Genomic DNA, 261,061 nt, shown 5'->3' on the forward strand with positions numbered 1-261,061 from the left:
CCAATTATGTTCTAAAAATATTTCAGTTGAGTGAATGATAGAAAATTGCTGTTATAATTTTTTTCTTTGAAGTGAATTTAGCCCACTTTTGCTAAATGAGAAAATCTACTGATGGTGCCTTGAATAATACCGCTTCATTCATTTAATGTTCATGTTATGGGGATTTTTATAGAAAGCAAATTTGTCTTTTGTGCCTCTTGAAAATTAAAAATGACTGACAGAGCCATAAGAAACTATTGCTTTATTTATCTGATCATACTGTAAAATATTTGTTAGGTTTTCAGTTGGTTCAATTTGCTTCACTAGACTATATGAGGTCATTTTAAAATTTTCCAATGAACATTGGATCAGTCTGGCCCTCGGCTTGGAGCTACATTTTTTATTTGGCCCTCCGTCCATTTGACTTTGACACCCCTGATTTAAATGAATCAGGATGTTTCCATCAGTGGTTAAAAATCCGATGAATGTGATCATCAAAATGCACAAATTCTGTCTTAAATCAGTATCAGCCGTCTTTGTTCATTTAAATATATGGAGCAGTGATCCAGGATTAAACGTTGCTGTTGTCCAAGATTACTGACTGATCCATGATGTGTAACAGATTTCTATTATATCGATTAACGTGAATGTTTGCATTGAAATTTGACAGAAATCTGCAGAATGTAAACTGTATAAAAGTTCACTTCACACAGAAACAGTTGCAGTCTCATTATGGGCTGTAACTGTAGGAGCTCCAGCTTATGTCATTAGAATCTACATGATTCAGTTTATTCATGCTTTTAGTGCTCTTTTGACTGAATTTTACCAGGTAAAAAGTACCTTTTCTGCCCCCAATAAAAGAGTTCCTCTGTGTTCTAAGAGTTTAAAGAAATGCAATTAAAAAACTTAAAACGATTTCCTACAAAAACCTGGTCAAGTTTTGCTCATTTACAGTTATTGATGAGCTCTTTTTCTGTGATATCTGTCATTTAAGTCCTAAAAAGCTGTTTAAGGGTCGTTTTCCTTCCACTTCTCAGTCACCGACGTGTCCAACTTCACAGGACCTGCCCAAAGGTTCCCGTTTCTGTCATCCTCGCAAAAACGGACTAAAAGGACGCTTCTCCGGCTCATCCAGCTCACCTTGTCCAGGCAGCTCACTTTCTCTGTCGGGTAGACGATCTTCCCACAGCGGGCGCACTGAGGGTTCATCCTCGGAACCTCCTCCGCGGTCTCCTCCGCTTCTTTAAAACAGATATAGTTGCCGTCGCCGGCAGCCGAGCGCCACAAGTTCCAGCAAACGTTTGACAACCAGCAGCGACGACAAAATGTAGAGATACAAGTCAGTAGGAGACAGACGGAGCCTCTGTGGACGCACGAAGGAGCCGCGTCCGGGCTGGAGACTCGCTGATGCTGCGCTGACAACCACCGTCAGTGACAAGCTAGCGAGAGTGAGCTCACGAGACCGGAAATTAGCGACAGCAACCGGAAGTAAACAAAGGAGCAGACAACTTTGCGTTCAAGATTCATTCAAATATGCAAATAAAGAGTAAAATGAAAAAATACATTTAAACTTAACAGAAAATATAAGGACTCATCAACTTTATTTCTACCCAAAATGTGATTACATAAACTTCCTCATGCAAATATATCGACAGTATGATATTAAACTATTAGCATTCCACAAATGTATTTTTAACTTTTGCCAAAATGTACATGTAAAAATGTTTTGATCCTCAGTCACATAACACAAAGCAGATAAACACATAAGCAAACACAGTAAAGTTTCAAATTAAGAAAATATCAAATCTAAGATCACAAAAAAGCGCATAAAAATTAAATTGAGAATCTGTGACTGTGTACTGCGCAATCCCTTGCTTATTCTAAGCACATTCTTTTTATTTTAATTATTTCGTTTGCTGTTAACTATTGTCTTCCTGATTTAGGCATAACGAGCTGCAGGTGCGCTGGAGGCTCAGCGCTCTTCAGAGATCGGCCCGCCCCTGAATGCCGTTCCTGCAGGTACGGGAGGAGGTGAGAAGTCCGAGTGCCGACCAGAAACCGAACCACAACAAATAACATATGAAAGAGGATATATGAACATGTGACTTAATAACATATGAAGAGGATATATGAACATGTGACTTCATAACATATGAAAGAGGATATATGAACATGTGACTTAATAACATATGAAAGAGGATATATGAACATGTGACTTAATAACATATGAAAGAGGATATATGAACCTATGACTTAATAACATATGAAAGAGGATATATGAACATGTGACTTAATAAAATATGAAAGAGGATATATGAACCTATGACTTAATAACATATGAAAGAGGATATATGAACATATGACTTAATATATGAAAGAGGATATATGAACATGTGATTTTTCCACTATAACACACAGACATACACACATCAGTATCAGTGTTCCAAATCCTGTTTTCTTTTTCTGCCAGCTCTTCCTCCAGCGATTACCCCACATCTTGCGCATGTCCCGCCCTGCTGAGGCAGAGCCGTACTGGGATGGAGCGTTACCGCGGCGATCCAGCTCAGTGGGCTACATTGCCTCGGCTGAGGAGTACTACAGTGTGAAGTCCCGCAGTGAACTGATGTTTGAGAAACAGTCTGGGAGACACGGACTGGTGACCCGAGTCACACACGCTGCCAGTACGTTTCCAGAAACATTTAAACACATGAGATATAGAAGCATAAGTAGCTTCATTTGAGTTCTGAGCTTTGGTGTCTGTGTGGAGCTGTGAAACCACAAGAAGAGGGAGGAGCGAGCCATCAGCTGTACGCAGAGATCAAGCCGGCTGTGGATGGAGCCACTACATCATTAAACACATGCGCAACAAGAACGACTACAATGAGGTCAGATGGTTAAAACAGAGTCCTCAACCCAAAGTCTGATTTAAAAAGATCAAAAGTGGCGTAAATGTCTGGTCCTGAGAAGAGAAGGATAACTGGAGCGGCATCGCTCGTACAGTAGACCGACTCTGCCTCTTCCTGGTTACCCCGGTGATGACCTTTGGCACCGTAATCATCTTTCTGACGGGAATCTGTAACCAACCTCCTCATCTGCCCTTCAAAGGAGACCCGCATGACTACAGAGAGGAGAACCCACGCCTGCTGTGATGCTCACACACAGCCAGGGCTTTTTCCATCGCCATCGTTTCTCTTGGGGAAATGTTGCATTTCTTTATCTTAATAACAACAAATCTTTTGTTTGTTCTATAGGAGCTTCTTACTTCTTAGATTGTGTTAATTGCTGGCACATAAAGAAAAATGCCTTGATTTTACTAAAGTGACACAAACCCTAAAGATTCTGAAGGCATGATGTAAAATAGTAACGTATAATACAGACATTTGAAGAGACGAGAATGTTTTCATGCTTATAAGAGTGGCCGAGGAGCCATTTAGAACTTTATAAAGATGCATTGTGTGATACCAGGAACTAATTTAACTTCAAGGCGAAGCTGCTTCTGCTTTGTCGACCATCGACTGATCTCCTGAAAGTCCACCACCGCTTTTTAAAAACTGAATTTTTCATCTATAGACGGAGTAGACGGCAGATGTTTCCACAGATGCTCTTCACCAGTGGTCAGTGAGTGATGCAGCAGATGAGCGGGAGTTGACTGGCTTCAACCAGCTACTGACTCAATGTCTCCAGCCCATAGTGTGGATTCTCTACGAGAGCAGACAGCAGCTTCACTCCTGAATCCTGCAGATTGTTGATGCTGAGGTCCAGTTCTCTGAGATGGGAGGGATTGGACCTCAGCGCCGAGGCCAGAGAGCCACAGCTGATCTCTGATAAGATGCAGCTCCTTAATCTAAATAAAGAAGGGAAACTTTTATAAGGTTATAAGTGAAACCAGTATTAATCTGAAAGGTTAATCAAAGGTATGATCTGTAAATATTTAATTTAGTTACAGTGTGGCGGACACATTTGGGTGTATCTCACACCCAGGTGATGCATGGGGTGATGGGCGTGGTTAGCCCTTGATTGGATGCACTGTTCAACGCGCCATTTAGTATTGTCTGCTGGATGCAGAATAAAGACGTCTAAACCATCTGCTCTGTCCGAGTCGTTCCTCGTCTTGCCACATTGGTGACCCCGTTTTGAACATGTTTGAGGCAGCAGACGATGGTATCTCCTCTTCGGCAATGTGGCCCCGACACGCGCAGCCAGCCAGCGTCATCGCGTCCGTGAAGCTGCCCGACTTCTGGCAGAGCGACCCGGCCCCGTGGTTCCAGCATGTCGAAGCGCTTTTCCACCTGCGAGGAGTCACCGAGGACGACTCCAAATATTATTTGGTGGTCGCGGCTCTGGACCAGCAATCCACTCGCCGCGTCATGCAGCTGCTGCGGGACCCGCCACCGCGCGCAAAGTACGCATCGATCAAAGAGCTCCTGCTCCGGAGGTACAGCCAGTCCGCTGCGGAAAGGGCGGACAAACTGCTTTCCCTGCCGGGTTTGGGCGATGGTTCGGCGGTGGACCTTATGGACAGCATGCTGTCATTGCTGGGCTCAGACGAAGGCGGGTTCCTTTTCCCGCACATTTTCGTGCGCCAACTTCCACATCCGGTCCGGGCGGCCTTGGCGAACTCCCCGCGTTTGGCGGCTGGTGATTTCCGTGGTTTGGCTGAGGAAGCGGACCGTGTGCTGCTGACTGCGAGGAGGACCTCCGTGCAGAGCGTGTTGGCTGATTCCCGGCTGCTGGTACCAGAGGACACAGACCAGGCGATGGTTGCTGGAGTTTCCTCCCGGAGGAGGAAGAGTGACCTGTGTTTCTTCCACCAGCGTTTTGGCCACAAGGCCCGGCGCTGCGTTCCTCCATGTGCGTTCGAGACGCAGGGAAACGCCAGGGCCAGCGCTCAGTAGCAGCTGTGGGCGCTGGTGAACAGGAGGAGCTGCTGTTCGTCAAAGACTCCCTGTCAGGCTGGCGGTTCCTGGTGGATTCTGGTTCCCAGAAGAGCCTCCTCCCTCCAGGCGGCGCAGACCTGTCATCCTCGGGCGCAGGCCTCCAACTGACTGCTGCTAATGGTTCCTCTATTGAGACATTTGGTACCAGGTCGGTGACTGTTTGTTTTTCTGGACGCAGGTTCACATGGGACTTTGTGTTAGCCTCCATTACTGTTCCCATCATAGGCACAGATTTTCTGTGTTCTCATGGTCTGCTAGTGGATGTTGCTAACCGACGTCTAATCGATGCTGTGTCTTTTGCCACCTTTCCATGTCTGACGGGAGGACCTGGGCCGCTGGCACATGCCAGTTTTGCTGCAGCGGGCAATGTTTTTCAGCGGTTGCTGGGTGATTTTCCGTCGCTTACTACGCCCGCGTTTTCCATGGCCGTCACAAAGCACGGGGTGGAGCACTTTATTCCCACCGCGGGTCCGCCCGTTTTTGCACGCGCTCGGCGACTCGACGCTGTGAAGTTGGCGACGGCTTGGGAGGAATTCGCCACAATGGGATTGTGCGGCGCTCTAACAGCCCATGGGCCTCTCCGCTCCATATGGTGCCCAAGGCGGATGGCACTTGGCGGCCCTGTGGCGATTTTCGTCGTCTTAACAACATCACAGCCCATGACCGTTACCCCATTCCGCACATACAGGATTTTTCCGTTCGCTTGGCAGGCACTACCATTTTCTCCAAGGTAGACTTGGTGCGGGGCTATCATCAGGTTCCGGTGCGTGCCGAGGATGTGCCCAAGACTGCCGTGATTACCCCGTTTGGGCACAGCACAGACCTTTCAGCGGCTAATGGACTCGGTATTGCGTGACCTCACCTTTGTGTTCGTCCTGTGTGGCATGTCAGCGTGCTAAGGTTCACCAGCACACCAAGGCACCCCTTGAACCATTCGCGATTCCAGCCAGACGGTTTGACCACGTGCATGTGGACCTGGTGGGACCCTTACCTCCATCCCACGGGTACACTCATCTGCTCACTATGGTGGATCGCACCACCAGGTGGCCAGAGGTGGTCCCTCTTTCCTCCACGACATCGGCAGACGTCGCTAGAGCATTTCGGCTTGGGTCGCACGTTTTGGCTCCCCTTCCGACATTACTTCTGACAGGGGACCTCAGTTTGTCTCGGAACTCTGGTCATCTATGGCTAGGTCCTTGGGCACACAGGTTCACCGTACCACTGCGTACCATCCTCAGGCTAACGGGCTTTGTGAACGCTTTCACCGTTCACTCAAGGCAGCACTCAAGGCAACTTTCCTGCCGGAAGTTACTTTTCGGCTGGGCCTGCTCTGGTTCCATCCCCTGTGCTCCACTGTTTCCCGCGGTCGTTTGTACCGATGGACTTAGCAACAACTCGTTTTGTTTTTGTACGACATGACGCCCACCGGTCACCCCTTCGCCCTCCGTACGACGGCCCATTCCGGGTGCACGAGACGGGGGCGAAGAGTTTCGTGCTCGATATGGGTGGTCGGTCGGAGCGGGTCACGTTGGATAGGCTGAAGCCGGCGCATTTGCTGGTTGGGCAGGATGTGTTGCCGGCTCAGGTCCCCTGTCGGGGCCGTCCTCCCAAGGTCCAGAATGTCCCGTCTGATGGTCTTTGTTCTAATTTACAACCTGCTGTGGACTTTGTTTCTCCTGCCTGCGACTCATCTGCGTTCCCGGAAGAGGGGTGCCGCAGCCGTTATGGCAGGCTGATTAAACCCCCTGTCAGGGACTGATATGTAAGATTTTTATTTTTCCTTTCCCTCTTTCTGCTGTTTCCCTTCTGGGTGTTCGGGGGGGGGGGGGCTGTGTGGCGGACACATTTGGGTGTATCTCACACCCAGGTGATGCATGGGGTGATGGGCTTGGTTAGCCCTTGATTGGATGCACTGTTCAATGCGCCATTTAGTGTTGGTCTGCTGGTTGCAGAATAAAGACGTCTAAACCACCTGCTCTGTCCGAGTCGTTCCTCGTCCTGCCACAACAGGTTAAAAAATGATAGTAATATGTAATTACCACAATTCCAACCTCTCAGGTTTGCACTGTTCCAAAGGAGAATATATATTGTTCTGGCCCTCACTCTTCCCAGGTTCTCCCCACCTCTTTCCCTCCCATCTCATCATGGAGATCCATCTCACCTGTGGCTCATCTTTAAAGGCACAACCTGTCTTAGATGACTTCCTGTCTCCCTCACCATCTCCCTCCTCGTTGGCTGGTGTCTACCAGGCACCCTCACGTAGTTTTGTCTGATTTTGGTTACCATCTGTCGGCTTTTTCATTGTCCTTAAATCAATTTATCATGAATAAGTGGTCCCCGTGTGGCCCTCCCTCCTGAAGGAACTGGGCACAACACACACACTCAGAAAGTGTGAGGACCCTCGGATGGACTAATGGACATGTTTGAGAATGGTGTTTACCTCAGAGTTTCCAGTCGGCAGTTTGGAGAGTGGAGAAAACCACAGAGCAGCTTCACTCCTGAATCCTGCAGCTGGTTCCCACTCAGGTCCAGTTCTCTGAGATGGGAGGGATTGGACCTCAGCGCTGAGGCCAGAGAGCCACAGCTGATCTCTGATAAACTGCAGTAGTTTAATCTGAAAAATGCAGGATGAGGTTATACGGTGCAGGTCTGCATGTTATCTGCGTCAGTACTAAACCTACGTTAGTTCTTAGTTGGGTCGTAACTGAATTCACGATATTACAAGGAATTTTTTTTAATGTGGTGCATCACAGCAGTGTTGAGAACAGCCTCACTTCACCATCTTAGCAGCTGGTATATAGGTAGAAAAATGAAGACTGACCTGAGAGTCTCCAGTTTACAGTTTGGACTCTCCAGTCCAGAACAGAGCTGCTTCACTCCTGAATCCTGCAACGTGTTGTAGCTCAGGTCCAGAACCCTCAGATGGGAGAGGTTGGACTTCAGAGCTGTGGCCACAGAATCACAGCTGGTCTCTGATAACCTGCAGCCTCTTAGACTAAAATAACAATTATTTTGAGAGAAGACAAATAAAAATCAACATGTACCAGAGCAAAACACAGCTTACAAGCAACAAACCTCTGGTCCTGCACCGGCTTATCTGCCGTATGTTCCTATTTTGGGTTCTTTCAGGGCGGTTGGACAAGATCTACACCGTATGTAAAGTGTGTGTAGGTCAAAATGCCTTCCAGGTTTGTGAAACCACATTTCTCAATAGCACCCAACTCTTGTCAGGAGTTGGGACAAAGCGACCCACTCCTGATAGCTTGTGGGCGATGCTGCAGCGACCCTGCAATCCCTACACTCTCTGGTGAAACCAAATCAAAGGTTTTAGACACTGCTGGATGCTGGAAGGGTGGCTATAGTCTGCGACGCATAGTGAAAAGGAAAGAGAGCCACCCCACAGTGTGTTTGATTGCCCCACTGCAAGCTCAATGCTGCCAGAAAACATTGCAGGAGCATCAATTCCCCTCAGGGCATCAACTAGGACCTCAGGAAAAGGTGCAGCTGCCACCTACTAGAGACAAGCACACTGAGCTGAGATTCAAAGCCCTCTCCTCCCAAGAGAAGAGCTTGTTTGTTGGAGGCTCTTCTGGGCGATACCTGGTGCCACAGCTCCAGCTCAGCCCGTCTCTGGAGCTGAGGTGGAGCTAAGCAAGTTTCATGGTTCTCCACCACTTCCTCTCGCTGAGGACCTTCTCAGCTGGTGGTTTCTGCTCCACCTTCCAAGTTGAGCAGGTGATACTTCTGCATTCCTGCCACCAGTGTCTCTGCAGAAAGAGTCTTCTCTACTGTTTTATATTATATATTATATATTATATTATAGAAAATTAGGATTTTTGGTTGATGTGTTAGATTTTGTTGACTAAAAGCAGGTTTTTCTTTAATAACATAGATTCGATTAGAAGAGAAAATGTATTATTTTATGAACTACTTCCACTACTATTATATACACATACTTCCATATTGTCTTAGATTGCAAGCTGCATTTATTGCATCGTTCATAGAAAGTTATATTTGTGAGGAGAAAAACTCAAATAAGGTCATTTTCTTTAATGATCATTACAAAAGAAGGAGGCGATGAACAAACAGATTTATATAAAAATGTGTGAAAACTTATGCATGGAAACCTTTTTAAAATGGTTGCATTGTGTAGAATCGGTGTAGAATCAACTTGTTGACTTCTGATTTGGACTCCAATGGAAGTGAGGTGCAACAATTGTGGATGCTGAAAGCTTCAGATCTTCACGAAGGTTTCTGTGGTTGGACTGACCTGCTCCCCCTTTAAGAGGGAGGCAGGTTTGGGCTTCTGGCTGGAATGAAGCCACCTAAGATGAGAATGACTGCAGGCTTTCGGTACCAAGGTTTAACAGGGGGCTCACTTCACACTTGGGCTTTTCTCTTTTTTGGGATGGCTTTTCTCAGTAGAGAAGGGGCGTGGCACACTGCAGCAGCTTTCTTTTTGGGGTTTCTAGTTTTCCTTCTGATCTTTAAAAGACAGGAAGAACCATTTTTGATTTGTCTGAATGTTTGGGCGGTTTTGTGGCCAGCCTAAAATAAAACAAGACAAACCTACAACTGATACTTCCTTTCTAGTCATTGATGACCATCCTCACATGGGACAGATTTCCACAACCAATTTAATACTGCAAATCTATCCTGTGTGGTCTTTTTTCCGAGAACTGTAACACTACGTTTATAACAATGACCAAACATGTAAACATTTATTGTCTAACTAGTTACACCTGGGAAAGTACTGGATCATCTCTGACTCACCTGAGACTCTCCAGCTTACAGAGAGGATCCTGGAGAAAACCACAGAGCAGCTTCACTGCTGGATCCTTCAGCTTGTTGTAGCTCAGCTCCAGAACCCTCAGATGGGAGGGAATGGACCTCAGCGCCGAGGCCAGAGAGTCACAGCTGATCTCTGATAAACTACAGTGTGACAACCTGACCAAAAATAATTTAATTTTAGATTTGGCACTTTCACATGATCTTAATTCCAGAACTGAATGGAGGGTGACTGACCTGAGAGTCTCCAGCTCACAGAGAGGATACTGGAGAAAGTCACAGAACAGATTCACTCCTGGATCCTTCAGCTGGTTCCCACTCAGCTCCAGAACCCTCAGATGGGTGGGATTGGACCTCAGCGCCGAGGCCAGAGAGTTACAGCTGATCTCTGATAAACTGCAGTGGTTTAATCTGAATGACAGATAAAAGATGCCATTATACAGTTCTTGCACATACAGTAATCATTTAGTGTTGGTTCAGAAAAGCCGGCAGTTCCTTCTGCCACCATAAACCAGATCAGCTTTAAGTCTTTTTCATTTCAGTATTTAATTCACTGCATACCTGAGAGTCTCCAGCTTACAGAGAGGATCCTGGAGAAAACCACAGAGCAGCTTCACTCCTGGATCCTGCAGATTGTTGAGGCTGAGGTCCAGAACCCTCAGGTGGGAGGGATTGGACCTCAGCGCCGAGGCCAGAGAGTCACAGCTGATCTCTGATAAACTGCAGCGTGACAACCTAGAAAACCAATAAATGGGGCAAATAAAAACACATTTAAATATGAAAATGAAGAGAAAAGCAGAAAATGTAAAGAAATTTAGAAAAGACCAACAGAGGCCTCCTGACCTGAGCGTCTCCAGTCTGCAGTTTGGATGCATCATTGCAGAAGACAGTAACTTTACTGCATCTGTCAGGTTTTGGTTCCAGCTTAAGCTCAGCTCCCGTAGATGAGAAGGGTTTGACGTCATTGCTGAGGCCACAACTTCCCAATGCCTCTTTGAAAGAAAGCTACCAGACAGTCTGTTGTGTATGAAACAAAAATAGTGAGTCAAACTTTGGGATTTCTAATCAACTTATCTGAGAATCTACCTAAACACAAATGTAGCTCATTTCCTGGAAAAGCTCAATTCAACACCGTAGAGCAACAGTTTGAACGACCATCAGATCTGAAATCCAACTGAATTATTCTTAACATTTGTCTTATTTTAGAACAGGTCATAATTGTCACACCCTGCTCCAGCCCATGGACTCAGTTCTTTTCCTCTGCCCTGCTCACACCACACCCTCTGATCACACACCTGCCCTCACTCACTGATCACACACCTGCCCTCACTCACTGATCACACACCTGCCCTCACTCATCAATCAGTTCACCTACCAGTATATATTCTCCAGCCTCACACTCACTCGGTGCCAGATTGTTATTCGTTCCTGATGACCTTCCAGTGTATTCCTGTTTACCTGCCTGCCCGGTTCCGATCTTGCCTGTTCCTGACCATTCTGTTTAGTCTGCTCCCCTGTAAACTCTGTCTGCCCGATCTCGACCTTGCTTGTCCCCGATTATTCTGTTCTGCTCGCTCCCCGGTGAATCCTCTCTGTTGTCTGTGTCCGACAATAAAGCGGTGTTCAGCCAGACTCGTGTGTCGCATTTGGGTTCTTATCTGGTTCCTGACAGTATGATCTGGCCAGTAATGAACCCAGCGCACAACTTGTCCCAGCTGGACCGACTGGATCGGATTGAGGGAATCATTCAGCAGCACGAGGAGGCGGTGGCGGCCTCCGCCGCGGTGACGAGACGCGTCACGGAGGCGAACGAGCGGCGCTCGCGGAGCCCCAGCCGACTGTCAGCGCGCCTGAAACCGGCGGCGCCTCCCGCTTCTCCCGTACCTGCGTCAGCTCCTGTAATTCTGCAGCAGGGTCCCGAACCTCGGGTTGGCGGGCCCATGCAGCTTGGCCGCACGGCACTCTCAGGGGAGGAGCGCAGGCGGCGGCGTCAGTTCAACCTGTGCCTCTACTGTGGTGGATTAGGACATTTCGTGGCGACCTGTCCAGTAAAAGCCCAGACTCACCAGGACTCTGGGGGAATACTGGTGAGTCCTATTTCTGCTTCCCCTCGACAACCCCGTATTTCACTCCAGGCTTGCTTCTTACTTCCCGGGGGGCCACTGGACCTAGCTGCCCTCGTTGATTCTGGTGCTGACGCCTGCTTGATCGGCGGAGAGGTGGTTCGGCAGCTGGGCCTTGGATACGAGCCACTGGCGTCCGTCATCCCAGCCCAAGCGTTGGATGGGCATCACCTGGGGAACATCTGTCACCGGACAGGCCTGGTGACAATGCTGCTGCAGGGCAACCACCGGGAGGAAATACACTTCCACATCCTGGAGGGAGCACACTTTCCCTTGGTCCTGGGCTACCCGTGGCTCCGCCGTCACAACCCGCAACTCGACTGGGAGACAGGGGAGATCCTGGGGTGGGGAGCTGAGTGTCATCGGTCCTGCCTGGTGCCGGCGCCAGCGCCAGCCCGGAGGGGGACCTCGGCGCCTGACGTCATGCCCCCGGATCTGGCCGGGGTTCCAGAGCAGTACCACGACCTCGCCGAGGTGTTCAGCAAGGCCCGGGCGACCTCCCTTCCACCGCACCGACCGTACGACTGTGCAATTGACCTCCTCCAAGGCACCACACCACCCAAGGGAAGACTCTACTCCCTCTCTGAACCAGAGTGAAAGGCCATGGAGGAGTACATCTCCAGTTCTCTGTCTGCCGGGCTGATCCGGCCGTCCTCCTCTCCCGCAGGTGCGGGGTTCTTCTTTGTGGAGAAAAAAGATAAGTCTCTGCGACCCTGCATCGACTACCGGGGCCTCAACGACATTACCGTGAAGAACCGGTACCCGCTGCCCCTTGTTGCCTCCGCCTTAGTGGCCCCCTGGAGCAGTTCAATCTTCACAAAGTTGGATTTACGGAACGCCTACCACTTGGTTCGCATACGGGAGGGCGACGAGTGGAAGACGGCGTTCAATACCCCGGCTGGCCACTACGAGTATCTGGTAATGCCCTTTGGATTAACCAATGCACCGGCCGTCTTCCAGGCCTTAGTTAATGATGTTCTTCGGGACATGTTAGACCAGTTTGTCTTTGTCTACCTGGACAACATCTTAATCTTTTCTAAAGGACTCAAGGATCACGTACAGCATGTGCGGGCAGTTCTGCAGCGGCTATTGGACAATCAGCTGTTTGTAAAAGCTGAGAAGTGCCAGTTTCACTCCCCATCAGTGTCCTTCCTCGGATTCATCATTGCGCCGGGGAGCCTCCAGATGGATCCAGGGAAGGTCTCGGCGGTTGTGGACTGGCCGCGCCCCGAGTCCCGCAAGCAGCTGCAGCGATTCCTGGGGTTCGCTAATTTCTACCGGCGCTTCATTCGTAATTATAGCTCCACTGCAGGACCACTCACGGTGCTTACCAGCACCAAGACGGGGTTTGCTTGGACCCCAGAGGCGGACGCAGCATTCCGGGAGCTCAAGAGGCGGTTCGCGACTGCCCCCATCCTGCAACTGCCTGCCAGACCCTAACCGCCAGTTTGTGGTCGAGGTGGACGCCTCCAACACGGGGTGGGAGCGGTGCTGTTCCAGAGGGCTCAGGAGGACCAGAAGCTGCACCCATGCGCGTTCTTCTCCCGCCGCTTGACGCCAGCGGAAAGGAATTACGATGTTGGAAATCGGGAGCTGCTTGCCATCAAGTTGGCACTGGAGGAATGGCGGCACTGGCTGGAGGGGGCTACGCTGCCTTTCATCGAGTGGACAGACCACCGCAACCTGGAATACATTAGTTCAGCCAAGAGGCTGAACTCCCGGCAGGCTTGGTGGTCACTGTTTTTCACTCGGTTTGATTTTACCCTTTCCTACCGCCCAGGGTCCCGCAACGGCAAGGCAGACGCCCTCTCTCGACAGTTCGCGGGGAAGGAGGACGAAGGCCCTGGGAGGACCCCGGAGAACATGCTCCCCTCCCCGTGTATCGTGGCAGCAGTAACCTGGGGAATTGAGGAGAGAGTCCGGAGGGTGGCTGCCAATCAACCTGGACCTAGCACCTGCCCCAACGACCGGCTCTTCGTTCCTGACTCTCTCAGGGCAGAGGTCCTGGAGTGGGCTCACGCGTCTCGGTTGGCCTGCCACCGTGGAGCACATCGGACGGCGGGTCTGCTGAAGCAGAGGTTTTGGTGGCCCTCCCTGGGGGAGGATGTCCAGGAGTTTGTCAACGTCTGCCCCGTCTGCAACCAGCAGAAACAACCACGCCGAGCACCTGCCGGGCTACTGCCACCTCTGCCAGTGCCACATCGACCCTGGACACACATCGCCCTGGACTTCGTCACCGGGCTGCCCCAGTCTGCGGGGAACACTGTCATTCTGACCATCATCGACAGATTCAGTAAAATGGCTCACTTCGTGCCCCTGCCTAAGCTGCCGTCGGCAAAGGAGACGGCCCAACTAGTGATCCAGCACGTCTTTCGGCTTCGCGGCCTACCGGAGAGTGTGGTGTCAGACAGGGGTCCTCAGTTTGCCTCCGTCTTCTGGAAAGAGTTCTGCGGGCACCTGGGAGCCACCGCCAGTCTGTCCTCAGGATTCCACCCGCAGACCAACGGCCAGACGGAAAGGATTAACCAGGACCTGGAGATGGCCCTCCGGTGCATGGCGACACGGGACCCAGCCACATGGTCGACCTTTCTGGGCTGGGTCGAGTATGCCCACAACTCCCTGATCAGTTCGGCAACGGGAATGTCCCCGTTCCAGTGTGTTTTTGGATATCAACCCCCTCTGTTCCCGGCTCAAGCAGGCGAAGCATCTTGTCCCTCTGCAGCAGCTTATGCCCGCCGCTGTAGGTGGACGTGGGCCCAGGCTCGGGCCAATCTTCTGAGGGCGGGCGCCCAGTATGAGGCGGCGGCCAACCGGCACCGGACCCCGGCCCCCAGATACAGTGTGGGACAACGCGTTTGGCTATCTACGCGGGACCTGCCTCTTCAGGGTGATTCCAGGAAGATGGCCCCGCGGTTCGTGGGACCGTTCCCCATCGTCGGAGTCATCAGTCCGGCGGCAGTCAGAATCCAGCTTCCCCGGTCAATGCGCGTGCACCCCACCTTCCACGTTTCTAGGATTAAGCCTGCCCACGAGAGCCCCTTGGTCCCGGATCGCCCGGCCCCACCTCCCCCACTGCTAGTGGATGGGGGCCCGGCATACACAGTCAGTCGGCTCCTGCACTCCAGACCCCGCGGCAGGGGTCTCCAATACCTGGTCGACTGGGAGGGTTACGGACCTGAGGAGAGGTCCTGGGTACCAGCACGTCACATCCTGGACAAAGAGCTAATTCGGGACTTCCACACCAGACACCCGGGTCAGCCTTCACGACCCAGGAGAGTAGGTCGTGTCAGACCTCGGAGGCCCGAACCAGACCTGGAGGCGGAAAACGAGGACCGTGGGTTGGAGTCGTCAGGGTCACAGGAATTCTAACCCGCCTTCCAGTTTCCCCCTCCTCCCACCCTGGCTCATGGGACTTTTTGGGGACGTCGGGAGCCATCCCTTGAGGGGGGGTTCTGTCACACCCTGCTCCAGCCCATGGACTCAGTTCTTTTCCACTGCCCTGCTCACACCACACCCTCTGATCACACACCTGCCCTCACTCATCAATCAGTTCACCTACCAGTATATATTCTCCAGCCTCACACTCACTCGGTGCCAGATTGTTATTCGTTCCTGATGACCTTCCAGTGTATTCCTGTTTACCTGCCTGCCCGGTTCCGATCTTGCCTGTTCCTGACCATTCTGTTTAGTCTGCTCCCCTGTAAACTTTGTCTGCCTTCTGCCCGATCTCGACCTTGCTTGTCCCCGACTATTCTGTTCTGCTCGCTCCCCGGTGAATCCTCTCTGTTGTCTGTGTCCGACAATAAAGCGGTGTTCAGCCAGACTCGTGTGTCGTATTTGGGTTCTTCTCTGGTTCCTGACACATAATTACTCAATATTTAAAATGATTATAACAAATGGTTTAAAGAAACGTGCGTCTTTTTATCTGTCTATCAACTCTTTGGATATTTTGCATTTCATCCAATTTGTACGATCGTGCGTCAAGTCTTAATTCAGCGATCCGATCGATGACATCAGTGTCTCTGGTTGCATCGATTGCCGTCAGCTTCTGTTATATCTGCCTGTTTTCCTTCAAATCATTTTCACTGCACCTTTTTTTTGTTAGTGATGAAGTTGCCACCTAACGGGTGTCGAAAGGGTCAAACAACTTTGTGGGTCACATAAAGGCTCCAAACGGAACCGCCACAAAGACCTAAAACACCCATTTAAACCAACGAGGCCAGATGTTTTTACGTTGAACAAATGAAGCAAAATAGTCACGTGTCATTAGTTAAAATGTGTTTTTCTGTTGTTTGAATACGATGTATACAAACAAACAAAAGTTATTTAATTACATGACAGTAATTTCATGATAGTCAGTTAACTTGTGGCTCCTATTACTCCTGCCTTATGTTGGTTTGTCTGGATTGAACTTTGACCTTATATCCAGCCAGTGTTGAACATTTCTGAATGAATTGTTTTTTGTTTTTTTTAAATTTATGGACGCTGCAATGGAAATAAAGAGTTGAACGAATGCCCACTGGAGGGGGTATTGCTACCTGACATGATCGACTCGCTTGATTTAAACGCCGATGTCCGGCCCCAAAAATCTTTACTTACACGACCTTCCTGCAGTTCCTCACAGCTGGAATCAGGCGACGTCGTCCCTCATCTGAGGTGTTGTACTGCTGCAGGTCCAGCTCATCCAGAACCTCCTCTGACATCTGCAGCAGGTAGGCCAGAGCTGAACAGTGGATCTCTGACAGTCTCCTCTCTGACTTCAGGAACTCTTGGATCTCCTGATGGACTGACTGATCCTTCATCTCCATCAGACAGTGGAAGATGTTGATGCTTCTGTCTGGGGAGATTTCATCACTGTTCACCTCCTTCAGGTTGTTGAGGACCTTCTGGATGGTTTCTGGGTGGCTCTCCATCTGATCCAACAGTCCACCCAAGATCCTCTGGTTGGACTCCAGAGAGAGACCATGAAGGAAGCGAACAAACAAGTCCAGGTGGCCATTTTTACTTTCAAGAGATTTCATTAGTGCTCTCCTGAGGAAGTCATCAAGAGATGTGGCTGGATCGTTATTTGTAAACAACCCAGCAAACCAGGAAAAGCGGTTTGGTTTCGAATATTTTAGGAAAGACTCCATAATTCTTTTATTCTTAAAGGTGTAACAGTGGAACATGTAGACGGCAGCCAGAAACTCCTGAATGCTCAGATGAACAAAGCAGTAGACTGATTTCTGGAAGATCACACTCTCTCTTTTGCAGATCTCTGTACAAACTCCTGAGTACACCGACACCTCGGAGACGTCCAGTCCACATCGCTTCAGGTCTTCTGAGTAGAACATGATGTTTCCTTTCTCCAGATGTTCAAACGCCAGCCGACCCAACTTCAGAAGGAGTTTTTTATCAGCCTCAGTCAGTTCCTCTGGTCTCTGCTTTCCTCCATACTTCTGCTTCTTCCTCTTTATCTGAACCATCAGGAAGTGTGAGTAGAGGTCAGTCGGGGTTTTGGGCAGCTCTCCTCTCTGGTCTCTGGTCATCATGTCCTCCAGAACTATAGCAGTGATCCAGCAGAAAACTGGGATCAGACACATGATGTGGAGACTCCTGGAGGCCTTGATGTGTGAGATGATTCTCTTGGACAGATCTTCATCACTGAACCTCCTCCTGAAGTACTCCTCCTTCTGGGAGTCAGTGAAGCCTCGTACTTCTGTGATCCTGTCAACACACGAGGGAGGAATCTGATAGGCTGCTGCAGGTCTGGAGGTGATCCAGATGAGAGCTGAGGGAAGCAGGTTCCCCTGGATGAGGTTCACCAGGAGCACGTCAACTGGCGATACTTGTGTGACATCAGAGATGACCTGATGGTTGTTGAAATCCAGTGAAAATCTGCTTTCATCCAGGCCATCAAAGATGAACAGAAGTTTCCAGACAGTCAGATCTTCTGCTCTGATCTTCTGTAATGGTGGATGGAAAACATGAAGCAGTGAGAGAAGACTGTGCTGCTCATCTCTGATCAAGTTCAGCTCCCTGAATGAGAGCGGAAGCACCAGACTGATGTCTTGGTTCTCCAAACCTTCTGCCCAGTCCAGACTGAACTTCTGCACTGAGAAGGTTTTTCCAACGCCGGCGACACCGTTGGTCAGAACCACTCTGATGTGTCTCTGTTGCTCAGATAAGACTTTGAAGATGTCCTGGCACTTGATTGGAGTGTCCTGGATGTTCTTCTTGGAGGTTCTCTCAAGCTGTCTCACCTCATGTTGTGTGTCCACCTCCTCACTTTGTCCCTCAGTGATGTAGAGCTCAGTGTAGATCTTGTTCAGCAGGGTTCCACTTCCTGCTTCATTAGTTCCTTCAGTCACATGTTCACATCTTCCCTTCAGACTCATCTTATGACCTTCTATCACCTCCTGCAGATCACTTCCTGAAAATAAGTAAACCAATGATTTCCATCTATAATAAATCATCAACACAACTCCAAATTCATGACATCACAAGTTCAATTTTATATTGAACAATTTTACTTTGTTTGGGCTTCATTTCAGCATCTCCAGATCTGCTTCCAGATTGTGAACAAGAGGACTCTCCTGGTGGAGCTGACTGGTCCCAGTTTGATAGGATGTGCTCCCCCCTCTCACTATGAAACAGATCTCTATTAGTCCTTTGATTTATAGGATGAAAAAACCTGATCAAGACTCAATATTGTTCCAGCTTTTATGTCTGAATTCATCTTTCAGTTTTAAACGTGATTCTTGTTTCTAATCAACAATATTCACATTAAGTATGTAACTATATGACTGTCTGAGGTTTAAGTGTTAAACATCTCCAATAATAAACTCACAACCTGCTGCTGTTAATGTGACTAACAGCTGGCACACAAACACATCATCACGCTTTAGTTTTCTTACATTTTGTCTGAACTTCTGAAGTCTATTGCTCTATCTTTGGACCGGTCACTCTTCAGGGACACACAGCTGGGCACTGTGGACTCTGCTCTGTCCTCGTCCATCCTGAGGAAACATCAGAAATAGTGATGAGACTGCGATGAAGGTAAATAATCTAGAGGTTGTAGTTAAATAATCCCAATTCACAGGAACATTTCTAATACATTCTGAATAACAACTGAATCAATAAATCAATGATGTATATGTATCATTTTCATGTTTTCAGAGTTTAAGCTGCTTTTTTTAACTGTTCCCTGCAATGAGAAAAGAACTGGCACCTTTTCCAGCCCCTCATCCTGCAGCACTGAATGTGCTCTAAAGTTCTTTCCAGAGCAAACGTCTCTGCACTTGCAGCAACATGTTGTAGTCATGGATCCACGAGGAGAACCGGATACAGGAAACGCCCCCACTTTGATCCCAAAAACCCAACTGGTGGCCAACGGTGGCCCGGCAACGACGGGGACGCTGGTCCATCGGGCCTGACAACACTGGTTTTCCACAGGCCAACATGGTGAAAGGACTGTCTTCAGCTCAGCCACTAAATTATTTGGTGCTACATAAACATACTAGTCAGGACTTTTTAACTTCCCTCATTTGTTCTCCTCTTCAATTATTTCTATAATCCAAGTTCTCAAAGATCACTGCTCTATTTAAAATAGATGAAAGAAATGACACCCACTCCTGCATTTCTTTCACAGTGGTTCCACAACATAGAACAATAAACCACTGTGAGAAAACGTGCAACATGAACCCAAAATCCTGTTGGCTGTCCTGTGATCCTGTGAGGATTTATTTATTTATTTTTAAAGTTTATTGTCTTAAATAATACCAAAATATCCAGCTGTAACCTGAACTGTTGAACAACTCTAATAACTCTATGAGCTTTTCACCTGTCACAAAATGTCGCTCTTCCTGCTTTGTCTGAAGAGAATAGTTTCACTTTCACTTTTAAAACCTAATCAACAGCTTCATGGCGTATATATTACTACCATAAAAAAAATTGAGAACATATTGATAACAGCCTCACTTCACCATCTTAGCAGCTTGTATATAGGTAGAAAAATGAAGACTGACCTGAGCGTCTCCAGTTTACAGTTTGGACTCTCCAGTCCAGAACAGAGCTGCTTCACTCCTGAATCCTGCAACTTGTTGAAGCTCAGGTCCAGAACCCTCAGATGGGAGGGGTTGGACTTCAGAGCTGAGGCCACAGAATCACAGCTGGTCTCTGATAAACTGCAGCCTCTTAGTCTAAAATAACAATTATTTTGAGAGAAGACAAATAAAAATCAACATGTACCAGAGCAAAACACAGCTTACAAGCAACAAACCTCTCGTCCTGCACCGGCTTATCTGCCGTATGTTCCTATTTTGGGTTCTTTCAGGGCGGTTGGACAAGATCTACACCGTATGTAAAGTGTGTGTAGGTCAAAATACCTTCCAAGTTTGTGAAACCACATTTCTCAATAGCACTCAACTCTTGTCAGGAGTTGGGACAAAGCGACCCACTCCTGATAGCTTGTGGGCGATGCTGCAGCGACCCTGCAATCCCTACACTCTCTGGTGAAACCAAATCAAAGGTTTTAGACACTGCTGGATGCTGGAAGGGTGGCTATAGTCTGGACGCATAGTTCCCCTGACTGCACATTTCTCCAACAATGATTGGCAGCTGGTGTCACTTGTTCTCCAGATGAGAGAAGGAAAGAGAGCCCCCCCACAGTGTGTTTGATTGCCCCACTGCAAGCTCAATGCTGCCAGAAAACATTGCAGGAGCATCAATTCCCCTCAGGTCATCAACAAGGACCTCAGGAAAAGGTGCAGCTGCCACCTACTAGAGACAAGCACACTGAGCTGAGATTCGAAGCCCTCTCCTCCCAAGAGAAGAGCTTGTTTGTTGGAGGCTCTTCTGGGCGATACCTGGTGCCACAGCTCCAGCTCAGCCCGTCTCTGGAGCTGAGGTGGAGCTTAGCAAGTTTCATGGTTCTCCACCACTTTCTCTCGCTGAGGACCTTCTCAGCTGGTGGTTTCTGCTCCACCTTCCAAGTTGAGCAGGTGATACTTCTGCATTCCTGCCACCAGTGTCTCTGCAGAAAGAGCCTTCTCTACTGTTTTATATTATATTATAGAAAATTAGGATTTTGGGCTGATGTCTTAGATTTTGTTGACTAAGAGCAGGTTTTTCTTTAATAACATAGAGAGATTCGATGAGAAGAGAAAATGTATTATTTTATGAGCCACTTCCACTACTATTATATACACATACTTCCATATTGTCTTAGATTGCAAGCTGCATTTATTGCATCGTTCATAGAAAGTCATATTTGTGAGGAGAAAAACTCAAATAAGGTCATTTTCTTTCATGATCATTACAAAAGAAGGAGGCGATGAACAAACAGATTTATCTAAAAAGTTGCGAAAACTTATGCATGGAAACCTTTTTAAAATGGTTGCATTGTGTAGAATCGGTGTAGAATCAACTTGTTGACTTCTGATTTGGACTCCAATGGAAGTGAGGTGCAACAATTGTGGATGCTGAAAGCTTCAGATCTTCATGAAGGTTTCTGTGGTTGGACTGACCTGCTGCCCCTTTAAGAGGGAGGCAGGTTTGGGCTTCTGGCTGGAATGAAGCCACCTAAGATGAGAATGACTGCAGGCTTTCGGTACCAAGGTTTAACAGGGCGCTCACTTCACACTTGGGCTTTTCTCTTTTTTGGGATGGCTTTTCTCAGGAGAGAAGGGGCATGGCACACTGCAGCAGCTTTCTTTTTGGGTTTTCTTGTTTTCCTTCTGATCTTTAAAAGACAGGAAGAACCATTTTTGATTGGTCTGAATGTTTGGGCGGTTTTGTGGCCAGCCTAAAATAAAACAAGACAAATCTACAACTGATACTTCCTTTCTAGTCATTGATGACCATCCTCACATGGGACAGATTTCCACAACCAATTTAATCCTGCAAATCTGTCCTGTGTGGTCTTTTTTCTGAGAACTGTAACACTACGTTTATAACAATGACCAAACATGTAAACATTTATTGTCTAACTAGTTACACCTGGGAAAGTACTGGATCATCTCTGACTCACCTGAGAGTCTCCAGCTTACAGAGAGGATCCTGGAGAAAACCACAGAACAGCTTCACTGCTGGATCCTCTAGACTGATGTAGCTCAGGTCCAGAACCCTCAGATGGGAGGGATTGGACCTCAGCACCCAGGCCAGAGAGTCACAGATAAGATCTGATAAACTGCAGCGCGACAACCTGGAAAAGGAATAAATGGGGCAAATAAAAACACATTTCTAAATATGAAAATGAAGAGAAAAGCAGAAAATGTAAAGAAATTTAGAAAAGACCAACAGAGGCCTCCTGACCTGAGCGTCTCCAGTCTGCAGTTTGGATGCATCATTGCAGAAGACAGTAACTTTACAACGGCATCTGTCAGGCTTTTGTCCTCGCTTAAGCTCAGCTCCCGTAGATGAGAAGGGTTTGACGTCATTGCTGAGGCCACAACTTCCCAATGACTCTTTGAAAGAAAACTACCAGACAGTCTGTTGTGTATGAAACAAAAATAGTGAGTCAAACTTTGGGATTTCTAATCAACTTATCTGAGAATCTACCTAAACACAAATGTAGCTCATTTCCTGGAAAAGCTCAATTCAATACCGTAGAGCAACAGTTTGAACGACCATCAGATCTGAAATGCAACTGAATTATTCTTAACATTTGTCTTATTTTAGAACTGCTCATAATTACTCAATATTTAAAATGATTATCGCAAATGGTTTAAAGAAACGTGCATCTTTTTATCTGTCTATCGGCTCTTTGGATATTTTGCATTTCATCCAATTTGTACGATCGTGCGTCAAGTCTTAATTCAGCGATCCGATCGATGACATCAGAGTCTCTGGTTGCATCGATTGCCCTCAGCTTCTGTTATATCTGCCTGTTTTCCTTCAAATCATCCTCACTGCACCTTTTGTTGCTAGTGAGGAAGTTGCCACCTAACGGGTGTGGAAAGGGTCAAACAACTTTGTGGGTCACATAAAGGCTCCAAACGGAACCGCCACAAAGACCTAAAACACCCATTTAAACCAACGAGGCCGGCTGTTTTTATGTTGAACAAATGAAGCAAAATAGTCACGTGTCATCAGTTAAAATGTGTTTTTCTGTCGTTTGAATACGATGTATACAAACAAACAAAAGTTATTTAATGACATGACAGTAATTTCATGATAGTAAGTTAACTTGTGGCTCCTATTATTCCTGCCTTATGTTGGTTTGTCTGGATTGAACTTTGACCTTATATCCAGCCAGTGTTGAACATTTCTGAATGAATTGTTGTTGTTGTTTTATTTATTTATGGACGCTGCAATGGAAATAAAGAATTGAAGGAATGACCACTGGAGGGGGTATTGCTACCTGACATGATCCACTCGCTTGATTTAAACGCCGATGTCCGGCCCCAAAAGTCTTTACTTACACGACCTTCCTGCAGTTCCTCACAGCTGGTATCAGGCGACGTCGTCCCTCCTCTGAGGTGTTGTACTGCTCCAGGTCCAGCTCATCCAGAACCTCCTCTGACATCTGCAGCAGGTAGGCCAGAGCTGAACAGTGGATCTCTGACAGTCTCCTCTCTGATTTCTTCTCTGACTTCAGGAACTCTTGGATCTCCTGATGGACTGACTGATCCTTCATCTCCATCAGACAGTGGAAGATGTTGATGCTTCTGTCTGGGGAGATTTTATCACTGTTCACCTCCTTCAGGTTGTTGAGGACCTTCTGGATGGTTCCTGGGTGGCTCTCCATCTGATCCAACAGTCCACCCAAGATCCTCTGGTTGGACTCCAGAGAGAGACCATGAAGGAAGCGAACAAACAAGTCCAGGTGGCCATTTTTACTTTCAAGAGATTTCATTAGTGCTCTCCTGAGGAAGTCATCAAGAGATGTGACTGGATCGTAATTTGTGTACAACCCAACAAACCAGGAAAAAGGGTCTGGTTTAGAATATTTTAGAAAAGACTCCGTAATCCCTTTATTCTTGATGGTGTAAAGGTGGAACATGTAGACGGCAGCCAGAAACTCCTGAATGCTCAGATGAACAAAGCAGTAGACTGATTTCTGGAAGATCACACTCTCTCTTTTGAAGATCTCTGTACAAACTCCTGAGTACACCGACACCTCGGAGACGTCCAGTCCACATCGCTCCAGGTCTTCTGAGTAGAACATGATGTTTCCTTTCTCCAGATGTTCAAACGCCAGCCGACCCAACTTCAGAAGGAGTTTTTTATCAGCCTCAGTCAGTTCCTCTGGTCTCTGCTTTCCTCCATACTTCTGCTTCTTCCTCTTTATCTGAACCCTCAGGAAGTGTGAGTAGAGGTCAGTCAGGGTTTTGGGCAGCTCCCCTCTCTGGTCTCTGGTCATCATGTCCTCCAGAACTATAGCAGTGATCCAGCAGAAAACTGGGATCAGACACATAATGTGGAGGCTCCTGGAGGCCTTGATGTGTGAGATGATTCTCTTGGACAGATCCTCATCACTGAACCTCCTCCTGAAGTACTCCTCCTTCTGGGAGTCAGTGAAGCCTCGTACTTCTGTGATCCTGTCAACACACGAGGGAGGAATCTGATAGGCTGCTGCAGGTCTGGAGGTGATCCAGATGAGAGCTGAGGGAAGCAGGTTCCCCTGGATGAGGTTCACCAGGAGCACGTCAACTGACGACACTTGTGTGACATCAGAGATGACCTGATGGTTGTTGAAATCCAGTGAAAATCTGCTTTCATCCAGGCCATCAAAGATGAACAGAAGTTTCCAGACAGTCAGATCTTCTGCTCTGATCTTCTGTAATGTTGGATGGAAAACATGAAGCAGTGAGAGAAGACTGTGCTGCTCATCTCTGATCAAGTTCAGCTCCCTGAATGAGAGCGGAAGCACCAGACTGATGTCTTGGTTCTCCAAACCTTCTGCCCAGTCCAGACTGAACTTCTGCACTGAGAAGGTTTTTCCAACGCCGGCGACACCGTTGGTCAGAACCACTCTGATGTGTCTCTGTTGCTCAGATAAGACTTTGAAGATGTCCTGGCACTTGATTGGAGTGTCCTGGATGTTCTTCTTGGAGGTTCTCTCAAGCTGTCTCACCTCATGTTGTGTGTCCACCTCCTCACTTTGTCCCTCAGTGATGTAGAGCTCAGTGTAGATCTTGTTCAGCAGGGTTCCACTTCCTGCTTCATTAGTTCCTTCAGTCACATGTTCACATCTTCTCTTCAGACTCATCTTATGACCTTCTATCACCTCCTGCAGATCACTTCCTGAAAATAAGTAAACCAATGAGTTCCATCTATAATAAATCATCAACACAACTACAAATTCATGACATCACAAGTTCAATTTTCTATTGAACAATTTTACTTTGTTTGGGCTTCATTTCAGCATCTCCAGATCTGCTTCCAGATTGTGAACAAGAGGACTCTCCTGGTGGAGCTGACTGGTCCCAGTTTGATAGGATGTGCTCCCCCCTCTCACTATGAAACACATCTCTATTAGTCCTTTGATTTATAGGATGAAAGAACCTGATCAAGACTCAATATTGTTCCAGCATTTATGTCTGAATTCATCTTTCAGTTTTAAACATGATTCTTGTTTCTAATCAACAATATTCACATTAAGTATGTAACTATATGACTGTCTGAGGTTTAAGTGTTAAACATCTCCAATAATAAACTCACAACCTGCTGCTGTTAATGTGACTAACAGCTGGCACACAAACACATCATCACGCTTTAGTTTTCTTACATTTTGTCTGAACTTCTGAAGTTTATTATTCTTCCATCTTTGGAGTGGTCACTCTTCAGGGACACACAGCTGGGCACTGTGGACTCTGCTCTGTCCTCATCCATCCTGAGGAAACATCAGAAATAGTGATGAGACTGTGATGAAGGTAAATAATCTGTAGAGGTTGTAGTTCAATAATCCCAATTCACTGCATTTTTATCAAACAGGAACATTTCTAATACATTCTGGATAACAACTGAATCAATAAATCAATGATGTATCTGTATAATTTTCATGTTTTCAGAGTTTAAGCTGCTTTTTTTAACTGTTCCCTGCAGTGAGAAAAGAACTGGCACCTTTTCCAGCCCCTCATCCTGCAGCACTGAATGTGCTCTAAAGTTCTTTCCAGAGCAAACGTCTCTGCACTTGCAGCAACATGTTGTAGTCATGGATCCGTGAGGAGAACCGGATACAGGAAACGCCCCCACTTTGATCCCAAAAACCCAACTGGTGGCCAACGGTGGTCCGGCAACGACGGGGACGCTGGTCCATCGGCCCACAACACTGGTTTTCCACAGGCCAACATGGTGAAAGGTCTGTGCACCGTTTCATTTTAAAGAGCTGATGAATTTCATTTTTCACGATAGTAGAGGCTAATACCTACAAAATGATGTTTTGTACGGTTGTGAAATGTTCTAAGGCAGAATTATGTGGTTCAGAAAACCTTACTTTGAAGGTGAGCCTTGAGGTCTGATACCGAAGTTGAAAGGTTCCCCTTTGGACATGTCGCTCTTCTTGGACACACAGCTGGGCACTGTGGACTTTGCTCTCTCTTCCTCTTCCTTCACACATTCGCTCATTTTTAAATGTGAGTCTAAACGGTTAAGCAGGAACAGTCTGCTGACACAGAAAATAAGATTAAAGAACATGATTCTCAGCATGAAGACAAGCAGAGGTCTGTCCAATGACGTATTGTCGGCTCATTCACATCAAAATCTATTATATGATGTCACCCTGTACATCATACAGGCCACATATATATTGGGAAAAAGTTTTGGGACATCTTAAAAGTTTACACCATGTTAAATATAAAATAGTTGTGGAAAAAATGTTTCTCCTGGGTGTTTCAAAAGGTGCGGTGGCATTAGACGGACGCACACAAATACAAATTAAATCATTTTTTATCTTAAAATGTGCTTCCTCACTTTCTAAAATGTTGGCTCAGGGTTAGCGGAAAACGCAGTTAGAGGAAACACGCTACAAAGTTTGATCATCCGTCACAACATTCCCGTCGACCAGCCGCAACGTGCGTCCGAAACACGCGCACGCTCATTGCGAACACGCAGCTTATTAAGCCGCATCTCGCAGCGGAACATTGATTCGAGACGACAGCAGTGAAAGAACCAAATGCTACCTGAATATTAGAGGTTTTCCATCAGGGCTCGGTCAGTCAAGATGGAGCCCGAAGTTGAGAACTTTCCTTTCGCTTCTTCTTCCTCTACACGTCTCGTGTTTGTGGTTTGACGCCTCATATCCAGCACAAGCGCCTCTCTTCAGAACAATTTGGTCCACGTATTTTACTAAAATACTGGGAAACAACTGGAGTTCCTCTGACAGATGTTCGTTTTTGGGTGCGGAATCAAACTGTGTCAACTTTTTGATCTATAGCATTTCTATTTCAATTCAACAAAGCATTTCAATTCTACAGATTTATGGTCTTTTCTTTTTTTTTCAACTTTTTGTTGCCATTTCCCATTTTGATCCTGACGGATTGTGGTTTCTCTTCTCTGGCGCCACCATGTGGCTTCGTGCAGAACTGTAGATTCTTTATTTCACTGACCTTTGACCAAATGAAGCTCTGCTGCCCCGTAGTTTGAGCTGCAGAGGCGGGTGGCCCATAGGGGGCGCTGGGGCACCGCCCTCCTGAAGTGGTGGGGAAAAATTATATATATAATTTTCTTTTTACAAAATGTTATTATCATCAATGTCATTTAAGTGTATTTAAACTGTATACACATCATTTCCACCAACTGACTCTCATTCAACAGTGAATTTCCACTGACATGACAAGGATAAGGATAATAAGGATAAAAGACTTTATTGATCCCACATCGGGGAAATTGCACATTACAGCGGCAGCCCATGGTGTACAATACAGAAAGTACTAAAAGAAAAAAATAAAAGACTCTTCTGTTATGTACATTGCTATGTACATTGTAGAGTATATACAGAAATTAAAAATTATGTACAGGAGTGTTGGACAGTGTGAAGAAAATTTAAGGTGCAAATAAGACATTCCAGAGGTAGTTATGGTTAGTTAGTGCAAATATGCCAAATATGGTTATTGGTGCTGCAATTAAGTGTTGTGCATGTTGAACAATCTGACGGCAGTTGGGATGAATGACCTGCGGTAACGTTCCTTTTTACACCGTGGGTGTAACAGTCTGCTGCTGAAGGAGCTGCTTAAGGCCCCCACAGCCTCGTGTAGGGGGTGAGAGGGGGTGTCCATAATTGATGTCAGCTTGGCTAACACCCTCCTCTCACCCACCTCGTCAATGGAGTCCAGAGAGCAGTCCAGGACTGAGCCAGCCCGTCTGACCAGTTTGTTGAGTCTCTTCCTTTCCCTCTCTGAGCTTCCACAGCTCCAGCAGACCACAGCGTAGAAGATCACTGATGCCACCACAGTCATAAAAAGTCCAAAGCAGTGACCTGCACACTCCAAAGGACCTCAGTCTGCTCAGCAGATGGAGACAGCTTTGGCCCTTCTTGTACAGGGCGTCTGTGTTATGAGTCCAGTCCAGTTTATTTTTGAGGTGAACACCCAGGTATTTGTACTCCTCTACGATCTCTATGTCCAAACCCTGGATGTTCACGGGTGCAGTGTGAGACGCCTTCCTACCGAAGTCGATCACCACCTCCTTTGTCTTGCTGGTGTTGATGCGTAGATGGTTCAGTTCACACCAGGTGACAAAGTTGGTGATGACCTCCCGGTACTCAAATTCGTTCCCCTCAGACACACGTCCAACGATGGTTGTATCGTTGGAGAACTTCTGGAGGTGGCAGCTGTCCGAGTTGTGGCTGAAATCCGATGTGCAGAGAGTGAAGAGGAAGGGAGAGAGAACTGTACCCTGCGGTGCCCCCGTGCTGCAGACTACCACATCGGACTCACAGTCACGGAGCCTCACGTACTGTAGTCTGTTGGTGAGGTAGTCGGTGGTCCAGGCAGCCAGGTGACAGTCGACTCCGGCTCCCTCCATCTGCCCTCTCAGCAATGATGGCTGGATTGTGTTGAAGGCACTGGAGAAGTCAAAGAACATGACTGTCACAGTGCTCCCGGTGCTCTCGAGGTGTGAGAGTGACCGGTGCAGCAGGTAGATGACAGCGTCATCCACACCAATGCCCGGTCGATATTCAAACTGTAGAGAGTCCATCTTACCGTCCACCAGCTGTCAGAGGTGGGTGAGAACGATCCTCTCCATGGTCTTCATCAGGTGAGAGGTTAAAGCCACTGGCCTGAAGTGGTTGGGCTCCCTGGCGTGCGCAGTCTTAGGAACCGGAACCACACGTGTTTTCCACAGTAGTGGAACTCTCTCCAGACTGAGGCTCAGGTTGAAGATGTGCAGGACTATTGCAGGACAAACTGGTATCATTTAGTCCAGGGGTCCCCAGACTCTTTCCTGTGAGGGCCACATAACTTTCCCCTTCTCTGATCAGGGGCCAGTGTCAGTTTGTAACAGAAACAGTCTGAGGATTGCAGGAGTGCCTAAACGTAAAAATGTATTGTTTTCAAGAAAGCACAATCAAATAACCCTTTCTGGATTCTTCACAGAACAAAAGTCAGGAAATAAATAATAACACTAGTAATGAAATAAATAACAACCAAATAACCCTCTCTGGGTCCGTCACAAAAAAAAATAATTCAAATTCTTTCATCTTCTGCTGCAGCTGGGCGTTTACATTACCCCCGATTTCTTCAATGTGTCTGGTGATTGTACTCGCTGATACACTCACGGCATTAAAGACATCTTTCTTCTCGGGACACACCACCTCCGCCAGAGCGTTTATGCATTTCTTGACAAACTCTCCATCAGTGAAAGGTTTACGGCTGCTTGCTATCAGTGGAGCAGCCTGAAAGCTGCCCCAACAGATGCCTGGTTCAGCTGAGCTTGGCGTCCAAATGTATTCTGCTGAGCTAACGGTCCACTTGTTCGCTTTGAGAGTTTGTCTGTTCGCATTTGGCCTTGCAAGCTATCGTACTTGTCTTTGTGACGGGGTTCATAGAGTCACCACAGATTGTGTTGTTTGAATACCGCCACCTCCTCTTGACAGATGAGTCAGGCAGCCTTTTCTTTGCATTTAACAAAGAAATAATGGTTTGTCCACTGCAGGTTAAATGTCCTGCGTTCTGAATCAATTTTTCTCTGAACTAATCTTTTCGCCATTATTCCGTTCTCTCTTTGAGAGGGGCGGATTAAGGATTTTTTTGTTTGTTCTGTACTTCATATGTAGCATATGAACTTTACACACTACTATAATAGGACTTTAATATCTTCATGGAAGAATTGAATTTTTATACGGCTGCTTTTAACTTGTTGACACTTCTACACTTTAGAGACATTTCCAGTAACCACATAATAAGATGAAGGGCCTGATTTACTTTATTTTTTTTATTCATTATATACATCATTATCGTTTAAATATATTTTTCTATTATCTAAGGTCTTTTTCTCCTTTATGATTATTTTGATCTCTAGGTGCATCATTGTCTGTATTTTCTATATATTAAATATTTTCATTGAGAGAAAAATAATGATTTCAGCACCAGCGTTCACAGAACGTAACTGAACATTTGTAAAATATGACAGCAAATACACAAACAATATTGGTCATTGAAACACATCAAAAGATCCTTTTCCCACAAACTCTCATGTTTTTACAGTGTTAATCCTGAATGTGATCTGAAGTTACAGACCTTCTTTAGCTAACGTAACTGATCAGCCTTTATCATCAGCAGCTTCCCCAATAAACCAGCTGCTTATAAAGAGACTAAAACTGACCCGTCCACTCTTTCATTCCTCAGTAGAACTTCTGGAGACCTCCCTCAGGTGTCCAAGTCACTGAACATCAAGTATCTGGATCTGGCTTCCCTGTACGACATGATGGGAAGCCTCAAACCTTCTGAAGCTGGACCTGTGTGCTGATTCTCCAGGTCCTTTTGATGGTTGAGGTCAGTTTTCATGGACTGTGATTGTCTGATGGCGCCGTTTTAAGCCTTTAAACATCATTTTTTCAGTGGAGAAGCAACAGTCGTCTCCTGGTGTCCCTTTGACCTGAAGCCTCCAGACATCGTGTTGGTGTCGGATCATGTTGCTGGGTTGAGCATCTGCTCTCTTTCATCAGAGCTGCTCCTGTCTCTCATTTCTAATGCATCAGGTTTTCCATTTTCCCTGCTGGCAAATTTAAAAGAAATCAGTTTTTAAAAATCAGCTGAAAAATGAAGACGCAAAACTATGACAGCATAAAGAACCGATCAGGGTTTCTCTCTTAAATGAATATGAAGCTTTTCTTTTATTTCACATCAGTTTCTCTTTGAATTTTAAAATCTCCAACTTTTATTAAAATGTCTGCAGAGGGTGAAGGATTAATTAGGTAATGAAATGTAAGACGAGGAAGTGGATTATAAATGAACAAATAGTTACCTTGATTCCATCTGTTGTGGTTGATCTTTGGCTCTATTTTTTTTGCAGTAGCAAATTACTGCACCTGCAGCAACTGCAGCAACTATGACTCCAACTATGATTCCAACTATGATTCCAACCTGGCCAGTTTGCTTTTCAGCTGAAATACAAAGAAATTCAGGTCAACACTCAAACCTTAATAATGATTCTTCATTAAATCAGCTGACTGATGACATGAAGATGCTTTTTACAAACTTTTGTGGTGGTTTTGGGTTCATTATTTTCCTTTTTCTACTTCATGAGGTTACTTTTAATCTGTCAAATTTGGGCTGGTTTAACTTTAATTTTAATCAAAAGTCTCTCATAGTATCACCCAAAACCTTCCACACGAAAAAGCCAAATATTCTGGACACATTTTCAAACAGGGTTTTGTTAAAATCCATTTTTTGTGTAGATTCCTTCATTTTTAATCTTTAACAGGCTTCAACCGTGTGATGGTGATCAGCCAGCAGAGACCACAGGAGAACTTTCCAAAGATTCCACACACATTCTGACAAAATGTCTGTGTAAATTCTCAGTCATCCAGGTCATTGTATCCGAGGTAGTTTTCTCTGTCAACTGGACTGGGTTTCTTCTCTTGAAGACATTTCGCCTTCTATCCAGAAGGCTTCTTCAGTTCTGACAAAGCAGGAATATTCCCGGTTTGACCCACCGACTGTCTCACCTAGACTCTTGCTGACGGTCAACGCCGTGATGGTGACGTATGTTTCCTCGCCGTTACTGAGGTCACATGTGTACGTTCCCTCCTGGGGTGAAGACACATGTTGCAACGTGAGGTCACCTGACTGGGACACATTCTTCACGTGATGCTTCCAGCTGTCTGACACCAGATCATCGGCACCGACTGTGCGATTCAGGATGATCTCTGCCTGGTTGAACTTCCAGGTGAGATCTGCCACTGCAGTGTTTAACTGGGGGCAGAATATTGTTGTTTCATGGGCCGACACAGTGACGGGACCTCAGATGAAGACAGATAAAAGAGGAAAATAAGTTTATAGCGACGCCTCATGAAGGATCTTTCAGTAAACAGCAGAAACACCTACGTGCTTTAAACAAAGTGGTTTTCCTTTTGTTTCTGCCGGCGCTGACGGTGCAGCTGTAGCTCAGAGCAGTCGAGTTCTTGACAATCGTAGAGCTGATCTTGTAGAGCCCATCTTCCATCAGCTGGACCTCAGGTTTTGGTGGATCCCTCATGGGGGAGGGAGGGTTCGTGGACCAGCTGAGCTCAGGTTCTGGGTAGATCCTCTCTGAGCTGCAGGTGATTGTGTCATTTACCTGCTTGATGTTGACGTTACGGATCAGAGCTGCAAAGACAAAGAAGAAGGAACATCTTCTGTGTGAGTTGGTCCAAAAGAACACAATCACATACTCTTCAGAAATACTGCTGGATCACTTCCTGGGTGGTGGAGACTGACCTTCCACCTTCAGCTCTATGAAGTTCTCTGAGTTGTCAATGTCAGTGCTGCTGTAACACATGTATTGACCTTGGTCCTCCACCTTCACCCACATCAGCAGCAGCGAGGCGTTCCCTCTGGAGATCTGGTCCTGGAAGAGTGAAGTCCGGCTTTGGAAAGATGGTATCTGTGATCCCAGCTGGTCTTTGTTGTCATAGTATGAATGGGTGATATTTTTGTTTGGCATTTGCATCCAGTGGATGAGAGTATCTCGTCCAGGGAGGAAAGTGCACGGAAGGATGCATCTGTGTCCCACAACACAGACTGTTGATTCTGTGAAGCAACAGATGAAGAAGCACCATCAACCTTCAGATTAATATTTGACTCGGTCGTGTGAAGGTGTGGACTTTGGAATGTGAGCAGAGCGCAGGCAGGTTCCACAAGATTCCAGAGCTCAGCTGTTCAGGTTTCTGTTTCATTTGCTGCTACATTTTAGTCCTTTTCAGCCTAAAAGTGTATTTCTTTTAAAACTCGGTTCAGCTCAGGTGAATATTGTGAGGATCTGGGTGTGAAGGCTCCTGCAGTGCTGTGTGTGAGCTTCAGGAGCTTCAACGCCTGCTGACATTACTGATGTTCCACCGCTGATCTGGAGCTTATTTACTCATTTCAGCAAAAGTTAGATCCCACTGAATGAGCCCACTTTATTTTCTAAAAAGTTTAACGTTGACACTGATCAAAGAAACTGAAGCAAATCTTCATAATTATAAGAGATTCTATCTTTAGATTTCAAGAAGGAGCTAAAAATGAATTTCATCTTTGTTCAAACACTGATTCAACAAGGGTCACTCACCTCCCCCCCTCAAAGTCCACAGGAAAATTAGGCCCACCAGCAACAGAGGACGCTGATACGTTGACATGATTTCCATTAAAATCCAGTACGGGAATGTTTCACTGGCAGCAGAGTCCAACTGGTCTGATCGGTGCGTGTGTGTGTGTGTGTGTGTGTGTGTGTGAGATCACAGTGAAACTCACACCTGTAGATTGTACATTAGACTTTGTCCTTGTTGTGCAGTAACTCGTAAACATTGTTTCCGGAAGTTAGACACCAGTAAACAACCCTGACAGTTGAGTCAAGTTTTCCTTTGAATGTATGTAAATAAAACCATGTTTTTCTAATACTACAAAGGAAGCTTTGATTAAGCATTGATGAGGATTTTTTAATTTTTGGTTATTGTTCATAAAATTACCATGATAGCATTGTCAGTAAACAAAAATATAAAAGAGAAAGAAACAAGATTTCTCTCATTTCAGAGGTAAAGAGGTGACAGAGACGATGATTAGTCCTTTTAATAGCAAAATAATGATTAAACAGTGCTAATACAGCAAACGTTCAGTTTCTGAAAACTTGCTAAACGTTTCCCACAGAAACTTCTCCGATTCCCACTTGGCAACTGTAATAAAACAGCACCTTTATTTCTTCAACAGAGGGGAAAAAAGACCAAAACCATCAAAGCCATCTGTGTCTGTTTTTTCATGTTAGTTTGGTGGTTGGTCCTCAGGCTTTCTGGGTGGTTTTTATCATGTTCAGGTTAATTCTGAGGTGTTCTGGACTCCTGAGGGTCTGTTGGTGCTGCTCACAGCCAGCGGGCCGCTTCCTTCCGTCGAGTCTGTTGGAGTCAAAGTTGAAAGAGTTCATATTCACGTTAATCTTGGGACCTTAGCTGTTTTATTCACTGCCATTCAGCGAATAACTATCTGATTTTGAATGTCTGTCTCCCAGAATTGATCAATTCTACGGATTTATGGTCATTTTTGTTCAACTTTTTGTTGCCATTTCCCATTTTGATCCTGACGGATTGTGGTTTCTCTTCTCTGGCGCCACCATGTGGCTTTGTGCCGAACTGTAGATTCTTTATTTCACTGACCTTTGACCAAATGAAGCTCTGCTGCCTCCTCTGGGTCTTTTGTGTGCTTGGACGCGCTTCCTAAATCACAGATGACGTAATTTTACAGAATATTCAGTCGGATATTATTTTTACATAATACACTTCATTCATCATTGAAAACATAGAAAAACCTGTTTCCTGTCTGTTGTTAAATAATGAGATAAAATATTAATTTAATTCATCAACTTGAATGAAATATTTTGTTTGCATTTATCATTTATCTATTTATCTATCTCAAATTGTTGCCTCCTGTCTGTAATAAGTAACTAGATAGCTTTACCTCTCAGCTTCAGGTATGCCAGTACACCCACCAGAACCAGAACCAGCACCGCGATCACCAGACCAGCGACCCACCAGTAAGATGCTTCTGAACTACTGCGCTCACCTGTGCACCGGTGACAAATCCTCACTAATCACTTCCATAAACACACTTGAAATTTGTCTTTCATCACGTTTCTATTCATGTTATTGCTCTTCCTCATCTTAAATCAACAATATTTAAGTTCTGGGCTCATCTTTGTTCTTTGACCATGTTTGTGACCTCACCCATTAGCTCGTTGATGGTGACATCGTTGCGTTCCGTGTGCATGCTGTGCGGCGCCGAGAACACGCAGACGAAGCTGCCCGAGTGCTGCGAGTGCCGCGGGTCCATCAGCCGCAGGGAACCGTCTCCAAATTCCACCTTGAACCTGTCCAGCTCCACGTGGTTGCCCCAGGTGGCTGAGGAGACGCTGTGCCCGGATTTGGTGTCGTACGTGAGGATGTGGGAGGGGTCCTCGCCATTGGAAAAGCTCCACTGTAGGTGGGGGTGGGTGAGGTAATCAGGGGCTTTACAGGGGAGGGTCAGGTCTCTTCCCTGAGTCCCTCGAATTTCTTCCAAAGTAGAAAATGGAGGAAATGGAGCCACAAAGTCAGTACAGATGAGTCACAGCGCGTCTCCTTCATTTGTCATGTCATACCTCGGACCCTGAGCGAGGTGGTCCAGGCAGGACCTCCATAAGAACTGCTGACTCGGCAGATGTACAAGAGGTCGGGGCGGCCGTTCAGCCTCTTCAGACGGCTGTCGACCGTGTACAGCCCGTGTTTGTCCGCCAGCATGCGCGTGATCGGCCGCAGCTCCTCAAACGTGCGCGGTTCGGTCGTCCAGGTGACACGAGGAGCTGGGAAGACGTTGCGTACCGTGCACTTCATCTCCTCGTAGCCGCTGAGCCTCGACAGGTCTAGAGACAATCCCTGGATGGGTGCTACACACACACACACGCACACACACACACACATTGTCAAAATGTTTCTCAGCAGCACTTGACCAGATGATGGACTCCAAATGTCACATCCTAAAATAGCCTGACGGGCAGGAGAACGTCAGAACTCTGTTACTCAAACCCAGTTTGTTAAGTTGCTGTTTTGACTTGCGTGCACTCACCTTCCACCTTGACGATGACCTTTGCGTTCTGTTCACCCTCTGAGGTGCTCACGTGACACCTGTAAGTTCCTCGGTCCTTGAGTCCGCTTCTCCTGATGATCAGCGTGGCGTTGCCGTGGGATACCAGGGGTGGGTAAATGGAGCCGCGCCCGGCGAGTTGCTCGTGGCCCTTATTTCTGCCGTCCTCGCTGCCATCGCCCCGTTTAAAGGTGTACACCCCCAGGCCCTGTCTGAACCACTGAATGGTTTCATTGCTGCCAGGATGGAAGCTGCAGGGGAGCACGCAGTCCTCCGACACGGCGCACACCACCGTCACGGCTGAAACATGAAGGGGACGGTCAGAGGGGGGGCACTCTCAAAAATCCCAGGCCTTTATTGTCCCAAACTTCCCACCAGCAGTAATCAGTATCCATTCAGAGACGTGAGGCATCTCTCAAGGAAGAATTTCAGTTCACAGAAAGAGGAAATGGTGTAAACGTGATGAGTCACAGCAGATTCTTTATGTTTCTCTTCCCTTTGTCGACTCATGACTGGGTGTGACGTGTTTGATCTCATCTTTGGTCATGACGACTTTAGAAACCGACAGATAATTAAATGAGCATAAAGATGAACGTCTGCTATCTTAATTTGTTGTTATTCTTATTTTATCACTAACAGCTTCTGTGCTGCGAGACTGGAAGTGAAACTGGTCGTTTACTGGTGCGTTTGTCCACCGACGTGCACGCGAGGCTCACATTTGTTCCTCTGTTCCTGGAAACTACGGAATGACCACTCAGGTTACTGACTCACATCTGCAACGTGTGTAACAGCAGCGCTTTAATTGGCTGCAGCCTGCTGGCATCTAAAGTCAGGCAGTAATTTGACCTCTTTACGATTATTGCTCATTTTCAGATTGTGTTTTTTAAAAATAACAGGCAAGATTTGGATTGAGCACCCAATATTTAGGTTTAGGTCGGTTGTTCTTGTTCAGAAAGAGGCTTCGAGGCTGTTCTGTGTTTCAGGTTCAGTAGAGGGAAACCTTTCTATGTGTCCTGCTCACAGATCTGTTGGACAAAGAAGCGCTTGTGTCCTACCTGGGGTTTTGTCCTGCGTGCTGAAGCTGATACAGAGGAGGAAACAGGCCCAGGTGTGTATCGCTGACATGATTTCCTTTTAGCCGCACACACTCCCGAGCCACAGAAACACCTCCAGACCGTTCCTCAGTCCATCCTTTGGTCACGGTTGTCTCAGCCCGTCCTTCTCTTCAGCTTCTCCCGGCAGGAACGTTTTCCTAAAAGATTTAAATTCAGACACATACATGCAGAGGAAACACAAGAGGAAGAAATCTAATTAAAGGTACTTTCCCTATAAATGTCAGGCAGTGAAACCTGTCAGAACTTGCAGCTTTCTGAGTTGTCAGGAGGATCTGACCCTTCCCAGCCCTGAAAAAGCTTTTAAAACCACAAACTCACCTTAAATAAACTAGAAGAAATCAAGAAATCACGGTTAAATGCTTATTTAAACAAACTTCCTCAGAGCCCCACATTACATCGCCACATCACAGAGCCTTTATACACAAAATAGACTGTACACTTAAACTTTATCAACTATTAGTAAAGGTAAATATGAGTTTTAAAGGGCCTTTAAGCTTCCTGGACTCTCTGTCATTGAAATAAAGCAAAGATTCCAGAAAGCTTCTAAAGCTGGAGGGAAAGATCCTTTGTTGACGTTTGCTAACACGGACAGGTATGAACACACCACTCCGACTGACGCGGCGATGACAGCCGGCCCGGACGACCGTCATCAGGGTAACGTCACCGAAACTTCAAACACTGACGTCAGCCTGCGTCTCGAAAGCAGCTTTTATTCGTTACTGAACACTAAAGGTTTTTATTTAATCTCAGCTGGACTCCAGTTTTAGTGCAGCGTTCTTTGAGCTGTTAGCAGCAGATGTTGCAGCACGTGCACGTGCACACACAGGGATGCTCGGTGCTGCAGCGTCACAGTCTTGTTTTTCATTTGGAAGCAGAAATGTGCGACAGTTTTTTGGCACTATTAAATCTAAAATTAACTTTTTTAGCCTCTCTCTCACACACTCTTCAACAAAATTAAGTTTTAATTCTTAAAGTGGATAAAAACTATTTTTACTTACAGAAGTTCAGTGGTTACTCTTGGGCGAGCGTGAACCAATGGGGTTAGACATCAGCTTCCTCTGTTCTGAGCCAAGAACCAAGAGTGAAAAGACTCAGCTGCTGCACCGCTAAGGAAATCCAGCAGAGAAAGTCAGAGCAGTCGAGCCTGGAGCTGCCTCCTGAGACTGAGTATGACTGGATCAGCAGGTTATTTAGAGAATAGGACACACACACACACACACTCTCACACACGCACACTCACACACTCACACACGCACACTCACACACGCACACACACACGCACTCACTCACTTGCTACAGTGAGGTCACTCCAAATTAACACACACCCTCTGGATGGGTGGAGTGTGGTTTTGATCAGAAAATTTGAACACACACACACACACACACACACACACACACACACACACACACACAGGACCCTCCATCAAATGTCACTAGGATTCACTTTCAAAGCAGAGCTGTTTTAGGGGCTGCTGCCCACCATCAGCTATGTGCTGCATTCTGAAAGCTCACACATGCTCACACACACACAGACGCACAGACGCACACAGACGCACAACAGTAAAACAATATCAGATGACTCAACTTCGTCTTATTAGAACAACTCTAACGGTCGCTGTGGGCACCTGCAGAACCAGTTGGACCTTTTTTAAGTTTGCTTTTTATTATGTGCTAATCACCCAATAAATCAGTTTATTCACCACAACAAAGAGCGCTCACACACACACACACCACACACACACACACACACCGATGGCAGCATGAACCAGCTTTCAACACAGGAAACAGGTCACCTGCCAGGAAACAGAAGAGTTCTTGGCTGTTCTGTCTGTTCGACGTTAGCGAGTCAGTTGTCCAACAAGCCCAGATTAATCTCCAGAGGAATTGATTTAGGAATTAGCAACACTTGTCTGCCTCATCATCATCATCATCATCATCCTCATCATGGCGTGGAGTTAATCTGGGAGGACCCTTCACCATCGCTGCACCCCGCCAGCAGGGAGCTCAGGACAGGTGTGAGGTCAGGTGAGTCGGGGTCAGACTGGCTTTAAACTTACCAACCTTTTTTTTAATATTCTCTATATATTAACACAAGCTGCTTCTAAACCTGTGCTCGTTTTCTCTCACATGGCGGAGGTGTGCTGTAACCTTATATAATCACACCAGGTGCCTGATTTTTCATTGTCCTGCTGACAAAATCCTGATTACTGATGGGTTTGTGTGTGTGACTGTTTGTAGGTTAGTGAAAGATTGCGGTGGCTGTAGATAAGAGGATTAGGGTGGAATTAGTGTCATTCCTCTATCGCTACGAGGAATGGATTCATATTGATTTTAATCAGCGATAGAAGGATGCGCAGAAGCGCCGCTGAAGCAGACAGAGGCGGACGGCTGAGGACGGAGGAGCAGTGGTCAGAGGGATGTTCCTCCAGAGGCTGGAAGCCTGCACACACTCCGGCAGGACCGCGGACGCACGGCTGATGTGTTATGTTCTGATCCAGGATTGTAGCTGCTGACAGATGTGCCAACAGCAGCCGGAGTCTTCAGGTGGGCTCGCGGTGGCCGGGATGCCGACGCCATGTCCGTGGTGGTGCGGGAGCCTGTGAAAGATGAAGCTGGGAGCCGTGACCTGCCTGGTACTGGCCGCGGCCAGCGTGGTTGCCATGGTGACCGGCGGACGCAACTCTGGGCGGAGGAAGCAGAAAGAAGTCTTCTTGGAGGAGAACAGCAAGTTCAAGTTCGGAGGGTGAGATGACGTAAACTTTCGCCTCATTCTTTAGAAATCCGTTGGAAAGGGTTTGATTCCAGAGAATTTTCTTCTTAAAACCACATTTGGCTCTTTTTTTTAAATTCTAACGTGTGAGGAACCCAAATAACCTTCCTCTGCTGGGTTAGGGGTCAGCCCCGCCCCCATTGTCTGATTGACAGGTGAAACGCATCACAGGAATAACAGAGATTAGTGCAAACTAATACAGAGATGGCGTTTGCTGCGCTAAATACAGCTTTAATGTTTCACACAGGAAATTCTCTTTAATGGATTTGGTGAAATATTTGCTTTCAAAGTTATAAAGTGCAAAAACTTTGGAATCTAAACAGCAGAAACGTAGAAAAGCAGGCGGAGACGCATCCAAATACCTCACAGAAAAAAAAGAAAGGAAAAATGGGTTTAAAATATGTGAAGCAGATGTGATAAAAAAAAAAAAATCCATATTTTTGAAAGTCAGAGAAGTTTGAAGCTAGAAGGACGGTTAAAGCCAACGGAACACTCCGAAAGACTTTTATACAACAGAAAAACAACTTAAATTGAGAAAAACAGATGGATTTGTGAAATGATCAACAACTGATGTTCTTGAGCCTGGATCAAGTTCACGTTTCAAAACTATGACTCAGCACACACACACACCACACACACACACACACACACACACTGACTGACATATTTTTACGCAATTTTGTCGAATTCGATTGGACCAAATTCAAAAGGCCGACGGCGAGAAAAGTGATTCTGCTTCTGCCTGTTCAGCGAAAACTTGGTGTGTGTTTCCAACCAAAACATCAGCATAAAAAAGACAAAGACGACTGTTTAAACGCCATCAAGGGCGCGTCCAGCACAGCGTCCTGGTGTTTTCAGTGTAAGCGGCGTCTAAGCTGCACGTGTGAGCGTCGAACCAGCAACCCGCCGGTGCTGCTGCTGGTTCTGCTCCTGGATTTTCTGGGTTGGATTATGGATCGACCTCATGCGTCACATCTGTGCAGCTGTCCTGCACAACAACGGGTTAATCCGACCACCTTTCAGAACATTTCAACCACACGTGGATGGTCCAGAACCACAGACCAGGCTATAATCTGCCCCAGCACACAAGTGGCTGTTATTACATAACCCTCCTTCACACATGATTATTTGTACATTCTAAAGATGCCGGCGAGACAAAGTCTGTTGGTTTTTTTTGCTGGACGTGACGACCTGATCAAAGCGGCTGATCGTCCTGTTTCCGCAGGCGTATTGATCACAAACTGAAGAGGCTGGACAGCACAAAGACGCTGCTCATAAAGAGCGAACAGCTGCTGAGGATCGAGGAGCACGACTTCGCCATGAGGCCGGGCTTCGGAGGTGTGTGTCACACACACGCACGCGCGCGCTCACACACACGTGAACTCAATCTCAATGATGTAAAGTGGGTCAGTGCATTAAGATCGGCACGTCCGCTTACTGGGTGACCCAGTGCACCATCGGCGCCATCAACCTGCTGCACACCCACGTAGGCGTGATGAAGATTGATGTGTGAGTGGATTAAATCACCCACCGTCACAAATGAAATGAGGTGTTTTGTTTGTGTGTGTGTGTGTTTGTGTGTGTGTGTGTGTGTGTGTGTGGGCAAAGACTTGGGCTGTGAGAAGTCGATGTAGTAGATATACAGCGGCTGTTGGCAGCATCAGGAGCGCGTGCTCGTGCGGGTGATGTGCATTAATCTGGATTATTTTCCATGTCTGGAGCAGATGGAGGGTTGGCCATCAGTATATCACAATAGGTGCAATCTGTGTCTTTACGCCGCGCCGCTGAATCTCTTGATTCCAACTGAAATCATCTTTATTTTCAGCTTTTCCAAAAGGCGTCATTTCGTTTTAATTTCGTTGCGACGCTGAACGCGAAGACGTTTCCTCCGGGAACGTACGGCTGCTGTCGGACACATTCACAGGATAATCATCCAGAATATAACACACTGCTGCCGGTTAAAGAAATAATCGGGTTTAATCCAATATTACGTCAAACACACAGCATCTAAGTCCATACAAATCTATTAAAATCTAAATGTTATTATATATGTTAATATTAACCTGATTCATCAGCAGAGTAGATTCATTCTTGGGTTCATAATAAAAGAAATTTGCACATATTTCATCAATGAAAACAGGTGGATTGCAGCTTTCTTTCCATTTAAATGTGCGTTGCTGCTGGAACCTGAGAGTTTGGACCTGCTTTGAGCCTCTTCACCTGCGGCCCAGATGTTCACGTCATTGATGGATGGAGCAGGAGGGGTCGGATCAATGGTGTTGATGTTGGCCCAGACCAACCGTGTAAACAGGAACCAGCGGGCTCCTGCCAGCACTTGAGGAACACAAAAGGATGTATGACATGTATCATACACAATTTTAGCTGTTTAAGTGAAGACAATGATGTCATTCTTCTGCTGATGGCAGCTGCCATTGTCTTCACACACCACTGCAGTTTACTGTGTGTGTGTGTGTGTGTGTGTGTGTGTGTGTTGTGTGTGTGTGTGTGTGTGTGTGTGGGCAAAGACTTGGGCTGTGAGAAGTCGATGTAGTAGATATACAGCGGCTGTTGGCAGCATCAGGAGCGCGTGCTCGTGCGGGTGATGTGCATTAATCTGGATTATTTTCCATGTCTGGAGCAGATGGAGGGTTGGCCATCAGTATATCACAATAGGTGCAATCTGTGTCTTTACGCCGCGCCGCTGAATCTCTTGATTCCAACTGAAATCATCTTTATTTTCAGCTTTTCCAAATGGCGTCATTTCGTTTTAATTTCGTTGTGACGCTGAACGCGAAGACGTTTCCTCCGGGAACGTACGGCTGCTGTCGGACACATTCACAGGATAATCATCCAGAATATAACACACTGCTGCCGGTTAAAGAAATAATCGGGTTTAATCCAATATTACGTCAAACACACAGCATCTAAGTCCATACAAATCTATTAAAATCTAAATATGTTATTATATATGTTAATATTAACCTGATTCATCAGCAGAGTAGATTCATTCTTGGGTTCATAATAAAAGAAATTTGCACATATTTCATCAATGAAAACAGGTGGATTGCAGCTTTCTTTCCATTTAAATGTGCGTTGCTGCTGGAACCTGAGAGTTTGGACCTGCTTTGAGCCTCTTCACCTGCGGCCCAGATGTTCACGTCATTGATGGATGGAGCAGGAGGAGTCGGATCAATGGTGTTGATGTTGGCCCAGACCAACCGTGTAAACAGGAACCAGCGGGCTCCTGCCAGCACTTGAGGAACACAAAAGGATGTATGACATGTATCATACACAATTTTAGCTGTTTAAGTGAAGACAATGATGTCATTCTTCTGCTGATGGCAGCTGCCATTGTCTTCACACACCACTGCAGTTTACTGTGTGTGTGTGTGTGTGTGTGTGTGTGTGTGTGTGTGTGTGTGTGTGTGTGTGTGTGTGTGTGTGTTCCCTTTACCTTCTTCACCCAGGACCACGTTCCACACTGGTTTTTATTAGAAAGGGCCAGAGTTGAACCAGTTTAACCTCTTTTTTCGAGCACATCCGCCGCCGCCGTTTCATGTATGGCGTTCCGTGTATAGAGGAGGAACATTTCTTCAGCCTTCAGGAGTAACACAAACAAAACTCCTTCCACCAAACGCCTGCATGAAAGCAGCTTTTCATCCCTGCAGTCTTCTAAATAAGCGGCTGGAACACTGGAGAGGCGGCACTTCTTGGTTTGGTTTTAATGTGGGAGGATGAAGGAAAGTAAACACGCGCTTGACTTTAAAATGAAAAAGCTCAGGTGTGGATTATCAGGCTCCAAACCGCTCTGGTTGGCTTATGGGCTGTCAGTGTCTACAGGTGTGTTCATGCTTCCCTCATCTGACCCAGCTCGCCGCTCCACCTTTACCTTTGACTGGAGTGAAAACCAAACAGATGGAAACCTGCGTTCTGCTGCCTATGTCCGCATGAATTGATCCATCTGCAGCGTTGCATTCGGGGATTAAAAGATTTTCAAAAAAATGCTAAGCGCACAATATTTGGGGACAAAAAAAGATGGAACTGTAAATCTGCTCGAAGCACAATTTGTGTTATTAGAACAAAAGGGCAGCCCACTAACAGAGGTGCTGTAGTTTCACCCAGAAAAGCTCCAGAGTTGGAAAAATCTGGTCACTGGAACAGCTGAAAGCAAACAACTGTTGGATTTCATCTTTATTTCGACTGGCGGATTGATTTGGGGTTATTTTGGGTGGATCCTCCAGCGTTTGCCTTAAAACGCCAGAAACAGAAGAATGTGATTCAGGCCTCGGGCGGGTTCATTCTCTCTGCCGGGGAAACAGGCTGAGCAGGAATGAACGTTGTCCCCCCGGATTTCAGGTGCAGAAAAAAGGGACCCTGGTCACAACAGCCGACCGAGGTCGTCAACACAAACAGCCCAGAACATGGAGACTCGACTGGCTGGAAAATGTGTGAGATTATTTAAAAACTGTTTAAACTCGGTTCTGAAACTCCCTCAGTAAAAGACAAAAACATTCTTTGAGTCGGTGGAATGAGAGAAAAGTAAGAGTGACCTTCTCTTTCAGGTTTTTCCAGCAGCAACAGAGGTTGCCAGGGTAACGATGAATGTTGTCTGTGTGTGCGGGTGTGTGTCTGAGGTGAGAGTTGTCAGAAGACATTTAGCTGTTTTCAGTTGGCTTTTCTCATCTTTAAACGGGGGAAAAGTCCCCCCCAGTCTCCCGGATATAGAAGATGTTTCCACTTCTCACTGAAATCCTTCCTGAACTTCGTGGGTTTCAGGAAAAAAGAGGCCAAAAATAATGAAAACCTGCTTGACCGCAGTGACATCCTGTGTTTTTATTTGATTTTTTTTTCCTGGTGCAGCTGATGGTTGTGGGCAACTGTGGTTGGTGCTCAGAGGGCCTGTTTTCCTCTTTGGGTCTTTCGGGTTTAAACAAACTGAAGCTGCTAATGAGACGGTGGGTGTGATGAAGACAAACGATGGTGTCAGGAGAGGTTGACCGCACAGTCACGTGGGTGCAGAGGCCGCCGGCACGCCGTCTGTTTGAGCTGCAGCCGTGGTTGTGTGACGTTTCTGCCGTGGTTTCAGGGGCGGCCATCCCCGTGGGCATCGACGTGCAGGTGGAGAGCATCGACAGCATCTCAGAGGTCAACATGGTGAGAGGCCCCCACCTTTATTATTACGTCCACTGAAACTGACGTCTCCGAGCACCTTTTCCGTTCTCCTACTACACTTTCAAAGACGCACTTCAGGCTCTGACATCACTTCCTGTCAGCTTCCCTGCTCTTGTGTGTGACCCCCGACATCTCCACTTTCATGTAAACCAACCACTTACTGGCTCTTTCATGGAGTTCCAGCGGTCAAGAGGAGGTGACTGGTTTCCACGGCGCCCTGTGTGTCTCCACCCAGCTCAGATTAAACACCTTTTCATCTCTAACATGCCAACAGTTAATAATGTACACGGGTGTCACAGCGGCGACGCAGCCTGAAAGGACACGAACCCTCAGGATGATGACTGTAAACTCTCAGATGTGTGGACAGAATCCTAAATCGTGTAGATTCTTGGCCAGAACAGAGCTGATCCGTGTAAATATGTTTATAATAAATAAACATATTTATGAACACATCAAAATTTATTTGGATCGATTTTGTTTTGTCTGTGGTTGGAATCATGATGCGTTCACTTGCAGGACTTCACCATGACCCTCTACCTGCGTCACTACTGGAAAGACGAGCGGTTGGCCTTCCCATCCCAAAACAACCAGAGCAGGACCTTCGACTCCAGGCTTGTAAAGAAGATTTGGGTACCTGACGTCTTCTTCGTGCACTCCAAGCGCTCTTTCATCCACGACACCACGATGGAGAACATCATGCTGCGCGTGTATCCTGACGGGAACATCCTTTTCAGTGTCAGGTACAATTAAACATCACACCAACGAAGAAGAAACAGACCTAATAACTTATTATTATAGAGCTGTACAGCAAACACAGCACGATGCATTCATGTGTTTCAGGGTCACTGTGACAGCGCTGTGTTCCATGGACTTCAGCAGCTTCCCTCTGGACACTCAGAACTGTTCCCTGGAGCTGGAGAGCTGTGAGACACACACACACACACACACACACACACACACACACAACACACACACACACATACACACACACACGAGTTTGGTTTCCCATGCAGAGAAGAACTCTTGTTCTCACTTTCTTCCCCTCAGATGCGTATAATGAGAATGACCTGATGCTGTACTGGAAGAATGGGAACGATTCTCTGAGGACCGATGAAATCGTCCTGTCTCAGTTCTTTATTGAGCAGTTCCATGCCTCCAGTGGCCTCGCTTTCTACAGCAGTACCGGTGTGTGTGTGTGTGTGTGTGTGTGTGTGTGTGCGTGTGTGTGCGTGTGTGCGTGTGTGTGTGTGTGTGCGAGCGAGCGAGCGAGCGAGCGAGCGAGATAGAGATAGTAAGTGTCAGATAAAGAATGTGTAGTTTAATAAGGCATTATACCGCCATCTAGTGGATACAATAGATATAACGCAAACACAGTAACAAACCGTATGTTGCGGGTGACATTATATTTGATTTAATGTTCCACTGGACAATTCAGAGACAATTAGCCAGACAATCTGCATCCTGCTTTAGAAATTAGAAATGCTGAAGTCATAAATCTGTGGTTTTACCTCCCTGTATATCTGCTAGGTTGGTACAACCGCCTGTTCATCACCTTCATCCTGCGGAGGCACATCTTCTTCTTCATGCTGCAGACGTACTTTCCCACCATGCTGATGGTCGTCCTGTCCTGGGTTTCCTTCTGGATCGACCGAAGGGCCGTTCCTGCACGTGTCTCTTTAGGTCATTTTAAATTGTGTCTATAATGGTGTTTTTAATAATAGTGAAGAAACTGTTGTGGACGTCCGACCATGCAAAGAACTTCATAAACAAGTCCGTCTCCTGCAGGTATCACCACAGTGCTCACCATGTCCACCATCATCACAGGTGTGTCGTCTTCCATGCCTCAGGTAACTGCTTCTGTGGCTGCGTGGTGCCTTCAGGGACTTACATTAAACTCCCTCAAATATATACTTTTGGAGCGGGATATGTGTACCTGAGTGCCCAGGTTTTTCCTCTTTGTGCTTATTTTTGACTCAGGTGTCGTATGTGAAAGCAGTGGACATCTACCTGTGGACCAGCTTCCTGTTCGTCTTTCTGTCTGTGATCGAATACGCTGCTGTAAACTACTGCACCACCCTGGAGGAGACGAGGAAGATGAAGAGGGGGAAGGTCAGCAGCGATTATAGCAGCAGAGTTTCTGTCAGACTTAAATAAGATTAACAGAAATGTATGAGTCACTGTCTCCCTCTAGTGGACAACAATGTGAACTACAACCGGTGGTCAATTATAATAATAATGATAATTTTCTGTGCTGTTTCAGATTCCATCCACCTTTAATGCCACCCAGGCAATGGCCTTTGATGGCTGTTTCCATGACAACGAGATGGAGCTGACTCCATTCCCTCGCATGACACCCACCTTGACTTCTGACCCTCTCGCCACTCCATCCCAGGTGTCGGACACGAGGCCCATAGAGGGGACTCGACTCCGCCGACAAAGGTCTGTACGGGAAAACGTGGATCTGCTGGTGAGCAACAGCTACCTGATAGATTCGTACTCGCGTCTGGCGTTCCCTCTGTCCTACCTGCTCTTCAACACCATCTACTGGAGCCTGTATTCCTGAAGGTCAGAGGTTTCATTGACCTGCATTCCATCTTTGGGAAACCAACTCGGTATCTTATTTGTTACAAGGAAATCAGGGTAAAACCTGGAACTTCAAGAGATGCTGATGCCAGACTGTTAAGGAGTTTATTTCCTTTGCTCAATGATCTTTTTTTATCTTCACATGAGGTGAAACACCTGAGTTAGTGTCAGCTGCAGTGATGTCCTGTTTCATGCATGTGGGTTTTTGTGTAAAATACTGACACAATATTTACCACTAAACCTGCCATGTTGTTTGTAAACCCTCTGTTTCGTGCATTAATACTGCATATTTGAAATATTGAATAAAGTTTTATTTTATACGTTTTGGGCTATCAGACAGTATCTTTTTTTATCCTTTATTAAATAGAAATGTGGTGGTGTTTGTATCCTCTTGTTTGCTGGGGTCTGGCTATTTGCAGGTTTCTGGAGGCCCAGTCTGGGTGACCACATGTTTTGAGATGATCCTGTTCCTTCTTCCTGCCTTCTTTAGCCCAGTTAAGGTTCTGATTCCACCCAACTTGTGTTCCAGTGGGGGGTGAGCGTCAAATGGGAGGTGCTGATCTGTGTGTGGGTTTTCTGTGGACCTCGATGCTGAGCTTTGTGTCCTCCATCTTAACTGCACAGTCCAGGAAGGCCAGATGAATGTGATTTAGTCATCTGGATGGTTGACAACGCCTTCAATTCTTTTGTTAGAATCTTGACCCAGGTGTCGTGACCACATCCGAACCAGTGGCTTGGGACGGTTCCTGTGAAGGATGTCGGGCTCGGGTTTCAACCTTCTCCCAGTATACTGTAGACTGGCAACTATGGGAGATACTGGTGAGCCCATTGTGCCACCATGGTTCTGCCTGTAGAAGCCTTCTCTGTACTGGAGGTAGTGGGTGTTCAAACACAGGTTCCAGTGTGGTGCAGATTTGGGCTGGTGTTAAGTGTTCTGTCTGGAAGGTTGTTGTCCAACAGACGGCGCTTGTGGATGGTCTCTATTGTCTCGGTGGTGCACGTGACGAGTCCAGTGGACACAGAGCTCATATGAGGATAACTATGACCTGGATGATTGAGACTCGTCTCAAAACTGGGAGGATATTCTGACATCATGCCAAGAAATTGATCAGAAACTGTCCAGAAACACAAGTTTATTGGATACAAGCATTGTGAAGCTGCTATGAAAGAAGGGCTCCAATGTTGGACTGTTATGACCTGTCAAGATGTTTAACATTCAATTTAATGCTTAACGGTTGCATCGCCATCGTAGAAGAATCATAGCAAAATATTTGGGTAATAATTTGGGACACGGTGGGGTAAAATTGCATTGTTAAATTATTTTCAGAACAAATTTTACAGTACGTCATATGTGCAGCAATTTAACCCACTCATACATTTATGTTTTGGGCTTTAATGCAAAGCACAGCAGCTTTAAAAACTTCGCATGAGATTATTTTTGTGAGATCAACAGATAAAAGGCCATTTTGGGTTGTAAGCTTTGATTCAAAGTAAAAAGTCTTCATATTAAAGTGTTGCTGCTACACCTACATACATTAACCGTTAAAGGTTGAGCTGAAACCACCATCAGATCTGCCGCCTCATTCTTCGATCCTTCCACCGAGCATCACCCTCTAAGATAGACAATCTACTTACTGACGTGCACACGCGTTAAAGGTACAAAGGTAAGTAACTGGTAGTTGATGGTTGGGATCAAGTTGAGCTCTGCTTGTAACTCTACCAAAGTCTAAAGGTTCTCAATATAAATCGAATTCTGCTAATGTGGTTGCGCTTCTTAGTGTCAGTGCAGACTCGTGTGCAGGGCTCGTGCACATGAGGGTTAGGCTGGTTTGATGCAAGTCACAGAGAAGCGGGTGGGGGCGGGGCTTGTGTACCATTTGCCGGCCCCTCTCAAACTGTAACCATATCCGAACCAGTGGCTTGGGGCGGTTCCTGTGAAGGATGTCGGGCTCGGGTTTCAACCTTCTCCCAGTATACTGTAAACTGGCAACTATGGGAGATACTGGTGAGCCCATTGTGCCACCATGGTTCTGCCTGTAGAAGCCTTCTCTGTACTGGAGGTAGTGGGTGTTCAAACACAGGTTCCAGTGTGGTGCAGATTTGGGCTGGTGTTAAGTGTTCTGTCTGGAAGGTTGTTGTCCAGTAGACAGCGCCTGTGGATGGTCTCTATTGTCTCGGTGGTGCACGTGACGAGTCCAGTGGACGCAGAGCTTATATGAGGATAACTATGACCTGGATGATTGAGACTCATCTCAAAACTGGGAGGATATTCTGACATCATGCCAAGAAATTGATCAGAAACTGTCCAGAAACACAAGTTTATTGGATACAAGCATTGTGAAGCTGCTATGAAAGAAGGGCTCCAATGTTGGACTGTAATGAGCTGTCAAGATGTTCAACATTCAATTTAATGCTTAACGGTTGCATCGCCATCGTAAAAGAATCATAGCAAAATATTTGGGTAATAATTTGGGACACGGTGGGGTAAAATTGCATTGTTAAATTATTTTCAGAACACATTTTACAGTACGTCATATATGCAGCAATTTAACCCACTCATACATTTACATTTTTGGCTTTAATGCAAAGCACAGCAGCTTTAAACACTTTGCATGAGATTATTTTTGTGAGATCAACAGATAAAAGGCCATTTTGGGTTGTAAGCTTTGATTCAAAGTAAAAAGTCTTCATATTAAAGTGTTGCTGCTACACCTACAGACATTAACCGTTCAAGGTTGAGCTGAAACCACCGTCAGATCTGCCGCCTCATTCTTCGATCCTTCCACCGAGTATCACCCTCTAAGATAGACAATCTACTTACTGACGTGCACACGCGTTAAAGGTACAAAGGTAAGTAACTGGTAGTTAATGGTTGGGATCAGTTGAGCTCTGCTGGCAACTCTACCAAAGTCTAAAGGTTCTCAATATAAATCGAATTCTGCTAATGTGGTTGCGCTTCTTCGTGTCAGTGCAGACTCGTGCACGGGGCTCGTGCACATGAGGGTTAGGCTGGTTTGATGCAAGTCACAGAGAAGCGGGTGGGGGCGGGGCTTGTGTACCATGTGCTGGCCCTTCAAACTGTGGCCTAAGTCGGCCTTGCTGGACGCTCTGATGATTGGCGGGGGCGTGAGCCCCTCATCTGTGCTAGTCTTGGCTGGGGAGGGGGCGAGGAGGGACTTTCCTCTTTCTCCACAAGGCTGGATTCAGCGAACGCATCTGTCAATGACTTTATTTGAGTGTGTGTGGTCATGGCAGTGGTTTTTTGTTGTCTGCTTCAGGCTGCGGAAGATGGGGTGTTCCTGTAGCACTTCTTCTGACGAGTGGAGTGACAGCGACAGTGACAGCAGTCTGTCAGAACTCCCACCCTACATTCGACGGAGCACGAAAACGGTGGAGCTGAGGAAGCACACAGTAACCCAGCATGCATGTTTGGATAAGGAGGTTAAAGGAGACGGCAGTGGCACATGTGAGGAAACTCTTGAATCACATCCCCGTGTGGCGCTGCCCAGACTGGGCACAATCGGAGAGGAAAACAATATAGATGGGTCAAAGCCGTCCAAACCGGTCCACTCAACTTTTGTTGGGCCACCGTCCATTGCTATCATGATGACTGAGGCGTCAGGTGACCAGCAGAGGCCGATGGTAGATCCAGAACCGCAACGCGGTGATAAGGATGACACTGATGACCTCGAGAAAGCGCCGAACCAGTGTGCAATAGATGAGCCTGGTCCATCCACTGTTCGTCAAAACGGTTTATTACCAACACCTAACCCTGAACCAGACACTGGTTTATTGCCACCACCTCCTCCTGAACCAGACACTAGTTTAATGCCACCACCTCCTCCTGAACCAGACACTGGTTTAATGCCACCACCTCCTCCTGAACCAGACACTAGTTTAATGCCACCACCTCCTCCTGAACCAGACACTGGTTTAATGCCACCACCTCCTCCTGAACCAGACACTAGTTTAATGCCACCACCTCCTCCTGAACCAGACACTAGTTTAATGCCACCACCTCTCTCCTGAACCAGACACTGGTTTAATGCCACCACCTCCTCCTGAACCAGACACTGGTTTAATGCCACCACCTCCTCCTGAACTGTCTGTATCGAGTGAGGTCAATGTGCGTCTGGCCACGGTATCCTCACCACATATCGATCAACAAACTGGCCGTGGAGCCACCAAATCCGAGATTGACTGGCAGGACAATGCAGCGCTCAAACGTCCTTGGCTTCCAGTGAATTCACGCGTAAGGAAAATCCCAAGCCGAGATGAGGGTGATGTGTGTCTGACCACGATGTCCTCACCGATGTCCTTCCATCACACCGATGTCACGACCTCGTCTGTCAAATTCGATGATCCGGGAAAATTGTACCATCAAGAAACTCGCCGTCGATCCAACAAATCTGAATTTGACTGGCAGGACAATGCAGCGCTCAAACGTCCGTGGCTACCAGCAAATTCACGAATATGGAAAATCCGGAGCCGAGAAGAGGGCGATGGTCCTTCAGTCTTAATTTGCTTTTATAACGCACCTGAAGACCTCGGCACCCCGAGACCTGAGCGTCACCATGTTGGCACTCAAACTTTGCCGCCTGGTGCTTGTGGAGATGCTTCCACTCCATCTTCGAAGATTCACTCCGTCTGTCCTGAGCAGCGAGTGATGGCTGAAGGGGGCGACAGCGGGGACAAGCCGAAGGCAACGGTGTGGTCCCAGCGCACACCCCAGGCTGAGTTCCCACAGAAAGTCAGCCGTGGGGAATTTCCAGGGCCAGTGTTGGAGCCCCGGCCCTCCAAGAATATTCAGCCAATGTTAAATCGGTAAGTTTATGGTTCCCACCCTCGCTCGCACTTTATTTCACTTGTGGAGCACTTGGTAACACCTGAGTCTTGTTCCTCTTCAGGAGTGCGGAGAAGAGTTCAACAACCAAGGCTGACGACCAACCAGCTCATCTGCCAGCACAGCAAGTGAGTTTTGCTTGTTCGGTTGTTTTTGATGCTTGATTTAGTTGTGTCCATTCATGTTACTCATTCATAAATTGAATGCCCTGATTGGTCATAGACACATCAACATTTATCAGCAAAGACCCCCGACAGGACACATGCCTCAGGTTATAGCAGACCTGTTGCAAAAATGCTCATGGTTGAAATTAAATCCTTGTGCTCTGGCTTTTCAGGTGGGCTCCAAACTGACCTACGCACAGGTATTGAGGATGCCACCACGTAAGCGTGCCCCATTCCCAGACCTTACCCCACCCTACCCACAACAAGAGCCCCAATCAGCTGAGACTCGTCGTCCAACTAAATTGAGATATGCAAGGCTTTGAACGGACCACTATGGATATTTTGTTTTTAGTCTTTGCAAAAGAAGCTGAACAAAATCTGCAACTCTTCAATTGTTGCTTTAGGGGATTTTTTTCTTTTGTTTTTTGTTTTTTAAAATCCAGGTTCTTTTCCCATGTTTGATTATTCCAGTCTGTACAGAATGTTCCAGTGTTTTTCTTTTAACAGACCTGCATAATTGATGCTCATAATTCTGATTTCTTCTATTAAAAAGCACTGAGCAATATGTCTGTTTGCATCTTTTTTTATCTAATGTTAGTACTGAGTTTGTTAGGCTTTTATTTGAGTTAATCAGGAGTGAATTCTGAAAAAAGTTTTATTTTATATGTTTTGGGCTATCAGACAGTATCTTTTTTTATCCTTTATTAAATAAAAAACATGTGGTGTGTGTATCCTCTTGTTTCCTGGGGTCTGGCTATTTACAAGTTTCTGGAGGCCCAGTCTGGGTAACCACATTTTTTGAGATGACCCTGTTCCTTCTTCCTGCCTTGGGTTGTGGTGGCTACTTCTTTAGCCCAGTTATAAAGTTCTGATTCCACCCAACTTGTGTTCCAGTGGGGGATGAGAGTCAAATGGGAGGTGCTGATCTGTGTGGGTTTTCTGTGGACCTCGATGCTGAGCTTTGTGTCCTCCATCTTAACTGCACAGTCCAGGAAGGCCAGATGAATGTGATGTAGTCACCTGGATGGTTGAGGACGCCTTCAATTCTTTTGTTAGAATCTTGACCCAGGTGTCTTCACCATATCCGAACCAGTGGCTTGGGACGGTTCCTGTGAAGGATGTCGGGCTCGGGTTTCAACCTTCTCCCAGTATACTGTAGACTGGCAACTATGGGAGATACTGGTGAGCCCATTGTGCCACCATGGTTCTGCCTGTAGAAGCCTTCTCTGTACTGGAGGTAGTGGGTGTTCAAACACAGGTTCCAGTGTGGTGCAGATTTGGGCTGGTTTAAGTGTTCTGTCTGGAAGGTTGTTGTCCAACAGACGGCGCTTGTGGATGGTCTCTATTGTCTCGGTGGTGCACGTGACGAGTCCAGTGGACACAGAGCTCATATGAGGATAACTATGACCTGGATGATTGAGACTCATCTCAAAACTGGGAGGATATTATGACATCATGCCAAGAAATTGATCAGAAACTGTCCAGAAACACAAGTTTATGGATACAAGCATTGTGAAGCTGCTATGAAAGAAGGGCTCCAATGTTGGACTGTTATGACCTGTCAAGATGTTTAACATTCAATTTAATGCTTAACGGTTGCATCGCCATCGTAGAAGAATCATAGCAAAATATTTGGGTAATAATTTGGGACACGGTGGGGTAAAATTGCATTGTTAAATTATTTTCAGAACAAATTTTACAGTACGTCATATGTGCAGCAATTTAACCCACTCATACATTTACGTTTTGGGCTTTAATGCAAAGCACAGCAGCTTTAAACACTTCGCATGAGATTATTTTTGTGAGATCAACAGATAAAAGGCCATTTTGGGTTGTAAGCTTTGATTCAAAGTAAAAAGTCTTCATATTAAAGTGTTGCTGCTACACCTACATACATTAACCGTTAAAGGTTGAGCTGAAACCACCATCAGATCTGCCGCCTCATTCTTCGATCCTTCCACCGAGCATCACCCTCTAAGATAGACAATCTACTTACTGACGTGCACACGCGTTAAAGGTACAAAGGTAAGTAACTGGTAGTTGATGGTTGGGATCAAGTTGAGCTCTGCTTGTAACTCTACCAAAGTCTAAAGGTTCTCAATATAAATCGAATTCTGGTAATGTGGTTGCGCTTCTTCGTGTCAGTGCAGACTCGTGCGCGGGGCTCGTGCACATGAGGGTTAGGCTGGTTTGATGCAAGTCACAGAGAAGCGGGTGGGGGCGGGGCTTGTACCATGTGCTGGCCCCTCAAACTGTGGCCTAAGTCGGCCTTGCTCACGCTCTGATGATTGGCGGGGGCGTGAGCCCCTCATCTGTGCTAGTCTTGGCTGGGGAGGGGGCGAGGAGGGACTTTCCTCTTTCTCCACGAGGCTGGATTCAGTGAACGGATCTGTCAATGACTTTATTTGAGTGTGTGTGGTCATGGCAGTGGTTTTTTGTTGTTTCTGCTTCAGGCTGCAGAAGATGGGGTGTTCCTGTAGCACTTCTTCTGACGAGTGGAGTGATAGCGACAGTGACAGCAGTCTGTCAGAACTCCCACCCTACATTCGACGGAGCACGAAAACGGTGGAGCTGAGGGCACACAATAACCCAGCATGCATGTTTGGATAAGGAGGTTAAAGGAGACGGCAGTGGCACATGTGAGGAAACTCTTGAATCACATCCCCGTGTGGCGCTGCCCAGTCTGGGCACAATCGGAGAGGAAAACAATATAGATGGGTCAAAGCCGTCCAAACCAGTCCACTCAACTCTTGATGGGCCACCGTCCATTGCTATCATGATGACTGAGGCATCAGGTGACCAGCAGAGGCCAATGGTAGATCCAGAACCGCAACGCGGTGATAAGGATGACACTGATGACCTCGAGAAAGCGCCGAACCAGTGTGCAATAGATGAGCCTGGTCCATCCACTGTTCGTCAAACGGTTTATTACCAACACCTAACCCTGAACCAGACACTGGTTTATTGCCACCACCTCCTCCTGAACCAGACACTAGTTTAATGCCACCACCTACCCCTGAAGCAAACACTAGTTTAATGCCACCACCTACCCCTGACAGACACTAGTTTAATGCCACCACCTACCCCTGAACCAGACACTAGTTTAATGCCACCACCTCCTCCTGAACTGTCTGTATCAAGTGAGGTCAATGTGGCCGCGGTATCCTCACCACATATCGATCAACAAACTGGCCGTGGAGCCACCAAATCCAAGATTGACTGGCAGGACAATGCAGTGCTCAAACGTCCGTGGCTTCCAGTGAATTCACGCGTAAGGAAAAGCCCAAGCCGAGATGAGGGTGATGTGCATCTCACCACGATGTCCTCACCGATGTCCTTCCATCACACCGATGTCCCAACCTCGTCTGTCAAATTCGACGATCCGGGAAAATTGTACCATCAAGAAACTCGCCGTCGATCCAACAAATCTGATTTGACTGGCAGGACAATGCAGCGCTCAAACGTCCGTGGCTACCAGCAAATTCACGAATATGGAAACCGGAGCCGAGAAGAGGGCGATGGTCCCTCAGTCTTAATTTGCTTTTATAACGCACCTGAAGACCTCGGCACCCCGAGACCTGAGCATCACCATGTTGGCACTCAAACTTTGCCGCCTGGTGCTTGTGGAGATGCTTCCACTCCATCTTGCAAGATTCACTCCGTCTGTCCTGAGCAGCGAGTGATGGCTGAAGGGGGCGACAGCGGGGACAAGCCGAAGGCAACGGTGTGGTCCCAGCGCACACCCCAGGCTGAGTTCCCACAGAAAGGCAGCCGTGGGGAATTTCCAGGGCCAGTGTTGGAGCCCCGGCCCTCCAAGAATATTCAGCCAATGTTAAATCGGTAAGTTTATGGTTCCCACCCTCGCTCGCACTTTATTTCACTTGTGGAGCACTTGGTAACACCTGAGTCTTGTTCCTCTTCAGGAGTGCGGAGAAGAGTTCAACAACCAGGCTGACGACCAACCAGCTCATCTGCCAGCACAGCAAGTGAGTTTTGCTTGTTCGGTTGTTTTTGATGCTTGATTTAGTTGTGTCCATTCATGTTACTCATTCATAAATTGATGCCCTGATTGGTCATAGACACATCAACATTTATCAGCAAAGACCCCCGACAGGACACATGCCTCAGGTTATAGCAGACCTGTTGCAAAAATGCTCATGGTTGAATTAAATCCTTGTGCTCTGGCTTTTCAGGTGGGCTCCAAACTGACCTACGCACAGGTATTGAGGATGCCACCACGTAAGCGTGCCCCATTCCCAGACCTTACCCCACCCTACCCACAACAAGAGCCCCAATCAGCTGAGACTCGTCGTCCAACTAAATTGAGATATGCAAGGCTTTGAACGGACCACTATGGATATTTTGTTTTTAGTCTTTACAAAAGAAGCTGAACAAAATCTGCAACTCTTCAATTGTTGCTTTAGGGGATTTTTTTCTTTTGTTTGTTTTGTTTTTTGTTTTTGTTTTTAAATCCAGGTTCTTTTCCATGTTTGATTATTCCAGTCTGTACAGAATGTTCCAGTGTTTTTCTTTTAACAGACCTGCATAATTGATGCTCATAATTCTGATTTCTTCTATTAAAAAGCACTGAGCAATATGTCTGTTTACATCTTTTTTTTTATCTAATGTTAGTACTGAGTTTGTTAGGCTTTTATTTGAGTTAATCAGGAGTGAATTCTGAAAAAAGTTTTATTTATATGTTTTGGGCTATCACGTATCTTTTTTATCCTTTATTAAATAGAAACATGGTGGTGTGTGTATCCTCTTGTTTGCTGGGGTCTGGCTATTTACAAGTTTCTGGAGGCCAGTCTGGGTAACCACATGTTTTGAGATGACCCTGTTCCTTCTTCCTGCCTTGGGTTGTGGTGGCTACTTCTTTAGCCCAGTTATAAAGTTCTGATTCCACCCAACTTGTGTTCCAGTGGGGGATGAGAGTCAAATGGGAGGTGCTGATCTGTGTGTGGGTTTTCTGTGGACCTCGATGCTGAGCTTTGTGTCCTCCATCTTAACTGCACAGTCCAGGAAGGCCAGATGAATGTGATTTAGTCACCTGGATGGTTGAGGACGCCTTCAATTCTTTTGTTAAATCTTGACCCAGGTGTCTTCACCATATCCGAACCAGTGGCTTGGGACGGTTCCTGTGAAGGATGTCGGGCTCGGGTTTCACCTTCTCCCAGTATACTGTACTGGCAACTATGGGAGATACTGGTGAGCCATTGTGCCACCATGGTTCTGCCTGTAGAAGCCTTCTCTGTACTGGAGGTAGTGGTGTTCAAACACAGGTTCCAGTGTGGTGCAGATTTGGGCTGGTGTTAAGTGTTCTGTCTGGAAGGTTGTTGTCCAACAGACGGCGCTTGTGGATGGTCTCTATTGTCTCGGTGGTGCACGTGACGAGTCCAGTGGACGCAGAGCTTATATGAGGATAACTATGACCTGGATGATTGAGACTGGTCTCAAAACTGGGAGGATATTCTGACATCATGCCAAGAAATTGATCAGAAACTGTCCAGAAACACAAGTTTATTGGATACAAGCATTGTGAAGCTGCTATGAAAGAAGGGCTCTAATGTTGGACTGTTATGACCTGTCAAGATGTTTAACATTCAATTTAATGCTTAACGGTTGCATCGCCATCGTAGAAGAATCATAGCAAAATATTTGGGTAATAATTTGGGACACGGTGGGGTAAAATTGCATTGTTAAATTATTTTGAGAACAAATTTTACAGTACGTCATATATGCAGCAATTTAACCCACTCATACATTTATGTTTTTGGCTTTAATGCAAAGCACAGCAGCTTTAAACAATTCACATGAGATTATTTTGTGAGATCAACAGATAAAAGGCCATTCTGGGTTGTAAGCTTTGATTCAAAGTAAAAAGTCTTCATATTAAAGTGTTGCTGCTACACCTACATACATTAACCGTTAAAGGTTGAGCTGAAACCACCGTCAGATCTGCCGCCTCATTCTTCGAACCTTCCACCGAGCATCACCCTCTAAGATAGACAATCTACTTACTGACGTGCACACGCGTTAAAGGTACAAAGGTAAGTAACTGGGAGTTAATGGTTGGGATCAGTTGAGCTCTGCTGGCAACTCTGCCAAAGTCTAAAGGTTCTCAATATAAATCGAATTCTGCTAATGTGGTTGCGCTTCTTCATGTCAGTGCAGACTCGTGCACGGGGCTCGTGCACATGAGGGTTAGGCTGGTTTGATGCAAGTCACAGAGAAGCGGGTGGGGGCGGGGCTTGTGTACCATGTGCTGGCCCTTCAAACTGTGGCCTAAGTCGGCCTTGCTCACGCTCTGATGATTGGCGGGGGCGTGAGCCCCTCATCTGTGCTAGTCTTGGCTGGGGAGGGGGCGAGGCGGGACTTTCCTCTTTCTCCACGAGGCTGGATTCAGCGAACGCATCTGTCAATGACTTTGTTTGAGTGTGTGTGGTCATGGCAGTGGTTTTTTGTTGTTTCTGCTTCAGGCTGCAGAAGATGGGGTGTTCCTGTAGCACTTCTTCTGACGAGTGGAGTGACAGCGACAGTGACAGCAGTCTGTCAGAACTCCCACCCTACATTCGACGGAGCACGAAAACGGTGGAGCTGAGGAAGCACACAGTAACCCAGCATGCCTGTTTGGATAAGGAGGTTAAAGGAGACGGCAGTGGCACATGTGAGGAAACTCTTGAATCACATCCCCGTGTGGCGCTGCCCAGACTGAGCACAAGCGGAGAGGCAAACAATATAGATGGGTCAAAGCCGTCCAAACCGGTCCACTCAACTCTTGTTGGGCGACCGTCCATTGCTATCATGATGACTGAGGCGTCAGGTGACCAGCAGAGGCCGATGGTAGATCCAGAACCGCAACGCGGTGATAAGGATGACACTGATGACCTCGAGAAAGCGCCGAACCAGTGTGCAATAGATGAGCCTGGTCCATCCACTGTTCGTCAAAACGGTTTGTTACCAACACCTAACCCTGAACCAGACACTGGTTTATTGCCACCACCTCCTCCTGAACCAGACACTAGTTTAATGCCACCACCTCCTCCTGAACCAGACACTGGTTTAATGCCACCACCTCCTCCTGAACCAGACACTAGTTTAATGCCACCACCTCCTCCTGAACCAGACACTGGTTTAATGCCACCACCTCCTCCTGAACCAGACACTAGTTTAATGCCACCACCTCCTCCTGAACCAGACACTAGTTTAATGCCACCACCTCCTCCTGAACCAGACACTGGTTTAATGCCACCACCTCCTCCTGAACCAGACACTGGTTTAATGCCACCACCTCCTCCTGAACTGTCTGTATCGAGTGAGGTCAATGTGCGTCTGGCCGCCGTATCCTCACCACATATCGATCAACAAACTGGCCGTGGAGCCACCAAATCCGAGATTGACTGGCAGGACAATGCAGCGCTCAAACGTCCTTGGCTTCCAGTGAATTCACGCGTAAGGAAAAGCCCAAGCCGAGATGAGGGTGATGTGTGTCTGACCACGATGTCCTCACCGATGTCCTTCCATCACACCGATGTCACGACCTCGTCTGTCAATTTCGACAATCCGGGAAAATTGTACCATCAAGAAACTCGCCGTCGATCCAACAAATCTGAATTTGACTGGCAGGACAATGCAGCGCTCAAACGTCCGTGGCTACCAGCAAATTCACGAATATGGAAAATCCGGAGCCAAGAAGAGGGCGATGGTCCCTCAGTCTTAATTTGCTTTTATAACGCACCTGAAGACCTCGGCACCCCGAGACCTGAGCGTCACCATGTTGGCACTCAAACTTTGCCGACTGGTGCTTGTGGAGATGCTTCCACTCCATCTTCGAAGATTCACTCCGTCTGTCCTGAGCAGCGAGTGATGGCTGAAGGGGGCGACAGCGGGGACAAGCCGAAGGCAACGGTGTGGTCCCAGCGCACACCCCAGGCTGAGTTCCCACAGAAAGGCAGCCGTGGGGACCTTCCAGGGCCAGTGTTGGAGCCCCGGCCCTCCAAGAATATTCAGCCAATGTTAAATCGGTAAGTTTATGGTTTCCACCCTCGCTCACACTTTATTTCACGTGTGGAGCACTTGGTAACACCTGAGTCTTGTTCCTCTTCAGGAGTGCGGAGAAGAGTTCAACAACCAAGGCTGACGACCAACCAGCTCATCCGCCAGCACAGCAAGTAAGTTTTGGGTGTTGAGTTGTTTTTGATGCTTGATTTAATTGTGTCCATTCATGTTACTCATTCATAAATTGAATGCCCTGATTGGTCATAGACACATCAACATTTATCAGCAAAGACCCCCGACAGGACAGGACACATGCCTCAGGTTATAGCAGCCCTGTTGCAAAGATGCTCATGGTTGAAACTAAATCCTTGTGCTCTGACTTTTCAGGTGGGCTCCAAACTGACTTATGCACAGGTCTTGAGGATGCCACCTCGTAAGCGTGCCCCACCCCCAGACCTTACCCCACCCTACCCACAACAAGAGCCCCAATCAGCTGAGACTCCTTATCCAATTAAGTTAAGATATGCATGGTTTTGAACGGACCACTATGGATATTTTGTTTTTAGTCTTTGCAAAAGAAGCTGAACAAAATCTGCAACTCTTCAATTGCTGTTTTAGGGGATTTTTTTCTTTTGTTTGTTTAGGTTTTAAAAAAAAAAAAAAAAATCCAGGTTCTGTTCCCTTAGTTTGATTGTTCCAGTGTTTTTCTTTTAACATACCTGCATAATTGATGGTCATAATTCTGGTTTCTTCTATTAAAAAGCACTGAGCAATATGTCTGTTTGCATCTTTTTTATCTAATGTTAGTACTGAGTTTGTTAGGCTTTTATTTAAGTTAATCAGGAGTGCTTTGGATGTAGAAACTTTTCTATCAGTGTAAAAAGGATTTGTTGATGTACCTCATTCACATTCTGTCCAGTGTGAATTCACAGAATCTGAAAACACTGACTTTGGTGAGTGTTTGAAAACTATTTTAAACATGAATGTGTGCAGAATGTGCAGGTACCCGTGTGTTACTGATGAATGTATACATGACTGAACAGTACTAAAGTGTATTCTGCACTTTGTTTTTCTCTGCTTTTTGTCATAACGTCTTCCACCCAGCAGGGGGCAGAATATCCATAAGGTTTATTGCTCTTTTTCGTCGCCATGCACTTGTTTACAATGAGGATGATTTCATTCCTGAGGGCCATAATGAATAAGATGAATAATACTAATGAAATAATGCGTGTTAGCTGGAGAGTTGATGCACACTTTGGTCTCACTGCCACATCAGTCTTGTTCAGCCATAACAGATCTGTTTAAAAGCCATTTGACCTTTAATTTTACATTATTCTGCCCAAATAATTTCAGCATCCAGGTGTGGGAACAGCATGCAATACAGATCAAAGTTTATGGCTGTAGGTGCTCCGCCAAGCCTCTGAAACTGAAGTGAATGTATATTTCAATAACTTTTACAAACATTTTAAATACTACATCTGCTGCCACCTACTATTAACACACAGTTTATTCTTTTCTGTTAAATGGGGAACTTTAAAAAATGTGTTTATCCGCAATTATAAAGATAAACTTTAATGGGAAGGTGAATGTTGTCTAGAAGGTGTGTGCAAATTATCACTTGTAAAATATATAACAAAGTCCATCCATGATTAAACTTATATTTTCAAGGATTATCCAAATTAATCCGGTAAAAACAAGATGGTGGTGTGTGACTCCGTCGTACTTCAGGTATCCGCCAGTACTCTGTAGGTGTGGCTGCTCGCTGCGCCCCCTGTCGGTGATGGTGTGCAGCGCCTGGTCTCCGCTTCCCTCCTCCAGAGTCACGTGACGCAAGCGGCAAGAAGCTGCAAACGGGGCTGACTGCGCGAGCCTCAACACCGCCGCCACCACCACCACCATCATCACCATCGGCTCAACGACCGCCACAACCGCCGCAGCGGCAGCGGACGGGGACCGCCGACACACCGGTGTCTTATCCGTTTCGAGGGCCCGAGCGCCATGGCGGGCCTCCGCTAAACGGAGAGCCAGATTTATCTTCTTTGTTCTCCCCCGACGCTTGGTAGTCTTTACGCGCCTCCACTGAGGAGGGGCCGCCGAGGAGACGCTCTCCCGTTCCGGGGGCAGGAGTAGGAAGGAGCAGCAGCGGCCGATCCGCGGAGGTTATCGCCACAGATCCAATGGCGGACCGAGAGGCGTCGCCGATACCATTGGAGATCCGAGCCCGGCTGGCGGAGCTGGAGCTGGAGCTGTCAGAAGGTAAGAAATGAATCAAAACCGCGGAGGAAAGCGCAGGCTGCCCTTCTCCGTTTTTTCCCCCATTTTTTTTCCGCTTTTCGTTGTTTTCATCATCATCATCACCACCGTCATCATCATCGTCGTCGTTACCGCTCATTAACGCTCATCAGCGGCGTCCTTCTAACGGAATCCAGCCCTTCATTCCGGTGGCCCCTTCCTCCACCCCCCCTCCCGTCCCCCCCCGCTCCTCCCATCCAGATGTTTGTCAGCCATAGCCCGGCCCGGCCGTCGCTCAGTAGCCGGGGAGGCTGAGGCCGGAGCGGGATCACGCTGCGGGACTCGGCCGCGGCTCTTTGTCTCGGCGGCTGCAGAGTTTTAAAAACGTTGGCGTCCGAAAAACCAACCCGTTGTTTGACCTTGAGATGTTGACACCGCCGCTCAAGCCTGCCTGTGCGTGCGTGTGCGCGCGTGCGTGCCTGCCTGCGTTTAAGCATTGCGATGCAACGCAGTGACGGTGCTTCAGATGTGATCTTCGCCTCCCTCCCCTGTGTTTCGCGGGGCCTGTAGAGCAGCTGAGGTGAAGGATGCTTTAGAATATGCGATCAGCCCCCCACACATGGGCCACAGCAGCGTCTCTGTCTTAGACAGGAGCAGCAGCTCTGCCTTATATAATGGAGGTGGCATATTTTATTCATCCGGGCTCAGGAGGCCCAGATGCTGCGCGCACGCCTGTAAATCTCCGGATATAGAGGTGCTGCGTGCTCCGGGGCGGCTGAATGTGCGGCTGGGATTTGTCACTTTTGCAGCACCTGCAGTGAAACCTGACTCACCTGCAGTGTGTGCCGCTCTGTGTGTGAGGACGCAGATTCAGGCTGTGGATTCTGCAGTAGCTGGTGGAAAATGTGAGGAGAATCTGAAAGATCCACCCCCCCCCCCCAAAAAAAAACAAACCAAGCTCGGCACATTAAACTGCCCATTTTCCTTCTGAGCAGCATCACAGTCATCAAAGGCCTTCTTTTCCCTCACTGCAGTTGCATGCACACAACACACACACACACACACACACACACACACAAACACGCTGAGGTAAAATAGCTGCTGCAGGTCTGATGGGGCTTCTTATCCAGCTGAGGTTGTTTATCAAGAAGAAGCTGCTGCTGACTGTTGCTTGTGCTTTTAGCTTCCACCTGTTTGAGTGGGAGCACAGGTGAGCCGCGGCTGCAGGTGAGGCCGGTTTTGATGGGTCAACAGAGAAGCGTAACCAGTGGACAGCAGCTCAGGCGCCAGCTCGGCGTTGCTGGGATCGGTTGCTAGTTGTGTGATTGAGAGATCATTTGTACAACTCTTCGACGCCTGTGATTGGTCAGCGCTTCAAGGTTGCTCTTCTCTTATAGTGGAAATGAGACAAAGTACAGATGAAGTCCCCAAAGCTAGTGAACATTCACCGAGATGCGTCGAATCACGGAGCGAAATCCCAGTTTTACAGGCGTCAGCGCTCTGCCGTGTCTCTAGATTTTGCCACTTTGTAATTAACTCTGGCGGATTCCATTACTCCGGGAAGCGCTGAAACTGCGCAGGGATAAAATAAAGATAGCGATGCTTCAGATACACTCACTCAAAGAGATTCGCAGTGGGGAGAAACGGGTTCACCCTGTTGACGGATTAGGGATGCAGATCATCCGTTCCCCAGGATCGGACCTCCTCGCCGATTTGCTGCCGCTGTGAGATAAAACTTTGGCGTTTAACCCGTTTATAGATTAACCGCTGGATAAACTCTGCGGAGGTCTGGCAGAGAAGGCACAGTCACATCACCTGCGACCTCCAGGCATCACGCCGCTGTTGCTGCGGCGTTGGAGTGTTTGTGTCGTCCTCGTTACCGCTGCGGTGGCCCCTGAGTCTGCGCTGGTGTGTTCATTAAAGAATAACATGCATCTGTGGCCTGCAGCAGTGCGTCTCAGGTCGGCGGAGCCTCATTTTCTTTCTGCTTCTGCTGCAGAAATCGCCAGCATTTACGGGTCTGTTGGTGAATAATCGGGTTCGTCCTCCTGTGTTGTGTGTAGTCGAGCGAGTGGCGGCTGTGAACGGTGCAAATGACCAGTTTATATCTGCGGGACTGGAAAACCTGAGACTTGGCTGCAACAGGTGGCGTTGGTGGATCCTGAAATTTACCCCTCTGATTGCAGCTGAAGGTGATTTGTAACAACTTTATTTAAAGTAATCATAAAATGGCCCTGACGTGACATTAAGCATGTTCATTTCAAATACTTCTATCCCTGACAACAGCAGTCTTGTCAGAATACACTCATTTTGAAAGGACAGCTTCCATTTAGTGTTAAGTCTGTCTCCGCCAGCAGCGTTTCAGCATCCAGGTTGCCAGGTTACCACTGAGAAGCAGCTCCAAATGTTGCAGATCCCAACGGTCTGACGCTGCTAAACCTAAACGGCCTCGTTATGATTCTGTTCAGACGATGACAGGAACAAAACAAGGTTCTGTATAGAGGTGATAGATGGGGACGGCTGAAAGCGGACAAGAAGTTGCTAATTGCTAAGATTCAGCTAAGATTCAGCTACATTTGAACAACTTAATTCTAATTAATGCCGTCACGGACTTTCCAGGCGTTCTCTCCAGTTAGATAATGTTATGCCTGTTTGCCCGTAGCGCATTAGCACGTAGGGAGGTGGGTCACTGACTAGATAATGCATTCTTTTGAGAAATAAAAACGCCGACTCATCATTGCTAACATTAGCAATTCATTATCAGCGCTCGGTTCTGTATCATGGTGCTGAAAAGGTTCCGGCATGTGAACCACAATTGAGAGAGTACATCGGCCAAATAGGACGTTCTTGCAACCTAACTGCCGAAAGTCCTTGTTTACCTTAATTTCCCCATGATTTCAAACCAAGCGTGCAGCTTGGCGATGGTGATGGAGACGATGTCAGCTGTCAGACCTGTGGAGATAAAAGGAAGCCTCCGTTTTTGTGAAGCCGCCTCCGCCTGAGTGACAGCTGCCTCTCCCGTCCCGCCTGTCGGCACCCGATGAGACTGTGCTGCGGTTAATAACGCCGCTGGATGTGAGTGAGTCACGCAGAAAAAGGCGTTTAATCGGGATGGAGCGGCTGTCAGTCATCGATGTCCGTCAGGTGATGCTGGAAACTTCGTGTCTGACTGAAGGAGACGGAGGATCGCGGTGAAACCTGCAGCTGCTCTCCTCATTTTATCGAAGTAGCTGCACATCAACAAAAAAAATGTTCAGCTTATGCTTGTAAGCTGATTATTGTGTATGCGCGCGCTGCCTCCTGGAGGTGGATTTGGTTGCCATGACGTCCTGTGGGTGGACTGTCTGTTTATAATGATGTTATGAGGACAAGAAAAGAAGAGATCAAAGAAACGTGTGACAGAACCCTTGGAAGCTGCTTTGATGCTGCCGTTTACGTCACAGCAGCGTGCTAAAGACCATCGACTGTATGTTTATGGGATGTATAGGTCGGGTGACCCAAGGTCAAGAGACAGAAAATGTAGTTTGGAAAATAACACTTTTCGACTTTTAGATTTTTTTAAATTCTTTTATGTAATTAGGTAGATTCCATTTAAATAAATACGCACAGTGACTCCAGCAGAGCTGCCCTCCAGGTTCACTGGCAGATGATGAGCTTAAAGGTCAACTTTGATATGAAAATGGGACAAACATCTGCGGCAGAAGTTCAAAAGGGAATGGAGGGAAACAGGGAGCTCACACACATGAACCTGAGGAAAGTAAAGACTAAAACACGCACATATGCGCTCACCCTGGCAGGTCTTATTAAACCACTTCTCACATCTGACGCTCCAAATCCAAGATGGCAGCCTCACCACCTTCTCCAAGAGAACCGTTGCTATGCAACTCTCTCCCTGCTCTGCAGCGCTGCAAGTGGAAGATGGCGTTTCCCCATGAGGCCCGACCGTGTGTGTGTGTGTGTGTGTGTGTGTGTGTGTTATAGAGAAAAAAACAGGAATTGAGAAGAGGCCTCTGCTCTCACGAAATGATTCCAGCCAGATGTTCTGGCCGTCCTCTCGCTCCGCGTGTGAAATAAACTTCTGTCTGTCTTTCCCTGAATATCTGTCCATCCTGCTCTTTTATCACATTTTCTCTCATGTTTAATTCACTTTTTTCACATCTCACACCCACACACACCCACACACACACATCAGGGCTCAGCAGCAAACCTGCAGCACAGTTGTTTCATTAAATCCCGAACCTGCGGCGGGGCGTCTGTCGGCGGACGCCACGCCGGGCTTGTTGAATCAGCATTCTCAGTGGAGACACGATGAGGTTTGTAGCCCAGAGATTCTCTCAGTTGGGACGACTTTATTTTTGAAGCTGACCCAGTGAAGATTCGGTTAGTTATTTGCCAGTCAGGCGAACTTTGCTGATTTAATCTTCCACCGAGTGTTGAGTCGAAACATCTCAACAATATTCAAATAAAGAACTTAATGTCAGTTGAAGACGGTGAAATTAGCCGTGCTGTAACTTCAGGGTGCTGTGATTGACAGCTTTTATAGAGCGTTGTGGACATCAATGGTTGCCATGGTAGCAACGAGCTTCTGCATAACCCCTCAGAGTCCTTCAGATGAAAGTCCTCACAGTGTCGACTGGTGGACAGTTGAACTTTTTTTGGCCTGGTAGTTTCACTGCAGGAGTCGATGGTGATTACTGGATGATGTGTAACAACTTGACATCGTCTTAATTTTTATTCATCCTGTCCTTTATATCATGGAGCTTCATGTTTGGCTTCAGTAAATCTTGGGCGCCATCTTCTACCTTCAGGCTCTAATTGATTAATAGAATTTTTCAAAAAAAAAGGACTGACTGACCTTCAGCAGACCATTACTCAGCACATTAGCTTTTATGCTAAGTCACTGTGGTCAGGGTTTGTTGCACACTGATTTAACAGGACGTGCACGTGCATTTAACGTGCATCTACTCGCAGACCCCAGTGAGAAACAGGGTGCGTCCCCTATCTTGGTGTCATTTACACCAACGGAGCATCAAGAAGAGGAGCTGTAATCATTTTTATAATTGAAGAATCCGATGCTGCCCAAGCACGTTTAACCATCCTGGGAGATTTATGAAGACTGGGAGAGACGGACCAGGTCGAGTGAGAGGAGACAAATATTCAGACCAAAAAAATAACCTGCCCTAAAAAACTATTCTATGGCTGAATTAAACAAAAGCAGCCGATGTCACTGGCTCTCTCACTCCATCTATCTCTTTGTTTGCAGGGGACATCACTCAGAAGGGTTATGAGAAGAAGAGGCTCAAGCTGATCAGGGAATATATTCCACATGCTGGAGGTAATTTAGCAGCCTCTGATCTCCCCACACACATGTTCTTCTAGTATCGACCAGCGGATACGGTCGCGGTGATACTCGGCTGTCATCGATTCATCAGCTGCCGCCATTAGCGAATGTAGGCTAAGACTCCCCAGAGCTCAGCTTGGGCCTGCTCCTCTGTGTCTGGACGCAAACACACTGCAGTCACTCTCAGCCCCACACACACACACACACACACACACACACACACACGTCATTGCAACTAAAATGCACATCCATCCGTCACACAAGCGGGGTTATTCTAACACTACAAAGGCATCACGGTCTTCTTTCTCAGAGGAAACATTCCACGTTATTATTATTATTTTGTTTTGATATACTTTGTTTCACTTGAATCAGAAAAATATGATTTTTCTGTGCGATCAAATCATCCCCATGTTTGTGTTTTTTTTCCCTTGCACTGCATTTTTTGCTTTTGTGAAACGTGAAATGTCTGCTTGTACGTGTTTATTTGTGTTTATTTGTGTGTTTATGTGTGTGTATGTCCGCCTGCTTGTACTTTTGCCTCTTTAGGTATGGAAGGACCCATGTCTCATCGGGCCCCGCTTGGCCCCCCCTCTGCTGCCCGTTTCCACCGGCGACGGACGTCTGGTACCCGAGATGAACGCTACCGGTCAGGTACGGAAGTTCCTCCTGCCAAGCACACCAGAATAAACAGACTTTGGCTTTGAGTCGCATTTTACACTACAATAGATTCATTATTACAACAGGTAAATGGTTAAAGAGGAGCTTAATAAACCAGGTTAAACCAAAATAAAGAACATGGTCACTTCTTCATGGCAGAAGAATAATTTTAGTTTCACGCTAACCACATTTAGCTACAGCTGCCACTGTTTAATAATGATTCTCCCATGTTTCCATTTCTGATTGAGTTCTATTTATCGGTATTTTAATGAAAAATCAGAAAGATCTCACCCTCCCTCCCTCTGTCGCTCGCTCTCTCTCGCCCAGATGTGCACACAGAGGCAGTGCAGGCTGTGCTGGCCCGACATGTGGAAAGGAAGATGGCCGTACCGATGCCTTCCAAGAGACGCTCGCTGGTGGTGCAGACATCCATGGACGCGTATACGCCTCCAGGTGACGACCCACACACGTGCACACACTCAAAAAAGTGATGTCATCAGAAATAGCGCTGGGCGATATGGCTGAAAACCGTATCAGAATACAACTGTTTTATATCGGTCATAAAGATAATTATTGAGATTTTTAATGACCAATGGGCCACACCCAGAAAACACCCACAATAAAGAAAGCCACATGTAACAAACGCTTAAGAAAGCGTAACAAAATAGTGCAAAGCATGAAAACGGAAGCATAGAGAAACCCCAGAAGAACTTTTTCTTCTGCAGGTTTAGTGCCAACAATGTGCGCCGTGTTTTGTAAAGAGGAGAAATGAAAGTTAAACTGCCGAGATGATGAAATGGGGCAACCGAACACGTTACTGATGGGCTGTTAGTGCGTCGCTCTGCCTGGTCAGTCATCACTCTGTGGTGGGTTAGAAGATACAGTTTTAAAGCCACTCGGCAAGTCAGAGTGAAGCAAACAACCTCCTCTTTGTGACACCCTCTGATTCATGGAATTTCCGGGTATTAACCATCAGAGAGGCCTACAGATGTGAACACAGCTGGTTGTTTCATCTCTTTAGTGTGATCACGCATTAGCACATCGCCTCCCCACCGCCACTATCAAAGATTTGGCTTTTTTTTCTCGTGTTTCTGTTTTCATGCAAACTCACTGAAGCTGCAAAAGTTCAGATTATTGGCTTAAATGTGCTGGAACTGTCCCTCACGTCAAGTATCAGCATGAGCATAGTCGCAGCTGATTACCTTATTTGACCTTTGATTCAATTCTAATGATGGAAATTGAATACACTTGTTCGCCGGTCATTTCGATCTTTGCCAGGATTATTTAATAGAATAGACATTTTGGCTCGATCTGGAGAGAATCTGCCTGTTGTACTTTCTGACATTTCTTCAGCTAATTGGAATTTTGTTAAGATAAAATTTAAAGGTAGCTGACCCTGACTTCCTGTGTGCTGTGTTTCAAATAATGTTTCCCATGACAAATAATGGCGGTTACTGACTCTCACCAGGCCTGTCGCCCCTGTGCTCAGACTCGTCGTCGGGCTCAGAGGAGGAGGCGGGGCCAGGAGACGACATGTCTGGTATGGAGCACTGGATGAGTCGGCCTTCCCAGCTAGGCCCCGCCCACCTGGGCTCCACCTCCTCCTCCTCCTCGTCCACGCAGAGTGGCGGCAGTGGCAACGCCGGGCGCCTGGCCGACTCCCTGGCACACGCACATATCTCACACCTAGCACACACACACCTGGCACACACACACCTCGGCCACCACCAGCAGAGCCACCTGTCCCAGTCCCACCACGGTAAAGGAACTACTTTTTATTTACCATGAGCCTCATTAGTCTCCCAAGTCTTAACCAATCAGTGACCAGCCAAACACGCACACTCACTCCTGCGTACCCGCAGGTATTGGACACCTGTCTCTGAAGAGGAAAGGAGCTCTGAGCGTCGCAGAAAACGGAGGGTCTCTGCGGCGGTCCTGCGAGTTTGGATCAGACATGCTGTGGCCGCCGCCGCTGGAGTCAGAAGGTGAGTCCGGCGTCAGAGGTCCAAATCCGAGCTGAGATTCTCCTGATTTCCAATGACCTGAGCACCTCTGACAGCTCCCGGTACTCTGGATGATCTGGATCTATGATCTGGATCTAACTCTGCTGTTGAAGACCCTGACCCTGACGTCAAAGTCAGATGTCTTTGCTGCTGATCCCACACGTGTGTGTGCAGCGGGGATGTGGCAGGACAGCAGGGCAGTTGTTCTGTAACTGCCCATCATGGAGACAGTGAGTCACCGGCCTGTGTTTGTCCCCGTCTGTCTGCTACAGAGAACCACTCGGCCCCGCCGGATGTGACAGGCTACTCGTCCGACTCGTCCCATTCCCACGCCGAGCGCCACCACATGTCCAACATGGGAACCATTGCCAGGAACACGCAGAAGTACGGCAATGCGGAGCGCATGGAGACGGGCGACGGTAAGAGACGCCTCCCACGTCCGTGTGAGACCCGTCGCACCTCCAGCCCGCCGCTGGAAACCGCCAATAAACATACCGATTAAAAATAGAAACTTTAATGAGAAGGTGAGCTCAAATTGGACCGCTGCCTTAGAGAAATGACCAGTTAGACTGTCTGTTCATGTCACTCCCCTGGATGAACAGATTGGACTTTTTGAGGCATCTCTTCACAACCATGCAGAGGAAACTGGAAAACACATTTTCTTTGCACGATGTTGTTTTCTTAATTTTCATCCTCCCAGCAGCAGTTTTTCTGATCACAAAGCACCTTTTAGTTTTTCGAAGCATGTTGCATATTTTCTGTTGATCAGATAATGAGGAGCGCCTGTTTCCTGTTCCAGTGTTGGGCCCAGAGCATCACCCTCACAGCGTGTGTGTGTCTGGGGTTTTTGCAGGTGTTCCGGTCAGCAGTCGTGTGTCAGCTAAAATCCAGCAGCTCGTCAACACGCTGAAGCAGCCTCGCAGACCTCCCCTTCGAGAGTTCTTTGTTGATGACTTTGACGAACTTCTGGAGGGTTAGGACTCGTCTTTGGCTCTGCATGATTCATGGTTCTGTCTGTCTGATTTAAGTTTCACTCTGTGATCCAATCTGTTTTCATTCTTGGGAGTCATGAGCGTTTCTCTAAAGGGTTTTCCAATCAATACAGATTGTGCTGGACGGCGGATAGCGAGCGCTCAAATGTCTGCACTCGTGTCGCGTTTACTGTTATTGACGAGGGATAAACACCTGCCAGCGCTAATAAGGCAACGGGTCAAATAAAAGTTGGGCTTTTAAAGCTATACTGAGGAAGTGAGCTTATTTGGGCTTTGATCCGGAGATGAATGAGCTATAATCGACTCTTCCTGTGAACGTTAAAGGAATGTGGAGACGGTCCATCATGAAATGGTCTTTGTTCCAGAGCAAGAGAAAATGCCTTCACTGTGCTGGGTTTTTCGTTTTACGTCAGCCTCACCCTCGTGTTTTCCATCTAAAGAGTCACGTGGAATCGTGTGGATTCCATAACTGGGACCAGATGATCTGCAGGCAGCTTCATATAGAACACAACTGTTCAATTTATGGATGCATGCTCTTAGAAAGCTGGTGTTTGGCTGCTTTTGCATCTCTATGTCCTCATTCCTAGTAGGATGATAGCATAATTATTTTTTTTTAATTTAGTGTATATCTGGACACGTCCACGTGTTGCTGTGGTGTTCTGAGATGTCGCGGTGATTAGGTGGAGATCCCTTGAGCTTCCTTCTCTCAGACATTTTGCTTGTCACACAGCAGTCTGGTTGTACATTTAACACATTCCCACAGTGCATCTGTGTCAGTTAAAGATGCAGCCAATTACACGCGCGCTATTACAGCTTCTGTTCATGAGCTTAAAGTTTCCATGCAGCTTTTCTGAATGATTGAACAGCGAATGTTTGCTAGCTGCTCTCTATTGACAACATCTGTCCCCTCCTGATCTCCAGTCCAACAGCCAGACCCCAACCAGCCTCGACCAGAGGGGGCAGAGATGATGCTAGTACGAGGGGAGGCGCTGGGAGTGGTCACCAACTGGCCCCCCTCTCTGGAGGCAGCGCTCCAACGCTGGGGAACCATCTCCCCAAAAGCCCCCTGTCTCACCAGCCTGGATACAGCAGGGAAGCCCCTCTACGTCCTCACATATGGTAACCAGACCCTCCTGATGTTGATTTACTCCACTGAGAGTTGGACAGTTCCGTGGTCTCAGAATTCTGGGTTTTCCTGCTGTTGGAATCACTTCTGAAACATTAATTAAATTAACATTAGAATAGTCTCACAGCTCTAATAAGAAAACTATTTTTATTGTTTAATATAAAGCCGCTTTGGCCATCTGGTATTTCTGTACCCTTGAACCTGTTCACCCAGAGACTGTTAAATACTTAATGCAGAGTATAATCCTTTTTAAAAACAAAAGGACTCTCTGGTGAGCTCTTCTGAGGGCTCCACTATCTTATCGACTTTGTATCTTTAAAATAGAACTCTAAGAACACACTCTCGCATCCTGTCCCCCTCTCCTTCCTCATGTCCTGTGTCCTGCTCCCTGCAGGGAAGCTGTGGTCTCGCAGTATCAAGCTAGCATACAACATCCTCCACAAGCTGGGCAGTAAACAGGAGCCCATGGTGCGACCGGGGGATCGGGTGAGTCATGCTCCTCCCCCGCCTCACACAGATTTCAGGCCTTGAGTTCAGACCTGATCACCGTTTTCATTTCCCACCCAACAAATACTGTGTAGAGTTTTGATCAGATTATCGCCAGTGGTTTTGATGTCAAATGGAACATTTTTATGTAGCAATAATAATAATAATGGTGCTCTTTAAGTCTCATTAGCTATTACGCATTTTTGACTGAAGGCAAACATCATTTGCATGCATACATGCAAACAGGAAGCAACAGCCTGCAAGCTAACATATCTCAGGCCATGATATTATGCTAAGCCTAAAGCTAACCTGTCCAAGGTCATAATCCCAACAGACTAATTAAGCCTCATTTCATGCTGTAATACTAACATCCTTAGGATAATGCTGAAAGGTCACGGCATGGCAAAGACTATAGTTGTCACATAACGCTTTAAAATTGAGGTGAAAGCCAACTGGTTACAATGCCAGTTTTATTTAGCTTGCATTCTTTGTTCTAATTAACCCACAAACGTGACTAATTTTGTAACCACCATCTGTTCCATCCCCCAGGTGGCGTTGGTGTTCCCTAACAATGACCCAGTGGCCTTTATGGTGGCCTTCTATGGTTGTCTGCTGGCTGAGGTGGTCCCTGTTCCAATAGAGGTTCCTCTTAGTCGCAAGGTACTTTTCCTCCACTGTAGTTTTCAGATCGCTCCGCATGTTTAATTTATCTGTGAGTCTCAGGTAATTTAATAGTTTAGTTGTTACTGCTAATGCTTTTACCCCCTCCCCCGTGTGCTTTTAATGTCCAATAGGATGCTGGTAGTCAGCAGATTGGATTTCTGCTGGGCAGCTGTGGGGTTACTGTGGCTCTGACCAGTGATGCCTGCCATAAGGGTCTGCCCAAGAGTGCAACAGGAGAGATCCCACAGTTCAAAGGTGAGCGAGAAAGTCATCTATCAGCACATGCCAACAATGGATGACGCGTTTCTGGGTGGGGGAGGGGCGCGGTGTTCAAAGAGATGGCGGTTTTAATGTAATTTACATTTCACCGTGTGTTATCTGACCCAGTTTTCTTTTTTTTCTGGTTCATTCTTTTTCCTTCTGATCTCATTCTGTTGCAGGTTGGCCCAAACTGCTGTGGTTTGTAACAGAGTCAAAGCACCTCTCCAAACCTCCGCGGGATTGGTTCCCTCACATCAAAGACGCCAACAACGACACCGCTTACATCGAGGTGCGCCGAGTTTCCTTAGCAACAAGGTTGTCTCCACGATCACGCAGTCGCTCATCTGTCTGTGTGTCTGTCTCAGTATAAAACCTGTAAAGATGGGAGCGTGCTGGGAGTCACGGTGACCAGAATTGCTCTGCTCACACACTGCCAGGCTATGACGCAGTCCTGCAGCTACACTGAGGGTAAAACACACACACATACACCTGCTGTGCGTTTTCGTGTCGGCATTTGTACTTTTAAACCCTTTTGCCCTCCGTCCGTTTGTAGCCGAGACCGTTGTGAACGTGCTGGACTTCAAGAAGGACGTCGGCCTTTGGCACGGCATCCTGACGGTGAGCTCTCTCCAGGGGTCACAACCTTTTGGGTTGCAACTGATACCGTACCTGCTCCTCCATTAGTATTATTATTTTAATTAGTAGTAGTAGTTGTATCTGTTTTTTTATATTTGCTGTGACAATAATTGCTTTTAAATAAAGGGCTTCATGTGTGTCTTTTGCAGAGTGTGATGAACATGATGCACGTGATCAGCGTCCCCTACTCGCTGATGAAGGTCAACCCTCTGTCATGGATCCAGAAAGTGTGCCAGTACAAAGGTCAGACACCAATGCAGCGCAGCCTCACCCTGCCCATCACTCCGGTTAAACGCTCCTTCTCTCCGTCTCTCTGTCCTGACTGTAGCCAAGGTGGCGTGTGTGAAGTCCAGGGACATGCACTGGGCTCTGGTGGCCCACAAAGACCAGAAGGACATCAATCTGAGCTCGCTGCGCATGCTGCTGGTGGCTGATGGATCTAATCCCTGTAATGTCCCTCTCAGACTCCTTCACCAGTATTAACAGAAGCGGCTGTTGAGAAGCTGATTGATTCTCTGGGGAAGTGGGAAAACTGGGTCACTTCACAGGAATAGAGCAGGCTAACGACAGACATTTGGTTGAACAAATGAGTTTAGTAAAATGAGGATGAAATCTAACATTCTTGACTATTTGCCTTGTTCTTTTTAGCTCGGAACTAAGGGTTGAGGGTTTTACCTCAAACTAAACCTACAGTTAGAACAAGAATGAAGCTATAGGTGATAATTCATGGATTACTGGATTTTGCTCCTGATCAAAACAATGCTTACTTGATTTATATAAAGCAAAAATCTAGAGAAAATCTAATGAATGTAAAGGTGCACTGCGCAACTTTGCAGTGTGTATTTTTTCACAACCTTTCAACGACTTCCTTTATCTGCTGCCTCAGCACAAACTGTGGAGCGTCTTCATCATTTAATTAAATGCATTTTTTTTTAAACTTGAGGAGTAGTTCCACATTTGAACCAATTCTGAGAGTTGTGTTTCCATCTGTTAGGGTCCATCTCCTCCTGTGACGCCTTCCTCAACGTCTTTCAGACCAAAGGGCTGAGAGCCGACGTTATCTGTCCCTGCGCCAGTTCCCCAGAGGCCCTGACTGTGGCCATCAGGAGGTAAACACACACACACACAAGCTCACTGATGTTTGACTTGAGAAAATAAAGATTAGGTAAGACTGATTGTTGGACTCATTCAAGCTGCAGCTGGAAGGGAAGCAAAATCATCTTGATCGCCCCCTGGTGGCAGACTGATTCCATCTATGCTGGCATTAAAACGAATGTGTTTAAGCAGAATCATTTGGTGACCTGAGCTACTGTTTTCTTAATAATCTGTATGTGTGTGTGTGTAGGCCAGTGGAGGACAGCAGCCAGCCTCCAGGTCGAGGTGTCCTGTCCATGCAAGGTCTGACGTACGGGGTGGTCAGGGTGGACACGGAGGAACGCCTCTCTGTGCTCACAGTGCAGGACGTTGGTACTGTGACACCAGGAGGTACAAATCAAGCTTTCCAGTCATTAGAGACACTTAACCTCCTGTCTTTCTTTTATGACGTAGTTTACCGTATTATTTTCATTTTCTACTCTACTATCATGTACAATCCTTTGATTTCGTTGTGATCCAGCCCCACTGAAGAGTTAAACTTCAGCCTTCAGCGTCGTCACGCACCAAATGGCAAAAAAAGCCATTAAGTCCATTAAATCATAAAATTAGTTTGAGGGGCGTGTAAATGTGCAGCCTCTCCTTCGCGTCTCCTCCAGATGAAACATGTGAGTCTTCAGTGCTGCCTCAATCTGTTCTAATGGACCTGAGTTTCTTCTCTGGATCAAAGTCATTCTGGTACTTTAACAAGGTAACAGATGTCATTAAAAGGCTTCCGAGACATGATCCATCAGCTCTTCAGACACTAATGAAGAATCGCAGACATTAGGCCTCGGAAATGCAAGTGTTTGTTGTCAGATAATCGGTTCTTTTTAACCACTTCACACAGAATGTTTTTTTTAAATATTTGAATGGTTATTTTAATATTCCTGATGAATAATATGCCGTTATTGTTCCCTCTGCAGGTCTCGTGTGTGTGGTGAAACCAGAAGGCCTTCCTCAGCTCTGTCAGACCGATGAGATCGGTGAGCTCTGCGTCTGCTCCATCGCCACTGGCACCTCTTATTACGGCCTCACAGGAATGACGAAGAACACCTTTGAGGTGCGTGGTCACCGTCTGAGGGGTACGACAGTAAACTTTGGTGACGGGAGGATCGCAGCGTTACCGTTGACTGTCTGTGTCTGTAGGTTTATCCAGTGACTTCTGGCGGCGGGCTGATCAGTGACTACGCCTTCGTGCGTACGGGCCTGCTGGGCTTCATCGGCCCCGGTGGCCTCGTCTTCATCACTGGCAAAATGGACGGCCTCATTATGGTTAGCGGACGGAGGCACAATGCTGATGACATAGTGGCCACGGCGTTGGCGGTGGAGCCCATGAAATTTGTCTACAGGGGCCGGTGAGTGGGATGTTTAGAAGTCACCCAAAGTTTAAAGGAACCACTTGAGTCCAAGGTTGGCACATTTACTGGCAGCCTGATAAATGAGCTGCAAACCCGCTCGTAATAAATCTAAAGTGGAGCAGCAGTGGATGATCCAGAATCAGTAATAGAACCACATTATTCATCTTGGAGCTGACGGCCTGAACAGAGCGGCAAAACGATCCAGCTTAATCGGGAATCAGGGCAAGAACAGGTGTGTTTTACTGTCTTAAAAACCTGAGCGTGCTGACGTTTCACCGTGGCCGCCCCTGCAGGATAGCCGTGTTCTCTGTGACAGTGTTGAGGGACGAGAGGATCGTGGTGGTGGCCGAGCAGAGACCCGACTCCACAGAGGAAGACAGCTTCCAGTGGATGAGCCGTGTGCTGCAGGTCGGTGACAAAAAACATCAACATATATGACAAATGAAGTGTAGCAGGAATGAGGGTGGTCGTAACTTGAATCCTTTCTCTCTGTCTCTACCCGTCTCTCTCCAGGCCATTGACAGTATCCATGGGGTTGGTGTGTTCTGCTTGGCTCTGGTCCCAGCCAACACTCTCCCCAAGACTCCTCTGGGTGGCATCCACTTGTCTGAGATCAAACAGTTGTACCTGGAGGGGGGGCTTCACCCATGCAACGTCCTCATGTGTCCCCACACCTGCGTCACCAACCTGCCCAAACCGCGGCAGAAACAGCCCGGTGAGACCCCGACTGCTGGTTTACTGCTCACAGGTTGTTTAGGCTGGAAATGATCTGTACTGTAATGTGTGTGTGTGTGTGTGTGTGTGTGTGTGTGTGTGTGTGCTGCAGAGATTGGACCTGCCTCTGTGATGGTGGGAAATCTGGTGTCAGGGAAGAGGATCGCTCAGGCCAGCGGCAGAGATCTGGGGCAGACTGACGACAATGACCAGGTAAAATACACACACTTCTTATCTCTTTCGAAGAGTTCTACGTTATCTATTATCAACAGCAGGTATCCACATATCATACATAGTTCTACACATCTCTGTTTGTCACTTCCTGCGTTTCAGTTCCTGTTTCTGTCAGAAGTCTTGCAGTGGAGAGCTCAGACCACACCAGACCACGTCCTCTACACCCTGCTCAGCTCCCGGGTAACGTCACACCCTTCCGACCTCCTTCCCCACACAGCGACAGGCTGTCAGTGTCATTGAAGCTGCAGTAATTCGACTCAAACCGAATATTGTATAAAACACACATTAAGAGTTAGAATGTTTAAGTCGAAGCTTTATAAAGTGCATTTTAAACACCCACGCCACATTGAGAAAGAGCGGTTATTCTTCTTCCTGCAGGGGGCGGTGTCGAGCTCCCTCACCTGCCTGCAGCTTCATAAGAGGGCTGAGCGAGTGGCGGCTCTGCTGATGGAGCGAGGAGGACTGCAGGAAGGAGACCACGTTGCTCTGGTTTACCCACCAGGTTCGGTGTTAAAACACACGTTTGGGTGTCGCCATGGCGTTTAAAGTTTGATTTAGAGACGTGAACACCTCTGCTGCAGGTATCGACCTGATCGCAGCGTTCTACGGCAGCCTGTACGCTGGCTGCGTTCCCATCACGGTTCGACCACCTCACCCTCAGAACATCTCCACCACCCTTCCTACCGTCAAGATGATCGTCGAGGTCAGACATTTGTTGAGTTTTGAGTTTCTTTGATGTGTTTATTCTGAGTGGGGAGAGTTAAAAACATGGTTGAATGATGGCGTGATTCTGGAACACTTCCTGTCTCTGCAGGTCAGTCACTCGGCCTGTGTGATGACCACGGCTGTCATCTGTAAACTGCTGCGCTCTAAGGAGGCCATGGCCACGGTGGACATCCGGAACTGGCCTCCTGTCCTCGACACGGGTAACACAGACAAGCCTCGTCCTGCGTGTTTTATTCATGAAATGTTCTCATTTGTTCAGCTGAAATTTTTCCAATTTCTGGTTACATTTTTTTTATAATTTGTGCTGTAGATGACCTTCCAAAGAAGAAACCTCCAGCTCTTTACAAGCCCACAAACCCTGATGGTCTGGCCTACTTGGACTTCAGTGTGTCCACGACGGGCATGTTGGCCGGAGTTCAGGTGAGTTCTCTCTCTCTCTCTGTCTGTCTCTCTCTCTCTGTCCCTGTCAGAAGATTATGCCTCCATCTTTACACCTCCGCCCCGTCTGTTTGCCTCCAGATGACCCATAATGCAGTGGGAGCCTTCTGCCGGTCTGTGAAGCTGCAGTGTGAGTTGTACCCCTCCCGAGAAGTCGCCATCTGTCTGGATCCATACTGTGGCCTTGGCTTCGTCCTGTGGTGTCTGTGCAGGTCAGTCAGTCCGTCCCGGAGCAACGATCGATTTCTCCATGAGTTTGTTGCTAAGATTTCCTCCTGGTTGTGGTAACTGGCCAGTTTTGACTCTGTACACACGTATTAGTCATTTGCAAAGTAATTGTATGATTGCTATTATGAGCTGTCTGAAGGAGTTTTGTGCTGTTTTTCTCAGCGTGTATTCAGGCCATCAGTCCATCCTGATTCCACCGGTAGAGCTGGAGTCCAACCCGGCGCTGTGGCTGCTGGCCGTCAGTCAGCTGAGGGTCCGCGACACCTTCTGTTCCTACAGCGTCATGGAGCTCTGCACCAAAGGGCTGGGCCTGCAGACGGAGGCACTCAAGGTTAGTGAGTTGCGTAAAATCTGAATTTTCAAAGGCTGATTTACTGTCTGAAATTGCAAATTTATGTTTGAAATTTTAATCTAACCTTGTCTTTGATTGATGGGAAATGGGTTCAAACAGATTAGCAGTAATAAACTGACCTCATCTGACTGAGATTTATTCCATGACAGCTTTCCCAGAATGCATCAGTGTAGTTGAACCTAGCGTTAAATGACTTCAGTTGTCCTCCATCTCCACGGTAATGAAGTCACTCTCTGCCTCGGGCCAGGTCTAAGCGCTGCTGACACTCTCAAAGCTGCAAACTCTCCAAGTCACTCCACGTTGAAGGTGTGATTCTGTTCCAGGCTCGGGGTCTGGACCTGTCCCGGGTTCGGGCCTGTGTTGTGGTGGCGGAGGAGCGTCCCAGGATGTCACTGACGTACTCCTTCTCCAAGCTTTTCAAAGACCTGGGCCTTCACCCTCGCTCGGTCAGCACAGCGTTCGGCTGCAGGGTTAATCTGGCCATCTGTCTGCAGGTAAAAGGCCTCAGATCCACACGTTCAAAGGCGACCTGACATCTGATAGCTACCGTTAGATTAGCAAGCAAAACATCCACGAGGTTAACTTTGATGGACGCCACTCTTCACATGCGGATGTCTGCGTTGTGATTGGCTGCAGGGCACTTCAGGGCCAGACCCCACTACGGTGTACGTGGACATGAGAGCGCTGCGACATGACAGGTACGACTGTCTGGCCACAGATCAGCCTTTTCACCTTCAAAGACATATTTAAAAGCTGGCAGGAATAAAACCCTTATGTAATATGCTAACTGCAGAGGACGCTAACAGACTCTATCCAGACAGAAAAGGATAATTAGCTTCTTTTGATTAGATTTTACTTGCACTGAAATTAACTTCACGTGTCTCACACATCTGATTTTGTTTCAGGGTTCGTTTGGTGGAGAAAGGTTCTCCTCACAGTCTGCCATTAATGGAGTCGGGAAAGGTGAGCCTGCGGCCACTGAGGTCGTGTGAGATAAAGCCCAAAAATGTGCCAATTAAATGCTTTCATTCCCGGATTTATTTTCTGTAAGCTGATCAGGGATGATTCATAACCCAACAGAAGTTTGGGTACCAGCTGAAGATGATGAATTTTGATATTTCTGCCTCCTCCCACAGTCAGTGAGTCAGACAGACTTCAGCAACAGACTCCCAACTTCACAAAATCAGTCAGAGCTTCCAGAAAAGACTTTAATTCCAGAGCACCTGCGCTTTACTTGATGCTCTTGCTGCTTCAGACCCTCCAGAGTGGAAAAAAAACCCAACAACTTCAATTGAAAACCAGTTTTGAAATGATTAAAATGTTTCTTTTCACATTGCCTAGCAACTGAGGAAGTCGGTGAGTTCAACACGACTCACAAATGCTGTAACGCTGCCGATGAGAGGAGGAGAGGGATGGTTGTGGGCATCGATTCAGTGGGGGAGAGGCCGACGTTTATCAGGAATATTCATCGGAAATTCATCCAGATTCAAGGCGACCTGTGCAGATCTGAAATCAGCTCTGCAGAAAGTGAATCTGTGGCCGCTGATGACTCCTCTCCTGCAGCCGGACGAGACGTTGACGTGTTCTTCCCCCACGCAGACAGCGAGGACATCACGTGTTCCGAGCTGGTCATCGATCAGATGTCTGTTTTGACTCATTTCCTGTGGGCGGTGGGGGGAAAAAAACAAAACATGTGACCAGTCCCAGCTTCATTTTTTTAGCTGAATTAACGAGAGAAACCAGTAATGAACTGTGATGTGTTCAAGGACCCGTGTTTACAACCCTTATTAAAGCTTTGATGTGAAATTGGAACGATTATGAAAGGTTGACAATCGGAGCCGCTCTGACCCTCGAATCAAACGGCTGATGCAGAGGCGGTAACCGTAGCAACCTTTATTTTGTACCCACCAGATCTTACCAGGCGTTCGCATCATCATCGCCAACCCAGAGACCAAAGGGCCGCTGGGAGACTCCCACCTCGGAGAGGTCAAGCGTCTCATTTTCTTTCACTTCCTGTTTCTCCTGCTATTTTCTAAACGCCTGTGGCTCCTCCTGCAGATCTGGGTGCACAGTGCTCACAACGGCAGCGGTTACTACAGTGGTTATGGCGAGGAGGTGCTCCAGTCTGACCACTTCAACTCCAGGCTCAGTTTTGGAGACACGCAGACCGTTTGGGCGCGGACAGGCTACCTGGGTTTCCTCCGCCGCACTGAGCTCACAGACGCTAACGGGGGTGGGTGGTTTTTGGCTCGTCTCATTTTTCTCCTCTAACTGCTCTCGTACAGCCGTAGAGTCCGTTCAGCTTCTGCTTCTCCTTAACAGAGAGACATGATGCTCTGTTCGTGGTGGGAGCTCTGGAGGAGGCCATGGAGCTCAGGGGGATGAGGTACCATCCCATCGACATCGAGACCTCTGTCATCCGAGCCCATAAGAGCATCATGGAGTGGTGTGTCTCCGTTTTTCCACATAATCTTCAACCTGATGTTTATAAAACATGTTAGGTCTTTACATAAAAATAACTGACAGTGTTCCTGAACATCCTGATCTTTTTTATTATTATTGACTTGACTCCCCCTGCTGGTAGGAAATATAACCACACTTGTTGTCCTCAGTGCGGTGTTCACCTGGACTAACCTGCTGGTGGTGGTGGTGGAGCTGGAAGGCTCAGAGCAGGAAGCCCTGGACCTGGTTCCCATGGTGACTAAGGCCGTGTTGGAGGAGCACTACCTTATTGTGGGTGTCGTCGTAGTGACAGACATCGGCGTCATCCCCATTAACTCACGCGGCGAGAAACAGCGCATGCACCTCCGTGATGGCTTCTTACAGGACCAGCTAGACCCCATCTACGTGGCCTACAACATGTAGCGTGTGTGTGTGTGTGTGTGTGTGTGTGTGAGAGAGAGAGAGAGAGCTAGCATGCATTTGTATGCCGTTCATATCGCAGTTGTTGTTCATTTATTTCTCTAAATCAAGACGTACTGTATTTTGGATCCCGTGTGTGATGTGTTCTTAAGCTGTCTGTTTTCTTTTAAGTCGTGTTGTGCCCGTCGATTGGCTGATTGATCGGCAGATTGATACATGGTCCTTTTTTTACACCCGCGTTCAGTCTCGTGGCCATGTCACCCGTCACTGTAGAAGGCCTTAGGGGAACACTGTGTTCACAGCGGTGGCTGCAGCCGTCACGCCGCGTCGTTTTAGGAGGTTAGAGAGACCGTGTGACATCACGTTTTACTGGTGACATTTTTAAGATTTGTGACATTTCAGTTCGATCAGGGGCAGTGAGATTATTGTAAAATTATAAATACTGTACATAAACATAATAATCTATATGGAGCGGTACCTAAACACAGTGAGGTAAAGTAGCCCCTATATGCAGCTCTCTCCACCTGCACCGTGTGTGTGTGTGTGCGCGCGAGTGTGAGAGAGAGAAAGACAGGGACTAGATTGTGATTCATGCAACAGATTTTATTGAACAAATGTTTTATGGAGCAAAATTAGTTAAAGCCATTCATTGTATTTTTTTTTTTAAAGCCAACCTGGAAGATAGGAAGAAGAGAATCGTAATATTTTCATCATCATTTGAGGAAACCTGTGATGTAATGAGAGATTAAATGGAATCAGAAGGGACACATGAGCTGTCAGCCATGTATTTATTTTGTTTATTAAAGGGGATTAAATCTCACCAGGACAAATTGTTTCCCCTGTTTAAACTCTTTGACTATTAGCTATTCTAAATATCAATAGATATTCTTGAGGCATTTGATCTCCAACTTGCTTCTACAGAACAGTTTCATGGGTGTCCTCAAACCAGCTGTGAATTATAGGAATTACATCACTGTTCATCTCTTTGTGTGTCATCAAGAGTGTTTGTAGCAACATCGTAGTCGTGTGTGTGTATGAATGTGTGTGCACTTGAGTGGAATGTAAATATTGTTGATTTTGTACGGTACAAGTGTGTGTGACTTGTTTTGTACACATGATAAAAAGATAAAATGACACTTTTATAAGAGCCTGCTATTGGCTCACGTCACACTATACAGTGCAATAAAGTGCTTTGATTGGCTAACGCTTGGGCTGCTTTATTTTCTATTTGATTATTTTTGTGTATCAACATGAAACTTATAATTTAGGGAAGTGTTTTAATATTAAATCGCTTCTGAGGAATATGTTAATTATGCTTAACATTGCGGCACATCGCAGGGGATTTTGGGAAATGAAGTTTTTGAATAGTCATTGACAGTGCTGTTCACAGTTTGACCACACGGCGTCGCTGTTACCCCATATTTGCCTCGCGCTCGCGTATGTCGGGGAGCGCGCATGAATCGAGGCGTTCCAACAGGTTGCGGTTGTGGCGCACGGGCGGACTTTAGTGTCACTCCGCGTCTCGGTCTCATCACAGTTCTCTGTTTCGAACCACAACCGCATCATTTAGTCTCAGAATGTTCGGGAGTTGAGTAATGGAAGCGTGAAAAAAGCAGAAGAGCGGGATTCCAGACTGTTTAGCGACATTTGAGGGCACGTGCTCCAGGTGTGTGTTGGATGCGCGCGGAGCGGCCGCACTTCAGGTGGATCCACGCGGATGGGATGTGACCATGGGCTGGAGGTCGGTGACGCAGCGGCGCGCTCTGCTTCTGTTGGGCTTCTTCATCCACACGGTCAGAACCAGCACTTTAATGTTCTATTCCTCAATAAAGTTAAAGTTTGTTTCTATGGAAACTATAAATTAGCATGTACAGTATTATTTTTAAAATAAAAATAAAAACATTCCTATTTATTTGACTTTAAATGTTGAAAATCTTTACTTTCTGTCGCAGAATAATAACAAAAATCTAAATTTCCATATTGTTCAGTGCGATAAACTAATGTTATTTTATTTTTTAAATTAAAATGAACATCGTGCAGGTGTATTATTGTGCTGCATTCAGGCTCCCACTCTGATCGGACATGCTGACATTAATATTCCTACATATCTAAAAAAAAAAAATCAATACATTATAACATTGTCAAGCTATATTATGATTACTAAGTCTGGCAATATTTGGGTTGATTGTGTATTTGTGTCAAAAGATAAAATTATAAGCTTTTTTAATTCATTCCTTTACATTGAGAGACAGATTAAAGATTAAACTTGATTAAAATGTTCAGCTTATTTCAGAATAAGTTGTACATTTGTGTGTCGTATTAAAAACAGCGTAAATGCTGCAGAAGCCAAATATTGTTGCATCTTTTTAAACCAATACTTTGTATTTGTTCCCGCTTGACGTGTTTCACAATCCCAGGTGTGTGTACTCTTGGACTGATAGTAAAGGTGAGTTATTTTTACTTCCTGCAACGATCCAACCAGAAACATTAAGGCAGGGCTGCTCAACATCCCCTTTTCTTTACGTTTCCCTCTGCTGAACATGAAAATCCAACAGAATGATGTCATTAAATGCCTCTCGCTCCGTAAATTTGGTGCGTTTGAAGACTTAAACCAGATTTATTGTCTGAGTTCTAACTTCTTTCTTTCTGCGTGTTGATATCAAGATTTGACTCCCTGGCTGATAAGAACGAGGCCCCTCCACACCCTGGACTCTCAAAGTGTGAAGAATGCGTGTAAATCTGGGTTTTTAAAGAGACAGTTCACAGTTCAAAACACGCTAATTAGGAAAACAAAGCAAATTTCCATTTTTGTTGTCCACCTGGTTCGCTGTTATTGTTTTTACATTTGAGTTTAACCATTTTTGGTGTGACTAAAGTCTTTAAGTTAAAGCGTACATGTTTGGTTAAGTTTGTTAATTTGGTCTTAGATGGTTGTTTGACTTGCGTAAACAGCAAATTTACCCCGAACACATTAAAACCCATCAGGTCAGATAGTGTTTGACATCGGTGGGTTTTAAAATAAAGTTGTAGGTTTATCTTCTGCATTTTACTTTTTTTCTTATTAAAGGTTTTGTTTAGAAAAGCAGAAATGGAAAGAGAAACATGAACTCGAGACTGTTTAATTGATGTTAAACACCGCCCGCCGCCGATGCTGGCGAGAGCCATTCGCGTCAGTTTTAACCACCTTGCAGGATTTATTATGACAGTGAATTATGGGTAGTGTAGTTTTTCTCTGGATTCTTATAGTTCCATTATTAAGGATTGTTATGTTAATTGAATCTGCAATGGTGGAGACAGGTTCCGCACACACATGCGCGAGTCAATAATTTATTTTGCTCGAGTGTGTTTTCGTTGTTTGGATGGTTAAAGCCCTTTGTTTACGCTCTGTTTAAGTGCGTATCCATGGTTACTAGGGCACGCACACATTGTGTCTGATGGTGGCAAATGTAGTTTGTCAGTTTGTCACATGCAGCAGTGGCGGGTTTGACACGGGAGCAGCTAGCAGTGATAAACGAGCCGACTTCACGGGATGACACGTGTTTACAGAAGCACATTTCCTCCTTTGTCTTGTTCAGCTCCTACGATTAAAGTTACTCAAGTCTGAACTTTGGCAAAAGCACGTTAGGCAAACAGCGGGTCCGGGCCCGGGACACGCAGCGCGTTAGCGCGGACGTTTGTCCGGCGCAGGATGTTTGTTCACACCTCAGATAAAACTCACAATATTTATTTCCTGTCAACAGGTTCATGGAAAGTTTCCTCACTGTCAGTTTTACTGGGAGATGCAGCGAGCGAGGAGAGACTGTCAGATACAACTACAGCGAGAGACTGGCGCACACACAGGTACACACACACTGGAACACGCCCGTGGGTACACACACGTACCTGTGTGTATGTGTGTTTGTGGTACACACGCACGCACATTTGCACACAGCTACACATTTAAAGGTACACACAGGTTCATGCATGTGGATTCACACAGGTACATGCTAGTATACACACGCGTACATACATACAGATACACACACACAGATTTTAAGAGCATTAAATTCGTTTTTGTGCTCAAAAAAAAGGAGAAAAACTGACTGACAAAAACATTGTTTAATTAAGACGCATTCCCCTAATTTAGCCTGTTTATTTTACCCTTTTTTTTTAAAAAAAATCTCCAATTTTCTCTTTAGAATCTCTTATGAAAGACGATTATGTGTGATAAACACCTTTGATCTTTTAGAAATTAAATTCTCTTCTTTATATGATATTGACAGAAAGATGTAAGTTATGAAGTGTGTTTACGTCCTGAACACCAAAACTTCAGAGGATTAACGTGACTGCAGCAGCCAAGTGTGTGTGTGTGTGTGTGTGTGTGTGTGTGCGCTCAGGCTGTCGTGGTGAGTGGGACAATGTGTCGTGCTGGCAGAGCGCCGCGGTCGGAGAGGTCACGACCCTCCCCTGCCCCTCCCCCCTCCTGCACCTGTTTGGAAAAAAGGGTGAGTTTTGGGGGTTTCCTCCACTTCAGGTGGGAGTTTAGGAAGTTTGAAATCATTGTCTTCTCATCCGTCAGCTGAGGTGTTTGTCCGTGTTGGTCGCAGGTAACCTGAGCAGGACGTGCACAGAGGCCGGCTGGTCCGAAGTCGTCCCCGCCATCACCGTCGCCTGCTGGTCCGACAACACCGACCAACCCTCGGAGGTGAGTTCTGCCCCCGATGAGAAGTTTAATTTCATCAATTTGTCAACATCTTTTATGTTGAAGGGGCGGAGCTTATGACCTCAGTTCGCCATGACTAGTGGGATCTTTAAGGATTTGACAAAATAACCCAAAAGTTCTGTAAAGATTTTAAACATTGAGTTTAACATCTGTTACACGAGTTTGTCCCGAAACGTTGACAAAAATGCCCCCAATCCTTGCAAAACTCCACCCGTATCGGCCGTTATCAGGGCGCCTTTGTGCGTTTATCGATGCGATTTGGGAGTTAAACCTGCTAAATTTAGGTCCTTTTGGCTTCAAAAAGCAGAGGAGAGAAGGTTCTGCTGTGTCTGATACCTCAGTTCTGTCAAGTTTGGTTTGGAAAAAATATCCCAAGAAGATCCTCCTCTCATAAACATGATATACAGCCAACATTAAACTCAGACTACTGGCCTCTGGGTACCCGTCCCCCCCCTCAACATTAGCTCCATTAGGAAAAGCCCATTAGGAAGAGATCAATTAATGGACTCAGCATGTGAGTATTGATTAAAGAAGGGAAAACATTTAGAAATGAGGGTTTAATGCAGAGAAATATAAAAAAAAACACATTTAAACTTTGATGCCAGGAATTGCAAACATCAGATTACTGAGCTATAATCTCTCACACGTGGACAGTTGTGTCCCGCTGTTGCACGATCAGGTGAACGATCATCTCAGCTCTTGGTTTCGGCTCCGCCGCTGCAGTCGTGTGAAAACATCGACATTGGTGGTCGGCACCTCTGACAGATAAACACAGAAAGGTCAGAGCGATTGGAGCTGATGATGAGGTGATATGAAGGTCTTGGGCGTGCAGCTCTCTGACCTCAGACTCTAATCTGTCTGCACAGATCTGCCTTCCTACATCACTTAGACACGAAGGGAACGAGCAAACACACTGGAGGGTCGCGAAGAGGTCGTAAAACACACCAAAACTAGCGAGCTGAGAGATCAAGCATCAAAATACAACAAAATATGATTGTTACATAAGTAATTGGACCTTACACCGTGTCTAAAATTCTTATTCTTGATAAAAAAATATATGCGTGAAAAGATTTTTGGCGCTAAATGGAAAAGAAAAGGGGAAACAGTGACACCTGGTGGAGGAAAGAGGGCGATGCATGAGAGGAGATTATAGAAGGATAAAATCTGACTTTAAAATATTTTACACCAATTAATTGATTTAGTTTGGTTCCAAATTTTAGGAAGGAATTGGGGACATGAAAACAAAAAAACATCTGCAATTAACTTTGATCAAAGTCAGTTCATTTGATTTAATTTGATTCCAGCATATTACCATGCTCAAACATTGTTGGAATAGTTGTTTCCATTTTTTGGTCACCAGTAACCAGCCAAGTAATTTGATCACTCAGATGTTTGAATTGAGACTTTTGGGATTTAAATTTGTCTGCACGTGAATGTTTAATATTCACATTTGGAGCCTGACGTCTCAATTCTGCACATGAATAATTTACTAGTTGTTGTGGAGACGCCGTCTTACTCTCTTGAAGCCAATTTGCCGGCACAGTTTGTGGTTTTAGTCTCTTCCCAGATGCTTGTGTTCTCCCTGGAGGATAATTACAATGGAGATGATATTTTTATGAGTTATCTGCTGAGGGCTTATTCCTACTGTATATTTGAACTGCCCCCCCCCCACCCCTGAGGCGTCCCTTCTGATACCACCCAGCTTACGTCCAGAAGCATCTGTTTCATCAGGAGCTTAAGAGCAGCAGGTAGCGTCCACGTGAGCGTGCACCGTTACTGTGTCCGCCCTCTGGTTTGGTCTTTCGGTCAGTGAATGAATTTCATTTTCTCACAACGAACCTTGAAATTTGATTATATTCTCAGAAGCCTTGTGGGAGGAGCTAACGGCAATAATGCTGTTGGTTTATTTTAAAAAAAGCACAAACTTTATTAAAAGCGGGTGACACGGCTTAAAAAGGGGACAGTTGACTGAGGCTGTGAGCTGGTTTTGGGTCTGAACATGTTTAGTTCCTGTTTGAAAAGGTAAAGATTGTCCGCCACAAACTTTAAATAAGCTCTCATGGCTGCTAAAATCATCCATCTGGGAAACCAGTGAGTAATTTTAGCAAATAAGTGTAAGTTTGGCCGGAGTTACAGACTTTTGTCAGCAAAACATCTGTTCCTGTTGCAAATGCTGGAGACGTCCTGGAAGACGTCCAGTTCCAGCTTCCCAAATTTCTGATGTCAAAGATTTCAGGCCGCAGGCTGTAACTCACCACCACCATCAATAAACCCCCCCCCACAACCGTCCGGGTTCCCGTCCAAGAATCTGTGTTCTGTCTGACTCCCTCATTTCCTGTCATCCTTTCACAATAAATGCACGAAGCGCCGCTGTGATTTATGCCGCCGCGCGCTGATGAGGCCAAAAGTGAAAGAAAGGTCTTTCTTTAGTCCCCCAGAACGTCCCCAGCTCGGGTTCTGCGGGGTTCTGTAGGGTCTGCAGCCCGTTTAGAGTACTGGTGTTCGACCCAAAGGTCACGGCTGTGATTCAGCGGTACCGGAGAGGAAGCGCCCACGTTCACGGCTGCAGCTGTGTTTGGTTACAGGCGGCGCTGCAGCAGAACAGAACCGGCAGGTCATCGGATCCCCACCACAAGGCCTGAGAATGAGCTCAGCCCGTCTGCGTTTCCTCATATTTGTCGTGTGTACAGAGAACAGACCCGACTCTTCACTAAAGCGCTGATGACACAATGGAAAAATAACTTCCTCAAGAGTCGACACTTAATCAGAGATACGATTTTTTTTTTTTCCTTAAAAACTTTATGCATCTCTGAGAAAACCTTCAAGGAAATCATGGTCGAAGGGAACGTTTATAAGACAAATAAAGCAACAATCGTCACATTTGTGTCAGTCCGTTTATCAGTTTAACTCCAATTAGTGAAATTCCATCGCAGTGGGCTTAATTAACCTAGTTTCCCTTGTCCGTTGTCAAACCCTTCTGCTCGCCCGAGAATGTGACGTTATCCAACCTTCAAACCCACTTATTGTATATTCACACATGTGTATACATCTGTAAATATACACTACAGGTTTGTGTGTTTGTGTCGTCCAACTAATCACCAGATGTTGTGTCAGACATGGAGAATGTTGTTTATAGTAGGCGAGAGCGATGAACGCCAGACACCCCCCCCCGCCCCACACACACACATACCCACACACACACACACACACACACACATCCAAGGCTTGGTGAGAGTGTGTAGAGTTGAAATGGAGCAGACGTTCCTCCTGATCCTCCCGTCGCTGAGAAAACACGCAGGAGGAGCGTGAAGGTGTGGCGAAATAACGTCAGAGTTCAGCCACAAATCCTTCAGAAGAATATTGTAACATCCATAAAGTCCAACGGTGTGTGTGTGTGTGTGTGTGTGTGTGTGTGTGTGCGAGTGTGTGATTCATAGCGGAATTAAAGGATGTTCCAGTCATAACCAAGATAAGGTTGTGTAGACACATGTGGACGGGGTCCACCGAGGCTTTAAAGGCCTCTGACCCGACACGCCGCTCTCACGTGGACGCTCCCACACGTTCGTGGTATTTTCACATGGTGGGCGTGGCTTCTGCGGCGGTCCCAGTCGACGCGCCTCTCCTCCGTCAGTAAACATGAAGTGATGAAGTGTTTGTGTGCAGCTGCTGTTCTACAGGGTGGTGAAGATTCTGTCCACGCTGGGTCACAGCCTGTCCCTCGTCACCCTGCTCACCAGCACCTTCATCGTGTGTTTCTTCAGGTAAACGTGCACACGCCTCAGAAACCTCCCAGTTTTGATGTGCTCGTGTGTCTCGCACGTGTTTCTGACCATACGAGGGTCTGAGTACTGATGCAGCGTCGCCTGGAGCAGCTCCAGCTCCTCACTCTGCATGTTTAGATCCCAGATCCTTCACTGGGGTCACACCCTCTATAAACACACTTATTCACATTCTTCTGTGTGTGTTCTACTAGCAAAGTGAGGACAAGACAGGGTTTTGAGGTTGGAATTGGGTTTAAGGCAGAGTCAGGTTTAGTGGGTTAGTTATGATGGTTAGGGTAAAGAGTTGGGAAAGGTATCGTGTCTATGAAAGTCCTCACAAAGATGTACAAGGATGTGTGTGTGTGTGTGTGTGTGTTTGCAGGAGGCTTCATTGTACGAGAAACTACATCCACCTGAACCTGTTTGTGTCGTTCATGCTGCGAGCTGTGGCCGTGCTCGCCAAAGACACGCTGCTCTTCTCAGACGATGAAACCACAGACTGCAGCACGCAGCCGTCCCTGGTGAGCCTCCCTCTTCTCCACTGGGGTCACAGCCCGTCCAGTTTGATTCAACTGTCTGAACCTTGTGTGGCGCCGTTAAAACGCCGCGCAGATGTTTTCAACTCATATGGGACCTGTCATGTATACAGCGTACCTCGTAGCTGCTCCTGGGTTTTATCAGCCTATAAAAATATATTTAAATTCAATTCAAATACAGGAACACAAGCAGTTAGAGCAAGCACCATCGCCCCCTGGTGGCCAGAAGTATTATCACAATAATACAGGGCTTCAGATTAGATTATCCTCGGGAGGAATACAATTATATTCATTGTGTGTGTGTGTGTGTGGTGTGTGTGTGTGTGTGTGTGTGTGTGTGTATTTTAGGTGGGCTGTAAGGCCATCCTGGTGTTCTTCAACTACTTTGTCATGGCCAACTTTTTCTGGTTGCTGGTGGAGGGTCTGTACCTGCACACGCTGCTGCTCATCATCCGCAACGCCTCCATCCGTCTCCCCGTCTACATGCTCATTGGCTGGGGTAGGCAGCGTCTGCATGTTCTCACGTCAATATTGAGACAGGATCTTCGCCTGTCAGTCGTTTGCCTGTAATTGTCTGTTTTGAGCCGCGTAGCTGTGAAAGATCGGAACAACGTTGGACGTAAATGTTCTTAAATCAGAAAATCAATGTGGCGCTAGATGGTCTGTCTTTCACCTGTGTCCTTACGTCTTCAAGTTGGCGTAAACTGAGACGCGAGGCTGAATGAGAACTCCTGGCAGCCACTTTAAAGCGGCTGAAGTGTGTTTCCTGGATGTTCTGGTTGTAAACAGTGTTCAGGCTGTTCCGTTCAGGCACAACAGCTGTCATGTGACAGCTCCCTCCACCATCCATTACATCCATTTTATCAACACTTCCACACAAGTGTGTGTGTGTATGCGCGTGTGTGTGTGTGTGTGTGCGCGCGTGCGTGTGTGTGTGTGTGTGTGTATGTGTGTGTTGGCACCTGATGGAGATGTTCTTTATCTGTCAGGTGAAGAATCTAAACACTTTCTTCCCTCTTTGTTTCACAGGAATCCCTTTTGTTTTCATGGTCGCATGGGTCATATGTCGGGTAAACTTGGAGGACACGAGGTAAGAATTCACTTCCTGTCCCCGCAGCTGCACTCCTTTGATCTTTTACGCCTCTTTGCATCATAAAATAGACGGTCGCCGCCTAGTGGCTGTTATTGGCATTACGGCCTGAATGACGGACGAAAGAATATTTTTTTCCAGGTGTTGGGAGATGAATGAGAACCCAGTTCCCAACAGACTCATCAACTGGCCCATCATGGCTTCTGTCATCGTGAGTTTAGGACCTTCTGAACCTTCTGATGGGTTCCTTGTTTACTTGTGTCGGGAAGGCTTCTCCGTCACTGAAGTTCTGCTCTGTCCCTCCACAAGATCAATTTCATCTTCTTCATCAGCATCATTCGGATCCTGGTGCAGAAGCTTAAATGCGCCGACGTCGGCGGAAACGAGCAATCACAGTTCAGGTGAAACACCTGGAGTCCAGCAGTGTCCTCCCCCAGATGTGATTCTGCATATTTCATCATTCGTGTGTGTGTGTGTGTGTGTGTGTGTGCGTGCAGACGTCTGGCTAAGTCCACCCTCCTCCTCATCCCTCTCTTTGGAATCAACTATGTGGTGTTTGTCTACATGATGGAGCCGTCAGACACAAACTTGAACTACGTCAAAATCTTCTTTGAACTTGGACTCGGGTCCTTTCAGGTAACAGCGGCCCGTTTCATTCGTGCGAATCCTCTCATCCAAAACCGGAAGCGCGATCCCTAATCTCGGTAACGTGTGTTTCAGGGTTTAATCGTGGCCGTCCTGTATTGTTTCCTCAACAGCGAGGTGAGTCCACCCACCGTTCACGTTCCTTGTAACTGGGCTTCTCTCACCGTCTCCACCCGTGTGCCCAAAGGTGCAGAGCGAGCTGCGCAGGATGGGGCGGAGCTTGTCCCTAAAGCGCTACGTGGGGCGGGACTACAAGCTGCACGCGGCGTCGGCCAGCCCCAACGGCGCCGAGAGCTCTGCCCAGTTTCCCAGGAGCTTCAGAGCGCCGTCCATCCTGCAGACCGAGACCTCCATGCTTTGAGAGTTTCAGCGTTTTCCTGAAGTGTTCCGCGGTCGTCTCGCTCGTCCTCTGTGACTCTGGGAATTTTTACATTTTTTTTATTTTTTTACAAATGTTACAACCTGATAAGTGAGGAGGCACAATCAGAATTAATTGATTTAAATTAAGAAATAAGAAGACATCCCCCTACGGTGCTGCAGGGGGCAGTAAAGGACTGCATGATGATCCTGTATCAGATTATGATGCATGATGATCCTGTATCAGATTTAAAGGTCCACAAATGTAGAACTGCACCTCATCAAACGCCCCCTGGTGGTCGGCTGCAGTGTTATTTGTATCTTCATTATTTACGTCAAAACGTAAGCAATTACTCAAATCACTGACATGTGGGTTTTTGCTCTTTTTCAACTAAAAATAGCATCATGGCCTCTAAAATAATTCATAACTGATTAATCTGAATTTAAAATTCCTCAAAATAAAATTAGATCCATCATGACAAAGAAGATGGAACAAAATATCATTGAAAACATTGTAGCTTAGTTCCTAAATCAGTGGATTGAAATGAAGCTTTTAAGATGATTTCAAATAATCTAAAATCCTTTTAATGAAAATATTTCCATTTTAATTTAATTAATGCTGAAACTGATGTACAGTTTTTCTGTCTTTTCGTCATCTCATGATCACATCTATCGTCTGTGTTGGGAGCAAAACAGGATATTCTATAAACACCAAACAAACATTGATGTAGTTGTCTTCCTACTGTACAGTATGTTTATATTTAATATATATTTTGTTCCAAATATAAATGCTTTTGACCTCGGTGCCTCTATTTTGATGCTTTCCTCGTCTTCTTGACCGCTTTATCCCTTTCGGGGTCCGATGGAGGGAGAAAGATGCGTCTAGATTCTGTTTTTTTACCTGCAGAAACCAAACCTGCCTGGATTGTCTTTTTCTTTTAGCCTCAAACGTTCGGAGGATTTGTAAGGCGGCTGGTTCTGTGAGTGGGTGTTACCTCCTGTAACGGTGAACATTTTTTATGTATTAAACGCCTTTGATCATGAACCCTGAGCATCGTTTCATCTCTACACGCACTCACACAAACCTGTTTGGGGTTTATGGGAGACCAATTCAAGATAATCTCTTAGCGAAAAGCCCGTTTTAGCTTCAGTGACTTTACCTGAGGTACAAAAATGTTAAAATTCTTCGAACGTCTCTCACCCCTGGGTTCACCCTTTCCAAACCCTGGGTTTGTGTAAACCTGCATTTGGCAGATGAAGCTGTCAGAGGTCAGAGGTCAGGGAGGAAGCACGTGTGCTGCAGCCCTGATAAATCAAAACCAACCGAGGATGGAGGTCAGTTTGTTGTCACACAGCTCTTATTTTTCTCCAAGAATTGGTCATTTACTCTGGAAAATAAAGCCTTTCTACAGAGGCGCGTGTTTGTGTGTATGAAACGAGACAAAACCACGTGACGTCTCATGTGGCTCCGCCCACAAGCTGATGTGATCACACCTGCCGGAACTAGAGGATAAAAAAGTCAAATTAATTGAACTCATTTAAATAAGGACGAACAAGTGCTCACTCCTGTTTGCAAAGATATTTCCCAAGGGACATTAAAATGATTAACTAAAGAGCTGTTTTATTTATCTAGTAGATAATGAAACGACCCAATTATTCTGATTTTACCGTCAACAGTCACACGGGACAGGTAAGGTTCTTCCTCTCTGTTGCTTTTTGTGCACGTTTTAGTCATATTTAACTCCTATAAATCACTTAATTCCCAAGTGGTTTGAATGTTGAATGATGCTATATAAAACTAGAACGCCCTAACCTGAATGAAGACATATTTAATCCGGTGGAACGTCGCAAATGTTGCAGATGTTCAGTTTTATACACGCAGTCCCCGCTAGGCGGCGCAAGTCCCGTGTTAAACAGCATCATGCGCCATTGGTGCGTTTCCTGTTTCTTCCCTCTAAGACTTAAATTCTTTTTAGACACTTACTTATTTCAAAATCACATATTTGAGTGTGTCGGGAATATTAGGAGCGATTAGAGACAAAATGATGAGAATTTTCCAGGATAAAGGCATCAACGATAGATGCTGTTTACAGGGTGTAAATAAAAATGAGCTTATGATGAAACTTCTGACATTAGAAATGAGTAAAGCTGTGTCATCTGTGTGTAGAAACAACCCTATGATGTGACATTTAAATTGAAGTTATATTTAAATAAGTGGTTCACCAAGGGACACCAAGAAAGCACACCACCAAGCTTGTTCTATAAATATAGATTTTCTTTATTAACTTATTTAACTAATTTAGCAGTTTAATGCAATTTATCAGAGTCTACATAAAGCCAGCAAGTTGAATTTGAGCATCCGGAAGACGAAATAGGGTTTAAATGGCAACTGTCCGGTGTGGTCGGCAGGACGGAGACGCTTCACAGCTTCGTCATGTTTGCAGTGACTGTAGATCAGACATGAAATAATGTTAATTCTGTGTGTGTGTGTGTGTGTGTGTGTGTGTGTGTGTGTGTGTGTGTGTGTGTGTGTGTGTGTGTGTGGTGTCTTACGTGTCTTAACCCATTCACTTTTGGGATTGACACACAGTGGTCCATCACTGGTGGTCAAACTGAAAAAAAGTTTAGATTTTTATTCATGTCTGACCAACACAGTCAGTAACTCTTCATTTCCATCCCCCTAAACTTACACGAAGGCGTCCACACACGGGGCGCTCACAGGTGGCTGTCGGTACGTGTCCCCTATCACGTTGCTGCTCATATCGGTGGTGGTGTATTTAATGCAGCAGGGAGGCTGGAAGCGTCGGGAATTGTGGCGCCCTGAGGGCACGTAAACGGTGAGAACAAACAACAACAGAAAGTCTCTGAGTTTAATGGGCCTTAGATATTGTAGCCCAACTTGGTGGTGCAGCATATTCACACACCGCTGGTTTATGTTTAATAATTTGTCAGAACAAAACTGAATCTTTTCCAAGGTGTTGACTAAAGTACAAATGGACGGCTCGATCCAGACGAGCGCGGCAGGATGGAGAACCTTAACAGGGCTTTGCCAGCGGCGCTACGAGATACCGATGATGGAAGACGCACGCGTTCCTTTCTTATTTGTTTCTCCCTTTGGTACTTACAGTTTTTTGCAGACGTCAGCGCGACGGCCAGGAGCAGCAGGACGGCGACAGGCAGACTTCTCATGGTGTCGAGGGGAGCAGCTGGTTGGGGGTTCGAGGGCTGAGTTTGACAGCGCGATTAAGTGTTTCGATATTTATCGGTGGTTTCACGGTCAGGTGGAGGGTTTTTGTTAGCGTAAACATGTGACGTGCTCTTGTCTCCTGTGGTCATGGAACTATCACACCTCCTCCCACCCCTCAGCTCTGCAATCACTACATTTTTCTGAGCAACATCTGAGCTCATCTACAGACGGCTGAAGCCTCCTATATCCTTATTTTTCTCATGCAAAGTGTCCTTCAGTTTACCGCGGACTCATGACGCACTTTAATTAGCAGGTTCCCCTTCTCTCTCTGTTCCTCTGCTCTGATGATATATTTATTCATCATTTTTAGCAACAGTGAACTTGTAAATGCTAAGTAATGGAACTAGATTAGCCATGTGACCCAGGTCGCAGGTTATACTCAGTGCACTGATGTCAGCACTTCTGAGTAAACCTAATATTATCGCAGGGTGTTTGGTGGGTTTCCTGCTGATAGCTGATGAGATGCAAGTGAAGATTGGAGGTGTCAAATCTTCACACCCGACGATCGTTTTAATGTGATGTGATGAAAACACCCAGGGGGCGGTCAGGGGGGTCGTGCTGTCAGAGGTTGGAGCAGCTGAATTGTTTCCATTTGCAGGAGTTCTGTGGTTTCTGACTCAAAATATATGTAAAGGGTGGTTTGACCTTGCTGAAGGACAAATCTAGAACGCTCGGAAACATTTCTGTCTGAAGCAGAACTCCAGAGATGTTCTCCTCACAGCTCATGGCTGATTTATTGCAGCGAAAATTTAAAAAAACTCAATCTTCAATCTTGAAATTTCTCTTTTATTGCACCAGCTCTTTTTTCAGAATAATTTGAGAAACAGAAATAAACTTAAATACATTTGGTAATAAATACAAATATAAATACTTCTACCCAAACTGCTTCTAAATCATCACAAATATCTTTGCTCAAAAGTCATAATCAATACCATCTTGGCTAATTCTTGGTTGGCTGGAGATGAAGTCGCAGGTCTACTCGGCGTTGTTTTCCTCAAAGGTTTCATCGGGCTGAATCTGGGATGTGGGGGTAAATGAGGTGGGGGAGGCAGTGGAGGTGATGATGGAGAGGAGGGAGTCGGTGGTGGGGGAGGCAGTGGAGGTGATGATGGAGAGGAGGGAGTCGGTGGATGAGGGGGCCACCGATATAGTGGTTGCTTCCCTTTTGGCTTTCCTGTGAAAGAACACCATGAAATGGGATGAGAAGAAGAGGCGCGGGGCTTCAGAAAGAGCTGCGTCAGCGTTTTTCAAACCTACTCGAATGCCATGATCTTGGCTTTGAGCCAGCGAGCTTTGACATGGATGCAGTAAACTCCTGTTTCTGTCTGAATGCTGCAGGAAGGAAGAGACGGAGTTCTTTAAACTGCCAAAATCAGAGGCACAACCTCTGTCCCCGCTGCCACAGGTGATCTACTCACATCACAGCCGGCACACATGGAGGATGAGGCTTCTGGATCATGTAGCCGGTGATCGGCTCGGATATCCTCGAAACGCTGACGCTCTTGCAGCAGTTGGCCAGTTTATCTGTTGAGGAGAAACCGTGGCGGGTCAGTCTGGGTTCCGGACGGTTTTGAACTTGAACCTGCGGTGTGGGAACGTTGATCATACCTGCTGAGCCAAAGTGAATCACAGCCAGCAGGACGGCGGCCACCAGAGCGCTCCTCATCAGGGTTAGGCTGTAAACCATTTTGAAAGATCTTGAGGTTGAGTTTGCAGGCGTGGAATGAGAAGGTGAATGGCGTCTTGGCTCTGGTGCCGGTCCTCTGCAGAGAAGCTGGAGATCTGAGTTCTGAGCGGAGACCTCCGGCATTTTTATGGTGGCATGAAAAGCAGAAGTGAGTCACGCTCCATCATTTTCCTTCTTTGAATGAATGAAATGGGTTTTTAGAGGAAAACGATGACGTTCAGCTAACCGGTTGCATTCTACAGTATGCTGACACGTGGGAAACAATGTATGGAATCAGCCTCATTTAATTCTTAATTCCTTTGCACGCTGACTCCCTCAGAACTTTGAGGGTAACTTTCAGGGATCCCTGAAATCCTAAAATTCTTTTATGTCACTCCAAGAAAAACCTCAGCCATATGAAGTACATAAAGTCTCAAAAATTAAGCAAATAAGCCATTTGTTACTAATTGATTATTTTCCAACTGACACACACAGACTGATCACTCACTGGACCCGTGCCAAGAGGCCTGTCCTCACTCCTATGTTTTTATCTTGATTTTTAGTTTCTAATCAAAGTTTTATTTATATAGGTGAAAGAAAAATTGGGACTGAGGTTGATAGATGGATGGATAAGTAAGGAGAGAAGTTTCTAGACGTTTCAACACTCGGCTGGAAACATCGGTTGAATGTCATAAGTGCATCAACTATTTCCAGGGATAACAGTTTTATCAACAGCAATCTTGCATAGAGCTGAATTAGAACGGAGGATGATGGAGGGCGGGGGTTGTGTGCAACCCTTTGGCTTTTCTGGGAAAATGAGCCGCTAAAAATGTATAAAGGTGAGAATATTTAAGATTTGAATGTGAAGGCTTTGGACCCAACGACATGACAAGCAGCAGATTCTTCTAAAATAGTGATTTTGGATGAATTCTGAGTGGATGGAGTCTGCTGTTGTTCCCTCTCGTCCAGGGAGAACTGCGACTTGCCTCGAGACCTCGGATGTTGGTCAAAAAGAAGAAGCGGTTCGTCCGGTTAGTCAACCTCCCGTTCTTTTTCTTCTTCCTCTCCACTCCTAAACCAGAGGAATGAATGAATAAAAATGCTGAGTTACGGGGATTTCCAGGGCCAAGTGACCAGTGGGTTACGAACAGGAAGCACTTTCATCATTTCAGAGAATCACGTTTTTTCCATATTATCTGGAGCATTTGGGCGCGAATACTGATCCATCTGTAAAACATTCCTGCCAAAAAAAAAGAGCATTTTGCCGTCTTAAAACATCAAATAACGAAGAAATGATCAGAAAATTTATCAACTTGTAGCTGGAATTTTCGATCATTTAAACCCAAACGACACTGGATGCATTTTCTGTCTTTAATGAACTGAATTTTCACATTAATTTGCGGTTCCTCCCGATGGCCCGGAAGGTCCTTTTTCCGAAATGGATGTCACAAGAATATTGGCAATAGTTTTGGGTGTGCCGTGTACGGTCATGCCCGCCCACTGACACTCAGATAAGTCACAACACGACTCTCGAAGTTTCCAGAGCTGCAGCCTCATTCCCTTTAATGGTTTGGTTAATCTCATAGGTTTTCATATAATGTTGCCACCATTCTTATTGTATTTTCCAGCTGTGCTGTTCCACCCAACACCACACCCCACATCAGACCCAGATGTTGAGGTAAAACTCCAGATGTGGAAGTTGACAGGGCTAAAATCAACATGACCACTCTGGTGAGTTTAAGTTCCCCAGGATGATATGAAAGGAAATTAAACAAATCCTTCCTGCTTTCTGACTTCTCGTTTTCATTCACAGAGGGGACTTCAGATGTTGAGTCTGCTTTTTTTATTATTTATAAATTGTAATTGAAATAAAAAGTAAGACCTGTCATCCATCACCCTTCCTTTGCCCTCATTAGTGGGGGCCCTAATGAGTCCTCTCTTTACGACGTTTTAGAAACTTTACAGATTTTACAAAACACACAGCCGACATCTTCTCATCATGCACTGAAGAAAGTCCGCTAAATTTCCATCTGGTTTTAACGCCTTTATTCGAGGTCTCCGTGAGCTGATGAGTTTCCTCGGAAACCGTTTAAAAGCTGCCTGAGGAGACGCCTTCTGTCCGCTCCCCTCACTAGAGGTTAACTTCTCTTTTACTTGTGGATTATCTTTCCCTATTGTGGACTTTCATTCATATGATGATGATGATTCTCAGCTCTCTGTGGTGTCGAAATCTGTTTTTTTATTTTTTTCATTTCCCTTCGAGGATGCATGTCTGGACTTATTCCGGTCTTGGCCCCAGTCTGTTCATGCTCATAAGTCCCGCTGTGCACGACTCAAACACAAAAATCTGATCATTCTGATCGGCACCAGCGCTTGTTCAAGAGTTGGAAACCAGAGCTATAACTGAAGTGTGTGAGGTCACCGTTTCCAGTGTTGGGTTCGTGCCTAGCAAAGGTCCTGTGCTGCCTCCAGCAAGGGCATTAATTTACAGAAAAAGACACTCTGCAGAAATGTTTTTTGGAGAAGCTCAGAATTTGAAGTATGACTGGCTCATGTGCAAAATTAATCATCAGGTCTGATTCTGTGCAGGTCTGACTCTTGTCCGTGAACCTGCGATGAGATGCGGTTTCACGCTTCTGTCTCAAAGGAAGTGATGAAACGGTGGCTGTTTCTGTGAAGTCACATGTCGTTGCTGCCAAATGTACCAGCTTGCTCTGCGGTGTCCTGATCTTTTAATTGCACTCTCAGGCTTTTAGTTTAGGTTTGGAATGACTCATTTATTTGAATACATCATGAAAAGGCCGGAGTCCGGCTTTTCCAGTTAATAATTTGATTCTTAGCGTTGCTGAATCTGGAGTTGGCTTCTGTAGACTTGGACATGCTAATAGAATACAAAACACTGTTTAATTGTGTTTATATTTAGAGCTGGTCTGCTCAGCGGGTTCTGTTCACTGAATTGGGTCGGAGTAGAAATGGGAAGTAGGCCAGAAAACACTTTTAATGATATCTGTCGTTCACTGATTAACGTGGATAATAATAGGCAGCCAAACCTGCTGACTTGTATTCTCTTTAGGAAAGAAAATATAAAAAGAGAATCAACAGGACAGTGGACACGATCTCTGGCAAACAGATTTTATCAGCAAATCAAATGCAAATTATACATCTTAAAACTTTGAACCAGTTTCTTGAACCGCCGCGTCGCAATACATTTAGTTTTTATCAAACCTCTGCTGCCATCAAGTGAGGAAAGAGAAACTTGCAGCACTTCAGAGGAAACAGATTTATTTTGCCTGTAAATACATATTTATGAATGAACTCTTAAAAGGCCGTAAATGAATCACATCTCTTTCTGTGTTCTTGAACCAGACCTTTCCATTTTTCAGCTAAATAAGGTCTGAATTAGGGTCCTTTGCACCATTTTGAACAAATGTAAAAAAGTTAAGTTTGTTTTCACGCCATTGCTTAATTAATTAAATAATAAATAGGCTTAAATTGAATTAGCACAATTCTGATTCTAACAGAAACCCGTAAATAAATAAATAACTCCACATAATTTAACTACAAAAATAACCTGTGTTATAATGTTAAATAGGTGTTGTAAGATGTTTCCTCTCTTATGGGACGTGTTTTCATGATAGCTCAGGAGGACACTGCAGTCCCTGTGGTGTGGAGAAGACAGAAAATGAGATGTTAGAAAATCTTCCTGGACTTTAAATTCATTTGCTGTTTTTTATGACTAGTTTTGTTTTATTCTTACCCGCCTTATCTTTCTTTTGAGCCACCGAGCAGCTGGATCTACGCACCACTCTTTGTCGTCCTCAGTCATAATCCTGACCAACAACACAAATTATTCTCTTTATTAAATGGGCTCATTTCAGCGACGACCAAAAGTAGCCAAAGGTAAACTTGAGGCTGGGTCAAAACACTGTTACCGGAAGGCATGGCGGTTGCAGTCCACTCGGGGCTTCTGTTCGTAGCACTGTTTGACTCTGCCCGGGATCTTGCTGGTGCTGACTTTTGAACAGCAGGATAAACCAACAACAGGAACGTAGGTTTTCGCAGCAACAACTGAGATCGACAGGAATGCAACAAAATCGTTACTCCAGTGCTACATCACTCCTGGTTCAGAGGGAAGGGTGTTAAAAGGCAGGACAAGTAGGTTCTTCACAATACTTTTGAATTTCAACATGTCAGATGTGATATTTTATCTCTACCCAAGGTTAAATATGTCAAAGGAAAGCTCTCAAGAATCATCCGGCAGATGATGGTTAAAGGTACCTTCTAAGGGTGAAACCAGCACCGCTGCAGCCAGGATGATCACACAAACCAGGCAACCGGAACAGGAGTTCGTCCACATCTTCAGAGCGACTCTGGATCTCAGCAGGAAATGTTTCTCAGCAGGGTCTGAGCATAAACGAGGCCCTGAGGTGTGATCTTTTATGAAGAAAAAAGAGGAACTCTGACTGCCATGAGCAATATCGCTTGGATGGAAATAGCCATGCTAGAGTCATGCCAGAACATGGACAGACAAACACGTGCAGGAGGTGAGACGGCCTGTCTGTCATGTCCATTTATGTCCATGTTCTGCTGGAATATCCGGTGCAGGGTCCATCCCTGTCCGTGGTGATGCTGCTTCACTTTTCACCTAAATGACAGCATACTCGTATAAGGAATTTAATTGTCCTGTCAAACAGCTGAAACGTCATTTTGTTCAAAAAGATCTGGTAATTTTGTGCATTTGTATTCCACCAGTCTGGCTATAAACATGGCTGAGGTGTTGTATGTTGATTATTCCTTCCAGGTTTCATCAGGACATCCTCAATATGGTCTCAACATTCCCTTTGACAATCAGCTGATAACAGTTTAAAGAAAATAACTGATCAGGAATGCTGCTCATTAGAGTTCATTCAGACCTATATACCGTATTCTAAAGGAAAAACCTAAAATTAGTATCAGTCTCACATATTATGTCACCACCTATTTTTTTCATGAATTAATCATTTTTAAAAATATAGCATTTATCATGCTCCTTTTTTCCCCAGTAAATAAAGGGGAATCACAAAACCTAACATTACTCAGAGGGAAACTATGAATGATTCTCTTAGACCGGCTATTTACAGTTTCCTGGTTGCCGCCGTTATACTGACGTGAGACATTGCTCAAAATCCTGGAAAAGGAATTACTCAGATACACAGAATGTATCAGAAATACTCATGCTACTTTATTCCTCTCAGCAGATAGCTGTAATAGATTATAGAAACCAGAAGAAGATATCTGATTCACTATCGATGAGCTATTTGTATAGTAATCAGAACCCACGCCTACTGACTAACTGAAGCAATGTTTTGTTCCCCATTTTAGGTTACCACCACAACTAATCAGTTTATCACTTTGTTTCTTTATTTTTGTAACTTTAATGACCGAGGCAAATTCCTGGAAATGACAGTTGTCTGAGATCATTCAATCACTCATTTTCCATTCGAGATTCATTAGTTTTCCATCTCAGTAACATTGACCTTTAATCTTTGAACTCCTCACACAAAGCTCTCAAATACATGTCTGTGACATGTTCCCTCTGTTTCTGACAATGTTCATGCGTGTGATGTAGTAGTTTATGTAGAGGGGTTGTTTTTGTATTGCCATGTGTTCATCATTTTTACTTTATTGTACTTTACGTGGACGTCATTGCTTTTTAAATGCCCGCCTTACGAGTTATCGCGAGACTTGAGCAACAGCGCCCCCTTACATGTGTGTAGGAAAACGACGGGAGTTATGAGCAACACTCGGTGGCTAACGACAACAACGCAGTCAAATTGGGATTTAAATCAATTTCTGTCTTCGCTGGTGCTGCAGACGTCTACCGAGGGCCGCGGGAGGAAATTAATTCTCCCGAACCCTGGATTTCCCCGCTTCATTCCCGCTGAGCCGAGAACGAGACCCCCGTTGATCGCGAGAAGAGGGCAGCGGCCTGCTTTTGGTAGCCGGCTTCCCGGAATAGCTGCGGCGGCCGCCACTATCACGCGAAGCCGGTGCTTCCCCTGGTTTATTTTTCTTCACGTCGATAGAAACGGCGGAGCTCAGCGCTGAAGCGTTCCAGTCCGGTGACCACCGCCGCACCCTCGCAACTAAAATAGACTGTTTCAAATCATACAGCCGTCCGCGGTTCTGTCCAAGAGCTGCTCCCGAATCCGAGGCGGCCTGTTTTGTTTTCGGTCCACCTTGAATCTCCGCAAACAATAACACAATCATAACGAGCCAACCGGGGCTGCACCCCCGGGTGAGGCAGGAGCCCGGGAAGCCTCGGTGGGGAATAATAAACGCACTGTGTGATGCCAACTTTAGTATGGACGTGAAATCCCGGGATGAGCCTGTCTCTGGACTGTGGATTTATCCGGAGAAACCATTGGAAAACCGAATACTTAAGCCCCTGTTTGAATTTTGGAGCCGCCGCTAGTTAACCAGCTGCAAGTAGTATCAAGCCGATGGAAAGGGCGACCCACGATGCTTTATGTGATCCAAACTCAAGGATTTCATGAGAACAAACTAAGCGGACGCTGAGTAAGCCGTGTTCATATGTATGACTGTGAATACGCTTTATTATAGCAGTCTGGGCACGTCGGGGATGGATTGGATGTGATCTGCAGCCGCAAATGCGACTTGGAAATGCTGCTTTTGTGTGTTTTATCGACGGCGGACTGAATTCTGTCTGTCCATCTATGCTCTCTTCCAAGCCACCAGACTCCTTAGAGAAAACCTGTGATTTGAAGACACAGAGCAGGGCAGCCGTGCAGACGTTCAGCTTGTTGTTTTACGTCGTGACGTTGGATTTTTAACATACATATTCTCATCTACCGGAGCCGGGCCGTGGGAAGGGCAGCTGAAATGAACCCGGTCAATGCGACTTCCCTGTATGTGTCTGCGAGCCGCTCGGTGCTGCAGTGTGACCCCAGAGACCCCCGAGCTCTCGCAGAACTCTGCAAGCTGCTGCCGTTTTTCCGCCAGTCCCTGTCGTGCCTGGTGTGCGGTGAGTGTGGATTCGATTTGTGCATTATTGTGACTATAAATTATTCTGTCGGGAGTTGGCAGCTGAGGCAGAACCGCTTAAAATGGTGCTTTCAAACACGGTGGGTATTTCCAGACACCCGGTCGCTGTCCGGCACGTTGTCAAAGACGTTCAACAATATAACTTTTTACTGGACCACCTATAGATTATGAATAGTAATAAAAATGCAGCATTTAAATAGACACATTGGCAGCCTCAACTCAGGTGTACATTTTGACACGATGGGCATGTTTTCATGCTAAAGCTGTCCTCTCCGATGTGCAGTGAATGCGTCATTATTCTAAGCCCCACCCACCGTGACACACCCCCTCTGCGTGTTGCTTGGCAGCACAGGGGCGTCTTTCACCATCCCTAGTGTTTATTAACGAGCCTGCTATACGCGGCACTGCACAACAGAAAACCTACAGCTGTAGCCCAAGAAAGCAAAGACGTGTTTAACGTTTCAACGCGTGTCTTGTTTCTTTTTGCTGCGGTTACCGAGCTCGAAATAAACATCACGTTTGATTTATTGAACACACGTGCATAATTCATCATCACTCAGCCGCCGTGAGTGGATGCTTGTGCGGATTTATATGTAGAAAAATCACATTGCTGTGTTTCCAAAGAGAGGCTTGTGATATTGATCGATTCCCCACCAATATTCAGTGAAGGCGAATCAATACACGGGCACTTTGTACATCAGAATAAATGTAGACATTTTGCAGCTGGTGATGGATTTATCAGATAGGCGGTATAGAATGGGTTTTTTGTTTTTCATGAATGCACCTTTTTGCAGCTGCACTCCCTAGCAACCAGCGTTGCTAAGGAAGCCCCTTCAAAGGGCAGTTGTCGCCCAGCCTGGCACACCGCCAGGCACCGCTTGGTTTACCAATATTAGCTGGAAGAATTTATTGAGAGATTTTAAAAAAAAAAATGTAGAAGCCGCAGGTTTTAAATGTTTAGTTTTTGTTTCACCTTCTCATTTACAATGTCGAGGCTCCAGCGGATTTCAGAACCGACCAAGACCGTGCCGTCCGGGCTAACGTGTTGTGTACCTAATCCGCGGCCGCGGTGAAAGCTGTGTTTTTTTGCCTTTTCAGGTAACCTGCTGCAGGACCCCATCGCTCCCACCGACTCATCATGTCAACATTACGTATGCCGGGGCTGTAAAGGTCAGAGGATGCAGCTAAAGCCGTCCTGTAGCTGGTGTAAGGACTATTCCCGCTTTGAAGAAAACAGGCAGCTTTCTTTGCTGGTCCACTGTTACAGGAAGCTCTGTCTTTACATCACTCAGTCACCGCTTGCTCCACATGTAGCCAGTGCTGCCAGCAACTCGCCGGACCTCCAGGCCATCCTCAGCGAGGGCCAGACACTGGCGGAGGGCGAGACAGAAGCAGAGGACGATTCCGAGTCTCTAAGCCCGCTGCAGCCCGCCTCCACCTCCACTGTGTGTCAGACTGATGATGTTCCTCTCACGAAGGAGCTCAAGGTGGAGGAGCCGGGCTCTATCAGCGTGAATGGGCTCCACGGCTGTAACGGCCTGGTCAGTTCGGACTCTTTGCAGCACATCACCATAGAAACGGGCGGGGGAATAGTGAAACAGGAGAGGTTTTCCGAGGAGATTCCTGTTTGCGTGAGTGTCACGGGCACCGGGGACGTCGGGCTCTGTGACATCAGCGCATTTGGGGATGACTTAAAACACGGCGGGGGTCCGTTGTTGTTAAGTGTCGAGGAGGTGCTCAGGACGCTGGAGACGGACGCCGAACCCGAGCCGTGCCCCCACGCAGACTGCCCGCCATCTATGCATCAGTCCAGCCTCAACGGGCCGCAATGCCCAACTGACTCTTCCCACCTCATTCCCTCCCTCCTAACCGGAAACAGCCCCCACCTCCTGCAGCCTCACACACAGCCCACATCGCATGCGCCCCCACAACCCTCCCCAGCGATACCTCACAATCCCCCCCGCTACCACCGAAAACGCTCTCACTCGGAAAGCGACAGCGAGAAGGTGCAGCCGCTCCCCATCTCCAGCCTGTTGCGAGGGCGCCCCCTTGGGGCCATCAGCTCCCCTCATAACCCCAACCCCACAGCCACCAGCAGACAGGAGCCTAAATACCCTGCAGCCACTCCCCAACCTCACCTGGCCCCCGTGCCAAATGGTGGCCCCCCTAAGGTTGGCAAGACCGTGCTTGTCTCCAACAAATCTCTGAAAAAGACTGTGGACCATCACGGGGCTCCCAAGAAGGCTTACACCAAAGCGAGGCAGGGGGCTCCGAAGGCACGTGCACAACCTCGTGACAGAGTACCGTCACACCCTCATACTCACCCGCTGACCCACCCGCCGAGCCCCTCGAAACCACAGTACAAGAAGCCCGTGGAGAAAAAGGGCTGCAAGTGTGGACGGGCCACGCAGAATCCCTCCGTTCTGACCTGTAGGGGGCAGCGCTGCCCCTGTTACTCAAATAGGAAGGTAAGGAAAGTTGCTGATAGTCAAAGGGGCCGTTTAACCAAGCGTAGAATGTTCTGTCCTCTGATCGTGGCTGTTTTGTTCAGGCGTGTCTGGACTGTATCTGCCGCGGGTGTCAGAACTCCTACATGGCCAACGGAGAGAAGAAGCTGGAGGCCTTCGCTGTCCCCGAGAAAGCCCTGGAGCAGACTCGCCTCACGCTGGGCATCAACCTCACCAGTATCACGGCGGCCGCGCTCCGAGGTCCAGCCACCAGCTCCCCGGGGGGCACCCTTCTCAACGTCACCACGGCGACGGGGGCGCCGGTCACGGCCACCTTTTTGTCGGGCGCGGGACACGACAGCAGGGCCTTCGACGACTCACTGGAGATGCGGTTCGACTGCTGAGGTCCGTTAGCCGGTTCGCGGCGCACATTCCTCGCCCCGACAGCTCCTCCAGCCGGGGCGTGGCCGGGACCCGCGGGGGCGGAGCCAGAACAAGGCAGCTACAGTGACGGGCGCTGGTCCGCTAGCCGCCCGGAACTGCACCGTGCTTGTGGTCTTGCATGCAAATGCAGAAAGGAAGCGGGAACAGAGAGGCGATGTAGCGTTACTGTATGTGCAGAGATTTCTTTTCAGTTTTGTCACCCGGGTCGTGTGTGGTGCGGCTCACGCGGGGAGGTCGGCCGCGGTCACACATCCGCCCGCGTGGGCGCACGTGTGCGTGGGCGTGTGAGCGTGTGAGGGGAGCGTTTGGAGGCGGATGGTATAATGGCAGGAACAGAGATGTCATTTTCATCAGAGACTGTTGTAATTTATATAAAACAGAACACATTTTGTACATGGAGCCATCTCTTTTCCATTAAAGAAGAAGTTTTATAAGTTAACGACCAATGAAAGCTGGTGCAGATGCGTTCAGCCAGAACATTTTTACACGTGCCGTTGAATTAAGAATACAATCAGAACAGTGAAACGGGACCAAAACCCCGCTGTTGGAGTGCACGACCGGCCCAAAGCCACACGTTTTTCCACGGAATCCATGACAAGCGAGGTATCTGCTCAGCTACACACCCCCCACCCGACACTAGGGGCACTTTTTTCAGGATTTGGAGACGATTAATTTGCCTTATCAGCAGGGGTGATTAGTTAAAGTCTGTGCTGTGTTCAAATGTTCTGGTCGACTGCCGTCTACGCCTCGTTTTTTTTGTTTCTTTTATCTGGAAGCTACGTACATGCTGCTAAACACGACGTTGACTCGAGAAGAGCACACCTGTTCCTTTTGTTTTTCTTTCTGTTCATCATGTTAGAATCACGGCATCTGCAGTATTTATTGGACGTCTTGTAACAGCGGTCACATGTTGGGCTCCGGCTCTGCACACGGCTGCCCATCAAGTCTGTTCCAGGCTCCGGTTCTCTCCCAGTTCTGCTGCCGTCTCATTCTCGGTGTTTGTTTTTCAATGTCTCTAAATGTTGGTTTTTTTTTGTTCTCCCTCTGGGCATTTAAAGAAATGTAATATAACTGTAACATATTTCCACAAAAAAGAAAATGAGAAATCTACGAGTGCTGTGTGATTATTTTCTTCTGGGTTGTTCCTGCAGTACAGAGGTTGACCACTAGAGGGCAGTGCCTGCTCTCGCCCTGTGGTTAGAGGCCACCGAAATGTTGATCTTTCCATTTTTCTGTGCAGTAAATTTCAGAACCTCTCCAAAGATCAACCGGTCCATTCTCGGAACCATGTCTGTGTGTTTTGCCGGTCTCAGGTCTGCAGATGCTGCCTGCAGGTGGATGTTCAGGCAGCGGGGGCTGCTTTTCAACATCTGGATCCTCTCTCAACTGGCCCAGTTTTCACGACAAATCTCATGCAGCCAGAAATTAAACAGTAAGTTCCAATAGTTTTATTTCAACTTTCTATATGAAGTTAATCAACTGGAGGTGTTTTTTTGTTTTTTTTAATTTACAACCTCAATCATGTATTCATGGAGGATTTAGACACAAATGACTTTCCTGTGTGGAGGGGAAATGATTCTTCTGCAGGTCCAAAATTTGCAAAGTGAAAAAATATAAAATTCGACAGAATATTTACATCTTTGTAACAACAACAGAATAAAAACCCGGCGTTTACTGGAAAAACTTAAGCAGTTAACAAGATTTCCGATCGCTGCGCCGTCCTCCTCCTCTAGGGGGCAGTGTTCCGGACGGGGATTAAAACGCTCTGCGAAAGTGGAACTAATGGGAAAATAAAGTGAGAAAACCACTGAGTCCTTGTGGTGGCTCGTCGTTTATAATCGAGTCCAGATCTGCATGGAACATCTTTCCTGGGATCTTTCTGAAGGGTCTCGACAGCTCAGCTGTGATTTGATTAAGGTTTGATCTCAGAAAGCACTCCAATTTTTCACCGCAGGATTATTTTTCATCGGCGCGGAGCAGAATATTTAGGCGAAAGATGTGGCCGTGAAGAGAAATTGAAGATCAGCTAATGGATGCAGCCACAAATATCTTCTTTACCTTCAAAAACTGGTAAAAAAAAATAAAAGATCCAATCCTTCCTTTGATGAGATTAGAACAGGTATTTTTCCTGGAGTCACAGCTGGATTCCGTTGATGAATGACAGCAGTCTGTGTTTAAAGGTTAGAAACGTGGTCTGACCTGTCCGTTTGCCCCAGATCGACACACCTAGCTGACCAGAAACGCCCCGAAGAAGCTGCTCTTCTCGTCCATGTCCACAGCGGTGGCGTTGGTCACAGTCACAAAGAGGCGGTCGCCGCTCCCGAGCGGGAACAGCCCCCCCTGGTGGGCGGAGTGCAGAGAGAACTGGGATCCCCGGGACCAGCAGGAGGTTTGGCTTGTTTTCATCAGCAGGATTGGAACTGGGTAGGAGTTCACCTGGTGGCAAACAGACAGGCGAGTCTGGATGTTCTCACCAAATAAAGCAAACGAACAAGTAAAGATCTATAATAGTTAAATGGAACAAATGCTCACCTTTTTATACACGTACTGCAGCAGCGGTCGCCCTCTGTCCCCCTCCACTTCCCCCTCCTCCTCCGTCTCCTCCAGCGAGTGCGTGTGTCTGAAGTAGGTCTGGGCGTAGACGTAGTAGAGGCCGGGCCACGGCACCACCAGCTCCCCGTCCACCAGCTGCACATCCTGCAGGAAGGCCAGACCTTTTTGCCCCTCCCACCACAGGATCTTCTGACCTTGAACGCGACGCCCAGCGGAGGCGGGAGCTGCAGAGGGAGGAAAACCAACGTCAGGGCCCCGTAAAGCCCAGCGGAGATCCGCGGAGTTTAGAACTCACCTCTTCCCTCTCCGTCCAGCTGAGGCACAAAGCTGCCCGTGACGTGAGCCGCCACTTTGGGGCGAGGAGAACCTCGGTCCACCATCACGAGGGAGGGCAAAACCCGCGACACTTCATCTGGAGGCGAGAAGCCCAGGAAATGGGGAGACTGAATCCCAAATCTAACGTCTAAATCTGACATCTCACCTCTTACTGCAGAGGAGATCTGCCTCTGGAACCGCTCTGACAAAGACTGCGGGACGAAGAGCAGAGAATGTTAATCCTGCCATCAAACGCGTGAGAACCGCTTTCGTTAGCCGAAGCCCGTGTTTACGTCAGTTCACTTTGTTTCCAGGCACTTAAATATAATTGGCTGTAAAAAACAGACATTCTGAGCCGGGAGGAAGCGGATTATAAAAGAAGGCGTTCGATAGATAACAAATATCGTATGTTTGACTGGGATTAGTTCTCTGTTGTTGCCCGGATCGGCTGCAAAGATTAACGATTCCCATTTAAAGTTCTGCTTTTACAGCTTCAGTAATGACCCAAAGATCTGCGACAGGAGTAAACAAATTTATGGGCTGGATTTAGTGTACCTGCATTCAATCAGCGCAGCTGGAAGTCATGACTAAACGTTGGATCTGGATGATTTCAGGAGGTCATTTTGGCTAACAAATTGACACATTTATCTGTGGATTTAATACATCTGCATCACAGATCAAGAAGAATTAACGTTCGGGCCAAACTAAAGCTTTTCTACCCATTATTTCTGCAATCGTTTGGGGTTAAAAACAGTCAGGAATGATGACACGGGCTTCTGAGTGGGAAGAAGAAATCAGTAAAATTTCCTGGGCTCTCGATACCCGGAACATTCTGAGGTTGACAAAAAAAATTTGTAAATGTAAGTCGATCGAGCTTGGTGCGTGTGTGCGTGCGTGCGTGTGTGTGAGAGCAGGTAAAGGCATTCCAGCCCTAATGAAACCACACAAGATCACATCTCTTCTTCAGCTATAAAGGAGTTCTTTGTTTGCAGCCGATCAGCATTTTTCTCCTGTTCAGATCTGAGGTCAGCCGTACAGAAGACCAGCAAGAATCTGGATTTTAGAAATCCCAACTAACACATTTTTTCACTTAAATTTTAAATTTGACCATTAAAATTTTTCCGTTTAATGTCATTGAATTTAATTGAAAGCTCAAAAGGTTTTCAAGCGTAACTTTAACGTTTTTCTTGTGATTTATGCTGTAGAAAAGAACAATTTTATATTATTTTTTTTTTTAAACAGCGTTATTTTTAGACATTTGAATGTCGGGTTGCATTGTGGGTAATGTAGGCTCCACCAGCCAACCTGCCGCACCTGTCGACCCAGCAGATCACCGTTTACAGCCTGTTTCCAGTCTCTGATTTCTCTGCTCACAACAAGTGGAAAGTCAAAAGTCCGAAGCTCAAGTTTAACTGGGGCGGCTGTCGACGAATTAGCCAGTTAAATTAATTCTTAAAGCATTTTTATCTGACGTCAGTAGCTGTGAATGGTCGGTTGCTCTCGATTAAACTCTCCGGTTAATCTGAGCAGAGTTTGTTTCCTGGTCGATCTACATTCTTGTTTTCAGTCTTTTTCCTTGAACTTTCCGCCACGGCCACAAAAATGTGAAATAACGCCGTTTGTCATCTGTTGGCTGCGGTGCGTGCGTGTGTGTGTGTGTGTGTGTGTGTGTGTGTGTGTGTGTGTGTGTGTGTGTGTGTGTGTGTGTGTGTGTGTTCTCTAAACTCCAGTGGGTGGGGGGATTCTGATCCAGCGCAGATCACAGAGTTCAGGGCCAAATAATCAGTCATTAATGCGGATCGACGAAGGCTGAAACCGCTTCATGGGTGGTTCCGTGTCAGACCGGGTCCAGACTGTTGGGTTGCAGAACTTTGCAGAACTTTGAGGGGACGTTACCTTCTCGATGAGCAGGTGAAGCTGCTGAGTGACCTGCCAGCAGGGACCCCCCCGTTCGGCCGTGACGCCCTGCAGCTCGACCCCCGTCAGGCAAGAAACGCTGCTCCTCGCGAACAACTCTGTGATCTGGACCAAGACAGAAGAAAAGGAGGAGAGCCTCGCTGGGTCACGGTTCCGGAGGTAAACCGCGTGCGTGTGCATTTAAACACCCACCAAATCAGTGTCAGGAGGCCTATAAGTGCTTGTTTAACTCGGTTTCCTCCTCTACAGGTGTTTTGGACTCCACTGTTTATATTAGCTTGTTAGCACACAGGTGTTAAAGTTCTCTTTCCTGATTCTTAATTGCGTGGATGGAAAAAAAAAAACCCCAATATCATCAATGACAATTCTAGATATGAAGCGCGTGATCGGCGCGCATCAACTACCAGTAAATCCTATTTCCTCCTCAGCTGATTTGGTTTGAAGATCGGCTCCTGTAAACACGGCCTGCGCGTCAGGCTGGACCGGATCCAGGTGAGCTAAAGCCCAGGACGCGCACAGGCACGCACACGGATCGCTGCCCGATAATTACAGCTCATCATAATAAAACGCGCGCGCCTCCTTGTCGAGATGCAGAGGAAACGAAAGTCAGCGTGTGTCGATTTGAGGCTTTGAAAGCTACTCTGCGGTTGGTCGCCCCCCCCCGGTCCAACAGAGGAATCTGTCAGAGATCCTGGAGGACCTTGCGCGCGCTGCGTCTCCGGTTCCGAACCCACATCGCGACCTTACCGAGTTGAGCGCGGCGCTGAAGTGCAGCACGGTGATGGTGACGACCACAGTCTGCAGCAGCACCGCGAGCAGCAGCAGGACCCCGAGCCTCGGACCGGAGCCCGTCATGACGACAGCGCCGCCGTCCCGCACCCGACCGTCTCGTCCCCGCGCCCTGACTTCCAGAACTGAAACAATGGCAGAGAGAGAGGAGTCCTCGACTTTTACCCTCCCCGCAGCCGGGGGGGGGAGGAGGAGGAGGAGGAGGCGGGCCCGGACGACAAGAGCGAGCACCTCTCCCCTCTGATTTTCTCCTGGAGACTTTATTGTTTCATTCCTGCGCTGGAAAAACACTGATAGGCCCAGTTTATTGTGGAAGTTCCGTATCTGCGCGGCGGATCTACCCTCACGGTGAAAACATGTTGTACCTCACAAGTCTGCGCGCTGGCACGCGCGGCCCTCCCGGTGCCTCGAAGAGTCTCCTCGGGACTTTAAATAAACTCAAGTCTGACATAAATCCACAATCCGAAAAACTCCAGGTGGAATAACAGACACTTCCACTGTCGCTCAGCTTGTCCCCGAAGGTCTTTGGTTCTTTATTTCTTATTATTTCTCTGTGTGCAGACATGTAGCCGCGTCCATCTCCATGAACCACCGTTCACTCCCAGTCTGGAGGCAGCTGGAACCATTACCGCGCCACCACTGAGGCAGAGCGAGGACCCCCCGGGGACAGGTCACCAGTTCACCTCGGGGTAGACACACACAGGAAGAATGACCTTCATGGAGCAACAGGAGTGATGTCAGGCGCCCCCCTGAAGGCCCGGTTCGTCACTACCAGGATCCAAAGGTCAGATTATTGCTAATGTTTTGATAACGAGGCGTCTGCGGGTCGGAAATGGACACATTTGTTGGTTGTTTTGGAAAAGTTTAAGAAAGTGGCGGATGAATCGGCGCTGGGCCGTGCGCTCCTTCGCTCCTTGTCCGCGCCCTGCTGGGCGGCGTGTTGGACCGGGCCTATGAACGGACCTCCGTCTCCTCCGCTTGTTCTTGCATCTGCAACATCTGGCCTCAATCTGCCTGCTACGCCCCAGCTTCCCCCGGGAGGATCCGGTGCGCGGCGCGGCGCCGCTGCGCCCGGAGCTGCTGGGGGTAACGGAGCTCTCCGTGTGGGACAGAGCCGACGTGCACGTCCAGGGCACGAGCATCCTCACAGACAAACCTAAATATCCTTAGGTTCCACCCCCCCGGCAGCCTAATGAGAAGCTCTATTTTAACATTCTGAGCCTTTTCTTTGTGTTTCTACAGGCTTTTTCTGAACGTTGGCCTAAATTTGATACGACCAAAACTGACTGACTCCCCCGCAGCCCCCCCCTCGCTCCACAGTGGCCCTCCAAACTGCTCCCATTTCTGACGTTTCTTAACTCCCTAATTCTTTTCATATCTGTCCTTCTCTTTTCTCGTCTTTGCTGGCCACAAAGCACTTTTTTTTTTAGTTTGAGAAAGCGTGTGTGCGTGGAATGAAAGTTACCACGGGATCAGTCAGCGATTACGCCATCCAACATGTAGATGTTTTACAGGAGTAATTAACGTTCCGGGGGTTGTTTGACAATTCCGAAATCATCATAAATGTCAGGTTTGCGTTGAGAAGAAGAAGCAGGAAAGGTTCTGGACTCAGCTGGTGTCAGTTACCCCTTTCTATCACCGCTGTCAAAACACTGGAAATAAAAAAGCAATAAATCGCAATTAACAATAAAACGTTGGTCAGTTAAGACTTATAGATGTGTGGATTAGTCTACGCATTACTCAGGAAGGAAGAGCAAAGTGGGGAGTCGCGCTCTAAATTAAAGGCAGCCTCTGTGAGTGCTCATCCAGGCAGGTACACGTGCGTGTGCGTGCACACGTGCATGTGCGTGCGCACGCACACACACTCAGTGGAAAAGTTGCTTGTAGGCTGAATGGAAACCTGTCAGGATTCACCTTTCTTTTGGGTCCAACACCAGTTGTCAGGTAAATCTCTTGGGCACTTTGAAGCTGTTAGATCTGTTTTCTTGCACTGGTTTAACTGGACGTGGTCATGTGATATCTGGATCTTCTCCAGTTCCGCTGAGCTCCAAACATCTCCGACGCATTGATGGGTGAACAGATGCTGCCCAGTTCGTTAGAATTCCTGGGATGCTTCGTGAACATCTCCTCCATTTTGTTGTGTTTCCCAGTATGAACGGGGACCCCCAGAACTCTTAACCCACGTATATTTGAAAGAAAAGCCAGGCTAAGGCGGGTAAATGAAGGCCATGACATTTCTCATGTGTCCGACCGCCCAGTTCAACACTCGCCACTGACTCTCCTGCCCCAGTACGCCCCCGTCATCACTGATCCCCTAAACTAATTTGATTATAACGTAAAATTTGGTGGTAACGTAAAATTCCGAGATGCCCCAGAGTACCTGGGATGTGTCATTGGCAGAAAGTTGAAAACACGTCCAGATGGTCCACGTTCAGCTGGTATAAATTTCTGGTTAAGGGGTCCTGGAATGCATCTTTAGATCAGCTCATATAATGTTGATGGGATATGATGTGGAAAATCCTGGAGTGAGACAAGAGAAAATGTGGATTAATAGATGCACCACTAGCTGAAGTGCCTTTAAAGTTATAGACATCTCAAAATAACAAATACACAGTCCTGACACCCAGAGGCCGTGAGAAACCAATTTTATGAATAGATTTCAGCTTTTCAGGCTGCGAGAGGAGTTGCTGGTTTTGATAGTCAGAGGTCATCTGCTACGTTTTTGCATCGTCATCATCCGTTAGACTAAACTTTGAGTTTCCCAGAAATCCCCTCTTACAAATATGAGAGAATCACTGTTTTTTAAGATTAAAAAGTCTTTTATATATATATTTATGCATTTTATAAATAGATTCAGGTTATCAAAGATTCTCAAAATTATATCAAGTATTAATGTTTGTGTGTGTGTTCTTGTACTGCTACATATACAAAAATACTAATTCTACTAGCAAAGTGGGGACATTTTGGGTGGTCCTCACAACCTCAAAGGGTGGCTTGAGGGTTAAGACATGGTTTAAAGGTCAAATTTAGGACTGGGTTTAGGTTAGGGTCAGGGTTGGGGGTTATTTGTAACGGTCATGGTTAGCGTAAAGAGCTGGTAAACAAGTCCTGCTAAAGATAGAAGAGCAAGAATGTGTGTGCGTGTGTATGATTCAGAAGTGTCCTTGATGATTTGAGGCCCACGTTATTTTTTCTCTCTTCACTAATCTTTTCTCTGTCCTCCCTCCATCTTGCAATCTCGCCTCCCATGCTCCCTCCTCTCCACTTCCCTGCAAATTGCTGTCGCCCTCCCTCGTTTCTCCCCCGTCCCCTCCCTCCCTCCCTCCCTCTCTCGCTCGCTCGCTGGCTGTCAGGAAGAACTGAACAATATGACCTTTAATCACGATGGTAACATGAATTCCCCCGTGCCCAGGCTTTTCTTCCAAGTTCTCACCGATTTGTTTTCGCTCCCGGCTCCTCTGTTTTCGTTAGAAATGATCATCTCGGCACCAGGTGATTAACGAGCCGTTCTGGAGTCGGGGGGAGGAAGTCGGGCCTCCACGGGGTCGCGCACAGCCACACATGTTTAATACACCCTCGGCGTCACATTGCTGCGTTTGTCTCCTCTGGTGTTGCAGACGCACCTGATGTTTTCCTTAAATCAGCGACCAGCAGAAGTTTCTCTGGGTTCTGGGCAACATTGTGAGCTTTTTACCCCCCCGGTGTTCGCTCGGCCGCGTCTGCTCACCACCTTCACACAACCACGCACCGTAGCCCCTCTAATTCTTCCTCCTTCCATGTTCGCTGCTCTACAGTTGGTGTCCAGATTGGTGGTGATGTATTTTAGTCATCAGCCACACGTCTCTGAACCAGACATTCTTTAGCAAGGAGGAGAAAAAAAAAAACCCAGGACTTGAAATTTTTGGTTCAGGCAGAAAAAAAAAAATCTTCTTCTCAAAGTGATTTAGTGTTTTTACAAAGTTCTGGAAAGGCTAAGGTAGGACTGAACATCTCATGAAAAAACAATGTATGAAGCTGCAACAGCAACCGAACGTTGGGAGTTTCCTCATTTTTAAGCTAGCTACTAACTGCTGCTAGCTGCCGCTAAATTCCTCAGATGTTTATCAGCTTTTGCCTGTTTAATGGACAATTGAAGATGAGTAATTAAAGTAGCGATTGTCTGTTCTGTCATCGGCGTGTTGGTGCTGCTTCTCCAGAACCTTTGACAAACTGTCCTGAAGGGGAAAAAGTCTTCTGCCGACACTTTATCGTTGTTGTGTTGTTGTTGGCGTTCCTGCATGTTTCTTTCTGTCTGATCAACATCAACAACGCGCTGTAATGTCTGGCAGCTGTGAGCAGCTCTTCTGCTCCTTTTGTGTAACGACCCCTTTATTTTGTCCGTATGCTGCCGTGTTTTGGCGAGCGATGGTCTTCGCTGTCTCTCAGCTGTCGGAACCGTTAAAACGCGGCTGTTTTGATGCGCACTCGTTGTCTGTTGAGTCCAGTCTTCACACGGACACAGCAGCTTCCTGTTCCTGCTCGGAGGAGGAAACGGGCGCGATTGCTGCACCTTTCTCGGTGTTGGCTTTGATGTAGACAAACATGAAAGTCGTGTCTTTGTTTCATCTCCTCGGATCCGCGAGCGCCGTCTTTGGTGAAGTGACCCAAAGTTTGAAGCCTCGTTTGTCGGCGCTCCGACTCGATCGGCTGGACTCAGTCGATCCGAACCAGGTGGATCGGTGGTGATAAAAGGGAATCCAGTCCGAGCCTGTGCTCACCGGAGGGGGCGTGGCTTATCCTAACAGGTGATTTCGCTCCTGTCTCCGTTCTACATCACTTTTGATGTAATTCTGACTTTAAAGGAAACCCGCCCATAAATAATTCTAAGAGGCTTTTCCAGATTCTATTTTTCTCAGACATGTGGGCTTCTCAGGCTGTTTTATTTGTAGCATGTTCTCGTCTTGTAACGAGTTCTGCTTTTGATCTCTGGACGCTGAGCATGCTGGGAAAAAGCTCTCCGCTCCACACGGGATTGAGCCGTCATAAAAAACTGATTGCAGCCCTTTTGATTTTTGATGGCCGCGTCACTGCTCCTCCGCCCACGCGCTCTTGATAATGGAGTCCTGATGGGCAGCGTGCCCCAGAACATGGCCCCGGGGGCCCTCACAGGCGGCCACGCCAGCCCCACCCTGCAGGTACTGACAGGCCCAGACGCTGAAAACCAGCCTGTCGGGAGAATCGTGCGCTGACAGGCGTGACAAACATCTGACGGCTTCTCTACCCAGGCAGAAGACAGGAAGAGGAGGAACTCTTTGATATTCAGCAACACAGATGGAGTTTGATACCACAGCACCACAAATCCAGGCCGTAAATTCAGCCCCACGACCAACTCTGAGGATGTAGAGGAACGCACGTGTAAATCATCCTCAGACAACAACATCAAGTTTAATGATCCTCATGTGAGAGTCGGACTCGCAGCTCCGAGGAGTGATGTCTCAATTCTCCTGCTCATTTAGAGCCGCGCTCGTGCAGGAAGCGGTGGCGCCACCTCCCGAGGACGTCCGTTCCCAGGATGCACCACAACGGACACGCTTGCGTTCGGGCAGAACGGATGATTTTTATTGAGAAAAGGGACGGGATTCATTTCAGTAGTCACAATTAAAGCTGTTTTTTGGGGGGGGTAAAGTCAGCAAACGTTCAGATTACATATGCTGAACATCATCCCTGACAGATATGAAGAAAGATAAAGACATCAGCTGTGTTTCATTCCATAAATAAATAAATAAATCACAAAATGGGGGGGTTAAAACGACATAATGTCAAAAACCTTAAGCCCTCGGTCATTTTCAGAACCGGATACTAACACTAATAATATATAAATGACGATGTTTTGTATCGAAATAATGCTGAGAATCTTTTTGGTGTAAAAGCAAATGAACCGATTTCCACACGTTAATAAAATCAGATTAATAAAACCTTTAAACTACACACGCCTGGTTATTTATTCCTGCCTTTGCGGAGCTGGATTTTAAAGCTAATTCCTAACGTTCGACATTCACATTTCACCACATTTCACTCAAAACTGACAGAAAACCAGACTTTGTCTTCGCGTGTCGATGATGACAAATGACTTTAAGAGGACCACACGCTGCGTTTCTGCTGACGCTCGCCTTCGCTGGCTCAGAGCGGGGGGGGGGGGAAACCCGATAGTCCATCGAGGGTCCCGTCTCTCGCAGTTTTCGACTAAAGTGTCATGGAAACGGCCGCAGCGCTGCCGTCATCAGCATGAGGACTTCCAGAGGGCGAAGGATCCTCTCACATGTTCGTGATTGCACAATCAGTTCAGTGAGTGTACACAGATGTGAACTCTGGCATACTTTCACCACACACACACACACACACACACACACACACACACACACACACACACACGCACACACACACACACACAGAGTAACCTTGAGTGGTTCAGTGCATTAGATTATTCCCGACATTCTCCCAACAGTTGTGATTTACATGTTGTGGTTACGCTGAATTTACATCATTAAATCCTTGTCAGTCATGATTTTTTGACTTCTAACCTGTTTATTACACTATAAATGTGCTGTTTGTACGTTAGGTCATGTTGGGTAACTCGCAAAAAAAACCGCCTAAAATGAAATATTTTAAAACCCCTTTGGATTTTCTTTCTTCAGATTTGACTAAACTGAAGTTTAATCTCTAAAAAGCTGAACTTGTTTGTGAATTCCTGGTTCTGTGGGGACCCTGCCTGCTCACACTCTTCCACCGTGTGTGTTTTTTGTCGGGTCCGTGATTGGACCTCTGAGCCGTTTACAGGTTCTGGTCCAGCCAGCTGATGTAGTTGTTCATGCTCCGCTGCCCGACGCTCGACATCATCGGCAGGAATGAGAACACCATGCAGCCGTGGAACCCGTCCTCGTAGTGGTCGCTTGTTGCCGTGACGCCGGCGTCCTGCAGCCGCCTGACGTACATCAACCCGTCGTCCCTCAACACGTCAAACTCGCAAGTCATCACGTACGCCGTGGGCGTCCGTCTCAGAACCGCCTGATCCGCCAGCAGCGGCGCCGCCCTCACGTCCATGAGATGCGGCACGGCGTCCATCACCTCTGGCGACCCTCTCGCTTTGACCACGGGCCGAAAGTGCTTCCTTTTTTCTGACGACAGCAGAGCGGTCCAGTCCACCTTGGAGCGCGTGTCGGCGCTGATGACCCGCTGGTCCAGAGAGCTGTGGTTGTTAGTGAGGAGGAGGGGTTCGAGAGAGGAGTCGGCGCCCAGGTACTGCAGCCAGAATCGGGCCATGAAGGGTCTGTAGAGGATGGGAACAGCCTGGTTCTGCTGATAGGAGGCCGTGTGAAAGTCCAGCGCCTGCAGCACCGGATAAATCAGGGCCTGGAGCTTGAACTTGACAGGCAGACTGTCATCTGAGCTGAGCTGTGGACACAGTCGGGTTTTAGCCTGTGTGTGTGTGTGTGTGTGTGTGTGTGTGTGTGTGTGTGTGTGTGTTTCAGTTTTTACCTCCTGAGCCACGGCAGCAGCCAGGTTTCCCCCAGCACTGTCTCCGGACACACACACTCTGTTGGGATCAATCCGATAGCGGTGTAAAACCTCAGGGGTCAGGAAGGCCCGTGACGCCGCCAACGCATCATAGTACTGATCTGGGAACACCGCGTCCGGAGCCAGCCTGTAACTATGGCAACGAAACACCAGAGGGAAGCGGTTATCTGTCTCCGAACGTGGTCGTAAACCGCAGAGGTGTCCGGATGTGGAGAGGAATTCTGACAAAATCTCGGAAGAACTTACTCAACAGACATCACCACGGAGTCCAGGTCCTTCGCCATTTTCCGACACAGAAGGTCATATGAGCGCATCCCTATAAGTACAAACCGGGTTGTTTCCATTGTGATGTTTCTATGAGTGGCCTGTAGGTGGCGCTGAAGTGGGACTCACGTGCACTGCCGAGGGCCCATCCTCCACCGTGGAAGTACACGATCCCTCTCTTCAGCTGGCTCCCCCCCAGCGGATGAAAGACCCTGGTGGGAACGCCGCCAAGCGTGGAGTCAGCCACCCGCACAGCGTCACAGGAGTGGGCCTCGATCTCCTCCACCCAGGACACGACCCAGTTCAGCAGGTGGATCCGGTGGCACACGCCCAGCGCGTGAGCAGCATCGCTCTGAACACACGAACGAGGCACGTTTGTTTTCACAGGGAGGAGGAACCAGAAGTTTAACATCTTCTACATGGATCAAAAAACAAAAACAGCCTCCTCAGAGCGCGAACAACGGGTCCTCGTCAGCACAAGGTCACGGGGTCGTTCTGGAGGCCTGTTCGTACACGTCTGGGGAGGATTGACTGTGTTAAACACCTGTCGAGCAAGTGTGCTGAAAAACCTGCTGGGCCGCACTCGTGCAACATGTTCAACATGTAAAGGCGCAGCACGTGATCACGGGCAAGGCCAAACAGTGACGAACAAAGGTCATCAGACTTATATTTTTATAAGCACACACGCACGGCCATGACAAAACTGTAGACATAGATGGATAGATATAGATAGATACAAGTCAGAACAGCAACATTCCACCTGAAGAGGCTGATCCTGTTTAGCAGGAACCATCGAATTAACTGTGTGCATTGTATCTAACTTTCTATTTAATGTCAGATTCCAGGGATATATCACTGAAAATCTCCCCGTGAAGCCAACCAATATTTTATACTTGGTCAAACTGGCCTTCCTTTAATCGACCATTCCAAGTTTCTTTTTTCCCCACTTTATTGTTGCCACTCAGTAAGTTGACATTAATAGTATCTTCTATTCTATTCTACATTCACGGATTCAATCACCATCGCTGTTATTCTACGCTCAGGTCCCGCTCCTGTCATTTCCCGACCCCTCCAGCCTCACATCAACCTGCCCCCGGTGCATCCTCGCTCTCACCGCCTGCATGAAGCTCCTGAACAGCGCATCCAGCAGCATCAGCTTCCACGGCTCGCTGACTCCGCTCGGCAGCGGCAGGTAGACGTAATAGGCGGCCGCCGACAGCAGCACGGCTCCGGCCAACAGGAGCCTCATCGCAACGGAGGGAGCTGTCAACGGCTCATGTGGGTTCAGCCCGACCCGGTGGGAGCGTTGGTGTGTTCGCCAAGGAGCGACGAAACTCGGAGGAATGACCTCGGTTTCAAAATAAGACGCCAGGCTTTGCGTTCGCCTCCTTTTCATTGCGGCGACGGCGGTAAGCGTCGAATACAGATCTTATTTTGAAAATGTATTTCAGGAAGCAGCGTTTCCATTGTATAAGCTGAGTGTTGATGGGAAATGTAGTCGTTTATTTGACTGGTCGCTCAAAACCCATTTGCGATATTGATAGAATAGTGCAATAGTAATGTTGGTAATTTGTTTTTTAAAAAAGCAAAATGTGGAAGAAACTTAAAACCACTTAGTTTATTAATTTTTAATTCGACTTTTTAAATTCCTGCAACCTCTACTCTTGTTATAGTTACATTCATATCATTTTTGACATATAACTTATTATTTCTCATATTAAATTACACCATTTGTTTCACATCTTATAATTGTAATTTGTTTTAATCGTTTGCTTTTTTAAAATAAAATCCCGGACCTGTGCTGTGCTAATTAAACAACCCCTCCTTACCTGCACACCTACACGTGTTGCGTTTTCACTGTATAAGCATAAACATTCGTTCGTTTATGTCTGAAAGCTCGGTAAATACCTATTGAGTAAGTACAATTTCAACATTGCTTTATTTTATCTTATTTAACATTTATAAGTATACATTTTAAGCGCTAATAATTGCTGGCGTGAACTAACTACTCCCGTCCGCTAAAGCAAACATGCTGACTTATTCAGGAATTATACATCTATTATTTTACAGAAGAAGAAGAGAAAAAAGAAGAAGAAGAAGTAATAAACTGGATACCGATTGGATGGCGACTTTTGGCCAATCAGGTGATTACATTGATGCTCGTGGGCGGGGCCGGAAGTCTATTTAGACAGCGAGTCCGGCTTTTGCTTCATTTTTTAAAAGCAGTCATAAACAGAAATGAAGCAGTACATTTGACGAAGTTTGACGAAACGCAATTTTTCGACGAACCTACACTACGTACAAACCACATTACTGTTGTGTTCAGGTAAGAATATGTACAGGCTTGCGTCGTTTGCAAGCCTTTGTGACGGAAAGGATGCTAAATTGTAGCTAATCACATCCAGTTGCTGCCGATGTTATTGCCATATGTTTTATAATGAGTCAAACAACACGACTGGTCGTCTTTCTGTTGCCAAGAGTTGCTCTTATATATAATATTATATAATATAAATATACGTTTGTGCGTTCCGACTGTGTGTCTTCTCGACAGCCACCATGGGTGAGATGGAGCTATCCTGTCGGGCTTATGTCAAGATGTACCTGCACTGCTGCCTTTTCCCTCGCTGCAGCATCAACGGGCTGCTGCTGTCCTCCAGGACGACAGATGGCGCTGTGTACGTGACAGATTGCGTCCCTCTGCTTCACTCCCACCTGTCCCTGGCTCCCATCACTCAGTTGGCCCTCACACAGGTAAATCCAGCCTCTTTACAATATAGATAGTGAATCAGTGGCCGTAATGTTTAAATGTTTAGCTCAAAAGTAATGGCTCATTTCTGGCTTGTTCAGCAGACATTTGACGCATTCAATGTTTTTGGTGGCTGAATGGGAGGGAGGAGAATGGTCTGATAATTTCATTTAAAGGAGTTAATACGGAGCTACACCTGGGACTCCCCAACTGGTCATCATAGGTGTGACTGTTTGCTCTCGTTTCAGGTGGATGTTTGGTGTTCGCAGACTCAGCAGAGGATCGTGGGATATTATCAAGCTAATGCCTGCTTATCCGATAGTAGGTGAGTGATCTGTCTTCATGGGTTTCGTTTTATTCTTGTGAAAGATTTAAACCCTTTATTAGTACAGCACATTAAAATATACATGCTGCTTTGACCTCCACAGCCCAACGCTGGGTGCCTTCAAGATTGCCGATAAAATTTCAGAGCAGTTTGAAAATGCAGTTTTGTTAATGGTAAGAACTATACATTTAAAAAAAATGTTGATTATGAAAGGAAAATTTTATAGAGTCGTTTGCTCTTTCAGCTCGATGGTAGTAAAATGTCTCCTGACTATCGCGTTCCTCCCATTGTTGTGTACGAGCGGAAGGATTCCAAATGGACGCTCAAAGACAAGCACACGTAAGTGACGTAAAGATCGACGCCGTTTAAATGAGAACAGATGAACAGACGGCTGCGTTGATCAGCGTTTCGTGGGTCAAAGCAATCCTCACATCCACATCTCTTCTCTGACCAGCATCATGCTGAGACAGTGGGAGGAGACCCGGGCGATCGCCACCCAGATGCTGGAGTCTGGCGACCACACACTACTGGTGGATTTCGACAGCCACTTGGACGACATCACAAAGGACTGGACCAATCAGAAACTGAACAACAAGATCGAGGAGCTGGCCTCACCGGCCAATGGGAGCCTGTAGATGCAGACTTTTTAAAAACAGTACATATTTATGTTATTCCCAAACATCACACCCAGGACAGGTTTTTCCATTTTATTCTGTACAGGAATAATATTTACACTAATGTCCCCAACAAAGCTGAAACAGGATTGTATGGCTTGGAGCGGGTGGCGAGGTGGTGGTCAAGTTGAGGGTTTGGTCACTTTAGAGCATTAAAAAAGAGCTTTGATAAAACCCTGAATAATGTTGGTATTGGTGCCAAGTTGTGTTAGCATCAAAACTTTCAGGACTTCATTTATGTCCATTCATGCCAACTTTCCTTTGCCAAATCTGATGGAAACCACTGTTATCATTGACCATCACGTCACAGCGCCTCCCTTAAGGTTAATTCAGCACAGACTTGTTTTATTCTATTTACTGACCTTTGTAGTTTGTGGTTCTCCTGAGGCTATAATGTTATGTAGGCGTTTATATACCATAATTATAATAAATACATTCCACTTTATGACCTTCAGAGGGTTGTGGTTACATTATTTCTTTAGATGGAACCTAAAAAAAGTTCTTGAAATGATCACTCCTACATGTGATAATGTTGACTTGGTAAATTTTAGATTTTAATGGAAATGTAAATGATATTTCCATGAGTTATTAATGCTATTTACCATAAAAGAAGTGAGTAGTTTGAAGACTGATGTTTCCTTACCAGAACTATGATGATTATATCGTATATGATATAGTGTAAACTTGGTGTTACTGTTACTTGGCTAAAAACACTGATGGGTACTGTTCTAATAATTTAGAATTTAAAAAAAAAACCAAAAACTCAAGTGTAATGATTACATGATTAAGTGTCTTCATACAGACGTTTACAATTCCAGTGCTTCCAGTGGGATTTTAGTGTTTTTGTTTTGTTTTAAAATTCACTGGCCGCTCAGACGGCGTCCTCGGCGGTCACGGGGACCAGGTTCAGTGTTAATTCTCCCAGTGGAGACTGACTGGCCAGAGACTGGAGGATGGTGATGGGGTCCATGATGGGCGCAGCACCCTGGAGCTGCTTCTCTGCCCACGGAAACTTGATCTGTGGAAAACGGGCAGAAAACTCTCCATTCACTGATTCCCAAGCATTGTAAACAACTATGCTAAGTCAAGCACCCACTCGCTTTAGATTAGCGTGCTACATTAGAAGAAAACAAAAGTGAGGGACACAATCAGAGATCACTGTAAATTCCGCACTTTAAGTCTCTACTTTTTCCCAACACCTTGACCCCTTCAGCTTATAGAACAATGTGGCTTATTTATGGATTTTTATGACTTCCTCAATCGCCCCACCGGGATAAATAAAATTTCCTTCATTTGAATTGAGATTTATACTGGGTGGCCACCAGGGGGCGCTCGAGTGGCGCCAGACAGACAGATGAAGCGCCGAGGAAGACGCGCTCATCATCGGTAACACAGCTTTTAAGCTAAAGGCTAACGATCAACAGCTGGTAGGCTCGTTATTTTTTAACCAGCTTGTGTCGTAATTAAACATTTGAAATAATCTTTCTGTGCACCAAAAAGATCTCATTATCCTTATACGTGTATTTTTTTTCTTGAATTATATGAAATTTGGGTGTTGCGCTCTATAGTGCGGAATTTAGGGTAAACGCTAATAAAGCGATGTGATACGAAACAGCCAAGAATAAAGATGACATGAACATTCACCTTGAGAATGATGTGCTTCACAGACGGGTCGTCGGTGCTGCTCGGCTCTTCACCAAAGCTCAGCGTGATGCCACTCTGAGGCGGCTCGCCGCCGTTCGAGCGGTAGTGGTCCAGTTCTGGTCGTACAGGACAGGAAAAATAAAAGTTAATAAATAAAGTAATAAAAATAAAAGTTAATAAATGAAGTCTCGGAGAAAGCTTGGCTGTTAATGCTTCCTCACGTTGTTTGAAGACATCTTTACTGAACAGCAGCACCGGTTCTGTGTTTTGATCCAACTTGTGCGGTCCCGGGGAGGTCGTGTGCGGCCCGCTCCAGAACACCTGGGCCTGGCAGAACCGTTTGCCGTAGATGCCCTGAGTCATGGAGGTCAGCAGCACCCCCTGCTGCATTAAGGGCAGCAGTGTGAGCAGCCTGTCGTCCTGGGGCAGCGAGGACGGCGGGTCTGGGAGCAGAATGCGTGGAAATCTGCCTTGGATGGTGGCGGGTATAGGTGGGATGGGGGAGGAAGGCTGGTACATTATCCTGAGGTCGGCGCCCAGGATACGACGCTTGAGGATCTCCTTGCCTGAATAACAGACCACCACTTCGAAGGAGTCCTGGACTGGAGGGCGGAGAAAGGAAGGGTCAACGGCTGACGGGCCCTTAAAGGTACGAACAGCCCTCAGTGGACCTTCACGTTACCTTCGGGGGAGGCAGGGAGGCTCTCCTCGATCCTAAAGTCCAGCATGATCTCGGTAACTGGGACACAGCAGGAGGTAAATATAAATCTGGTCCAACAAACACGCTGAAAGGATGATCTGGTTTGTGAGCTCACCGTCAGGCTTCGTGTCCACGGCGTCGTCCTGATCCACTTCTACTGCCAGGATCTGGTTTTCAGGCCACCGCTGAACTTCTGACATGTTTTCATCCACCTGAGGCGGAAGAAACTCAATTTCTACGTGCCTCCACTAGGGGGCAGTCAACCCCTCGGAGAGAAGCAATTAGCACATCAATAAGGGTTGATGGACTCACCTGCTGTGATGTCACTTCCTTTTTCTTGATCTTGACCTGAACGCTGTCATCTTCCAGCTGGCTGCTTCTCCTGTTTTTTGACCTCTTGGCTGCTTTAACTCTGCTCTTCTTTTCAGGTTCTGACATACCTGAAAGAGAACATCAATAAAGAGAACATCAATAAAGAGAACATCAATAAATAACCAATTTTAAGAGGCCCCCTGGGACGTCATGGTATAGAATGGTTGGCACGCGCTATTGCGTTTGGGGAGTTTCCACTAGACATGTGGACAGAGAGAATGATTGGCTGGCGTAACCAGCAGGGGGTCCTAGCGGGGCGCCGCTGGTCTTACCCTGCTCGCTGAGCGGGACCAGGCGGTACACCTTGTAGGGATCCGAGATGTCGAGCTGAGCTCGCTCCATCACCTCCGAGAACTCTGGACTCTTGTTGAGGGCACAGCGAAGGCGCGTCTTCCAGGACGCCGGGTTGTCCTCGACCCCATCGGGCAGTTTACCTTTGAACTCCGCCCACGCCTGCAGAACACGGAAATGTTAAAAAATAAAATAAAATCAAAGACCCCCCAGAGTGAAGCGCCAAAACAGCTCATGTGGTCCTGGCCTTGAAAAGGGCAGCGTCCTCATCTTTACGGAAGTCCTGTTTTCCTGCGTGCTTCCAGGGAATACGGAACATCGTTTTGGCGTCATCGTCCCACGTCACACCTGGATATTTACCACTGTTGACCTGCAAAGGCATTTTAGGAATTTAATGATAAAAATACACAAACACTTTACTGTGTTTGCACTATAAAACATTCAAACACAGGAGTCGGACTAAGAGGCTGTATAGTTAATTGACTCTGCACTCAAGTTGAAATACTTTTACTACTGTAATACTTTACTTCAAGTTTTCACACTTGGTACCAAAATGTGAAAACTTGGGGGGGGGGGGAGAACTATATTAAAGCAGAAACACGGACGTAACACTTCTATAATGGCGTCAGCCGCAATCTTCTCCATCGTCTGCGCCTCACACCCTCACAAACACGCACACGCACGCACGCACTCACCTGTTCGACGATCCAGGAGCGTAGTTTGCGTGTTGAGCGTGTTCTCCCCGCAGCCATGATTCTTAAAAAAACCAAAAAGTAAACAAACAAGCGATGTTAAGACCCATGTCCCAGCATGCGTCTGCGTAAAATGATTAAAAAATACCGTTGAAGTAATGTATATAATCAATCGCTCAAGAAATGTTTAAACGTAATCAAATTTAAACGCTAACTGAGACTCGGGTTGAATCGGTCAATATAGCCATTAAAAAAAACCCAGTAAAAATAAAAAGTCATGCAGGTTCTGAAATAATTCATTTTATTGCAGCCAGCTGTAGTTTAAGATGGACACAAAGCTAAAGAAATAAGCTGCTTTTAGGTTTCGTTTACCTCACCCGCGTTTCCCTCTTCCGCGATGGCTGTGGCGCACTGATCTGGGCTGCGCTACGGTCCGGGTCCCGTCGGCGCTCAGCTTCCCCGAAATCACGTGACTTTTCAGAACCACCGCGCCCCCAGCGGCGAGACGCCGGAACTGCAGAACGACTGGCAACAGTCAACTCCTCACAGAGGACAAAAGGATTCACGGTGCAACTTGTTCAAAATATAAATTAAAAAGAGACTTTATTGTTTATTCAGTGATTGGATGAATACAGTTTTACTTTTTCCTTACTTACAAACCTTTTACATCTAAACTGTAATCAAAATGTTATTAAAATGTTCAATGTCATGACTTTTGTAAATGAGTACATAATAAAATAAAAAAGAATTATTTGACGCTCAGATCTGTTTCCTGATGACTGCACTGAACCCCTCAAAAAAAAAAAAAGATACTTTTACAAAGGTCCCGTGATTAGGAGTCATTATTGCACCCGTGATAAGAAGCAGAAGTTGATTGAAATATTTTTGTGAAACAAAATGACACAAGCAGAAGGATTTTAGCAACCTACGGTAATCACGAAAATGGAATCATACACCTTTGAGTGTAAATGATAAACCATAAAACATATAGATCTTTTAAGTTTCTTAGAGACGGATGTCCTTTGGCTGTTGAACACTGATCATTTGTTTCGAGGCACTTTTTCTCCTAAAGGGATCCCCGTCAATTTCTACAAGAAGAAAAAAAACATGAAATTACTCCCTCATCTTGCTTTTCATTTTATTTAGACATCTAGATGCGTGTCACCTTCAGCAGTCGGGCATGGTAAGCGTTGTCTTCCTCATTTTCACCTCTCTGTGAGTCCGCCTGGTATCTTTCACAGGCCCGAATCAGCTCCTGGATGTTGTAGAGCAGTGCCGGATCCAGAGAGTGGGCGTTAATCAGACTCACCAGGTACTCCCTGTAGTGCTTCCTGCAGGGACACAAATGTCAGGTGTAACAGGGGGCAAAGCGACCCTCTCCACTCCAACAAAACGTTCCAAAACTGTGGGACTCACTCGCAGAGCCCAGCCTGTCCTGGCTGAGTCTGGACACCACAGGGGGAATCGATTTGTTGACCTCCTTCATCTTTCTGTTCCATCACACAACAAGCATCTGAGAGACAAGTAGAATCAGACAAATGTGAAGCACCCAAGGGGTCAATTTGTGCCCGTTCACTTCCTGAATTGACGTCGAAAGGTGAGAAAATAAAAAATACCAGTTTGCGTTCCAGTTGAAGGTTCTGTGTTGAACTCCACGCCATTCCGCTGAGGAAAGAAAAGGAAGAGATTTTCTTTTTCTTATTTTTCCATTAACAATTGGAAAGTTGTCGACTGATGTCGCCTGTGACGTGTACCTGCAGCAGCACCTGCAGCCGGGCTGGTTCCCAGTCTCTCAGGTAGAAGAGGCAGTCTCGAGGATGATGAGCGTGCAGGCCAGTGTAACTGCACTGGGCTGCTTTACATGCTGTCTGCAGGGAGACAAAACCAGGATCTTTAATGGCAGACATTACTCATCATCAACATAAGGAGCGGCGGGTTTTACCGTGTGGTAGGGGTTGTTGCAGCCGCTGCAGAACTGGTACCTGCACTGGGAGCAGCTGAAGTGCATGCAGCCACCTTTAGTCAGAGCATACTGGAACCTGCAGTGGGGACAGGCTGGGACAAGACGACACAGAAACTCCTGGTTCATACTCAAAAATGTAATGTTATTATGAGAGTGTGACAAAACTGGGGCAAACAGAGGCGTGAGCGCTCAAAAATCAGGAAAACTCCTGTTCTCACTGATGCCATTGTCCCGCAGGTATCCAGCCAGGCCCTGTCTCTGGTATTCCGGGTCGTTCTCCCGCTTCCACAGCTGGAACTGCTCACAGGACAGATCCTGGTGCTGAGGCTCCCACTGGGGGCAAAACAACGTTAGAGGACCTTGACGTGACCATAGAACATTCCGGGCAGTCAAGGAACTCACCGGCTTCTTACACTGGGCACAGAAACTCTTCCTACAGGAGGGACACGTGACCTTCAACTGGTCCCCATCATAGATAAACCCGGACGTGCACTAAGGAAGACACATATCATCATCTGACCTTTGACCTCTCCAAGCCTTTATAAAATACAGTGGGGAAATCTGATTATCACCACGGTTGCAGAAGTGTTTTTACAAAATAGAAGTGGTGACAGCACTGAGGGAGGATGAGCAGAATGAAGAACTTACGTGATAGCACCACAGGAACTTGGGGTCTTTCATCAGGGCATGCTCTGTCAGCTTTTTGTGGAAGAGCTCGTAGACGTCGCCATCGAGGCAGTCCCGAAGCTGGAAAAGAACCCGCGGAAACAACATCGATACTCTGAACACACCCGAGGTTTGACCCCTGGACCGACCAGTCAGAGCTCCATTTACCTGGATGTCCAGCGTGGAGAAGTAGCTGTCCAGCTGTTCCTGGTCGTTGATGTCGGGCTCGCAGCAGACGGGACACACCATGTCTCTGATGTGTCGGTCTCTCACGGCGATGGTGAAGTGCATGCGGAAGCACTCGTGACACACGGAGCACTGACAGGAAGTCAGAGACTGCATCTGAAGCAGAAAATCAAGAGTTAAACTTGTGTGTGTGTGTGTGTGTGTGTGTGTGGGAGTGTGTGTGGCTGACCCACCTTGCTAAGAGGGAAGATGCACAGGCAGCAGGGGCACTCATTATTGAGCAGACGTCGGATGAAATCCTTGTCATGTGACTCTTTTACAGCTTGAACTACATCCTCCAGAGAGTAGCTGATATCTGGCTCCTGAAGCAATGACAGAACGAGCTCACAGCGCCCCCAGCTGGGCAGGTCGTAAAGTGCGAGCAAACGCCGGCACATCCTCTGCAGAGAGCGCGAACAGAGGGCGCATGTTGATGAGGGCCCCGGGCGATGAATGTAGTTCCACTGTGGAAGCTCACCTGTTTGTCCGGGTGTTTGGGGTCGATCGGTGGCTCAGGTTGGTCGGTCCAGATTCGCTGGTGGAAAGGTTCCAGCAGGGGGCGCTGCAGCAGAGACAGAGCCCCCGTCACTTCACCGCCGCTGAGTCGGAGCGCTTCCTCACACTGAGAAACATCTCTGAAGCCAAGGGCGTGCAGCTCCTTCATCTGAGGACGCCAGAGATGGTAGAAATAAAAATGTGTGTGACTCGGGGACAAAGAGCAGCCACCTTGCCTTCTGCTGATGTCACCAAGCTAAATTTTTAAATCAGAAATCATGTTGCAAAGGTTGTAACGCAAAAATAACCCTTTACATCAGTTCCATTGTTATCTGTTCAAACAGTCGGCAAAGATTGCTACTGTAAATTTGATCAAATGTCTGAATTAAAGGGGAATTTGCTGGGTTAAGGAACAGGTCCTGGAGAATTGCAGTTCAAAACAGAGATCATTTATTCTGAAAAATGAATGCCTGATTGATTTCCAGGGATGTGGCTCCTTTGTTGCCACTTCAGTGGTTTCTAAGAAACACTCCCCCGAGCCATCACTCCCAAAATACCCGCTTTGTTCTGCTTCAAGGACAGAAAACAGGAGGCCTGAGAACATTCTCTTTCTCATTCAGAAGCGGCTCTTTGATGTCTTTCAATAAACACCAGATGATCAGCAAGTGACATCATACTGAAGATAAATATATTGAGATAAAATGTTTGGGACATTCCCAAACAGGAATTTCTTTTTTGCCGTCATATCCACAACCTCCTGCAGAGGTCACTGAGCCCAACTGCAGGTGCTTTCCTTGTAGTTCCAGTTTTTCTGGATGTTTTACAGTTTTCTCTCGCGTTAAAGGTCACCAGATCCTCAATAAACTCGTCTGTCTCCTGGCAATTGTTATTTTCAATACGATGTCAAATGCATTGTTCTTACTTTTCTCTGTCTGTCTCTCAGCAGCTGTCTCACTGCTCTGTCCGTGTTTCCTCCCGCCGCCAACCACGCCACCTTGGCTTCGGCTCTGGAAAGTTTCACGCTTGCACCTGTGGCTTCAGGGCCATCGCTCTGCTGCGGGCGCTCCTCTTTGTCTCCTCTCTCAGGACATGTCTCATCGCCCCCTGCTGGGCAGCTGAGCTGTACGGAGGCGGCGATGGCGCAGATTTCATCCAACAGGTGAGGCAGTTCGGACTTCAGCCAAACACAAGGCTTGATGCTGTTGCCGCTGCACACGATGGCGGCGTAAACCTCCTCGGGACTGATGCCGCTCATTTCCGCTTCCTGTGACATAAATCTCTTTAATACTTTTTTAACTTTTTTTTGATCTGACCGATCTGTGTGGACCTACTTTGATCTGGTGGATGAGATTCAGGCCATCTTCCTTCATTATCTTCTGTCTCTTCAGGTCCATGTTCACTCTGGGCTTCGGCAGGGGTGGGTCTGTAGTGGACATCTGCGTCTGCTGGGCGGCGTCTTTACACGACAGGTTGCACATCTCGCACGCCAGCGTCAGCCCGGTGTTGACGTAAGTGCAGAACTGGCAAATCCACTGAGGCAGAGACCAAAAAGAGTCATGACCAAAGCGATGCTACGCTGAAAGAGGTGACGAGGTAACACACACCTGCCTGTGCGTGTTTGCGCACAGAGATTTGAGGTGAGAAACATCAGATGCCGCGGGGGGGCGGGTAGCCAGGCGGGGGCGCTCACACACTTCACAGAGGACGCTACTGCCCTGATTCATGACGGTGCAGCTCTTACACTGCCACTCTGACAGATCAGACAAAGTGTCACTCAATGCAGAATTCATGTTCCTGTCCTGGCCGTGCATTATTTTTGTCTCACCTGTGTTAAGAGACATCGAGGGTTGCGTCGGGCTGTCCTGAACAGTGGCCGTGGCAAGTCGAGGACGTTCGCAGGTCATGCAGAGGACGGCCTGCATCTCGTTGACAGTTGTGCAGTGAGAACACTCCCACGGTGACAGAGACGGACTGGAGGTCAATAATAAGCAGTGATAAAAGGATGAAGAAGCTGAAGTTTCAGGGGTTCAGAGACCAGTGTTTTGTTTATCTCCATCTTTACATCTGTCCTCACCTGGATGTTTTGGCTGCAGCGATCACGCTCCTCTTGTGACCTTTGCGGTCAGGATGGGAGTGGAAGAGCAGGTCGCACTTCAAACACAACTTCAGGACACAAGTGGGACACTGCGCGTGAACGTTCAGCCCACAGATGCTGCAGGTCTCTGCAAGTGTGAGCACAGGCAACAAATGAGAAATGAGGTGAAATCTCTCTCAGTGTTTCCTGGAAGACTTCTTCTTTTTGGAAGAACAAACCCTGCTTGGACTTTGGTATCTTATCTCTTTTGTGACTGGCTCTGGATGGATGCCGGTGATAGAGGTCATCGCAGGCATCACAAAAGGAAGGACTGTCACAGGAAGGGCAAACAACAGACGAAGGGCCCCCACACAGTTTACAGACAGCGGCTGCACAGAAAACCGAAGGATTTAAACGTCAGCCTTTCAGACACAATGTGGGATTACACATGTACGGGCAGGCTGTGGGCCTGGGTGCTCACCTGGTGGTGGTTTCAAGGGTTGTCCTGCGAGGACTGCTGCAGGAAGTGAAGCTGGAGGTTGCTGGTTGTCTTCCTGCTGTTTGTCTCCAGGCTGAATAACCACAGTGTCGCTGGTCTTATCCTTAAAAGACCACAAAACTTTAGTCATTCTTCAACACACGTTCTTCTTTTATTTTTATGCCTGATTTTGCTGTTGCGTGGTCTGATGACCTGTGTTGAAATAAGCTGCAATGATTTCTACACACCTGAAGGATGATGGAGGGGACGATTTCCATGAAGTGTTCTGGGTGAGGGTGGCTGCCCTGAACAAATGACACAACGAACACAAAATTAGAAATCAGCTGATGAGCTGATGCTCATCCATGAGCAAAAACACGAACCTTTATCAGCATGTCCACCTCCGTACGCAGAACCATGACCTCAAGCGTAACGGCAGCAACATTTCCTTTGTCTGGTTCAGAGACATCTTCGGGGAAACTAAGGCCATCCACCTGCTGGTTGATGTAACCGTACAGATAAAGAACTCTGCGACCTCCCTGTGCAGAGAGATGTGCAGGACGAATTAGAACAACAATCAGCTTCATGATTCAGCAGATGACTGTGTGCCCACTTTAACTGCATCCACAGTGGTCCTGAAGACTGGGTTATTGTGCTTGACACTCCTCCAGAATTTGGGCCTGCCAGGACTCGTCAGGTTACAGCCATACTTTTCCAGGATACTGAAGGCTTTGACCAACCTACCCAAGGACACCAGAACCTGTGAGGCAGAATTTAATGTGTGATGTGTGATTCTTGACATGGAATTTGCAGTTTTCTGCTCTTTAGTGGTTAAATTTAATATGATTAGAAGATATGAACACCTGTTTTCTTTTGCTAAAATTCTACCACTTAATACTGGATCACTGTCAACAGATGACATACAGCTTTTATACAACATCCAGCTGAAACCGGCCTGAACTGAAACTGCCGTTAAAGATATATTTTGATCAGCAGAAGACGTCAGAGTTAACTTGTACCTCCTGAGAGTTGTTTCCCTCTGTGTTCTCTCTCAGAATATTCTCCACCTCTAAGTGCTGGTACTTCTCAGACAGAGGCAGAGAGATGTTGGCTATAGTCTGGACCTCAGTCTTCACATCCTGGGCAGAACCTGAGATGGACAGGATGGACTGGGCTCTCCTCCGGACCTCATCCATCTGCACGGACGAAAGGCTGCTGCACATCACTGCAACAAATAAGTTAATTACAGTTATATTTCAGGCTCTATATCAAATTTGTTACCTGCAGGAAACACAAGTTTTCTGCTAAGTATTTAACAAGAACACCACATAAAATTAAATGGAAACACCACAAAACACACATTTATACTATAATACACTTAGCAGAAATAGATTGGCTACTTGACACTTAATGAATGGTAATTTATGAATGTCCACATTGCAAAACTTTCTAAAGACCGAAAGTGTAAAATGCCTTAAATTATTATACAGTTTAGAGTAATGTAAATATACCATTTGGTTGTGATCCTCCTCATTAATGGAAAAACTTACTGTGAGACATGGATATGATGGATATTGTATTTTAGACTCATTTAAGAAGACAGAAGAGGAGAAAACTGCTCAGTTGAATATTAAAACACAAACGAAAGTTTATGCGAACTCAAGTCAACATCAGGAACTTTACTGGAAAGCCAAATTAAGACAGATTTTTAACATACCTTTTACACATTCAGGCCTCTTGGCTGTCGCTGACAAAACTTTATCTTGTTGTTATCACTAGAAATATCTGTCACTTATGTGACATATTGTACCTACGCAGCCCTGTGGCTAAAGCTAAGAATGCTAACAACCGGAAGTGAGGTAAAATGCCGCGATATCCTCCCTTTATCTTAAAGTTTTACTTTATTATTTATTTAGCTTATTTTTTCAACAGATTGAAAACAAGCAAACACCGGACAAAAATATGGTATGTTTTATTTTGGGGTACATAAAATAAGCATGCTTTAGCGATGTAGAAAAAATAACTTTTAAAATCTAAATTTCTCGCAGTAAGATTCATCGGAACGCTGCTTGTGGACTAATATTAATATATATATATACTTTTGTTTTCAACAGTTATGTGCACATTTAAAGTATTTAATTCACTCACGCTCCACTCTGTCTCCACCTCCTCCTCGGTGGGAGGTGCGTTATGTCTAAAATCGAAACTGAATAGAGAAGAAATTAAATAAATCTCACGGAAGAGACGCGGTGTCCTCTCTCGAAGCTCCACGTGTCTTAAAACGGATCATTTATATTGTAACGTGTTAAAATCCCACTGAATCATGTCAAAGACGTCGATCCTGAAGATCAGCAGCCAGAACGCGGAGAAGGTGAGTTTGTGGTGCGTTCAGGTGCAGCGCGGTACACTTTCAACGTTTTAAAAACTTTTAAATCCCGATCGTTCTTCGATCAGAATCGCATCAAAAATCAGTTGGGGTAGATTGATCTTGTGTCGGGGACGGAAAGCTCCCCGTGAGGGTGGAAAAACGAAAGTAAATGTCGTGAAAACATGATTCAGCAGCTTTAATGGTGTTCATCTTGTTTTTAGGTGGAGAACTTCCGCCAGTCTTTGTTTCTTGAGGTGTGCAGAGCCACGTCGTTTTGTTTCACTTTTTGATGAATAAAACACAATTCTTATTCTAAGCAAGCTGCGTGACCTAATTTTGATCTTTTCTGGTATTTCCAGGCTGGAAATTTGTTCTCAAACTACATCCCACAGAAGATCAAACACCTGGATGCTCTGCTTAGGGTCAGCAGGTTCTTTGTTTAAATGTAATTATTCTGCTACAAATGTGTATGGAACCTGTACAAGGAGGCACAATCCCACGTTTCAATCAGAATATCTGGGCTTTGTTAAGGGCAGAAAGTGTCATGATCCAGAGCTGGGAACTGAAATGTAAATAGAAAACAAAGCAGTTGCATTTAAATAAAGTTATTAGTGCAGTGAACAATTATGGGAGCAGGTTTCTTTAATACACATCTCCTAAATGTAATGCACAGATTATATCACCCCCTGTAGTCTGCCATCTTGGTTTAAGTCTTGTGTTAAATAGCATCAGATCTGTTTCTGACTTTTGTTTTCTCTTTATCGTGTCTTCAGGATGAATCTTTCAGAATTACAGATATGAACTTACTTAGGGCTCCTCTGGACATCCCAATACCAGAACCTCCAGCTCCAGAAGACGAGGTGAGTCCTGGGATGACCCCCAAACGGCTCTTCAATTGTTAAGATTCAGTCAATAGAGGCCGCAGGAGCAGCATCTGTCAACCGACTGTAAACCTAATAGTCTAACCAACCAGCCTGAGGCCAAACTGATGAACTTTACTACAATTCTTTAACACTTTATCATTTGTCTGTGTTAAATTCCCCTCCAAGGAAATGGAGACCGATAAAAGTGAAGAAAAAGAGAAGAAAAAACGTAAGCTCTTGTGTTTTACTGTTAAATCTGTAAACTCACACAATAGCTGAGGAAAAATCCTGATTTCTCCTCCCTTCAGCTCCAAAGTGTGGCTTCATCAAAGGGAATGAGAAGATCATGATGCTTCTGGAGAAGGTGAAGCCAGAGATCGCTGCCTTCCGGGAGACCATCATCACAGTGAGTGGATGCTCTGGCTACCAGAACATGTTAATGGTTTAGTTCCCCTCTGACCTGCGTCTGTCGCCGCAGGTTTCCTCCTGGATTCAGCACCTCATCCCTAAAATAGAAGATGGGAATGACTTTGGAGTTGCCATCCAGGTAACCCGTCCGGATCAGCACACCTGCTCGGTCTCATCCGGACACTTTAAGCTTTGTTTTCTCGGACAGGAGAAAATCTTGGAGAGGATCGCTGCAGTGAAGACCAAAGCCGACACTTTCCAGTCCAACATCAACAAGTAGGCCGGACGCACATTTTAAATCAGTTTTAAGGTGTTGTTGCGTGACTCCGCCCCCACAGCCCCCTGGGCTCGCCGTTAAATCTGAGCAGACATTTAGGCGGCGTTTCCTGTCCCAACTGTTCAGATACTTCACCGAACGTGGAGACGCGGTCGCCAAAGCTTCCAAAGACACGCACGTGGTGAGTCTTTGTGCAGAAACCATCTGCTGGTTCAGAAAAAATGCGAGAGGTTCCAGAAGTAGCTGGTAAGTCTGACCAACGAGCCTCTATCTCCAGATGGACTACCGCTCACTGGTCCATGACAAGGACGTGGCCATCTTCTCCGAGATCAGGGTGATCGTTCTGGACATTCGTGGATTCTACGTGAGTTAAACGGATTGATTTGTCTTATTTTAATCATCGCTCTGCTAGAGAAAATCCTCTTCTTTTGTTGTAGGCTGAGTTCTACGACATCATCAACAAGAATCTGGATAAAGTGACCAATCCCAAAGGAGAAGAGAAACCTTCCATGTACTGAAGCTTGAAGGATGAGAAAGCGGGACACATTTAACTGTTTAATCAAGTTTATTCTTCAAAATCATCCAAAACATCCAGAGTTGCAGTTTCATCGCATTATCAAATCAATCTAAAAAATAAAATAGTTTTTTTTTTTTCCAAAAGGTTTCTTGCTTATTTTAAAGAAAACTACTCTTGTTCTAAGTGGTTTTCACTCAACATCTCTTCAACAAATGTGTCATTACAAAAATATTCAGGAAACAAAAGGTCAGGAAAAGTAAAGTCAAAGTTCACTAGAGAGCAGAACGCAGGTTACAGCCACCCTCATACTTCAGGACCTTCTCCTCCCGGGATGAGCTACAAAACAACAAAGATTTATTTGGCGAGCGTAAAGGCAGCAAAAGCCAGAATGTTGCCTCACGTACCATTGTGATGTTATTGCCATTGAGAAGAATCTGGTCCAGTTTGGTTATTCTTCTCCCTTCTGGTGTGACCTCACTGAGACAGAAACATTTACAGAATGACACAAACTCAAAGCTTAGAGGGAAAAAGAGGATGCGTACTTACAATTCCGTCACGTCTTCCAAGACCATATCTGAGGCAATGAGTCAAGAATATGGTGATAACGGAGCAAACAGGAGCAGGTTGGTGTTACAGATCTGACATGACACTTGATCAGAACATCTACAGGAGTGGGGAGGCAAAGAACTGAAGCAAAGTAGGCTGGTAAACCCACAGAAACACAACGCTGAAAGGATACTGACGAAATCATCAAATCCCAGCAGGGTGCCGACAATCTCTTTGTCGGTTTTCATGACAATGTGAATTCTTGAACCAATACATTTGTCCACCAGCTCTACAAGGAGAAAAACGACAATTTAAACAAAGATTAAATCAGAAATACGGAGATCTGCGACAGATGTGACTTCTGATGGCATGATTCTAATATTTTATTTCGCTTTTGGTCGGAGACAGGTATTTTTACATATGTCGGCTAAAAAACACGTGTAATCATAAAAGGCGAGTTCTTGCGACCAGTTCTTTTTAACCATACCAGCAGATTCAAAACCAGAGGAGAAAACAAAAATTTAAATTCCCAGATTTATTCTTTCGGACGGGACCGGCTAAAACAAGTCCCCATGCTGAGGTAGGACCGAGCAACAACAATTAAAAACCCTCCATATATGTTAAAAAAACACACTATATACGTTGACCAGCATGTCGCGACATTGGCCCCCTCGCAAATAAGCACATGTACATGATGGGCTATTGCTAATGTTAAAAATATCTTATTCGCAGTATTACAACTGTATTCTGAATTCATAGTTAGCCAACTGCGCAAATTATTTAAAATTCGTTGAAATTTACGAACCAAGTGGAAGCAATTGCGAAGGATTCGTCGCCGCCATATTCGATCAAATAAATTCAGCCCGAAGCAATCGAGAGATGAACGCCAGTAGCCAGCCCAAAGCAGTAGAGCGCCGAACGACTAACGTAACACAGACCGACGTGACTTGTGTGTTTCCACATTATCTCGAAATATTCAAGGTTAAAAAACAACTCCATCGTATTTAGAGAATTATCGTAACAGCTGAACCAATAATAATAATAATAAAACAAAACACCAAAGGAATACGATTTATTTGTACAATCCCCAATATCTCCACAGAGCGGCGCTGTTCGCGCTACCCAAGCGATAACGTCATCCTTTTCACTGCTACAAAGAGCAGTGTCAAGATAGTTATCCGTGTAGGTCAAACGCGCGACAAAGTCGGTAAGTCTATAATTCGGTTTTTAAAATGTAGTAATTTATTTGTCCATTAAAAAAAAAAATTTTTTTTTGGATATATTCTCATCACGGTCCTTCATGTGGTAGGATATTGTTTTTGCAGAAATATGAAAACGTCGTTTCTTTTTAAGTTACAACTTATCTCCCCCCCCTTGAATGCAAGCTGAGCGAACAATCGATACTCAATGGCGGATGAAGTCGAGTAAAACCCTCCCCCTTTTTTTCTGAGCCATGAATGGCTCATGTTGTAGAGGAGGTAAACGACGAACGCGGAAGTACGCGGAGAACTCTCTCAACGCAGGTCACATTTGGTGGTGTTGGACGAGGCGGAAGAGATCGCAGCTGTGGCCGTGTTATGACCGTGCCTGACTGTTTTGGACACATCGATTCACAGTAGCTGGAGAAAACCTGGTTTCGTTCACTGCGGTGACCCCTCTCCGAGGCTAAAGCAGTGCGGCGCAGCCCGGACATCGGCTTGGGGGTAGGAATGGAGTCCCAAGGCAGAGACGAGGTGAAGGGACCGGTGCTGCATATCGTGGTCGTTGGATTTCACCACAAGAAGGGCTGTCAGGTACGCGAACCGTTGTCCTGTGTTAGCACAGCCAACAATTAGCTAGATCATTCCAAATTGACTGATAAGACCAATAAAATCTATGTAGTTTGAAACAGTTTTTGAACCCGTGTGGTCGTCCGTTTACCTGTCTGTGAGCACTCAGGTCAATGACGTGACGATAAGATACCCTGGCATGCAGTGTGGAGAGGTTGCATTTAACATCAGTTCTTGGCTCTGAGCTCTCATGGTTATGTAACGTTGTTCTGCTGCATGCACATCTCTTCCTTCTGCAGCTCTGCTTTAATTGCCCTCTTTTCCTCGTGACCAGACTGATTACGAGTCGGCAGATAATTATGAAAATGTAGTTCTGGTCAAGAACAGTAATCATCGGTGGGTAGATCCGGGTGCCCTGGTGTTTAAAAGACACATAGAACGCATTAATTGTCTGGGCTGGAGGGCCCTTGTAATGTTACTGTATCTGAAGTGAAATTTATATTTCTATGCAAAATAAGACAAGATAAGGCAAAACAGGTGAATTAACATATGTAACAAGTTCTTTGTAGTGAGTCTATGAAGAGACTATTTTCTTGTATTTGCTGAAATTAGTTTTCAGTCCTGTTGCTCACATACCTTGTGATCATTCATAATTAATGTTTACATACAGTTATAGGAGCCCTGCGCTGTAAGAGGGCAACATGTTCAACTACAAATTTAGGGCTGCAACCAGCAAACATCCACTCTTCTGCTTGCAAATGATGTTTATTACTGGAGACATTTTTAAATCCGCCTGGAGCTGCAGAGTGTCGGCATGTGATTACTTCTGATTCCGATTAAACAAACCAGTCACATCAAATATGTCTGGATTTTCAAACAGACGAGGATTCACTTCAGCTAACCAACAATCTCACAGCTAAATGTCACGTTTTACACTTATTTTGTTCTTAAAATATTGGCCTTTTATCCCCAGTGAGACCCCAGCAGCATTTAATACCTGCTAATTAGCAGAAGTGACTGTGCACCTTAATGGATTTCCTCGAATCCCCTGAGCTGAGCTGACGGCAGCTCCTCCTTGTTGTCGCTGCGCTCCATCTGTCTGAGCTCTGAACACACAGAGGATTCGTGGCCTCGTTAACAGGCAGCTGCTGTTCAGCGCACAGATATAAAAGGCCCATTTCTGCAGCAAAAAAGGGACTTGGCAGAGAGCGTGCGCTCTTTGTCCTCCCTCCGTTACCTCGGGGCAGCGGAGGTTATTTGATCGGGGTCAGTGGTCTCCAGCTGGGTATCAGATTGAGCTCCCGTCTCGGTGGGGGACACCTCCTAGGACGGCCCCTTTATTCACCTGTTGTCCATCTGTGTCTGCAGACGAGGGCGTGTTTCTGTTCAGAGTGTCAGTGGTAGTGCCCCGCCCTGAGGGAATACACACGTTTATCCTCCAAGAGTGAATCATAGTCCGTGTGTGTGTGTGTGTGTGTGTGTGTGTGTGTGTAGTACAAGCCGGTTGTTCTGGTTGGAGGCTGATTACTGTCTGCCGTGTTATTGCTACGTTATTGACATTGCTCAATATTACTAAGTTTGTTAATAAAAAGGAGTAACGGATATGTTAAGTTTTAGGCTACAAATCACCTCAAGCACAAGACAGAAAACTCCAGATCAGCTGAGGTCTCTTTCCACCGTCAGGTTGAGTTTTCGTACCCTCCGCTGATGCCGGACGAAGGTCACGACAGCAACGTCCTGCCGGACGAGTGGAAGTATCTCCCGTTCCTGGCTCTTCCTGATGGGGCGCACAACTACCAGGAAGGTAGGGAGTCTCTGAATTTAGGAATGACTCAAAGACAAATGAAAAAGAACAAAACAATAATTAAAAATCTGTTTTGTGTGGCTCAAATGGGATGTAAACCGACAGCGGAACTGAGTCGATAGCGGACGAACTCTCTTGTGACTCTCATGTTATTGTTCTGCTGCACTGGTGCCGCCAGAACCTCTCAAGAGTAGCGTGAGGAGTCCCGAATCCGTCCCTGCAGCTCATTTCCTCACATTAGCTTCTGCTGCTTCAGGGTGTGTTGCAATTAAAAGCAGAGCAGTGGAGGATTTTGCAGGAGTCTGTGACCGACACGCGCCATTAAAGTGGAAATCACCAGACGTGTGTTGTTCACAGAGGGATAGTTTCATCCTGCTAGCACAAGACCCACAGAATTCTTCTTGTCTTTAATCAGATGCTATTGGATGATGTCACTGTTAATGTTTGGCACAGGAGGACAGGCCCGGTTCTGTCATGACGGCTCCGGTTCTGTCATGACGGCTCCTCTGTGGCTGTGTGAGCTGGGGTTAGAGCGCCCCCTGCCGTCTGTGAAGCGAGCAGAACAATCAGAAGCGATTATAGCCAAGGGATAAAAGCAGAACTCTGACAGGGTGGAGATGCTCCTCCTCTGATTAACATCAAGACTGCGCCACAGCATCTGTCCAGATGCCTGGTGGCTGCTGCTCTGGTTAATCTCTGCCGTCCCAGTCCAACCTCTGCGACCCTGCTGCTCCCATCCAGACCACATCTTAACCTCATTAGCAGCCAGATCCTGTCTTCTCCTCATGCCACTTCCATCACCGTTAATCCGTTTTCGCTGGTGAAGAAGATTCAGCAAAGCTGCGATTTTAGCTCACTGGAATTAATGTCACTAAAAAACTGCTCCTCAAGCATCCCCCAGTTGCATTTACTGGTCCAGCAGGTTGTCTCACTGGAGATATCAGTGATGTTGAAGGTTAAAGTTAAAGACTGTGTTTGTCCACATTCAAATTTTACTGATATTGTTTTGCAGATACTGTGTATTTCCACCTGCCGCCACTAGGCGGAGACAGGAAGTGTGTCTATGGAGTTTCTTGTTATCGGCAGATCGAAGCGAAGGTGGGTCATAAATATATTTAGACTGTGCAGAAATGTCGTCAGGGCTCCTGTATTAAACCGGCGCTCCAAGCTCCACATCAGTGTTTGTGCGCTGTGACGGCAGCGCGATGATTCCATGCTTTGAATTCACCCGCAGGCCCTGAAGGTCCGACAGGCCGACGTCACCAGGGAGACGGTTCAGAAGAGCGTGTGCGTGCTCAGCAGAGTGGTGAGTAGAAGCTGGTTTTAAGGACCTAAACAGGTCAGTTTTTTTAAAAAACGAGGACGCTTCAGCACTTTCCTGGTTCTTTTCCTCCAGCCGCTCTACGGCCTCCTCCAGGCAAAGCTGCAGCTCATCACGCACGCCTACTTTGAGGAGAAAGATTTCTCCCAGATTTCCATTTTGAAGGTGAGAATCGGTGTTGACCCCCCCCCATTGTTATTCAGCTCCATTGATTAACCTCCAGCTCTCTGTCCGGCCCCACAGGAGCTGTACGAGCACATGAACGGCTCCCTGAAGGGTTCTGCTCTGGAGGGTTCGCAGGTTTATCTCGGTGGGTGACGTGTCAATACACTCGGCACCTCCAGTTCCCCGCAGAGCTCCTGCTGTATTTGTCTTCATGTCTTTTTTTTGTCCTCCGTTTTCTCTCTTTAGGATTATCGCCAAGAGATTTAATATTACACTTTCGACACAAGGTAGAAAAGCCGCAGCGGGAACTGTCAAAGGCGGCTTGTGTCACCGTTATTGGTAACTTCTTAATTGTATCTTTCAGGTTCTCATCCTCTTCAAGCTGATCCTGCTGGAGAAGAAGGTCAGATTTCGAATGCGCGGCTCAGTTTCAGCTGTTCTGAACCTTTGAGAAGTGACTCTTGTTTGTGTCTCTGCAGGTATTGTTCTACGTGTCTCCAGTCAGCAGGCTAGTTGGAGCTCTGATGACGGTCTTATCCTTGTTTCCAGGTCAGAAGCTCTTCTCTTTAACTCTTAACAAACAGGAAACGGACAGGAAATCAGCAGATTGATGGTTTTGATTGGAGCAGGTATGATGGAGCACGGCCTGGTGGATTCCTCCTCCTACAGGCCGAAGAGCAGCCTGTCGGAGGACTTGAGTCTGGAGGAAATCGCCTCGGGAGCCGAGGAGTTCGTCTCCGTGTCCGTCACCGACCTCGACAACACGCAGCTGCAGCTGGAGGGGTCCAGTGAGCCCGCCACGCAGCTGTCATCTGGACCCAGCACGGAGGGGGACAACCACCTTCTCAAACCAGCGTCACGCACGTCACCAGAGTCGGGGGACAGCGACTGGGAGACGCTGGACCCCAGCGTTTTAGAAGAAGGTGGGACTGAAGACGCTGCTGTGGAGGAGCAAACGGACGCTGCCTTCGACTCCAACCCAGAGACCCCCATCACCGTGCAGCCGCAGGCCGTCAGTGGCCAGGGAGGGGTCGTCCAGGGGCTGGTTTCTGGTCTGGAGGAGGACCAGTATGGCCTGCCACTCCCCGTTTTTACAAAGGTAAATATCTGAAACGCTGGTTCCAGGATGTCAGGTATCGACCAGACGAGAGCTGTACTGGGTAAAGGTTTGGGTTAAGTGTGGGAGGGAGACACAACATAACCTTTATGACCTTCCGTCGTCAGGGATACCTCTGTCTGCCCTACATGGCGCTGCAGCAGCATCACCTTCTGTCCGACGTGACCGTGCGTGGCTTCGTTGCCGGGGCAACCAACATCCTCTTTCGGCAGCAGAGGCACCTCACTGATGCTATTATTGATGTGAGTCCTGAAGCTCCCATTCATTTAATGGGAGCTGTAAGTTAGTCCTCACCAGTGAGTTCCACCACAGGTCGACGAAGCCAGCGTCCAGATCCAGGACCCTGAGCTCCGGAAGGTGCTGAGCCTGACCACGGCGGATCTGCGCTTCGCCGACTACCTGGTCAAGCACGTGACGGAGAACCGCGACGATGTTTTCCTCGATGGGACGGGCTGGGAGGGCGGAGACGAGTGGATCAGGTCCCAGTTTGTCATCTACCTTCACTCGCTACTGTCGTCTGCCCTACAGGAAGGTAGAGACGCTCAGCCTGGCTTTGTCATCCGCACTTCTAGGAAAGGTTGGTAATTCCAATTCAACGAGTTCTGACTCTTCCCGCTCAGATAACGAGCGGCTGCTGGCCGATTACGGCGCCGCCTTCGTGGCCGCCTGGAAGATCACCCACAACTACCGAGTGTGGTTCAGCAACAAGCACCCCGCCATGGTCGCCGTCACCCCCGGGTATGTGCGCTTTACCAGCATTCCTGGGAGGAAGTTCCCAGTTTTAATATGCGTTTGTGAAACCTTCAGCATTTATCGCTTGAGATGGGGTCATTTGTCATGTTTGTTGTGCTGCAGGCACCCGTTCCAGGGTCAGTACAGTGTCGCTGATGTGAAGCTACGACTCTCACAGTGAGTATTCGTCCTTCCTTCCTTCCTTCCTTCCTTCCTTCCTTCCTTGAATGCACTACAGTCCACGTGATGCTGCCCTCTTGTGGTCACAGAGACTTAAACAACAAAATAACATTTCCTGCATCCATAATTACACGAGGTTAATCAGTTAAACAGTTGTAAATGATGAATATTAATGGATAATAACAATGTTAAAAATCATTTCTGAGGTGCCAACAGTGGCGCGGAAGCGTGGACTTACTCTGTTAACGTGATGACAGCATGTGATCCATCTTTATTTTGAGTCGGCGGTTATGTTTGGAGTTATCGGAGCTTGCTGGGCTCAGGTTGAAGGTGGGGGGGCCGGTTTGGGGTGTTTGTTGTAGGCAGCGAGGGTCTCGTATCAGCTGAGGTCATTAATTATGGGTGAGTTCCATTCTGGAAAACAGACCCAAAGTCCAGCTCTGGTTTCATGCCAGAACAGTGTTTGGTTGAAAGCTGACCCCGCCCACAGCTGGAGCTGTTGCTATGGTTACCCAGCTGATTTATATCCAGCTCCACACACACACACACACACACACCGTAGCTTAATGTTGAGGACATACGTTTATCTTACAGATTTCAATTAAAAGGAATGTTGTTTTCCTCCATAATGATGGATGGGGATGCATGTAGAGCTGGTGTGCCGATGAATCCTCAGGAGGGGGGGGAGTTTAAAGGGGCCTGACTGACCCCCACCGCCCCCTGAGCCCCTGGATGGATCCGGGCTGGCAGCGTTTGGAGGCCGACAGTGAGGGTTTGCAGGCAGGAAGCTTGGCACCCGTCCACGCAGGCCTCGCGCCTCTCGCTTCCTGCCTCAGCTTTTTTGTCGGAGGAGGGGCATCGAGCCAGGCCGGGCTGATCTCCCTCCAGTCGTTGCTGCGGCGGCGGCAGATAAACGGCTCCGCGGCGAGCCTTTACGGACTGGTTCATCCTCATTCTCACAGGAGACAGAAGCAGCCATAAAAACCCAGCAACGCCATGAATATTCACTCAGCCCACAGGAGAATGTAACCCGATTATCAGCACCTAAATGACTCCATATACTCCTCTTGAGCGTCTCAGAATACGTCAGTCAGGTCAGACTGAGTCTTCACGGTGTCCCCCCCCCGTCCCAGCGTGCTGCGTTCTGTCCCTGATGGTGCAGGATGAGGAGAAACTGGGGACACTGGGACAAGTTGGTGAATTATTTGTTTGCAAGGGTCCATTTGAGGCCAGTCTGTCCATTCTTGATCACAATGCTGCTCATGAATGATGCAAAAGTGTAATGGGAGCAGTGGGAGGGGTCGAGGAGGCCTGTCGGAAGAGGACGTTTGTCTCCAGAAAAACCAGAAATGTTGGAATCACAAAAGCGGATGTGACGATGTTGTTCTGCCCTCCGCAGCTCGGTGCAGAACAGTGAGAGAGGGAAGAAGATCGGAAACGCCATGATGACCACCAGCCGGAGCGTGGTCCAGACGGGGAAGGTCGTAGGTAAGAGGAACGTAAAAGAGAACGCGCTAGAACCTAAAAACGGTGCTAAAAATAGCCCCCGATTTGTTCCAGGTCAGTCTGTGGGCGGAGCTTTGACCAGCGCCAAGTCTGCCATGTCGTCCTGGTTTTCCACACTCGCTCAGCCTTCAGGTGTGACCACGCCGGCCGACCCCCCCGCGGAGGTCAAACCCTGAGACCTCAGGAAGACGTTCCGCTGACCTTCCCCTCCGCCTCGGGCCCGGGTCCACAGAACTCTCAGCACCAATAATCAGAATCCAGAATATTTCAGCCTCTTCCCGTTGGACGAACGGATCCCCGCCGCCTTCACGGGAAACATGGGAGGAGCCTCGAAAACCTCTAAAAACCCAACTGGTTGTGAACCAATGTGGAAACGTTTCGCCCAACACGTGAGCTGCGCTCGGTGGTTTGGCTCCGTGTTTTTCCGCCCATGCTGGTGGCACCATGACACATTTGAATAATCACACTTGATCCCGAGGTTCCCAACGCTGTTACAAGGATCACGTTACTGCTGACGGAAGAAACCTCCTCGACTGATCATCGCCCATGCCTTTTTTTAAAACTGTTGTCTAAAACATGATGATTATTTGGGGAGAAACTGATCAAAATCAAAGCTCAATGTTGTCTGAGGTCTTATCGACTCGTGGTGACGTCTCTGCAGGATCGTTTCCCTCCTGTTTCCAATATTTAACAGCGTTTGGATGGAAGTGGTGAGCATGCCGTCTCCTGTTCTACAGCGTCTGTCTGAAAACAATATAAATGTCAATATTTGAATATTTGGTGTTCAACGCGTGTTGGGTCGTCTCCCAAATCTGCTCGGATGGGATGAAGGGGGGGGGTGAGGTGCTTTCTTTACTTTTTTTAAAATCCTCCGATCAGTTTTCCTTTTATATTTAAGAGAATGTATTGTGAATTAAAACAGAATATTTTCCTGAAAGATGCTTTTAATGTATTTGAGAAGAAAGTGATGTTGCCGAATTAAAACTGATTTAAACCTGTTTAAAGACTCTGGGTAGAAAATAAATAAATAAATAGCCACTTCCGCTATCGGCTGGTCACAGGTAAGAAAATCGGCTAAACATTTTCCCCTCTAATCTCATTTTAAAGTCAATTTGTCACCAACAAACAAACAAAAACACGGACAGCCTGTTTTCAGAACGTTTTTGGTAACTTTTTTAATAAATTAACGTTCATTCAAAATACAGTGCCAAAGGAATATGATGCAGCCAAACATGCTAGTTAGGTTTCGTCATGAAGCACCTGTGCTCATGTTTAGTTTTAAATCTTATATTTTTATGCCCCCCCTCCTGACGCCTGCTGCTGCGTTACCACGGCAACTCCCAGCCTCCTCCTCCTCCTCCGGTGAGCAGCATCGATTCCTCAAGTCACTCGAAAGACAAAAAAAAATCTTAATCTAAATACGGAAAATGGAAACCTACCCACATTCGTACTACAGTAATGTCTGAGATTAAATAAAAAATGACACTAATACAAAATAGACGGGGGCTTTTCTTCCCCACACTAAAACAGCTATGAAAAATATATATTTTACTATATATTTATATTTCAGCAGCTTGGAAATAATAATAATAAAAAATGCATGAGCCTGAAAGGGTTCCGGTTCTGAGCGGAGGTGAGAAACATGATGGCGTGATGGCGAGGGGGAGGAGCCAGGGCAGAGGGCCGGAGCGGCGAGGGCAGACCGGACCTGCAGCCGCCCACGCGCGCTCGGCCCCCTGTTCTTGAACGATAACCCCGCCCCCTCCGCCACCGCCGGACCCGAAATACCTGATTTGATATCTAGAACGTGACTTTCCTGATCTTGTTTATCTACGACTCTTGTTTTGCCTCCAAATGTTAAAAAAAAAAAAAACTTTATTCACGTCAGCTGACCTGCTGCCAGATTTGCAGGCGCAGCCTCAGTCGGCGACTTTGTGGCGTTTAAATGGCGGTGAGAGAAAAAAAAAAGGTGATGAAAGAGAAGGAGGCCAGAGTTGGGGGGGGGGGGTGTTTGGTACAGTTATAATTCCAAGAACCATTTAAGTGCATCAACACCGTCATAACTTTCTAACTAATTTCGATGAACACGTCAATCTTCAACGGAGAAAAAATTAAGGGATTTATGGGGGAGGGGGGTGAGGGTCACCCCAGGCCTGTGGTGGGCTACAATGTTCAGTTCTGAGGCCCCTCCCCCATCAAAGACAGCATCAGTCAGCTTCCTGTTTGGGTCGGATACAGCTATACGTGCGGGAGCATCACCAGCTCGCCGTCTACCTCGAATTCCTCAGCGCCATCTGGCGAGAACAGGTACGTGGGGGGCTTCCAGGGGGATTCCTCCAGGCAGGAGGGGTACAGCTTTCCCACCGCACAGCGGAAGTCTTTGCCGAGGTCCCACAGCACCCGGTCCGACACGGGCTGGCGCAGGTACCAGCGGTCCAGTTCCAAGTTATACTGATAGATGGCGTACTTGGCCCGCTCGTTCATGTGGGTCTCGCGCATGAAGATGCACAGCGAGTTCAGCAGCACCACCGCGCGCACGCACGGGTCCGAGTAGCGCTTGGCGGGGATGTTAGCCGCCAGGCGCCACTCGTTCTTGTTGACGTCGTAGATCTCCACGGTGACGGACGAGCCGTCGATGGTGCTGGTCGGCAGGCGGATGCCGGAGTTGCTGACCACGTGCAGGCCGCCGATGTAGAAGATGAGGTCACCGAAGGCCGCCGCGGAGGCGAAGCAGCGGCTAGTCTTCCGCATCGCCATCTCCACCCACGTGTCGGCGCGGGGGAAGTAGCAGTACATCAAGTCGTGTGTCATCACCCAGATGCAGTTGTGGGCCACCACCGAGGTGCTCCAGTTCCAGGCGAAAGGCAGCGGGCTCATCATGGTCCACTCGTCCTTCTCGCAGTCGTAGCGCTCCACCGTGCGCTTGTTCAGCTCGCCGCCCACGTTGTCCCCCCCGATGGCGTAAATGTAGCCGTCGCAGTAGACCAGCGAGGGCTTGATCCGGGCGCAGACCATGGGGGTTTTGTGGACCCAGGTGTTCTGCTGGGCGTCGAACCAGAAGAAGCTGCTGACCGAGTGGAAGACCGCCTGGATCTTGCCGCTCTTGCCGTGGTTCGTGATGCTGTTTTTGAACGGTATCTGCCCGCCGGCGATGAACACGTCGTTGTCCGGCGTCACAAGGGTCCCCACTTTCTGCAGGTCTCCCGGGGGGTTGCTGAGCTTATACACCTTCTCCGCCTGCGGGCTGTAACAGACAACAGTGGTGGGCTGGGAGGTGGACATCACGTACGCGTCGCCGTGCGTCTCCGACAAGGCCTCCATGAAGATGAGCATCTCCTCCTTGGTCATGCCCAGGCGAGGTTTGAAGAACTTGGGCATGGACTTGTAGAGGCCCTGCACCACGACCGACTTGTCGTTGGGGGGCAGGCCCTGGAACCAGGCGCGCTGCGTCACCTCGGAGAGCGCGTCGATGCGGATCTGGCTGAGGACGGAGGACAGGTGCTGCGAGCGCGCCTCCATGTTGTACTCCAGCCACAGCATGGCCGCCTCGCGCACCGTCTCCTCCTTCTCCACGTTGAGGTTGTCGCTGCTCAGCACGTCGATGAGCAGCTCGTGGGAGAGCTGCAGGAAGGCCTCCTGCCGGTACACCACCGGGAACTTGTGCTCCACCATGCGCTTGGCGCTCTGCTTCAGCTCGGGGCAGCTGAAGAGGTCGCCGATGCTCAGCATGCGCACGCAGTTCTCGGCGTTGATCTTCTTCACCAGGTAGTCCCGGCACTGCAGCAAGACGTCCTCCACCTGGAGACAGAAGGTCAGCGGGTCAACGCCCCGGCGTGCACAGACACCGTCGTTCGTTCGCGTGAAAGGAGAGCAGACCTGTAGGAAGCACGCCGTCTCGTACAGCGGCTCCACGGTGCGGTCGCTGATGGCGAGGTTGCCCGTGTAGGCGTACGTGATGATGATCTGCAGGGTGGTGGCGTCCACGTTCTTCAGGTGGACGTGGGTCTGTTTGCTCTCGCTAAGGCCGCTCATGAACATCGCCCTGCAGAACAGAGAGAAGAAACTGTGGAATCACTACTTTCTTCTTCTCTTCCATCATTGGACCTTAAAAACACCCAGTTTCAAACTAGAACTTGAATTATTCTTATTCACACCAGTCAGAATAGGAGATTCTGGAACCAAACCGCCCTGCACGGGGGTACGTGGGCTCGGGGGAGGGGGGATTACGTAACCCCACAAGCATGCCCCTGCAGCCCCTCCTCTCCGCTGCCTCCTCTTCCTCTCTCCATCTCTCATCCAGACCTACGTGACCAGACTTTCCTCTCCAAACACAACGAGCTGCACAGTCACCCCCCCCCCCCACCCCCCGAAGCCAGACGTGCCAGAACAAGAGAAGAGGTGGCGGAGAGAAAGAAAGAATTCAGAGGAAGCAGTGCGACACCCCTGAACAGCCCTCACACCGGAAAACGAGCGTGTGGGAACCAGAGTGGAAGATATCTGGTTGTCTGGACCTTTTCTTGGAATGTCTGGGTGGGATGGGGGGGGGGGGGGCGCTGCGGTCAAATGCAGCAGGAGCTCCTGTCATGTACAGATGGACCGTTCCCAGAACAGAGCTGCTGCTGCGTCACTCCCACACACACACACACACACACACACGAGGGCTCCCTGAGGACTTATGGGATACATCTGCAGGAATACAGGTTAAAAGTTGATTCCTTTATCCCACACCAAGATAAATCAGAAGAGGTTTGCTGTTCAGGAAATCCCAGCCCGTTTCCACCCTGCAGGCGGGACGTCTGCATGTTTTTAAGGAACCAATTCCAGCATTCCCGGTACAGTTGGGTCCATAATAGACCGTCGCTCAACGAGGTGGAACAACGCATGCGAGCAGCTTCAGCTTTGGGCCAAATGTGGGCTTGTAGACTTCTGTAGGAGCTGGTGGGGAACAACAACGCTTGATGTCTAACACGTCTAACTGGAGATGTCGCACCCACCTGAAATAAGAACTGCACGTTGCCAGGACCATCTTGTGGCAGGGAAACTCTGTGTCCTCCACCAGCAGCACCACATCAGTCAGTAACTTCTGTTCATAGAAGAACTTGAGCTGCTCCAGCAGGGAGACAGCGTAGTCTGTGTTGACCGGCCTGCGTTCACCCAGATCTGACATGGTTGCATCCCATGAATCGCGCCCCAGTTTCAAAAGTCACGCCGCCGGCAGAGCCGGACTCCAACCAACCAGGAGAAACGAAAAAGAAATATTCCAGAAAAACTGAAGAGGAGGGGGCAGTTCTTCTACACCCCCACCAGCACGTGTGGAGGTGTTCTGATGATCTCCGAGGACAAAATGTTGTCTTTTCCCGTCGAAGACGAGCCGATGGTGATGAAAGATGAGACGTTGGCAGCTGCTGTAGTGTCCGAGCGCCAGAGTCAAGGGTCAAGGGTCAAGTGGAGGGGGCCCAGGTGAGGGAGGGGCAGAGCTGGTGCACCAAGGTGGTGGAGGTAGAGGAGAAAACACCACGAGCTCACGTCACTGCTACATCAGCGCTGCTCTGAAACACACAGAAACACATATAAATATGTATAAATACAGAGCTACACAGAAATATTAACACATAGAAACTTCTAGATCCATTGGTAGCAATTCATTAGCATGAACCCTGTTCGCGTGTTTCTTTCTCTCATTCTGTTGGTTGATTTTTTCCTCTTTTTATCACGTCTATTATGCAAAACAAGCCCGATAATATTGGCCTGAAGGGCCTGCTCCAAAACACATGCCACCGAGGTTCGGTAACCCAGCACAGCTAGCTTTGCTACGCGACAAATGAGGCGGTCAACGGGGCCTTTGATAATAAAAAACGGATACAACTATAGTTATAACACCAGCTCATGTGTGAAGACCTGATACCAGTTAGCAACGTTAGCCTCACTGGGCTCCGTAGTTCCGGGGTAACGTAACGGCTAACCCCGGTAGCTAACACGCTAGCTTTGTGTTGACGTCCGCTCCCTGACTATTAGAGTCGCGTAGCTACCGTCATCAAGTCGTCACTGCAAAACTGTCGCAAATTAGACACGAAGGGCAGATATATACGTCCCTGAAAATACAAAGCAATCACACTGCTAGCAGAACGGCTACCATGCTAACCGCTAAGTAGCTAGACGTAGGTTAGCTACCTGAATGAGCCACATTTCAAGTGAACCATTTTATCCACCAAAACCCTTTCTTACTGTGAATGTGGCCCAAATGCATATATGACGCCGTCACGGAGGCTTTTCTCGTCAGGACCTGTCGAATAAGCTGTTCGCGCCTAAATTAAACATTAGTGTTGTCTCGAAACGATGGAAGCAGACAACCTTCCAGCGCATCATTAGTGCCTGAAAATGAGGCCAAATTAGAAAACTGCGCATGCGCGTACCTCCATGGGGCTGCGCCTGTTTCAAGGGAAAACAGCGACCCCTGCAGGACAGATGTGTCTACACAGCCTTAAAATGTTTTCTCATCGAATCTTTGATCGCTTAACTGGACCCAGCATTAAAACAACATATTTTGTATTCTTTGTATTTATGTGAGAACGTGCCACATACGTTTGGAACGACACCAGTGATTCTAATTTGTGGACGCGCAGGGTCGCAGCTGCAGCAGCTGTTTTCTATTTGACTGACGAGCGGAGGCGGCGCAGCCTTTGTTAGTAGAACAGCCTTGTGACAGGGAAGCCTCTTTTACTTGTGTTTATCACAATTCTGACTGTAAAACGCGCTTGTAAGTTGTTCTGAGCTGAGAGATGCGCGTCTCGTCGGTCCTCTGCAGTGTTTTAGGCCTGTCTGCTTGAGACCAAAGACACTAAAGACAGAAAATGGAGGGTAAAAGTTCCTTTTGATTATACAAAACGTTCCATAAACGTTTGATATGTAGATGATCATATATTTGCTTGCGAATCCAGGTTAAAAATAAAGTTTTCCCTCCCGCAGACGGAGGCAAACAATCCAACACATTTGGCAGTGGGCAGCAGAGAAATCACTCCAGGCCATTTTTCTATGTCCAGCCGCCATCTCAGCCCTATTTTCTCTACCAGCACTGGCAGATGAACAACCCCTACAGTCACTATGGTTTACCTGGAGGTAACAAACTGCTTTTACTGTCATTCATTTGCTTGAGTTTGACCTGCTGTACGGGCCATTTTAGTGCATTCTTGACTGGTTTAGGTTTAATACTTCTGCTACGTTGGTTACCGCTCTTTAACTGTGTCAAGTTGATATGAATGTTAAGTCAAGATGAAGGTCTCTACTTTTCCACTTCCCAGGTTTTAACTTTGGACGTCCTGCCGTTCACCCTTACATGTACATGCATTATCCTGGGTTTGTTTACCCACCTGGCCCAGTATACCCAGTGGATCACAGGCGAGTGTTTGAGCCCCGCCATCCCGCCCCTGCCTGGAGCGACGTCCCCCCTCGGCAGCATTGCTCCCAACCCTGTCGAGAGATGGCCTGTTCAGAGGCTCAGACGGATCCCAGTGATGCTGTGAACAAGCTGATCGAGTGTCTGGGTAAGATTCGGGAGCTGGACTCGGGTGTGGCCTCTCAGTCCTCTGGGATTTTTTCACCTGCTGATGAGAAGAAGAGTGAAGAGGAGGCTGACGCCTTGCCTTTGGTACCTGAAGCTAGCTGTTTGGGCTCCGTGAGCACGACATGCAGCGATTCTGCAGTGGCGGTGTATGACGCCGAGTCCAGCAATCGGAGCCACGATCCCCTGAGCTGGTCAGGAGGACTGGAGGAAGATTTGCCACTTGATAGCTCTTCAGTTCACGAAGAGTGCTCTCAGCAGCCAGGAGAGGTCTCGGATATCCAGACAAGTACTTCGGTGACTCCTCTAAGTGTCCCAAACGAGCTGCTGAGACCAGCCAAATTGGCCTCCAGCCAGCCAGGGCGACAAGACGCCGAACATGATGACAAAGGCCCGAAAGCGGAACGACAGGGAGCCGATCAAGACTACCAGATCATCAAGCTTCCCTTTGAGAGCATTTTAGCCACCGAGGATCAGGCCGCCGGCCAACGCTACAGCTACCTGTCCATGCGCAGCACTCACGAGCGCATGAGCGTTCTCAGCCCGTCCTTGGACGAGCTGTCCTCCAGAGAGGACATCTTCTCCACAGACCTGGACGATGCCGACCTTTACCCCAAACGTGTGTACGCGGGCCGGAGGCTCGTGGAAGTCGTGAGCAGGTCTCCGCGAGCCGCAGAGGAAGTCGAGGAAGTGTGGCTGGGGGGCTCAAAGAGGTATGTGTGCGCCTGCTGTGGGAAGAACCTCACAAAGGTGGCGTCCCGCGGTAAAGGCCACAGGACGTGCTGGGATGAAGGCGGAGACTCTGACGAAGACAGCCAATATGGACAAGGCTGTGAGCAGCCCGTCAGGGTGGTCGTCAGGAAGCACGTGGTACCCAGGAAGTGCCATTCCGCGCTGCCACGGCATGTGACTAAAGCTGCCTATAAGAGAGGTCAATACGAGGATCCAGCGGATCCTGCAAATCCGGAGGAGGGTCCAGCCCTGAAGCTGGAGGTGTCTGAAGAGAATCCAGAGGAGAGCAACGATCTGCAGCGTGGGACATGTCAGGGTAGGTCGTCCTGGACAAGACCTCGGGGAACACGGTGGTCGTGTGCTGATGTTGGGAACTCTTTTACAGAAAGACTCGGCAGAGAAGCTCTTCCCCCGTCCGATTCAGGCCGGTGGGGGGACGCTGGCGTGATCCCCAGGAGGAGGCCCATGGCCCAACGCCAAGGTGATAAGGTCTTCTTCAGTGTCACTGAAAGAACACTTGCTCGAATCTGTGATTGGACTCTTGATGGTTTCTGATAGAGATGAGCACCCTGAGGAAGGTGATGTATCACAGGCCGAGAGACGAGGAGGATGAGCCGCCGCCTCCCCCGCCGCACTGGGACCGAGGTGGCGTGCGTAGGACCTTTAACTCAGACGTGGGGGGGGTCACACTAAATCTGGTTTGATGTGCTTTTCCAGGCTCCATCAGAAGAGGCGACTCCAGATGTTGAGATGTGCTTCAGACTGAATTTGTTTTGAACTGTAGGTGAAAAGTTTGAGTCTTCAGTGTCGATGGCGATGTGTTTTAACGGCCTTTTCTCTCCCCGCAGGTCCCCCCTAAAATGGTGTTTTTTTTGTTTACGAGGGATTCGTATTTACGTCACAAGGTGTAATGCACTGATGGAAGGGCACTTTTTGTTTAGAGAGGAAAAAAAATTTAAAAAAGTAAAAAAAACACTAATTGTGATTTGAGTTTCACCAGAGGAAGGAAAGGTTGTGGTGCGCCACCTTGGGGTCAGTCCAATAAATGACATTATTTAACCGTCGTCAGTCATTTTTGCTGTCTCACATTTCCATTGTTGTCCAGTTCCACTCTGCGTTAATGTTTCTCTATTTTAACGCTAAAAGACAACGAGGGCAGAGAATTAAAGGAAATGTTCAAAATGAAGCTCCATTATCTTCAGATGACGTCCAAAAATCATCCATTTGTTCCACAACAGGAAAACGCCATTTTTTGATTATTCTGAAACTAAAGTCGGATCGCGTCTCACTGAACGTTAGCCTAAAAACTGAATAATAGCCACACTTTTGCTCAACTGGCTGCATGTAAGCCGGAGAAATAACGCTCCGATAAGCTAAATCATTCTTTCTGGAATAAAGTTAAGTCAATAAAAGTTAATGTTCACTAACTGAAACTACATGTCAGATGTGAGTTGACCTGCTGGACGTCCAGCCAATGTTCCGCTTGTAGCTATGACAACATTACAATCAGAATTTTTCATATTTCTACCTTCAGACTGGAGTTAAAATAGTGCAACAGAGGTGACGACATGTCAGAGTCGCCCCTCAAATGCTTTTCTCTGTCACAAGAGTGGATTTAATGGCTTGGACGAACAGCCAATCAGAGCTCAGAACACAGAGGGATCAAGAATCCACTTCCACCTGTGTCTGCTCTATTTCCTCAGCTGAGACGACGACCCTGCTTCAGCCTCTGGACTCCGATTGGATAACGATCCCCTCGAATCCAGCCAATCGGCGCATTGTTTGACAAACGACGCTCTATCTGCGTCCCCACCCTTGAGAGGAACCTTCTAAAAGAAAGTGTCTGGAGTAGGAAAAGTCAGAGTTCTGTTGAAGGGAACGCTTTAAAACCAGCTGGTTGACGTTCAACAAATATTCCAAGGTCAGTTCTCGTCTCATGGCGGCCACGTGTACCATGCAACAACCCTTTGGTCTGGGCCCTCGAGGTCCAGACCATCCACATGGAGTTCATCAGGGCCCAGGAGCCCAGCAGGGAGCTAATGGAGCTTCGGGAGCCTCCCGGCCTGAGGAGCAGCACCACAAACCTTTCTTCTACATCCAGCCGTCGCAGCCATACTTGCCTCTGCAGTGGTCGGTCCCAATGCCGATGCCCTACAACCCGTACTATAATTATCCTGGTGAGTGTCGGAACCGAGTGGCTACAGCACTGAGGTTCTCCTGTAGAAAGCTCTGTGTTCTTTGTGGCATCATCCAAACTTTAAAGCAAGAAATCTCTCATCACTTGTTCTGATAGAAATTGGATAAGTGCTAAATATTAGCATTTTCATCAGCTTTACGCATGATACTATCGCCTTAACCACAAATGACACTCTGGAGTTTAGCAGGTAAAGAACGGCAGGTGAATTAAAGGCGAATTACCGCCACCTAGTGGTCGCCTGGAACATTGGAACTCTGCTCAGGGCCAGAAGTTCACGTGCGTGATTGCAGCCATCATTCCAGCCATTTTGTCTTCTCCTTTGTGGATCCTGGAAGGAAGCAACTGATCCAAATTTACCACTTGCAGAAAAATTGAAACCCATGAGCTAAATTTAGGTTTATGCCACTTTAAACTGCTTCTTCACCACAAAGAACTGGGCCCCAAAACTCGATTGAATGAATGTCTTAGACCTGTGGAGTCTCTACCAACTGTTATTTTTATTACTTTATAGGTTATGGAATGCCAGTGATGCCCAGTTACCAGTCATATCCGTACATGGAGCCACCCAGCTTTGTGGTTCCACATACGCATCTCCACCTGATGGACTACAGGCGCATGCTCAACCCCCAGTATTACCAGACCATGGCCTACCAATCCCGGAGGTTCCGCTACCAGCACAACGGCCAGACCCGAGAAATGACCAACTCCGAGGTTCAAACCGAGCCGCCGTCCGGTGCGAAGAGGACAAGCAACCCCAGGACCACCGAGCTGGAGGCCTCTGCCAGCTTCTCCAGCAGTTCCAGTCCTCCCAGCAGTCAGCTGATGTCACCAGCCGCGACCGTTCAGAAGAACGATCAGTCTGCGGCGCTGAAAGACGCGATGGCGCCTCCTGCCACCAGAGCGCCAACCAATGGCAGCTTTGTGATCCAGACAGAGGAGGTGAGGATTGAATGCTGCACCACGCCGGTTGGAATGCAGCTCCTCCGCTCCCACGAGACCACGGGGGTTTCTCACAGCTTCTCCCGGGATCTGGTCCAGTGTGGCTCTGTGCCGCAAGATCGTGCCATGGACAACGCTCCGGGCCTCCCCGAGGACCCGTCTGAACAGGCTCTAAGGGCGTGTCCTGATATCCTGTTGGTCGGGGCGCCCAACAATGGTGGGAAGATCCCACCATTGGAGGAGGAGTCTTCCAGAGATGGTCAATGTGGCGAGAAAGGTGTGACCGCGACATCCAAGATTCAACTGCCCTTCGGTCCAAAGTATCTGGACCAGCTGAGGAAGATGGAATCCATGGTCTGGTCGGCAGAGGAAACTCTCATTCCTTCCTCTGAATCCCTCATTAAAACCGAGTATCCAGACTCTTACGACCAGAGGCCGGCTGAGAGTCCCGGACCTGAAGGTCCACAGATCAGGGCGGAGCCTCCCTCCAAAGGAAACGGGTCGCCTGGTCCCCCTCGCGTGGCGTCTGAAGCCGAGAACCCTGTCCTGGCGGATACTCCTGGTACCTTGGAGGCTACAGCACAGGAGACAAACTCGGATGAGCCCTATCTGCTGATGTTGGAGGATCCACCCCAGCTGGATGAGGAAAACCGGGACGGGAACGACATCGGAATCCTGGATCATCAGGACTCGTCCTTCGAATCGCTGCCTGCCTACCTCCCCTCGGCGAGCTGGCTAGCAGACTTTGAAAGCGTCCGCTACCGCAGCAGGTTCCCGGTGATCCAGAACAGTTCAGAGCTGCCGTCCAGAAGACGGAAGCTGGACCCGGAGTGCAAGGAACCAACGATGGGTCACCTTCCAAAGCAGAGGTACAAACCTAAAGACCGGAGGAGCCTGTCGGATCACGAGTGTTGCCTCAGAAGAAATTACTACAGCGAGAACTCATTTGATCCCGGTTCCAAAAGGGATCCACTTTGTACCCGATGTCTCACAAAGCGAACCGTCTGCGCTTCCCCGGGACCGGACAGTCGGGCCTTGAAAAGAAAAGCGGTCCCTTTCCGCCAGAGGAACGACACACCCTTACCAACGTGTGACGCCTGCATGCGGCATTCCAAAAAACGACCGACGCACGGCTGCTGTCCCAACGTCGGCCGGCGCCGTCGCGCGCGAGACGCGGAGGTGGAGTCGTCGGAGAACAGCTCCAGTCGCGCCGGGTCAAAATGTCCTGACGCGGGCAGGAGGCCCGCAGGCCTCAAGAGGCCGCTGGCGCCGAAGCAGAACCTGGTGACGCATCCGGGCACCTACCCCAACGAGCCGCCGTGCCAGCGGTGCTGCTGTCCCCATGGCAACGCGATCCAGGAGACGGACGAGAACTGCTCCGTGCTTCCGCTCCGGGAGAAATGGAAGCACGTGGATCCGCTGTGCTACCGCCGCCAAACAGGTCAGATATTTGCGTTACTTTCCTGGACGCCGCGGCGTGTTTTTTTTGTTTGTTTTTTTTGACAAAACTGTCGGTTTGCAGAGAAATCGTGCCGAGCGCTGGTTCCCAAACACGACAGCGACTCCTCCAGGAAGGACGCCAGGTCACAACACTTGAATATACACAAGAGAGCACGAGCACAAGGTTTGACCCTTCAGGTGATGGAAGAATCCCGTTGGAAACTATAACGACTTTGCTTTTTTTTTTTTTCTCTCTCAGCAGGAACTTGCAGAAAAGACACAAGATGCTAATTTACACAAGAGCACAAATTCAAAGCAAAGGAGCACGTTTTAAAATACACTTAATATAAATTATTGCCACTATTTTAAACACTGTGCACTATTTATTGCTGTTTAATTAAACACAGAATTTGTCATTATTTTTCGTACTTGACTGTTTTTCCCCGTTTGAGTAAGTCGGTTATCTCCCACTAGGTGGCGGTATTTCCACACCTGAATGTCAAACTGCGGCTTTAAAACGCGGGACTCGACTATAACTGAATAATTTATCGACAAACATGTTTAATATACATACCAAATTTAGATGGCTGAAATCTGATGGCATTTTCAAACGCATTGCAAATTAATTTCAAATATCTGACAGGTTTTTGCCTGATTCTTTGCTGCTGGTGGTGTTAGCATAAGGCCTTTTAGGCTGTTCAGGTGGCCGCTTCATCACCTCGAGGTGTTTAACCGGTGTTGTGCAGGTGTGGGATCACACAGGTGACCTTGGTAACGGCGTCGCTTTAAGCCGCAGCTCCTCAGTTTGCACTTGACCTCTGAATACTGAGCGATCTCATGCGACTGCAGCAGTGGTTCGCACACATGTATCGGTGTTTTTCTGATTTGGCTAACAGGAATTAGCTTAGACTTGGGATTTGTTAGAATGACACTAAATTTAAAGCCCTGAGGAATTCGTGTAACGATGAGGCCATTTTCCCAGTACGGCTCGTGTTACTCGACTGGTTTCATTTTACACTGAATTATTAAGCAAAAATATTCTTATTTCTTGTCGAAACCTGTAAAAACGACTACTGACCAATAATGTCATTCCCTCTGGGGGGAAGAATGAGGAATAATAAATGGATGGATTCACGCCTTGAACGTAACAGAACCATCATCTGGACACACTTTGAAATTAAACGTGAAAAATCCAGCTAAGGAGGCGACGTAAATAGCAGGATGTCGTGTTTCAGCAGGACAGGAGAAGATTTGAGCCATTACTGGTTCCCAGTATGATCCTCCGAAAGAGTCCAGCCTAGTGCAGCAGGAACCTGTCTGGAAATCCCAGATTCCAGTCAAAGCTCATGCACAATTTAAGCCGTTCTCTGGCAATTTTCTACTGCCGCAATACAATTTTAGCCTGGTTGGAAAGGAGCTGCTTTCCGCTCATCCTCCACGGACGGATCCTCGCCGAGCCTTCGCTGTGCCGCCTTCAAAGGGAAGATCGGCCTCTTTGGTGCGTCTGAAGATGGTGGAAAAGACGGTTTTGAGTCGACCCTCTCAAGTGATCCCCTGCTAACGGGGAGGAGAGCACGTTTGAAGCCAACGGAAGGTCCAGACGGAATGAGAAAATGTTGCCGAGGTGGGAGAGAAACACAATTTTCCCTCGGATGGATTCAGGTTCTGGTTCCCTCATATCTGCTCCAAAGGCTTCAGTGTTATTGGTTTTTCAGGGGATTTAAAGGGGGACATATAGAAGCACATACCCTATATAGGCACGCAAGCCCCGCCCCCATCCTCAATTCCTTATATTCTTCATCACTTATGTGTAACATTATTTATGCGTATGTATTATGTGTTAAATCAGCTAAACTTTGATGCAACGCTGGTTTTGAGAGTAGCCTCGTTTGCCTGCCTCGTTAACCCACCCAAGGTCTCGGTTCTGGTGGATATTGCTGCTTTTTAACATGAGCAAAGGAACTTTCCTGCGTTTGAAGTGTTAGTGTACCGTTCTTGAAATGCCTTTAAGAGCTGCGTGACAGTGAGAGCTTCCGTTATTCCGCCAAGCGATGGTGTCAAGCTGTCAAGAGGGTTTACCTGGAGACCGGCGGGAGCGTGACGCGAAGTTTAAGTGCTCCGAGCAGCTCGTCATCAACACACAAAGCACGAGGTCACGTTTCTCAAAGAGGGGAGAAGTAGCACGATAGCTAAATGATACTTTCCTTATAACTGTAGAATCAGTTTCAGGGATGAAATGATTAAGCTTTAGCTGTTAGCTTATTCATTGTCTAACTAGCTAGCAACCATCATTAATGTTTTCATAGATTTGTCAGATTATAAAACCATTTGAAACTGAATACTTGGATGTGACGGCTAATCGTTCTTAGCTTGAGCTTCTATGCTATTGTTTTAGCATAACATCATACAGGGAAAACAAGCAAAAAGTTTATTCTCTTTATTTTACTGAAATATTCTCTTCATTCTTCAGAATGAGTGTTTCATCCTCTCAAATGTGTCCTCTGGTCCCCGTATGCAGAGAATTTCATTTCTTAATTCAATTGAACATTTTAGCCTCACAATTAAGAGATTTGAGAGCCAGACAGAATAGTGGCAACATGTTTCTGGTCCTTGTAGGTATAATTCAAACAGTCTTGTTAAAGTCGCTACGCATTTATCACCGATAATGATAGTCAGGTAAGCTAGCTCTGTTGTAGCTAACTAACAGCTGTTGCTAACGTAACATTAGTCGTCATCAGCTGTTTTGCCCTCATTTGACCTTTTTGTCAGCCCACTCAGTGATAAACATTGATGGTTATTGTACTGAGTGAACTGCAACAGTCATTATGACCTTTTACCTGTGAGGACATTAGGACGGATGGAGGTCTTTGGGGATTTCCCTGGACCCTGACAGGCCGGACCTGCACTTTGGGCTCTAACCAGTTTTGGCTACAGACCACGGCGCCGCCCTTCTTGCTCCACATATTGGCTCCATCACCTTGAAAACCGATCTTCCAGGGGCTTTATTGGTCAAAAATACATGAAATGTGTGCAGAGAACCTTCAGGATGCTCTTATATCCGTATATCCGTGGGCTGAACGCGCGTGCAGTCACGCTCAGCAGCCGTGATCTGTCCTAAACCAGCTGATGCTAAACTCCCTCGTGCGGTGGATCAGCTGTTTGAAGCAGCTCAGCGTTGGGACCAGGTATGGTCGTCACGACCTGGTTACCAGGGAAACTGTTGTTGGGGGGCCAACGTCCGCTACGGCGTCCCAGCCCAGGATGGGACCCCAGCACCTGAAGGCCTGAACAGCGGCTCTCGGGGTGATGATTCGGTTCCAGCTAGCATCCTTGCTGTGCGTGAGTTTTAACGGAGGCTTTAATCCCGCTTCCTCCGTCCCAGCTCGTTAACGGGCAGCGTTTGGGCGTTCAGCTGGCCTCAAACTGGGGAAACAGGTACGACAACAGAATGTTGACGTTCTCAGAGGGGCTTTCCAGCCAGTTATATTAGTTAGGGATTTTCTGATGAAAGACCAAAGCCCTCCTTCATCTCAAGAACAAAGTGCTTCAGCTTTGGGACATGAAAATTCCACTTTTGCCTGAGAGATATGAAGTGGCTGCTCGCTGTAATGTGTCAGTGCTAATACCCACTAAAACCCCTGGGTGAGTGAAACCCTCCTCACAGCTTGTGTATCACCAGTAACGCCTCCCTCCCCCGTGCCAAATTACTACTGTCATGGGGGCCCAATTCCTCCTATGACATCATGGTTGCTGGATGCTTGGTCAGGTTCTGTTTGGTTCTAGAGGAGCCAGACAGGGGGAGGAGGCCTTTACCAGGTTTAAAGGGAAAAGCACCTGCAGCTCCTGTGGACTTCAGTCACAACCAGGTTCATGCCGTTTACCTCAACCCCAGGTAGAGCTTGCGCCCTCCCCCCCGTCCCACTCTGATTCTGGATCTGCCTTTTCTGACACTTGCAATTGGTCAGTTTTGGTCATGTGGTGCAGAGGTGTCGGGAAGAAATCCAGGAATCCGTCTCAACCCATCCTGCTGGTCATCAACATATATTGTAAATTAATCTTGTCTGAGATTAGAAATAACATCTGGAATTCATTTTCACCAAAGGAACCCCAATAATGAAAGTGCTTATATCCAGCTACACTGCAAACTTATCGTCCGTTAGCAACCTCTGTTTATTAGCTACAGCAGAGCTAGTTTATTTGTAAAGTTGAGAGAACGTCGCAGAATATGAATCAGTAGAATTAGCTAGAATCATAACTTTAGCGATTTTACACCTACGAGGACCAGGAACATGTTGCTAATGCTAGTCCATTACTTCTGCTGGTGAATATATGGCAGGCTGTAGCCTTCTTAGATTAGTCTAATACCTTTCAGTTTCCAAGAGCAAGAGATTATGGATTTCATGTATCTCCAGGTAGTTTAGCTCTGGGGATTTGGGAGGTGCAGCACACGCTGGAGCCAGGCCGGACCCACCAATAGAAACTCTTCTCTCAGCGTTGGCCCCGCCCCTTTGACTTCAGCAGAATTGACCAGCACAGCTCTTGAAGTTGAAAAGCTGATATATTTGTTTGAATAACGAAGAAAGAAAATTCCCCCCAGAAGCCGCTGAGGTCACGCCGCCGCCGCCTGCTCTCGGCGCTCCTGAGGGACGTGATGGATGCTTTCTTGAAGGATCCCTTTTGTCATTCAGACGCCCAATTAGATGGCGGCCACGGCTGGCCACTCCAGACAGAGAGGTAAGAGGGCGACATCACTCACCTGCTCGACCGTGTGTCGCCGTGACAACAACATCTGCGCGGCGTCAGCACGGAGGATTGTGCTAGCTGCGTTAGCCGGGGCAGACAGGTGTCCAGAGGGAAGCAAAGGCTGGAAAAGAGGGTCCATCACGCGGCCAAGGCCAGGACCCCACGGCGGTTTACCGGGGTTCCGCTACAAAGACCAGCGGCGGTTAAACTCACTTGATGGATGACCCGTGTTTGTGAGGACAAAGGAAGCGGATCAGGTGGTACCAGAACTGAAGCGCTGCAGAGAATATGCGGATTTACGTCAGCGGAGGCTGAGTAAAGTTCAGCGCCATGCTAATAATATGCTCTGGTGCACACATTAGCCGCGTTAGCCTAAAGCTACATGTTTATAGGCAGTAACCACCTGCAGAGCTCCCTCGAGAGCCCGGTTCCTGCAGCGTGGAGAGGATCGAGATGCCCTGATGTCAAACATCATCACATCACAAACGCAGCGTGGATTAGAACAGTGGAAGAGCCGTCATCCGCATCCAGCTGCCGGTGCCAAACTGGGGCTCCCAGCTGTCTGTGCATGAGGCTAATCCATATATGTCAGGCCACCAGTGTTGCTATGTACCTATATGAACTTTAAGAACGGGTGACATCACCCACAGAGTTTAAACAGAACACACACACACACACACACACACACACACACACACACACACACACACACACACACACACACACACACACACTGTCCCAATTATGGGAAAGCAGATGTGGGAATGTTGTAACCACAGTAAACAGGAAGCTGGTCCAGGTTTTCCAACATTCTACTGCAGACGTGCGGAGAGAAGAATTCCGCCCGTTTTCTTCTTCACGGACGACAGCTGCCTTGCTCATAAGTGGGTCAGACGTAACTGTCGGCTCTGGTTCTGCTGCACAATTGATGCCGTGTGGATGTTTTGGCGACGCTGGAGCATTTAACCGTGTCTCATGTTGGCCGATTTCGAGCGGATGCGGGCAGAGCCGTCCGTGCTTTATTCACAGTCTGATTCCGCCTTTGCGCTTGTGTCCTGCTAAATCTTGTTAGATCTTCACAGATGGCGTGGGAGCGTCTGCCTGCCGCTCCTCCGAGAAACCCTCCTCCGAGACTCCGTCGAGGTTACATAATTTAGGATTTTCTGTCGGATAACTTCAGATCCACTTTACCTGATTTACCTGAAGAGGTGTTTTTTTCTCTTTGGGTGCTACTTTAGGTGGTTTCTGTGGTCCTCCGGGGCTAAAATCAGGCCTCGCTGCCTGTTAACACGCGATATGGAGGTTTTCTTTCCGACTTTCTCCGAGGCGCGGCTGGAGATAATCCCTCGTAGATGGAAAATGTCTGACCCAGCCACTGATTTCCGGAGACGCCCGCTGCGCCGCTGCCGCGGATTAGCGGAGGTGAACTGGAATCTGAGATGAGGAGGAGATGGGCAGCGGCGCCACCCACGTGTGAAAGTGCACACATTTACCGTCACGCTTCGATCGGCCTGGAAAAGTGTGAAGAGCCTCCCGGGAGAAGGCCATCAGACCTCCTCTGGGGCACGTCCGCGGAGCCATTTCTGCATCAATAGCAGACATTTTGATATTAAAATTAGGAACGACCGTCCCTCAAATCTCAATTCCTGCCGCATTTATGTTCAGACTTCATTTCAGACTCCACGCACGGCGCCCGCTGACGCGCGGCTCCCCCCCAGACAGGGTCCAAGTCACGCTGCGCCTGCTTGCCAGCTAAATTAGTGAGAGATCATTGATCACACACGAGCAGAGAAAGATGGCAGAATTAATTAGCGGGCGAGAGATTGAAAAGTGGGAAAAAAAACATGAAACACAAAGAAAGAGATAAGATGGGGTGTGTGTGTGTGTGTGTTGTGTGTGGGGGGGGGGGGGGGGCTGAGGTGGCGCATGGAGGAGGTGCACGTCTGCAAACAGAGATTTGGCTCAGAAAAGCTCCCGACGACGACACGCCAGACGTCTGTAGGCCACGTTAAAACCAAAGAAGCAGCGATAATAAACAGTCATGTGATTAAAAGGGTCGTCAGGGCAACCGTGACAGTGTCAGTATCTTTGATCGTGGCTATAAAGTGGCAGACAAGCGTCTAAGTTCAGGATTCTACAATGAAACGATTAGCTGCGGCTAAAATGCTAATGAGGATGACAATGATGCCTGCGGCCATTAATTTAGCACATTAGCATGGTGATATATGATGTTTAAAGAAAAATGGAGCGATCCACGCTGAGATATATTTTATCCTCTTTATTTTGGAGGGACGCTACGTGTTCGTGCTCTGAAGCGCTTCGGTTGCTAATTCCCGCCAACTTTTTCCCGGCGCGTTTGATCCGACCTCTGCTGCGAGACTCCACAAGTTCACTTCAAGTCGGCTTCAAAGACAAAGAAGCCGCGAGCGTCACTTCAAAGACATCGCAGCCGGATCGTTTCAGAACCCGACAAATTATGAAACAAGGGCCGGTTGTTTTATCAGTAATTCGCTGTAATCCAAGACGTTCGGGGGCCGTTTTAAAACAGGTTTTAGGTGGGAAGCGAACTTTTGAAAGAGGAAGGATGCTCCTCTCTGCAGAAGGTAGAGAAACCCTCCAACGAGCACGTTAAACCTCATAAACATCGTTACGTTTTCATGTAAGCTTCAGAGCTAACAGCTTCTGCTGACAGTTTTGGGCTACAGAATGATATTTTATTTAAAATGCGGCTGATTTTATCTTTATTTAGTAGTTACGTCAGCAAGTTCAAATAAGATCAGGAACATCTGAGGAGTTCAGGCTGTTTTAAATGCTCAGTCGGCCTTTTTCTTCTGAAAAGAAGCTTTTTTTCCTTCCCTTTTGTACCCGCTTGTTTTTTTACGTTGCCCCAAAGGTTCCTCAAGATGATTCTGACCTCTAATGTCCAGCCTGCGTGTTTGGACCGGTCCACCAACATCCGACCCGCACCAGAGGAACCATGTGAGAGAGCCTCTTCCTTCTAAATTCAATCTCATGTCAGTGGAGCCAATTATTCGTTCAGGAAGAGGTCACCTTAGCTTCTATCTGCTCCTCATCAGCTACGGGTTGAACAGGCTTTGATTGGGCGATAGGGTGTGTTTTTTCTGGTGTGTGTGTGTGTGTGTGTGTGTGTGTGTGTGTGGGTGGGGGGGGGGGGGGGTTTATTCATCTTTCTGGAGAGAAATGCTTTAGGTGCAAAAAAAGAGCGTGTGGTGGGTGGGGTGGGCTCGCTGATGAAGTGTGAAGCGGGGGTCCGGCGGCGAGCTGAAGGACGCGTCGGCAGATTTCTTATCGCGTTTCTGCCCGTTTTCCTGCGTTTGTGAGTGTTTGCGGGCAGATTTACACGTGCGCACACATCCTGGCGGTGACGTCGACCACGTTATGGATCGCGCCTCTTATCGAACGCCGTCGACCCTCGAGCAGTGAGACAGATTACGGCAGTTTCAGGTGCCCCGGGGCCGTTTTGGGGGAACCGGGTGTTTTTATCTTGTCATTTTCTTTATCTGCCCTTTCCTCAGCCTGAACACATCTGCACAAGGTCAGCGTCCGTCCTGGAGACCACAGACACATGTAGATGTTCTTATCATTGGAGCTGGGCCGTCGGCCCCCACGGTACCGCTGCAGGGAGCCGGGCCTGAACGGCCCACTGGTTCGGCTTTAATTTCCGCCCAAAGGGCTTCAGATCTGGGACGCTGACTGCTCGCCACCGCCGTCTGCTGACCTTCAGGCAGCTATTTGTTTGAGCTGGAAACATTCCAGGTTAAAGGTCAAACTCATACCGGAATCACATTTGCCAAACATGAGCCCAAACTTGGATTTTTATTCTCTTTCATCCTGTTTTTGAAGTCATTTCTCAAAATGCACCTCAAAGCAGGAAACAGGAAGCAGAAACAGGAAGTGGACTGATTGAAGTCCTTTTACAGACCAAAACAAGTGGAGGAAATAATAACGGTAATTTGAAAGTTCTGTTTAACAAGAGAAGAAGAAAACTAAAGATTGAGAGCTGGAGTCTTCGGGGGGGGGGGGGGGTGCTGACATGCTGCAGATAATAGACGTTCTTCCCGCTCTTTGTCTTTCCGAGTCATTTGAGCGGAGAGAGAAAAAAGACTCTGAGAGCAATTTTGAAGTTCTGCAGACGAACGTCAAGAGCAGCTGACAAATTGCTCAACTTTTTTTCTTTTTTTTACCCCCAACGCTTTTGCCCTGGGAGCCAAACTGGCACGCTCGCTTGGCTCTTGACAAACGCAGGATACTGCGTGTGTGTGTGTGTGTGTGTGTGTGTGTGAGGCGCAGATAAATCCTGATCCTCTAGAGCAAAGGAGGATGTGTTTTGTTGCCACGCGTCACTCTGACAACCGAACAGAAAGCAACAACAAGCAATTAGAAGCTCTGCAGGAAGCTTGGACTGAGGGGGGAGGACGTGGGAGGACGTTGGAGGATGTTGGAGGACGATGGAGGACGTGGGGGACGGGGGAGGACGTGGGGGACGGGGAGGATGGGCCTTCCTTTGATTCAGCCAGGTTTAGCGGCTGGAAATGCTTCATACAGATATGATCATTTTAACACTCTTTAAGGCTCTTTAAGACTCTTTAAGACTCTTTAGGAATCTTTAAGACTCTTTAAGACTCTTTAGGAATCTTTAAGAATCTTTAAGACTCTTTAGGACACTTTAAGACTCTTTAGGAATCTTAAGAATCTTTAAGACTCTTTATGACTCTTTAAGACTCTTTAGGAATCTTTAAGAATCTTTAAGACTCTTTAGGACACTTTAAGACTCTTTAAGACTCTTTAGGACACTTTAAGACTCTTTAAGACTCTTTAGGACTCTTTAAGAATCTTTAAGAATCTTTAAGACACTTTAAGACTCTTTAGGACTCTTCAAGACTCTTTAGGAATCTTTAAGAATCTTTAAGACTCTTTATGACTCTTTAAGACTCTTTAGGAATCTTTAAGAATCTTTAAGAATCTTTAAGACTCTTTAGGACACTTTAAGACTCTTTAAGACTCTTTAGGACTCTTCAAGACTCTTTAGGACTCTTTAAAACTCTTTAACGCTTTTTAAGGCTCTTTAGGACTCTTTATGAATCTTTAGGACTCTTTAACACTCTTTCCTTGTCTTCAAACTCAAAGTTTCCACTTCAGAGCAAACAAACGCCACATTTATTCAGCAACGGAGTCAACATCAAACGCACCAAATGGATCCGTTGCTGTGTCCTCCCACCACCTGCCTGTTTCTCGTGGGGTTCGTGTCTCACCTGTGAAGCTGAAGGTGGGTGAAACATGAATTTGGAGAAAGAGGGCGGAGCTTTAGGAGCTGTCTGTCCGCCACGATCCTCCCGTGTTGGTTCTTCTGGTCTGATGTGCGGAAGGTTCCTGCTGTGTTGGTTTAGCCCACAGCGAGGACGGGAGCACATCCTCCGCATGCTAATGAATCCAGCGCCGGTCAGATTATTGTGCCCCCCCCCCCCCCAGTGAGTGACAGGCCTGACAGGCCGGACGAGTGGAGCACACGCTGCTTTAATTACTCGCCAGCGGCTCGACCGCACGTGGGCGGACGCGACAAATATGGATGTGGACAGACAGCAGAAGAGGTCCCGCGGAGGGTTTTTCTTTCTCTCGATGCAGATTGAAGCTGCTGTCTGTCGGAGGAGGTTAAATAATTAAATTTAAAAAGAAACGAGCAGAAACATCCCACCAAAAGCAACACGAACTCGTTACCTCGATGCAACATTTGTTTTAAACTTGAATTAATAAAAAAAGTTCAGTGTTTCTCCTGAAGTTAAGCTAAAGGTTAGCGTCTCGCGGTGCCGCTGCAACATTTAGCCACCAAAAGTCAAGATTAGCATTTCACAGGCAGCTCGGTTGCAGCAGTAAGATTTCCCATGATCCCCCAGGAGCCCGGAGCGCCATCAGGCGTTCAACGGCTCCTGGGGTGAGCTGCCATTTAAGAGCCAGGATGCGTCGCGAGATTTAAATTCATGATCCTCCTTAATTAAAGCAAATATATATGAAAGGCTGCGAGGTAGCAGCGCTCAGGCCGGCAGCCCAGGTGTCTTCTGGGAGTTGCAAACACGTGTAAATATAACATCCTCGAGGCTCCATTTTTAATTATTTAACCAAAAAACGTGAGGCGGCCCCGACGCCGCCTGTGCAAAATGAAATGTCTTCTGCTTTTAATTAGATTCTGGTTTCTGAAGATCGGGCCTGAAACTGCTTTTCAGAATAAACATACAGGTGAGTGAAAGTTTAAGTCGTTTCACTAAATAAAACAAGTAATGATCCTGATGCTGATGGACTTGTTCAATGTTTAGGGGCCTTGACCTTGAGGAGGAGCCTGCTATGGTCCCAGAGGTGCCTGTTATATGGTTCATTTATGCTAACCTTTGACAATTGTGTGTATTGTGCGTTAATGCTGAAGAACCCCACAAGGGGGCGCTACTCATCAGTGACAAGAGATTTCTAAATGTCCAGCTAACGATCAAATCTGCCCTTCAGGAGAAATACTTATGCGCATGTAGACCGAGAGAGGCTCGAACCAACAACCTTTGTATCAGCCCTCTACCGCCCGTCACAGCGATGTTGTTCCACGCGTTCCAGTGCACAAAGAACGTGGTTTTATTGCTGGCGCCGCCCTCTGCAAACATAAAGTCCCGCGTGCGTGCAGGGACCCCAGAGGCACGTCAGGGTGATCCAGAAGGGCACCGGGCACCGCGGGCGGCCCCTCTCCGCGCGCCTCTGCCGCAGCTCCGTCAGCGGCAGCGGTGCGGCAGCGCCTCAGTCCCCCGGATCCAGCTGCTCATCTCCGACCAGACATCACATCACGTCCCCTCCCGTCTCCTCCGGTGGGGGGTGGGGGTGGGGGGGCGTCTCCACGGGGAGGCAGGGTCAGAGGGGGAGGGGCTTGTCCTCTGTTTTTGGACGCGGAGCGAGAAAACAGCGCAAACACGCCGCCCACCATTCAAGGCGAGGCGCGCGTCAACAGTTGCGCAACCGCCGAGTGGGCTCGGATGAAGCGCGGAGAGGAGCCGCAGGAGGAGGACGACAAAAGGTGAGCTGCACGCGCCTCCTCTGCCCCGCAAACGCCAGGTTGGGGTGCGCGCGGGCTGCCGGAGGGGTCGCGGCGCGCAAACTTGCTTCCGCGAGGAGGGTTTGCTTTGATTTCAAAGAGAAGATCAACATCCTGTTTGGCTTTTGTTCGTGCGCGTAATTTCAGCGGGGCTGGATCGTCCGAGCCGCGGCTCCTTTTCCCTCCGCGAAGGCGTTTAAAAATGTATTTTCGATTGTTTTAATGTGGAGGGTTGCGCAACTGGGGCAACGGACGCAACTTTCACGTCGAGTTGCGTTGCGGACACGTCTGAATCCGACTTCAGATCAGCTTCAGGTGTGAAACATCGTCCGCGTCTCCTCTTGTTCTGCGTTCAGCAACATTCGCCCAAAGGTTGTCGGGTTTAATCTCATTGTATCGAAGTGTTTTATTACATTTTATCAGCTGCAGCTTCATCCACCATCGACCCTGGACTCAGTTCTGGAGGATTATTGTGCAGGAACCAGACTTTATGCCAGCCTGGTTTCCTGCTCCTCCAGCTGTAAATCCTTGCTCTTTGAGCCCCCCCCTCACCTCATTATTAGTAGTCCAGATATTTATGGCCACTGATTGTTTGCTCACAGCTGTGTTGCAGCAATCTTAACGCTCAAGGACAAAGCAGCAACGCTGCAACCGTCTGATTGTCCGTTGGTTCTTCTGTGGTTGGTGTGTTTCAGGGAAAAAGCTCTGGTTGAAATTCGGATTTAAAGGACAAACGGGACAAGTTGGGCTCAGCTGAGCTACTAATGTTGCTTCAACAACTGGAGCAACACTAAAACTAGCGGCAGCAGGTGTGATGGAGACGCGAGAGCAACAATAAAGGTCCTGGTTGGTCCCCTGGTTGGTCCCCTGCTCGGTCCCCTGGTCGGTCCCCTGGTCGGTCCCGTGGTCGGTCCTCTGCTTGGTCCCCTGGTCGGTCCCCTGGTCGGTCCTCTTCTCGGTCCTCTGCTCGGTCCCGTGGTCGGTCCCGTGGTCGGTCCTCTGCTTGGTCCCCTGGTCGGTCCCCTGGTCGGTCCTCTGGTCGGTCCTCTGCTTGGTCCCCTGGTCGGTCCCGTGGTCGGTCCTCTTCTCGGTCCTCTGCTCGGTTCTCTGCTCGGTCCTCTTCTCGGTCCTCTTCTCGGTCCCCTGGTCGGTCCCCTGGTCGGTCCCCTGGTCGGTCCCGTGCTCGGTCCCCTGCTCGGTCCCCTGGTCGGTCCTCTTCTCGGTCCTCTTCTCGGTCCTCTGCTCGGTCCTCTGGTCGGTCCCCTGGTCGGTCCCCTGGTCGGTCCTCTGGTCGGTCCCCTGGTCGGTCCTCTTTCTGAGGGCGCTCTCCTCTTCCCCGCTCCTAGATTTTGTATTTGTGGATCGGGTCACGAGGAGGACATCAGAGACCTGTCGTGTGATCCGGGGACCGTCAAAGGGAAGGAAAATCATACGTCTGCTGCATATTAACGCACGACATCCTGCGTGAACGAACATGGCGATGAGGGGCTGGATTAGCACGTCGGCCTATTTGTGAAGCGGCTAATGTCACATGATATCAGTAACTGCTGGCGCCGTTGTGAAAATTAGCTTCTGATTCTTTTTAAAAGGTCACTATTTAACTGCTACATGTGTTATCTCAAAAGCTGCTGTTTGTGAAATGGCAGGAACATTTCGGTCTTCTCAGTTCATCCGGTAAAAGTTACTTATTTTCTCATCAGACTGCTGTAAAATGGAGTTTGAGGCTAAAGTGGGTCTGATAAGGGAGTCGTGTTTTAAAATGCTCTGTCAGCAGTGAGCGCGGCTACTTTTTATCACGGCGATTGAAGCCGCGGCGTTGTGCGGCTCCGGGAAGCTCTTCCAATCAGAACACCCGATAAATAAATATGACAAGATGTTCATTAGCAAGATCGATGCGTTCGCGGTGACCTCAAACGGAAAACGTCGCTCTGGCGGAGGATTCGCAGCCTTCCGGAGTGGATGATGTGTTTTTGTCCTCCGCCCGTAACCTGTCCGGCTTCATACATCAGTTCCCTCTTTATTGTCTTTCCATTTTCCCACAGTGCACCTGTGCCAGCTCCTTCATTAATTCCGCGTCTCCGGAGACGTCGGCGGCTCCGCGTCCGCCGTTTCCCTCCGCTTCATTTGCATTTTGGCTCCACGTGGCTGCTTGAGTGTTTTCTGGAGTCAGGTGGCTAATTGGCTCCCATCTGTCCTGAAAAGGATCTTTGGCAATTTGTGCACATTGTTTTGCTCTTTTTCACTTGGTTGCTCAACTTTTTGTTGCAACAAAACAACGTGATGACTTGCAAAATACCTGTGTCTTAACCCTCTACGTTGCTTATGTTGGGTTAGCCACGCCGCCATGGACGCCAAACGCTTTTAGCGTAGCATCTTTGAGCTCGTGTAAATGTGTTTCTGGCCTCTTTTCATGAGTTTGTGGACTAAAAAGCAGAAAATGCTCTGAAGTTATTCTGCTGCTCCGTCGGGTGTGAAGGAGAGATGAAATATCGCCGCCGTGCTGATGCATCACTTCCTGATTCTGCAGCTTAAACAAAGATAACGTTCATTTGAGGTTTTCATTTCACAGGACTCTGAGGGCAGGAAGTGGTCTAATGGAGCAGAAAGAGGAAGTGACAGGAAATGCTTGAAACGCCAGTCTGTTTACGGGCCTTCGGTCCTGTGGCGTCCTCAGGAATCTTGCTATCTCATCACCCAGAACAACTAGTTCCAGATTATAATTACACGGCCTGTTATAATGATTATTTTGGCACAGCGGTTCTCAACTGTTGGGTCGCGACCCAAAAGTGCGTCACAGGTCCTTTCTTGATGGGTCACGGACAGCTGGGGAAAAAAAAGAAATAAAATTTAGTGCGCAGTCGATGTTGGATATGTCATTTTAAAAGAACTCCAGACTCGTGCAACCAGCTCGGCGCTAGTCGTGCTAACGACCGTTTGATTGATGCTCACTTCAAGTTTGTGTTGCTACGGAGTAAGAAAATGAGGGGTATTTAAAGTGTGGATTTTTGTTCACTGGGGATAATACGGGACAGAAACGCCCATGGTGGTTCGCAACCAAATGACCATCGGGCATTATGTTTAAAGCTAACTAGCATAAGCTATATTTTTCCTCTTTAGATCACTGATTTTGGATGTAGGTGCATAGTTTATACAGCTGGAAATGTGTCTCTTTTCCCCCTGATTTTCCCAGCTTGGATGTAAAAACGTTCTCCTCACTCGACAGACAATAGCTAGCTAGTACGAGTACAGGAGCTAGCTTCTGGCCGCTCGTATTGGTCCTGTTGTGATTATTGATTAGGACACTAACGTTGTTTTTGGTATTCATCGGCACCAACCTGACCCTGACTTTTTGGACTTAAAGATGGGCAATTTTAGCTAACGGCTAACTTCCAACGGCTAACTTCCTCCTCATCGCTCTGCCTTCCTGCTGCTTTATTCATCGTTGTCACTTCTGGGAGGTGATGAATCAAATTCTAAGCTCTGTTCCTTTCCGAACGCTTCCTCTCAGACTGCCGCCTCGCCGGCCTTGACCTTCCGTAACGAGGCGAGGGTTCCGTACCCGCCTGCAGGGGGATTCTCCTCCACACAAGGTGAGAAAGAATGAATGAGCCGGAGACCGGAATACTGGCTGCACCGCTGGCAACAATTTAATTTAGTAAGAAAATGGGATTAAATGATGAGAAGATGAGGTTTAAAGCGGCGACAGAAGGGAGACGATGAAATGTTGAGCTTCAAGGTTAAATTCAGACAATTTCCGAGGCTTCGGAAAACCAAGGAACTCTAACAATGGAAAAAAAACGTCCGTTTTTAAACTTCAAGTGTAACGGACATCTGACAACATCCCCCCCCCCATTCCAATCAGATTACTTTAATCGGATTACTTTAATCTGATAACACTTGTTTACAGCCGACATTCCGTTAGCCTTTCCTTTGTTGTGTCTCTTCCGATGAATGATGCCGTTATTCCCCTTAGACTGGGATGGCTAGCTCTTGTTAGCTCTTTGTTAGCTCTTTGTTAGCTCTCTAACGTCTGATGCTGACGGATGATTTTGGTCGTAACTCGGCTCCAACTGCCGCTTCCATCGAAGCTCCTCGGCGGTTCCAGCTGTGGTTTCCCGCCTCCGTCACGTCCTCACGCCGTGGCGTCGATGCCTTCGGAGCGCCGTCTGCTGCGGCTGTCTCCAAACAGCCACTCACCTGTCTGAGTGTGCAGACAGGTGTGCAGGAACAGGCTCCGGTCTGGGCCGGGGTCGGACGCACCCACGCTCGCCACGTTTGACTGCGTCCTCTAAAATCTCCCCGTTTATTCATGAAAACGTCGTTTTTTTCCCCCTCCCTGGAATTAGAAAATATCCATAAAATCAGCCGTAGTCATAAACGAAACGCGTCAGATGTAATAAACCTCAGCATGTGTAATAAAGGCCAACATGTTAACAGCGTGTCATAAACGTCGTAAATGTTGTACTGGTGGACTCTTGGAAGTGGGCGGGGCCACAGGTAAGGTGGGCGGGTCTTTGGCATTTTGGACAGGTGACATCGGACACGTGGAATCGAAAATACGGATCGGTATTTCAAGAGGAAGTGGTTTTCCGGGCGTAAATGAATCTTTTATTGGGAATAAAGGGATAAAAGATGGAGTCTGTTGGGAAATGGCAGATTAAAGCGCCACGGATGCGCTTTGATTCCGGGCTCTCGCCGCCGTCTGCCTGTGACGTGCGAAGCATCGGCGAGACACCTGACCCAGATTCAATCCCGACATCTGCGGCCCTGCCGACTCACGCGCGGCTCCATAATTCATCAGGAATACGGGATACGATCCGGGACCGAGGCTGTTCAGGAACGCCTCAACAGCGGCAGATGCAACCAAACATTCCCAGACTTGTAAATCTTTACGCCGCGGCAGCGATCTGAGTTTCCCGTTGCCAAGGCAACTAAAAGCACTGTTGGCTAAATATGAATAATATTAGCCGCTGTCGGCTAGCATACTCGGCTGTCAGCTAGTGCACCACTGATGGTGGATAATTAGCTTTCAGGTGAGCGACCAGGCTGGCTACTTCCTGCCTGAAAGCTTCTTCGGTGGTATTGGTGGCGTTCCAGTGTAAAAGTGTGGGAATCGTGTCCCAGCATGCCGCGCTTCAGTGGTTCTGGCAGGCTGCGGACCCCGGGGAGAGTTGCTCGTGTGTTTTTAAGCCCGGGAGACTATTGGTGTTATTTCCAGGGTGACCTCTGTGTCCGACCCCGCGGCGCCGTGTTGTGACTTTAGGCGAGCGGAGTCGTAGCAGCGGCGCCGTGATTGAGACCTTTTCTTTCCGTGCGCACAAGGACACAAACCCTGAGGGCAGGTGGGGCCTGATGGATCTTTGGCCATGAGCTCCGGCCCGGAACGACGGAGGGAACAGAGACGAACGTGTTCGGATTCGGTGATCAAATCAATGACGCCTGGATTCGACGTTTCATCCGTGTTTCCAGGTTTCTTTGTTAGCAAAACTCGGGGGAAGGTTGCGTTCCAGTCGGTTGTCGAATCCCACGTAATCCTTTTTTAACCTAATTTGACCTAGTTCTGCTCAAACGTACTCGGATCCTCCTCCTGCTTCTCCCACTCCTCCTCCCCCCCCCCTCCTCCTGCTCCTCCACCTGCTCCTCCACCTGCTCCTCCCCTCCTCCTCCCCACTCCTCCTGCTCCTCCATCCTGCTCCTCCCGCTCCTCCTCCCCCCCCCTCCTCCTCCTGCTCCTCCACCTGCTCCTCCCGCTCCTCCTCCCCCCACTCCTCCTCCCCCCACTCCTCCTGCTCCTCCCGCTCCACCTTCCTCCTCCCCCCACTCCTCTTCCCCCCGCTCCTCCTGCTCCTCCTCCTCCTGCTCCACCTGCTCCTCCTGCTCCTCCCGCTCCTCCCGCTCCACCTCCTCCACCTGCTCCTCCCCTCCCCTGCTCCTCCTCCTCCTGCTCCTCCCGCTCACCTGCTCCTCCGCTCCTCCTCCTCCCGCTCCTCCTCCTCCTGCTTCTCCCGCTCCACCTGCTCCTCCTGCTTCTCCCGCTCCTCCTCCTCCACCTGCTCCTCCCGCTCCTCCTCTCCTCTCCTCCTGCTTCTCCCGCTCCACCTGCTCCTCCCGCTCCTCCTCCTCCTCTCCTCCTCCTCCCCCTGCTCCCCCCACTCCTCCTCCCACCACTCCTCCTCCCCCCACTCCTCCTCCACCTGCTCCTCCCGTCCTCCTTTTTCTCCTCCCGCTCCCCTGCTCTCCTGCTCCTCCGCTCCTCCTCCTGCTTCTCCCGCTCCACCTGCTCCTGCTCCTCCCGCTCCTCCTCCACCTGCTCCTCCCGCTCCTCCTCATCCCTCACAAATCCTCTGCTGGCCTCACCTCTGTGTCTCCGCTGTGGTGCAGAGACGCTTCACTGACTTCCCTTTTTTGCATCACCTGTTTTGAAGAATCAGTTCAAAGACGTTAGAAAACTGGGCCGCACGCGCTCCTCCTGCTCCTTCTCTTCCTCCTTCTCCTCCCTCTCCTCCTCCTCCCCCACCTCCTCCCCCTGCTCCTCCCCCGCTCTTCCTCCTCCCCTCCTGCTCCTTCTCTTCCTTCTCCTCCCTCTCCTCTCTCCTCCCCCACCTCCTCCCCCCACTCTTCCCTCCTCCTCCCGCTCCTCCCCCCGCTCTTCCTCCTCCCCCTCTCCTCCTCCCCCTGCTCCTCCTCCTCCCGCTCTTCCTCCTCCCCCTGCTCCTCCTGCTCCTCCTCCTGCTCCCCCTCCTCCTCCTGTTTAGCCCTGTCTCAAAAGGCGAATCCGTCCGTCCCGGCGTCCTCGTGAGACCTCGGTCACGGTGGACTCTGGGACAGCTCGGTATCCCACAATGCATTTCACCCCGTGCAAATGCATTTCAGAAATAGCAAATCCAGTTGAGGCCTAACAGTGCAGACGTCCAACAACCCCCTCCAGATCCCGCTAGTGCGCCATTACCTAGCTTTCCATGCTAACAGCGCTAGCTGGAGTCGGCTCGGGCTCGTCACATTAATGCGGAACAAAGAGAAATCCCATTAATTGGATCGTCAATAGATCCACCTCTGCAGGACAAACACGGCTGCCTGAGCAGCGGCTTAATCGGAACGCTAAACGTCATTAAAATTCCGTGGCGCTCCGCCGGCACCGGACCGTTTGCACCAGGTAATGAGAAAAAAGCCCCGAGGATGTGTTTGCCTCGGTGCTCACCAGCATGCCGGAACCCGGTAATTAACTGCCGAGCGCCTGAATGACACCGCAGCCGTTTGAAGGTAAACAATGTGACTTTCCAGGATTTTTACCCCCCGCTGGGATGTTTCCTGGAGGAAGCAGGAAGTCCTGCATGTTCCTGCTAACGCCGTGTGTGTCTTCGTTAACGTTCTTCGCCATTTACATCGTTGTCACGGGGCTGTCGGCGACCTTTAACCTCCTCCAGGAGCAGGTTATCAGGTTATTGCCCGGAGGAAGTCCGGATCCGTTAAAGACGGAGTCGGAGTCGGTCGAGACTTGTTTTAGTTTATAGAATGAAGGGATGAGAGAACTCACTGAGGAACCTCACTTGACTCCTTTAGATGACAGGGAGAAAAGGCAGAGGACGATGAGGAGAAGGTGGAAAATGAGGAGTGGGAAGGGGAAGAGGAGGAGGAGGAAATGGCGGAGTAAAAGAAGGATGGGGAGGAGGAGGAAGAGGAGGTGAAGATCACGATTGACCTTCAGCTGCAGATGTTTGATCAGAGAAAATTAAGGTCAACTCCTAGAGACCGTGTGGTGACGCCTTCCCGAATGCTCCCGCAGGTAACCGGAAAGGTTCAGGTGGGTCTGGAATGGAGGAGGGGGGGGTTTATATTTGTATATTTGGGGCAACGTTACTGAAATTCCGAACCTTCAGGCGTCCTCCGGATGTTCCTCCCTCCGGTAAAGTTGTCTGAGATCAGTCTGGCAGCTGGAGCTGAAGTTGGATCAAAACGGGCGTCTCGGTTTTCTCGTTGTTCCAGTTGACAGCAGCAGCGTTCCCATCAGCGGCGTTCCCATCAGCAGCGATCCCATCAGCGGCGTTCCCTTCAGCAGCGTTCCCATCAGAGTAGTCAATTAATAGATCATTGAGTTTGTTCTCGGTTACCGTCTGTGACCGTAATGGTTTCAAGCTAGCATACATGAGGTCACCTGGATTTACCACTTCCTGAACCACAGCCCCCCCTTCCTGTGAAACGGTCGGCTAATCCGCGCTAAGTCGCTAAGCTAGCGCCGTGCTTCTCATCGAAGCCTCTCGAATTGATCGCGCCCTTGTGCGTCTGCCGTTTCCTCTACAAACACCCCATTGGATGTCAGCGGCGTCGATTAACTCCACAGGCCTCATCAGAGCTCGTTATCGTGCCAATTAGCACTCCAGCTGCCGGAGCCCTGGCAGTTTAGCTTAGCACCAGATGTTAGCGTTCCAGAGTCCGTCCACACCTGCGCTGCTGTTGGGGGTGTGATAAAGGAAACGGGGAAAAGTGTCACCTCAGGAGTCGATGTAACTTTATATCACGGTCTGTTACCAACGAGCTCGTCCCAGAAGATTGTTTCTGTTTTAGCCACCTCAAAAAAAATATCCCAGATTTAAACTACAACTGCTAAATAGCTAACTCAGACATAGCTTTTCTAATGTCTGACGTGTCAATGACACAGCATGACGGTGAAGTCTAGCGCACATTGCTAGCTTAGCTTCACGTTGCTAGCTTCACAGCCCTGCTGGATTAGGCAGCTCAAACCAGTTTGTCAATTTGAGGTCTTGCAAGCGAACATTTAGCAACTATTTTAGTTAGCATCTTCAGCTTAATTTCTTGGCACAGGTTTGACTAATTACTAGCTTAAAGCGCAATAACAGAACTCTACAGTATATGATCGGTTTTCCTCCCGCTAACGTCGGCGTGGAATTGTCTCTCAGAGGATCCGGGAGAGCCGTGGATCACACAGACGTACCGACAGGTGCATCACTTACCTGTGATCCAGGTTGGATCCCGACAAACTGGAGCTTCTCTCCTTTTATCGGAGGCTTTGATCTGCCTCGCCCGAGCATCCGGCGGCGCGTCGGAGCGGCCGAGATTCCCTCTCCAATCTGTTACCTACAGCAGGCGCGCCTTTGTGGAGGAGCGGCCAACAGAACCCATCAGCCGGCGCCGTTCTGATGTGTAATCGGTCTCACGTGGGGGCTGCTGAATAACCTCTGTAATCTGCCGCTAACATGTATCCGCGTTTTTCGGCGGCGGCGCCGTTATTGCCATGGTGGGGTCCCGCTCAGCTGTCACACATGCGGCGCTCCAGATAAGGCCCGGGGGATTAACTGAGCTTAGATGTTTTGCTGCGCCAGGGGACATTTTCTGAAAGCGGCGTATTTTAAACGAGGAATTAACGGACTGGCGTTCCTCCAGGGGAGGGGGGAGCGAGCTAACGGCGGCTACCGTATGTTCACTGTTCCCAAACCAGCCTGGTGCGTTCTCCAGAGGGGGAACAAACGTTTTAGCATTCGCAAGATCTCGCTGCCTTGTCTTTGATGTCGGCCCGGCCCTTTGATGTACCGGGTTCCTCCAACCTGCACTAATTGGACCTGTTTCGGTCCTCGCCAACCGACCATTTCTGTGACGGACGGGACACGCTTCTGCGTCTCCATCTTGGTTTCTGCTGCTGGAGCTAATTTGCTGAGCCTCCGCTATGCGGTTTGTCCTGATGGATTCGTCTCAGGCGGTTCTGACCCTCCTGGTCAGTACCGACCCATCTGTGGTGCCATCCTGGCTGAAACATTTGTCTCCCGTCTCGCTGCAATAGACGAGCTGGTCCGATGCTCGTTTTTCCTCCAACACGCTCAGTTATCGCTAACGCCTGTTTCCTGCAGTTCCGCTGCTCATTTCTTCACTTTTACCATTTAATTTACAAGTTTGGAAGGAGGGATTAAAATGTGTAATTGGTTTGAGCTCGGTGGATTTGGATTATATTGGAATGTTTTTTACTTCAGTACTACGGTGATGAAATTAGGAACCGAAAATGATTTTCATTTGCATCTTTTAAAAAAAAAAATAGTGCTATTATTGTAACTTTTATAGAGGGTCTGTGAGGTTATTAGCTTAATCTTCAAAAATGTAGCTAGCATATTGTCCTTTTCATCAGTTTTTTAAATTAGTTTGTTCATTATACACTAAAAAATAACTTAAATTTGACAGCAAAATGATCATTTCTTTTCACTAGCTATGGTGGATTTTAAAAAAAAACGTTAATAGTTGTGTTGCAGTTGTGCATTTGGCAACAACATTAAATTAGCTTCAAAGCAAAGTTATTTCCTAATGTTGCATTTTTTACATCAAGGGAAAATAAAACTGAGCCCCTGGAAAAGTTACTCCGCTGAAGGCGTGTCTGAGGTTCTGGAATTTGCGGACAAATGGGTTTAAACTTGCGTTTAGCCTCGGGCAAAAATGTAGATAAACACAGCTTCAAGTTAACGCCAGTCGGAGCTGTAACGAGTTTGTTCCGCCTTGTTTTTGTGGTGGGTCGCTGTAGTTTAAGCTAGTTCTAGCGTACAAAGCCTATATTTAATTGTACTTTAATTGTGGTTGGTTTTAGAAACACTCACGAAGAGGCGTTGCCTCTCTTTAGGAGAAAATACCTCTTAAATATTTTTTTTTCCCTTCAGGGTCAATAAAGAGAAAACAAGAAATGCAGGTTGCTAAAAATGTTGAATGGCGGCTAAACCGTTTGTTTCTGGTTTGAAGGAGTGGCCACATGTTCTCCTCATCTTTCTGAGGTTGACTCGCGGAGGTGAAGGATCCTCGTTCTCCACGCCACAGCCATCGTCTCTTAGCAACATGCTACATCTCCAGCCGACTGGCTCATGAAAGCGTTAGCTTGCGGCGTCGCCTCCAGTGAGGCGCTTTAGCTGAGATGCTGCGTGCGACGGAACTCTAATGAGGCGGTTTTCCACCCAAAGCTGCCCCCCCCCCCCCCACACTTCTTCCTGGATGAACATTTACCTGCTGTTCGCCTCAAGAAACCAGCAGGAGCTGCTTTGAGTGACACCTGTGCGGTTCGCCGGAGCGTGACGGACCCGGCGCCACCAGGCGCCAATGCCCTTGGGTGCCCTGGCTGACGCGGCCATGCTAGCACGTGTAAGGCCGCGGCTGCGCCTTTTCGCCGGCCGATATTGCCGTAATCGGATCCTTTCAGCCACCGAGGTCCAACCGTCAAAACACCTCCGGACCGGCGCCGCAGCTTTTCCTCATAAACGTGTGGGTTTTCTTTTTTTCTCCGCTGGATTCGATTGTGTCGCCGTCTCTGCGGGAGACTCGGATTCAATCAGGGAGTTGAGGTGTTCCAGTCGCGGCGATGCTCCGCCTCATCCGAGGAAATGAGGTGAAGCTCTGACACAAACGGCTCCTGGCACGAGAGGAAACATCACCTGTGAAGCGTCGGGACGCCGGCGGACGTCCCAGCGGCGTCTCAACAGCCCTCGTTTGTACGTTCCAGATTAATTAAAAACGCGGATGCTGTTTGAAGTGTGGGCGGTGCCGCTGCGCTCCTCCAACTCCCGTCTCCGGGATATTCTCTGACTTTGGGCCTCCAGCGGGATGGAAATCAAGGCTTTGATCTGCTTTGAAATGTGCCCTGGCGAGAGCTTTCATCAGCGACCTGGTGGTTCTGACGGAGGTTCTGACGGTCGTCCACATCCGCGCCTGCTGTCCTTTATGTCCAGATGAGAGACAAATATTGGCTGGAGAGGCGCGCTGAATACATCCACCTCCGCCTGCCTGTTGGGCGGAGTTGAGATTTGTGGTGACTGGCACCAGTAGGGACGAGCGAAGTATCGGAAGCTGGTCCGATACCAGCCACGCTAATAATGTAGATGACTAAGTTAAGCTATAAAAGTGGCGGCTGCGGTTGTTGCTAACTAGCCCGACCTCCAACGTCCTTGGACTGACCGCGTGGAGGCGGTTCCTTGTTCCGTTACCGTGGCCGACCAGGAGGGGGCGTCGCCCACTGCTCCTTTCTCACGTTTCCGACAGTTTGTCTCATACCAGCTGGGCTCCGCATGACACGTTTAACGTAAGAGCGCCTAAAAATAATGGCGTGCACGGGGCCGCTGTGCTGCACCTGCTCGGCTCGGGCGCCACGGTTGCATCATCGTCTGGCTGACGCTCCGGAGCGCCGCGAGCTTCGCAGATTTACATCTCGCCCCGGCGCTCACAGCTCGCCTCGTCCTGCTGCTTCCAGGTAGTTTGTCATATAGAGCCGTGTGTGTGTGTGTGTGTGGTGTGTGTGTGTGTGTGTGTGTGTGTGTGTGTGTGTGTGTGTGTGTTGTGTGTGTGTGTGTGTGTGTGTGTGTGTGTGTGTGTGTACTTCAGGCTGTGCAGGTTATTTTTAACTTCACTCTGCTGGGACATGCGAACTTTCTCCTCAGCTCATTGTATGGTGGCCCTGCAGGGAAGTGTGTTTTACAGTTCTGTGTGTGTGTGTGTGTGTGTGTGTGTGTGTGTGTGTGTGTGTGTGTGTGTGCATTCCAGGGTGTGTGAAGTCACGCGGCTCCATTCTGACCTTCCCCATCCCGCCATGACGTCACATTTTGCTTCTGTGGAAACGATCTCCATCTTTCGTTATTATTCTATGTTGCCGTGACAACAGTTGGGTCATGACCTTTAAAAAAAACATGCTGTTGCTAGCTAGCTGTTTAGTTTCCTTTGATGTTTTACATCAAAGGCGGCATTAGCATCATGCTTTTAAGATGATGTAGAGATCTAAGCTGAAAGGATCCTTTTATTCTACAGTAGCTGATACTTCTAAAGTTACTGGTACTACTAAAGTTACAGGTACTACTAAAGTTACAGGTACTACTAAGGTTACTGGTACTACAGTTACTGGTTCTTCTACAGTTACTGGTACTACTACAGTTACTGGTTCGTTTACAGTTACTGGTACTACTAAAGTTACTGGTACTACTAAAGTTACTGGTTCTTCTACAGTTACTGGTACTACTACAGTTACTGGTTCGTTTACAGTTACTGGTACTACTAAAGTTACTGGTACTACTAAAGTTACTGGTTCTTCTACAGTTACTGGTTCTTCTAAAGTTACTGGTTCTTCTACAGTTACTGGTTCTTCTATAGTTACTGGTACTACTTGTTGGATTGAGAAGTAACTCTGTAAATTAGCGAGTTTTAGCTAGCGTGTTTTATTGGAAGTCACGGTCGACTTCATTAGCTTTTGTTGTTAATTCCCACGTGAACCCGTCGTTCTGAGCCGGACTAACCAACCCGTTCCTACCAACCCGTTCCTGACTTGGTGGCTGGCGGACGCACATTTTAGCGCTTTGTAGCCGTTGGCTAACGCCTAGGTGATGTCTGTGGCTCCTGAAGGAGGACGTGCGTCTCCTTCGTGTCCAACATGTCCACCGTCATTCCAACCGCTCCAGATGTTGAGCAGTTCCCAGCAGGCCTGGCTGCACAGCTGCTTTCTAACCATCAGCGATTGACGACCTCTGGGCGGCGCCGCGCCGGAGCGCCCCCAGGAGACGTTAGCGCGCGTGCAGCCGCAGGGCCCATCGATCATTCCAGATCGACTTCTGTTGCTTGGTCGGCTAAAACCGGCCGCGGCTCCTCAATGATTCCACGTGTGGCCGCGCACGTTTTCCCCGGGACGCTAACGTCCGCTGTCTTCTGTTGCAGATGAGTAGCCGCGCCGCCGCCGCAGCCTGACGACCTCGCCGCAGCCGTTGACCCCCCCCTCCCCCCCAGCCGCCGTGGAGCCGCGCGCCCGCTTCGACAGCATGGAGACGCTGTCGCAGGATTCGGCCCTGGAGTGCCAGATCTGCTTCAACTACTACAGCCCCCGGCGGCGGCCCAAACTCCTGGACTGCCAGCACACGTGCTGCTCCGTCTGCCTGTCGCAGATGAGCAGCACCCAGAAGGAGATCCGCTGCCCGTGGTGCCGCTGCGTCACCAAACTTCCGCCGGGCTTGTCCGTGTCCCAGTTGCCGGACGACCCGGACATCATCACCGTCATCGCCATCCCGCACGCCTCCGAGCACACGCCCGTCTTCATACGCCTCCCCAGCAACGGTTGCTACATGGTGCCGCTGCCCGTCGCCAAGGAGCGGGCGCTGGGCCTGCCGGGGGAGCTGGGGTGCCGCTTCCTGCCCGGAGGGCAGCAGAAGGGGGTGACGGTGCTGACCATACCCGAGCAGCGGCCGCTGGGCCTGGGCATGTCTCTGGAGAGCGTGGGGATGGAGGCGGGCGAGGGCGAGAGGCGGGGGCCGGTGGGAGGAGGCGGGAAGGGCTCCACGTGGTCGGGCGTGTGCACGGTGATCCTGGTGGCGTGCGTGCTCCTCTTCCTCCTCGGGATCGTCCTGCACAACATGTCCTGCATCTCCAAACGCTTCACCGTCATCTCCTGTGGCTGAGGGCCGCGGTGGACCCCCCCCAGCAGCCCCGCCCCCCCGTTGTGGACCGTTGTTGAGGGGGGGGGCAGCGGACTCTCCTGCGGGAACTGTGGAGCGACGTCGATGGACACGGGTGAAAGGAGGAGAGCCGTAAATGTTCTGCCGTTTTATCCTCTTTTATAATCCGCAGACACAAAAACACGAATGTCCGACATCAAAGGCTTTCCTGGACCATGGCGGGAATTTTTCGGGAAATTCCCTGCGGGCTGCTGATGTGACTGACGGGACACTCGGTCGGTGTTTGGAATGCTTCTTTAGTCTGTGGTTTGTCGTACGTCTGTGATCGTGTTGTCGAGCTGCGTATTTGCTCTAAATGTGACGTAAACAACACAACAACCAGTTTCTGTCGTAAAAGGGTGGTTCCATCCGGCTAGCAACGAAAGCTATTACAGGCTAGTTTCAGCGGTGTAGAACAGATGTCGTCTTATTTTGAATGTGGCAGGAATCCTTTAAGCATGTAGCAGGATGTTAGCCGCAGAAACTGTACAGAACGAAGGGGAAATATCGATATAAATGAAAAAAAAACAACTTTGTCTTATTTGCTTTAACATTTGTTTTCTGTCTGTTAGCTGTAGCTGTTGAGCTGGGATGTGATTAGGTTACATTAGCATACGCAGGGAACGGCTACATTAAATCTCACATATAGTTAAAACATATTTACATCAAGCTAAAGGGTTTATTCACCCCTCAGAAAAATGGTCCCTTCTCACAGTTTGTTTATTTCTCTTATTTCTCTTTCGTGCAGGACTAGCATTTGCGCTAAATGCTGCACACTTTAAAACATCTAAATGCAAAAGCTGATTTTCAAATTTAAGTCATTGAAAGTAAATATATGATTGAACCGGACTGGCAGAAATGTTGTTAATGGTTTTTGAATGTTAAGTGACTCGGGCTAACCGAGTCCTTGCGGTTCATTTCTCGAGGCTAAGCTAATTCAAGCTAACCGCATCACGACATTCCCTGACTCCGGACTGCTCTGTGATTTACCCCCAGCGTCATGCTAACACACGTTCTGCTCTCACATTGATCCGTCCAAGCTTCTGGCAACATTTCCACCTCATAATTTAACTTTTCCCTGCGTTCGTCAATATTTATGCCTTCCCAGGACCCCCGTGTGGGACCTCTCATCGATTAGTCTCACTTCTCTCCTCGACCTGCTGACCTCCATCCTTGGATCTCCAGCTTTGACCAGCGGCGGAGGCGTCTGTTTCTGACTAATTAGAGGCGTGTTTCTCTTCCTTGAGGCGGTGGCGAGCATCCCGTGTGCTAACGTAGCGCTGCAGCGTGTAGCACTTGTAGCTTCTCTTCACGTCTGTAGAGGTAAAGACTTGTGTACCACAGCAGGATGTTCTGTCCCCTTTTTCAGATGCTTGTGTTAATAAATTTTGACGTTAACTCATGAAACCTCCCGCGCTCGTCACTATTTCTGCCCTCGTTCCTCTGACTTGAGGTCACGTCAGCGTGTTTTTCCCCCAAAAACAAATTCAGAAATTCCAGGCTGAGAAGGTCTGTGAACGAGACAGGAAGCAGAAACTGTCAGAAAAACCAAAATATCGACTGGAACCTCGCGATTCTTTCCCAAGTCGTGATTCCATCTTCCAGTTTGTGTCGCCATGGAGATGCTCCCCCCCCCCTTTTTCATTGTGAAATATTAAACTTTGAATCGGGAAGCGTGGATCTCGGCAGTCTCTCAGTCCAAAGTGTTTTATACGGGTGATTATGGAGCTTTTGAGCATGAGCAGAGCCTCGATTTATAGAGATTAGCTCCCCTGAAATGTTGTTTTCCTCAAAGAAATTGACTCCAGTGGGAGATAAAGAAGCCATTTCCTTGTCTTGTTATTTACTGAAGAGCCGTATTTCATGGTCGGGAGAACTTGGCTGCCTTTGTTTACCCTCAGGAACCTCTTTTCCTCTCCAATATTTATTGATATAGCATGAACGGAGGTAATTAAGGCTCCCCGGGGAGCATTTTCAGGGGCTGAACGCCTCAATTCTTCACAGGCCGTCGCGGGTAATGGACTCGACCGCGTTCGCGCCGCTTCTAAACACAAATCAACCGCCACCTTCTCCACAGCATTAAACCAGGTGTGGTCCACGGGGGGGCAGGTCACAGCCTTTACTGCTGCCCACCACCAGGGGGCTGATTTAATTCTGCTTCCTGTCTGGAGGCAGCGTTGGGCGACGGAGTCAAAGCAACCTCGATATTTCAGCTCTTAGCGCGCGGTAGCGTAAATGTAGCGAATGTGACCCTCGCGAGCGCCGTCGGCGGAGCGGAAAATCAATGCTGGGATCGGTCGTTTGAAGTCTTTGATGACAGGTTAATTAGCCGCCGCATGCGTGCGCGTCGCTCGCCAGCTGGCGTCCGGGGCTTGGAAACGGCCGCGTTTGCATTTTCGGCGTGTCCGACGTGCAGCTTATCAATCAGCAGCCGCTCGCCAGACTCGGACGTGCGAAAGCGTGACGGCGTCGCCAAGGTCACCGATGGCTGTTGGTCTGAACTCCCACAACAGCCAATTAATATGCTAATTTAACGGGTAAAGAATAATTAACGGCCGTTGCGTTCCAGGATGTCGGCCCACGTGTGAGAATCGACTGCTGGCACCAAAATTCGAACGCTTTCGGAGGTTTTTTGTAATAATTTATGTTCTCGTGTTATTAATCTGTCACCGCCACTTCAAAGAAGTCGATCCTGATCCGAAGCCAGTAATCGGAGGCGAATCGCTCCCTTATGCCTCATAAACCATCCTGAATGTTGACATGAAAGCATCAAAGACAGCAAACCGCAGCCATGAGTCGGCATAAATCAGGAGGACGTGACGGCGTTGTTGGGTTTTCCTTTGGTTTGGACCTCGGGACGGGATCAAAGACAACAGAGACCGGCACCGGTGTCGCCGTGACAACAACAACCGGAGCTCCGGTTAGACACCAGTGACGGACGTCGGTGCGTGTTTAACAGCTCGGCATGAGACAGCGCCGCTGCTCTGAATCCCACATTTCCTGTTAGCGACCATCTGGATCAATAGAAGCTAACGGCGCTAACGGGGCCGGAGCTGCTCTACTCCTCGTGCACCAGTCGGAGGGCTCTTGCTCCCGCACGTCGAGTCATTTGAAGGTTCCCTCATGTTCAACCAGGCCTCTGACTCAGCGGTTCTGAGGCCAACATGAGAGGACGTGACCTCTGAATGTGGGTCTGCTCGTGTCCTTCCGGACTCCATGAAGACCCCCGGGGCTCCCCGGAGGCTCTTTAACTGTATTCCTGCAGCGGTTAAACTCTTCATCCTCCGTCAGGTTCTGTCTGATTAGATTTGGGCCAGATTACTCTCCTGCCTGGATCGATACCCTCAGGAACGGACCTCCGCGTGCTTCGACACGTTTGTTCTCCCTGAGGTTAAACCGCGGCCCTCCTCCCTCGCCACCTCGCCGTTTTTCCCGTTTCCCCCGACCCTCCGTCAGGCTGTTTTTACCTGTTTGGACGCATCGATCTGTTTACGCCTGCCGGCCTTTAATGGAGGCTGTGGGGCGAAGAGAGCGGCCGGCGTGACGGATAATGGAAGGTCGTACTTAACTCAAAACAAATGCGTCTAATCCCAAACACACACGGCGGAGGAGCGTCTCCTCGCCGCACGCCGCTTGTGCCGAGAGCCCTTGAGCAAAGGCTTGAGCGAGCGTGCGCCTGTGGGATGGATTTGCGGGGGGTCTACTGGAACGATCTGGGAGCGGCCAGCGCTTTACATCTATTGATCCGGCGTTTTAGCCGGACAAGAACATCCACGTGACGCCGTCGCACCCTGATGATGTCATCAGCAGACGTCACCGGCACAGATGAGTGCCTTTCGTACTCTTTTAGGGGCAGAAGGCGGCGTCTCCTGGCCCCAATCTGTCCTCTGCTCCGAATCCTGGCTCATCTTTTCCAGTCCGTCCTTCAAACTTCCGCCACGAGCGTCTCCGAGGAAAACTGCCTTTTCCCCCCCTGATGATTCTAATTCTGGTTGTTTATCAAATTAGTCTCCAACAGAAGTCGGCGATGAATATTTGATTGAGTGACTAAATGAGCCCTAATGCAGATGTTTGAAACAGATGCTTCCTTATCAGTCTTGGTTTCCAATTCCAAACCTCTTGATAAAGATCAAAGCCGGCGGAGGCGCCGCCTCCCTCTGAGCTCTGACTGGAAAACGTGAGGAGCGAACATGGTTCCCTTTTATCCCGTTCAGCTGCTGCCTGAGGTCGGTTGCAGGTCACACGCGCATGTCGCGCTTCAGCCGCGGCACGTGCGTGCGTGACCTGTGTGCACGTTTTCACGAGGCTGAAGCTTCTCCTCACGCTTGAAATGAAGCGAAACGCTCGTTCGGGGAGGACGTTGGAACCGTCTCCTTTGTTTCTTCCTCTGTTCCAGACTTCAAAGTCGTGACGTCATCTGCAGGAGATCAAAGCGCTCTTCTTTGATGTTCCTGGACCGGGCAGTAACGGTGGGACGCGGCACCAGGTCACGGGGAGGATGATGAAAGGGGACGCAATGAAGTACAATAGGAGGATGGTGAACGTGGGATCTGATCCAGGAAGCAGACGGTTGCCTCATTAAGCCGTCCTTCAGACATGGTCCGATGTGTCTGGATCTGGGACTAGTGACGAGCTCATAGATCCCAAGGATGGCTTTCTCCTGCAGAAGAAATAATCGGAATGAGAAACGGCAGCCCGACCCCGAGGCAGAGACACGCGTGTCCTGCTGCGGATTAACGGGGGGGGGTGGAGGGAACGACGGAGGACGGCGATCGGAGGGCAGCAGGGAGGACGTCGGCGTGGTGGGAGAGGCCGGGAGCCGAAGACCGGAGCGGATCAAAAACGCCCGACGGGTGTTTGATCCTCTGACTCCACATGGAACATTGGGGGACCAGCTTGAATTTGACTTTCCAGCCCTGAGAAGTGTGTTTTTCCACTTGGCATTAGGGACGATTCACCGGCCTTATCCTCAGCGGGATTAGAGCTGGAAGGCTCCTTATTATCTTCTGCGTTTGGGCTCCGTCTGTTAGGGAGAGCGCTGGAGCTTAAGACAAATTACCCCCTCAGCGACTTTGGGATGCCAGCGCTTCAGCCAAGAACCGGCCTGGGGGGGGGGGGCGGGGACCCCAACACTCCCCCAAACGGTGGCCTGGTTCATGCAGAGCTGAGAGGGAAGAGCTCCGGTTGCTAACATCAGGAAGGTGTTTCCCAGAAGCAGGAAAACACGAAGAGTGGAAACTCTTATTCCTACCTGATTTCCACCTTTCCGCGGTCCGTTTTCTGACGTGAATGTTGCGGTAAAACCGTCCGGGAACAGTAATGAACCGCAATAACGCTTTAGAGGACAATTCAGCCCGTGATTGCGTATTTAAGCAGCTGCTTAATCTTTTGAAGGACACGTTTGCTTCGTTCCCGTCTGGGCCTGAAATAATGTGCAGAGTAATCTTTGACGTGAGACTTTTCGTTGTTCTTTCTTTTTTATTACCAAGAATACAAAAACATATCTACATTCACGTACTGACCGTAGCTTGACTCACCACAGAAATTTCAAGTAAACTTTAATCAAATTATATATATAAAAAAAAAAACACAACTTTTCCTCCCTCAGTTGGCAAAACACAGTTTTTAAGTGTTTTGGAGTTGTTGTTTTTTTAATCCAAAATGACCTTTTTACATTTGGCACTTAAGTCAGATTATCTCTGAAGTCCGCTGGGATGGAGGCAGCGTCCCACGTGAGTGTGGCGCCACCCAGGTTGGACAACACCAGTACCCGACGGGTGGGGCCTCCTCAGCTGCTGAGCGATGGCGGCACGGTGGTGGATCCAAAGGAACGATGAAAGGCAGCTGTGTCGTGTGCTTTTCCACCCCCGTTCTCCCAGACGTGAGGACGGAGAACGCGTCCAGGAAGTGGCCACCGTTACGCACTCGAGAGGGGGAAAACTGCGGAATTACCGTAAAAACGTGTGAAGACAAACGAGACAAGAATAAACATGTCACACGTGTATCGCGTGATCCACCCACACAAGAAACATGGCCTTTACATCATATAGGTCACAACATATATGTGAGCAGGAAGGTGTGAATAACTTAGAGAAAATATAAATACAGCACCGGAGACAGAGGAATAAATTAAAACCCTTCAAAGAAGCAGTGACTCCTGGGCTGTAACCACCCCCCCAGCCGTCTCCGCTCTCAACTCTTTGAACCATGGGGGTGGGGGGGGGATCAGGCAGGGAGGGGTTAACGTGTGCTTTGAAGACGTTCATTTGTGGGGGTTTTGGGAGCTGCCGTCTCTCGGGGAGATTTAAGCCCGGCTCACAGTGCTGCTCAAGGCCTTCGCCTGGTCGAGGCCGCCAAAGTTCAAGTGCTAACAGTTGCGGGACGTCTCCACCTCCTCGCTAACAGGACGTCTCCGCTCCGTCGTGTCTCTGCCGAGCATGTTTTCCACTGGTCGGCTTTGCCGTGGTGAAACCTTGCCCGGCTCTGAACGGCGAAGTCGCTCTACCACAGCGGCGGACTGTTGGCCTCCAGCACGCCGTACATCTCTGCCAGCTTCCTGAAGCGCGGGCCCCAGTCGTTCAGGTAGTCGTACTCGTGGTCCGTGTTGGACGTCCCCGACTGCAGAGAGCTGAGGGACTCGGCCACAGATCCCTCCCCCTCGTAAGCGTAGGTCTGCAGCGAGTCGTAGGGCGGCGCGCACAGGTCCAGGTCCGCCTCCAGGAGTTTCGCCAGCACGTATCCGTGAACGCTGCTGTCCCCGCCGCCGCCGCCGAGGACACAGGCCTGAGGGACGTACCGGGACAGGCTCTCGATCTCCGGCAGCATGTCCTGTCTCATCTTGCCCGGGTGATGGTGCGCTTCTCGCGGGTTCCACATGGCGGCGATGTCGAAGGCCTCGGTGTCTTCCTCGCCGCCGCCCTCGTCGTCGTAGCGCACGATGTTCTCGTGGACGTTCTCCTCTTCGTCGCACAGGAAGGTCTTCTTCCGGTGGGTGCGCAGGGACAGCATGAGCAGGATCATCACTGGAGCAGAGAGGACACACAAACGCGTTAGGACATTTATAATACTGGACACTCGCCAAAACCCCCCAATATTTTATAAACGCATTGATCTTGAATAAAAAATGAACCCTTAAATCACCTGGAGGGGGAGAAGCAGACTTATTTTCCTTCATTTTCCTATTTTCCAGCAATAAAGAGACAAATTTCTGTCTAAACCTCAGGAACACTTTGTCAGTTTGACAAAGGCGCATTAGCAGCCGCCTCCTGCTGCGATTCCACAGCCACTGGATTAAACACGCGTCTCTTTTTCTTTCCTGGTCCCAGTAAAAGTCTGGCGTTCATTAGCGCCAGCTGCTCCGCAGCATCACGCTCCGTGTCCCCCCTCGGAGGCCGATGGAGACGTGCGTTATCGCTCCCCGCAGACCCGTAAACCCTCCGCTGGGCGACTCATTCCGCTCCGCTCAGACGCAGCAATAAATTCCGCTGAAACAACTCCGCCAGCTTCACCTGTGACATCACCGACCTTTAATTTCAAAGAGCCCGGGGCCAAATCCCGCTCCGGAACGAGGATGATTTCAATGGCTCGTTTGAAACTTTTAATTGTTCTCTTTCGCTTAAATGAAGGGAGGAAAAACTTCCAGGTTTAGGAGGATTTAAGGGAGGTAAAAGTGGGGAAAAATAAAGAAACTCATCAGATACGATCCAGCCGATGACGCCTGAAACGTGACGCTCCGGATGATGTTTCGGACTCCGCAGCCCGCCACTCACCCAGAAGGACGAAGATGCAGGCCAGGATGGCGATGAGCGCCCCCCTGCTGAGGCTGGCGGGGAGGCTGTAGGCCTCGGCGTTGCACGACAGGACGTTGCCCTCGTGGTCGCAGCTGCACACGCGGATGGTGAGCGTGCTGGTGCTGGTGTGCTCGCTGTCGGAGATGATGATGGGAAGGTGGAAGACGGTCTGCTGCTGCTGGGACCAGCCTCCGCGGCGCGTCAGGACCCACGCCGTGTTGTCTGGATGGTCATGGGGGGTGGAGGTGGTGGTGGGGGGGTGGGGGGGGGGGGACATTCATAATAAACAGCCTGTTTCACCCCACATCAAATACACACTGTCGTTTTAATCCACTAATATTCTGTTGAGGTGCAATGACCAGAGCTGGCCTGAGGGGGCAGCGCGCCACCAGCGTGTACCTTGGTTGTCTCTCAGGGTGAAGTTGGGGTTGTTGGCGGCCTCCGGCGCCAGGCTGTAGTAGAAGTGTTGTCCGCCCTGAGGTTCGTCCACGTCAACGGCCGTCACCATCTGGATCAGCTGGGCGACATCAGCAGACACGTCCAATCAACCACAGAGGCCGGTTATTCACGCGCAGCCCCGTAAACTGGTCCGTACCTGCCCGGCTTTGGCGTTTTCACACACGTAGGCCTCCAGGTAATGCGTCAGCGAGGGCGGGTTGTCGTTCACGTCCGTGATCTTTATGGCCACAGACACGCTGGCGATCTGTGATGGGTTATCTGTGGACACACACACACACACGGATAACCAGAGAGCCACTAGAGTGGCGCTAAAATGCACTTTCCCGGTCCTAATCCTGGTTCTTTGATTCTTTGATGTGGCGCTCAACTCTGGAACTAAGGCTTAAGAACCAAATATGCTCCACCAAAATGGTCTTTCACCTTCAAGGTGTAAAATAAACAGAGTTTGAGTGGCAGTGTCCTGTACCCGGATGAAACTCACTCATCTCCATCGCGAGGACCGTGATGTTGTGCCAGCTCATCTCCTCTCGGTCCAGGGTCCGCACCGTCATGAGGGCCCCGGATGTGATGTCGATGTAGAAGTATTTGTCGAGGTCGTTCGTCCTCTCAATGGAATATCTGCAGACACCAAAACAACACATGCAACCATTCATAAGAGCTTCCCATCCACCAGCTCCATCCCTGTTCCAGCTGGTAAACCCTGACAGACTGGCTGCAGCCTGCTGTCCGACTCCCCAGATGATTGATAGCCTTAATGAAAGCCTTAATGCATAATCATTTATAGTTTTAATCAGAACAACTCAACATCTGGACAGCCTGTGTATGAAAACGTTGCTGCGGCTAATTACTGGAAATTGTTGTCAAGGTTGTTGCGTTTGTGCTCTTCCGCCAACACGGTGAGTTTCTGCCCCCGTGTGGTGGCAAACCGGAACTACATCCGCGCCACCGCGTTATATTACATTATGTTCGTGCAACTGTGAGCTGTAATAAAATGTAGGCAGTTAATCGGAGCTTTTGTTGTATTTATTACAGCAGTAGGAGTTTTTACTTTAATTTTCTTACACGCCAGAGATGAACGAGCCTCTCAACAGCACGTGAATCAACCATTAATTGGCCTAAACGGCTTCAGGTGTAACCGCTGCTGCGCAGGTATGGCTGGACCTCTTTTCTCCAGAAAGGACGCTTTTAAAATCAAGTTAAAGTTAATAACTTAATGGCCGACAGCGCCTGTGGTTTAGTGACATTTACACAGCTGGCACAGGTATGGATTTCCATGTCTGCATGTTTTTAATTGTAATTTTAAATTTTAAATTCTCGCGTGTTGCGTTATACCGATGTTGTTGAAGCTGGTGACTGGTGGCGTAAAGGAAATAAATGTAAGAATATTTACGTTACCGACATTTTAAATCATAGTAAATAAATGTTGTCCTACGATAGCAACAGGTCCATTTATCCTCTGCTTACCTATCCAGCCCAGTAGAACCAGTTACCCCCCCCCCCCCCCCCCCCCCAGGCCCAGTACAACCAGTCCATTCACCATCTCTGCCCTAGTATAACCAGTTAGTGTGACGAGTCTCTCCTTGACCTTTAACCTCTGGGTTGTATAACAGTTAATGACCGTCCTGTGGAGGAGACCTGAGTTGCCGTGGTAACCCCCTCCTCACCGCACTGTGTTGTTGGCTGAATCGGGGTCTCTTGCCGACACCGTCTTCACCACCGTCCCGATCTCGGCGTCCTCCGGCAACTCGATGTAGTACCCAGGTGAGTCAAACAAGGGGGGCTCGTCCACGTCCTCCACGCTCACGTGCACTATTGTCACGTCCTTGAAGGGCCCGTGGTGGTGAAAAAGGGGGTCCACCTGGGTGTTGGCGCCCTCCACCTTCAGAGTGTAGCTGGGCTTGGTCTCGAAGTCCAGCGGCTGAAGATTGAACACAAAAAGGAGCTTTGAGCCGCCAAATGTTTCACTCTGTTCCCAGAATTTTACGTCCACCTGAGAATTCGTGGAAAACGTCGGCGCTAAATAGGTCAAAGTGGCTCGGGTTAGGGTTCCTCGCACCTTTTTTACAGTGATGATGCCAAACAGGTTGGTGGGGTCGGTGCTGACGTCGAAGGTGTCCCTCCCGTCTCCATCGATGATGCTGTACCTCATCTCGGCGTTGATCCCGATGTCCCTGTCCTTTGCCCAGATGCGACCCACCACCGAACCCATGGGTGCCGCCTCTGGGATGCTCATCTGGTACAACCCTGAGGTAGAACCAGCAACTGTCAGTGTGGAAACACGAAATATGTTCGACTGAAAGATAGAAATTGTGTCCCGAGATTATGAAATGACTGTATAACGCCCCACACACGTTTTACACGTTTCCACCACTAGAGGGAGGCATAAGCCCTCTAAAACCTCCACGGTCGCTCTGTCACATTCACACACGTGGACACACTTTCACTCAAAAAGTTCCAGCAGTGCTTCACAGCTGGGTTACGCACTGTCCTGATCTATTGTTTGTCTATTGATCATCTACTGTTTAAGCTTAAAAAAGAGGTGACGGCTGCCCAATTTGTGGCGCTCCCTGCGGTCCACTGAGACCTGTCTGGACTTTGTGCTCGTCAGACCCCCTCATGATGGAGGTTCCAGCAAAGTGATGGCTCTAATTGGTAGGACAGCTAGTAATGGAGGCGGGGGGGCGGGTAACCACCCATCGAGCAGGGAGAGATGACGGCGGACCGTTAGGCAACCCCTGACCTGCGATAGCCCGTAATGGCGTGCAGAAACGTGGATAATGAGAGAGGCAGCATGGGGCCGCTGGTGACAGCAGCCAGGGGGTGGGGGTGCAGGAGATGATATGGAAGACATGCCAGGGGAGTGGAGCACCAGAACGACGAGGTGGAGGGCGAACGGGTGTCGGTGTCACCGTGAATAGCTCAGACGCTCCATCAACCGGAGCTAATCTGCTATCAGTTTTAAATCTGGGTATTCTTAAAGAACAATTCAGCCGCAGCGATCAAAAAGACAGATGGATGTTCTACAAGGAGGACGTTTCCTCTCACGACGTTTTACTCCTGCAGAGATTAGAGGAAGGTGACCTGAGTTCGGGCTCGGCGGCCGAGGAAAGTGCTTCAGGAAACGCGCTACATTGGGAGCGATAAGACGGCGAGGACGAGCGCTCGCTCTCTTACTCTGGTCAAACATGGGCGGGTTGTCGTTGATGTCGGTGAGCGTGATGTTGACCGTGGTGGTGCCGGCCAGACCTCCCATCTGCCCCCCCATGTCCTTGGCCTGGATGACCACGGAGTAGTTCTCTCTGGTCTCCCGGTCCATGTCTGCCAGCGACACCCGGAGCACGCCTGTGGACAGGTCAAAGGTCAGGCGTGGCGTTTGGGGCGAAATGAAAGACACAATTGAAATCAAAGAGAACTGCTTGTAAATGAAAGAACTGGTCAGAACTCGGAGGATTAAATGTCGGCAGTCGCCATTAAGATTTGGATCGTGCTGCTCTTACAGCGCTAAGCTAAGCTAATCGTCAGGAATGACAACGAGAAGTTTCGGTGCATCGGAAATGAGCGTAAGCGTGGCGCGGATCCGTCCTCAGTCTTCCACACAGGAACTTTCCCAGTCTGCTCCCTGTGATAAAAGCGGCGGCGATGCTGATTGATAGCTGCAGAGCTTCTCATGTTCCGGTGATGGATGAAGCTGCTGGGCAGCCGGAGAGGATTGGCAACAGATTTCACAAACAAGGAAATGAGGCAGCTGCAGTAAAAACTCTGCTTTCAGGAGACTAATGGAGATTTGGAGGTGGCCTGAGTTATAGCTGCTCTTACTGAGTCTGGCGCTAGAGGAGAATTAGCCTTTTATTTATTTATGTGTTAGTGTTAAGGTTAATTTGCAGAAGATTGCAATTTATTTGGGAAAAGTTTGGTGTTTTCACATTCTGTTGCCCAACTACTAACATTAAGGAGCAGCTCAGGTGTCTGTGGGCTTTATTTCTTCTTCTCCACCAAACCTTTTTGGAGCAAAACAGGTTGTAAGAAAATGGGGGGAAAAAACACAACAACCTCTGTTGGTCTCATAGCAACAACAGGCATCATGCTGAGCCACATGCACTCAGAGCTGGGGCTCTCAAAACGTGCACGGCTGAAATCAGACCCTGGTGAAGGGAGTCGAGTGCTGGCAAAGACCGCCTGTCCGTCACCGCCACAGAGGCGCTCAAGTCCTGTCTTTAGCTCAATTTTGGGGCCTTGAAAGGGAAACGAGCAGGCGGCAGAACTGCGGCCCAGTTGGTGACGACGTACCGGTCTTGGCGTCCACTGAGAAGTAGGGCTGCCCCTCCAGGATGCTGTAGACCACCCGGGCGCTGTTGCCGTACGTGGGGTCGTCGGCGTCGGTGGCGGTCAGCTGGATCACAGATGTTCCTGCACAAAGACGGGGGCAGCAAGGTTCTTAAAACTCTTCTAAATCTAATAAGTTATTCCGAAGGTAATTCTCTGAGTGGCTGGACCTGGTCCAGAAATGCTTATTTACTCGACAGGAAGCAAAAAAAGTGGTTCATGAATGGGAGATGAAGCAGACAATAGTGACTGCGGGCGGTTGTGTACGTCTCCGCTGTAATTAGACCCGTCCGACGTTTCACGGGCCGCTTCTCTCCATTCTTACCTATTTGGGACATTTCTGGTACGGTGGCCCAGTAGGGTCCATCTAGGAACCTGGGCTCGTTGTCGTTGATGTCCTGGATCTTGACGATGAACTCGGACTCGGGCTCCAGGGGCCTGTCGGTCAGGCGGTTCCTGGCCTGAGCGCGGAGGACGTACTGGGCCTTCATCTCTCGGTCCAGCCTCTGGATGGCGTGAATGTCGCCCGTGTTGTCGTCGATGGTGAAGGTGGTGCCGGCGCCCTCGCCCGTCAGGATGTACTTGATGGAGCCGTCCCCCTTGTCCATGTCCGAGTGCAGCTGTGGACAACACCAAGGACGCGTTAGTATTTAAGAGCTGTGCTGCAGCCTGCCAGCAGGGGGCGGTGCTCTGGGCGGAGCTGGAGGGACTAGAACAGCGAGAGCGAGTCGGCGCCCCCTGTATTTACCAGGAACTCCTGCGTGGAAACGGACCTGTTTGTTTCTTTTGTTTTTCATCCCGATATCAGGAAGTCATTTGACCCAGCGGCGGTTCTCCGTGGGGGGTCCGTGGCTGTTTGTGCACCTTAATACCACCGATAGGCGCGTAATCACCTTCCGCGGCTCGATTGTTGCCCTGCGGTGCAATCACAATCCCCGCGCGGCCTTTTCTAATGACGCCGGTCTGTAGACGTGCAATCGCTTTTGTGTGTGTATATTATGGGCTGGCGTGATGAAAGCTGCCGTCAGAGTGGGATTAAACGGCCCGTCGACAGAAATCACTCGGCCGCATCAAACACAGCCTGTTTTTCAGGCCTCCGCTTCGGCGTTCCGTTCCAAAGCAACCTCAGATTAAGAGGAAGTTGCTAACAGGTGACGGGCCGACGACTCCTGCGCTAATTAGTTGGAGAGTGTTCGAGTCCCAGTTGACTGGAAGAGAGACGCCGCTGCTGTTTCCAGTCTAATACAGTCAAAACACCGCAGTGCAACTTTCCTAATTCTGCTAATCTCCACAATCCTCGTCATCCCTGCGGCAGCCGCACGTTCAGCTTCTCCTCGGCGCCGCGCCGCCCTCGCCGGCGGCTCAGGCCGGGATCCGTGTTTTTAATCAACACCTCATTGTGAGGTTCAGCCTGGCGTCTGCTAGCGTTCTGTCTCGCAGCGCCTCTCCGCTCGGCCTCATCCACCTGCTCCTGCTCTGATCCTGGCTTTGTCCCCGAGCCAAAGAAAGGAGGAACGCTGTTACCCCTGATCTCGCCACGGCGTGGGGGGGCGGATTCCCCTCACCTCTGAAAGAGGCGGGCAGCTTAAAAAAGGAGCAAATGCTAAATGGAACTGATAAAAAAGCAGCGACTGGAAGGATTAATGTAAAGAACATAAGCCGAGGGCCTTCTGAGGCTCCCAGGACCGGTTCCTGTCCTTTGGCTCATTCTGAATTACAGTCCTCGGAATTCCCAAATATCAGATAATTTAGCATTCCAGAGCGTAAGGTGGGATCACATCATTTCCAACTTTTTATGTATTTTGTGTGACTTTATTTGGGATGTGAAAGAAGGCAGAAGGTTAGCTGGGTTAGCTAGCGTCGTGGTTTACATGCTTGTTTATCGTACCTTACCGTTTAGATCTGTAATTAGCTTAATGTTCCAAGTGAGTAATGTATTTCTTTTGAGGGGTTTATTGTGTGTGGTCTCCGCTGATGATCCCTCCCTCGCAAAACTATCGATCAAACGTCCGGGTCGCCCTGCTGACTCAGCAGTCAAAGCTCCGCCACCGGCTGTTGCTCGCTCGCCCGCTCCCTGTCGGAGCGCCGGACAGAGCGAAGGCTCGGATCGAGTCAATTAACTCGATCGCTGCTGTCTGGCTCCGGTTCAGAGTGGACAGAAGAGAAGCTGTTGGGGTGCATTCAAGGATTAAATTGTGTTGGGTTTTTTTTGGGAAAGTTTTCCCTCGTTGTTGCTTTAATGCAGGCGCCACAGCCGTGCGCGTCGGGCTGGAAACGCAGGTTCTGAACGCAGCAGCTCTAAACGCCGTTTTCCTCTGGAGGTGCAGCATCTCTCACATTAGGCAGCCAGAGCAGAAAGGTCACGCAGAAAAGCCGCCGCCTCTGAGGGCCACAGGACACAACATGCACGTGCGTGTGATCGGCGCTGACCTTTCCAATATAGAGGGGTTCCAGTCCGGTGTACTCCTCCAGGACAAAGAACTGGTTCCACACCCAGCCTCGCTTCACCCTCCGCAGGAGCGGCGACCTTCCTGCCGCCGTCTCCTCCCCAGGGCTACCCAGAAGGCTGTGGGGCAGGAGGGACAGGACGCCGAGGACAACAGTGAGCAGGAGGCTCCGAAGACGGAACCGGTGTCCCATCGTTGAACCTGGAGCTGGAGACTTGGGGTGGGGGGGAGGAATATCTGCTGCTTCTCTCCTCTCTGGTTACTGTTTAAAACAGAAAATGGATAAATGAGTGGAGGAGAAAATTTGAGGTTCATCTGAAGGTCTGAAGAACATAACACACACACACACACACCACACACACACACACACACACACACACACACACACACACACACACACACACGGTCGGGGTGCCTGTGTGTGTGTTAAGGATGGCGAGTTTCACCGATTCCCATGCGACTGCACCGGTAAAATCGGGCCGCATCGGATGTAATTTAGGGGTGAATTTGCGGCGCATCTCTTGTCGGCATCGGTAAATTCCGTGGTTAAATCGATTAAATGTGGATATCTTCTTCTATCTCTTCCCTGCCTCATGATGTTTCCGAGACGATCTGAAGGGGAAACCGGGAGCACGCTCAAAAAATAGGCGGCGAGGAGATATTTGATGCACCAAAGGAGACGCACAAATCAAACGCGTGGCGATATTTCAGGGTTTTTTTAAAACACGTACGAACTTGTTACAAGTTACACAAACTGTCCTGTTGAGGGAAGAAACCTGACGTGGGATGAGGACCACAGCTAACTCAAACTGGATCACGTCACACGGGACCGAACCTCTTTGTCATGAAGCCGCATCCCTTTGAAATGACTGTTAAACCACGTTTTATCGCCATAAGAAGGGCGTGGCATCGTATCGACGAGGGGTTCCACTGCGTCGTTAGTGCATCGCCCCGGTGGCTGATACGCTGCACCTCCCTAGCGTGATATTTAGTATCACGGATCACCTGCACCCACAACTTCATCAGCTACTGATCTGTTTGATTATCTGCATGGCCAGAGTAACTTATTCTTTTTGTCTGCACTGGGAGGGGGTGGCAGCATCTTTGTGATTGTGCTGAGGGGGTTCTCAGTGGTGGCGGGGGGGGCGGGGGGGGCGGGTGGGGGGGGGCGCTGTTGGCAAGAGGGCAGCAAAGTTTTTGGCTCAAAGAAAGAAAATCAGAAGAATGAGAGACTGTTTACTCCATTATGCTTTGTAAGAGCTCATTGTGCCTCTGAAGCTGCAGAATCAGTTAATCTTTGTTGAAGAGGCACAAAAGGCAGTAAATGGGGAGGGGGGGGGGTCTGCTGTCGGCTGAACCCCTGCTTAGAGCCTCTTGGCAGGATGGCTGACACTTGACCCCTCTGCTCCCCTTTTTTTCAGCCATTATGAAGTAAAATTAGCTCCCGGTTCTTTGCTTCCTCTCTCTGGCCCCGCCCCCTCAAAAGGTCACAGCTTGTGCCCCAGCGTTTTGTCGCCCCTAACGAGTTGACGCGCCACATCAGAACATCCTGCCCTCCTCTTAGTTTCCTTTGTGCTGGTCTGGCAGCGTTTCGGCTGGTTAAGAGGGGGAAAAAGCAGCTGCCGTTCATCTTGTAAAAGGATGTGAATGATGACGGGATGAGGAGCAATCGCACGGAAAAGCTCAAGATGGAGACGGATGTTCCCATCGGGATTTAGGAGCAGAGGGAAATGGAACCTGGAGGTCGAGAGGAGAATTTAGAGCAGGCACACCGGCGTGAGGACCCCATTTCTGAAGTTCTTCTCTTAAAAACCTGAAAACGAAGCCAGCGGGAGCAGCTGGCGTGACTCAACCATCGGCCGAGTTCTCGCATCATCCGACTCGGAGTCCACCTGCTGCTCTATTATCTCTCCGACAACAGACCGCTGCCTCAAACTGGTCACCAGTCGGAATTCCACTGTTCCGTGGAAGGGAAATGCACCTGAGTGGGCGGCGGTTTAACCATTATTACTATTATTTTTCTTTTCTTCATCCCCGTGTGAGGATCTGAGCCAAATACCGAACCTTCAACTGCTCCAACAGGAGGGCAAAATCACCTGTGTTACGCCGCACACCTGACCCAGACCCCTGGACCCCCCCCTTCCCATCCATGGTCGTCCGGGTGGTCTCGGTTTGTGGCGCCGCCCGTTTGACTGTGATGTTCGGCATTATGGATTGTTAATTTCACAGTGGTCGTGTCTGAGCTGCTCCCGCTCGGGATAAAAACCTTTTCACTAAAATGGGCGGACCCGTGGAGAACGGGCCCCCCCACCACGGTGCACCCAAAAAAAAAAAACCCGTCACGGCCAATTTGTTAACTGCAATTGATTTTACACGGTGGGAAAGTGACTCAACATCGCGGTTAAACTCCTGAAAGCCTGAGCTCCATCCCGGGATGCTGGGTTGGAACCCACCACCTTCACCCCGAGGTTTTACTGCTATTTTAAAATGATGCTAACATTCCACACGGACGCAGGGGGGAAAATGTTGCCGTAACCCCGGAGAGTTTGTCAACGTCCCAGATCAAACGTGTTCCAACGATCCCCCAGATGTTCGTCCCTGGTCCGGATGTCTGTCCGACGTCTCCGCACGTTTGAAGTTGCAGCAGAATTTGCGGAATTGCGTATCAACAGGTCACAAATGGAACAAATCACAACTTTTCTTTGATCATCAAAGACCAAACTCAAGATGGAGTTCAGAAGCCTCCTGAAAGTCCGGATCTCTTCTTACCTGTTGCCTCCCGTCTCGTCTTCCTCTCTTTTCCACACACGTCCCTGCGTCCTCTCTCGCTCTTCCAGGCTAAATCTCTCCCTACGCTGCCTCCGCACTCTTCACCCCTCAGTGTTGGATTGTGGGGGTGGGGGGGGGGTAAGAGCTGAAGGACCAATTGTTGGTCTCTTTAACATCAGGACAGCCTCCTTCCCCGGGTCCAACCATCCACAAATCCTGATGCAGCCAGAGGGCCCCTGGAGGGAGGTGGGGGGGTGAGGTGGGGGGGGGAGGAATGTCCAAATGAGACTGCAGAAGTTAGAATCCTGACTTTCTCCCCTCAGAATACTTAGTTTTCCTTTCTCATGTCCCTTGTGTGTGATTCCCTCCATCGGGGGGGGTTCAGTCATGTGAAGTTGAGGTTGTTCAACAAACTGTTGAACCGGCAGAATCCAGCAAGGTTTTGGTCTAAATCCCAACCGTGGATGGGGGGGGTTGCTCTCTTTCAGCCGCCCGACGACCTGTCGACTCTCCTTAATCTTCCTGACAGATTAATTTGCCTGTTTTTCAGCTCTAACGTACAGACGAAGGCTGTTGTCACCCACCGAGCCAGATGGTCAAAAGGTTGCACTCCTCTATCCTTCACTATCTGTTTTCTCCTTCGCCCACTCTGTCCTTTTCACTGCGTCTTCTTTCTCCCTTGGCAGCTCATTCTTCTTCCCCCCCCCCACTGCCCTCCCCTCTGTCTTTGTCTCTTTGAAGACCTGACTGGTTAGCGCCACAGTCAGTCTGTCAGCACAGGCCTGACTGGACCCCCAGAAAACAGAGTTGGGGGGCCTCCTTCTCTTCTGTGGCTCTTTGAGAGCCACCTTCCATCATTGTGGCCGGGGCGGGGGGATAATTGGCAGAACAAATTGAAGCTGCAGTGCGTGTGGAGGTCCTTGTGGATCCCGCCACAATAGCTCGGATCCGCCGTAGAAATAGATTTGCTACAGTCGCGCTCTGCACATCTCTGGACTTTGGCGTGCGGCGTGTTGCAGGGACACGGTGCTTTCACGCATTAGATCATCGATGGCGGCCTACAAAAGGCCGGGGTTGAGGTCGGGCTTTTAGGTTGTCCAGCAGATTTTATCGGGGAAGCAAATTTCATGGGTGTTAGAGCTCAAGACCCCCGGAGGATTTATCCCTGCTGTAACCAGCCATTATCACCTGTTAGCGATTAGCATCCAGGATTCGATAGAGCGCACGGCGCCAACCTGCATGGACGTAGACACTGTTTACATCTGGCGCTGCTTGAATTTAAAACGTGAAGCACTTATTTAATCTACATCAGAATATTTAGACGTGAAGAAGTGTGCGCGGCATTCTCTTTTGAACCATTAAACATTTGTCAAAGTTGAGATTTAAGTGAGATTTAACTTCCATTTCAGCCGGTTGCGCCTTTCTAGATAAAATAACCTCTTTAAGGCTGCTGCAAACTCGCCTGCTAATTAAAAATAACATTCCGGGTGCCTGGATAAGACGATCAGAGGCACGCTGGAGGTGGCGTCGGGCCTCGTTCGCCCTCACAACAGCCGTCAGGCGGATTAACCTGAGCAGGATTCCGCTGTTCTCTTCAGGGAGAAGCTTGAAACGGTTCGGCTTCATCAGCAGCAGACGACAGAGATCAGAGGAGGAGCTCTGCTCCCTTCGAGCCTCGACACAAAGAGCTCGTTGTCGTGTAAAATCATCTCTGATTATTTTTTTTTTATTTTTTTTTTACCCACGAATTGAGACAAAAGGAAAATTAGCCGGGGAACCTGCAAACACGGAGCACCTTCACGGCTGAGATGGTAACCTTTGCAGTCATTGGTGGCGAACGAGGCAGAGCGGGGAAAAGGCTTTAATTGTAAGATGTTTTGTCACGGGGTCGAGAGAGCGGCCCGTGACATTAACTGCCTGACTCGGCATCATCTGGCTCCTTCAAGATCTCATTTTCACCGGCGACCTTTTCACCGTGATCCCGGCTCCCCCGGCGCCCGCGCTCTTTATGCCACCTCGGCCGAGCTTTGACTTTGGCTTTGCCGTGTTAAACTTTGCCGCGCCGCTCCGCGGAGACGGCGTGGTTCAGATAAAAGCTTCCCCGGGCTGTTTGATGCAGCGCTCCGGCGGGGATAGACAGGGACTTGGTCTTAATGAGGTGACAGAAGTGGAGGAGTCGTGGGGGCCCCCGAGCAGCAGGACCACAAACCTCAGGAGCAGAGCGTGCCAGCCTCTGATACCCCCCCCCCCCCCCGTCAGTCCTAATAACCGGTCTTTGCTTAACTCTTAGATCCTCTGTTGAAACCTAAATGAAAGAGGGAAGTTCTCCGCAGAACCTAAGTGACAACACATGTCCTGCAGGGCGTCTGCAGGTACTGGAGCAGTGCCCCCTCCCCCCCTCCCCCCCCCCCCCCCCGTGGGTCGCGACCTCTGCTGGCGTGCTCCCGCTGCTGACTGATGGTTAGGACCCGACCTTGCGTTGTCACCAGCAGCGTTTTTAAAGTGACTCCTGAGAAGCTGGATCAATGCGGCTTCCATACGATCACCTGAGGGAGAGAGCTTTCGGAACCTTTAATCGGTCTGCAGCAGCTGGGGGTCGTGTTCCGCTCACACGTGCGCACGTATCGGCGGCTTTGGTGTGTGCGCCTGGCTGTTGGCGCTGACGCTCCGTTACATCGCTGGTATGGGCCTGCGTAGGCGACCACGGCCAGACGGAAACAACCGGGCTGGTTTCTGAGTATTTGTGGTCTCACGCCGGTCCAGTGATCAGTGGAGACTCTTGTCAGCGCTCTCCTCCAGCCACCAGAACACGAAGCCAGCAGAACCGGACCCGTCTTCACCTGGAGCCTGGCTCAAGGTCTTCGGTCAAAACGGTGCATTTCAGCTTTTCCCTTTTTTTCCCCCCCGTCACCTTTCAACTGAAAACTTCAAAAGATCCATTTATTTGAAAAGATCTGAGATGCCCAACTCTTTGCTTTGCCGCCGTCTTGCGTCTTTCAAAGACTCTGAGGTCAAAAGAAACTCCGACTCCACAAGGTGAATCCGTTTTTCTTGCCTGTGCATTTACAGCACTTCAGTTTGAAGACCTGGGTTTTAGCGAGGTGTTGGTCGGGGTTTGCTTTGCTGTGTGGTTTTAATGTGGTTTTCTAGGCAGTCGTGGGAGTACATGGTGGAAGGAGGCCGCCATTTGTGAAAATGAATAATCCTATTATGACAAACAAGATATAGTTGAAGATAGGCAAGTTGGCAATTGAGAAAGTGTTTAAATGCGGAGGCCGCCACTAGGGGGCGTTATGAGCAATCTTCACTTTAAGCTTGACAAAATTAATTTTCTTTATATCTAAGTTTGAGGGGTTCCTCTCACCACCAGCTGATCATGCCGCTGCTCCAGCACCAAACCAGGTGGATTTTGATTTGAGGAGCTAAAGGTTGAGTTTTGTGTCTGCTTTAACCCTATTTATTAGTGTTTGGGTCCAGACGGGCCGACCTGGGATCCTCTTTGACTTCTTCATCTGCAGAGTTTAGCACCCAAACAGTCAGACTTTTATGAAACTGACAAAACTGTCTCGAGTGAGCGGAAACGCAGCGCTCCCAAAGTGCGGATTGTTTTCACCGCTGCAGATGCTATTAATTTTTCAGGCTGCGTGACAAAGTGTCAAAATGTGTCCCACTTTGTAAACGATACTGCTTAATCGCTAATAAACTGCAGTTTAAACACCCAAGGTGTTAAAACCCAGAAAAGACACACTACGGCTTTGGATTGGAGTTCTTTGATGTCTCTTTGTTGAACGTCCACTGTCCTGCTGTCCACTGTCCCCCAAAATCAAAAACATTTGATCGCCGATTTGCTGATTCCAGTTTTACATCAAGGGACAAAAGAGTTTAAAGACGATGGGAACTGAAGACAAAAAGACTAATGTGGGGCCCCGAGGACGGGGTAGCGGCCCCGAGGACGGGGGTAGCGGCCCCGAGGACGGGGTAGTGGACCCGAGGACGGGTTATAACAGATTATATTTTAATGGAGATGAATTGAACTGAACTCCACCATCTCCACGACAGTCGTCTTCAGCTGAAGTTGTGGCTGCTTCAGGTACCTGAGGCAGGTGTGACCTCATGAGCTTCGGTGTCGCAGCCCCGCCCCTGTTGCACCCCAGGAGGTCTCCAGATTTCCCTGCAGCTCATTTTCTGAACCATGAAGTCACCAGATGCTTCTGGATACCTGTAGAGGCTAATGTGTGTTTAGCGCTTTTCCTCTCACGCTACCTTTTGTGAGGTCGCCCGTTATGGAAGCAAAAGGCTTCAGGGATGCAGTAAAATCAAGAAAGATCTCCTTTCTCTTCCTGTTTTTCCAGCTTGTCATCTCAGCTTTTCATCTGCAGCCTGTTAGATCTCATTACGCCGCCTTTTCAACAGGCCACATTCAACATGTTCTGGGTACACAGAGCCATTGTTAGCCCTCCGCCCAGAACAGAAGGTGTGGGATCTGATTACAGTAATGATCTGTTCAGAACACTCTGACAGCTCCTCAGGCTGGGTTTCACACACACACACACACACACACCACAGATTAGAGACGTGTCTCCTTTCAGATGGAGAAACCAGAGGTTTTCCAGTAACCACAGACTTGGATCTGAGGTGATCGGCTCAGCTGAGGTCCGAGCTTCACTCCATGTAATCCACACCTCAGCTCTCATGTGCGTACACCTAAATGGATTACAGACCTTAAACTCACTTTAAATGAGGATCAAAAACGTCACTGTCAGGTTTGATATAATGGTAACCAGTTAGCTGCAGCTTACTTATAAATTAGATGTTTTCCTTAAATGTTCTCTGGTACCGGTGACCCTTTTTGTCCAGGCAGAAGAAACACTAAAGAAAACCCAAATAACATTGACGCAATAACAAAATTACATCCAATTTATTCCGTCGGGCGCTCATTTTAGTCAACAGGATTGTCACTTCTGACAAATTATTTCCACTATAGTTTTATCAAAACCACCACTGTCAGATTCTTGTTTTTTTTCTAAGATTTTTAGGGCCCTTAAATACTTTTTAGGTTCAGGTCAACTGTGAATTGATAGTGAATTAATAAGTAATACAGCGTGATTAAATCACAAATCCTGCTTGACACCAGCTCATTCGTTTAGACGATCTTTTATATCACTCTGCCTGGCCCCGCCCCCGACTGGGCCCTGGCCCCGCCCCCGCCCCCGCCCCTCAGCTCCACTGCCCATTAGCTACGTTACTGTGACATGTTGAACAATTAAAAAAAATCTATCAATTTGTCACAAAAATGAATCAAGCGGAGGAATCAGACACCAAACACAGCCCGAGCTGATATTTTCATGTACTTATTCAATAATTGATGGAGCTGCACTTTAATTACCTGGTGTCTGGTCTGGGGTTGTGTTCAGGTTCCTCCCGATAAAATCTCTGGACAAATCTGTCTGACTGTTGTCTGTTGACTGTGGAAAGCTCTGGTGACCTTTCTATAAACACTACAAGAGAACCAATAGCAGAAGGCCTGGTTGAGTCAGAGGGACAACAGAAGAGGCTCGTTTGTGCCGAGCATGAAACGGATTTTCAGTTCAGAGCTCACGTGGGCAGAGAAACGTGTGTTTTAGTAAACGGTGGAGGATAATAAAAACCCTGCTGAGGAGCAGGAGGAGGAACATTGATGTGACGCCCCCTCGGAAGGTGCCGGACAAATGAAAGAAACCAGCGATGACGGCAAGTTGAGTCACAGCTGTAGGTGATTGGTCGCCTCCTAATTGTCTGGCTTTGGTCAAATCTAATGCGGATTCACGACGTAATTACCGCGCATTTATCCCCACAACTCGCCGAGAACTAATCTGCGCTCGGCAGCCAGAACCCAAAATAATGAAATTAATTAGGAGCATTAAAGCTAAACTGCCAGGGAAAGGTAAAAAGTAATTATCTACATTGAGACAGAAACGTCTCTGCTCTCCTCCGCTTTTCCTCGCCTTGTGACGCCTTTTCCCGCTCTTTAGTTCCTCTTTGACTGGCACACAAATAAAGGAAAACAGATTTTTTTTTTCATCTTATAATTACATGTTTTTTTTTCTTTTTGTGGTGAACTCTCGAGTCCATTTATTAACTCCGATTTTCTCATAACTGCTAGCGTTAGATGGATTTCAAGTGAAATGGGGGAATTATAAAACATTTAGGCGATAATGCAGCAGGCTGTCGGTGCAGGAACGGCTGAAACCCTAAATTCGTCCATTTATAACAGGAAGTCAATGGGTCCAGAGCAACTCAACTCTCGGAATTGCACGTTGTCCCTTAACGCAACGGAAAAATACCGATTTCCTTTAAAGCTGCGTTACACTTCTTTTCCACTTTAACCACCCCCGCTATCGCCAGATGTTGCATTTGATTCAACCCCTGCATGTATAGCGGTGTTATTGACTATTGAGGCTACGACAGAGCCGATTATCCCTGCGTCACTTCGGGTTATTGAAAGCCTCGTGATGAACAGGAGGATCAGGCTTAGCATCACTGTCCCCTGCTGTGAGGCTCAGGACCAACTTGTGAGCAGAGGTGTCCATGGTTGAGGCCACGGTTGTCATGGGAGTCGGGCTGTTGCATCCTTCCATTACAGCAGCGCTCCGTGTCCCCCGCGACAAACAAACCGAGAATCACAGGCCCGCGCTCACCGACGCCATCGATTGGCTGATGGATCGCACCCGGGAATGAATTTAATGCCACTTCCAATTGCCAACAATTAGCTAAACAGGCAGGAGTCTGGTCAATGAGCTGAGCCGGGAGCATGGAAAACATGGAATTTTAGGCTTGAATAGAGAAGAGGAGCAGGAAAAGGAGGGTGGATGGACACATTGGGTCCTGTGGAGGGTGACGAGGGAGCGCAGGAAGCCCCCCCCCCTGTCGCTGACACGTCCCTAACTCAAGATGACACGTCCTACATCCCGAACAACAGAATCCCCGACTGTTCCTCCGCTGCTCTTTATGCTAATGTTTGGCATATAGAGGACCGCCGCTGGTCTTTGTCTCCATGCGGCAGAATCCAAAGCGGGGATTGTTCCGCTCTGGCATGCGGCTCATTTGCATGAGTGCACTTTACACAAATGCATACTTTAACGTAGACGGTGTGAAACATGACGAGCCTGCTGGAGTCAATATTTCATCAGCTTACACGACAACCAAATGGCTTTTTCTTATATCTGCTCACTGGGATGCGTTTATGAAGACCTCTGCAGTCCACCGTGAGGATGCAAACACGTTTTCACATCTGGCCTGACGAGCACAGTCCGTGTTGTAGCAATAAATGTATTAAATTAGCCCGCTCGAACTCCCAAACTCCCCAAGCTGGCACTCATTTGTCTTAATTGGGACGAGAGGAAAGTAAATTGAAAGCTGTAGACCTTTGGTGTCAGGAAATTAGCAAATTAACCGCAGCACAGGCCTGAAACTTATTTACTTCTGAAGACCTGCCAGGCTGATGTGGCGGCGGCGCCAAGTTTACGCTACAGAGAGCGAAATAAGTAGCGCGGCCCATCGATTCAGCCGAAGAGGGAAACATTCCCACTCGCTGAAATGGAAGTTCAGCAAGTACAAACGTGGCTGGAACGTGTTTTGTGTGGATTATAAAGCTCCGTTTAGGCGTCGCTCCCTGCAGGTCACATGACGGCGCTGTCGTTGTAAAAGCCGTCCTCGCCCTGGGGCCGAGCTCCCATCAGCCTCGGCGCGGCCGCGCCGTCATAATGGCGCACAACTCCGGAGCATTAATGTGACATTTACCGACAGGAGGGCGGGCCGGCCGCCGTGCGCGTTTCCATCGTGGTGATTTACAGCAGGGATGATGGGTGGTCCTGTTGGTCCGGGGCGATAACGGGAGCCACGCAGCCTCGACTGCCTCCCAAACCGGCCTCCGAGTCTTCGGAATGTCGCCCATAGACAAGAGAGGAGGCTCCACTCTCCCACCCCAGCGACTGTGCTCCATCCCATCTCCTCTGGTGTGACTGGTCTGCCGTGTTTTGGGCCAGACGGAACCGGAGCTGCGGCGGGAATCTTGGTCCAGATGGCCGTCGACCTTGTGTTGATCTTGGAGCGTGACGGCGGCTGCTCCTCATCCCTCACGACGTGCGGCTCCACCAGCCGTCTGCCTGGATGAGGCACATCTGCGGGGCGACAGGAACGCCGACCCCAAGCTCCTCCCCCAGATGCCTGGCGTGCTGCTCCGATGCCGCCTCTGATCTGCTCGGTAAATTGAGGAGCCGAATCTTCCGCCTCCTACTTCCTGTCGCCCCGAGGGTGCTGCCTCCTGTCACAAACCCACCTTCAAACAATAGAACTCGGTTTCACGCCACACCCCTCCCTTCGCTGATGAAACGGGGCGACGCAGAGGCGGGGCGGTTGTCAGCGGCGACGGCGAGCTCGCCTCGGCATCGTTGATTTTTCACGCAGCCTTGCGGACGACGCTGGTTCGGTTTTCAGGAGGTAACGGATGAAACAGACAAAAATACATCAAAGTTCTCCACCCACACACTCCTGGATCGGAGAGGAACCACCAGTGAAGGGGTGAAATAATTGGACCAGCGCCGCTCTGACCCGTCTGCCCACTAAAGGAGGACGGGCACGAGCACCGAATTCTGGAGTGGCACCGTGGGAGCGTTTGATAACGGGAGCGGGCCAACGGAGACAGAGCCCGAGTGAAAACGCACCAGAACCGGTCGATCCAGCAGCCTCTGGCCTTTAGAACCCCCCCGTTAGATGGTCAGGAGCTGGATTCCAGTTCAGACCAGAGCTGAGTGTTTCTAAAACATGCTAAATTATAAATAGCAGCTGAGATCTGGTGCTTTTAGTGTCTTAAGCACCCCCCCCCCCATCCCCCCCCATCCACTGTTGCCTGTTTGGATCGAAGTCTAATGGATCCTCAGGCTGCTCAACTCAAACCAGAAAACTTTCTGTTTCGACTGCTGCTCCCCCCCCCACATCAGGGCATCCATCATTCCTCCACTAGCAGGAACCGACCCAGCCAAATGTCAGGGACTGTCGCTGCTGCCTGCCGTGTTTACTCCCCCCCCCCCCCCCCCAGGGACTTTGCGCCTCCCGCCCCCTCCTTTCCTTAAAGTGCAGTTTTGACAGCACATTTGTTCAACGTGTTTGTTTCTGCATGTATGAATTTTTTTGGTTCCAACTCGAATGGCATCAGGTTCGGTTGCGGGGGAACCCTCTTTGGTTCCAGACGGAACCTTTTCCGAGCCCAAGGAGAACCTCCGTCTGCTGGCTGCAGGTTGTTCCACAGATCTCAGAGCTTTTTCCTCCAAGACTCCAAGAGTTGATGTCATTTGAATGTCTCGCGCTTGATATCGGGCTGAGAGGAATCTCTCGATTTTAGCGTGCAGTAGATAAAATCGATGCTGCCTCGCTGCGACAGCCTCGAAGTGACTCAAAAAGGAAATGTTCCCATCTTGAGAAAGACCATGTCCACCGAACTGACATGTGTTCCAGCAGTTGAGTCGTATTAAAGCCTTAATGCAACATATCCTCTTTCCTTAAATGTGCCCTGAGCCTCATCCATTAGCGGTTATCTAACAATCACGCCAGGAAAACGGAGGCAATCTACTGCTCGGGGGGGGGGGGGGGAAAGGGGGACTTGGGGGACTTGATGCTCTGAGAGGCTCCTCAGAGGAAACAAGTCGACCTTATTGTGCGGACTAAATCAGAAACCAGTCGGTCTCACTCAGCTGGAGGTGTGAGCGCTGATGCTGAGGAGTGAGACTGGTGGCGTGGGAGTGTGAGGGTGGCGGTGGGTGGGTATGTGGGGGGGGGCTCCAGGGGGGCGTGAAGTGTCTCATTTCCTGTCTCCTGACATTTTAAAGCAGCCAGAAAGACTTTTATCCAGATTACTTTTCTCTCCTGTGCAGTGTAGCTACCTGTGTACGGACTCGCAGCCTCACGCGTTAGCCTCAGTTAGCTTAGCTCAACTCTTTTGATGCATATCACGAGCCCCCCCCCATTGTTTTAACATAGTTTTCCGGGTTATTTAACTGGCCTCCCGTGCACACGCAGCTGATTATTCTGCTCACAAATGCCTCGTATTAATCATCTAGTGTTGTGAGTGCTGAACATTCAAAACTGGTCCCTCAGCCATTAAATGTTCCGACACGCCTCCTCCATTAAAAACTCAAGATGGCATCCTCGGAGGAAAAACTGCCCCTTCAAGCCCGCGCTGGCTGTCAGTCTCACGTCTGCAGTAATAGTCAGGCGGGTCAAGCGCGGGGTGGAAAATAGCTCTGTCAAAAAAAAAATAAAAAAAACGCAGACAATTTAATTTGTTTAGCCCGCATGAAAATTGGCCGCTGAAGAAAACAAATGGCGGTTACATGCGCCGATGGTAGCAATTTGTCAGCGGAAGATTGAGGAGGCCGTCTGGAGATGGCTCACGTCTCCATAAATCATCCTGACAATTGACTCGAGCCAGGCGAGGAGGAGGTCTCCGGTGAAAACAGCCCAAACAGGCGCTTCGTCCCAGTCGGGCGTCTGCAGTTACGATTATCTGCTGATTAACTTCGAGATGTTTCAGAAACAACAAACCCCAGTTAGCTGAAATACTCTGATAGCATTTAGCATCTAGTAAATGATGTCAATAGGCATAAGGCTACACTTAACAGAGCCTCAGATCAGTTACACTGCCACCTAGTGGTGGTGTCTTACCAAACTCAGAGTTATCTGGTAAAACTGGAAACATGTATTCATGTAAAATAATGAAAATAACGGATAAGAGCCTCCACAGAGTGTGTGAAATAGGACCGAACAAATCTGAGCCAGGCGACGTTTTCAGGAAGACGATCCGGAAACGTTCCGGCTAATGTCGGAACTGAGGACCGGCGCTACAGGCCCGACCTCTCAACTCCAGTTTAAATTTACCTTCCTGCAATTTTCACTTTAAATAATCAAAGCGGCTTCCTCCCCGGCGCTTTGCTCATTGGCCCCGACGTAAATCGAGAGAGCTGGAGTGCCGTCATTACGGATGCTCCTCCATTCCCACAACTCCTCGTCAGCCTCTCGTCCCTAATTTGTGTCTGGCTCTTCAAATATTGAAAGGTAGAACTTAAGGGTCGAAGTGACGGCAAACGCGGCTCCGGGGCGCCGTCAGGCGGCGCTGGCCGGGTTGTTGAACACGACGGGCGCTTACTCAAACATGCGGCCGCCAGAGCTCATCTCTCAGGTTAAAGAAGGGAATCGAACGGTTTTCCGCCCGTAAACGACTCGCCAAAAGAGTGAAGAATTTGAGTCTCTTCTCTAAGCTATTCGGTCTCGTTAGCTCCGCGGGACAGACTAGCATGTTAGCTAAATCAAACACAACGTGTCACCTGGCTGCACAGGGAGTTCCGGCGTCAGATCTGGAACCGGAGTCAGTCTCTCCGTTTTCTCCTCCTCCCCATGTTTCATTCCGACTCATCTGGTGCGTCTCACTCGTCACAGGTAGCGTGATTTCAAAGGGGCGGGGGGGGGGGGGGGGCGGTCGCCGCTGGAGCGTGTTGTCAGGGCGGTTGAAAAGATCTCTTTTGAACCGCCGCACGGTGAGATCAAACGGCCTGTCGGTGTGGAGTGGGGGTGGGGTGGGGGGGCATTCTCTCCCCCGCCGCTGCGGCGAGGCCTCGACGATGTCGGGTGTCGCTGAGAAGCAGCTGCGCGCACACGGGACCGTTGTAGCGAGAGAAGATAAATACGAGGCTTTGAAACCGAATCCCGCTCACGCGGCTTCGACTCCACCTCCGGCTGAAACGTTTGTATTTTACCTAAAGGAAATTAAACGCGTAGCGGCGGTTTATCGCTAAACGACGGATGGCGGCGGCCCCCTCGCACGCTCGTCATCGACGCGTTTTGACAGGCGTTCGACCCACGCAGGTGATTAGCACGACCGCGAGCTAGCTTGCTCATTTGTTTCCACGCGTCATCTGATGGAATATTAATGCGGTAACATCGACTCCACCCGCCCGAGGAGCCCCCCCAGCCCGTCGTCAACACGCTCTAGTCGTGCCTGATGGAGGATGTGATCAGGGATTATTGACACGTTTGCTCCCGATTCTTCTTTCTACTTCAGGGCAGAAAATAAACCAGAATATTTTTACACCTAAAACTGCCAACTGTCCGAAGGCAGCGGGGAAGAAACAGATGTAAGACTTCTTTTATCTTCCTCTGCCTCCTTTATCTCCACGACTCCGGCTGTTATTGATCGGAAGCATCAGGACGTGAAAGGAAAACGATGTTTGAGGAACGCTGGGATGATCGCGTTGCCGTCAGCCGCAGAGCGAACTTTGAGTCGCATGTTGCACAACAAAAAAAGAGGGGAAAATCCACGAAACTTCTGTCGCTGATGCGGGTGAACGTGGCGGCGATTGGTCCCCGTAACACCTGTAAAACCCGTGTGCTTTCATCACGTCTTTTCCCTCCTCCACCTGTCGGAGGAAATTTGATACCTGGAGATAATGGATGGGTAACTTTGTTCCAGAGGTCATGTTTCACGGGCGATCCGAGACGCCCCCCCCCCCCCCCCACGCCACAGCTCGCCTACAACAGCAGCAGGTTTCACATCAAGCCCCAACGCGACAATAGAGGCAGCTGTGCGTCCGGAACGGTTCAGAGATCAGCCGGAACGCTGGAACAGCCGAAAACAAACTCGCTCAGTATTCACCGCCGGTGGGACGGCGTTCCCACTTATGTGGCATAAAATCTTTAGGCATAAATACTAAAATATTCATGATATTTGTGGACATCGGTTAGCTACAATGTTCGATATGTCATTAAGGTTTATGCGCCCCCCCCCCCCCCCCGGGTTTGGCTGCAGTATTGATTGTTAGCATCTCCCCTCATTAACAGTTGTTTTGACTTGATTATTTGTTATGATTGACGGCCGATGGATCAAAACGGCTCATAATTCCCTGACCTGCTTCCCTTCGGATGGTTAGCGTCTGTTTTTTTTAGCTTTTTTCCCAGCTCGTCAGGAGGCAACAGTTGTTCCGGACTACTTTTTACAGTCCTTCACGGCTCTCCTGACCGAGAGTGAAGGCTGACGTATAACTGGGAGCAAACAAAGGTCGGTAATTATTTAGCATGGTTAGCATGTGGTCGTGTCCTGCACATCCTGCTGCATCTTTAATAGGCGCTCGTCTTCACGTCTGGTTTCAAGGCAGTAATAACTGTAGGTTCATCCTTGTTCAACCCTGTGTTTTGGTCGATTACAACAAGTCTGTTTTGATTAGCTCGGAACTTTGGGTTAAATATTGCCTGGCGTTGTGTAAAATGTGGAGTAAAGTTAATTAACGGAGCAGATTAGGCTGCTGGCAGACCGCAGAGACACTCTGGAAACCTAATGGAAGTCTGGGTCAGATTTATGGCTCTTCTTCTTCTCCGCCGCTGTAGAAGGAGGAAAGTTTGACTGCAGCTCTGAGGCTCTGGAGACCGTAACTCATTCCTATCTTCTACTCAGCCCGAGAACATTTGTAAGTATCCGGCTCGTTCTTGACGCCAATAAAACCAAATCGCTGTCTGCCAGGACCAAGGTCAGAGCGCGTTCTTCCTGCGCCGCTGCGATTATTCCGGCCTCCGCTGAAGGTCGATCAGCTGTTTACTCTCCGCGTGTGCTGGAGAGCCGGATTATTAAAAAGTTAAATATGCGTTGTTTGGTTTCGGCGAGTCAAAGTTTGCTGGAAATACGAAGAATATGTCACTTCCCCCCGCGCGCGTCATTAGCGTGTTTGAACAGATTGACAACAAGCACATTTACGTCTGCACGGCCTCCTCGGCGACTCTGTTTGCCGCGTGTCTGTTAGCTTTCTGCCGGCCAATCACGTTTGACCGTGGCTGTCGTGGACGGCGAGCTCCTCCAGCTGCACGTGTAGCAACATCTCAGCTAGCTTAGCCGGGACTGAAGCTAAAACGAAACCTTCCTCCCAGGAGACGGCTTCTCCATCTTTATACAGTGGGACCTCTACTTACGAACGTCTCTACATGCAAAATTTTCAGGTTACGAAACGTCTCAACGGGAAAATATTTCCTCTTGTTACGAAAGAAATTTCAGGATACGAAAGGCAAAAATAGCGAATAGTGAACGCAAACATGCTTGTAGCTGCTCTGCCATTGGCTATTGCCTAGCATCTTCCTGTAATCCCATTGGCTAGGAGGGACGTCAATATGTACAAGTTTGTGTGTATCCCAGCGTCGTCTTCGTCGTCTTCGGGATTTATTGTGGGTGTTCGTTTGTTTGTCCATTAGATGGCGGTGTTACCACAAGTGTTAACGTTCGTTGCTAGTAATGACGGCTAATGTAAGATTAGCCTGTAATAAAGTTCATTTTGTTCCTGGAGAAGCCTTGCACTGAATTCCTACATTTATTGTGCGGTAATCTAATTGTAACATGCATTTGTTACATGTTTTGATGCATTTTTATGATTTATGAAAACAATTATGTCCGAATTTGTGGGGGCTTGGAACGGATTAGGGCATTTACATAAAACGTGTCTCTACTTACGTAATTTTCAGATTACGAAACAACTTCCGGAACCAATTAATTTCGTAAGTAGAGCTCCCACTGTATTTATTTGCTGTATCTGAGAGGCTGCGGTTCTGCTGAGCTAAGCTATCACGAGCTTGTTAGTCAGTAGAACCAGTTTGACGATAGTTTTGGCAGCAGGAGTTTGGAGATGTAAGTAAAAGTAGTTCAATCCCAGCCGGACTCACAGGAGCTTAAATAAGTAAAGACGGACAGCGGTGTTGATGGGAAATCAATCGCTGAGCAAAAACAAATGATCTCGCCGCCGCACAGGCAGGTTCTCCAGGCTCCTGGACTCCAGAAGCACGAGGACGCCTCCTCTCCGGATCGGCCTAATGGAGAAATTGATTTCCACGCATGGCTTCCGTGTTCAGAGATTTCTTTACCAAAATGCCCGTCTGAGCGCCGGGAAAAGGACTGGAGAGAATCAATTAAAATTAATTTCAGAGTTGAGGTGTTTCTGTCTGTTACTTAGAGCAACACTCATTTTCGGCGGATTCGGCGCCTCGGCGTCGGGCCTCCGGAAAATGAAAAACATGATTGCTTTCTTCAACTCAAGAGGGGACGGAATAATTCACTCTTTGAGCTTCCAGGGAATTTCAGAAGCAGCTTAATAAAATGAAAAAGCCGCGTGTGCTGGTGCGCAGGCGACTCACACGCTGGGACCAACCTGGGAGGGGAGCCAGGATGTGTCCTGCCTTTAAGATTTATTATTTAGCTTCTTGAAGGACCTTCTGTTGTTTTAGCAATTAGCATTAGCCACGGTCCGTTAGAAACATCTGAGTGATAGCATAAATGCTATCGACTTCCACAGTTTTAGAACGTTATAGGAGCCGTAAATCTCTCCGTCTTCTAACATTCCCTCGCACTCGGAGGATGAGTCGGGGGTTCAGCTCCTTGCTCAAGGGTACCTCGGCGGTGCTCTGAAGGTGTCCTGGCACCTCTCCTGCTTCCAACTTTGGTCTGCAACTGGGGCTCGACCCAAGAACCCTCTACCTGTCAGCCCAGTCCCCTCTGGACTAGCCAAATTTAGTTTCCGTGTTAAAATTCCGGAATAAGAGCAGATCAAGTCCCGATTGACCGTACGGAATGGGCCGTTTTTTACCGACTGTTGCAACAGTGGTGGTGCTAAACATGCACTTTTGATGTTGATTAAGGTTACTGAAACATGAATTCATGAGGGTTCGGATCCTCGCGGTGGCAAAAAGTGTGTTTGGAGAAGAGCGACGGTCCCAGTTGCTTCACCTGTGCCTAATGAAAATGGGATTAGTGTCAAAATGTGGCAAAAACGCCGTCCGGCCGCAGGGCGACGACTGGCGGATCAATAACCCGACGAAGATGGAAACAGACGGCGGATAAATCACAACTTTCGCAAAGAACGGAACCAAACTTGGCAGGAAACAAAAGCGACCAGGGGACATCTGCAGATCCACCAGCTGCCCAGTATCACCAGTCCAGGCACTGGACAATGTGGAGACATCTAGAGTCCAACAGATACGTTAACGTAAGACAGCGGCACACTTCCTGTTTACGCTGCAGGCAAAGAACTAGCGAGAACGTCTCCTGGTCTTCAACACGGAACCAGTTAGAGACCAATAACACCACCAGTAACACAACAGGTGGACAAATGTGACGGGGTTGACAGGGTCCCGTGTCCCGGACGTCAGGTGGTCTAGAAAACACCGCCAGGCTCCAGCTGCAGCCATCCAATCACGACTTTACGCAGGCATCGATTTGGACCACTCGGGAAAGATGAATGCGTATTATTTATGAACGAGCGCTTGTTTTTCCTCTTTATGGCGCCGCCGTTAGCGTAGCAGCTCTGTCGGAGCATCTAAGGATGAACGCGGGCGTTTACCCCCAGGTTGGACACCCCGACGTGGAGGCGACAAAATCATGCGTCCAGCTTTTGCCCTGTTGACCCCTCGTGTCTGTCTGGGGCACCGCGAGCGGCGTGGCTGCGAGGTGAGGAAGAGGAGCTGGAGCTCAGCGAAGAGTAAAGACGGGGGCTCGTGTGGACACTCATGCATCCGCCGGCACAATGGACGCCTTTGTCCAGCAGGAGGACTTGGCAGAGGACCGCGGCTCCAGGGTGAAAATAGAATCCCACTGTCCCCCGTTGGCTCTGGGAGTCCTCAGCTGCCGTGGTTACGGAGGTGGCGGCCAAAGACCCCCCCTCAAAGACCCCCCCTCAAAGACCCCCCTAACCTCCTCCTGCTTCTCATCTTTTCATCACTTTGCTCCCACGTGAGTCACGCGCACGAGACGCTGAAGAGGGAAGAGCGCGTCCAGACTTACCTGGTTACAGGTTGTTCTGCAGTCTGACACACACACACACACACACACACACACACACACACGCAGCGATGGAATAAATCCTACCTGTACTGCGAAGCTCTTCAGTCCTTCCTTCCTGCGGAAGCCATCCGCTCCAGATCTTGCACTTTTTCAGCGTCTCTTTGATGCTTTGATGATCGTCCGCTTCTTTTTTTGTTTGTTTTAATATTATTTTTTAAATAACAAAAGTCCAGTCGAAAGAAGGAATAAATGGGAGCGTCAGCCGAGCCGTCAGCTCCGTCGGGGCGAGAGAAGTGTGACACAAAGTGATGTTCCGAGACGCTCCTTCTCCTCCCTTTGCTCTCTCTCCCTTTGATTTCTCTTGTGTTTCTGCTGCTCGCTCTACCTGTTCAAGCCGTTAGCGTTAGCGCTCGCGCAGCTGCTGCTTCACTGACTCTCTGTGTCATATCTGAGCGCTGCGCTCTCGCTCCGTCTGGCCCCCCTCGTTCCTCTTAAGACCATCCCTCCTCCCTCCTCCCTCCTCCCTCCCTCCTCTCTCCCTCCTCTCTCCCTCCTCCCTCCTCCCTCCCTCCTCCCTCTACGGAACATTGAGACCGGGCCATTGTATCTGAAAGGCTGAATTAACCTGCGGGAACAAACAGACTTTAGCTGCAGTTGATTTTCCTCTACAGTCCTCGACCTTCTGACCCTTCACATTCGTACACTCGCTTCTTTTTTACGGGGATTAATAGTCTCTGAACTTTGAGCTGCCAGGTCATCGCTGCACTTTATCCAAGGACTGTCTGGGGTGGGGGTGGGGGGGGGTCTTCGGTCCGTCCTCACAGGACTTTTGCTCCATTAACCAATCAGGGCAGGTTCTCTACACATTGGAGCCATCTGTGTTATGCAAATTCCATCAACTGTGGCCATTTTCTGCTCAGAATTTGAAGTCAAATGTAGTAAAAATCGCACTTTATTCATGGTTTATTTCTCACGTGGCCTCGGTGGCACGGAGGGACTGAGGGCTCCCTCTCCTTAATTTTGATCCTCTAAAAACGGTTTGTGTCGTGTTTTGAGACTCATCGTATTCAAATGCCATTAAAAATTAGCTCCATTCTGAGAAAATGGAACGCCCATCTTTGTTTTATGAAGCCGTCGGAGGGAATAAAAGAGTCAAACATTTAAGAAACGGGAACACTCGCCCTTTTTAATGAAGCACTTCAGACGAAACCGGTTCATAAAATAATCACGAGTGAGACAAAAGTGAATCAGTCAATATTTCCCACCCTCCTCCTCTAATGAGTGACTCGCTGTCTAATTGATGCTAATTGAATAAATGGAGTCATTTGGAATCAGATAGAATCCGTCCCTGAAGGATGTGGACCATACAAATGTGGGTCCTGATGCTTAACGTGTTTGGAAATGTTAATAAAATTGGGGACTTTTCCACAAAAAATGCCAGACGGGAAGCCCGAAAGCCGGAACTCTGTATCCGGGGGTGGCTGGCCTGTCTGGAAGGTGCAGATCCCAATCCATCACTAATTTTAATAATAAAGTTTAAGAATGATTTTCTGATATACTTCTTGGCCGCCCTCACGAGCGCCGGAGTGATTACATTAACGAGGAATTTCTGTGGAGAACGATAAAAGTGATGAATGCGTTTCTGTTTCGACGGAATAACAATGAGGATCAGGATATTTTTAGCCCTAAAAGAATCATCCTGGCGTGAATATTAAGTGCACTGTTTGGGTGGAGAAAGCCTGTTTGAGCAGCTCCTGCGTCTCCGAGGGGCTTCGCCGGATCGACCTCGCGAGCGGCGCCGGTCGATCTGTTGGGTTTAACCCCAGGGGAGCCGAGGGCCGGCGTGTCCCGCTCCCTCAACCTGTAAATCCCATCGATCAGCTGGGATAATAAGGCCGCGCCTACACGTCCCCGGAGAGCGAGACGAGAAAACAATTAAAGCAGCGCCAGCGTGGCGGCGGCGCCGCGCGGAACCGAAGCAACAAGAGAGCGAGATGGAAGCGGGAGGAACTTTCAAAGAGCAGAAAGTGAAGGCAACTTTTCCTTCTGTACCGGTGCGACAACGCCGTCGGTTCTGCTGAGGCAGAATCCATTATTTAGCACTTAAAGCCCATTTTCACCACGTCAGGTGGGTGTTTTCTGTATCATCAGGCTCGTTAATGGGATCAATGGGGCTTGTGAGGTGAACCGGTGGCCCGGGTTGCCCACATTCACTTCTGGATCTTAGTCCAAACTAAGGAATCTTCTTTTAGGTTGTGGCAGCTTCATGGATTCGCTGTTGTCACCGGCTTTGGATCAGGAGCTTTTTCAGCTGGTTTACACAGACGTCACATTTGGGTGAAATGTCCCTTTAAATGATGTTACCCTGCTAACCAGCCTGTCCACTGATGGGTAATGATGTCCAGAGGGACGCTGCAACCATGAGACTGAGCAAATAATGAGGTGAAAGAAAATATCTGTGTGTGTATCCGTGGGTGTGTATCCGTGGGTGTGTATCCATGTGTGTCGGCGTTGGGTCAAACTTCCCTATCCAGCCATTAATCCTGATTTTCTCCCATACTTTAATTTCTGTTTTAAGTTTGCAGCCAGTGACATCAGAAACACATCAAAGACTTTGGGATTTTTTTTTGGAGCCTTTGATTTATTGCAGGTTATTAAACAATATTCCGGAGCGTGCTCCCGGTTTTCCACTAGTTCACCCTCTGGTCGGGGACAGATGCATCAGTGAAAGACAAAACGCACGCACGCACGTGCACTGTGGACCATCCTCTATTTCACGTGCGGCTGGTTGGGAGTGAGTGACAGCCACGGCGTCCTAATTGTCAGCGGTCGTTGGCGGCGCTCCGCAAAACCCTCATTTGTTCCGTGATGGACGTGTGAGCGGGTCCTGGCTGTCTGATTCACCAGTCAGGCGCGGCAGGGCTGCAAGGAAGAAATAAAACATTTACCAGGGAGGTTAGCAGCTTCACCCCCCCCCCTCCTCGATGGATCGTGCGGGAGAAGAGCCGGAACGATCCGATCCGAACTTGGGCCGCCTTTGATCCCGACGCGCCGCTGCAGCCAGTCGGGTCGTGTTCCGCGTTCCCTCACAAAGCACATATTCAATAACCTGCCAGTCATGCTGGATTCCCTCATTTTCCTCCTGTCAGTCGGATCCCAGCAGGACTGAGCGAGCGTTTCCGGTTCGCTGTGTTTTTATTTATGCGACGCCCTCCCGGCAGGAGCCGCCGCCTCCTCACGGCCACGCAAACACACTGCTGAGGCGGTAACTCGCGTCCGCTGGAACGAACGCACGGAGGTGAACGTTCCTTCCTCTGAACAGGGAGAAGCCCAGAGCAGGACCAGGCTCATATGGGAGGGGGGAAGGAAAAATATCCTCCTGCGGAGTTTTGAAATCTCTGGATTCTTTTTCTTCCTGGTTTGTAGAACATGAAAGAAAGAAAGGTCACATGACCTTATGGTGTGTAATCTGTGTGTTTCCGGGGATAACGAGCAATCGGCGAAGTAGCGCTGCGGTTTCCACGCGATCTCAGAAGTGTGAGAAAGAGGCCATAAGTGGTCAAAGCAGTTCTACTCCTCGACTGTCCACTAGAGGGCGCCGGATTTTATGGTCACGTGATTTAATCGTCAAAGCGTTTAAGAATATCGTGAGCTAGCTCGTTTCACGGATTCGGTCGCACGAAGGAGTCAAGCCGCACAAATGTGACAGAGGTTTCGGTGGCATCTGGCTAGAAACAGGAAGTTAACTTTGAAAACTTGAACATCTGGAGCGTGTTTTATTTATTTTTTTTGTTGTTTTTTTTTTTGCTGCTTATACAGTCAAATATTCTGACCTTATTAAGATTTCCAATAATCGACCACACAGTAAATGAAGTGTTGACATTTCCCTGGCTGATGTGAGCAGATGTTGAACTTGGCTTGTTTTGCATGGGGGGGAGAGAGAGAGAGTGTGTGTGTGTGTGTGTGTGGGGGGGGGGGTAATGAGCCTTTCCACAAGTTTGCAGAGTGTAAATGGATATTAGATGCAAATATTTTGTGACGGTGGACCACATCTGCTTCCAGCTGTTCCAACAAATCCTCCATAATTGGCTGCTGGATGTTTTTGTGCTCCGAAGGGTCAAACCTGCCAGGCTGATGTTTTATTTATTCAGTGGGCATTTCTGCTTCGGAATTCTATAAAATATTAATAGCTGGACACATGCATTCAGTTATCCGTTGAAAGACCTCGGACGCGACCAGACGTGCACATATTACTGTTTTTAGGAAGGGTTCCTCATTAGATCCACCTGCAGGTTCACCAGGCTCCGCCCCCTCCAGGCTCCGCCCACATCAGCTTCAGCATAAGGGAATTAATACTTAAACGGGGACTTTTGTCCTCCTGGTTCAATGATCCTGAAAACAACCGTGTGGTCAACATGGACACACAAAAGATCACTAAAAGATGAAATTACTGACAAATTTTGGAAACCAAACGGAACCTGAGTGTCTCTCCTTCCGGCGTGGCGCCGACAGCCTGGTTTGATGACCGCCGTGCTGTGGTGGATTAGTCCAAATCCACTGTCGAGCTTCCAGGGCGCATCGACGAGAGACAGAAGAGGGTTTCGTTGGTGCTGTTAGCGGCGCTGTTGTGTGCCCGATGTTGTGATGGTTGTGTAACGGGAGCGTGGCGCGCTGCCGGAGCCCCGGGGACGCCAACATACACCGTGTGTCGGTCACAGCTGGGGGTCTGAAAGTCTTTCTCTCGCTGGGACGGCTCCACCGCGCCTCCCACGTCCTCCCCGCAGCGGTGGCCCAGTTGCTCTCTGGATTTTCTGACCCAATAGGATCTGAGAAGGAGCGCCGGTGGCAGATTGGAGCACTCCGGTGGATTAGCCCGGCTCCTCGTCTTGGCTCGGCTTGAGACGGAGCCCTGGAGAGCGCTCTGCTTTAGCATGTGAGCTACAGACGTGCTGGGGAGGGCGAATGTCGTGCACATCTGCCGCTGTCCCTCCAGGGACGCAGCCTGTTTTCACCCCACCCTGGAGAGGAGGGGGTGAGGAGGGGCAAGCTGAGTCTAATTATCCATCATTGTCCATTAGAGCGCTAATCAGGTGGGATTAATGAAAAAGTTGATCAGAAATGGCTTTTAACCATTTTATCGGAATCTGGTGACCAGGTTGAAGCGTCTTTAAGCCTCTTTGCTTGTTTTAATATGAGATGAGCCCAGAAGAGCATCAGGTCGCAGAGCAGCGCTTTCATTCGTTTTTTTTGTAGTTTTTTTTGAAAGCAATAAAACAATCTGGAGTCGTGTAATTACCCCTCAGGAGGAATGGGAGCGGAAATAGGTTATTCCTGCAATAATTATCTGTAAACATTCCTCACTTCTTCCGCGCAATGTGGAAGATTGACAGGAAAAACATGGTGGAACCCCCCCTCCCCCCACAAATATTTTCAAGTGGAATCCTCCACAATTAGGAGGAATGTCGACTGGATGGGAAGAAAGAGCTGGAAAAAGCTGCTAATTGAAAACGGAAAAAGGGTCTCTTAATTATTTCTGGGAATAAAGGAGCCAAACAGGTTGTGGGGGGGGGGGGGGAGTAATTTTAGTGGGTTGCATCATTAAGAGAGTGTAAATTCCTGCTGTGCTGCGCTCACACCGGTTCGGCGTTCTCAGCGGGGGGGGCGGCGGCTTGATCTCTTGTTTCCATTCATCAGACCAGGAGACGTCGCAACGATTGAACCAACGATTGAAGCTTTTCACCCGGCGCCGCATCGCCGCCCAGCATGAGGCGTCCCTGGTCCAGCGGGCCGGAGATAAGAATCGCTCCGGAGCTGCTGGAATTCCAATATGAGAAAGCAATCTTCTTGGGGGGGGGGGGGGGGCAGTCACCTGTGGAAAGAACCAGGCGCCACAATCGAGCCGATGGAGACGTCAGAGTTTTCTGTGGACAAACGCCGTCCGTGTCGGGCTGAAATGGACGTGTGACAGGACCGGGAAGAGCTGAAGTCCTACAAATGGGTTACGTCCTGGAGACGGTCGCAGGAGGCCTGAAAGGAATCGTTGGCTCTTTTTCTTTTTTTTGACATTTTCTCCTGATGACATTAAAGTCAAAGCAGCATCCGCGGAGACGCTGAAAACGAGCGATCGGGAAGAATTTGGAACGTGCAGATGTGAGAATGAGTATCTGAGAGATGATAACAACGTCGCCCAGAACTTCAAGTCTCTACAGCAGCGGTTGCCCACACGGGCCGGGACAATTATGGGCTAGCATCGTAGCGCCAGGCGTCATCGTTAGCCTCGAACAGACACCAGGATGCAGCTTTTAGGTGCTTTCAGATGATTAATGAGCAAATATGTTTGTTTTTTTTGGTTTTATTGCCTAAATTTATTGTTGCAAATGTCTCGTTCATGCTTCACGTAGTCCTTTTTAAAATTATTTTACATTATTAAAGTTGTTTTTTTTCCTTAATGGGCGTATCCAGTGTTTGTTCAGCGGCTGCACGCTCATCCGCGTTTGTCATTAGCATTCCCGTCGAGTTAGAGGAAAGCGTAAACTTGCGTCAAATTGCTCAGAGCACTTACAGGAAGTCACAGATGTGGCGCCTCCTAGGACGCTAATTCTTTTGTTTGATTGAAAACAAATTATGAGAAGAGGAGGATAAAAAAAAAGCTAATTGGAGCTTTAATTTCTGGTGGCTTTCAGCTCTGCTGGTGGGGACCTTGAAGCTGATCGTGGTGCCACAGGCGTTGTTGTTAGGGAGACAAAAGAAAAGGAAACCGGAGCCCAAAAGGTGGCGGATTCAACTTTCAAACCTTTGTTCATGTCAAAATATTCTCTTATTTAGCCTTCAAGCACTGTTGAATTAATGTAAGCCAGCAGTGTTTCATTGTCTTCTGGCAGGAGGTGTGTGAGCAGAGGAGGGAGTGTGTGATCCCCTAAAAAGGTGTTTTTTCCCAATCCTTTCTATCCCTTTTTGAGTTGGAGTTGTTGGATCTAGCTAGTCGCGGTGTTAGTTTGGAGTGTGTGAGTGCCTGTGAGGGAGTGTGTGAGACTCCCAGGTGTGCTCGGCCCTCATGGCGGCCAACGGCGGCTTGGCCGGGCTGAACAGGAAGTGCTCGGTGTGGAGGAGGTGGCGGCGCTGGCGGTTCCTGGACAGGGTGGACAGGTGAGGTGTCTGAGCGCTCCTAAAGCAGCATAGTAGGCAAGGAAGGAAGGACGGAGCCTCTGTCTGACACACACACACACACACACACACACACACACACACACACACACACACACACACACACTGACAGTCAAGAATAAAATTGTACCCTGCAAAAACGTACAAATTGTTCGTGCAGCAGGCTGAAGGCACGAAGGGCCTTGATCTGGAGCAGCCTTTTACAGAACAAGCTTCTTTTTATCAGTCTGCCAGACATGTGATAAAACAGCAACATCAGACCCCCCCCCCCCCCCATCAAGAGATTTCTAGATTAAAGAAACAAATGTTTTAAGTGAAGGAACCACTCAGCATTTAACGACGAGGCCCGTCCTTTGCTTTCGTTTGCTGTTTTCCTTTCCGCCATCGTGGGCTGTTTCAGATTGGGGACGTTAAATGCCAAAGGATGAATCATATTGATGTTGTTTTTATAAGAGCTCCGCATCGCTGAAGGCAGCTCTGAGCCACGAAGCTACACCCTGCTAGCTAAAACACACTTCTGCTAGCTAAAGCACGCTTCCAGGACCAGCCCTTGGTTTTTATTAACAGTTATTAACAGTTAATAACCGTCTCTTAACAGTTGTGGTCTGACTAACCGCACAAAGAGGATGAGCTTTCTGGAGGAAAATGAATGCTAGGCTGAATTGCTGCGGCTCAGAGGATTTTAACGGTGCAGAGTCTATTTTAGCCTGTAATCAGGCAGAGCCTCATGCAGCCTCTCAACACGGTCTGAAGCAGCTGGTTTATTCTCAGGGACGTGTGGAGGAGGACATGTTGCCACCTGACAGAGGACAGTAGCCAGACGTGACCAGGTTTATTGTTTTAAACACTATTTCAATGTCTTGGAGGGTTGTAAATTAATGCCAGCTGGTTTTGCAGATTATTCTTTGGTTTTTTTGTGATATTGTTACTCAGAATAATATTTTAAGACCACATATTGGCATTGTGATTCAACACTAACTGTTGTTAATGGCTTTAGAGGGGTTTTACTGAGTGCACGTGTCTTAGGCAGTGGTGGTGGTTCCAGAGGAGATCCAGAAAGTGTTGATAGCCTCAGGTCCAAAACACTGGTTTTAGCCAACCTTCTAGACAAAGTACAGGGTTCACTGGTCCGATCCCAGATCCAAGACATCACAGAAATGGATGTTCCCTCTAGCTTCTTTTTCAGACTGGAGAAAAAACAGAAAAAGTCCATTGATTGCTTTCTGACCCAGGGCAGGAACTTATGGAGCCTGGGCAGATAAGAGGACGGGCTGATGGAGGGGTTCTGATGGAGGGGTTCTGATGGAGAGGTTCTGATGAAGGAGGTCTGTGGTGAACTGCCTGAGGCCTCCCCAATGCCGCTCCACAGAGGACGCCAGGACGGACATTTTGGACTTCACTTCGTTATAATAGAGAAGTTGGTGAATCATCTGTCCATGGAAAAAGGGATTGATTGTAATAGGAAACTCTCTGGGCCTGGAACCATCTTCAGATGTCCTCACATGGAGCTCTGGGCTACTCCACCTTCAGGTCTCCACGGACCACATCCAGGATCAGCACGACCAGAGAAAACAAGAAAGGCTCTGGTAGCAATATGTGCATCTATGCGACATGAATGCATAGATACACATTTAGAACAGAGCGGTAAGAGAGGGAGATATGGGGGTGTAATATAGGAGCACTCAGCAGTCGGGCCTGTATCAGCAGAACCGAATGTTTCCCTACTCACCTTAATTATACACCTTATCAAAATAGAAGGTTTTTTTTATAAACGGCTGCCTCCAATACATCAGCGTCTGCTGGTAGCTCCCTCAAAGGCACTTTACCCAGACCAGATCCTGTTCAGGAAGGTTTGGAACAGGCTAACGTCTGTGACAGCAAGCTAACGTAAGCTAGCTGTGTCAGAGCAGTAAAACCATTGTGTGTGTGTGTGTGTGTGTGTGGGAAATAGCTCAGCTCATGAACTGAGACACATTCCTTTATTGCTTTTATGGATATGTTATCATATTTTTTACATTAAATGTGAGCCTCGATTCTTTAAAGGTGAAGAATTTCTGTCACGAAACACTGATCCGGCCGCTCCGCGCAGGCTAACGTCTTTGATTTGTTCTGGTTGTCAGCCTGCAGGAGCTGCAGCCTCTCGCGTGGAAACTAACTTCAGCTGGGAGGAAGCGAAATGCGATGAAATATGAAGAGACACATTTAGTTTCTAATGTGACAACTGTTTCCTTACAACCCCAATAATGCCCGCGCCTTTTGAATACGTCCCATTTTCTCCGCCTGGAAGCCGTAAAACTACAAAATGAATAACATATTTCCATTCAATAGGAAAAAAAATCCATATTCAGGATGAGGGAATATTCGAGCGTTCTCCAGGTTTCCTTGAAAAACGTGCTGAAAGAATTAGCATATTGAGTGAAATTCTGTTGTAACGCCCAGAGTTGGAGCCGGCAACGCTTGGTGGTTGCGGCTTCCCCTCGCGCGCACGTGCGCGCACGCTCACGCGGCTCAAACGTGCATCCAGTTCAGGCGTTCCCTCAATCAATGGAGCCACATTTGGGATTTCTGAATAGCACAGCTGAGCTCGAACAAACATTCCTGAAAAGAACTTTACTCTCCGAGTCCAAACAAGTTCAGCGGTGGCAAATAAATGTTCTGGAATCAGACGTGTGCAGCCGGAGCGTCGCCATGGCGCCGCAGGAGCTAACTGGACTCATTCACATTCACAGTTCATGAGTTCAATAAAATAACACATTTAACGGGTTAAACAAACAGCGACAGGCATCGGGACAGTTGTCCTCCTGCAGGCTGCCTTGTTGCCATAGCTACAGCAACATTGTTAGCTGCTCCGTTAATGAGAAACTAGAACAATCAGACAGATTTTGGCCCAAAAGTAGAACTTGGGTGTTCATACTTAAGGTGTAGTAACGTGTAATGTGATCCGCAGACACGGGCGGCACATGTGGCGTTTCCTCGACAGCCGGAGGTAATCTGGGGTCGTCGGCGCCGCATGAGGAGCCTTCAGAAGCTGCTCCGCTCTGCTGAGCATCCACAGAAAATCTATTTTTGATGAAAGCCGCCTGAATCCAGATTCGGTTTGTGTCAGACGGCAACGAAACAAATCAGCAAAACCAAATAAAAACAGACAAAAAAAAAAAAAGGAAATCTGAGGTGGAGATTTGGACGGCGGGTGATGGGATGTCGGGTTCCCGAGGGACGCGGACCTCCTGAACCCTCTTCTGCAGTTGCAGACGGTGGTGGTGCTGGACGGCAGAACCTGCGTCTTTCACGACATCACAGAGCATCAAACCTCTGATGTTCCTCCCACCGAGGTCCAGACTGGTTTACGGGCTCCCTCACAGAGGCACCAACACCCCCAGTGCACTCATGCTAATTTATTGTGGAGACCATAATTATAATCTGGAGAGAAATAAATGAATCTAGAAAAAAAAAGGAGCCCGTGCGCGGCGCTAATGACACTCCTCACATCTTTATTTCATCTCTTTTGTTGAAACTTGTGTGTAAATCAGAGAGGAAAACTGAATAATTACCTGATTAATTCAGCTTTGAGCTTTCAGGCTTCTGCCCAGCGCTGCGCATTGAAGGCGACGTGCGTCCTAATTGACAACGGGCTAATGGGCCTCGCAGCACCGCAGCTCCGCACGCCTTCATTTCTGCCCTGCTTTTATTCCATCCCAAGAGCGGCTCGCCTTTCCTGAACGGGGATGCGAGGTTTTTGAATAAAAAAGCCGGGATCTGGCTGGAACACACACACGTTTGAATGTGTGGATGACTGGAGGCCTTCTTATTATCTCCGCTGTCGGTTTGTTTGCGCTCACCTCGGTGAGAGGCTGGTTTTTAATGAGGCAAACATGATGTCCTCCAGGTCTGCGCTCCGCGTCTGCTCCTGTACGTCTGTAGGGCGCCTGAGCCCAACAAAAACACACTCAATGCCACCAACGCCTCCGGAGAACTCTCCTTCTCCGCTCTCATGTGCTTTCAGATCTGGCTCTCTTTTTGTTTCTGGGTGTTTTTATTTTTTTTTTGTGCATTTCGGGTCAGCGGCTCCACAACAGCGCAGCTCAGAAGTCTGAAGAGAAGGACCCTGCAGACCAGAAGCTGCTCGAGCATCGGCAGAGAGTCCACGTGGTGCGTTTGATCATTTTGAAGGGACATCTGATTGAATCGAGCCTGTTTTCGGTGCCTTTCATGGAAGCTGAGCTGGAAACTCCTCTGTCATCTCAGAATAAAAGAGGGCAAAATTCCTTTAATCAGCATTTCCAGCAGATGGTCGAGACGCAACTGCACAAGTTGATGTTGACAGTTCTGATGGTTGCACCAGTTATTCCATTAAGCTCTGACGACGTGGCTCTTTCAGTCCTTTTTTCCGATATTAGCAGCAACGTCCTGCTAAGAGTGATTGAAAATGCTGCTGTTTCTGTTAAGCTACTAGCCCGCCTCGCTGTAACCATGGCATCAGAACACGCTACTGCTGCTAGCACGGATACAGCTGCCATTAAACCCTCTCGTGTTAGGCAAAGCTTTTAGAAGAAGCCACCCACCAGCCTGTTTAAACAGGAGTGTCGGTCGACGCTGCACCTCGGTTCTGCTCAGACTTGCAGGAGTTTGGCAGGAAGGAGCTCCTCTGGCAGCCTGTCCCATGGAGCCAGGACACGGAGGTCTGGCCCTCTGATAATTCCTGTCCAAATGTCTCCCGTCTGAGCAAACAAATCCCACCGGCGGGGCCAGCTCAGAGGCCCGTGAAGAATCACAGGCGGCGATTTCTCTGAGTAAACCTCCATGTTGGAGGGTTGGAAGGACATTAAAGCGCTTGTCCTTCCAGCCTCGCGGTGCGATTTCCTCAAAAACCCGCCCAGGTCAGTCAGCAAATCGGCCCTGACTGACTTAATGCTGCAAAAAACCACATCTTCTTCCATAAAACTCCACGAGTTGGCTGGAGCAGCAGTCAGCAACGGCGACGGGATGGCAGCAGCGACCTTGTGACGGTCAATTCAGTGAGATTGTGCGTTGCGGAGGCACATTCTCCGATCCCAACGGCTTCAGTCCTTGAAGCTCACGGTTATTCAGATCCCACAAATCTTCTGTTTGGGCAGAAAAATACAGCAGTGACAGAACCAGCGAGCTGTAATGGCCGCCGACAGAAAATTATTCCAGCTATTTGCGGATAAATCCCCATTATTATGAGGACCGGAGGCTTTTCTGTGTGCTTTGGTCTTTTAAACTCCTGAACTCCGAAGACTCGGGCTCCGAGGGATTCACCGTCCGTTTTAGTCGACAGGAAACAAAGTCCCGTGATTATTTTAGCGCGTTATTTGTTTGGCCTCTTGCGATTCATCTCCTCTGAATGCTTTTGATTCAGGGTCGCTCCGGAACATTAGATTAATTCTCTGTCCTGGCAGGAAGCCCACCAATTATTTTTAGGGTCAGCTGTAATCAGCGCGACGCGTTTGTGCAGATTAGCTGAGAGGCGTGTGATTAAACAGGACAAAGGAGATGATCACCACGTCGGGGAGCTTTACGATACTTTACGGTCTGTTTACTCTGAAATGATTCTTGTATCTCTGGCAGCAACGCTAAATACACACAAACACACACTACTTTTAATGGCTTGAGTCCAGGATGGAAGAGTAACTCTGACTCCTAACTGGAGATTTCCGTCTTCCAGGGAGAAATTCCAGAGAGGCTAACTGGGCTGTAGGATACCTGCCTGCTCCGAAGGAGACAAATCCTGGCAAATGTTCCTGGAAGACGCAGAACACACTCCGGACGTGAGACGTGGACACTCTCACCTCGATTCAGGCCGCTGTTGCCACATAGTGTAATTAAAGACCCAGAGGCCGCCGTGACCACGTGGTTTTATGGGATTATTGTTGAAACAACAGACATCAAGGTAGCACGGAAGTCTTTTTGGAAAATGTGCTCATCTTTATGGTGTTTTTGAAAGTTGGGAGTCTGAAATTTAAAGAGTGGGTGGGCATCGGTCCCGCGAGCAGACGTGATTCAACACAGCTCTTTTCTCTGGTAAACTCGGGTTTTTCTGCACAAAGAGCAATTTCAGGACAAAAGTTCTGTGGAATGTAAATAGATATTTTCCCCCTTTCCGAGCGAAATGTTCCTCGGCCCGACGTTTCCTCAGAATTCCCACCCACAACCAGATCAAACCCAAACAAATTCACTCTTTTTCTTTATCAGTCTTGTCAGCTGCCGGAGTCTTTGTTCATCCAGGCGGGAGAGGAGGAGGAGGAGAGGGGGGGGGGAATGAAAAAAAGTTGAAGGGAAACAAAAATCAATGCAGAGAAACCCTGTTAAGATTGGCTGGGCATCACCTCTCATCAGTATTCCTTCATCACTGGAGAGGCTGGAGCTGCTTTAATTGTCCCTCTGCAGACAGAGAGGTTTAAAAGAAGAAAACATCACACCCGCGGAGCCGTCACGAGTAAACACACTTCGCCATCGCTCCACCTCCATTATTTATCGGCCTTGCACGTGTCCTTGCCTAGAAGTGCCCATTTTGCAACCCACTCTACCCACTGTTCCGACACACCTCAGGGAAAACCAAGATCCAGCGGTGGTGCTAATGGGACGTGTTAGCCCGAGAACATGCTAACGCTAAGCTAACGCGACGACCCCCTGCTGCCGCGGCCGTGGTCTCGGCAGCGCCGCAGCCGAGCCGGTGTCAGAACCGGTTCCTTCCTCCTGATGCAGTGGCGCCTTTAAACAAACACCACCGGCGACGGTTTTGGAATTCAAATGCGGGAAAACGGCCGTCAGCTGTGTGTCACAGAGAGGCTCGTTAGTCAAATCCTTTGTCTAAACAGGGATGAAAGGACATTTTCATAATAGATCATTCTAATAAATCCCACTTCAAATGGTGGAGAGCACAGGTGGACTGGGAAAGAGGCCCTGACCCCGTCTGTGGGGGGCAAGAAGATTCCGAGTTGCCACTCAAGTGCTGTCCTCACTGTGAGTGTGTGTGTGTGTGTGTGTGTGTGTGTGTGTGAGGGGTTGAGGAGTGGACAGGAGACGTTTGTGTTTTAAGGTCTTTCTGAATTGGAACAGACACGAACTGTGAAGGAACATTAAGAACGGGCAATATTTCCGCTATGTTCTCGTTTTCATGATCACAAGTGTTGGGCGATCAAACGGTTCTGGAAAGAGTCTGGAAAAGTCTGGTAAGAGTTGGCTACGGTCGACACCAGAGGAATCTGAGGAGGAGTAATTGGCCTCTTCAAGACGAACACTTTCCCTCCTCACGTCGGCGTGAAACAATCTCAGATGTAAGAAGGAAGACGAGGGGGTAATTAGCAAAGATGTCGGAGGCTCTCCGGAGGCAAACACCTCCCGCATAACCAATGCAGATCAGGCTTAATGTCGGCGGTGATCTGGGCGTGATCCTCTCTGCATGTAATTGGACTTGAGAGGGGTCACGCGCAGCCGCGGCATCGTTGGAAAGTACTTCTGGGTAATTTCCCTTTAATCTCCTGAAGATGCTCTTCTCACAAGTTTTTCTTCTTTGTTACTTTCTGAGGAATTCATTCCCCCACACGTGTCATTTTACACGCATGTTCTATTCTCAATAACCTGAGTTCTTCAGTCCTTTTCTGTCCACGTAACTCAGAAGACGTTCAATTTTTGGACAATTAAATCGGTTTTAAATCTAGTTCGACTCCAGAAGACGTCAGTTATTCCAGTTCGTGCAGAGCAAACAATAATTAATAACAGCTGTTATTAATTAGTTCCACTACATTACATGTATGTGATCGGTCCTCTCTGGTGGGCTTCCTGCTTCTCCTTCCAGCTGAAGGTCTGAAGGACATGATGAGCGGATTCCCACAGCTTCTTTCTGTCATCTTCTCCAGCCCCGATGGCGAGAATCTGTCCCGCGATGCGACGATGGAGTCAATTTTCTAGCAAGCTGAACCCGAGGCGGACCACTCCGAGGGTGATTTTCACCAAAGTGCAACTCAATTTTATTTAATAGCGCAACGCAACCTTTGAGATTGCGGAGTGAAGCGAGTGGCCGCCGAGTGCCTCGGTCTTCCACGCCCTCAAATGGGGACGAAAATGTCAGAAAAAGTCCAGGGACGAAGTCATTTCGGATCTGAAGAAGGAAAAGAAAATCTGATTATTTACTCCAACACTCTGTAAAAGAGAAACAGGAAGATGAATTAACTGCGTTTATTTAACGCTTAATGACGCCACTCATGTTTGTCAGCATTTACGAGATCCAAAGTTCTCGCAGCATGACGGACACGGGGGGGCTAAATAAGTTTCGTAATAAACGTATCGTAAAGAAAAACTCAGAAAGTACAAACTCATCTTTTTCTAATCATCATCTTTCAGAGTAAAACGTTGGAATTTCAACTTGACAGTCATCGAATAAAACGCATCGCCCTCGTCCAGAAACACGCTAACATTCGGTAATTTCGTCTAGATGAACAGAAGCAAACTCGGGGAAAATAAAAGCAGCTCACTGTGACGTAACGACGTTACCGAGGTGTCGTTATCCCAACTGCCCTTAACAATTAAACCCAATAAACAACTTTCCACAGACGCGTTTCAGCGACCAGACGGACCCTCGTCAACAGGTCACACGAGGTCGTGAGTGATGCCGCCTGGATCCCAGCAGAGCTCATTACAACTGTACTTGTACGTAATCGTGTTAGCCATCGATCCGCTAATCCTCTCATCTGAAGACAGACGCAGGGCTGCTGGAAAGGAATTAAAATAATGAAACCTTCATCCCAACTCAGCCAGATCAAACTAGGGAAGAAGAAAGAAGGAGGGGGGGGGATTTCTGCTAGCTTGATAGGATATTTCTTTTATTTTGAACTTTAAACAAAGGCGATTAAACAAATATGAGGGATAGATAATAAATAAGAACGGACATCTAGTTCCACACCATCCGTGCGCACGTAATAGATGACACACACATACAGAGAACATCATTAAATTCAGCCACATATCCACGACTGTAGCGTCCATATTGACAACGACGGTGAGGCACACGACAGCTACAGACCACAGAACGATAGACTTCCACAGATAGACTTGCACAACGTCTTGAAGCTCAAGTTGTCTCAGAAATAATAGATTAAATGGACTTTACCTTCATGTACTGGTCAACACCCTGAACATGCATCCACGTCTTTTGTTCTAAATTAGCGTGCCTTTTGTTTTGTCAAGGTCGAGTGCTAGCTTGTTGTTATCGAGCCGATATTTGACTCATTTCTAATGGGATCTGTCCAAAAGATGCTGCACACTCTCACCTCACCCCAGGATATTTGTGTCATTGGCAAAAGCAAAGAAGAATTTTAATAGTATTGTCTTGCATGTATCGATGTATAGGATGAATAGTTTGGACCAAGCAGTGACCCTCGAGGAGCACCGCAGGCAAAACCCAGACAGGATGACAGGTTTCTCGATTAAGATTTCATGGATTTTCGTGTCAGATGCTGACTTGGACAGTTGTTCCACATATTTGTTGTTGTCTATAGTCTTTGAGATTTCCTCAGGACTTTTGCTGTCAGTATTTGGACAGTCTAAAAAGACATTTTCAGGTTTGTTGATCTGACTGGTTTGATTCACCAGTGTCATTATGATCAGGGGGTGATTTGCTCCTGATCTTAATCAATAAAACATTTAGGATAGTTGCACCGACGTGAGCCATTTCTAATGATGTTTTTTAATAGTCTCTTAGTATTTTTTCTATTCATAGCTCCTAAACTGCTGTTATGTTCCTTCACACCAATTCCGATGATGTCGGGTAATTTTTGTATTTCTCATACTTTTGTTCTGCTTCTCTGGTTCTATATTGAATAAATTCTCTGCGTAAAGTGATTTTCTTTTTGCAGGCATTTTGTAAAGCTTTTGTGATCCACTGCTGATCTCCTTTGGTTTTCTGCAGAAATGTTTAAGCGGACCAGTGCAGGAATTCAGTCTCGACCTTCTCAACATCTGCTTCAACATATACATAAAAGATAACAGCTTATCTTAAGAGATAAGAGGTTACCTTTTAGGACTCTTCTGTCCTGATCCCTCTGTGGTATATTTCTGGTCATGGTGGTTCTCTTATAGTTGCTGTTGTAAACTGTAAAGGCTAATGTGGCACCTATAGGCTACCCTGCTTGACGTGGTGATTCTGGATGTAGGCCAGGACTATATAGTGTGTTATCAATTGTTCTGATTTTATGATTCCTAACATTGAGAAGGTCAATGCTGACGTCACCACAGTGTCCCAAAGTCATATTTTTAGACATCAATGTCTGAGCCAGGTGGGTGCAGCTTGTTATAGATTTTTCTTCTTTTCTATACATATTTCTAGCGTGAGACTTTCAGAAACATGATCCTCCACTGCTGAAATGACTTAAATACTCCTCAATGTTTAGGAATTAGCAAACGCGCTGTGTTGAGTGCACCTTGGATTCACAGACTGCGAGTTTATGTCTCTGCAGACCTGTTGGTGATAAGACCTTCACCTTCACCTCTGTTTGGGACCTGCTCTCTCTGGGCGATTCCTCTATCACACCGAAGACCAGCTTGTTTGGCCCTAACTGCCCCTGCAAGTGTCCCAACTTAGCTTTGACAGCTAGCAAGCTGCTAGCTTGTGTTTTGTGATGGTTGTTTTGGTGCACAACCCTTTCTGGGTACCAAAGACTCGCCTTGATTTCTTGCAGCTCTCTTGCAGGCGATTCTACTCTTGAGTTTTCGGAGTCCGTAATGATTTTGACGAAGCCTTTGGAGTTTTTGACTACGTTGAACTCGGCTAATTTTATTTCGAGATAGAAGCAGAAACTGTTGGAAATGTTGGCCAGCTAATTTTAGCTCCTGCTAACTGCCTGCCAGGATGGATGATCGTTTTTTTTTTTTTGCAGAATACCATCGTACCGGGGCAATGGGCCATCGGCCGAGATCCCACACACAACTCCCCACTTAATTAACACATACGAAGTCCAAAATTGTTGTCAATTAGTCAGTTTGTCAGTCTCTTTTATCCATTAATAGCGCAGCCTTCAACTCACACTCCTCCACTTCCTGACTCACCCAGTTTTGATCCCTCATCCGATCAAAGACTGGACAAAGGTTGGGTCGGAAGGGTTTGAATACAGGAAGAGTCAAAGCTTCAGCTGCTCCTTGACGTTTGATCCGGACCTGCAGGATCATCAGGCTTTGCTCTCAAACATCTGGATGGATACCATCCCCCCTGCAGCTATTATACCTCTCTGTGCTAACAGGCAGCCGTTGTCTTTGCACCAAGCGGCATGTTTTCCAACGTTTTCTGGGTCGACTGGAGCTCGGGTTGTTGAGCGGTGCCTTCAGCAGCTGATGTGTCCTGGAGCGGAATTCTGAACCCCAGAGAAGCTCTTCATGTGCGAACGAATGCGATTATTAATTGCTAATGATGTAGTGAAACTCTGGTCTTTAAAAGACTCAGGGGAAGCTCACGTTTATACAGTTAATTTGCCAACTTTACGCAAAAAAACACCTTTTCTACACAGACCAATCTTGTGACCCTCTGCTGGCTGGTTCTGGTGTGGTTGAACATTTTGACCTGTGTGAACAGCTGTGCCACAGTTGTTTATGAAGAGGCGACATGAGGTTCGATGTAAAGCTGATGAAGTTCAGCGTGCTGTGAGAAGAGCTCGTTTAGCTTCTAGCCGTAATAATCGTTAGCTAGACTTCATGTCAGCCATGACAGCGAGAGGCCGTTATCAGAACATCTGTTTTTGTTTGGAACGCTGCTCATGAAACCACAAATCCCGCAAGAGTTCCTTCATGTCACCGGGAGACGAGACTAATCGGTCCTCATCGTGGCCTCCTGCCGCCGCGTCCACGCCCCCCCGCTGAGGGCACCGCCAGAAGCATCAACCACACGTCATTATCTCCTGTTTTGGCATTTTGCTTTTCTGATAAAATGGAGATAAAAAAAGACCATTGAGCTGAATGAGTTGTGTCACTGCATGAATAAAAAAAAGTCGGTTAATTTGTAGTATTTAACAGTGAGCTGATTTGTATCACTGGTTGGCGAGCTTTGCTGTTCAGATTTTTTTATTTTAATAATCTAATGAAAGTCTTTTTTTCCCATTAAAACGAGAGATTTACTTCAACAAGACACTCAGAACTGAGGATCTCGACCTTCAGCTGACAAAAATAAAACTGGCCTTTCGTGGATTCAGACCTTCAACCTTGTTCGGATCTTCTGCTGGAGCACAAAAGACATTTAACCGCATTTACAAACCTCAGCGGTGAACTCGTGAACACGAGGAGTTATGAATATGAAGAGCAACAGCAGAGAATTGCCCCTCGGCTGAACAACGGGGGAGGTTTTCTTTGTTTCGTGGCTAAAAGGTAATTTAGGCTAACGGGGAAGCGTTATTGTAATAAGAGGCGCAGTTATCTCTTCACGGCCGTATCATTGCAGAGATCCAACCGCCTGGAAGACAATAATCTGTTTTATAGACCACATAAACTGCTCACAAACGCCTTCACATCGTCAACTGAAGGGGTGAATTTTTAACAAGCAGCCTCTTTGTCTCGGATATTTAATGCTTTTTACTGACAAGACACGAAGAGCCAAAAACACAAACAAAAGCGTCTCACGCTGCCCTTTTACTGATGAAACTGTTCATCATGTCAGCGCCATCTCAGCTGAATAAGCGTCCATTTGAATGCTGGATCTAAAAGGCTGATCTAAACACCCCCAAACCTGTAGGGGGCAGTATTATACAGTTAGCGCCTAGCATACAACATAAAAGACACTTGTGGAAACTGAAAGATCCAAAGGAACATTGAGAAAAACACCGACATCAACCAACTGGGAACTGATTGAAAAATGCTGAAGCTCTGCTGTTTGTGATGCTAACAAGCATAAACAGCAAATCCAGCAGACGGCGTGAAGAATAAACACGCACAAATTCGGCTCGTCTGCCTTTAAAGCAGAACCGGAGCCGATGAAGCGATACCAGGCGACGTCCGTCCAACTTCTGAGCGATTTCAAACTGTGTCCTGTAGCAGCCGCAAACTTCTGCTCTTTATTTGCATTTAGATCGCTTTTATCTGCTCCGGGAAGTTGATTCCGACATGTTCGGGTTGTGTTTGCCAAACAAAAGCGTGAAAGGATCTCTCCGTATGGGCTGATAAGGACTTTACGCAGCATTATGCAAAGATGTCGCAGGTGCCGAAGGATTAGCATACGCGGCGAGCTCAATGCAAATGAAACATTGTGAAGTGTCGGCAGCCATTAGAGGAAGCTTTCAACCGGGCGGATCAACGCCGCAGCGACGCCAGAGGTGTCACCCGCTGGTCTGGTCTGAGGGCTAAATGATAGGATCGCGGAAGAAGACGATGGCGGATCATCACGCGGGAAAAACAAGGCCATTTATCTGCCCTTCCTCCTCCTCGGGTTGTCCCATGCGTTCGCCTCATTGATGATGTCAGTATGGACGACACAGCACGATTATTCCTGATTATTCCGGCCTGTTGGCACGTTAGCGCCGTGATGTCTCATGTCCTAAATGACTGGTGATTGCAGGGGTTTAGCCTGAAGGCGGCTAAACGCACGCCTGCGTTTTCATTATTGTGTCGGAGGACAAGAAGGCTTTTTTGATCAGACAAAGACTCTTAAGCACAATAGAGCCCCGAGCCAGGGGAACCGGCCCAATAGGCACGTCGTATAGAAAGTTCTGCTGCCGTGATGGACTCAGAGTAGCCCATTACATGACGGCCGAGCTTTCATCTACTACTTCAAGGAGGTAGAGAAGATAATCACCGCTGTTATTCCCATCTGATGTCCCCCAAGATGCCTATTACCTGCCGCTACTTGTGGAATACAGAGAGATGGATTCGCTGACCCAGAAAGGGGGTGTGGAGGTTTAAAGGAGGTTCTGAAGGGACAGATTCAGACTTTCCTTCGTTGGCCACCTTTATTATCCATCCCGGTTTCATGTGATTTGATGATTTTTCATCGTTCTAGTACGTTTTTACAACAAGGTGTCATCAATCACGTTAAATCTCCCGTTGAAAGTGACTCTTATCCAGAAAATTCCGAGCCCCGCCCGCTCATCAGATGCACCTGATGCTAATATGGAAGTTGTGACAGAGACCAGATCAGTCCGTCATACTTAGCAAAGTTCAGGAAGAGCGTGACTAATCGGATCCCCCACCTGCGACCCCCTGCTGGCAAAATCTGGAACCTGTTGGCAGCCCAGTCAGAGGAGGCGGCAGCAGGCTGTCCTAGCAACCAAAGCTAATTTTAGGGGGTCGCATCCGGCAGCGGTGACGTTGTTGATCTTGTCTGTCATCAACGTGATGATGAGAGCTGCAGAAACAAAAGTGTGAACTTACAATGTTACACTCTGGGAGTGTGGAGGGGGTGTTTTACCCCCCCCCCACCCCCACCCCCCTCCCCGCTCTCCTGTGATTTATAGCTGAATTCTCTTTTTGATCAGGGCAGAATTTAGCGTCTGACATCTGTGAACAGATTCTCGGATTCGGCCATAACTTCACCCGTCCTCTCATAAAAGTGAATCAAAATGAAGTCCTGCATATTTAATGGCCGTTACAGATTCTCTGCACATCTCATGCGCCCGTTTTTTTTACCTCCGGAGGCTGAATTGTTTCAGACCTAATTAACTCATCTCATGCATTTTGTATTGTTGTAAGTGAATTATTTCCTCATAGTCAAATCCCAGTTTAGATGGATCTACTTTTCCGGCAGAAATCTGGACACTCAGAACCTCCAAACTCAGAACTCCCGAGGTCGTCTGCCTATTGTCTTCTGCCGTGCACGGTTGACGGTTTCTAGAAGAATGGAGGAACAATGACTGTGTTTGTTGACCTGGTGTGTGTAAAGACAGGCCTCCAGATGCTGAATATCGCCCACGCAGCGAGCATCCACATCCTCCGACAGGCTCACGCCGCTCCCGCAGGTCCACACGTGTCCGGGAACAATCCAGGCCAGTTTTTAGACGAGCAGACGCTCTTATTGTCCCATTAAAGTTAGAGGAGACTCAACAATGTCAATATAATTCATTCATTTATTAAAAAGCCTGCGGCGCGGAATATGGAAATTGCAGAGACGTGCGGAGCGAGGGTGGTGCAGCGCACGGCGCTGCGACACCTGCAGGGGGTTTTCGCTTCCAATCCGGTGATATTTTGAAAGTTTCACACAGGTTGATTGGTTTGTAAATGCCAAGAGAGACACTGTCGGGAGGCCGATGATTAGCTCTCGTCAACGTTGTAGCTAGCTGTCTTTAAAGCTTCACTGTGACATTCTTAAGCTTCCCAAACTCTGGGCTGGTCTGACATCTGTGATCAATCCCCAAAAGCTAGTTCCCCAGGCTCCTGGGCCTTTCTGGGGGGGGTGGGGGGTGGTATCTCGTCCATGCCTTGAGTTCTGGCTGTGTCCCGGGGGCAGTCCTAGGGAGGTCAGAACTTCCTGCAGTTATCTCTAAAGGTTGGTCAAAACTCCAACAAATGTGTGAGGGCTCTAAAAGGTTCTGTACCGGGACAGTCATTGGCGTGTAAGTTGCTTTTGCCAATGAGAACCTAAATAACCGTGTAATTATTTCACACTTTCACATCCGCTCGTCAGCTACAGCAGAACAAAAATAACACCATCTGATTCCATTGTTGACGTTAATCCCGTCAGCCCGAAGTTGCAGGGTTGGAATCTCGGATCATACAACAGGACCTGAGGGGGCCCGCTTAACGTTTTTGCCCTGTGGCCCCCGGCTGGATGAACAGAGCCTCTGGAGGTGAGAAAGTAAAACCGTGATAAACTTGGCTCAGAACCTTCTAATAAAGGTCAATCAGACCCTGAGAGGTACAATTACTCATGAGCGGAAGGATCCCGGCCGCGTCTCTCCCGCGATGCCATTTGTGCGGGGATGTTAATCGATACGAGATGCTGCAGCTAGCGTGGAGCCGTGGGTGTCGAGGCTTTGCTCCGCCGACTCGCTTCAAAGGGAAGCGTTACTGGATCCCGGGCGCCGTCGTCAATTCAACGTTTAAATAAAGAAGGTATCATGGCTCATGAATATTCAGCACATTTATTGTGAAAATGCTGGTATTGATCAGGCTCCCTGACCCCCCCCCTTCCCCAAACCCGCCTCCCCAGGGGGGAGGTGGTTCTCCGTGTGCAGATTATACTCTGCAATGAGGGCATCAGAACGGGGCCTTGCCTTCCTTCCCCCCTCATCTGCAGCAAATCCGACTCCCACCGGTTCAGGAGGCCCTCCAGGGGCCCCTGTCAATCACGACCCTCCGCTGAAAGAGGCCAATCACGCTCGACAGGGGCGGGGCCACATCAGGTCGCACGCGCCAGAAACCTCACGCTCATTCGGATTCCTGAATAATGAGCTTCGATTTCAACGGGCGCGGCGAGAACAGACAGAAGTGGGATAAAACCCATCGCACCCCCCCTCCGTGTTCGGAGCGGCGGGGATCAGATGCTCCAGAAATCACTGTAAACAAGCTGTTTGCCCTCGAATTATTGTTTTGCATTATCTGATGGTAAATAGGCTCTTAAATTTAGAGAAGATGACGGCGGCAACCCGTGATTGGTGCGTAATCTGGCCTTGTGCGCGCCGCTAACACCCTCGCCTACAGGGGAGCGCGGAGAACATTTCAGGGCATCGACACAAATGTATTTTCTGCCGCTGAAATCACAAAGTGACAGCGGCTGCTGCCAGCTGGAAGGTAAACAAGCGCTGTTTGTGTCACGCAATTGTAACATTTGCAGCAGCTTTGGGAGGTTTTGCAGAGCCGGGAACCGAGAACCAACAAAACAGAACCTCCAGAAACCTTTTAGCAGGATTCTGCTTGTGTCCACAGTTGTAGGGATGAATTAAGTGTAGCCAAAGCTGCTTCTGCAAATGCACATTTAGCATGGCGAGATGCTAATGCTGCTCCGGCTCCTGAGAACGAGGCTGGAGGACAAGAGTTCCACATGCTCATGTGTGATGCTGAACCAAACCAGGACTTTTAAACTGCTTCCTGTTCCGTGACTGTGATGTTGAAGGCGGCGATGATGGCGTTGCTGTAGGTTTAGATTAACATCTTAGATGAGTTGTGTACGGATGCTAGTCCTGATACCCTGACGTTGCAGGGATGGAGTCTGGGAGGCGGTCACTTCTCCAAATATCTGATGGCTGGCACCGGAAGCCAAGCGCACATCCTCAGATACGCAGCCATGGATTTATCTGAAGACTGATCTCCATCCACCACGAAGAGAGTTTTAAGTGGATTCAGAACCACAGAGAGAACAAGACTGACTCACTCTGAAGATGCTTTTTTGGGGTTCAATTTCTAGAAATTGACAATGGGAACAGATGGTGAATAGAGACAGCTGAGAGGTTTGTTTTTTCTGGTGGAAAAACGAGGATTTAGATGCTGAGCGGAAAAGAACAGAGATCGATAACTGAGGTATTTTAATGGCTGGATGAATGAGGCAGGAGATACTGACAGTAGGGCTTTAAACATCAACAAAGACTCTCTTCTACAAGAGGAATGGAAGATGCTCATCAAGGCAGTCCTGCTGACAATAGCATTGACCTCCTCCAAGATGGGAACGGAACCCAAGATACAATTGCACATAATGCACATAATGCTTAGAAGTTTCCTCCATTTGTGCCCATTTAAAGCCTGATCTGCTCCTGATTATTCAATCAGAAGATACAGAAAAATCCCCAAGTTTCTGCTGTGATGATGCGTCGAGCCTTAGCACTGTTGCTAGCTAGCTGAGAAAACATCTCGGCGTGGTTAGCGTGTTACCATCGGCCCCCTGCATCCGAATCCTGGGACACTGCAGGGAACGTGCGCAGCACCGTGCACGCCGAAGCACCTCTGACTGCAGATGCGGTGAATCGGGCTCCTGCTGACCAGCAGAATTGGGTGTCTGCCGCCTGGACAGGTCTGATCTGGTGATAGATTAAAAGACAGAAAGGTGTTTTATTCCCCTTTTGAGCGGGCGGGTGGAAACAAGTGGAGGTCTTGGTCTGACGCTCCAGCAGATGAGGGGCAGGACGGCGAGGCCACGTTGTTTTAATATCTGCAGATGGTTAGTTTTTATTCTCAAGTCTTGTTTTACGGATCATTTACGGAACTGATGCGTGGGGTAAAAACCAAAGCACACAAATGGAGATGAAAAAAAATAGGATTTCTTTGCTCCTGATTTTGAAGGTTTTCAGGGTCTTTTGAAGCAGATTACTCAGGCTGGGTAATTCTCAGCACGGCCCCCTCATTTGTTATTCTAAACAGGCTGTCATTGGCCTATTTAAGGCTTGTAATGATGAATAATATGTTTTTGGTGGCAAATATTCCAGCTGGTTACATCTGGAAGGAAGGACATGAGAGTAAAAGCAGCCTTAATGTTGCTCTGATTGTCTTTGGTGCTTCGGAATCTTCTAAATCTCCCTCTGTACACTTTCTGCATCATCACTTGAAGCCTCTGCTGGCTCCAGGTCAAAGAGCCGTCTCCTGGCCGTCTTTGATAGGCCGCTCATGGCGTTGGAGGCTTACCTGGGATCGCTCTGGAAACGCGCCTAATTTTCTGGCCCCCAGTCAGATGGCGGCCCGGCACAAACAGATGGGCCCTCAAAGGACCCTCGCTCCTGTGCTCCTGCGGAAGGATGGGATGAAAGGGCTGCTGGTGTAAAGGAGACAGGAAGTAATTCCTCTCATCTTCTCATTTCACGCAAATGAGCGCCAGTGATTTTCGTAACGAGTTGGCTGGCAGCTCCGGCGAGGGAGGCGGAGACGAGCGCCGAAGACCGTCGGACGGGGACAAACAGAGTCGGCTCTCCAGCGGAAGCTCTCAATTAACAACAAGGAACTTTAAATGGCGTGAGGGAAGCGAGTGGACGGCGGCGTGCCGTAAACAGCTTTGTTGTTGTTCCCTTTGATGACTCTCGTGTTAACACGGTGCAGCAGGACGCCTGATTCGCTCTCCTGTAATGACAGTTCGCACCAGCGGGATTATTCTGCCGTACCGGGTTTGTTGTTCTCTGAGATGCTCCGATTTTACGGGCTCAAGCCCGAGGAACATGCGGGGGAACCTTGTGCAAGGGAGCGTCTCTTCAGGAAACTGGTTCCTGCTGGTTGTGAAGCCTTGTTTGGAGACGATTCGAGGTTAAAAAGAAATCGAGTCGCCGCCATCTTGGGTTTCTTCTTGACAGTGAAAAGAGAAAAGCGACCTTTGGTTGGAGGGTGCGATGTGTTGGATCTATGCTGATGACGCCCATATGTGCATGGTGGAAGGTCACCCTCTCCGATCCAGCCCGGTGAGAGGAAGCCTCCTCTCAAAGCCGAGACCGAGACGTCCTTCTGTTGCTCAGTTACAGGCTGTGATTCATAGAACACAGGTGGGCCTGAAGGTGGGTCGGTTGTCTGATGAAGCTGCGTCTTCGTGTCAGACCACTAAAAGAAAAGGCGGGAGGATTAAGAGTCCGCCGAACACTCGGTAATCAATAGGCGGTCTGGATGGGGACACAAACAGGCGGTCGAGGAACCACAACCGTCGAGTCAAAGCCGCCTCGCTGCCTCCATTTTCACCACAGAGCATAACGCCCCCCCCCCCCCCGACCGGCCGTGATTACGCGTGTTAGTGCCGCGGTGGCGCTCCTGATTGCAGCTACCTTCCGAGTTTTATAATTTGAGCTCAGCTTGTGGCCTTTCTAATTCAGAGAGTGGAATAAGAAGCCTCCCGCTCGCCTGAATTGTCGACTCTGGATCTAGGTTGAGTTCCTCTTTGATGAGAGGTCAGAACCCGGGTCATTAGCGTCCCCGGCGCCGACGGAATCGAGGGTAGCCTCGTGTGAATTGTAACCTGGTCTCCGAGAGCACTTACAGTAAAACCTGAGCAGAGAAAGCCCTGAAATATGGCTCTTTATGGCAGCCAGCATGTACTTTGACAAGGTTAATGAGCTCTCACTATCTTTAATGGTGTGTTTTCCGACTCATGCGTCTTCATAAAGACCCCCTCCCCAGCGTCCGCAGGCGAGCGCGGCCGTTTCCGACAGCTGTGCCAGGCGAGCGTCTGCACCGGCGTGAGGAGCCCGATGATGAATCGCGTTTCCTCCCAATGTTCAGCTCACCTTGCAGAACCATCAGCAGATTACCTTCATTTGTCCGGATGCAGTGAGGTGAAGGAATGAAGAGGAGGTGGTGAAGTTCTGTTAATTCTGTTCTTGGGGGTGGCGGGGGGGCGTCCCGAGAGGGGTATTAAGGAGTGAGCAGAGCGAGGTGAGAGCTTTCGGGCTCAAAGGCTGCCGGGTTTAAACGCACGCAGTCATCGCAGGAAATTAGAGACCCTTCATTCGTACTCGCTGCTAATTTTCTTCCCGCGGTGGGAGAACAGGCATTTTATTCCGCGGAAAAATGGAAAGCCGAGACTAATCGTTTTATTTTAGGCTCCGCGACTCTCCCGCTGAAGCCAAGCGGCAACGGTGGGTGACATTTAACAGCCACCGCGTCTGAAACTGCTGCAACAGTTGCGAGGAGGGAGAGACGAGGGCGTTTCTGGAGGGTCTCAGGAACCGGCTCCCAGGGGGCTGAATTACTCTCAGCTTGACGAGAAGCAACAATTAGCAACGACTAAAACTTTGCCGTGTGGTTTACAGACGTGCCAGCGAGGGAGGGGAGACACTCCTGCGTGCTGAGATTAGAAATCCGACCTTTTCCAGAAACATTTACACGTTCTTCACGTAACGTGCTTCGGAATGTTCCGTTTCTGCTGCCAAGTCCCCCAAAATAAGAGCCGCGGCAGAAGAAAAGGTGACGGAGACGGACCCTTTCGTAGAGGAACGCCGGCGGAACCGGCGCACGTTTCTGCACGCTGGCGCAAATAGGCGCAGAACAGACGGAATCAACGGCAGCGTTTGTGGGTTCTTGACCCCAAACTTGGCCCCGCCTGGGATTCAAACCCACAACTCTACACGTAAACCCCTCCCAGATGTGACCCAGCTCCAGAAGGAGGACGTGGGCAGAGAAAACCCCTGCATGGTGGTCCAGAGCTCCAGACACACTGCGAAAGCCTCCACAACCAGGGTTTGTTCTCGGCGTTCTGTCCACGGTGGCGAGGGGCCGCACCTGAGCGCCGGCCCCTCGCCGCCCAACAGTTGTACTCAACTTAGAACAAACGGCAGAGCTGTAGTTCAGCAGGAGCAGGCGGAGCGAACCAGGAGGTTGTCCTGGGCGATCAGGAGCCCGTGGAGGTGGACTGGGCCCCCCTCAACGCCTCCACTCCTTTAAACCGCTCCGCCTGCCTGGCGCCCGGCACCGGAGTAACGATGGTGGGCGCACAATCGCGAGCAGATAGGCGAAGGTCATCCGCTCGCTGAACATGATGGAGCGAGCCTCGCCGCGTCTCCATCTCCTTCTCTTCTCTTTGATGGCTCTCTCCATCACCTGTAGTCACAGCTCTTAACATGTGTTCTGCGCTCCGCCTCTCCGCACTCCGTCCTCGCCGTCTCCGCCCACCTTGTTCATCCACTTGCCCTGGCCTGGAGACGTCATTGAGAGAACCTTGAGATAGATGAGGTCTGGAATGAGAGGCAGGCGTCGTCCCAGGAGGAGAATAGAGTTAGAAACGCCGTAAATCAGAGCGCATCATCGCGGACGGCGGCGGCGTTTTGCCTCCCAAGCCCATAAACCCAAATGCAATAATGTTTTCAGGCGGGACGGCAGCAGCTGTCATAAAATCAAACATATGCTCAATATGGCCGACGCACGCCGCTGTGAAATTGAATGACGTGAAACAGGTGGGACGGCGCTCCTGGAAAGTCCTCATCCGAATCTTCTCCGCCACTTTAGCGACGCCATTCCGACAAGAGTGGAAGCTCTGAGGACCGTAGACATGCGGACCCTTTAATCACCTTATTATAGCATTTTAGTCGCCCCCCTAGTGGCCATAAGCGGAACATCATATCTTCCTTCCGGCACATTAGAGTCCAGCGGCGACGCGATAAATCAGATTTCCACACGAGCTCGTTTGTATCGCGTCAGAGCGTGTTTGTTGGCAGAACATTAGCGCTTTGATGCACTTCCATCGTTTAAATGCAACACTTAACCTTTCTCCCCGCCCGCGTTCGCAGCTCGCGGCAGCCACTCACTCAATCACGCCGCGTTCCTGTGTCAGCGTCTTCTGTGAGCAGCGCCGCCTGTTCAGCCGCAGACGCCGTGATTTGATTTGTACCACAGCGGCTCAAACAGATGCTGCACGTGCGCGTGCGCGTGCGCGCGTTGACCAGATCCCATCTGCCTGAAGCGCTTGTTCGGCTCAGAGGAGATGATGTGGGCAGAGTGAAGAAGTCCCTGTTGGTCTGGCCGTTTCCTGTCTGACTGAAGATCAAACTAGGGATGACGTCACGACCCATCAGATCCTGCCGGGTCCGTCGGGTCTGTCGGGTCTGATGACCCGAAAGAGAAAAGAGTGAGGCCGCTGTCAGTGACAGCAGAGCAGGAACTCTGACTCAGACTGGGTCTCAAACCCATTTAGTCTGATTAAAATGGTAAAAATGTAAGGTGGAGGTCAGAGGTCAGAACCACTGAAGGACTCCCTGTCAGACCAGGAGTGTCTGTTTAAACTGGTTCTGATTTAATCTGATTAGACTGAGATTAGCAGTTTTGAAGAGGTGGTCCGGGCGCTGCTCAGACGATGCCGACACACTTAAATCTCAGCCTTCATCTCTCCGTTTCCTTATTTCCTCCCGCTAACGTCTTCAAAGCTTCCTGCTTTTTGTAGTTGTCAGATGAGTTTGCAGCTCTGAGGACTTTACCTGCCTGAATCAAAAACACGTGAACGCGGCGGCGACGAGCGCGGCTTCTGCACCCCCGACTCTTAAATTAGTCACGTATGAGAACTTCAGCTCCCCCGACAGCAAACAGCCGCCGACTTGCGGGCGCCTTTGCTTTTGTTCGTTTCATCTTAACTTTGAGTCAAAAATAATGACTTCAGACAAAAGCGCGGAAATGTCAGTGCGGTTTCAATGGGATTTGATCGCGTGTGTCTAGAAACAGCTTAAAATAATAAGTTATTCCTTCAGAGTTTCTTTTTTTCTCTTTTTTTTTTTACACGTTGCACCATTTGGATGTCAGGAGCCGCAGTACCATACCCGACCACCAGGGGCAGCCAGCACTCCCCACTGGAGGGACGCTTCACATTTGCTAAGTTTTGAGCCGACTGATGGATAAAACATTCCTCAGCAGTGCTAATGACCCAGCTAACACTGAAACGGTAATTGCTAGCCACCCTCTGGGACCTTTTTCCTTAATTAGTCCCTGTGACAACAACGTTGTAACCTTAATCGCCATCGGGAGTTGACGTTGTCACCCTACAAGCACCCGGCATCGCAGCCGTGCCCCTGCCGGCTGGCACCCTGATAGATTACCCCTGCAAATGTCTAAAGGTTGAGCCTCTCACCTCCTGACATTTTGCTACAGTTTTGGTGGAAAAGCGGGGAAAAAAACCCAAACTCCAAACACCGACGGCAGCGTTAAGTTAATGTCAGGCAGAGAACAACAAACAGTTTATTTCTTCTCTTTTTTCCACCTAATAAAAAAACCCCACACCCCACGTCCCCCCCCCCCCCGCCCGTGGACCCAGACCGGCACTTTTCACGCTCCCATCGCAGTTCTCCGATCCCAATCCTACCGGACACGCTGGATTGGCGGGTTGCCGCTGACCTGAGCTCTGGAGGCTAACGAAAGAAGCATCCAACAACGTAACTTGAGGGTTCTCCTGGAGTTCTGGGTTCCTGAATCAGCGTGGAACAGGGGAATCATTATGGGCTGCGTGGCGATAACGCCGCTCCGACTGCCGTGTAATGAAGCCGTCGTGAATAAAAGGGAGTGAAGTGGAAAAAGAACTCCTGTTCCATTTCAGTAATTCCATTTGTAAAAGACAGTTTGTCTTTGTGCTTTCTCCATGACTATTGATCTAATTAATTCACGCTGCTTAGCATGAGGGAAGCTAGCGAGGCAGAAGTTTTCCAGCAGCCGGCGTTCCTTAATCCTGACAGGTTTTTAATTTGGCCTGTCAGATAAAAGCTGCCGTAATTGAAAACACCTTGAGTCCGTGTAAAGATAGCAATAATGGAAATTAGCCCGCTTTTTTTGGGCGGCCTTAATCACTCACACGAAGAAGAAAGTGGCTAAAGAAAGGCTTTTTGTGCATCCGGAATTGTCGGCAAAAGTTACAGGAAACACAATTAAGCCAGGCGAGAGCGACAGACACAAAGCAATCATTTATGAATTTGTAATAAGTGCAGAGAGAAGCAATTTAGTCTGTAGAAATTGGAATCAGGCGAATGATTGAGCTCCTGCCAAAGTCCTTGTTAGCTGAGAGCTTTCTTTCTGAGCGCTAATGTATGTGTTTGAGGGAACCTCACGTCTGTGGAAACTCGATATGTGGCCATTTTTCTTTCCCATTAGAGGAAAGACTGCAAAACTAAAACTGATCACTTCTGTAACGCTACCCCATTTCATTATTCCGCATAGGCGGCGCCGGAGCAACTTCCCGTCCGATTAATAGCCACGTCGGGAGAGTTTGCCAATGCTAATGCTTGTTTCCTCCCAGACTGAGGGTGGGCCCGAACTACATCCCTGAGGGACTCCGAGTTGTTGCAGTTTGGACGTTCTTGGTGGTTTCACAGCAGCAGTAAATGCAGATTTATTTTCCATCTTACATTTCTGCTCTGTAATTGAGAGTTTAGCCGCGGACTTATTATGGGATGTGGACGGCTGTGCTCATTCTGCCGGCCGATGAGCTCCAGATACCAGGCTGAGATTGTGGGATGGGACTGGAGTAATCCCAGGTCACCTTCGCAGCGGAAATCCCTGAAGGCACCAGCGCCGCCCCCCCCCCCCCCCACCCCCCCCCCCCCCCGCCGCCCCCCGCCCCGTCTTCCCCGTCTGCCTTCCTGTCTCTCCTGGATTTTCATTTTTCATTTCTTTAATCCCTCCATCTCCTACGTTAGCCTAGCTCGGGAGCCCTGTGTGTCTCTGTTAAAGGTTACACCGCTAAGCCGTCTGGCTTCGCGTTAGCTGCACTTTGTGCACCTTCATTTTTACTCATTTTTGGGACGTTTCAGCACTCGTTTGAATAAATAAGTGACAGAACGTGAAAATATCGAATCAAGATCGCTGCTTATGTTAGTGGACGGTGGTGTTTGGTGATGCTAGCTAACGGAACTGTAAACGCACCCTGATAAATTACAAGGTTTTCAGATTTTAGTCACATGCTGGCTCACTGGTGCTAATTAGCATGAGCCGAGAAAATTAGCATTGAGGAAGGACTACGGTGGTGCTTTTGCATGTTATTTTGTTGCGCTCTATCATATTGAGCTAGACAAAATTCCACTGATAGCAAATGTGATGTTTTGGTTTTTGCTGTGGGCTCGTTGCCACATGGGTGATGTTGCGTGTGACCTTAACGCTGGGTGGGCGGTCACCTCCCCGCAGCATCGCATCGTGGGTCATGAATTCTGGATTACCCGGCGGAGTTGCCGGTTTTCCATGTAAATGCACTGGCTTGTGAATTAAATTTTGATTCCATCAGCAATAACAGACAACAAACGTTGCCTGAAAGATTTGCCTTTGAAAACTCTTCCAATCTCAACCCACCAGGTCCAGCAGCGAGACGCAGCGGGCTACACTGCCCCCTGCTGTCCGGGCGCTGTTACTACAGCTCAACTGTCGCCTCCCTAATTAGGGGACTCGATCCACTCGAGGTGGTTGCGCCTGTTGTTACCATGAAATATGGACGTGCTGTTGTTGGCGGGACAAGAGAATCCACTCCAGACATGAATCCTGCATCAGGGACGAGGTCGGACTGCGGTTAAAGTGTTCAAAATAAAATAAACATGGAATAAGGCGTGGAGGTGGCAGGGCCCTTCAGCCCAGCAGGGTTCCGCCTGTTCGGCCCATGAACCCAGGTAGCTGACACATTTTGATAATGGGGAAGAGGCGGGGCATGTTGTTGTCATGGAAACGGTCATTGTTTTGATTCGGGGAGCGTGAAAAGGATGGTGAATTTTGTGTAACATCAGAAAAGACTAAGCTAATGTCCTTTTTGAAAATCTATATAATTTGTTTCCCCTTTCACTTAAAAAACTGTTACTGTTAGAATAAAACACTTCTTTTATTACATTTTCCCCCGTTTTTGTCCAACATCAACTGTAGTTCTCGGTTTAAACGCAAGATGGAGCCCTTTGACAAGACTTCGAGGAGGAAAATCTTTCTACTCTTTCATGAAATCAGACCAAGATGCAACTATTCTTTGTTCCCTCACCACGAACACGCCCATTAGCTTCATGACAGGAAACAGCTCTTCAGCTGTGTCTCTTTCAAAGTAAAACAGGCACTAATTACACACACACACACACGCACACACACACACACACACATACACACACACACACACACACACACACACACACACACACACACACACACACACACACACACACACACACATTTTTAGGAGACCTTGAATGAAGTTTTCACACCAGGTTTCCATGACAACTCTTGAAGGGTTGAGGGAGGTTATCCTGTCACTCCTGGACACCTAATCGCTTGCTCGCCTTGATAAATCCAGACGACTTTGGGCAAAGTGGGCGATTCCTCAATGCCTGGATGAGTTGGACTGAACGTCTCCCCTCTAGGACCCAATCTTTACCTCGTTGCCCTGAACACCAGAACCGCCAGAACCACCAGAACCTTGCAATGGAACGGAGCTCTGCACATTTGTTGACAACACCGCCACCTAGTGTCTCACTAGTGCAGCTGCAGCTGTGTTGAGACCCTCTCATGTCTTCTTCACCGCTTTATCCGTTTTGGGGTCACAGGACCCTATATGGGCATTTGTGGGTTCAGTACCTTGCCCAAGGGTACCTCGGCAGTGCTCTGAAGGTGTTCTGGCACCCTCCCCTACTACCAGGACACCGTCCATGTTTTGCACTGGGACTCGAACCAGCTCCCAACAGACTGGGCGACCACCGTTTGGACACTGGTTTGGACTAAAAAAAAGAATCTGGCAAAATGGACCAGTAAAACCAACAGCGACGCTCTTCGTGATGAATTAACTTCCCTGAATTAGCGACCTGGACGATGAGGCTGGAGCTGAGCTGACGCTTCCTCAACGTCCGCGCTGCCCTCTCATTAGCGCCGTGTTTGTGACAGTAATGTCCTGGACGGGCCGGGCGTGCCCGCCATGATAATCCCCTCATCCTTTCAACCCAAACTCCAGCAAATGAATGAGAAAATCGGGGGAGTCGTCCTGTTTTTTCCCCCTCTCTGCATCCGACGCTGAGGCTGCTTCCTCTTTCAGGGACCACGTCCCACTAAGTGGACAATATTCCGAGCACGTCTGTTGCATCTCATTGTTCCATTAATGCACGACGTTGCTCCCCGGCTCCTCGCCACCATACATTATCTCCCAGTCTCGCCAATCCTTTATCTTGCCTCATCTTCTCCTATTTTTTCCCGGGTTCTGAACCCCAACTCAGAGTGATGTCATCGGAAAGCTGGAATGTGCTTCCCTTGCATGTTCTGGGAAAGACGACCTGCTCTATATGATGTCATTGCTTTAAAATGAACTTTGGATAAACCCAAACTCACCACAAACTCGGGTCAACGTCGGGTCAACCACAGCAGTGCTGAATGAAATTCCGGGCGGGCCGCAGGTCATGTGACCGCGTGGAGAATGGCAGGACATTCGGTTCTGATGTGACATTAAAGCGAACAATTAAAAAACCCAGAGCTTCAACTGATATAAAGCTACTTTTCCATCATTCTCCAATAATTCCTTGGTCCATTAGCTGTTACCGTGGTAACCGCTGTTCTTTGTGTGGTCCTTCCCTGCGTTGTCGTTGTAATGCTGCTGCGCGCATTAATATTCTGATCTGAAATAACTAATTATGGCGGTTCTGGGGCCGACGCCATGATTTGGGTCCAGATCTGGTTCCTGGAGCAGAATTTACAGTCAAAATGGGTTTTCGGGGTTCAGCGACCGCACAAACTTTATTTTTCCCACCAAGCAAAAGTTCCGAAGGGTCTGTGAGCGGCGGGAAGCTGGAAAAGCCTCCGGACACACACGCAAACACATGTTTGCATCTCAGCCTGTGTAGCCATGGCAACCACACAAAGCTCACTTACAACTAACATGTTCAACCTTCTCAGCAGCGAGAAGCAAAGAAAGTCTGTCGGAGACCGCTGAACTCGCCAGGGCTCAGCGGGAGGTCAGGGAAGGCGTCCGTGGGGTCGGGCTCGGTTCCTCCTCCAGGCGTCAGCCAGCGCCGGCCCGACTGCTTTAGAGTGACAGTCCTGGAGCCACACGGCGCCCCCATCAGCCCGGGCATGGTGCTGGACTCCTGGATCTTCTCCCTTTTAAAAAGAGAACGGGATTTAAAACCACTGAACTTCCTGCCAGGTACCTCTGAAGGTGGCTGTTCTACCGCCCAGTTGGGTGGGGAGAGAGAGAGAGGGCTGTGGCGATGGTTCTGGGACGGACCAAAACACCAGCAGGTTCTGTGAATGACCCAGACCTCCGCCGTCCCAACAGAACCGAAGTTCTCCAGCTTCAGACGGTCATTCAGTCCTCAGAAATTAAAATTGTTACGGAACAACATCCAGTCCAGTCTGACTCGTCTCTTGCTCATAAACATCCACTTTTCTATTTTTACACCGGCGGGAGATAATCGTGCGTTTCCGAGGTCGGACTGACCACCTTCCCTAACGTACGTCCGCCGAGAGGCCGACCTGCTTCTGCTGGGTCAGAAACATTAGCAATGCAACTTTTTAGCAGCCAGAAAGGAAAGTTCACAGCCTGAACCTCCTACTGGGACCAGTGCTGGAGGAGAGGAGCAAACAGGAAGTCGTTCTCAGCCCGGTGGCGGAGGTCTGTGTATTAATGACATGTAAGAAAATCGAACTGATCCATCACGGAGACGTACTGAGTGCTCTGAAGTACTGAAATATTACCAAAAAACAGCCCTCACAACATGTTTTTTCCTCCCTCTTGAATACGCAGGTCTGCAGGTCTTTTCAATTACATGAAGAGATTCTTTCTCTTTTCTCCACTTTCTTTCTAAATGTGTTTTTTTGTACCTGAAATAATCACACAGCGTCTTTTGATGAAGGACGCCACGGAAGCCTCCACCTCACAGGGAGATCATGTCATTTATTTTAATAGAAGAAATAAAAGAAAAGTGGACCCAGACGGGCAGAACCGGTGGTCTGATTCTGACACACGGCTCGGATCGCAGAATTTCTGTCTGCGCTGCTCCCGGGTCAACGATTCTGCGTCCGCTCTGACCCCAACGACGGCTTGTTTATTTGCTGAAACCGTGAGAGACAAACGTCCTCCCGGTCTGGCTGCTAAGCGACGAGGACAAAAAATGACCCGCCTGCTTATTTATTTAATCCAGCGCAGCGAGATTCGATCCACAGCGAGCGGACCGACGGCTTTATGAGTCTGACGTGAACATACTCAGCGTCCCTCCTCACACTTTGACCTTTAAGGACGTGCCTGACGTCCTGGAGACTGCAGGTCTGTTTTAAATGTCCCCGATGGAGGTTTGAAGGGATCGGCCCAGCTGGCTGAAGCTGAGGCGACAGGAAAAACTCAGCAGGAATCAGGAGATTCAGAAACAAGCGTCCCCGGGGTTGTCTGTCATTGGGGCTGGACAGAGACGTCAGGACAGGCGTGTCTCTTAATCGCCTCCCTGGATCAAGTGTTTTTGACGGAGCTGCAGAAGCGGAGACCAATCAAAATTCTGATGAACGGAGTCAGGCGCTGTGCAGCCTGAGGGGGTTATTCCCATGTTTCGCTTCCTCCTCCCTCCTCAGATGACTTGATGACTTGTTCAGGGCTCCAGATCCTGGTCTTTTAGTCCCCTGCAGAGTTACACGTCTCCCTCTTTCCATGTCTCCTTTTATTTGGTGCCTTTGAGAAAGAGAAAAGGAGCCTGAAGAGCTCCAATCGATCTCCATCATTTCAAGCACCGTCTGATGTTCGTTGGGGGGCGATGAAAGGCAACGACCCTGGATCTGTATGAACAGGTAATAAAGAACAGGTAACGAGGACGTTCAGTGGCAGCATCAGGACGTCCTGTCCAAACGTCACCGCTTTATTAAGCTCTTGTTGAGCAGACTGAAGCCGGGAACTACAGACACGGGCAAAACAGACTGTCCAATGGTTTGATTTCAAAAGGGAACAAAAAGGTGAAGCTGTGATGCCCCGGTCAGGGGCTGATCTGAAGGGCAGGAATCTGTAGAACAAAGGTGAGGCGGGTAAAAAGAAAGCACAAAAGCAGGCAGGTGAGGGTTCAATCTCCAAAGGTTGTCTAGAACAGAGAAATGAGCCGCTCTTTAAAGCTGCGGATCTAATTAACCAGTACGAGCAGCAGGAGAGGAAGCTGGTGATCGGTCAGCCCCGCCCACCCGGGAACAGGGAAGACCAGGAAAACCTGCAGGCGGGAGCAAACCAACATAAAGGGAGGGGAACAGCTCTGGAACAGGACGGAGCTCTGGGCTTGACCAAAGCTGCAGCAGCTCCTGTCCACCGCCCTTCCGTGGACCTGTGAGCATCAGTGGAAGGTAAACTGGTCTGGTCACATGACCAGCATGGTACCAGTGCAGCTCCCCCAGCCGCCCCACAGCTGTATTCCCTGGCCCCTTTGGCAGGATGATGACATCTGTTTGCCTCAGGAAGGGTTTGAGGAGCAGAACTGGAGGTGTTGACGT

At 48.4% G+C, this 261,061-nt stretch overlaps 22 protein-coding genes and 2 long non-coding RNA genes across 41 annotated transcripts in view; 12 read left to right on the plus strand and 12 right to left on the minus strand.

Moving 5' to 3' along the window:
- LOC130514229 (NACHT, LRR and PYD domains-containing protein 14-like) overlaps positions 1-30,012 on the minus strand; it is a 115,752-nt gene extending 85,740 nt beyond the window's left edge. For 2 of the 5 annotated variants that reach the window (XM_057013707.1, XM_057013711.1), the window contains exons 1-11: positions 26,932-30,012; positions 26,247-26,414; positions 25,539-25,643; positions 25,155-25,267; positions 23,230-25,054; positions 22,121-22,297; positions 21,837-22,010; positions 19,834-20,007; positions 9,942-10,115; positions 9,690-9,863; positions 7,738-7,911 (exon numbers count right to left, since the gene is read on the minus strand). In XM_057013707.1, the coding sequence (XP_056869687.1) occupies positions 7,738-7,911; positions 9,690-9,863; positions 9,942-10,115; positions 19,834-20,007; positions 21,837-22,010; positions 22,121-22,297; positions 23,230-25,054; positions 25,155-25,267; positions 25,539-25,643; positions 26,247-26,377 (3,221 nt within the window). In that variant the 5' untranslated portion in view covers positions 26,378-26,414; positions 26,932-30,012. The remainder of the gene's footprint in view (positions 1-7,737; positions 7,912-9,689; positions 9,864-9,941; positions 10,116-19,833; positions 20,008-21,836; positions 22,011-22,120; positions 22,298-23,229; positions 25,055-25,154; positions 25,268-25,538; positions 25,644-26,246; positions 26,415-26,931) is intronic. The other 3 variants (XM_057013706.1, XM_057013710.1, XM_057013713.1) reach the window with 3 other exon arrangements.
- Positions 30,013-30,157: 145 nt separating this feature from the next.
- On the minus strand, positions 30,158-33,675 carry hhla2b.2 (HERV-H LTR-associating 2b, tandem duplicate 2). Of its 2 annotated transcripts, none has more exons than XM_057013723.1 (6): positions 33,500-33,675; positions 32,671-32,982; positions 32,299-32,559; positions 31,920-32,213; positions 31,217-31,355; positions 30,158-30,964 (listed from the first exon to the last, which is right to left on the minus strand). In XM_057013723.1, the coding sequence occupies exons 1-6, from the start codon at positions 33,573-33,575 to the stop codon at positions 30,880-30,882; spliced, it is 1,167 nt and encodes a 388-aa protein (XP_056869703.1). In that variant the 5' UTR covers positions 33,576-33,675; the 3' UTR covers positions 30,158-30,879. The 2 variants fall into 2 exon arrangements, with proteins under 2 accessions (XP_056869703.1, XP_056869702.1); XM_057013722.1 differs by having other exon boundaries at positions 30,158-30,967.
- Positions 33,676-33,980: 305 nt separating this feature from the next.
- Positions 33,981-38,302, minus strand: hhla2b.1 (HERV-H LTR-associating 2b, tandem duplicate 1). The gene is made up of 8 exons (XM_057013721.1): positions 38,150-38,302; positions 37,092-37,288; positions 36,019-36,336; positions 35,555-35,839; positions 35,137-35,468; positions 34,876-34,975; positions 34,575-34,634; positions 33,981-34,316 (listed from the first exon to the last, which is right to left on the minus strand). The coding sequence occupies exons 2-8, from the start codon at positions 37,159-37,161 to the stop codon at positions 34,234-34,236; spliced, it is 1,248 nt and encodes a 415-aa protein (XP_056869701.1). The 5' UTR covers positions 37,162-37,288; positions 38,150-38,302; the 3' UTR covers positions 33,981-34,233.
- A 71-nt stretch (positions 38,303-38,373) lies between these two features.
- LOC130514233 (gamma-aminobutyric acid receptor subunit rho-3-like) lies at positions 38,374-48,000 on the plus strand. Of its 3 annotated transcripts, none has more exons than XM_057013717.1 (12): positions 38,374-39,176; positions 39,650-39,894; positions 41,147-41,259; positions 45,008-45,075; positions 45,368-45,505; positions 45,610-45,833; positions 45,934-46,016; positions 46,141-46,278; positions 46,621-46,773; positions 46,879-46,940; positions 47,071-47,202; positions 47,354-48,000. In XM_057013717.1, the coding sequence occupies exons 2-12, from the start codon at positions 39,758-39,760 to the stop codon at positions 47,654-47,656; spliced, it is 1,551 nt and encodes a 516-aa protein (XP_056869697.1). In that variant the 5' UTR covers positions 38,374-39,176; positions 39,650-39,757; the 3' UTR covers positions 47,657-48,000. The 3 variants fall into 3 exon arrangements, with proteins under 3 accessions (XP_056869697.1, XP_056869698.1, XP_056869699.1); XM_057013718.1 differs by having other exon boundaries at positions 39,658-39,894; XM_057013719.1 differs by lacking the exon at positions 45,368-45,505 and having other exon boundaries at positions 38,374-39,894.
- Positions 48,001-50,986: 2,986 nt separating this feature from the next.
- Positions 50,987-53,006, plus strand: LOC130514236 (uncharacterized). Its single transcript, XM_057013724.1, has 3 exons — positions 50,987-52,500; positions 52,584-52,647; positions 52,857-53,006. The coding sequence occupies exons 1-3, from the start codon at positions 51,722-51,724 to the stop codon at positions 53,004-53,006; spliced, it is 993 nt and encodes a 330-aa protein (XP_056869704.1). The 5' UTR covers positions 50,987-51,721.
- A 9,409-nt stretch (positions 53,007-62,415) lies between these two features.
- Positions 62,416-84,328, plus strand: LOC130513848 (disco-interacting protein 2 homolog C-like). Of its 4 annotated transcripts, none has more exons than XM_057013008.1 (38): positions 62,417-62,937; positions 68,177-68,248; positions 68,801-68,905; positions 69,239-69,364; positions 70,380-70,670; positions 70,774-70,896; positions 71,187-71,333; positions 71,768-71,887; positions 72,828-73,025; positions 73,427-73,518; positions 74,068-74,178; positions 74,313-74,436; positions 74,622-74,731; positions 74,808-74,910; positions 74,996-75,060; positions 75,228-75,321; positions 75,407-75,526; positions 76,073-76,187; positions 76,424-76,563; positions 77,136-77,272; positions 77,359-77,567; positions 77,864-77,978; positions 78,084-78,285; positions 78,397-78,497; positions 78,618-78,698; positions 78,897-79,020; positions 79,100-79,221; positions 79,333-79,444; positions 79,555-79,664; positions 79,764-79,894; positions 80,073-80,241; positions 80,586-80,756; positions 80,899-80,960; positions 81,168-81,225; positions 82,174-82,248; positions 82,321-82,495; positions 82,585-82,708; positions 82,875-84,328. In XM_057013008.1, the coding sequence occupies exons 1-38, from the start codon at positions 62,859-62,861 to the stop codon at positions 83,125-83,127; spliced, it is 4,866 nt and encodes a 1,621-aa protein (XP_056868988.1). In that variant the 5' UTR covers positions 62,417-62,858; the 3' UTR covers positions 83,128-84,328. The 4 variants fall into 4 exon arrangements, with proteins under 4 accessions (XP_056868992.1, XP_056868988.1, XP_056868989.1 ...); XM_057013009.1 differs by having other exon boundaries at positions 70,401-70,670; XM_057013012.1 differs by lacking the exon at positions 71,768-71,887 and having other exon boundaries at positions 62,416-62,937.
- A 269-nt stretch (positions 84,329-84,597) lies between these two features.
- On the plus strand, positions 84,598-95,260 carry LOC130514039 (vasoactive intestinal polypeptide receptor 2-like). The gene is made up of 13 exons (XM_057013404.1): positions 84,598-84,917; positions 86,865-86,964; positions 87,501-87,608; positions 87,711-87,808; positions 91,490-91,587; positions 91,970-92,108; positions 92,472-92,622; positions 93,153-93,213; positions 93,355-93,424; positions 93,523-93,614; positions 93,711-93,849; positions 93,934-93,975; positions 94,046-95,260. Exons 1-13 carry the CDS (start codon positions 84,855-84,857, stop codon positions 94,217-94,219), a joined length of 1,335 nt encoding a protein of 444 aa, XP_056869384.1. The 5' UTR covers positions 84,598-84,854; the 3' UTR covers positions 94,220-95,260.
- Positions 95,261-96,486: 1,226 nt separating this feature from the next.
- ccl34b.4 (chemokine (C-C motif) ligand 34b, duplicate 4) lies at positions 96,487-97,590 on the minus strand. The gene is made up of 4 exons (XM_057013414.1): positions 97,341-97,590; positions 96,906-97,035; positions 96,769-96,827; positions 96,487-96,662 (listed from the first exon to the last, which is right to left on the minus strand). The coding sequence occupies exons 1-4, from the start codon at positions 97,402-97,404 to the stop codon at positions 96,637-96,639; spliced, it is 279 nt and encodes a 92-aa protein (XP_056869394.1). The 5' UTR covers positions 97,405-97,590; the 3' UTR covers positions 96,487-96,636.
- Positions 97,591-104,889: 7,299 nt separating this feature from the next.
- On the plus strand, positions 104,890-110,173 carry msl2b (MSL complex subunit 2b). The gene is made up of 3 exons (XM_057013390.1): positions 104,890-106,152; positions 107,271-108,640; positions 108,724-110,173. Exons 1-3 carry the CDS (start codon positions 106,011-106,013, stop codon positions 109,021-109,023), a joined length of 1,812 nt encoding a protein of 603 aa, XP_056869370.1. The 5' UTR covers positions 104,890-106,010; the 3' UTR covers positions 109,024-110,173.
- A 315-nt stretch (positions 110,174-110,488) lies between these two features.
- On the minus strand, positions 110,489-114,777 carry tnfsf10 (TNF superfamily member 10). Its single transcript, XM_057013394.1, has 6 exons — positions 114,596-114,777; positions 113,828-113,953; positions 112,098-112,143; positions 111,912-112,028; positions 111,596-111,840; positions 110,489-111,499 (listed from the first exon to the last, which is right to left on the minus strand). The coding sequence occupies exons 1-6, from the start codon at positions 114,701-114,703 to the stop codon at positions 111,290-111,292; spliced, it is 852 nt and encodes a 283-aa protein (XP_056869374.1). The 5' UTR covers positions 114,704-114,777; the 3' UTR covers positions 110,489-111,289.
- A 5,436-nt stretch (positions 114,778-120,213) lies between these two features.
- LOC130514028 (neutral cholesterol ester hydrolase 1-like) lies at positions 120,214-124,168 on the minus strand. The gene is made up of 5 exons (XM_057013391.1): positions 123,570-124,168; positions 122,585-122,807; positions 122,438-122,507; positions 122,153-122,324; positions 120,214-122,068 (listed from the first exon to the last, which is right to left on the minus strand). The coding sequence occupies exons 1-5, from the start codon at positions 123,849-123,851 to the stop codon at positions 121,448-121,450; spliced, it is 1,368 nt and encodes a 455-aa protein (XP_056869371.1). The 5' UTR covers positions 123,852-124,168; the 3' UTR covers positions 120,214-121,447.
- A 452-nt stretch (positions 124,169-124,620) lies between these two features.
- emc9 (ER membrane protein complex subunit 9) lies at positions 124,621-126,654 on the plus strand. Its single transcript, XM_057013397.1, has 6 exons — positions 124,621-124,781; positions 125,007-125,206; positions 125,450-125,526; positions 125,630-125,699; positions 125,771-125,865; positions 125,981-126,654. The coding sequence occupies exons 2-6, from the start codon at positions 125,012-125,014 to the stop codon at positions 126,159-126,161; spliced, it is 618 nt and encodes a 205-aa protein (XP_056869377.1). The 5' UTR covers positions 124,621-124,781; positions 125,007-125,011; the 3' UTR covers positions 126,162-126,654.
- irf9 (interferon regulatory factor 9) lies at positions 126,220-130,452 on the minus strand. The gene is made up of 10 exons (XM_057013392.1): positions 130,272-130,452; positions 129,903-129,963; positions 129,455-129,577; positions 129,189-129,369; positions 128,857-128,984; positions 128,660-128,756; positions 128,527-128,583; positions 128,066-128,446; positions 127,845-127,960; positions 126,220-127,218 (listed from the first exon to the last, which is right to left on the minus strand). Exons 2-10 carry the CDS (start codon positions 129,957-129,959, stop codon positions 127,072-127,074), a joined length of 1,287 nt encoding a protein of 428 aa, XP_056869372.1. The 5' UTR covers positions 129,960-129,963; positions 130,272-130,452; the 3' UTR covers positions 126,220-127,071.
- A 21-nt stretch (positions 130,453-130,473) lies between these two features.
- LOC130514024 (E3 ubiquitin-protein ligase RNF31-like) lies at positions 130,474-137,669 on the minus strand. Its single transcript, XM_057013386.1, has 24 exons — positions 137,518-137,669; positions 136,820-137,025; positions 136,414-136,560; positions 136,184-136,339; positions 136,049-136,105; positions 135,804-135,924; positions 135,562-135,711; positions 135,323-135,470; positions 135,074-135,219; positions 134,853-134,998; positions 134,580-134,780; positions 134,171-134,512; positions 133,232-133,417; positions 132,948-133,154; positions 132,697-132,870; positions 132,511-132,609; positions 132,265-132,354; positions 132,081-132,195; positions 131,842-131,954; positions 131,654-131,767; positions 131,516-131,564; positions 131,316-131,412; positions 131,065-131,230; positions 130,474-130,987 (listed from the first exon to the last, which is right to left on the minus strand). Exons 2-24 carry the CDS (start codon positions 137,021-137,023, stop codon positions 130,940-130,942), a joined length of 3,276 nt encoding a protein of 1,091 aa, XP_056869366.1. The 5' UTR covers positions 137,024-137,025; positions 137,518-137,669; the 3' UTR covers positions 130,474-130,939.
- Positions 137,670-137,981: 312 nt separating this feature from the next.
- psme2 (proteasome activator subunit 2) lies at positions 137,982-140,376 on the plus strand. 2 transcript variants are annotated; one of them, XM_057013396.1, is made up of 11 exons: positions 137,983-138,171; positions 138,390-138,422; positions 138,528-138,590; positions 138,942-139,028; positions 139,218-139,260; positions 139,340-139,437; positions 139,510-139,578; positions 139,648-139,715; positions 139,843-139,897; positions 139,994-140,080; positions 140,154-140,376. In XM_057013396.1, the coding sequence occupies exons 1-11, from the start codon at positions 138,124-138,126 to the stop codon at positions 140,232-140,234; spliced, it is 732 nt and encodes a 243-aa protein (XP_056869376.1). In that variant the 5' UTR covers positions 137,983-138,123; the 3' UTR covers positions 140,235-140,376. The 2 variants fall into 2 exon arrangements, with proteins under 2 accessions (XP_056869375.1, XP_056869376.1); XM_057013395.1 differs by having other exon boundaries at positions 137,982-138,171; positions 139,510-139,715.
- Positions 140,263-141,721, minus strand: lsm5 (LSM5 homolog, U6 small nuclear RNA and mRNA degradation associated). The gene is made up of 5 exons (XM_057013398.1): positions 141,585-141,721; positions 140,973-141,068; positions 140,780-140,807; positions 140,638-140,710; positions 140,263-140,569 (listed from the first exon to the last, which is right to left on the minus strand). The coding sequence occupies exons 1-5, from the start codon at positions 141,619-141,621 to the stop codon at positions 140,537-140,539; spliced, it is 267 nt and encodes an 88-aa protein (XP_056869378.1). The 5' UTR covers positions 141,622-141,721; the 3' UTR covers positions 140,263-140,536.
- Positions 141,722-142,276: 555 nt separating this feature from the next.
- avl9 (AVL9 homolog (S. cerevisiase)) lies at positions 142,277-150,371 on the plus strand. The gene is made up of 16 exons (XM_057013389.1): positions 142,277-142,572; positions 144,232-144,352; positions 145,365-145,450; positions 145,587-145,658; positions 145,749-145,838; positions 145,917-145,983; positions 146,085-146,125; positions 146,203-146,241; positions 146,318-146,387; positions 146,468-146,937; positions 147,063-147,197; positions 147,268-147,487; positions 147,576-147,693; positions 147,811-147,864; positions 149,267-149,355; positions 149,428-150,371. Exons 1-16 carry the CDS (start codon positions 142,489-142,491, stop codon positions 149,547-149,549), a joined length of 1,878 nt encoding a protein of 625 aa, XP_056869369.1. The 5' UTR covers positions 142,277-142,488; the 3' UTR covers positions 149,550-150,371.
- On the minus strand, positions 143,295-144,310 carry LOC130514034 (uncharacterized). Its single transcript, XR_008946889.1, has 2 exons — positions 144,178-144,310; positions 143,295-143,961 (listed from the first exon to the last, which is right to left on the minus strand). It is a non-coding gene; the product is annotated as an uncharacterized LOC130514034 (long non-coding RNA).
- Positions 150,221-155,757, minus strand: kbtbd2 (kelch repeat and BTB (POZ) domain containing 2). 2 transcript variants are annotated; one of them, XM_057013387.1, is made up of 4 exons: positions 155,599-155,757; positions 154,368-154,922; positions 153,250-153,415; positions 150,221-153,171 (listed from the first exon to the last, which is right to left on the minus strand). In XM_057013387.1, the coding sequence occupies exons 2-4, from the start codon at positions 154,538-154,540 to the stop codon at positions 151,612-151,614; spliced, it is 1,899 nt and encodes a 632-aa protein (XP_056869367.1). In that variant the 5' UTR covers positions 154,541-154,922; positions 155,599-155,757; the 3' UTR covers positions 150,221-151,611. The 2 variants fall into 2 exon arrangements, with proteins under 2 accessions (XP_056869367.1, XP_056869368.1); XM_057013388.1 differs by lacking the exon at positions 155,599-155,757 and adding an exon at positions 155,545-155,563.
- Positions 155,758-156,042: 285 nt separating this feature from the next.
- buc (bucky ball) lies at positions 156,043-158,727 on the plus strand. The gene is made up of 7 exons (XM_057013423.1): positions 156,043-156,231; positions 156,340-156,489; positions 156,672-157,979; positions 158,049-158,144; positions 158,222-158,308; positions 158,381-158,443; positions 158,512-158,727. The coding sequence occupies exons 1-6, from the start codon at positions 156,225-156,227 to the stop codon at positions 158,410-158,412; spliced, it is 1,680 nt and encodes a 559-aa protein (XP_056869403.1). The 5' UTR covers positions 156,043-156,224; the 3' UTR covers positions 158,413-158,443; positions 158,512-158,727.
- A 734-nt stretch (positions 158,728-159,461) lies between these two features.
- On the plus strand, positions 159,462-162,658 carry LOC130514058 (uncharacterized). Of its 2 annotated transcripts, none has more exons than XM_057013422.1 (4): positions 159,462-159,840; positions 160,372-162,240; positions 162,322-162,423; positions 162,502-162,658. In XM_057013422.1, the coding sequence occupies exons 1-4, from the start codon at positions 159,600-159,602 to the stop codon at positions 162,528-162,530; spliced, it is 2,241 nt and encodes a 746-aa protein (XP_056869402.1). In that variant the 5' UTR covers positions 159,462-159,599; the 3' UTR covers positions 162,531-162,658. The 2 variants fall into 2 exon arrangements, with proteins under 2 accessions (XP_056869402.1, XP_056869401.1); XM_057013421.1 differs by having other exon boundaries at positions 159,464-159,840; positions 162,499-162,658.
- An 11,222-nt stretch (positions 162,659-173,880) lies between these two features.
- Positions 173,881-189,917, plus strand: rnf152 (ring finger protein 152). 4 transcript variants are annotated; one of them, XM_057012830.1, is made up of 2 exons: positions 173,881-174,048; positions 187,741-189,917. In XM_057012830.1, exon 2 carries the CDS (start codon positions 187,842-187,844, stop codon positions 188,472-188,474), a length of 633 nt encoding a protein of 210 aa, XP_056868810.1. In that variant the 5' UTR covers positions 173,881-174,048; positions 187,741-187,841; the 3' UTR covers positions 188,475-189,917. The 4 variants fall into 4 exon arrangements, with proteins under 4 accessions (XP_056868810.1, XP_056868811.1, XP_056868813.1 ...); XM_057012831.1 differs by lacking the exon at positions 173,881-174,048 and adding an exon at positions 174,139-174,381; XM_057012833.1 differs by lacking the exon at positions 173,881-174,048 and adding an exon at positions 177,638-177,656.
- A 4,051-nt stretch (positions 189,918-193,968) lies between these two features.
- Positions 193,969-223,597, minus strand: LOC130513788 (cadherin-20-like). 2 transcript variants are annotated; one of them, XM_057012828.1, is made up of 12 exons: positions 223,220-223,597; positions 203,513-203,791; positions 201,408-201,702; positions 201,047-201,166; positions 199,934-200,101; positions 198,816-199,003; positions 198,424-198,677; positions 197,241-197,377; positions 196,896-197,017; positions 196,700-196,817; positions 196,280-196,522; positions 193,969-195,532 (listed from the first exon to the last, which is right to left on the minus strand). In XM_057012828.1, exons 2-12 carry the CDS (start codon positions 203,720-203,722, stop codon positions 195,012-195,014), a joined length of 2,376 nt encoding a protein of 791 aa, XP_056868808.1. In that variant the 5' UTR covers positions 203,723-203,791; positions 223,220-223,597; the 3' UTR covers positions 193,969-195,011. The 2 variants fall into 2 exon arrangements, with proteins under 2 accessions (XP_056868808.1, XP_056868809.1); XM_057012829.1 differs by lacking the exon at positions 223,220-223,597 and adding an exon at positions 206,299-206,506.
- On the plus strand, positions 198,134-236,490 carry LOC130513791 (uncharacterized). The gene is made up of 3 exons (XR_008946833.1): positions 198,134-198,520; positions 198,843-199,008; positions 235,986-236,490. It is a non-coding gene; the product is annotated as an uncharacterized LOC130513791 (long non-coding RNA).
- Positions 236,491-261,061: the final 24,571 nt, after the last annotated feature.

This window comes from Takifugu flavidus, chromosome 17 (genome assembly GCF_003711565.1).
Source record: "Takifugu flavidus isolate HTHZ2018 chromosome 17, ASM371156v2, whole genome shotgun sequence".
Lineage (NCBI taxonomy): Eukaryota > Metazoa > Chordata > Actinopteri > Tetraodontiformes > Tetraodontidae > Takifugu > Takifugu flavidus.

Coding starts and splice junctions, on each gene's coding strand:
- hhla2b.2 (XM_057013722.1), bottom strand. CDS start 33,575: ATGGAAATCATGTCAACGTATCAGCGTCCTCTGTTGCTGGTGGGCCTA. Junction 32,983..33,499: donor GTGGACTTTGAGGGGGGGAG/GTGAGTGACCCT, acceptor GTTGCTTCACAG/AATCAACAGTCTGTGTTGTG. Junction 30,968..31,216: donor CCACAACAGATGGAATCAAG/GTAACTATTTGT, acceptor TAAATTTGCCAG/CAGGGAAAATGGAAAACCTG.
- hhla2b.1 (XM_057013721.1), bottom strand. CDS start 37,161: ATGTCAGCGATACACACCTGGGCCTGTTTCCTCCTCTGTATCAGCTTC. Junction 36,337..37,091: donor CACGCAGGACAAAACCCCAG/GTAGGACACAAG, acceptor TTCATGTTTCAG/CCGTGACGGTGGTGTGCGCC. Junction 35,469..35,554: donor CACCTCGCTCAGGGTCCGAG/GTATGACATGAC, acceptor CTACTTTGGAAG/AAATTCGAGGGACTCAGGGA.
- LOC130514233 (XM_057013717.1), top strand. CDS start 39,758: ATGAAGCTGGGAGCCGTGACCTGCCTGGTACTGGCCGCGGCCAGCGTG. Junction 39,895..41,146: donor AGCAAGTTCAAGTTCGGAGG/GTGAGATGACGT, acceptor CTGTTTCCGCAG/GCGTATTGATCACAAACTGA. Junction 46,774..46,878: donor TCCTGCACGTGTCTCTTTAG/GTCATTTTAAAT, acceptor CGTCTCCTGCAG/GTATCACCACAGTGCTCACC.
- LOC130514236 (XM_057013724.1), top strand. CDS start 51,722: ATGCCACCACCTCCTCCTGAACCAGACACTGGTTTAATGCCACCACCT. Junction 52,501..52,583: donor ATTCAGCCAATGTTAAATCG/GTAAGTTTATGG, acceptor GTTCCTCTTCAG/GAGTGCGGAGAAGAGTTCAA. Junction 52,648..52,856: donor CTCATCTGCCAGCACAGCAA/GTGAGTTTTGCT, acceptor CTGGCTTTTCAG/GTGGGCTCCAAACTGACCTA.
- LOC130513848 (XM_057013008.1), top strand. CDS start 62,859: ATGGCGGACCGAGAGGCGTCGCCGATACCATTGGAGATCCGAGCCCGG. Junction 75,061..75,227: donor TTTGGCACGGCATCCTGACG/GTGAGCTCTCTC, acceptor TGTCTTTTGCAG/AGTGTGATGAACATGATGCA. Junction 75,322..75,406: donor GAAAGTGTGCCAGTACAAAG/GTCAGACACCAA, acceptor TCCTGACTGTAG/CCAAGGTGGCGTGTGTGAAG.
- LOC130514039 (XM_057013404.1), top strand. CDS start 84,855: ATGGGCTGGAGGTCGGTGACGCAGCGGCGCGCTCTGCTTCTGTTGGGC. Junction 84,918..86,864: donor TGGGCTTCTTCATCCACACG/GTCAGAACCAGC, acceptor TCCTGTCAACAG/GTTCATGGAAAGTTTCCTCA. Junction 93,214..93,354: donor GTAAACTTGGAGGACACGAG/GTAAGAATTCAC, acceptor ATTTTTTTCCAG/GTGTTGGGAGATGAATGAGA.
- ccl34b.4 (XM_057013414.1), bottom strand. CDS start 97,404: ATGAGAAGTCTGCCTGTCGCCGTCCTGCTGCTCCTGGCCGTCGCGCTG. Junction 96,828..96,905: donor CCGTGTGTGGACGCCTTCGT/GTAAGTTTAGGG, acceptor ACTTTTTTTCAG/TTTGACCACCAGTGATGGAC. Junction 96,663..96,768: donor AAGTGAATGGGTTAAGACAC/GTAAGACACCAC, acceptor TCTGATCTACAG/TCACTGCAAACATGACGAAG.
- msl2b (XM_057013390.1), top strand. CDS start 106,011: ATGAACCCGGTCAATGCGACTTCCCTGTATGTGTCTGCGAGCCGCTCG. Junction 106,153..107,270: donor CCTGTCGTGCCTGGTGTGCG/GTGAGTGTGGAT, acceptor TTGCCTTTTCAG/GTAACCTGCTGCAGGACCCC. Junction 108,641..108,723: donor CCTGTTACTCAAATAGGAAG/GTAAGGAAAGTT, acceptor TGTTTTGTTCAG/GCGTGTCTGGACTGTATCTG.
- tnfsf10 (XM_057013394.1), bottom strand. CDS start 114,703: ATGACGGGCTCCGGTCCGAGGCTCGGGGTCCTGCTGCTGCTCGCGGTG. Junction 113,954..114,595: donor TCAGCGCCGCGCTCAACTCG/GTAAGGTCGCGA, acceptor GTCTTGGTCCAG/ATCACAGAGTTGTTCGCGAG. Junction 112,144..113,827: donor TTCACCTGCTCATCGAGAAG/GTAACGTCCCCT, acceptor TTCGTCCCGCAG/TCTTTGTCAGAGCGGTTCCA.
- LOC130514028 (XM_057013391.1), bottom strand. CDS start 123,851: ATGAAAAGGAGGCGAACGCAAAGCCTGGCGTCTTATTTTGAAACCGAG. Junction 122,325..122,437: donor TCCGTGGTGATGTCTGTTGA/GTAAGTTCTTCC, acceptor TCGTTGCCATAG/TTACAGGCTGGCTCCGGACG. Junction 122,069..122,152: donor CTGCTGCCGTGGCTCAGGAG/GTAAAAACTGAA, acceptor CTGTGTCCACAG/CTCAGCTCAGATGACAGTCT.
- emc9 (XM_057013397.1), top strand. CDS start 125,012: ATGGGTGAGATGGAGCTATCCTGTCGGGCTTATGTCAAGATGTACCTG. Junction 125,527..125,629: donor GCCTGCTTATCCGATAGTAG/GTGAGTGATCTG, acceptor TGACCTCCACAG/CCCAACGCTGGGTGCCTTCA. Junction 125,866..125,980: donor ACGCTCAAAGACAAGCACAC/GTAAGTGACGTA, acceptor TTCTCTGACCAG/CATCATGCTGAGACAGTGGG.
- irf9 (XM_057013392.1), bottom strand. CDS start 129,959: ATGGCTGCGGGGAGAACACGCTCAACACGCAAACTACGCTCCTGGATC. Junction 129,370..129,454: donor AGGACGCTGCCCTTTTCAAG/GCCAGGACCACA, acceptor CGTGTTCTGCAG/GCGTGGGCGGAGTTCAAAGG. Junction 127,961..128,065: donor TAAAGATGTCTTCAAACAAC/GTGAGGAAGCAT, acceptor CTGTACGACCAG/AACTGGACCACTACCGCTCG.
- LOC130514024 (XM_057013386.1), bottom strand. CDS start 137,023: ATGTGCAGCAGCCTTTCGTCCGTGCAGATGGATGAGGTCCGGAGGAGA. Junction 135,925..136,048: donor TCCCCTCCATCATCCTTCAG/GTGTGTAGAAAT, acceptor TGGTCTTTTAAG/GATAAGACCAGCGACACTGT. Junction 134,999..135,073: donor CTCGATGTCTCTTAACACAG/GTGAGACAAAAA, acceptor CTGATCTGTCAG/AGTGGCAGTGTAAGAGCTGC.
- psme2 (XM_057013395.1), top strand. CDS start 138,124: ATGTCAAAGACGTCGATCCTGAAGATCAGCAGCCAGAACGCGGAGAAG. Junction 138,172..138,389: donor GCAGCCAGAACGCGGAGAAG/GTGAGTTTGTGG, acceptor TCTTGTTTTTAG/GTGGAGAACTTCCGCCAGTC. Junction 139,898..139,993: donor CTTCCAAAGACACGCACGTG/GTGAGTCTTTGT, acceptor CTCTATCTCCAG/ATGGACTACCGCTCACTGGT.
- lsm5 (XM_057013398.1), bottom strand. CDS start 141,621: ATGGCGGCGACGAATCCTTCGCAATTGCTTCCACTTG. Junction 141,069..141,584: donor TTCGCAATTGCTTCCACTTG/GTTCGTAAATTT, acceptor TTCTCCTTGTAG/AGCTGGTGGACAAATGTATT. Junction 140,570..140,637: donor ATGGCAATAACATCACAATG/GTACGTGAGGCA, acceptor GTTGTTTTGTAG/CTCATCCCGGGAGGAGAAGG.
- avl9 (XM_057013389.1), top strand. CDS start 142,489: ATGGAGTCCCAAGGCAGAGACGAGGTGAAGGGACCGGTGCTGCATATC. Junction 146,126..146,202: donor TATTACACTTTCGACACAAG/GTAGAAAAGCCG, acceptor TGTATCTTTCAG/GTTCTCATCCTCTTCAAGCT. Junction 147,488..147,575: donor GTCGTCTGCCCTACAGGAAG/GTAGAGACGCTC, acceptor CTTCCCGCTCAG/ATAACGAGCGGCTGCTGGCC.
- kbtbd2 (XM_057013387.1), bottom strand. CDS start 154,540: ATGTCAGATCTGGGTGAACGCAGGCCGGTCAACACAGACTACGCTGTC. Junction 153,416..154,367: donor ACGTGCAGTTCTTATTTCAG/GTGGGTGCGACA, acceptor TCTGTTCTGCAG/GGCGATGTTCATGAGCGGCC. Junction 153,172..153,249: donor AGACGGCGTGCTTCCTACAG/GTCTGCTCTCCT, acceptor TTCTGTCTCCAG/GTGGAGGACGTCTTGCTGCA.
- buc (XM_057013423.1), top strand. Junction 157,980..158,048: donor GCAGCGTGGGACATGTCAGG/GTAGGTCGTCCT, acceptor ACTCTTTTACAG/AAAGACTCGGCAGAGAAGCT. Junction 158,145..158,221: donor GCCCATGGCCCAACGCCAAG/GTGATAAGGTCT, acceptor GGTTTCTGATAG/AGATGAGCACCCTGAGGAAG.
- LOC130514058 (XM_057013421.1), top strand. CDS start 159,600: ATGGCGGCCACGTGTACCATGCAACAACCCTTTGGTCTGGGCCCTCGA. Junction 162,241..162,321: donor GTGCTACCGCCGCCAAACAG/GTCAGATATTTG, acceptor GTCGGTTTGCAG/AGAAATCGTGCCGAGCGCTG. Junction 162,424..162,498: donor CAAGAGAGCACGAGCACAAG/GTTTGACCCTTC, acceptor TTTCTCTCTCAG/CAGGAACTTGCAGAAAAGAC.
- rnf152 (XM_057012830.1), top strand. CDS start 187,842: ATGGAGACGCTGTCGCAGGATTCGGCCCTGGAGTGCCAGATCTGCTTC.
- LOC130513788 (XM_057012828.1), bottom strand. CDS start 203,722: ATGGGACACCGGTTCCGTCTTCGGAGCCTCCTGCTCACTGTTGTCCTC. Junction 201,167..201,407: donor ACCAGAAATGTCCCAAATAG/GTAAGAATGGAG, acceptor GTCTTTGTGCAG/GAACATCTGTGATCCAGCTG. Junction 196,523..196,699: donor CACCCTGAGAGACAACCAAG/GTACACGCTGGT, acceptor ATGACCATCCAG/ACAACACGGCGTGGGTCCTG.